General features: G+C 44.2%; 7 protein-coding genes and 1 long non-coding RNA gene across 10 annotated transcripts; 3 read left to right on the forward strand and 5 right to left on the reverse strand.

Moving 5' to 3' along the window:
- Window positions 1–42,873: 42,873 nt before the first annotated feature.
- CRISPLD2 (cysteine rich secretory protein LCCL domain containing 2) lies at window positions 42,874–92,767 on the reverse strand. The gene is made up of 15 exons (XM_081201225.1): window positions 92,586–92,767; window positions 75,141–75,462; window positions 68,884–69,002; window positions 65,948–66,080; window positions 65,688–65,803; window positions 63,751–63,851; window positions 62,532–62,669; window positions 62,133–62,193; window positions 60,679–60,745; window positions 59,275–59,405; window positions 57,984–58,027; window positions 55,569–55,641; window positions 52,128–52,203; window positions 46,848–46,981; window positions 42,874–44,076 (listed from the first exon to the last, which is right to left on the reverse strand). Exons 2-15 carry the CDS (start codon window positions 75,387–75,389, stop codon window positions 44,022–44,024), a joined length of 1,497 nt encoding a protein of 498 aa, XP_081057351.1. The 5' UTR covers window positions 75,390–75,462; window positions 92,586–92,767; the 3' UTR covers window positions 42,874–44,021.
- Window positions 92,768–109,225: 16,458 nt separating this feature from the next.
- Window positions 109,226–141,834, reverse strand: USP10 (ubiquitin specific peptidase 10). Of its 2 annotated transcripts, none has more exons than XM_081202673.1 (14): window positions 141,676–141,834; window positions 127,967–128,035; window positions 127,187–127,247; window positions 124,840–125,862; window positions 122,405–122,496; window positions 122,023–122,132; window positions 120,908–120,963; window positions 120,026–120,129; window positions 119,054–119,153; window positions 118,224–118,404; window positions 114,835–115,000; window positions 112,547–112,691; window positions 111,464–111,529; window positions 109,226–110,319 (listed from the first exon to the last, which is right to left on the reverse strand). In XM_081202673.1, the coding sequence occupies exons 1-14, from the start codon at window positions 141,694–141,696 to the stop codon at window positions 110,132–110,134; spliced, it is 2,382 nt and encodes a 793-aa protein (XP_081058799.1). In that variant the 5' UTR covers window positions 141,697–141,834; the 3' UTR covers window positions 109,226–110,131. The 2 variants fall into 2 exon arrangements, with proteins under 2 accessions (XP_081058799.1, XP_081058798.1); XM_081202672.1 differs by having other exon boundaries at window positions 127,124–127,247.
- Window positions 123,278–124,833, reverse strand: LOC308591749. The gene is made up of 2 exons (XR_014010236.1): window positions 124,485–124,833; window positions 123,278–124,448 (listed from the first exon to the last, which is right to left on the reverse strand). It is a non-coding gene; the product is annotated as an uncharacterized lncRNA (long non-coding RNA).
- A 2,892-nt stretch (window positions 141,835–144,726) lies between the features above and the next one.
- On the forward strand, window positions 144,727–146,829 carry LOC308591845 (NF-kappa-B-activating protein-like). The gene has a single exon (XM_081202818.1). It carries the CDS (start codon window positions 144,953–144,955, stop codon window positions 145,961–145,963), a length of 1,011 nt encoding a protein of 336 aa, XP_081058944.1. The 5' UTR covers window positions 144,727–144,952; the 3' UTR covers window positions 145,964–146,829.
- A 3,979-nt stretch (window positions 146,830–150,808) lies between these two features.
- On the reverse strand, window positions 150,809–159,239 carry KLHL36 (kelch like family member 36). The gene is made up of 5 exons (XM_081203956.1): window positions 159,093–159,239; window positions 156,286–156,367; window positions 154,205–155,278; window positions 152,575–152,732; window positions 150,809–151,428 (listed from the first exon to the last, which is right to left on the reverse strand). The coding sequence occupies exons 2-5, from the start codon at window positions 156,346–156,348 to the stop codon at window positions 150,873–150,875; spliced, it is 1,851 nt and encodes a 616-aa protein (XP_081060082.1). The 5' UTR covers window positions 156,349–156,367; window positions 159,093–159,239; the 3' UTR covers window positions 150,809–150,872.
- A 4,231-nt stretch (window positions 159,240–163,470) lies between these two features.
- Window positions 163,471–181,773, forward strand: COTL1 (coactosin like F-actin binding protein 1). The gene is made up of 6 exons (XM_081201844.1): window positions 163,471–163,575; window positions 163,744–163,986; window positions 164,151–164,229; window positions 164,705–164,787; window positions 175,783–175,940; window positions 180,154–181,773. The coding sequence occupies exons 3-6, from the start codon at window positions 164,153–164,155 to the stop codon at window positions 180,262–180,264; spliced, it is 429 nt and encodes a 142-aa protein (XP_081057970.1). The 5' UTR covers window positions 163,471–163,575; window positions 163,744–163,986; window positions 164,151–164,152; the 3' UTR covers window positions 180,265–181,773.
- Window positions 181,774–204,996: 23,223 nt separating this feature from the next.
- Window positions 204,997–215,081, forward strand: MEAK7 (MTOR associated protein, eak-7 homolog). Of its 2 annotated transcripts, none has more exons than XM_081201230.1 (8): window positions 204,997–205,202; window positions 207,707–207,900; window positions 209,523–209,753; window positions 210,114–210,258; window positions 210,571–211,011; window positions 212,272–212,390; window positions 213,545–213,724; window positions 214,865–215,081. In XM_081201230.1, exons 2-8 carry the CDS (start codon window positions 207,730–207,732, stop codon window positions 214,988–214,990), a joined length of 1,413 nt encoding a protein of 470 aa, XP_081057356.1. In that variant the 5' UTR covers window positions 204,997–205,202; window positions 207,707–207,729; the 3' UTR covers window positions 214,991–215,081. The 2 variants fall into 2 exon arrangements, with proteins under 2 accessions (XP_081057356.1, XP_081057357.1); XM_081201231.1 differs by lacking the exon at window positions 204,997–205,202 and adding an exon at window positions 205,232–205,355.
- A 5,922-nt stretch (window positions 215,082–221,003) lies between these two features.
- On the reverse strand, window positions 221,004–260,810 carry ATP2C2 (ATPase secretory pathway Ca2+ transporting 2). The gene is made up of 27 exons (XM_081201141.1): window positions 260,612–260,810; window positions 251,097–251,207; window positions 249,893–250,009; window positions 247,645–247,734; window positions 247,198–247,233; window positions 247,045–247,106; window positions 244,382–244,490; window positions 243,560–243,709; window positions 242,690–242,758; window positions 242,501–242,576; window positions 241,556–241,622; window positions 238,708–238,832; window positions 237,990–238,087; window positions 237,075–237,176; window positions 235,960–236,049; window positions 233,456–233,557; window positions 232,194–232,350; window positions 230,812–230,982; window positions 229,517–229,614; window positions 229,359–229,409; window positions 227,895–228,061; window positions 226,901–226,969; window positions 226,367–226,483; window positions 225,577–225,724; window positions 224,087–224,182; window positions 222,771–222,912; window positions 221,004–221,979 (listed from the first exon to the last, which is right to left on the reverse strand). Exons 1-27 carry the CDS (start codon window positions 260,714–260,716, stop codon window positions 221,855–221,857), a joined length of 2,850 nt encoding a protein of 949 aa, XP_081057267.1. The 5' UTR covers window positions 260,717–260,810; the 3' UTR covers window positions 221,004–221,854.
- Between the last annotated feature and the right edge of the window lie 27,548 nt (window positions 260,811–288,358).

Here is a 288,358-nt window from a genome sequence, read left to right on the forward strand (position 1 = left end):
GGTGGAGGGTGGGGGCTTGTTGAGAATGGCCTGGTAGTAGGCTGGACTGAGGGGGCATGGTGGACCAGATTATTTCCCCCTGCTTACCTAGAGGAACCCTTCAGATTGAGGCTATCTTCTGACAGGCCTTTAAATAAAGAAGCTGTCCTACTGTAAAACAGGACATATGTCCAACTTTGAGTCCTTTCAGCTTCTTGATTCCTAGACATGCAAACAGGTCTGAGATGAGGACTGGGATTGGAGTTATATCTGATGATGTCACAAAGACATAAGTGCCTCCCTAGAATCAGGAGAAAGCAGAGCTATTTCCCACTGTGGCTTCTAGAGGGCATGGGGCATTCTGGACCCTCTAGATCAGTGTTCCCCAACCTTGGGCCTCCAGCTGTTTTTGGACTACAATTCCCATCATCCTTGACCACTGGTCTTGCTAGCGAGGGATGATGGGAGTTGTAGTCCAAAAACAGCTGGAGGCCCAAGGTTGAGGAACACTGCTCTAGATAACATTTCCCCATATACAGTCCATTACCTTCCCCCATTTTGTAACTGCCTCCTGAACACACCAGCAAAACTGTTCAGGAGTTAAAAGCAAATGGGCAGATTATAATATGATTATAGAAGATGCCAATGTTATAGACCGTTATAGAGATACTTTTCAGTCTGTTCAAGTGTTTGAACTCAGCCAGAGGAATATTTAACCTGGTCATCGCAAATTCAAGGAAGAGACCAGCTATAGACAACCAAGGTGTCTTCACCTTCGTACATATATTCTGGTTGCGCACTCTAGGAAGCAAAAAGCTGGGACTAGACAGATATTTAGTCTGATTGCAGCAGAACTCTTGTGTTCTTATAAAAACACCAAAAGTATTTTATTGTGCAGAATGTTGCTTACACTTGAATTGGCAAATCCTGTAGGGCTAGGCCAAATGTTTCAGTTCCCCCATGGATGGGCCGGCTCAGAATATATTCTCACACCACATAGGATTTGCTCACTGACTGACTGTGTTTTTACTTATTACATGCTCATCCTGTTATTTCCTTTGGGCTCCTAGGGATCTCTCAGCCAGCTTGCTAATCAAGCTCAAATCTGTTAAGTTTCAATTATCCTTCGGGATGTAGGTTCCCTAAACCATTCACTGGACCTGCTCGCAGATCATGGTTTGCAAACTCAAGAAAGGCAGAACATTTGGTTACATTTCCAAAGTTAACAGGACATGGAACATTGCATGAGGAACAGCTACATCTGTTGTTTGACCTTTTTAACTGAGAAATCAGTTCAAGAAGTCCCTGGGATTCCAGCTTTGCTTGCTATTAAAACAAAGCCATTCTGAACACAAAGATTTGGTTTAGTAGAAAGGAAACACCAAAAGGCAGCAGGGTCAGGGGGAGGGGGAGGAAACAGAATCAGCTTCATTTTAATGCTTCTCTATTTAAAAATCTCAGATTCTGCAACATCCTCTTGCAGAAACAGATTCTGCAACACATAAATGCATACATATTTTATTTGTATGCTGCTTTTCCACAGTTCAAGGTGACTTACAACATGAAAAAAATTACATAAATTACAGCCATAACGAAAGTAGGGGTTTTTGTGTGCTTGTTTGTTTTGTTTTGTTTTTTGCACATAACAACTTGCATTTCCTTACTTGGGTGGCATTCAAAGGACAACATGATTATTTATTTATATTTATTTAACAATATTTATATGCCACTTGATTGTAAGTGGTTTGCAATTAAAAAAATACCGGTAATTACAATTCTCAATTAAAAAGACAATTAAACACAGGTTTTTATAAAACAGTCTTAAGATTATTAAAATTAACAGTAGCCAAAAGGAGATAATACACATGTAACTTCCTTTATATTAACCAGTCATTTTAATGATAATTTTGTATTGTTTTGATGGTGCTTATGTTTATAGTTGTATATAGCTTTATACCCTCTTGATATGTTACATACAGCTGTCTTGATATATTGTATACTATCATGATATTTTATATCAGTTAGCAGTATAATGTTACATGCCACCTTGTCTACCTAGTCTTAAAAAATTATCATCTTTGCATGTTTCTCTCTCTGTCTTCTGCCTCCCTATAATTTTTTTAAGACCTACATGTGCTCCCTCTCTCCAAAAGAGGGAGCACTCTTCATTCAAAAAGAAAGTTCACAACGGAGCTGTAACTAAGTATTCTGAAATCTGAAGAAAGCTCATGTTAGTTTCACTCTCAGGCTCAGAAAACTCGAGACAAAGTCTAAAGAGCGATTTAAGTCAGCGATTAAACTGACAAGGAGTTTATCTGAGAGCTCCAGCTTCCAACCAGGATTTTACCTGAAATGAGATTTTAAACTGATGTATACTTTTTCAGTATTTTATATTTTTTGCACACAGCTTAGATGTGATTGCAGTTAAGTCAGATATAAATTATTTAAATAAATACTAAAAAAAAAACCCACAACCCTGGCACTGTTAAAAAATAATAATAATCACCCAACTCCTATTGAAACAAGCTATTGAAACACGCACCGCTAACCCAGCTACAAAATATCATTGGTGCGCTACAAGGAGAGTTTCTGTTCTCCTTGCAGCTTGCAGAACAGCAAAGAATGAGAGTCTGGGGGCACCCTGTGTGATGTGATTGAGCACTACATAAAAGGAGCCTGTTGGATCAGACCAATGGCTCATCTTGTCCAACGTTCTGTTCTCGCAGAACTTAAGCAGAAGAGTGCTCTCTCCTCCTCATTCATGCTCCGGCATGGGGCAGGGAGGAGAGCAGGTGGGAGAGGGACTGGCGCACGTCCTGGGGGCGTGGCGGGCCGCCCGCAGGGGCGTGGCATGCATCCTAGGGGTGTGGCACATCACCTGCGGGGACATGGCACCCAGCATGGGCAGGGGATCAGCCGTGATGGCACTCCACCGGGATCGTGCTGCCGGGGGCGGTGCGCTCCCCCGCACTCCTCTTCCTCCTCCAGTGTTCCTCCTGTGATGTCCAGCCTGGGTAAAACAAGAATGTTTTCCAATTCCTCCTGAAAGTTGATAATAATAGTCAGGTGCACCTTACTAAGGAGGGCATCCTGCAACTGAGGCACCACTACTGAAAAGGCCCTGTCATGGGTCAGCATCAACCAGGAAGCCTCCGGTGGTAGCCCCACCACTGCAACTTGGCTTCCAGGAAGTGAAGTCACTGTACTGACCTTCTGGCCAGATCCCTTTCCCAACCCTTGCTCTTGCCCCACCCACTTTCACCTGTGGTCCCTCCCACCACTGGGATGTGATCCCTGGAAGGTTGCCCTCGGGGAAATATGACCCTTGGCCTGCAAAAAAAGATCTCCGCTGCTGATTTTATATACACATTCACAGAGGATGTGGGGTTGCATCCTGGGGAAGCTGCCCTGACACCACTGTGTTTCATTGCATATTGGCTCTAGGAGCCCAAGAGGAGAAGCTTAATGGTAAAATTCCCATGATCGCATAAATGACTCAGTTTGGGAATAAACTGATTGCAATGCAACCAGCCTGAAGACAATAATGCTTGTTAAGTCATCAACAAGCAGAGTCAAGCTCAAAGGCCACAATCTTCCCCTAACAAGCCCGACTCAGAGGGTGAAATGTTATTAGTTGCAAAATACGTAGCCCATTCTTGTTAACCACTGGAGTTGGCATATGTCCAGGGAAAAATTACAAGGGCTTTTAAAGACTGGGGATGTTGTGATTTCAGTCATCTGTTGAAACTCTGGAGGAGAGAGATTCAGGGAAGTGTCTGATGCACATTTCCCAGACCTTTCCATACTGGGGTTTTCCAACCACTTTTTTCAATCCCAAGAGGCATTTGCTCCTGTTCTGTCTCAAGCACAAGGGTGGGGAACCTTTTTCAACCTGAGGCCCACCTTCCCTTTGTACAGGTATTGCTACAATGAGGCTGCATGGTTGGCAGAGCTGGAGCAAACTGTGGGCGGGGCCAGAGGCAAATGTAGGTGGAGCAAAAAGGGGTGCAACTTTTCCCTCCGGAAAGTAGGCTACATTCTAGCAATGTGAAATCCAGCGGTCTTTATACCCGCACACTTCTCCATTCAGGCAAGCAAGAGGCATTATCACAGTGCAAGGACACATTCCTGCCATGCAAAATTATTTGAGGTGCAGAGCAGAGCCATTAAGGGTTGTGACCTCGAGAGAGGGGGTGTAACCTGGAAAGGGACCTGATCTAGGGCAGGGCGACTAGCGCTCAGTTTGGCAGCATGATCGATTCCCCAAAAAGATTTTTTTTCCGAGGCCCCTGCCAACTTTGGTGGAGGAGTAAAAAGGGCAACAAAAATTAAAGTGGACACAGCTGGAGTAAGCTGGAGTAAGCTGAAACCAAAGCCTTGATGGAGATGAAAATTGTGACGTCCCCAACCATCAGATTGACTGGTTCAGAGAAAATGCAAGTAAAAGGGGACATGATAGAAGTGGAGAAAGAAAGGTTTTTCTCCCTCTGTTCCAACACTAAAGCTCATGGACATCCACTGAAGCTGAATGTTGAAACAGTGGCTTTATGACCAATATACCAGCATGCCATGCTAAATGTCATTCATACCAGTGGGCATGATGTGATACAAAACAGACGTCATTGGGCAATGCCACAGCTTCCTGACCCTTTCTGCACATTCTTACATCTGTTCTTCCATGATTCCCCCAGGGAAACAGCAGGAAAGAACTATATGCCAGTCTATCACTCAAAATCACATCACTTTACTGTCACAATTTTCTGGGTTAAAGGAGCTGTAAATGGGTCTTTTTCTGGAAAAAGAAAATGAGTGCTAAACATGTGCTATATTCCATTAGATTTGCAGAAGTGGCTTTTACATGGTGTGAAAGCTCAGGTATAGTGAGGAAACTGATAGGGAAACATTGGGGGAAAGGAAGGAGGAGGAGGAGGAGGAGGAGGAGGAGTTTGGATTTGATATCCCGCTTTATCACTACCCTAAGGAGTCTCAAAGTGGCTAACATTCTCCTTTCCCTTCCTCCCCCACAACAAACACTCTGTGAGGTGATTGGGGCTGAGAGACTTCAGAGAAGTGTGACTAGCCCAAGGTCACCCAGCAGCTGCATGTGGAGGAGCAGAGACCTGAACCCGGTTAACCAGATTACGAGACTACCGCTCTTAACCACTACACCACACTGGCTCCTGTGCCCTGTGAATGCAGCCACTGAGTGAGTCAGGGAAATGGAGTGAGCACACTGCCCTCTCCATGCTTGTTTTCATTGCCTTCCACACACTGGAAGTCTGCTGTCTAAAAGGGGGGGACTCTTGTATCCATGGAGGTTCCCTGTACCAAGGTTCCAAGACATGCAGGGAGCCTCCACTGATATAAAAGGCTCCCCACCGTATGTAGCTTCCAATTCATGGAAGGCAATGAAAGCAGGCAGGGGAGGGTGAAGCTAGTACACTTGTCCCCTCTGCCCCTCTCAGGTCACCAGTTACATGTTTGTAATGCCTCCAGTGTAGCACAGCAACCCATAATGGAAGGAGATGTTCAGTAGCAAACACAGGATTCCCAAACTCATGTTTACGGCCAGCATGCAGGTGGACATATGGCAGCAAATGAAGATATATGAAAATATCCTTATGCTGAGTCAGACCATTGATCCATCAGTTGCCTACTGTGAATGGCAGGATCACTCCAGGGACTCTGACAGAGGTCTTTCCCACTATATGCTGCATTACCTTTTAACCCAGGGATGAGGAAACCCTCAGCACTCTCCCCCAGATCACACCCCATCTCCAGCCATGCCTTCACTGACTGTGCTTTGCATTTTTTCTGAGTGTATTTGCATGGCTGAAATGTGTCCTTGAACTCTTGTCCAGATGGGCAAGAGAGCATTGTGGAACCGTGTGTAAAACTGGCCTATGGTACAGAGGCAAAATTTACATTAATTACTCCACCCACTTTTGCCTCTAGCCCCACCCACCAGCACCAAACGTGACCTTCAGGCTGTAAAATGTTCTGCAACCAGTTTAGCCTCACCCTTGCTTCCTCAAGCTTCCTACCTTGTTGTTCACCTTTCCAACATATTTTCTCTGGCCCCACTGCTCCTGGTTGCTCTTCGACCCTTGGCCAGGAAACATGCAAGATAAAGACAGTTCAAATCAGAAACATGCAAGATAAAGTCAGTTCAAATCAGAAACTTGAACACTCACTTTTCAAGTGTACTGTACAATCTTCCAGATTAAAAAAAACCCAGAGCCGGCTGTTATGATTCCCAATTTTCCCTGGAGATTATAGTGCTGAACGGACAGCTCAGCTGTGCATTCAGTTTGGCATCTTCAACTTTTGGACAAACACTCAATGGTGGAATTGAGCTGAATATCCTTTGGTGACTTTTTTTCAGCACAAACAAACAAAAATGAATAGGTGTCTATTCACATCCTTGATTGGCAGCTATTCTTGTGGGTGTTTATTTATTTTTATTTTCTTTTTCCATCCCAGTAACAATGATGTTCCACAGGAGGCAGTGATGGCCACTAATTGGGATGGCTTGAAAAGAGGATTCAGCAAATTCATGGAGAACAAGGCTCTCAATGCCTACTAGCCATGATGACTATCCTCTGCCTCCATGGCCAGAGACAGTAATGCTTCTGAATACCACTTGCTGGAAATCACAGGAAGCGTGAGTTCTCTTGTGCTCAGGTCCTGCTTTTCAGCTTTCACCAGGCATCTGAGACTAGATGGGCCATTGTTCTGATCCAGCAAGCTCTTCTTATGTTCTCTTGAGAATATTAAAGAGGGAGGAACACACCCACCCTAGCTTTGCTTACAAATATCTATTGCAATTGGCTTTCAATTGCATTTTTCAGTTCTCTTCAATCAATGTTCCTGGATTTTCCTATAATTGTTATTATTATTACAAGTGTGTGGTTTGTTTGTTTTTTTGTCATCGTCAGAGGAGAGAAAATTAATTGCATCGCACATATTGATTTCTAAGAAAGGCTCCAAGATGCTGCCTTCTGAGCCTTCAAAACTATCATTTAAACTTGCGCCAGACCACCATGAGTGGAGTGCTATTGAACGGAAGGAACTTTTCCTCCCTTACATCCTGCCAGTTGGAACAAATAAAATATTCACAGGACTTGGTGGAAATGTACAGTGTTTTAACCTTCATCATATTAATCAGGGTGAAAACAGTAGACATTTCTGTACGTTGTAGAAGTCTGTTCTATCAGCTAGAAGAGGTTAGTTCAGGGAGTGCTGAGCTTCTAGAGTTGAGCTCACAGGTCCATGGCCAAGGCTTGGTGACTGCAATGGCAAGTGAGGCTTGCATGTTTAAGACAGTCACTGCTGACAAAACACCAATAAGAAAACTCTTGTTTGAGTTTATACATGCATGTTGAAGGCTTGATGACTGTAGTGGCAAGTGAGGGCTTGCATGTTTTAGACAGTCATCACTGATTTTTGCAAGGAAGTGAGGGGAAGAATGTGCCTCTCCCCTTTATCACCCTGTTCACGTCCTAAGTCCTTAATCCAGCACTCTTTTCTTGCAGAGGCCAACCAGATGCTCATGTAAAGCCTACAAACAGAATTTGAGCACAACTGCACTCTTCCCTCCTGTGGTTGCCAGCTACTGGTATTCAGAGGCATACTGCCTTCAACAGTGGAGGGATGGCTATTGGGGCAAGTAGCCATTGATAGCTTTAGCTTACTTTAAAGCCATCTGAATTGGTGGCCATCACTACCTCCTCTGGGAACAAATTTCTGAATCTTCCAATGTTCGCCTTCATTGGGTGACCTTCATTGGCCTTCCCTGTTTTTCTCCATCTCTCACTTCTGTCATTGTTGGAGATCCTTCCTGGCTCCTACTTATAGCTTTGGACTCATTGAAATATAGGCAATTCAGATTTGAAACAAAGGAAAAAAGGCCATCAATCCAATTAAATTTTAGGTACAAAATATACCATAGATGTATATACCGGTAACTGAGATGGGTTTACAAATAGGGGTGTGAATGGGCACCAAAATTTGCCTTGTATCTTTGTGTTTTCTTTTCTTTTAAAAGTCTAGTCTGTTTCTGAGTTGATCTGTATTCTCTTGATTTCAATCTGTTTTGATTCCAAACCACTCTGTATAAAACAAAGGTTTGTATTTCCCGTGCAGTGTGTTGTTGTTGTTGTTTAGTCGTTTAGTCGTGTCCGACTCTTCGTGACCCCATGGACCAGAACACGCCAGGCACCCGTGCAGTATAATGGAAAGCAACTGTAACGTTTCCTCTTTTGGCCAAAGTAGATGAAATTCACCGGCATAGGAGCCCCTCCAGAGTGGATTAAGCCTGTCAGATTGCAGACAAATTGGTCCAGGGTCTATCTGTGGGGAAAATAAAAGGGATTTATTTTCCTTCATAATCCCTGATTATGGAAGGGGAGTGAGCAGGGGTTTGTCTCCTGCTCTTTCTTACCTGAAAACAATTCTGGGAAACCATTGGTCTTTCAGATGTTGCTGAACTACAATTCCCAATGGCCAGGGGTGATGGGAGTTGTAGTTCGGTAACATCTGGAGGTCCAAAGGTTTCCATGCTCTAGATGTTAGCAGACCATGGCCAAGGCCATTCTGGATTCTGCTCCAGAATAGAATGGAATCCAGAGTTTTGGCTGCCCATAATCAATTTGATCTAGAAGTCTTAACACTGCTGCTACCTAACAGTTTTACCCACCCTGATCCACTGAATTGGAAATGTGTTTTGGTGTGCATGCCATGCTACAGAGCATCTTGCCCTTGGGTTGTGGTCTAGTTGATTCTCACAGCCTTATCTGCCTCCTTGAAAATCCTTATCCACTTCAAGCATGGCCAGTTTCATGAACAGCGTTGTGAAATCTCTTCCAGTTTGATATCAGCAAACCCCAAAGTGACCATTACTCAATTTGATTCACAAAATAGCACTTAACTTTATGTCCACAAAAACATGTGTATACTCTCCCCACACACCCGTCCTCTCCACACAATAACAACATTCAGAAGGACAAAAAGAGAACTTTCTGCAGATGTTGACGAGAAGAGCTTGGAGCCAACAAGGCTAAGCCAGTTGCGCAAATGCCATAAATCCAGCAAGAAATGAGGCATAAAATGCACCATTTAGAAAACAACCAACCTGAATTTATGGGTGATTCCTTCTGCAAACATTTAAGAGCAGGAATCTTAAATGAAATGCCTGCTGAGCTGAATATTGTCGGCAGTAAACCACTTGCTTCAGGTGCAGAGAACATTATGGGCCGAAACGTGTGTGTATGTGTGTAAAAGCAGGATTCGTCAAAACCACGACACGAAACAGAGATGCAAGAGAAAAGACACCCTAGAAAATAAACAAAGTGAGTTCCTAATGTAACCTCTGGCTGACTTGCATAAGTTGGAATGCTGTACTTTTAGTGCTTTATTGCTGTATTAAGCTTCTTGGCCCAGATCCAACTGTGTGTACGTGCACAGTGGTCAGAGCCATGCATTAATCACTCTGTCAAATAAACACCATGCTGATCAGATGGACTGATCATTCATACATGTGGAAGATCAGGGTTCTAGATTGCATGGGGAGCCCAACCTCTACCCCGACGCAGAAGTGTACTTTTTTATAACACTAAGTGCCGGGGAAATTCACATGATATTAGGGGTGAGGCTACGTACATGCCCCTTGCAGGCCAGTTCTACCTAAGTGTAGAAGAACACATGAATATAGGTTTAGAGTTAAAGAATTCTCCACCTAGGAATTTGTTTTGAATACCATGGGAAAAACTGAGGCTGTGCACATATTACCATTTACTCCAGTTCCAGCACACTCCCACCACCAGTATTTGAAGCCAAGTCAATATGTATCCTGTAGTCTCTTGAGAAATAAGAATAAGAGAATAACCATGTAATCCAGCATCCTGTTCTCACAGTGGCCAACCAGATGCCTGTGGGAAACTGGCAAGCAGGGCCTGAGCGCAAGAGGGAGCTGTTCCTGGAGGAAGAACTGTGAGGGGAGAGACTCCATCAGGGAAGGCCTCCTTCCACCTGCCTTGCCCCACCCTCTGGCCCTAGGAGTCCTCATAAGGGAGCTGTTCCTGGAGGAAGAACTGTGAGGGGAGAGACTCCATGAGGCAAGGCCTCCTTCCACCTACCTTGCTCTACCCTCTAGTCTTTGCTTCTCAATGTGTATTGTATTGTTTTATGTACTGTGGCTTGCCGTTATTTTATTGATTATAGTTTAGATATTGTTTATTGTAACTGTTGAGTGGATTTCTGTTTAACTTTTATATGTTGAAATTATTTTATACTATTCTAATGATTGTTGAATGTTACCTTTTTGATGTAGGCTGCCTATTTTAAAGTTATTTTTATTACCACATTTTTGTATTGCATTAGATTGTTATAAGATGTACATTTTTTGTTTCTTCAGCTTGTAAACCGCCTTGAGTATTGTAAGACAGAAATGCGGTATACAAATTAAAAATGATGATGAAAAAATGATGAAGAGCACTCTGTCCACCTGCAATTCCCAGCAACTGGTATGATGCCCCTGACAGCAGAGGGAGAACATAGCCATCGTGGCTGGTAGCTATTGAGAGCCTTGATCTCCATGAATTTGTCCAATCCTCTTTCAAAGCGATCCAAGTTGGTGGCCATCACTGCCTCCTGTGGGACTGAATGTCATAACATAATTATGCACTGCATGGAGAAGCACTTTCTTTTATACGTCCCAAATCTTCTAAGTTTCAACTTCATTGGTTCAAAATGAAGGGAGAAAAGGTTTTCTCTATCCACTTTTTCCATGTCATGCATAATTTTGTAAACTTCTGTCTTACTCACCTTTGCTGCAATCTTCCTCTATTGATCAATCCTTCTCCATCCCTTGATCATTGTGGTTGCATGCAGGGGCTTAACGCATTTCCCCTCAAACCAGCTTCCATCAGCTTTGAAAAAGTAAGCCGTGGTTAAGCGGAAGTGACTGCATTTCAGACCTCTGTTCAGGGGAGACTTTAGCATATGTGTCGCTGGGGTGCAAAGATCCGCCCAGAGCCCCCAAGTCTGACAAGTGCCGCCATTGTGAATGACAAGTGCCAACGCTGGCATGGCGTGTCTTTGTAAATGAGCGCACAAAGTCGGAAGTCCTTTAGTGAAACAGTAGGCATACAGTACCTCAGTATATATGTATTTTGTTTTTCTAGCTTGATCAAAATTATTTATTATTTCATAACATATAGATAAAGAGCTTAGGCGGCTTCAGCAGCAGGCACCTGTCACCCCCTAGAATTCAGCGCCTGGGTGCCCTGCACCCCTTGCATCCCCAGGTAAAGACGGCCCTGCCTCTGTTGCATGTGTATAGATGACAGTGTGTGCACAGGTAAAGGTAAAGGGACCCCTGACCATTAGGTCCAGTCATGGCCGACTCTGGGGTTGCGGTGCTCATCTCACTTTATTGGCCAAGGGAGCTGGCGTACAGTTTCCGGGTCATGTGGCCACCATGACTAAGCCACTTCTGGCGAATCAGAGCAGCGCACAGAAACGCCATTTACCTTCCTGCCGGAGCGGTATCTATTTATCTACTTGCACTTTGACGTGCTTTCAAACTGCTAGGTTGGCAGGAGCAGGGACCAAGCAACAGGAGCTCACCCTGTTGCGGGGATTTGAACCGCCGACCTTCTGATCGGCAAGTCCTAGGCTCTGTGGTTTAACCCACAGTGCCACCCGTGTCCTTTGTGCACAGGTAGGTGGTGACTTAAAGGAAATGAAGTGTGGAGGGTTGCAGGGATGGGGCAACAAATCAGGTAGTGCACATCAAGTGAGGCCAGGGTTCAAATCCCCCACTTGTCTATGAAGCTCACCGTGTGATCATAGGCTGTTCACTGCCTCTAAGCCAAACATACCTTGCAGGGTTGTGAGGGTTAAATAAGGGAGGGGAAAGGGTGGGATATAAATGCAAATCAATGAATTATATTTCTCATATCACCTAGAGACCTAACAGTAAATCCTGGTCTTCCTCCTACTCACCTGTGATTTCAATCCTTTTTAATCACTAATGCATTCAAGATACAAACCACCCAATATAGGACTTGATTCAGGGTTGTTGTTTTTAGGTGCTACAGTGTTAGCTGTCAGTGCTCAACCCAATTACCAGCAAGGCATTTTTCAAAACCAGCTGTCAGTCTTAATGAAATAATAATTATTACTCAGCGATATAGAAGATACCATCTGTGATTATCGTGGCTGCTCACATCTTTAAATTTTGTTATGTTTGTTGCCAGCTCATTACTCCTCTAGAGTTCCTCAGCACACACGGCATAGCCTAGAACAGTGTTTCCCAACCACTGTTCCGCGGCACACTAGTGTGCCGCGAGATGTTGCCTGGTGTGCCGTGAGATGTTGCCTGGAGGGAGGCGGGCGAGTCGGGCGGCGAGAGGCGGGGCAGCGGCGGCGAGGAGAGGCCGCCCAGCGCGGGGCTCTCGCCGTCTGCCTGCCTGGCTGCCTGCGAGCTCGGCGGGCAGCGCCTCTGTCCGCAGCGCCCGCCTCGTGGCTCTCATTCCCTGCCAAAGCTCACCCAGCCAAGCCGCGCTCTCCTTCCTGCCTCGCTTTGCTGCCTCCTCCCCCCCCCACCCCCAAAGCTTGGAGGTTCCCCGGCAAAGCGGAGGGGAAAAAATTGAAACTTACACTTTCGTGCGTCCCTCCCGGCGTGACGCTGCGCGCTGACGTCACGGGGCTGTAATGGTGGTGTGCCTCGAGATTTTTTTCATCAAACAAGTGTGCCTTTGCCCAAAAAAGGTTGGGAAACACTGGCCTAGAACAGGCCAGGCGGAAGGGGTGATTAGCAGCAATTTTTATATATAAAGCGCTAAATGGTTTAGTTTGCAACAGCCCAGAATCCGCAGGGGGTGGCTCTATATAAATGCGGAGTGCTTTCCGTTCATAGCAGCCTGGAGCAAATGGAAACATAATCAGAAGCAGCTACACAGAGGGTAGCAAATAATTTAATTCATAACAGGCAGTGACGAAACCATTGCTATCAGCAACTTTTTACAATGTGCTAAGAGGCTGTACGTGACTTTTAAAAATGATTATTTGCTGGCATGTGAATACACAAACACAGCAACACCCACTTCTCTCAGTTACATCTAATCTCAGAGAACATAGGAAGCTGCCTTAGTCTTCTGGTCAAATTATTTGTCCATCTACCCCAGTATTGTCTGTCTGGATTAGCAGCCACTTTCTGATTGAGGTATTATCCTTCCCCATGGTATCTGGTTCTTTCAACTGGAGACATCTGGGATTTTGAGACCCGGGATAATCATCAGAGGTTCTACTATTTGATTTGCCTCTAAGAACGACCATATATCAGCAAGTACTAAAGACAGGACCTTTTCAATGGTGGCCCCACATTTTGGAATTCCCTTCCCTGGTGGTGTGTATAACAGCCCTTTCACTGATGGATATTAGATCATTTTAAATTCAGCTCAGCTTCTTATCGATGGCTTTATTTGGCTTCAAGCTTGAGCTGTGACTGTTTTGATTTTTAAATGGACCAATTTTGTCTTTAAAGTTTTATTCGTTTGATATATTGTATTTATTCATTGCTGTGAGTCACATTGTGAGACTTTTACCCTAAACGGTGTGGGGAAATAAGGCACTGTAGAAAATTAAAAGCAACCACATATTGCAAATGTAAGGTTAAAGGGTGGGAACGAGGGTCTCGGGACGTTTGCATCTTGCAGGTTGTGCAACTAACAACAACCTTTTTAAAAAATATAGAAAGAAATAGTATCTTCTGGAAGGAATCTCTATCTCTCCTCCCTCCCCATTTTTGACTCATTGTCAGATCATTATGCAATCTTGCCCATCTCCTTCTGCCAAATATTACTGGGAAAAGTGTCTAGCATAGAGGATGAACTTGTTTAGGAGAGTGGCAAGGCTCCTGGAAAACAGAGCCATGATCTTTGGTGCATCAAAACACAGCTTCGTTCTGCTGTGTGGTGTAATATTACATCACCGTTGTGTAACTGTTCCTTATGTACAAATACACACACACATACAGAATACCAAAGTTAAGAAGCCACCCAGGCACTGCTGGCTCAATAAACCTCTGTTTACTTAGACATAAACAGCACACAAGGCTTGCTTAGGTGCCTAGAGAGACTGTTTCAACTCTGACATCTCAAAGTATGGACTGTTTGAGACCCTGAGCTTCAAGCACATATATTTAGAGGAACTTTTAAGATGATGGAGCCTCATTTCATTAACAGCAGCCACATATGCTTTGGTCCTAATGCATTCCCCAAAAAGGAGGACAAAAGAGGACACTAATTTGCATAGAGGGGCTGATTTAGAATGCCTGTAATTTAAATATACAGTGGTACCTCAGGTTAAGAACTTAATTCGTTCTGAAGGTCCATTCTTAACCTGAAACTGTTCTTAACCTGAAGCACCACTTTAGCTAATGGGGCCTCCTGCTGCTGCTGCGCCGCCACTGCGCGATTTCTGTTCTCATCCTGAAGCAAAGTTCTTAACCCGAGGTACTATTTCTGGGTTAGTGGAGTCTGTAACCTGAAGCGTCTGTAACCTGGAGCGTCTGTAACCTGAGGTAACCACTGTAAATTTAATAAACTCATCCTGGGGAAGCCAGTGGTGTAGGTGACTTGTAAGATTACTCCATCTGCTGTCCAGATCCTACTTGTTAATAATAATAGACTATGTAAATACACATTAGTTTAATGTCTGTAATATAAAAACATTAAACTAATGTGTATTTACATAGTGTCTATTGGTGTCAGCAGTCACAAAATTAAAAGACACCTGCTTCTTGGGAGAAAAGCAATGACAAACCTAGACAGCATCTTAAAAAGCAGACATCACCTTACCAACAAAGGTCCGTATAGTTAATGTATGGAAGTGAGAGCTGGACCATAAAGGAGGCTGATCGCCGAAGAATTGATGCTTTTGAATTATGGTGCTGGAGGAGATCTTGGACTGCAAGATCAAACCCATCCATTCTGAAGGAAATTAGCCCTGAGTGTTCACTGGAAGGACAGATCCTGAAGCTGAAGCTCCAATACTTTGGCCACCTCAAGAGAAGAGAAGACTTCCTGGAAAAGACCCCGATGTTGGGAAAGATTGAGGGCACAAGGAGAAGGGGACGACAGAGGACGAGATGGTTGGATAGTGTTCTCGAAGCTACCAGCATGAGTTTGACCAAACTGCGGGAGGCAGTGGAAGACAGGAATGCCTGGTGTGCTCTGGTCCATGGGGTCATGAAGAGTCGGACACGACTAAACAACAACAACAACAACAACAACAACAACAGCATAAAAACAACAACAGAGAAGCCACATTGGCTCCAGAGACAGCAGCAGAAATACCCACAGCAGCCCAACTGCGAGAGCTGGCCGATGCATGAGGCAGGATAAGGTGACTGCCTCAGGCGGCAGGATCCATGGGGCAGCAGATCCCAATGTTGGCCTTTCTTCCCACCCACCCCCCTTGTTCCTGATGTAGATATTCCCTCACCCCTTCTTCACTGGCATGGAGGGGGCACCATTTTGGGGTCTGTCTCAGTGATAAAATGTCTTACCGTATTTTTCGCCCCATAAGACGCACTTTTTCCCCTCCAAAAATGAAGGGGAAATCGGGGTGCGTCTTATGGGACGAATGCCTGCAAGCCTCGCGCGCCCGGCAGGAGGTCCCACCGGGTGCGCGAGGCTTGGGGCGGCAGCCTGTCGCCCGAAGCACGGGGAACCCTCGGGAGGGCTCCCCCTGCTTCGGGCGAGTGTCTGCAAGCCTCGCGCACCCGGCAGGAGGTCCCACCGGGTGCGCGAGGCTTGGGGCGGCAGCGGACTGCTTGCGCGCACCTAGAAGCTTGGGGCGCGCTGAGCTCAGCACGCCCCAAGCTCCTGGTGTAGCGCAGCGATCCGCTAGCCCTGGGAGAGCCCCGCGGCTCTCCCAGGGCTAGCGGACTGCTTGCCGGCACGCAGAAGCTTGGGGCGCGCTGAGCTCAGCACGCCCCAAGCTCCTGGTGTAGCGCAGCGCACCTGGGGGGGAAATAAAATTTTTTTCCTTTATTTCCCCCCCAAAAATCTAGGTGCGTCTTATGGGCCGGTGCGTCTTATGGGGCGAAAAATACGGTAATTAAACAATAGGTAGGCTGAGGGCAGGCTGATGTTAGTGGGGCACTGCCCCATTTACCCTAATGAACCAGCTTTCACCAGATTTGGACATTAGTTGGGCTTCTTTGCTTTCCCCTTTCTCAACCCCTGCCCTCTATACTGATGGTGATGATTTAATTTAGAACCAGAAGTTAAAATACAGTTTGCCCTGACAGCAGCCCAGTGATCAACATGCTTAGTCTGCTGGTGGAAGGAAAACAGCAAGGGAGCCAATCTAAGCACTCTCAGGAGGGAATTCCCCAGTATGGGAGCAGCCAGAGAAAAGGCTCACTCTCTATCGCCTCCAGCCATGTCCCTGATGTGCTCAGCCAAGACAGACCCTCCAAGTGTCTCTATTTTCCAGGGACATCCCTGATTTAAAGAAGCTGTCCCAGTTTCTGATTTGATCCTGGAATGCCCCACTTTTCCTTAGGATGTCACTATTTTCATTGGAGAAATGTTGAAGGTTATGGAGTTATCCAACTCCTGAGCCATCTGAGGGCAATTTTGTATAGGGAAGGGTTTTTTAATGTTTTATTGTGTTTATATATATAGCGGACGCTGCCCAGAGTAGCTCAGGCAAACCAGTAAGATTATGGAATGGGACATCCCTATTTTCATCGGATAAATGTTGCAGGGTATGCCAAGGGTCTTAGCACCCAGGCAGGTTTGTATAGGGATATGCAGTCTTTCAGATAGCCTCGGTCCAGTCCTGATTCTAGTCAAAGCCAGTTCTTTTTTTCTTTAAAAATGTTTAGGGGTACTTGCATTTGGACTCCAGAAAATCACCAGGAAAGGAAGTGAAGCCACCATTGGATTCACAAAATGTTTAGGGGTATGTGCACACCCTGCGTACCCCCAGAAAAAAAGCATTGATTAAAGCCATTTCAAATTCTTTAAAAATCTGAAAAGTACTGTACCATATTTTTCCATGGATAAGATGAGGTCTTTTACCCCAAAAATTATGTGTAAAATTGGGGCTCGTCTTATTGGGGCTTGGTGGACGGGTGAATGGTTGTCACTGCGAGCAGGAGATTGCAAGTGGCGATTGGGCGGGCGTTAGTGCTGCTTGCGATTGGCTCCCACTGTGGCAATCGGGAGGGGATTTGTGGCTGCTGGCTGTGACGATAGGTCGTTTCGGGGGCGTGTTATACAAGGGGCGTGTTATACATGGAAAAATATGGTAATATAACTGAGTGCCATATGTGAACTTCATCTCAGAACCAGCTTGAGCACTTGGGCGTCTGGTGCAAAAGAGGGAAATACTCTCCCCCTCTTCTCCATCCCCACCCCAAAGGACACAATGGAAGAGGCTGAAGGTCTGTCCTCTTGAACCTGCTGCCAAGAGCACCGGCTCCTTGCCACTTCAAGGTTAGGCCAGCCCTCCTTCTTTGGAGTTATTATGAGCGTGGAATATGAATTCTCTTGGCACAGAAAAGGGCTCCTTTTGGCAGACCTGTGAATGGCAGAGAGTTCGGTGTGGTCTTCAGGCATTCTTGTACAGCAGATAATAATAATTATACCATCTGTCATTTGAGATTGCTTTTACATGACAGATCTCTCCCTCTTTGGGCGTCAGTGGCTTGGCAAAAGACCTTGCTGAAGACATTCTTGTACACAACTGTGTTCCCACTGGAGCGACTCCTAATTTTAGCAGATGGACAGAATGTACCAGTTTGCAGTCCAATTCAATATTTTGGGATCTACCCTGTTCCCTGTTTTACTCAAAATTGTCCTGGCGGAATCCATTCTTCGTTTTCCTACACCTCTTCTTACTTGCTCACCTCCTCCTCCTCCTCCTCCATTCCCTTTCCATTTAGGAATGTAAGAAGCTGCCAGCCACAAGTCCATATGCTACAGTTTGTATACAATGCAGCAGTTTAAGACTAGGGGCAGAGGAGGCTGGCACATTAGGGCAAAGGGGATGCACCTCCACCAGCCTCAGCCAGCCAGCCAGCCACCTTCCTACTTAGAACCAATCCAGAGGGGAGCAATGGACAAATTGAACCATTTTTTGTTCTCCCTGGTTCTCATTTTTCTCATCTTAAATTCACTTCTTCACATTTCTCCCTCAATTTGTGTGTGGAGTTAAAAAAAAAATATCTTAGCATTTTAGTGTTAATTTCTCCTAATAATCACATTGATTAACTTACGTATTTTCACAAACAATTTTCCTTAATATAATGCCTTTTGTATGCTATTTTCACTAATATATGCACACTCTCCCCTAATAGATACATTTTGGTATGCATTGCTTGGCTGCAAAATTTGGCAAAGCGTGAATTTCAAAAGGTGGCCATGTTTTGTCTTGCATATTATTTCACACAGTGCAAATACGAAAAGCTCACCTTTAAATGTGAACTGAGTTGAATTCCCACCACCATTCCTACCAGAGGGCTGCACTGGCTGTCAGCTTCCTCCTTCTCCTTGGTCTCAAAGTTGTATTTGTTGCACTCAGTATGGGGGACAGTGCGAACAAAACTAAAATTACCTTGCTCTGCCTGCCATTGACTCTGGCCACATTCCCACCATACATTAAAAGCATTGTGATACCACTTTAAGCAGTCATGGCTTCCCCCAAAGAATTATAAGAGCTGTAGTTTGTTGTGGGCACTGAGAGTTGTTAGGAGACCCCCCCCCTTCCCCTCACAGAGCCGCAATTCCCAGAGATTCCTGGGAAGAGGTATTGGTTGTAGCTCTGTGAAGCACCTGCAGCCCGTGGAGGGGAATAGGGGCTTCCTAACAAATCTTAGCATCCTTAACAAACTGCAGCTCCCAGAATTCTTTGGGGACTTCATAGCGGCATTACAGTGCTTTAAATGTATGGGGAGAATGTGGCCTCTGGCTTCACCCACTGTTGGCCTCCCTGCCTTCTGCCCTATCAGTCTCAATGGGTTCCAGCCTCCCTGAGTCATTTCTGCTTGGTCCTTATTGGAGACTGCTTACTCTTGGTTAAATAGCACACACACACTCACACACCCCAAAAAGCCAAGTCTGTTAGAACCATAGAATCATCGTTGTCAGAGATCTGTGGACTATAAAGGTAGAAAGGTCAGATGAGGCGGCAGCAGTTCAGCACTCGCTTGTGTCATATGCTCTTGAGGTTTGACACTTCCACTGACCTTTCGCAAAATCTCTCCTCCTGCAAAACGTCATATTGCAAAAATATGAAGCTTCATGTTGCTCCAGGGCTAATAATCCAATAAACCCAAATCTCCATCTTGCTTCCTGGTTGGCATCTGATTTTTCTGAACGGAAAGCAGAAGGGTTTAGAGAAAGCATGAAGCATGTGGGATCTCTTTTCAAATTTAAGTACCAAAAAGGAGAATTATTACTAAGCATTTTTTCGCTTTCAGAATTAATCAAGTAACTTTGAAAATAAGCAGTAAGCATTTGACCAGGCTTCCTCAACTTCGGCCCTCCAGATGTTCTTGGTCTACAACTCCCATGATCCCTAGCTAGCAGGACCAGTTGTCAGGGATGATGGGAATTGTAGTCTCAAAACATCTGGAGGGCTGAGGTTGAGGAAGCCTGCATTTGACAATACTCATAATAGTAATATTGCACACTGTTTAATGTTCTTATTCTTAAAGTCACACAAAAATCACTCTAAATCAAGAGCATTGCAAATAAACAGCCTAGATTTTCTGGAGGATGTGCACTACTGTGCAAAATAATAATAATAAAGGCTTTCCAGTTCTCTTTGAAAATATTTTCACTTCTGTCTACCTTCTCTTACTCCAAGAGGCACCCTCCAGATGCATCATAGTAGGAGAAATTGCTTGAAAAACACTTTCTTACCTAGTCAAAAATTCATACAAAAATGAGAAGTGCATTCTAAAATGCTGGCAAATTTTGTGGTTAATTTTTAAGAAAAATTTAACAAACTGGTGCAGAAATGGGACAAAATCATTTATTATTTTTTTTAAATGATATTTATTAAGCATTTTAAAATTACAGAAGAAAACAAAGAGACAAAGAAGAAAAAAACAGGGGGAAAACAAGCAGTACAAATCGATAAAAATCAAAATCAAAAAGCAAAACCAAAACACATAACACATCAAAATCAAAAAACAAAAATAAACCACAAAAATTTAAAAACAGATCCAATATTCTCAAATTCTTAACTGTCATTACCTTATTTCATCGACCTCCTCACACCTCCCTTTTTTGTATTCTAGTTATTAATTATCACAGCAAATCCTTCCCATTTTTCATAATATTCTGTCATTAAATTACCTTAATCTATTTTAACCTTATCTTACTATAAAAACCCTAAAACTTAAAACTTAAATCTTATTTATACCAAATTCTCATAACCATAACATATTCTTGCATAGTTCTTTTTAACATTTCTGCTAAAGCCAAATAATTTCGTTCCAACCTTTTTCTAATACTCATTAATTACAAAGCAATCCTAAATAAAAAAAATTTAAAACTTTCTTCCAATCTTCATCCAACGTCTCTTCCTCCTGGTCCCGGGTTTTGTCAGTCCTTTCTATCCCATCCATCTAGTTCATTAACCTGGTAATCTTATGTCCGAGGCCCTTAAGTCTCTTCCATGTCCCTTCCACAGATCTTCTTCATATTTATACCTGTACTTTACTTTGTCTCCTGGTCCTTTCACTCGTGGAAACTCCAACTTGACAGTATTTTTGTCCCTTCTCGACAGATCAGCCCCTTTTCCATAGTCCACACTGAACTCCATGTGGTATTTAAAAGCGTGTTTCAAGGTCCCTCCAGAGTTGAGGACCCCCACAACCCCAAACTCCTCACGGCCCATTGCCAGACTTGGAAAGTCAAGACATCCCTGCATAGGGGGGGTCTACCCAGCCCCCCATTTCCAAGCCAAACAAAACTCTATCTCTCCAAATCTGGCTTTTTCCAAGTTCATTTGTCAGATCCAACAACTCATGTTCCTGCTGGGCCACAGCTCCCTCCATCTCTGCCACCCGAGGTCCAACAACATCTCCCTCATCTGATCTGTCAGAGCACACTCCTGAGTTGATTCCTGGGTGGGCTCTATATAGATACCCACTACCTGTCCAAAATTTCTAATCGCAACAGTCATCAAATCCATCTTCTCATGTAACTGTTCCAATAAAGCACTTGTCTTGCAGAAAGCACGCACCAGAGCCTCTGAATACATTGTTATGCAAGGTCAGAAGTTTGTTCCCACAATCTTAATCTGTTTGCAGCTGCGAAGCTCCCCAGTTCAAATTTAATAACAGTTTCACAAGCTCCCTCTAGGGGAAGAACTTCTATTTGTATCAATCTCTTTTTTTCTTTTTTTTTAACAGCAGATCTAACAACAAAGTTTCCTTTTTCAGATATTTTGTCAATATTTGTTCCTTTAAAATGCGAAAGAGAACAATGGAATCACTATGTTTCTCTTCTTTTAACTGTCTGACAAAAACATTTGTCTATAGTCAATGAACTTCCCAAAAACATCTGTCCTGACACCCCGCTCCCAGGTTCAAGACGGTGGAAGATTACTTTTCTTTACACTCTCTTCTGCAGGTTTAAGCAATCCGGAAAAAATCCCCCCTCTTCTCCTGCTTCCAAAGGGGGTTCAGTAGTTTTAGATGATGAAAGTTGATCCTTTACAATTTTCTAAAGTCTAGTTTGCCATGTCTTTGCTTTAATCTATCTACAAGAAACGGAAGGCTGACTTCCTGTTTAGACCTTCCCGCTTCAGTGCCAAATTAAGAGGAATTTCTTAATCCAATTTTCCGTTCTACTCACAGATCGTTGTTTAAAGTCCAATTGTCCAAATTTGATCTGCTCACGGGTAGTTGTTTTTGTAGCCAAATTGTCCCAGGAAAAAGGTAGCGCTCTCCAGCAACGGCTGTGCGGCTTCGCTCCACGGAAGAAGCAGTTGACTCTCAGCACCGCGCCACTAGCCCCTCTTCGCTCCGGAGCCCGTAATTGGGTTCCTTTACGAATTGGGGGGGGCGCGAAATGTGCCCGCCGAGTCCCATGGTCACAGGCTTCATCTGCCTGTGATTTTTTAAAGGGTCCCCGCTTTGCCGTAGCGGAACAGACCTGTTTTCCGTGGAGCCAGTCCCTCCGGATCAGAGGGAATTCGCCATTACCGATGGCGCCACCCCGGAAGTCTGAAATGGGACAAAATCAGATGGGAAAATAAAAATAAGAACTCAGAGAAATTAAAATTTGTAGGTCTAGCAGATTTGTAGGTCACCTGTGGCCCACCAAATGTTACTTGACTACTGTAATGAATATAGGGGTTGCTCGTGCGTAAATTGCCGCCACTCTTTGTGGGAGCCATGAAGTCATGGCAAAGGCTTGTAGCGCCACCTGGTGCCTCGCTGACCTCGGTGACCTGCATGTCCGTGCCTTGCAGTGTATTAAGTGCATAACCTTATATGCCAATGGGTGGGTTAAAGCCATGACTGGATGTAGGTAACGTGAGACATTGGCAAACGGCCATGCGACAGGAGAGAACAAAGGATAATAAAAGATACTGGAGAGGAGAGAAGTTCAAAAGGAGCTGCTCATACCATCCTGAAAATATTGCTGGCTCTCTGTGTCTTTATTTTATGCTAAACTGCGCCATTTGTGACGGCTGGCTTCCGTCAACTCCTGGCTATGTTGCCTTGTTAAACCTTTCCTGTCTTGACAGCCCTTCACTTTGTGGCTGCCTCAGTCGCTAGCAGAATCCGTCAGTGGGCGTTTCTTAAACCTTTTCCAGCATAAAAGCTGTTTGACGCCAAGTCTCCTCCTACTCTCCCTGCGCGGAAGTCTTCTGCACAGGGAGGGTGTGGGTAGCGGAGGACCCGTGCTCTCCCCGCTGGTGTCCAGCGAAGAGTCCTGGAGCCCTCTCGCGATTCCCCCATCTGCCCCCCTTTATCCCTGGTGTTGCGCTGATTTCCTTCCCCCGCTGAGCTACCTCTCTCCCTGCTGGGTCCCTCTCCAGCATCACTTGAGAGCCTTCCCTCCGCCTCTGGCTCTGATGTCAGTTCCCTGACAACTACCTTCCTTACCTCCCTGGCCATTGGTTATGTTGGCTGGGACTGATGGGAGTTGGAGTCCAACAACATCTGGAGGGCCTGTCTTCACCTCTATCTTACTCTTATGTAACTAGGATGTTCTGCCAGAATGGCACATTCAAACAACTTTGATTCCCATTTGATTATTATTGGAATGTGACTGTCTCCAATATTTTGCATAAAGAAGTCTGGCAGCAAGAATTGTAGAAGATAATTGAATAAATGCTAAGCATGCTTACAAGGAAGTAATGCCTAGTGAGTTCAACTGCATGTAGGCTGCAATCCTGGCCCCACTTACCTGGGTGAAAGCCCCATGGACTTCAATAGGGCTTCTGAGTAGATGTGGTTAGGATTATGCTGTGGCTTCCCAGTAACCACACTGAGGGATGCAAAGTAACTGTCTTAATTATACAAATGCTTTTTTGTGTAAGTCAATCAAAGCAAGACTGGATCTAGTTCTATTTGCGCTTCTGCTTGTCTTTTTATTGCACCTCTTATTTGGTTCCAGAATTGCTTTGCCTTCTTGCACACCCACCAAATGTGAAAAAATGTGAATGCATTATAATTCTTATGATTATTACTATGGTTATGTATCAGAACTTTGCAACCAAAAAACTGGACTTTGTGGGGTCACTGCCAGCCAAAATAGATAGCACTGGACCAATGATCTGATCCTACAGAAGGAGGCTCCATATATTCACATGATTGCCACAGTCCCCATAGCAACAGGAGTTGTCAGGCAAGTTGATTCAAGTGCATATCAGTGGCTACTAACTTACCACTATGCCTATGTTTACCTCAGTATCTGTGTTCCAGATCCAATGTCAGAGGTTTTTTCCAGAAGATACCCAAGAGTACATAGTACCAGCACCTCTTTTTTTGTTTTTAAAAAGTGTGGCACTTACTATAAAAACTTCATTATGCGCAAAATTATATGCTGGGGGGAGGTGTCTGTTCGCCCCAGAACATTGGTATCACTTTAACTTATTGCGTTCCATCATACCTCTCCTCCCTTTCGACTGTTGCCCATAGACTGGCCTTCACCAAAGCGAGGTTCAACGTTTTCCCCTCCAATGTCCTGAGACATAGATTCTCAAAGGGCCAAGACCCCGCCACGTGCGAATGTGATAAGGTGACGCCGGAGTCGCTTCAGCACATTATGTTCACTTGCCCCTTGTTCAATGTGCCACGGGCAAATTTGTTGGGATCAATCATACAGAAACTAGAGGGTACCCCACCAAAATTCCACCTTGTCCAAATCTTGCAGGATAAGGATTCCCACATGACCCTGAAAGTGGCTAGGTTCCTGGTCGCTGTCCTCTCCCAAAAGCGACGCCAAGGAGCGCTACAAGCTAATTAAGGCGTAGCATGCCTTTCCATCTTATAGTATTTTATTGTTATAGTGGTGTTTTAGCGACTGTTTTTTTTTTTTTTCCCCACGGCACAAGCTGTCACTTATGTGTTGTTTTTACCTGTATGGGCCTATGGCCGCAATAAATATTATCTATCTATCTTCATTATGAGTGCCATTTTTCTAGAAAAAAGCACTGGTCAGAAGCAATATGCTTCTGGAATTCCAGGTCCTGCTTCCAGGCTTCCCACTGACAGCTGCTTGACCACCATGAGAATTGAACGCTGGATTAGAGAAGCCACTGGCTTGATCCAGTGTGTTCTTAATGTTATTCAATGTGCCCAGGATCAGGATACATATTGGCTGGGGTTGGCATTCTACCTACTGGTGTGCGCTCTCCACATTGCACACTATAAAAGGACCTCTGAGCCATCACGGATGGGTTATGGGTAGTTGCCATTGTACTAATTCCCCATTATCATCTCGGCTTGTTTTCCATGCCTATATTAAGCAGAAGGCAACATGTCCTTGGATCTTGTTTTTGTTGCTTGGGCTGTTCTATCAATAAATGTTTCCAGATTATGACATTTGGTCGCATTTCAGAACTCCCCACATGAATTTACTTCTTATTGGGGTTTATACTTTCCTTACTAGTGGTCAGCCTCAAAAGGCACATTTAAAACAAAGCCCTCTGTTGTGTGTTATGCCTCTTTCTTTTCCTTGATGCCTGGGGGGTGAATTGGGCCCTCAAAAACCTTGTGTCTGGTCTGTGGAACTCTTCCTAGGCCAAATACCTTAGCTGCCCTGATTGCACCCTGCTTGAATGTTTTGTTCCAGCTGGTATGTTTCCTTGGAACTCTGATACTGCTTCTTACTTGTCTGGGTGGATTTTAGAGAAGGGCGTGTGCAGAAACTAGCCTATTGTGCAAAAGAAAAATCCATACTAATTGCCTCTGGCCCTGCCCAACACTGGCCTATGGCCCCCAGAATATTGCCCAGAAGGGAAAGTGGCCCTCAGGTTGAGAAGGGTTCCTTATCCTTGCTTTAAGTATCTTTATGACATGCATTGATGGCATTCATTCATTCCTTCATTTAGAAGTCCATTAACACATGAAAGTCACCATCATGCAAAAAGTCATCATGCAAAAAGTCATTCGGCATTATGGCAGCTATACAATTGATACCAGTGCGTTTTATCTTCTTTGGCAGTTCCTAAAATGTTAAATGAAGGGAAACATTGATGTGCTTCCTTTTTTGTTCAAGCACAACTTTGACCTGGGAGTAAATCAATATCTTCTTTGGTTTTGAGATATCCAAGAACCTGAGAAAGTGGGTGGAGAACGGAGGGGTGTCTCCTTTTCTCCTAACACTAGAACTCACAGACATCCAGTGAAGCTGAATGTTGGAGGATTCAGCACAGATTAAAAAAAATGTACTTCTTCACTCATGGTTAAACTATGGAACTCGCTCCCACAAGAGGCAGTGATGGCCACCAACTTAGATGACTTTAAAAGAGGATTGGACATTCTCAGGGAGCAGAAGGCTGTCATTGACTAGTAGCTGTGATGGCCATACTCTACCTCCATGATTGGAGGTATTAATGCTTCTGAATATCAATTGCTGAAAAGTGCAGGAGGTGAGAGGGCTCCTGTGTTCAAATCCTGCTTCTTGGCTTCTCATGGGCATCTCTTTGACCACTGTGAGAACAAGATGCTGGACTAGATGGGTCCCTGGCCTGATTCAGGAGGCTTTCCTTATGCTCTTAAGCTTAAGAAGAGTATCTGGAAGACCAGTTCCTGGATTTAAAAATGGGACACCTAAATGAAACAAAAAATATGAGGGAGTGAGAAAAATCCAATGCATGGTTAAACTGTGTTTAGCTCCCAAGGAATCAAAGCCATCTTGAACTCAACACAGCCCTGACATTGAACCAAGGCTGCCTTGGGGATCCAGTAAGATGAAAGGTGGAACATAAACTATAAATAAAGTAATAAATTTTGCTTATTGAGCACAAATAACCATGAGCTCTGTTGCATCTTGACAGGGTCTTATGACAGACAAAGGACTACTCTGATATGGCACATCAAAGGATGCAAGGTCATGTCTCCTTTGAGCACAGGAAAGCATACTGTAGCTTGATATGTACTTTTTACTGTATGTCTATTGTATTGTTTCAGTGTAAGCTTTTTACCCTGTTCTAGGATTGCCTGTGACTATGGAGAGCAAGTAACAATTAAAAAAAGAAACACCAATAAATGAAATGAAATGAAATATGTGTCTGCAATATGTCAGGCTGCAAGCAATGCTTTTGACCCCTGGAGACCAGAACACCTGTTTGTCCAGCTTAATTTAATCCCAGTTTGATGATATGAATCCTCTAACTGCCTTGGGGTGTGTTGGTCAGAGCAAGATGGTTCCAGTCTCAGATGAGCAATGCACCAAAAGCCAACAGGTGCTACAAGAAGTTGCTTAGAAAAGCAGGTCTTCTGAACTATTGCAAAGGAAATCCCTAAATCTTACCGTTCCACTGGCATCTGCAAAAGGGCACAAAACAACTTAAGGAATACAGAGCTCTGGAAAGATAGCTTGCATAAGGAAGACAGACCAGCCTCTGTGAATGAGACTTCGCCAAGAATGTCAATGCAGACTTTTCTCATTTTTCCAATTTTCATTTTAGTTTGCTACATTTCTTCATTGGGGTGGAGGGAGAATAAAGACCTTATAAAATGCACCATAGAGTGCATTTTTCCTATTTCTTTTGCAAACCATCTCCCCTAATATAATGCATTTGTTTTCACCATCATATGCATTTTTATGCACACTTTCCCATCATGTTCTTTCGGGTCAAAGAACCGCACCACAAAATTCAGGGAAGTGCCAATTTCAAAGGATAGCTGCATTTTGGCTTGCTTTTTGTTTCAGGAAATGCAAATTAGGTCAGAAAATGCAAACCAAATTTCTCCCCATCCCTGCCTCAAAGCATACAAAAGGGCTGATTTGTGCCAAAGTTGACTTGTACCATTGCAAGATAAGATTTCAATGGGATTACATAGGCATGAAATCAAACCAGGCAGGCAAGGACACAGGGCTTTGGAGGCGGCAGTAATCAAGCGATGAGTGGTGCTTGCAAACTCTGTTTTTCGCAAAGAGCCCCTTTTATAAAGATACAAAACTGCTTCACGGATTGGAGAAGGTTTCTTCATGACATCATTGCAAAGGAGGCAATCACATAGCATCACACCTGCCCCCTCACCACAATGCATTTGCTTCAAACTTGCAAAAGTTTGTTTTCTTTTGCTGCTGTTTTCCCAGACCTGGGCTCCAGAGAAGAAAGAGGTGACTGGGATTGCACTGCTGCTGGAAAATATTACAATTCTTTTCATCCATACAATGTCAATGCCACCCTCTTACATCAGAGTTCAGCACTCTACCCCACTAAACACAGCTGGGTTATTCAGGATTGCAGAGTGGCTGTGACTGAAATAGTCTTGCTGAATTCTTTACTGCCAAAAACAATCCCACAAAACAGTTAACAGGCCCTCCAAAATAAACCTGTAGTCAGGACGCTACCTTTTTGACTGAGGTAACCAACCAAGCTTGACATGACTCATTCATGAGGGGCTTTCTCGCTAGTTTAATCGGGTAAGGGGAGAACTAGGGAGAGAGAAATTTCAAATATTTTCCAAAAGCAAGTAAAAGACTGCCAAAGAGTCTGTAACCTTGCATGCCATTTCATGCTTTGTCAAGTGTGCAAAAAATATTTTGTGGGTATATTTCTAGAGGACAACAAGGACCAGGCAGAACAAAAAAAACACACCTCTCCCTCTCTTTAATTAATGAAGCTTTAAAAAGTGCAATGGTCCTCTACTCCTGTACTATTTGAAACAAGGTGATATTTGTTGAAATAGCATTTCATCCAATTTTGGAAGCATGCAAACATGAAAAAATGTCATTTATGAGGGGGTAGTGTGAGAAAAATAATGTATGCAAACAAGAAAAATATATATAGCAATTTAGAATCAGTCATGGATTGCATCCAGCTAAATTTTATTCAGTATAGACCCATTGAAATTAATGGATATGACTAACATAGGTTCATTAATTTCAATAGATATATCCTGAGTACAACTTAATTGGATACTAGCCTATTTTTAAAATTATTTTAATCCAACTTTGTGCAATTCACATTGCAATCCTATCCATATCTATCCAGAATTAAGTCCCATTGAGTTCAATGGGATTCACTCCTAGGTATGAGAGTATTTCACTATTGCCCTAGGATGATTATCACTTGGGGTGGGACCATAGCTCAGTGCTAGAGCATCTGCTTTGCATGCAGAAGGTTCCAGATTCACTCATTAGCAGATAGGGCTGGGAGAGAATCCTGCCTGAAATCCTGGACGGCCATTGCCAATCAATGTCAAAAATACTGAGCAAGATGGGACAGTGGTATGACTCTGTTAAGGCAGATTCCTATATTTCAGCTCCAAATGACTTGGGAACTGTTGTTTCCCAGCATGCTTACATGAATGGGTGCTCCTTTAAAAAAAAAAATGACTTGGCAAAATCCCTCCTCCTTCCCTCAGAGGCCTAAACTTTGGTTCTAGAGCAGCTTGTTGGCATGGCAAACACAAGGGCAAATTTGTACACATGTCAAAAGCAAAACACCCTTCTCTCCCCCCACTCCACCCCTGTTCTGAAAATGTTGATTGGGTGTCAAGCTGCAGAAAGAAATTTGGACGGTGTTGCCTTTTCTAAAGCAATATGTGAACCAAGACATAGCTATCCTTCGAAATTTGCACTTCTCCCAATTTTGCAACCCCACAAAATGTGGTTGGATTATTGGAGGGAAATGTGCATGGAAATGCAGGCCTTAGGGAAAATAACGTACAAACTTGAATTATTTTAGGGGAAGCGGATTACACAAATGTGTATACAGTGGTACCTCGGGTTAAGTACTTAATTTGTTCTGGAGGTCCGTTCTTAACCTGAAACTGTTCTTAACCTGAAGCACCACTTTAGCTAATGGGGCCTCCTGCTGCCACCGCACCGCCAGAGCACAATTTCTGTTCTCATCCTGAAGCAAAGTTCTTAAACTGAAGCACTATTTCTGGGTTAGCGGAGTGTGTAACCTGAAGCGTATGTAACCCGAGGTACCACCGTATAGACAAAGCTGCACACCAAAATGCATTTATTAGGGAAGAGGTTTTAGCAATTCTTCTAACTCTATTTGAGGTTATTCTGACTAAGGTTTTTGATCCTTTCCCCCTGCTTGCTTGGTTTCCTTGATGTACTTCTGCTCCTCCTGTGCCATTTGATTAAATTATTATTCTTAGGATCCCCAGAAAATTGGGAATCTCCCATGTGGGGAGATGTAGTCATTCCCTCAGCCTCCACAGACCAAGTTTGACAAGTGGGCAGCACTGCCTACTAGACAATCACCTGGCACCACAATAATGTCAGGTGGCCCATTTGTGCCCACATGGTTTGACACCAACAGACAAAGGCACAGTTTGCAAAGCACCAATGATCCACTGGCCAAGCTTTGCAAAGCCTGTTGCACAGAACCCAAAAAACACTGTAGATGAAGCTCGTCTCCCCCACCACTGCATAGTGCTTTGCAAAGCCTGATAGTTAGCTGATCGTCAGGTATTGGGCAAGTTGACCATGGCCGAAATTGGCCTTGCAGGCTGGAGGTTCCCCATCACTGCAATACAGTGAAAGAACTGCCCTTCAAACTATTTTGAACTGCTAGAATAGGCGAGGCATTTGAGAGGACAGAGTCTGTGTTGGCAGCATTACCTGGTTCATATTTCAGGGGGGAAATTGAAAGCACACATTGAGGCAGGGCTGCCAATCAGCACTGGAAGGAGGTTCTTCGTAATGCAAACCATATTCTTCTCTTCCTCTTCTGAATTTGCTCCTTGACTTCACTTCTGCCCCATAGGTGACTCAGAAGGGATAGGAATCAAGAAGAGAATTTTAAGCATGCACTGGCAAAATCTGGAATTAAACAAATTGAAAAAGGAACAGATCTCCTGCCCCCGCAAGTCCCAAATCTAAGGCATTTTGCTGTATCTTTTCAGGGATATTACAGGCCACCAGAAAAGTTCATGAAGAAGAGGTGTAGAGAAATGGCTCAAGGCAGAATCATACACAGAGTGTATGAAGGGCCATGCTGGATCAGGCCAAAGGTCCATCTAGGTCAGCAGTCTGTTCTCACAGTGGCCAACCAGATGCCCACAAGCAGAACTCCACCAGATGCCCACAAGCAGAACTCCACCAGTTGCAACCAGGCAACTGACAGTAGAGGTAGAGCATAGCCTAATGGCTAATAGGTAGCCTAATTCACCATGAATGTCTAATCCTCTTTTAGAGGCATCCAAGTTGCTGGCCGCCATTACCTTTCGTGGGAGCACGTTCCATAGTTTATGTGCTATGTGAAGAAGTCCTGAATCTTCCAATATTCAGCTTCGTTGGATAGTCATATTGGGTTCTGGTATTATGAAAGAGGGAGAAATAACCTCAGTCACATATAGCCTGAGACAACTACATACTCACTTTCTCAGTTGCAGGGGGATACTGGAGACAATTTTGAAGGTGGCGCTGCTGAGGCTTCACTGTCTCTGATGTAGGAAATAGTCATTTTAACTAACTACATGCATACATACATACATACATACATACATACATACATACATACATGATTAGGTTTTGCAGGTATTTGGTGCAACTTTCCTAAACTGTTAAACTACACATAACAGTGAGATTGGTGTAAACACTGTGGGCTTTGCCCTATCACTTTGGAGGTACTGTCTGTCTACAAACCAAAGCCTGAAAGCCCAGTTTCATTATTTTGTTACACCTTGGGAATTTGAGGGTTGCATACTGACGTGGATAAAGTCACTAAGTAACCAACAAGACTTGGCAATATAATGGCATCTTAAAGTCAGTTCAGACTGAGGTCAATGCGAGTAGGATCACCAGTGCCCTCACTCTGAAGGGCAGATTTCTACCCTGTTTTTCCATTCCTGGTATCTAAAACTCGTTGCAAATTCAGCAGTCCAAGCACTCTGCCCCACTGAGCTATGGCCCTTCTCCAAAAGGCAAAAAAGGGGGCATGAAAAATGGGGGCAGTGATTTAACCAGAGACAACTCCCACAGAATAGTGACAAGTCAGAAGAGAGGCTGCTACACAGGTCAGTCCCTCTTTAGCACTGTGCTAATATCCTCATATAAAAGGGGCAATCCAGAGTTGCAATGCGTATGGCAGATCTTCCTTCATTACCTAAGAACCTCTGGACTAAAACAAAAGGAGAGTCACGTGCCATGGCAGCCCTTTCCTTATAAAACTAATAATCCAAAGACAAATGGAAGTTGTTGTTTTTTAATAGGGAAACATCTGTCCAACAGCTGCATCCGTAGAGCTGATTCCTGGAGTTTATATAATTTGCAAAAGGTTCATAAAAAACAAAACGAGAAAATAATTACCCTTCATATTTATCAGCACCATCACCATCATCATCAGTTTGGAGAGAAGGGGGAATGAAAAAGACGCTTCTTGGCTTCTTTGAGATTTGGCCTCTCGCATCCTTTTGCACTCCAGGGAGATCAAAGAGACAGCTGAGAAAAAGCAGATGCTGCTCAGCTCTGTTTCCCTGCCTCACGAAGCTGTGCCATTTCTGCGCCCTCTTCCAATGGAAACAGGAAAGCAGCACCTATCAAAGCTCGCAGAAAGGGTAGGTGGCCCCTTTCCAGCCTTCTCCCAACATGCAAATGATCTGGCTCCTTTCAGGGCAACAGTCAGATCTCTTCATGAGCATCCATGGCAGCAAGAAAGGTTGCCAACTAAGGAAAGTGGTGCAGAGTTTCTTTTCTCTTAACACAAGGGTGGGAAACCTTTTCCAGCCAGAGGGCCACATTCCTATCTGGACATCCTTCCAGGGGTCACATGGCAGTGCTGGGTGGCATTAGTGACATGGGGAAATGTAGTAACCAAACATAGGTTGCTAGGTAAGATTCTTGTAGTGCAAAAGCTTGTTCTTGCCATGCAATCTGAAGTGCAACAATATTTGGTTGTGCACTTTTGTTTTGCCTTGCACATCAACATCCCATCAGCGCAACAAGTATAAAGCAAAGACTTTAGCTTAGGGCTATGTTGGGTACAGCCTATTGTCTTCAGGAGAGGGTGACCTGTTTCCCTCTATCATAGTAAACAACCTGGGTCCCCCCCCCCAGCTTTCCGCCTTCTGGTGTTCTCTTTTGTCTGCTTATCTGTTATTGAATAGTGGCCAGCAGGTCTTGGGTCACAGCCACACCATATATTCAAAGTGTTCTTAAAACTCTTTAACAGTCATGCAGAATGTCAAGGATCATTGGTTGCCTTGCTATTTCACCATGGGCATCTATGCTTATGAATTAGTACATGCATGTTTTATACAGATGTGTCCTTTGTCCTGTTCTTTGGTGTCTTTCCTGGCTTTCCTATCTGCAATCCCTTTTTTAAAAAATAAATCAATAAACAGTTGTAGGAACATAAGACGTTGCTTCATACCACTGGCAGTGGCTCTTCAAGATTACAGGCAAGGGTCTTTCGTATCCCTACCTGGAGATGCCAGGAATTGAACCTGAGACCTTCCACATGCAAAGCTAATGTTCCAACCACCAAACTGTCAGAGACTCTCCAGGGGCTTTCCCAGCCATACGTGGATGAGGATTGAACCTGGGACCTTCTGCATGCTGCATTCCTTTGCCACCTCATTTGTCCTGCCTGATTTCATAGTCTTTGGTCCTGGAAATCTGGACCAGAGACTTTGAAGCCAAGACATGGCCCAGGTCCTTAGCCAGAAGCAGAGCCTGTCCTCAGCTCACTTCAAACCCTTTTCCTGATGGGCACTGACGTCAAAATCAACCTGATGTAATTAAGAGCGGCCTTTCTGATTCTCTGCCTGCCAAGAGTGCTGGCCCCTGCAAAGTGCCTTCGGTGAAAGGAGGAGGAGGAACAGATGGGTCGTTACAATAATGATAGCCTCCATTTCGGGATCTGAAACAGCAACAGAAGAAGCTGAAATCACACGGACTGGCAATATAACCCTTAAAGTGATGCAGACTACAGCCACACTATACATTTAAAGCAGTTTCCACTTTTAACAGGCATGGGTTCCCCCAAAGAATCTTGGGAATTTTAGTCTGTCATGGGTGCATGGATCAGGCCAAGGCGCCATCTAGTTCAGTATCATACAATGGCCAAGCAGATCCTCATGGGAAACCCAAAGCGGGACCCAAGTGCAAGAGCACTTTCCCCTCCTGTGGTGTCCAGTAACTGGTATTCAAAAGCATCACTGGTAGCTATTGATAGCCTTGTTCTCCATGATTTGTCCAATCCTCTTTTAAAGCCATCCAAGTTGGTGGCCATCACTGCCTTACGTGGGAGTGAGTTCCATAGTTTAGCTATGTGCTTCGTGAAGAAGTACTTTCTTTTAAATGTCCTGAATCTTCCAACATTCAGCATCATTGGTTGTCTGCAAGTTCTGGTGTAATAAGGGGGACGGGCGGACTTTTCTCTTTCCCCATGCTATGCATAATTTTATATACTTCTATCACTTCACTGCCTTTTCTCTAGACAAAGAAGTCCCAAACATGGCAACCTTTCCTCACAGGGAAGTCCTTCCATCACCTTCATCATTTTGGTTGCCCTTTTCTAACTATACAATACCCTTTTGGAGTGTCTTGTCCAGTTTTGCACCCCACAATTTAAGAAGGATGTTGACAAGCTGGAATGTGTGCAGAGGAGGGCAACCAAGATGATCAAGGGTTTGGAAACCAAGCCTTATGAGGAATGGTTGAGGGAATTGGATAATGGAATGTTGTCTGCCTTGCCCCTTGCTGCACCCCTCCCCAAGAGGTTCCCCCAACTATCTGGAACAGATCTGGGGAAGATACAGGACATTCACACAAGTAGGGGGGAAGTCCCATTGCTCTAGTGGAAGTCATTCCACTTGTGTTAATTTAGTTGAATCGTGTCCAAGCAAAGTGATGAGATGTTCCTGGGTGTGTGTTTTTTCTCTTTTAATATTATTATTATTAAAGGAATAAATTATCCCCACTTACCCTAGTGTGGGTTAAAGAAAAAGAACACCAGCCGGAATGCTCAAAACAATGTAGGATGGATGAAGCAGAATTCTTCTATCTGAAAGTAATGGTAAGGAACAGATGCCTTTTTCTCTGTGCCAGTGAGCCCTGGCATCCTTGGCTGTCTCTCTTTTGGACCGCACAACAGCACTCACAATTACATAAGAAAACCTAAACTAATCCTGTTGCAGAGTTTCAAAAAATGAAATAAAATAAACATTGTCCTAGTTATAACTTAACTAGTTGATGGCATCAAAATTCAGAATTGGGGTTGGTTGAGAAATGAACTTTTTAATTTTATTGTTGTTGTTGTTTAGTCGTTTAGTCGTGTCCAACTCTTCGTGATCCCATGGACCAGAGCACGCCAGGCAATTCTGTCTTCCACTGCCTTCCGCAGTTTGGTCAAAACTCATGCTTCCAGAACACTGTCCAACCATCTCATCCTCTGTCGTCCCCTTCACCTTGTGCCCTCCATCTTTCCCAACATCAGGGTCTTTTCCAGGGAGTCTTCTCTTCTCATGAGGTGGCCAAAGTATTGGAGCCTCAGCTTCACGATCTGTCCTTCCAGTGAGCACTCAGGGCTGATTTCCTTAAGAATGGATAGGTTGGATCTACAATTTTATTGTAGTTTTATTATTATTATTATTATTATTACAGAGATGTCACCCTGGGCTCCTTCGGGAAGAAAGGAGGGCTATATATGTGAGAAATCGATCAATCAAAATAGATAACCTTTCTCAGTTTGGAGAGGGTAAAGCAAAGCTCATTATGAGCTGACCTAAAAGGCCCTCTGAAATTTGGGCTTGGCTTTCGGTAACCAGCAATCTTTCATAACCAGACTTTCTGGACAGTCTTCTTTTTGACCTCATTTTGATGGTTCATAACAGGCCACCCTACTGGAGGTCACATCCACAAAAGGCATTGAAAGTGCATGGCTTCTGCTGAAGAATCCTAGGAACTGTAGTTTTTTAAGGATGCTAGGAACTGCAGCCCTTAAAGGGATAAACTACAGTTCCCTCTAGGCGGAAGCCTTTGTGGCTTAAATGTGCTTTAAGTTATGGTTGCCATATTTCAAGAAGTACAAATCCAAACACAGTTCCTCCAAAAAAAGTCCTTGAGCTTTGTTTTTCGGCGATCAGCATTGGCGGATGCCAGGGTGGTGAGTGGACTTCATAAATCATCATCTAGGAGGCAACAAGGAAGCGACCGCCACAGAGCGCTTCTGTTTCTGCCAGGGAACAGACAAAACCCCAGACATTTACTATTATGTTGAAAATTGCCCCTGGTCACCAACCCCCCCCCCATGGACATATGGAGACCCCTCGGAATATATGGTCACCCTATTTTAAGTGTAAGATGTGGCAATGTGGCAGCACTTGTGCTTTGGACCTCAAAGCCAATTTTGCTTAGGCACGTCAACTTGTTCTAGATGCCTGCTGACCCCCCCCCCATTTCAGATAAATAGTGCAGTCATCTATATTCATTTTAAAATATATACTGGTTTTCTTTGTGTTTTAATTATTATTTTACGTCTTACTAGGTTTTTTCTTTAAGAAAAAGTTGTGCGGAATTTACCTGTGTTCCATCAATAATTTTATAATTCACAACACTTAGACAGAAATTTGAATAATGAGTTTACGTATCTTTCTAAAAATTAATAATCAGATACCAGGTGATGGGAATGACCGCCTGCCTGAGCCCCTGGAGAGCTACTGCCAGTCAGAACAGAACAACACTAGGCTACACAGATACACAAATTCTTTCCAAACCATCGCTATTTTGGGGTGGGATTCAGTCATGTGTTGGCAATTCAGGTCATGCAATTAGACTCGATCAGGAGATCTTGCACAGCAAACCTGCTTCTCCCTAATGATCAAACTTTTAGCAATAAGTGATGGGGAAATGCACTGACAAGGGTGGAACTGGAATAGCATTTGCTTTGGTGTAGGGATGGGCAAATCTGTTCATTTAAATTTCTCTCCATTTTTCATTTTTCCACTCTTAAGTTCAGTTCTCCACATTTCCTTTTTTAAAAAAAATATTTTATTGGTTTTTTAACACATAGTTAACACATACAAAACACAATACAATGACAAACAAACACATAAACATGTAAAATTTCAAAACCTTCTTTTCCTAACCCTGTCTCTCCGACTTCCCCATACCTCCCCTTTCTGCATCCCTGTTTTCGAATTTCTTACTGCAAATCCTCGCTTCAAAATTTAATTAATTGACCTTTAACCCCTCTTGTCATTACCAAATCAATACAGCAGTAACCTCGTAGTTTCCTAACCTTGGCGTTTTAGCATTCATTTACTTTATAATAGTCCTTAAGATAAACTTTAAATTTGTTCCAATCTTCCTTTACCATCTCTTTTCCTTGGTCTCAGATTCTGCCGGTCATCTCAGCTAGTCCCATGTAGTCAATCACCTTCGTCTGCCATTCTTCCAGTGTGGGTAGTTCTTGTGTCTTCCAATACTTTGCTATAAGAACTCTTGCTGCTGTTGTGGCGTACATAAAAAAAGTTCTGTCCTTCCTTGGCACCAATTGGCCGACAATGCCCAGGAGAAAAGCCTCTGGTTTCTTAAGAAAGGTATACTTAAATACCTTTTTCATTTCATTATAAATCATCTCCCAGAAGTCCTTAATCTTTGGGCAAGTCCACCAAAGATGAAAGAATGTACCTTCAGTTTCTTAACATTTCCAACATTTATTATCGGGCAAATGATAGATTTTTGCAAGCTTGACTGGTGTCATGTACCACCTGTAAATCATTTTCATGATATTCTCTCTTAAGGCATTACATGCCGTAAACTTTATACCGGTGGTCCATAACTGTTCCCAGTCAGCTAACATAATGTTATAACCGAAGTCCTGTGCCCATTTAATCATAGCTGATTTAACCGTCTCATCCTGTGTATTCCACTTCAGCAACAAGTTATACATTCTTGACAAAGTTTTAGTATTGGGTTCTAACAATTCCGTTTCTAATTTGGATCTTTCCACCTGGAAGCCAATTTTTCTGTCTTGTTTAAAAACCTCCATTATTTGATAATAATGGAGCCAATCTCGAACTTTAGGCTTCAATTTTTCATAGTTCTGTAGTTTTACCTTGTCCCCCTCTTGCTCTATAATTTCCCCATATTTTGGCCATTTCGATTCCATATTAAGTTTTTTCAGCCCTTTAGCCTCCATTGGCGACAGCCACCTTGGGGTTTTGTTTTCCAGCAAGTCTTTATATCTAATCCAAACATTATATAAAGCTTTCCTAACAATGTGATTCTTAAAACCTTTATGGACCTTTACCTTGTCATACCATATATAAGCATGCCATCCGAAAGCGTTATTAAACCCTTCCAAATCTAAAATGTCTGTATTCTCAAGGAGTAGCCAATCTTTCAACCAGCAAAAAGCTGCTGATTCATAGTACAACTTTAAGTCCGGCAGGGCAAACCCCCCTCTTTCTTTTGCATCCGTAAGTATCTTAAATTTCATTCTGGGCTTTTTGCCCTGCCAGACAAATTTAGATATGTCTTTCTGCCACCTCTGTTGTTTCAAGAGGTGGCAGTTCTCCACATTTCCACATCCACTTGCTTTTTCTTTAAGTCCTCATGAAACTTCTTCATCATCTTGGTAAAAAATCCTCCTAACATACACAGATTTGTGTGCACTTCAGGACAATGTAACATATTTGCAAAATATATTTTGCCTAACATATTATTTCCTCTAATAGAACGCAGTTTTGTATGCTGCTTTTGCTAACATACACGTACAGCTTACCTTAGCAAATGCATTTCTGCACACACTATGTGGCTGCAGAATGCCATTGCAAAATATGGAAGAGTGTGAACTGTGAAGAATGGCAGTGTTTAAGTTTACATGTTGCTTCAGGAATCGATAATTAGATAAAGTAAAGGTGAAGGGACCCCTGACCATTAGGTCCAGTCGTGACTGACTCTGGGGTTGTGGCACCCATCTCACTTTATTGGCTGATGGAGCCAGCGTACAGCTTCCGGAACATGTGGCCAGCATGACTAAGCTGCTTTTGGTGAACCAGAGAGGCGCACGGAAACACCGTTTTTTTACCTTCCCACCGGAGCGGTACCTATTTATCTACTTTCACTTTTGGGTGTGCTTTTGAACTGCTAGGTTGCAGGAGCAGGGACAGAGCAACGGAAGCTCACCCCATTGTGGGGATTTGAACCACTGACCTTCTGATCAGCAAGTCCTAGGCTCTGTGGTTTAACCCACAGCGCCACCCGCATCCCTGATAATTAGATAGGTTGCCTTTAAATATGAGGTTTTCCACTGCCCGATTGAGATCTAACCTCCTTATAAACAAATGAGACTGAATCAAATAGCCAATGTTTTCTAGTCTCCCTGCAGACAAATGAGGATGAATGCTCAGTAAACAGGTCATCTCACTTGGAAGTGCCTATGGCAGACCTGGTATAAGGCAGATTCCTAAAGGCAGAGGAGAACCCTTGCCTCCATTTCCTAGGGGTGGGTTGGCCGTGAGCGGTACAAGCTGGCATTCGTTTGACTGCCTGTGCTGGCATCTAGGGACCAGCTGCACAGTGGATCACAGAGTGCCCTTTCTCTCCAGGCTGGAAAGAATCCACCTTCCAAAATAAGAACACTATTAAGGGAAAGCCTGCAATTTGGAAGGAGAGAGGTTGTCACCTGCTCAGCTTCTCTGAATGTTCTATATTTTAAAAAAACCAGCCCTCAAAGATTTATGAACATTCTACTCCATAGCGTTCAGAGCTGAAAGGCTTGTGTGTCTCCCAGGTTTAAATTAAATCCAAAACTCTCCAGAACTCATTGCTACGACTGCTTTCAAAAGGAGGAGTCAAAGTGGAGTTTTGTGAAAGGGAATATGGTGGTAAATCTCTCCCCCATCCCACAAATGTGTAAAGTTTTGTTGATGTGTCAAGAGTGGTGTAACAATCAATTCCTCTTCCCAGGGAACTCTGGGATATAACTCCATAGACTCAAGGAATCATAGAGTTCTAGAGTTGGAAGGGACCCAAAGCGTCATCTAGTCCAACCTTCCTAACATCACCCTGAACAAGGATTTATTGTTTGAGGGAAGCCATGACTTTTTAAAATGGCCTCATAGTGCTTTAAATGCATGGTGTTCAGGTTCCCTTAATTGGGCCTTCATCCTAATCAAACAGGGCTCTTCTTACTTTTTCATACAACATTCCTTTTTCAAATGGCTGGTTATGGAAAAATGACTCATATTTAGATTCTCAATTTATGAATTGCTAATATTTGGCTTTGAGGATCAAATGTTTGCTGAAGGATGCTCTTTTTATAAACTTTGACCAGCCTGCCCACTGAGAGTCCTGAAGGAAGCCCTTTTCTGTCACAGTCAGGGAACACTTCCCTGCACCATCTTCCTGGGTTGCGGTTTATATTTCGGCTGCTGGCTCTTTGCGGGAGACCCCATTTCTAAACACTACATCCCTAAGAACAGGCATGCACAAACCTCTCTGTGAATTTCCCCTGGTGCTAATTTTAAAGTATGGATCACAGAGCAAAGCAAGGGGTGCAAAGCGAAAGCTTTGCCAGCAATTCTGCCATAGCTGAATGCTACATTCTGCAAAAAAAGACCACAGAAAAACCCTTCATTTATTTACTGAAATCACATATTTTATTTTTTAAAATGTTGGCAAGCTTGCCACTTGATATAAACAAGGCAATCTATAAATCTGTTAAACTGGGAGATCCGGATATAATAAGGAGTTTGTGTTAGGACACTGCAGGTGGAAATAAACAGCCAGAGAACCTTTGCTAATCCAATGTTTTGAACTACAGTTCCAGTCAACCCCAGCCACCTGAACTAAGGTGATACATTTTTACTGGGATAGCTTTGATTCCTGTTGGACTACATGAAACTTTCAGGTGAATCGGGGCTTATGATCAAAACAAGTGAAAATTCATTCCTCGCTTGACCAGACAAAGCAAAGCTGGCTACAAGTGTCAAAGACAGTGTGGCTCAGTCTTATCAATGCTACAAAACAACTAGATACTTCAGGCTCCATTAGTCCAAAACATCCTTGCTATGCTACATGTTTCTGTATCTCTAAGAGGAGATTGCCACAGCTCACTGCCTGCCTGAATGCATGTTGTTTCATTTCCTAACTGCGAGGACACCCTCCCTGGAATTTGAATCACAAGTATATATGCCCTGTTGCCCCCCAAAAGTGAATAGATAAGAATACTGTATGTCATGAAGGAGAAACTATTTTTCAGCCTGATGGCTGGATTTCATTCTGGGCGAACTTGGGGGGGGGGGAACATACCAGTGGTGGGTGGGGCCAGAGGCAAAATTGGGAGGAGCAACACATGAAAATGTTCCTTTTATACTGTAGGCTAGTTTCTACACACTCCCACTCCCCTCTGTACCCTGCATCCAGGCAAGCAAGGGTTGTCACTAGAATTAGAGGACATATTCCAGCATGACAAAAACTCTCAAGGAAGGCACAAAGCAGAGGCAGTGAAGAATGTGGTCTGGGGAAGAGTTCTGAGGGCAAGACTGAGGGGTCTGGAGAACTGAATTCATTCCCCAGGCCTGGGGGCTGACACCCCTGATATATAAAAGAAGATGAGTTAATTTTGTTCTGTGTGACAATTCTGAAAATCCTTGAAACAAACCCAACAAGACAAGATATGAAACAAACAAGCTCTGTGCTAAATGGTCTCATTTAATTCTCAAGAGTTTTATTTCCACAAATGTCATAAACCAAAACAGCCGGAAAACAGTCTGTTTTGCTGTAGAGATACTTTGCTGTGGTGCTAGAGAATCAGTCTGAAATCCTAAACCCATCGAGAAGACCATGCAAAGCTAAAACAAAGTCATTTACAGTAAACTTTTTTTTTACAAAGGAAATAGTAAAAAATACATCATTTTTCATAGAAAAAAAGCAAATATACAAAAAACCAACCCTGCAGGACCTTGCAGCCTACAGAGAAGAGATCTATTCAGATCACGCATCCAAAATAGGCAATCATGAACCCAGGAATGGAAAGGCTATTCTTTGTTGTAGTTGTTCTATATCTGAATGCACCTGCTGGTATATTTTGGATAAAATAACAATGTCTGTGTGTTGCATCCCCCCCTCCTTTGTTCAAAAGACTTTTTGGAATTAAATCAGTTTATGGGGCAGATATGGGGGTGGGATGTAATTCTGTTTATCCCTAATTAGCACCACTTTAGCACCACAGCTGACAAGCATTCCTTGAAGTCCAGGATCCCAAAGCTCACCAAGGCACTGACTTATCTAATCATCTGCATCACTATTTTTCCAAAAAGCAAAGAAACAACTATTGCTTCCTGTAAAGATTCACTCTAAACAAATAGAAAGTAAATGTTCAGATTATAATCTTTGGCAGAATGTGATATGGCATGAGATGAGACACCAATATTCAGAGTGTCCTGCAATAAAATGTTGTGGCGTGGGACACTGTTCAAGATTTCTACTGCTCCATTCCATTTCCCCTCATCCATGTTTTCTGACCCACCCGCTCTTAGTCAGCATTCCATGGCAAATGAGCATGACCAGCTGTCATTGCCTCTTTTCTACTTTTTTTAACCTAAAGATATGTTGAACCTATGCAGACTTTGGGGTTCCCTCCAGATCCACTGATACTTCTGTTATATGTGGATTGTGTCATTTTGGTTACATAAGTGATCACATTAGTGCTCGGAATGAACTACTTCGCTGAATTCAGCTATCTCTGAACTACACCAGAAAGCAGTTCCTATAATTTCCAGGTGAACCAAATGTGAATTAATTTTTTTCCACATTGCACTGTGTGTGTGTGTGTTTTGTTGTTTTCTTCTCTTTTATACCTCTCCAGAGCAGTTTTTAAAAATTCTGATGTCTAGAGAGGTAGAGGAAAAGAATAGCACCTGGGACTGCACGAAGGAATTATGAATTATTATAAATATGTTAACTGAATCAGAATGGAATTTGTTCCTCTTTGCAGGGAATGAACTGGAACTGGAATGAATTCCTTTAAAAAAAATTTAAAAATTCAAGCTCTCTATGATACTCAGAGCCTGGACATTAGAGGAACTCATAGAATCATAGAGTTGGAAGAGACCACAAGGGCCATTGAGTCTAACCCCCTGCCAAGCAGGAAACACCATCAGAGCACTCCTGACATATGGCTGTCAACTGCTATGTCCAAATTCCCAGCAGACAGACAAAAGCAAACTCTTTGGATCCCAGCTGTGGATTGGGCTGGATTTTAAAAGGTTTTAATAGGGGGGTGAGAATGATAAATGATTAAAACCCAACCCTTGAAATAGCTGGGTGAATGTTACAACTCCATTCATCATGGAGACAGTTGGGATCTGCATGGGATCTAAATATATACTTACTGAATACAAGGAAACAAACCAGATCTATTAGTTCTCTAATATATATGTTGTGGTTAACCCCAACATACATAATATATATAATAAAAATAATAATAATAATAATAAAATAAAGCCCCACATCTGTACAAAAACAGGGGCAAAGCAAACGCTCTGTAAGTTTCTAACAAAATAAAGATCAACTTCTAGAGATCACTGCATAATTAAGATATGACCAGCTCTGCTGAATAAAATAAATTGTAGGTAATTGTAAATAAAACGATGCTGTCTAATGTACTACCAATCGAAATGTGCCTGGACAGGGGTTCTAGTTCCTTGATTTATTTTTAACACCCCTAACCTTCCTAACTTCCTGCAATTGTTTGGCCAGCAAACCCAGCTATTCCACATTTTTTCCCTTTGTTTGAGAGAAATTCCCGGTTTTGAAAGGCAGCTTTGTTTTTTCGACAGCTAGGTGTGTCTTTTGCACTATCCACAGAACAGTCTACCACATGTTGTTTCAGCACTGCATTTAATGGACCTGTTGTTAACCCAAGGAAAGAATCCAAAGAGACTTGGATTCTCTCTGTGTGTGTCTGTCTCTTGCACTCCAACACACCCAATCACACACACCAACTATCACACACATAGCAAGGCCTCCATAGTTATTCAAGCTAACATTCACCCTTAAGCGGTAGGTTCATTCCATGAAGTGCAAAACTCTTGTCTTTGAGCAATATAAGCTGTGCACCAGAAAATAAGGTGTTGAACACTCCGCTCTCAAAATCTGACCCTAAATGTTTGAAAGTAATATTAATAATAATAAAACACTGAGCTGACATCAATGGGATGTGGATAGTTAAGTCAGAATGTGATTCCGGCAGCAGTCTTTGTCGTCCCTGAAAGAGTTTTGACCAAGAGGGCTTCGTCGTACTGCATACCAGGACTGACCACCATCATGTGTGGGCTTCCCATTGTTTAGGAATAGCGCCTCCTCCTCCTCCCAACAGACGGGGTTCCGCTTCTTGGAAATTTATTGCTTCACAGCAAAGATTCGGAAGGCATTTCCTTCTGTCTGTGTCTTTAAGCTGGAAACAAGAAATAAGACAAAGGGAAGGCATAAGCAGTTTTTCCATTACAGGAGTGGAGGGAAACCCCTATATCTTCTTTTGATTGTTTTAAATAGTTGGAAAATTGCATAAAGTGATAAACAGGTCTGACCCTGTCATATTTTCTTCATAGGAAGCCTCCTGGGGACCGTATCTCCAGTATCTGGTCTTCTGAACAGCTTCTAAGTAGGGATATTCTGGTCTTATCTATGATGGCCAAGAAGCCATTTATCCTCCACACTTTTGTCCAGTCCTCTGCCCCCCCATCTCACAGCCAATAGGAAATTCTTTATATGGACTCCCCCACCCTGAAAAGACAGGGGGGGGTCTCAGGTGACTCTCCAATGGCTACAAGAGAGGAGATAAGATTCAAAGTAAACCCAGCAGGCCCCATCTGAAAAGCTTGGCTCTTTGGGTTGGCAGTGGGGCATAGCAGTCAATGTTTCTTTGCTAATTCCTCTGTTCAAACTCATTTAAAGGCAATGGGGATTTTATTCAATGTTTGAAATCATGAAACCAATTTCAAAATTGAGATGGTGGCTGGCTGATGCAGACCAATTTGTTATTTACAGTGGACGCTCAGGTTGCGAATGTGATCCATGCGGGAGGCACGTTCGCAACCCTCAGCATTCGCAACCCACAGCGCCACGTCTGCACATGCATGGGTTGCAATTCGGCACTTCTGCACATGTGCAAGCACCGAAACTCAGAAGTAACCAGTTCCGGTACTTCCGGATTTCGGCGCTTCCGGAACCCAAAAACGCACAACCTGAAGCGTCTGTAACCCGAGGTATGACTGTATAGGGTTGCTAGCTTTACTTGGTAGGCTACTTCTTCCCATCCACATCCCCAGTGGGGTTTTTTAATGATTTATATTGAAAATGACACTTGGCTCTAAACAGTAAAAACTTGGTTGGCTGACGAGGTCCCAGCCACACCATTCGTTTAAAACACTGTTATACCACTTTAATAGTCATGGCTTCCCCCAAATTACCCTGGGAACTGTAGTTTGTTAAGGGTCTGAGAGCTGCAAGGAAACCCCCTATTCCCTCCACAGAGACATCGTTCTTCTTCACCATGCTCAGAGTATTCAAAAGTTGCCTTGCTGACTCTCCCTCCCTTTTCGCTTCCATCAAAGGGAGAAAAAAGCAACAATCTTGGAACCAGTCACAACCCCGAGAGTTTTGGCTTTTACAGAAGTCCCAGTGTGAGCTATCTTGGGATATTCCCAAAAGCCTTTTCCTCCTGAGGGAGCAACATAGTGAAGCTTACGCAGGACTGAGAAGAGCAGGGAGGGAGCTATCCAATATGTACTTTCCCAGAAACCCCCATGGGACCTAAGGCAAGAATGATGAGGCACCATGCCTGGCTGCTTGATGTCATCTGAGATCTAGGGACCTCACCACAAACTAACTCATAGAGGTGTGCTTAGCATCCTACAGGGTCAGTGTAAAAAAAATAAATAAATTAGAAAAGCCAGTCAGTGTTTTACTGCCTTGTTATATGCTTTCTAGAAATAAAATTATTCTAATGGTGAGGAGGATGGGGTGAACAAGGATGGGGAACTTGTGGCTCTTCAGATAACATTGGACTACAATACCCATCATCCTTGACGATTGGCTGCACTGGCTTAGGCTGATGGGAGTAGAGTCCAGCAACATAAGAACATACGAAGTCAGACCACTGATCCATCCAGCTGTCTGACTGGCAGCTGCTTTCAAGGATTCCGGGCAGGGTTCTCTCACAGTCATAGCTGAAGATGCTGTGGATTGAACCTGGGACCTTCTGTTTGCAAAGAAGATGCTCTCCCCAAACATCTGAGGATCACCAGGGACAGGCCATAGCTCAGTGGTAAAGGCCATGTTTTGCATGCAGAAGGTTCCAGGTTCAATCACTGCTGTTTCCAGGTAAGTCTAGGAAAGAATCCCACTGGAAATCCTGGAGAACCACAGTCAGTATGACTAGATAATACTGAGCCAGACGCTCAGAGCATGAGGCAGCTTCCTATGATTCCTATCCATGCCAAAGGACCATCACTATTGTAAAAGGAAGTATTAGAACAAGGTGATGAATCCCTCTAAATTTCTGTAAATACTTGCTCTTACTAGTTCTCTTCTCAGACAAAGCAGAAACATGGAACATGTCTAAACACCACCTTTCTTTATCCCCCTTGATCACTCTCAAGAACAAGACTGTGAATCAGTTCCTTACTGAATACTTTGTCGTACAGCCAATCACTGATTTATGGAATTTGTTGTCAGAAGATGTGGTGCTGCTCAGTAAATCAGACAGGAGGAAAGGACAAACTCATAGAGGGAAAGTCTTGCCAGTGACTATCAGTCTGGATAGCTCAGATGGTAGCATGGTACTGACAATGCCAAGATGCTCTGTATGGAACAGCTGCATATTCCTGCAATGCATGGGGGTTGGACTAGATGGTCCTCAGGGTCCAACTCTATGATCTATCAGTCTATGATCTACTATAAGGACTATATAGAGTCCACATGCTCATATGCTATCTCTCTCTGTGTGTGAGTAGCAATTGAGTGGAACAAATGTGAGAATTGCTATTGTTTCCTGTTTGCGGGTGTCCTGTAGGCATCTGACTGGCCACTGTAGGATGCTGGGTTAGATGGACCTGTGCTCTGATCCAGCAGGGTTTTTCTTCAGTTCTTAGGTTGCAGTACAAGGAAGACAACAGAAGAACCATTTCAGAAAGAGCCCAGTCAGAAGAGGGGTGACTGCCATACCTTGCAGATTGGATCCCATTCTTTGAAGAGCCACTGTAGGATTTCTTCTTCTCCACAGGCATCACGTCCACGTACCCACCAGCATTGTCCCCAATGACCCCTGCATGCACAGCAGCCTTGCAGATACTGGAATTCTGAAAGGTCATAGAACAACCACAGTCACTTACAAAGGGGCCCAGAGGCATTGCATGGAACTCAACCCATGCTGCATACTAGCTGGGACATTATTCACACAAAGACAGTTCCAGGTTATCATTTTGTTATCGCTTGGCCTGTGCCAGGGCTGAGGGCACAGAGCATTCAACACCAGCTCCAGCGTTCAGCATCCTGGTCCAAAATTAATCCTCAATTCCCTCATCGTCAACTGTGACAGCAATGTCCACCCCAGTGCCTTTCAAAAAGCAGCATTAATTTTTAAAAATAAAATACAGGCCCATGTATACCTTTATACCAGGTTATTTCCAGATCACATTAAATTTTACCAAAATGTCAAGCCTAACTTGAGAGAATCACAACAACCATTGACGGATCACTGCATCTTAAAAGCTATTTGGAAAAGAGGGAAATAGCACGGAACACCAAAGCTGTAGGGGAAGCCAGTCTTTGGATTCAAGAGGATTTGTGGATAGGCAGCTACAGAGGAAGAAAGAGCTAAAGCGCGCGCGCGCGCACACACACACACACACACACACACACACACATTGGAGATCATGGTCTCCCCTCCTTCTCTCCCACCCAAGCCATAAAAGGCAGGTTCTCTTTCATCCCTTTTAACATTTATCACTGCCTCTGTGCTGGCAGCTCTGCCCATTCCGACTGCCAGCTTGATTTGGGGGCTTCTATATATGGTCAAGGAGAGTGGAGGAACACAGCTGAAGCAGATATGCTTTGAATTTGCCTGAGTATGCAGCCACAAAGCATCTAAAACCAGTACATTTAAAAAAAAATATCACCCTGTCCCCAAGGAAGTCAGACAGGCCATTATTCTGCAGCTATGCACTACGGAAGCCTCCCTTTCCAATAGTTCTTTCCAAAGCCTTCATTTCCGGGCTGTTCTGCCTTCCGAAATTCACCTCCGGTGCGGTCAAGGCACACCCCTGCCACCCCCTTACCCCCTGGTGTTGCCTTTCGCTTGCTCCCAGCAAGAGTTTCTTATCTTCACTACCAAGTTGCAAAACTGTTTAAAGAGGATAAGCCCCAGCACAGGAAGGAATTTCCTCCCTTCCTTAAAAAACAGCAATTAGAACGATGGCCAAGCAGCCTCAGTCTCTCTATCCCTAGCCTGGAATGCATCCACACCATGCATTTGATAATTTTCAAATCCAACTTCTTTACTTATAAATTGATGGAGAACCGGGGGGGGGGATGAGAATTTTTTGGCACAGTGCTGTGGGAGGAACAAAAACCCATATCAGCAAAATCACTTAACCAACAGAAATGCAGGCAAGAGTGAAAAGAAATCCTGATAACACTTTACTGAGCTTACTGAACAAAAGCTGCATGTAAGTTCACTAGAAAAGAACAGAGAGATTTTGACTTTCTTTGTTCTGGCCTTGTACATAGCAGGGAGACATACAATCAAGCATACAGCCTGTTAATTCTAAGTTTGCATGCAATGTTTATGCAAATATGTCTCCTTTTTAATCTTATTTTGGAGGGAGGGGTTGCATTTTCTCTTTGTTGGCAATACAAACGGCACGCCCCCCCAACTGCTGTCCTCTGTGTTGCATTTTACTATTATTTAAAGTCACTATCAAATTTATGAGTGAATAATAGAATATAAATCTGTTCCTGTCCCCATGCTCCCCCCAAAGTTATTAATTTCAGCAACCTGCTTGTTCAGTGGAGTGGGGAGCCTTGGTGTTGTCACTATTGCCAAACAACTGGGAATCAGAAACCCTTGCTGCAAATCAGATCCCACTCTACATTCTGCCGACCCTTGGCTGTTGTAAGCTGATATTTCAATATGGTTTTCTTTTCTTTTTCTTCCCCTTGGTCTGTTTTAGAAACAGCTGAGCACCATCCCTTGCTCTCTGCAGGGTGGCAGAACGGCATTCTAACTCGGGAAACCACTTTTATGCAGGGTTTTGATGGGCCATCTGGCTTTGATGATAAGCTTTCACTACTTTCGACTGTTTGCTTCCTCAGTTCATCCAAGCCTGGAGTGCGCCTCCGGCACATTTGTGGTCTCATTATTTTGCCACTGATTACAAGCACTCTGGCTCCTTGAGCTCTCAAGAGCGTTTCCAGAGCTACCGTGACCTCTTTCCCTGCAAACATACCTTTCCCAAGGCTTCAGTCCTGAGCCAGCTAAAATAGTATGCTGGTTTCTATGGGAAAAAAGTGAGCTTGTCTTTCTTTTTCTTTTTTTCATTCAAGTCACACAGGCCAGAATTAAGTGTTCTTTATCCCCATGGAGGAAAGCACACCAAACTGGTCTCAGGCGGAGGGGGAACCAAAAAAAGCCTCAGTCTTTATGGGGCTGCAGAGGGGAAAGATGCCTCAAGTCCAAGGTCCTCTGCAAAGACTGGTTCCTACTTCCTTATAGCCCTGTGCCATGATCAGAGTTCATTTTGGATACACATGTACTCAAGCAAATGAGCTAAATCAGGGGACGGAAAGCTTTACCGGCCATGGGCCGGATCACTCCCAAGGAGATCGTCGGTGGGCTGGACTGGCGCAGCACGACACCGGAAATCACGTCTGCGCATGTCCACGGCACCAGAAATTGCTTCTGTGCATGCCCAGATGCTGAAAATCATGTCTGCGCAGAAGCAATTGTCAGCGTCTGCACATGCACAGAAGCAATTTCTGGTATCTGCACGTGCACAGATGCAATTTCTGGTGCCACTTGGTGAGTCCCTGCGCTTTAGCGCAGTGTGCGGGGGACTTGCCAAGCGGGCGGCTCAGTTTGCGGGCAGCTCATGGGCTGGTAAAATGGTCTTCGTGGGACGCATCTAGCCCATAGGCTGCACATTGATGACCCCTGAGCTAAATGATGTGTAAAGGGCAAAATTTAAAGCCCAATATGGAAATCTGCTTGGTCTCCATTTTGCAAAAAGTCACCTGCCATATAAAGAACAGGGACCAGTTCACACAGGGTCTCTGCACTTGATCACTTCATGCTTCCAAGCAGAAGTAATATAGTGTAGTCAATGTGATACCCTCCAGGTGTTGCTGGACTACGAATCCCATCACCCTTGACCCAAGGCTGTGCTGGCTGGGGCTGTTGTCCAAAAACAGTGGAAGAGTGCCAAGTTAACTACTCATGTGGTTGCTCATACCCTCCAACATTTTCATCCCCCATAATCACTGGACCTTCAGCACTTTGGCCCGTCCTTGCTGACTCGCACCAGAGTAACCGTCTTTTGCTCCGGTAGTCTGACACGAGGACTCACACCAGAGTACTGGACCAAAAGCTGGGACATTCCAGGATGCAAACAGAAGTTGGGGTTGGTTTCTGTGATTTGGGGATGTCCCGCTTAAAATGGGACAGTTAGGGGGTATGTCAACAGTGATGAATTTCCAATAGTTATTGAAAACAAGTCTTCTTGCCCAGGCATTCCCTGGCCTTTGATACTTGTGTTAACAATTCTTGGTTCTGTATGTGTAGATTCTGTCCTATTTTTCTAGTTATTGTAAACCACTTTTAGTTTATTAATGAAAGGCTGTCTAAAAAAGAATTCAAGTAAATTAGTACTATTATTCATTCATTCTTTATGAGAGAGAGAGAGAGAGAGAGAGAGAGAGAGAGAGAGAGAGAGAGCGCAACTAAACCACTTGAGTGCCAATCTTTATGTGTTGGAAGTGCAATGGAAATCCCAGGGCCAACCCTCCCATTAGGCAGAATGAGGCCATGACCAAACTGTGTGCAATCATCAGTTCATCCTGTAGGCATCAAGCGATAACTATGCACACTGGCACATATTACTTTAACACAAACCTTCCCTGACCAGCCTTCCATCCCCTCCTTCTACCGTATATCCAATTAAGTCCACTATTCATAACTGCGAAAGCCAAGGCAGTTGAGCAATCATATTTGGGTGGGAAGCCATGCTTCTATTCAACCCATTGCTGAAGATCTGACAGAAGAGTGCTAACTTAGGATCTATAGAGGAGTTTAAAAGAAACCAGTTCATACAAAGAAATAGATCTTATGCTAAGGCCACACAGTGTCCAAAATGAGCTTTATCCCTTGCAGGGAAACAACTGTAAGTTTTTGTTTGGGTTTTTCTCCTTTTTAAAGACGCAATTCAAGAAGCTCTACAGTAGGAACAAAATCATCAAATAATTTGGACCATTCTAGCTGTGCAGTAGTAACTTTATTCCACTGCCAACCCACACGTTGATTAAACACTGTCAGGCTCTGTTGCCAGCCAACAATTTTGGAGAGCAAAGATTTGGTCTCCAAACAAGATGGATGTTGTTCTTGAAAACATCCCTAATTCAACAGGGAATAAATGTTTTTGGCTCCTTCTGCTGAGCCCTAAGAACTCCTGGTGTGTTAAGCCTCTGTGCTATAGACATGCAGAGGATGTTCACCTTCTGCTATAGAGTATCTCATGGTTTTTCTATCTGCTCAAAGAATCATAAGAATTACAGGCCTGCTCTGTAATGTCCCTATGCCAACCTTCACCAAATGAATGGCCTCTGGGTGCTTTGAACTACAACTCCTCTCAGGCCCAGTCAGCATGGGCCTGCTCAATGCTGTTCAATGATGTTCCAGCTCAATGCTGTTAGCATACAGAGGATGCCACTCTTCTAACATTGACTATATCATGATTTTTGTCCACTTACTCAAGAAATCCTGGGAACCGTAGGCTTCCCAAAGTGCTGAGAATTCTCTTCTGGCAATCCTCTGGCTGCCGGTGAACTACAAATTCTGTCACTTGCCTATATAATATGAGTCTGCCTCCACCTTACATTTATCACATGGAAAGCAGGTTTGCAGCCACATCTTAGCTCAACATGTTAAAACACCCTTATGTATTTATTTATTTATTGGTAAACCACTTTGAGATTGTTTGGGTAATAAATGGAAGGAATAAACCTCATCCAGCTTTATCTGCCTCTCTTCAGGAAAGCCTTCAGATTTCTCAATGGCACAGCCTGGCTTGCACTCTGGATGTGATATTCAGCCCTCGTAAGAGGGGTTAACTTGCACGATCGGTGGAAGGTGCCCTGTCATTCATAAAACTACAGAAGCCGAAAATGCCACAACAGCTCCACTGTTTATGTACAGCCCATTTTGCCAAGCAGGATGAAAAGAAGGTTACTTACATCTGCGTAAACGTTGGTGCCATACACCGGTGCCCAGTAGGATGGCTCATCTTTGCAGTAAGCTGGGCAGTAAGACCTGAAAGGCAATGCATTGAAATGAGCATCTTGCACCACGGACAGCCAATGAGTTTTTGGACTCCACCTAGGAGGTTTTTGGACTCCACCTCCTGTGAGCCACAGAAAGCCTGGCCAATGGTCAGGGATGATGAGAGAGTTGTGGCCCAGCAATATCTGGAGGGCACTGTATGAGAATAGTTCTTTCCCTACAGAGCCACCTTCACTACCCCTTATGTTACAACAATGAGCTTTTAGGCAGGAAGCTCCGGATTCTGTCTCCCACCACCCTACAAAATTTGTCTGGCACATTTTATATATATATATATATATATTTGCTTTCGTAGATTTTCACGGGTACAGGAATGTAGGTTTTGGTGTCTTCGGGTGTCTTCCCGTGTAAGAGTTGGGGTGTCTAGGCGACGTTTCGACGAGGTCTCACTCGTCATCTTCAGGCTGGTGCTTTCGGCTTCTTGTTACTAGAACAGAGCAGGATCTCAGTGTTTGAGTTCCTATAAATACTGTTGAGGGGGTGTGGTGTATAGCCTCCAACGTTCTGGGCAGATAGGAAGTTCCTAGGTTAATGTGCCTTTTCTTCTTTTGTTCATTAATTACTTGAGGGATATCTTGAGTGATTACTTGAGTGATATTCTGAGTACCACTTAGGAGGGTCATTAGGTGTGGATTAGTTGCTAAAGCTTTCGTGTCTTGACCTCTTGACCTTGTGAAGAGTTTTTCTGAGAAGATGGCTGTACTGCACTTAGTTGTGCTCTGGCTTGGCTTCGTGTATAGGGGCGAGCTGTGGTTTTGTGCCCTGTGCCAGCCAGATCTGTGTAGGGATTGCAGGGGGGTGCAGCATCCGGAGGTGCCACTATGGTTTGGCTACTGGATGGTGTCTGTAATTTATCTGTGGAGAGGGTCTGGGTTTGGGTCTGGTGTGGTTGATTGGAGATGGCGTTCTGTGTGCCTCTGGTTCTGGTGTCGGTTTTTGTGGGGAGGGCTAATTTCCAGATGTCTGGCAGGCGGGACGTGTCGTCACGCTTGTTCATGTTGTGAGGGTGTTTCTCTATCTCGATGGCTTCCATGATTATTCTCTTGTGGTGATGTTCCATGTTAAAGAGCAATTTGGAATCTGCAAAATTAATTTCGTGTCCTGTTTCTTTCATGTGTTGGTAAAGAGAGGAAGTTTTTTCTTCTTTTTTGACGGCATTCTTGTGTTCTGCGATACGTGCATTTATTCGTCTGTTTGTTTGTCCAATGTACGTGGCTGGGCAGACTTTGCAGGGTATTTCATAGACCCCTTGGTTTTCTAACTGGATTTTATCTTTTGGGTTTCTGAGGATATTGGCTATTTTTTGGTTGGTGCAAAAGGCTGTTTTGATATTGTGTTTATGGAGGATTTTGCTAATTTTATCTGTAGTGCCCTTGATATAAGGAAGGAGGGCCATGCCATTGTTTTCTTCTGTGTCTTGGTTTTTGGGGGGTGTTTCTTTTTGGATTAGCTTAGGGTTACGAAGCTAATCCAAAAAGAAACACCCCCCAAAAACCAAGACACAGAAGAAAACAATGGCATGGCCCTCCTTCCTTATATCAAGGGCACTACAGATAAAATTAGCAAAATCCTCCATAAACACAATATCAAAACAGCCTTTTGCACCAACCAAAAAATAGCCAATATCCTCAGAAACCCAAAAGATAAAATCCAGTTAGAAAACCAAGGGGTCTATGAAATACCCTGCAAAGTCTGCCCAGCCACGTACATTGGACAAACAAACAGACGAATAAATGCACGTATCGCAGAACACAAGAATGCCGTCAAAAAAGAAGAAAAAACTTCCTCTCTTTACCAACACATGAAAGAAACAGGACACGAAATTAATTTTGCAGATTCCAAATTGCTCTTTAACATGGAACATCACCACAAGAGAATAATCATGGAAGCCATCGAGATAGAGAAACACCCTCACAACATGAACAAGCGTGACGACACGTCCCGCCTGCCAGACATCTGGAAATTAGCCCTCCCCACAAAAACCGACACCAGAACCAGAGGCACACAGAACGCCATCTCCAATCAACCACACCAGACCCAAACCCAGACCCTCTCCACAGATAAATTACAGACACCATCCAGTAGCCAAACCATAGTGGCACCTCCGGATGCTGCACCCCCCTGCAATCCCTACACAGATCTGGCTGGCACAGGGCACAAAACCACAGCTCGCCCCTATACACGAAGCCAAGCCAGAGCACAACTAAGTGCAGTACAGCCATCTTCTCAGAAAAACTCTTCACAAGGTCAAGAGGTCAAGACACGAAAGCTTTAGCAACTAATCCACACCTAATGACCCTCCTAAGTGGTACTCAGAATATCACTCAAGTAATCACTCAAGATATCCCTCAAGTAATTAATGAACAAAAGAAGAAAAGGCACATTAACCTAGGAACTTCCTTTCTGCCCAGAACGTTGGAGGCTATACACCACACCCCCTCAACAGTATTTATAGGAACTCAAACACTGAGATCCTGCTCTGTTCTAGTAACAAGAAGCCGAAAGCACCAGCCTGAAGATGACGAGTGAGACCTCGTCGAAACGTCGCCTAGACACCCCAACTCTTACACGGGAAGACACCCGAAGACACCAAAACCATATATATATATATATATATATATATATATATATATATATATATATATATATTTGAACAGCCTTGCTGGATCAAACCAAGAGTCATTGTCAGCTGGTGAAGGAATTCGCTCCTGGGAGTCAGCAGCTACTGTTTTTGCAGTTACTGGGCCAGATGGGGAAGAGAATTCCTTACCACTGACTGGTGAGAGGCAACAGGGAGGCAGGATTGGCTCAGCCAGCACCTTCCAAGCTCTGTGGCTCCTGACCAGCTAGCAGCTTCAGAAGATATTACCACATTGGGAGCTGCTAGTCAATCAGGAACTGAATGAAAAGCCCCTGCTACTCACTTACCTCCCAGTGAGGGAGCTGTTTCTCCTCTCTGTGGTGCTGACTGTCCCCACCAGAGAACCATCCCACCAGCTATTGCTGTTTCCTGTAGATTTTCCCGGCCTTCTCTCTGCTTTCACCAGTCTTGCTTTTGACTTCCAGGTGTCTCTTGAATATTTTTTTTAAGCTGACAGGCTTATACCATTGTTTAAAATATCCTATGAGTGGCTGTTCATTTTTATGATTGCATCATAGTGCTTTTAATGTTTCTGCGTTGCTGAACATCACCCTGATGTTTTGCAAGAGTGCGGCATATAAATACTTTATATGAGTAAAATAAACAAATGAATTTCCCTTTCATTGCAATGGGGACTCATGCAGGGGGAGGTCCTGGGCCACTCATACCCACCAAGGATAACTCCAGCATTTACCTTGGGCAATGAGTGGCTGGCTTCTTGAACTGGCAAAGCTCCGCTACTGTGGTGTAACAATCCAGAGTCTGCACTGTGGAAATGAACACAGGGTCAAGTTGTGAGGTCCATGGGATGGAAGGAAGCACTTGAGACAGACTCCCCATGCACACACCACCCATTGCATATTAAGAGGACCAGTTCCAGGGGTGAGAAGTCCTTGGGCAAAGGGTCCTCTGGTGCTGCTGCAGCAGGATCAAGCAGAGAGAGGAAATATGCATCCTGAGTAGGAGCTCCTGAGTGGCTCAGTCATCCCCTTGAAAGCCTTGCAATTGCTGATTGGAAAGCAGCCTCCGTTGATGTCAGGAACTGCTAGCCCAGGCATAGGCAAACTCCAGCTCTCCAGATGTTTGGGACTACAATTCCCATCATCCCTGACCACTGGTCCTGTTAGCTAGGGATGATGGGAATTGTAGTCCCAAACATCTGGAGAGCTGGAGTTTGCCTATGCCTGGGCTAGCCAGTCGGTGATAAATGAAACACCCCATGCCGTCCCTGGATCACTAGTAAGGGATCCCGTCCCTGGATCACCATTAAGCATCCTCTGGTGGACCCCTTCTGTCAGCTAACCTGTCTTGGCTGTTGTGAACCAGCCGGGTCCAGTCACCCTTTACATTTGCCTTGGTGATTCCAGAGTGACGCAAACTGCAAGGGCATGGTAGGAAATTTAAAAGGGAGTCTAAATCCAGATATCTGAAACTGTTGAGGATCAGAAGCAAAGAAAAATTCAGGGGCCATCCAGATAGGACAGCTGGCGCTTTAACGGGTGTAAGGGTCCTGGAAGCAGCTGGAAGGCAGAGTGCCGAAAGATGCCAGCCCTGCACATCCAAGTCCCTTCTCTTCAAACAGTTTTACACAAAGGAGACATTTTTGAGAGTCTTTATCTTGGAGATCGGCTAAACTGCAAAAATATTCCTTCATTTAAAAGGAGGGAAGGAATCCAAGGTTTTTTTCTTTTTTTTAAGTGGCCTCATTCTTCCATGTAAGTGTCCTGTCCGGTCTGCACTCTGTTCCTGGCAGATTATAAGTCGCATCCTAACTTTAAAAGGCTTTTGATGGCATTGCTTTTGAAAGTCCCTCTCCCCCCCCCCCTTTCCGTCTCTAACTTTCTAATGCCTTTGTTCAGGCGAACAGGGGTCTGGCACCCACACACAAAAAGCTGTGTTTAGCCTGGATCAGAACTGTAACTGGATGGAAAATGGGTCTGTTTCAGGACAATGCCAGAGTTAGCTTTTGAGTGTTTGTGTGTGTGTGTGTTTTTTCTTGGAGCTTTCATGCTTTGCTCTTGTCATAATTATGAATATTGTTTTTACAGGCACATGAAAGAGACACACATCTTGATGGCTGGGGTGGCAGGGGAAGCCAAGAGGAAGAGATTGTTTCAGTTCAAAGTAAATTGCAGGACACATTTTGGACCAACCTAATCAAAACCGGGATTTTGAAAGCAGCTCCTTTGCTGTTTCTTGTCACAGATTGACAATGCAACTAGCAATGTTTGTTAGTATTATTATTTTCATTATTATTTCACCTAGACAACAATTTTTACTTATAATGTTCTTCACCATGTTTTCTGTAACTCTTTGCAACACCTCTGCAAAGTAGGTCACTTTTAATCTCATTTTAGAGATGAGTAACAGCCAGACGCCATCAGAAAATCATTATAATGGAAGAGATTGTGGCTACTTTCACAGCAGTCATTTAAAGGACTATGATAGTACAGCCATGGCTTCCTCCAAAGAACTCTGGGAGCTGTAGTTTGTGAAGGGTGCTGCGAGTTAACAGAAACACCCCTGGTCCCCACACTGTGCTGCAATTCACAGGGGGGTTTAACTAGGGTTGCCATACGTCTGGAATTTCCCGGACATAGCCGGAATATGGCAATAGGAAACAGTGTCTGGGCTCAACAACCTTTGTGCCAGGATTTCCCCTTTTAAAAATATGGCAACCCTAGTTTAATGGTCATTTCCTCTTCACAGAGAACTCTGGGGACTACAACTCTGTGAGGGAATTATCATCCACCAAGTGGCATTCTTGAGTGGAGCTTTGAAATGGGTTCAGCAACACCTGACAATAAGTTGATTGTTGGATCAAGAGCGGCTGTCTTTTGAGTGCTGTTTTACAGAGTGGCTTTGCCAAGTCCTCTGCAAGATCCCCTGTTCTGTCCCCACAAGTCCACGTGTCAAACCTGGCCCACAAGAGGTGGGGGAGAGAGCAGCCTGACCTGTCTGCCAGATCCCATCCCCCACATCCTTGATGTAAACCAAAGACCAGTTCTAGTATAATGTACAGTTCTAGGAAGCTTTTCCATGCCTAACAAACCCCTGAATGGCATGGTATCTTACCAGCTATTATAGGCTCCCTATAAAGAAAACTTACCTGTGACTTTCGAAACAATGAAGGAATTAGAAGGTTTGAATTTGCTGTGAAATGCAAAAGACAGAAAACAAAAAGTATTAACTGGCTGTTTCTAACTAAAAGATATGCACTGAATAAATCAAATCTCCATGCACCATTATAGGAAGACCAGCATCTGTTAGATATCGGAAGTAGGCAGGATAAAAGAGTAAGCATGCATAAATTCCAGATTTTGTAACTGTTAAACAAGCCCCTGCTGGTGGGCATATCACAAGTTGACCTGCAGCCACTAGCAGGAGTGTGTGTTTGTCTATTTAATGCCATGAAAATACTCACCAGCATTTATTTATTTTTCTGAATTATACTGCAGTTAAAGGCAGAAGAGTAAACAGGCCATTTTTCTGTGATCATTTGGCCACCCCTAAAGGAGTCTGAAGTTTGAAGCTTCAGGTTTCTCAGATTAATAATAGTATGTCAGGAACTCCATTTCATAGGTGGAGAAGGGACCAATCAGAAGATAATGGAAGTCACACACATAGCCATGACTCAGCATTTCCTTAAAGCGCATCACTGCTGAAGCTGGAGTTAGACTTTCACTTCTGCAGATCCTGATTTATTCCCTCTCTCTTAATACTAGAACTCAAAATCTTCCTGTGAAACTGAATGACAGGACATTCTGGATGGGCAGATGAAAGTACAGTGGTACCTCAGGTTACAGACTCTGCTAACCCAGAAATAGTACCTCAGGTTAAGAACTTTGCTTCAGGACGAGAACAGAAATCGCGTGGTGGTGCGGCGGCAATGGGAGGTCATATTAGCTAAAGTGGTACCTCAGGCTAAGAACAGTTTCAGGTTAAGAACGGACCTCCAGAACGAATTAAGTTCTTAACCCGAGGTACCACTGTAGTTTTTTGCAGAAAACACAATGGAATTCACCCCCAATTGCTTAGATACTTTAAAGGGGAGATAAACAAATTCACAGAAGATAAGGCTATGAGCGATTAGATCTAAGCAGAACCTCCAAATATTGGCCCATGGGCAACAGAATAAAGGGAAGGCTTCTTCTTTCAAGCCCTACCTGCAGGCTTCCCAAAGTCATCTGGCTGGCCATTGTAAGTAAACACTATCCTGGGCTAGATCTGGCTAGATCAATCTTGTGATGTCCATATGCCCTTGACTACAGTGCCTTCCAGGCAGCTCAGTAAATTTACAAACCAACTGGTGACTGCAGCAGGCCCAAGTTAAAATGTGATCCCACCAAAACCATCACCCATAATACTTACTGCTCAGATTTCCCCCCGTAGTAAATTACCTTGATGATTGGATGCCATTTCTTGAAGACTTCACAAAGAAATCTGCTCTGCCTTTCCTGGTGATGTCTACCAGGCCTCCTCTGTTATCCAGCACCCCAGAATGGATGGCAGCCCGACATATACTGGATGACTGCAAGGAACATTATTTTTACAGAAGACAGTTAATAGAGTTTATCTGTAAGACTCTTCCTAGCTGATGAATAGCTTGCATTTTTGGTAGCAGTCTGTCATTAATCCAGAGCAGGGGTCATCAATGTGGTGCCCCTGGGTGCCACAGTGCCCTCCAGTACCCCCCTATGGCACCTGGAAAAGGCCTCAATAAATATTCTCCCCCCAAAAAATCTGTAATGTATGGGAAACTGTTTGCTCTTCCTGCTCAGTTTCTGTTTGTTCTGGCTCAGCTTCTCCTACATTGAATACATCCCCTTAAACATGCCCACATGCCATCAGATGTCAGAACACCCTCCCTCCCTTTAGTTCTGAACAGAGGAGAGGCTGAAAGAGTTTCTCTCTATGAGTGAGTGTAGTGGTGATTAATGAAGATGCTTTTTTTCCAATGATTGCATCAATTTGTGGCCCTCTTTTTCTGCTCTTTTAGATCTGAAAGCCATTTTGTGTTGTGTCATGTCCCTATGGCAGCAATCTTGTAACTGATGCCCACAGGGCTGTCTCAAAATCCTGAATTGATCTAGTGGCACTTGCCATTCATAGCCTACAAGCCACAATTAATATGGAGCATAGCTGACAACATTGATTTACAAAATACTAACACACACACACACACACACACACACACACACACGGATTGGAATGAGTACAAGGGAAACCTGGACTTCAAGGGTGGAATGTAAAAATTGTTGATTTTCTTTGCTGATCACTAAATGAATGCTACTGTTTCTGTGCTTTGGTTTTATTGTAGATCTTTTAATTTTAGTTTTATTATTACAATTGTACATTGCCCTAGAAGTTTATGTTGAAGGGTGTGGCTCATACATTTCGTATATAAAATGCTTGCCGTTATTAGAGACAGAGCCAAGAGGAATGTGACCTATCAGGAGTAAGCTAGAGCAGTATCTGTCTGGATGGAGCCAGGGTAAGGCCTAGCTAGTGGTGCATGATGTCTAGCAGAATTTCGAGCTCCAACAGAATCTGGAGCTTCTTCATTCTGCAGACATCCCAGTTCTGGAGGCCAGACATCATGCATTTATTTATTTTTTATGGGAGTGGCCCTATTGAACTGAAAGCCACCTACACAGAACACAAGGCTGTGATTGTGTGCTTGGCTTTTATCCAGGGTGAGTATGCCTGGTGGTTCTATCATCACGCAGGTCACTAAGGCACATCATTATCCTCCATTTCTTGGGACTTGCAAATATCTCTCTGTTTATTACTTTATTACTTACGCTTTCATAGGTGAAGGTTCCGAACACTTTTGCGTTATTGTTCAAGCAGCCAGCAGGGCACAGGTATCTAGCAAAACAAAATGTGTATAGTTAGCCATGTAATAGTCTTCAGGCCTTTCGGAACTATCTGTAGACCCTGCCTAAAACAGAGAACCCACTTTTTATTTTTATCATACATTCTGACTTGCCCATTCTTCTCTGTCTCTCTCTTGTTCCTCCTCCCTCCCTTCATTTTTCCTCCTTCTTTGAACCCCAAATGAATAAAACCTTCCCCTGAAATGGGGTGATAAGGATTTGTTTTAAGTTTTCATGTGTGCTGAAACTCAGTCTAAGTTTGTTTGTTTTTTAATCATTTAACCATATCAGTTAAGAAACATGGATACATATGCTATAATGTTATTGTTTCAGTTAAATAAAATTTTTAAATTGTTATAAAGGAAATGAATATTTTTCTCCTTGCAATAAAATACAGCAGAAAAGTTGTCCAAATATAAATAATAATTTCATAATTACCTGTCTTTGTATTTCTAATAGTATAACCAAATCAGTGATTTTTTATATAACTGTAAAAACTACTTTGAAAATTAATTATTCCAAAAATGAAACCCTCATTTGGTTGCAAATATTAAGATTACACCAGCAAGAATAGGTCTTTCTGTAAAAAAAAATGATTTAAATCAAGTCTTACTGACTAGTGACTTAAATGGACACACGGCATTTCAAGAAGCACTTTTCAATGGCAAAACAAAATTAAAAAATCCAATAGAGCTAGGCTGAGTGTGGGCTATGTTGCAAAAGCAAGTACTCAGACTCCACTGATTTGCAAATAAAATGTTGTGCAGCCTTACTAACCTCATTTGAACTACCCACGTTTTTAAGGAGAAACAATAACAAAAAAAGCAATGCATAAAAACGGAACACCATCCCCACTCTACGTTTTCAAACAACCCTCTCTTTAATACCAATGTTTGGTTTGGATTTGGCATGCTTCCCTCCCCAGTCCCCCACCCCCAACACACAAAAAAACCCCAAAGTGATAAACTGTACTGTACTTTAACTAAAACCATCACACGCAGGCTTGGTGGGTGGAGGCAATTGATGGTCCAGCTGAGATAAGTAAACATTGCTGGAGCGAGGGTGCTGAAAGGTCAGTGCCAACATTAGCCAAACAGTGTCGGCCACTTTGGGAACTGCGGGTTACACATTGCAGGCACTTACACGAAATCAACTGAGGCCCCTTAATCTTGGCTGAATTTGGCTGCGTCATTTGCATGAACGGGCCCTGAAAGGCTGGCTTCATAGACAAGGGGCTTCTACACAGCCACTGGATCCGTGTCACAACAAACAGAGCACAGCCCATCTTTTGCTTTGAAAATATAGTGCGATTTGCCAAGGGTGAGGCCTCTGCTTTCCCAGCAAGGTGGGGAAAGGAAAGAGAGGGAGGGGGTGATTACCTGTTGCATGTCGATCCTTTGCATTTATCCCTCATTTTGGTGTCACACTTGATCACTTGTGCTGGAAGGGGGAAGAGGAAATATAGAACCATCAGCAGGGCAAGTACTGTAACACATATCCACATGGTCACACTTGTGTAGATGAAGCCTTCAAGCCGTTGCTAGACTACAACTCCCATCATCCATGACCATTGGCAATGCTGGTGATGGGTGTTGGAGTCCAACAAGATCTGCAGGGCCACAACTTCCCCAGCCTCAATCTAGAAGCTTAAGGGGGTTCTCTCTTTAAAAAGCTACAGGTGACCAAAAATTCCCTTGCAGGTTTGTTTGTTTTATATATATATATAAAAACAAAAGCATCTTGAAACTTAGGAGACGGAGACAGTAATGCTCTCTTACTCATGTAAGACACAGCGGTTGGCTTTTCTTTCACAGGCTTTGTGGCTTTGGGCTTCCACACAGGTTTGCTGTCCGACACCTGGGGCGTCTCCACTTCGTTGGTCTCATCGGTCTCAGGTTTTTGGACGTAACCGTCATCTTTTTTCACCCCAGCAGGTTGAAAGAAAAAGCATCTTGTTAATATTTAAGGTCAGTGGGGCAGGTGGTGGAGGCGCAGGGGATGGAGCGACTGCTCCCTTTAATTTACTTAGGGGGGTTGGCTGCATTGCCTAGAAGTTCGCTCCTGCTTGAAAGCTTAAAATGCAAAGCAAACAGAAGGGGAAAGTGGGTCGTTCTCCTCTAAAGGTCACATCCACATCACCACAGCACCTCTGTGGAGAGTACACTACAGATCCCAAGATTCTTTGGGGAAAGCCATGTGTTTTATATTTACGGTGTGGCTTTGACCGGAGTATGAAGTAACAAACAAGACCTGTACAAATATAAAAATTACTATCTGATTAGCCCAGGCATAGGGAACCTCACACCTGTTGGCAGGCATCAAATGGAGACCTCTATGCCTCTCTGTCCAGTCCATGAGATATCCCCAAGGCACGCCCATTTATCTTCCAAGGCCACAATCTCTATTTTGCCTGGCCGGCAATGTGCCCTGGATCTCTGATTGTGACTCGTGCTTTCCTAGATGGGGACTAGAGAAGGGTATGCAAGTTGGGTGTAGGAAGCCAGCCACAGCACATCAGGAACCCTGGCGTTCATTGTGTTGCCACTGGCAAAGTTCTACTCAAAGTAGACCCACTGAAATTGATGAGCCTCAATTGGTTGTGTCCAATCATTTCAGTGGGTCTGCTCAGCGTAGGACTAACATTGATACAGCCCATCTAGTCCAGCATCCTCTTCTCACAGTGGCTCACCAGATGCCTGTGAGAAACCTGAGCGCAAGCACAGAGCTCTGCGCCTCTTCATCCATGGCTCTCAGTGAAGCATTCAGAAACATTACTGCCTCTGACTGTGGGTCAGAACCATACAAAGGGAGAGCGGGTGGGCCTTGAAGCTAACCCATCAACAGCAAGCAGCTGGCCAGCAAACTGAGCAAGCACACAGATCCCCCTCCCTTTGGTCACACCCTTAAGGGGGAAATACAGTTCTACATTTGCATCTATGCATATGCATTAGCATACGCCAATTCTATTGACATCTTGCAAACCACTTAACCACGTACCTTTGTAACAGAGATTATTCTGGCACCTTCCTCCATAGCTAGGCGGGCATTCAGAACACGGCCTGCCGTTTTTATAAGGGGCTTCTCCGATCCAGTTGCCTCTGAAAAGTGAGCACACATTTTGAAAGTTCCTTAATTCCTCCTCTCTCAAGCATCCTCTGTTCCACACTTTAACATATGCAGTTGCTTCACTGGACTGTTTCAGGCCAGTTGCCTGGATCTTTACCCTCCTGAGGCCTCTAAGCACCGTGGAGCTACGGAAGAACTGAATGTCCTTACTGTACTTACACATTGATAGATTACTGTAAATATGGGAAAAGATTACTCCCTTCCACAAATGTATAGTTCAGCAGCACTCTAGCGATGTGCTAGATTGGCAGAGTTCAGAAGTGAAGCTGCCTTTTTATATACCTCACAACCAGCCAGTCACTGACGGGCTTTTGCCACTGGCTCCCCCTCGCTAGTTCCACAAAGCCGTTAGTCAAGGCTGCTTCCATTTCTTTCCTCACAGGACATTCAGGTGGCTGGAGGAACTTAGCACGGATGTTCAGGTCTTCCCCACTCAGGAACATGTTCCATTCCCCATCCTGGAGAGCTTCCGAAGAGTCTTCCAAGAGATCCAAAATACTAGCTATGATGTGTGAGCCAGACAAATTGCCAGTGTCTGGGAACATCAGACTCACACAATGTTTCCTTCATGCTAACCCACTCATCCTTACTGGGCAGAAATCACTCAGCACCAAATTTGTCTTCAGGAGAGGCGAGAGGCCTACGTTTGAGCCACGCCTGTCCAGAAACACACTTCTCAAAACATTCAAAGGAGCAGGAGCTGCCATTTTGATACAAACAAGCCCACAAGAGGGCCTGCCTCTGTTCTACCTCCACTGTCAGGGGTATTATGCTTCTGGGCGCCAGTTGGTGGGAATCACAGGTGAGCAGAGTGCTGTTGTGCTCATGTTTGGCTTGCAGGCTTCCCATAGGCATTTGACCAGCCACTGTGATGCTGGACTAGACGGGCTATTGGTCTAATCCAGCAGACTCCTCTTATATTCTTAAGTGATGGAAGCACTGGTGGGGTCCAAAACTGATTACATTTCCTCAACCCGGCCTGGTGTTCAACATTGGTCTTTACACTATGGGGCTGTCTCCAGTGTTCTCCAGTGTTTGCAAGCATGAGGGCGGGCTCTTGCTCCAGCAGACAGGTGACTTTAAATATTGTGCAACAGAGAAATTGAATGTAACAGTTGCTCTAGCAATGGATTGTGCAATCTGTTGTGCAACAAAGTTACCAGCAATCTGATTATCTGCTTGCACAACAATGTTCTGCTGGTGCAACACATTTGGCCAGCAGATAAGTATACCACTAAGTGACTTTAACTTAGCATTACATTGGATACAATCCCCTGTCTTTTATGTCACCAGCAGTGCCACTGTCCCTAACTGACCCATTGGGCTTTGGCATTACTCATAACCAGAAAGACAGTTGGAAATAGCCTGCCCAGTTGCTGCCAACTGAGATAAAATATGCACAAAACTGCAATTACTTCAACTTGCATCCCTTATAGAGACAGGTGAATCAGTGCCTATCAAGTTCTCATCTTTCCAGCCCTAAGTTCAGCTCTCCACATATCCACATCTGTCTGTGGGTTTTTTGAAAACAAAAGTCCTCATGAAAATTCATCACCCCCTCATAATGTACACATTTTGGCACCTAATCAATTGCATTTTTACATATTATTTTCACTAATATATGCAGTCTTTACCCTCCTTTTCTGCATATTACGTGGCTGGAGAATTGCATTGCAACATTCAGAAAAGTGCAAATCTCAAAGGATCTCTGTGCTTCAGTTCATATGTTGTTTCAGAAAACCCAAATTTGTTAGATTCCCCTTTAAAGGGGAAGAGAAATGAATGTAACCCCGTTCCCAATTCCTTACTTAGGAGAGTAGTTGCAGACCAGGTAGACAGCATTCTCCCAGATTTGGCCCCATACGTCCATCCTTTTGCAGACGTTCACAGCACAGCCAACCTTATTTGTCGTTGCCCAGACCACCTGCAAATGGGCACAAGGGCACAAATGATGTCAACACCTGCTACACGAGATCAGTCCCCTAGCATTTTCACATCTGCCCACTTCTGGCAGACTTGTAACAAGAAGCAGCAAGTTCCAACAGAAGCCCCACCCTGTTTTCCTTACCTGTGTGTAGTGGGTGCACATCGGTCCTGAACATCTCTCTGGACACCAGGGATTACATTCGTGGGGATAGGGATAGGTATAATCTTTCACTTCATCGTACCAAGACTGGACATGGAAAGCTGGAGAGCGATACCTAAGGAAAACAAAGATATGTTCCAGGTGTGGTGGAAGAATCGGAGCAGATAAAAGGCAGTGCCTATTCCTGCAGCAAGGTATGCGGGTGGTGCTGCAGTCTAAACCACTAAGTCTCTTGGGCTTGCCGATCAAAAGGTCGGTGGTTCGAATCCCCGCGATGGGGTGAGCTCCTGTTGCTCGGTCCCTGCTCCTGCCAACCTAGCAGTTCGAAAGCATGTCAAAGTGCAAGTAGATAAATAGGTACCGCTCTGGCGGGAAGGTAAATGGCATTTCCGTGCACTGCTCTGGTTTCAGTGTTCTGTTGTGCCAGAAGCGGCTTAGTCATGCTGGCCACATGACCCGGAAAAACTGTCTGCGGGCAAATGCCGGCTCCCTCAGCCTGTAAAGCGAGATGAGTGCCGCAACCCCAAAGTCATCCGCAACTGGACTTTACTGTCAGGGGTCCTTTACTTTTTATTCCTGCAGCACCTAGTTAAACTATGGCACTCACTCCCACAGGAAGCAGTGGTGGCCTCCAACTTGGAAGGCTTTCAAATAGGAGATGACAAATTTGTGGAGAAGGCAATCAATGGTTACCAGTGTGGCGTAGTGGTTAAGAGCAGTAGACTCATAATCTGGGGAACCGGGTTCGCGTCTCCGCTCCTCCACATGTAGCTGCTGGGTGACCTTGGGCCAGTCACACTTCTCTGAAGTCTCTCAGCCCCACTCACCTCACAGAGTGTTTGTTGTGGGGGAGGAAGGGAAAGGAGAATGTTAGCCGCTTTGAGACTCCTTCGGGTAGTGATAAAGCGGGATATCAAATCCAAACTCTTCTTCTTCTTCTCTGCCTCCACAGTCTGAGGCACTCATGCTTCTGAATACTAGTTGCTGCATGTTGCATGAGTGCTCTTGGGCTCAGGTCCTGCTTGCTGGTTTCCCACAGGCATCTGGGTGGCAACCGTTAGAATAGGATGCTAGACAAGATGGGCCATTGGCCTGGACCTACAGGCTCTTCTTGTGTTCTTAATTGGGCAGAGAATACCATTGCCTCTCTTGAGTATATGACAGAGTACCTTTCTCACACAGCCAAGAATCCACAACAGAAGAAAAGCCCAGCTGGATCAGACCAGGGCCAGTCTAGCCTAGCCTCCTGTTTCCCATCTTGCAAGAGATGCACCAAGAATTTCTCCACAAGGTTTTTTTATATGCCACTTTGCTGGGAAAAGAAGTGGAGATGAGCCCTGGACTGACTCCAGAATGGTATAAGTGTGGGCAGGTTGGGACTGGTGACTTTTAGCAACTGAGCAGAATGGAATTTTCCCCCTTAAAAATGGGATTCAAAGTGAGTTGCATTATAAAGTTCTGAGCATGAAATCTCCCACGCTGTTTCTTTTTAGGAGCCCTCTCATTCTCTGGGGACATTAATGAAGAGAAAGCAAAATCTCTTCAGAAACTCAGGGACTCTCTTTTCACCAGGCTGCAGGTGTAGCAAAATAAATAACAACTTCACCATTAGGCTGTGTGGGAAGTAGAAGATATAAACCCTGAATTGAAAGTAGGGAGTGGAGCTCAGCCCACTCTCCAGTTGGCAGCCAGTTCTTCAAATTAGGAGCTGGCAAAAACATTCGGCTGAATCAACAAGCATGATTTCTTGCCCTGCCCAGTACAGTGTTAGGATGAAGCCTTCAACTGGGATTATGGAAAGTACGCTCCCTCTTAGTCCACGTTATGTGCTCACAATCAGGGAATGAACCCAAAGTGCCTAGCAGGCTACAGAGCCTAGCAGGACATGGGTTGACACTAAGGATTAAGGAGCTTAGCCATTTGGACGTCGTGTTCTGTCACCAAATATGGATTTCTGTAGGTTACAGAAGATTCTGCCCTGGCTTCTGTCTTGCTACTGACTTTCTGCTTCTTCTTGGACCATTTCCCTGCCTGCATCATATCACCAACACTCTTCCTAATGGAGAAAATTCATGCAGCACAGAGTAATTTTAAAAAAAACAAAAACCCAAACATATAGGAAATGTGTGTGCCAACAATAGCTCTGCAATCCTGGAGTATGAATGGTCCGGGCATTTAAACCAGGATACATATCAGAGACATTTAAATGCTGCTCCCTGTTGCATGGTTGAGCCACTGCCACAGACCAGGAGGGGGGCATCTAAAAGCTGCGCATTGGCAGTGGGAAACTAAACAAGTTTCCATTGATGAGTGAAGCTCAACACATGCAGAGGCTCTATTGATAGGAAGAGTGTGTGGAGAGAAGACCTGTATTTAGAATAAACCTTCCTATGGCATTTCCCCCTGCCTAAAGGTAAAGGTAAAGGTAAAGGTAAAGGGACCCCTGACCATTAGGTCCAGTCGTGGCCGAATCTGGGGTTGCGGTGCTCATCTCACTTTATTAGCCGAGTGAGCCGGCGTACAGCTTCTGGATCATGTGGCCAGCATGACTAAGCTGCTTCTGGCGAACCAGAGCAGCACACAGAAACGCTGTTTACCTTCCTGCTGGAGGGGTACCTATTTATCTACTTGCACTTTGCCGTGCTTTCGAACTGCCTACACACTTGTAAATTTGCCATATGGGTGTGGTCTAAAGGCTTCTATACTACAACCACTTAACTACGTACCAGTAAATCACATTGAATTCAATGGGGCTTGCTCATGAGTAGATACGTGTAGAACTGTGCCTTGCTTGGCTTGGTAGCCATCTTAGATTCATTCATTATCTGTGTTCATAGTTAAATTCTTATCCCACCCTTTCTCCCAAAGGAGCTCAGGGCAGCAAGCACAGACACCATAAGACAATTAACACATCTTACCTGCCCCAGTGAACAGCCAGATTTTGACCAATAGACCTAAGGAGGGTGGCAGGCCCATGATCCCAAATGCATTCATGGGCCCAGGACTCAGCCGATCTCTCCAGCTCATCGTCCCATCTCTATGTGGAAGAAAGACAGAAAGGCATTAGAGGAGGCAAAATGAAGATGGCGGCATTTTCCAACCAAGCCTCAGAATTAAACCCAAAGAAGCAAGACATTGAGTGTGTCTCAGTAAGGAATGTTGCAAAGCATCCTTGCATTCCAGGAAAAGAAGTGCTTATACCGTGATGTTATTTCCATATTGGGCATCCTGTCCAGTTTGTGGGGAAAGGTTGCTTTAACTGTTTAGAGGTCATGCAGGAAGACTAGCACTTGCAGCCTGAACACCAGAAAGATTGGGAAAGAACTGGAACCAGTGAAGGCTGGTCCTTTGGGGTGAATGGGGCACTGACCCACCAGGCTCAGTCCACCCTCAGTTTGCACCCACCTGCCCAGCCGTCTTACTTAACAACCAGTCCAGAGGTGGGACTGCCTGTTAGCTTCCCCCTCCTCCGTCTCAGCACTGCTCCTTGTAGAACTCAGCAGGAAGGAGGGTGGGACAAAACTGGAATCAGTTGGCTCTGCCAGTCACTGGCTCTGATCCTGCCCATCATTGGCTCTTTGTGAAGGTGACTTACAGAAATGCATTGCATTAAGGAGGAATTGCTGGCCAAAAAAAATTAAATGCATCCCATTATTTCTTTTTCTTTTTTAATGGAAATAAATTGTAATTGCGGAGAAATGATGAAATAGCTATGGGCATCATGTGGTGACTACAATGGAAATTATGGGAAGGTTGGTGCCTTCCCCCCCCCCCCAGGGGAACTGACTTTTATGATAACACGGGGATGATGAGGAAACCAGCATACTGCTAAAGCTCCCATCATCCCTGACTGCTGGCCATGCTGGCTGGGAGTCCTACAACAACCAGAGCATCACAGGCTCCCCAATCCTGTGCTATAAGCATCATCATCATCATCATCATCATCATCATCACGCTTGTGCTAGAGTGCCAATTGGGACATAGCACTGAGTTCGGCTTTACTGGGACTGTTTTCTTCTTTAAAAGAAAAGAGGTGTTTCACAGGCATATAAAATTGGCAGTGCAGCATCGAATCATTGGTTCAACATAAATGTAAACCAAGCCCATGCCAAGGCAAGGTAAAAGTACCTGGCTTTCTGGCAACCCTGCGTTGTGTTTGGGTCATTTAAGTACATCCCATGCTTAGATCGTGTGACTTTTCTGAGCCAAAGCATGATGAGGAGTTGGGGAGGGGGATTTGTTAAACTCGAGCAAGAACACATGTTCTTGCAAGGCACTTCAAATTAGCACCAGCTCTAGTTGGAAGCATTTGCTATGGGCGTGCAGAAAATAAAATCATTTGCGATTGCTAATCCCCTCTCCGGAGGAGCTCCTGGACTGAAAAAGAAAAGCACCAAGGACTCACTGGCTTGTGTGTTGTTTGCACTGAAACACAAAGGACTTCAAAGCTCCGTTTGTATTCCAGAGGTGAACGCTGATGATTTCCAAGTCCTATTAGGTAAATATGACTCGATGAAAGGCGGATTATGAGCCAGCCCCAGGAGAGTCGTTTAGAGTTGGCCTTTCTGCTTGGTCTGTGAGACTCTTTTATAGGCTTCATGGCCCCCAGGAAAAAAGGGGGGGCGGGGAACACATGAGACAAGCACACTGAGCGAAAGCAAAACATGAAGCTGTAACCATGCTGGATGAGTAAATAGACATTAGCCTGAAGTGTCTTCTTCTGCTGCTGCTGCTGCAACGCTGAGCTGCAAGGAACCCAAAAGCCAAGGAAAATACGTCTCAGCTGTGTGTTTACTTTCAGAGAAGCAGCAGGGCCATTTCTGCCCTCATAAGCATTGGAACCGCCTGCTGTCTGCCCAGCCGTAACTGAAGCTGTGATTCTAAATAGATTTGCAGCTGGAGACTGCACACGATGGGGACACCATGTCTTTCGTGCACCTGGCCACCAAATTATGGAGAGCAAGAGATCACACCCAATTTAACATCCTGAAGATCTTAACTTTCATTGCAAAGATGATAATTTTGTGTGTGTGTGTGTGTGTGTGTGTGTGTGTGTGTGTGTGTGTAAGACTCTAGCAGAGCCATGCCAAGTGCCTGAAAGGTAATCCAGGGATGGGTAACATGTGGTCCTCCAGATGTTTTGGGACCATGTTGCCCATCAGGTTCCATGAAACACTTGAATTGCTTTTGCCACAATAAATCGTGCCCACTCACCCATCAGCTGACATTGTTTGATGTGTGGGAAGACAGTGTATTTATTAATCCTGTATCAGCCACAGCACCTGCTTGCAGCAGGGAACAGGATCCTGCAGCCCAGATGGCAGGATTTAATCTCAGAAGTTAAAGCCCTTTGCTTTAAGTGGGGAGATGGGTGAAGTGTGGAGACTGCCTTGAAGTGCTTGGCTGCAGAGATCTAGAGCTTAAAAGGGAACAGATGAGAGTTTCTCTCCCTCTCCTTTTCAGATTGAAGCACAAGGAGTTTTGACAAGTGGGCAACCCCACTCATCTCTCAAATTTAGCCCACAAAGCAGATCTTTTGGAGGATCTGAGCCATGGAGCAAAAAGTTTTCCCACTCCTGCACACCGGCCTTTTTGTTGTAGCATCACAGAATTTGGCTTCCTAATTAGGGTAGTCCTTTACACATCAACACCACCCCCAAAAAAGATAAAACCCATTACCTAAAGAAAAAAAATGAAGAAGGTGCCAAATACATAATATTGGCATACGCTAATTTATACATTTAGATGCAAACGAAATAAATCCCTCAATTCCTATTTTATTTTTCATTTTTATATGCTTTTATGTTGCTGTTTTGCTGGTTTTAGGTTGTACTTTTGTTTTAATGATATTGTTTCTTTGTTTCACATTGTATGCCACTTATTAAAAAAAGATTAAGTGGCTTATAAGTGCTTTAAAATAAATTAAATGAATTAGTTATTTAAATACATACAGGAAACTTTGCAACATAGCAAGGAAGACTGCGGCCAGTGTGCCTGCTCTTGTCGGCTGCTGGCAAGGTGCTGCAAATTATCGGTGGGCAACATCAAGACCTACCTGCTCTCCCCTCTTAAATGTTGTTTACCTTAAACCTCCGTACTTTGCTAAACCTTTATTAGGCATTACAAATATAGGCCATCATAAAACATCCATATATAAAATCTTAAAATATATACCTTAAACCAGGCATGGAGCAGACAGTACAATCAAACAGAGGAGTCTCCTCCTGCCAACAGAAGACACCTTCAAAGAGAGAACTGCTCTCTATAAAGTAGGGCACATGGACACTTATTCACATTCTGACTCATTAGTCTGTGGAAAACTGGACCTATGTCAAACGCATTCCAAAGCCTTAGGATTTCCACATAAATGTGTTAAGGGGTGTGTGTGTGTGTGTGTGTGTGTGTGTGTGTCTGTGTCTGTGTGTAATAGAATTTCTTGGAAAGGATTTATACATTCCTCTTTCACTGACAAAACCTGGATGACAAATAGTAAAAGACTTGGAAAGCTGCTGGGCTAAAAATATTTCTTTTCCTGTTTTCGCCACATCTAATTTTTAAGGTGCTTATTTTTGAAGAAAATAACAGTGCTTCCTTTTCTCCCCGGAAGGTGAGAAACTCACCTCTGGTTCTTATGGGGGAAACATGGGAAATGGTGGCCGTGCCACCTAAATTGCCTCTGGGATGGAGAGGAGGGTGAGTGAGGAGCAATGCACCTTGGGTGTATATAGCCTTAGATGTGTATCAAAGGGCTATGGCTCAGTGGTAGAGCACCTGCTTTGCATGTGGAAGGTCCCCGGTTCAATCCCCAGCATCTCCAGGCAGGGCTGGGAAAGACTCCAGCATGAAACCCTAGACAGCGTCTGCCAATCAGTACAGATGATACTGAACTTGATGGGCCAATGGTCTGGCCCCTATAAAGCAGCTTTCTATGTTCTATGCATCATCACTTTCAATAACGGACATTCAAACAAGCCGGCTGAGATACATTCCATTCTTCCAGAATATGTCATTTCTGAATCAGGGACACCCATCTTGATGGGCCCAAGGCCACCCAGTGGACTTCATGGTTGAGCAGGAATTTGAACAGAGGCCTCCTTATCTGAAGTCCAGCACTCTGCACCCTGCACACTGGCCCTCTGTGTTATTCAGGGACCCTCTGGGGAGGGGATTGGGCTCAACAGGTCCATATTCACAGCCCATCTAGCTCTACTTTCTCCTCCAGAATTCATTGGGAGGCATTTAGCACCAAGCGTAGACCCACCCTCCTCATCGGCATAGCTCCACCCTGAGTTTCACAGCTTGGCCAGGCGAGGCCATGACAGAGCCCTGGCAAAAGAGCCTTCTTTTTTTCTAGCAAGAGAGGTTGAGCGAATAACCAAACTATGCAGAGGGTAGCCCTGGGTTGACCTGACCTACTAACAGTTCCTTTCCAGCTGCAATGACTCAAGAAGCTGCAATCTGAGCTGAATTTGCTTCAGGAAACCACTTTGAAGGAGAGGAGAAACTCCTTGTTACTGGAATTTGTTAACAGGCATATGGCCTAAATGAGACCAAAAATAGGTTAGTCTCCAGGGCCAGGCTGAAGAATGGAGATACAGTCAATACAGGGATGGCACCCATCCTAAGTCAAGGTGTCCGTTATGAAGCTGGGCCACAGCTTGAGGGCCACACTCCCTTGTGAGCAACCTTCTGGCAACCACATGCTATAGATGGCCAGGACCAGAGACAAAAGTGGACAGAGCAACACATAAAAATGTTACTTCTCTTCAGTGGGCCAGTTTCTCCACATTCACACATCACACTCTTATCTTCCATGCTTTTTCCTTTCTTTTTTAAGAACACAGGAAGTCTTCATTTAATATATACAAATTTTGTATGCACTTTCTTGCCCCAAATACCCACTTTTCAGTGCATTCCAATGCATCACCTCTGACATATGTAAAATACATATTTGGGGGGTGAGGGTTTGTAGTTTTTGTGCATCACACCAGCTTTGCAAAATCTGGTGAAGGGCATATTTCAGCTGCACCTGTCCCCTGCAAAAGGTGGTCCAAACGAATTCCTCCCTAACCCTATGTTACATATTGGAAATGTTTTTTCTGGGTCTGGTTTTAACATCTGTCTTTCTTGTTAACATTCTGCTAAGAACCAGCTATCGATTGTTTCTAATTATGGAAACACTTTGGGTACCAGAAAGTCGTATAACTAGATCTAGGAAAAGGAAAAGGAAAAGGAAAAGGAAAAGGAAAAGGAAAAGGTTTCACATGCCATGCTCCACATAGTTCATTTCTTCCTGTTGAGTGTGGCTTGGGAGATAAGTGATTAAAGCCCCCCTCATGGGTGAATTTCCTTGTTCAGTTAAATTACTGGTGAACTTTCATTCCCCACTCTTTTATATAGCAAAATAAGAATGATTGTTAATCCCTCAGCCACACTCAACAAGAAGCAATACAAGTTTCATTTAACATCTGAAAGCCCTTTTGCTGAATAACTCTGGGCGGCTGAATACTCTGAACAGTACTTACCTGTGAGTCTCAGCATTATAAAAGAAAATTGGCCACAGAAAAGGGCAACACTAGATAATATAGCACTATATTAAATTATACATGGAGGCATCATTTTTATTTCACCTCCAGCTGCTTGTGGAAAAGCAATTCCTTAGCAGTGCTAAAGAGCAAAGTTATAGGAATCAACCACGGTGTGTTTATTCACCCTCAGTAGTGGCAGCCAGTGATGTAGAGCAAAGATGGGAAAATACACCTCAACATGACAGCAGGAAGCTTTTACTACACATTACAAAGGGAATATCGATGCAGGCTTACCAGTTTTGGTGGCTGTTACCCAAGCAGGCAAGCCTATATTAAGTCTCCCTTGTAATGTGTAATAAAACCTTCCTGTGCCCTGCTTCCATGTAATTGAGTATTAACGTATCTTTGGTCATCCTAATGTAATGACTGGGATCTTGAAGTCTGTGTATCACCAAAGCTGCAGCTAAGGAAAATACATGGTCTTTACTTACAAGCTGTACAAGAAGAAGGCTTCTGTTTGTGGTGCATATTTCCTAAAAATTCATGTCCAGAACTTGGGAAAGTAAGCACAAATGGCACACAAAGGAGCAGGAGTGGAAGGGAAATTCTGAGGCAGAGCTAAGCCTCACTTATCGTTTTGAACTCACCATGTATTCCATGTTGGATGCTGAAGGGTAGACTTGACCTCTCAGTTTATTGTGAAGCATTAGAATCTCTTCTCTGTCCGATCGAGAAATGGCTCTCTTGGTCCTTGAGTGGGGCTGCTCCTCCTGGTATTTACTGAGGATGCTTTCCAACTCGGTAGCATTGGGCAAGAAAAAGCAATGGATTCCATGGACTAGGAAGAGTAGCCCAAATGGTACAACAGTCCAAGTCAGAGTGGGACTTCTGGCCATGTTCTGCTCAGTGGATTTGGGATGAGAGAAGAAACACTCCTCAAAGGGATGTCTTCTGGTCTGTGCAACAGATCTAGAAAGTAAAGAGGGAAAGTGAAGAAAGTTTAGTTATTCTCAGCCTGACACTGGGCAAGCTCTTAGGTTTCTAGGCTTCTCTGTCTGGCCTTCATGTCACTACCCAAGCCACACCCTCTTCCTAGCCACACCCCTCACCATCCCTATTTCACACACCCTTTTATGTTTCTGGCTGGCTGAAACATGCCCTTGAACTCCAATGTTTCTTGCTCGCTTGGATGGAGGTTGTGAGAGTGTGAAGAAATTAAGACTAGTGTCCTGGAGAAAAGGTAAAATTCACATCCACTGCTCTATCCACTTTTGGCTCTGACCCTGCCCACCCACCATTGGCATGTCTACCTCAGAAGGGAATGTGGCTTGAAATAGTTTCCTTACCCTAATGAATAATTAGTCGTAATGAAGGGAAAATGTAACAGATAAAAGTATGTTATATAATGCAGCAGGAAAGGGTGGGGATGGAAAGAGCAAGGAGGAAGGGTGGGAAATCAAGTTATAACAATTATTTTAAATTTGTATTAAATTAGAAGTTAAATTGTTAACATTTTTGAAACTCAATAAAAAATAATTGGAAAAAAGAAAAGAAAGTTCCTCTACCCCAACTTATAAAATGGGGTCCTTCACGCTGTCATGTTTTTCTCCATTAAATGAAACAGAAAGCTTACATTTTTCTGTTGTTGTTGCAATAAGATTTAGCTGCCCATTGTGACATTAGCTGCATGGAATGGGGGCCTCAACAGAGCAGGTCATTCATGTTTTGGGGGGTAATGGCAGAATTCCCATTCGACATGAGAGGAATCCATTACTTGGTTCATTCCCACATCAGTGCCTCTCCTCTCAGACAGGGCTGACCCAAGACAGTTTGATGTCTGAGGTGAAAGAGTAGATGGCACCTTCCCATGACATATTCAGGAGCCAACTGTGCTAGCAACGGGCTCTAACTTCCGGACAGATGACAGCATCCTTTACTGTAACTGAGGGCAGCAAGCTAGTTTAGGTGAAAGGCAGGCTGCATGGTGCACAAACTCTGTCCTCTGAGATTTTACTACCCCTTGCACCAAGCATCTGCTACCAGAGGTGGATGCTTCACTCTGCCTAACAGTAGGGCCAGCATTCTCCTAAACCAGCTGTTCTCAACCAGATGTTCTCAACCTGTGGGCCCCCAGATGTTGTTGGACTACAACTCCCATCAACCCTGAGCTCTGGCCTTGCTAGCTAGGGTTGATGGGAGTTGTAGTTCAACAACATCTGGGGGCCCACAGGTTGAGAAAGGCTGTCCTAGACATTGGTAGTATTGTCTACACTGACTGGCAGTGAGTCTTAGGGTTTCAGATAGGGATCACTCCCAGTCCTACCTGGAGATGCCAGGGATTGAACCTGGAACCTTCTGCCTGTAAAGTAGATGCCCTTACAATCTATACCCTGTATAAGCTCTTCAATAGCCCCAATCCCTGTTGATTTCCAGGCCAGCCCAGACAGGAGAAGTGGTCCTGCCAAGTATTATCATGGAAGCAGAATCCCATCTTAATGGAAAAGGACAGCAGACATTCCCAAAGAGCCAGGTTGAAGAGGTCAACCATGAGCTATGAGCTCTTTCTGCCTGGCAGAAAAACAGACTCAGAACCCTCTGCCTGCTCCCAAAATCTGTCACCAGCAATATCAGAGCAAATGAAAGATCCATTTTGCAAAGGAAGCACCAGGATTTTCTCTAATTTACTATATTACTTATATGTCACTTTGCTGGGGAAAGACAAGGGTGCTGGACTGGCTCTAGAATGGTATCAGTGAGGTCTGGGGATGGAGTTGGGCAAAAAAGATATTTAGCTGCAATGATGTAAGATGAGCCCTGATGGATCTGAGATGTTGAACAATTTTAATAGTGACTTAGAGAGCACAGGAAACAGGCATCTGCCTTAGTTTTGAACCTGGAACAGTCTGCATGCAAAGCAACGTCTCTACCACTGAACTGCAGCCAACACTGCATACAAAGACCTTGTGACATTCCTTCTTCAGGCAGCTGGAATGGAAAGAGCTGGCCATTGGAAAGCAAGCCAGATGCCTACACTAAGGGCTCATCCAGACTTCCTTTTGTGCCAGGTTTCTCAGCACCAGTCCGGGCTTTAATGCTCCATGTCTGAGTGGTTTTTCTTTTCTTTCTTTCTTTTTGTTCCAGTGAATTCCCCAGAAAACCTGTGCTTTACTGCTGAATCAGAGCAATCAGGTTTTCTGTGCATTGCCGTTTGCTCTGATTCAGCGATAAAATGTGGGTTTCCCCAGGGAAAGTGCCAGGACACAAAAGGATGTCTGGATGTGCCCTAAGTCAGTGGTAACATTGATGGAGAATGATGGCTTTGATGCAACAAGTACACGTGTCCAGTGGTCTCGCACAGTCAGATTCCCTCATAGTGAGATGCTACCCATACATTTCACACATGAACAAACACTTTTCAGCTAAGCTTTTTTACCCAAAGCCATAAAGCCATCTTGGACAGATGTACTTTCCTTGCTAAAATTTCCAACTTTCCAGGCTCCTGATAAAATATTTTCATTGCCACGCCTGATGTTTAAGCACGCATGTTTATTCGGCTATGCTTTGATTACATGGTTCTTTTTGTTTGTTTATGCACTATGTTCTTATAACACACTATATGATATATTGTGAAATATATCATCATATACATATATCATGTAATCATGTGTATATATATATATATATATGCTTTCGTAGATTTTCACGGGTACAGGAATGTAGGTTTTGGTGTCTTCGGGTGTCTTCCCGTGTAAGAGTTGGGGTGTCTAGGCGACGTTTCGACGAGGTCTCACTCGTCATCTTCAGGCTGGTGCTTTCGGCTTCTTGTTACTAGAACAGAGCTTGGTGTCTTCGGGTGTCTTCCCGTGTAAGAGTTGGGGTGTCTAGGCGACGTTTCGACGAGGTCTCACTCGTCATCTTCAGGCTGGTGCTTTCGGCTTCTTGTTACTAGAACAGAGCTCTGTTCTAGTAACAAGAAGCCGAAAGCACCAGCCTGAAGATGATGAGTGAGACCTCGTCGAAACGTCGCCTAGACACCCCAACTCTTACACGGGAAGACACCCGAAGACACCAAAACCTACATATATATATATATATATATATATATATATATATATATATATATATAAAATAACTGAAGTTGGGATGAATGGAACTGTCAATTTCAGTTTCTCTTTGTTTCTCACTCTTCTCACATTCCCACAGCAATCTGCATTTTTAAAAACCAACAACCTAGGGGCTGCCACTCCTGCTTGCTCTGCCTGCCAACCCCAAAAACCTGTTTGCCCTCCCTCTGCACCTGACCAACCCTCCCTTTACAACCTCACTTACCCCCTCACCTCTCCCCACACAGCTCACCCCAAACCCCACCCCCATTTAAAGAAGATGGGAGGCACTCCAGACAGTTACTTCCTAAACCACTGTGTCAAGCACCTCCTTCCCTTCATTAAACTTGTTTCACAGAGTGGGGGGAGCACTTCCCAGCCTCTCCGTGACCACATGAACTGCAAAGTGTGACTTTTGTGTATATAAGGAGAAAAACCATCATGGAAATTTGTCAGCATTGTAGTGTGATTCTCCCCCCACCCCCAATATGTTTGTATGCATTTTCCCCCAAACGGAAGCATTTTGGCCTCTGGTTTTCACAAACCTATGCATTTTACACACATTTTCCCCAAATATGTGCATTTTTGTACACATTGTCTGGTGGGAGAACCACGCTGCAAAACCTATAGAAGTGCAACATTCCAAGTATAGTGTTTGTCATAAAAATGCAAAGAAAACCAAATTCCTCTCAGTCCCTAAACACATTAAACATTAAAACATTAAAGACACATTAAACATTAAAATCCAAGCATCTGGAGGCTGACACTTCTGTATAGTTGAGGGAAACTTTAGCAAGAAACATTTTTTTAAAGCAATTCTAGCTGAAGAAAGAGAGGGAGGGAGGGAGGGAGGGAGAGGGAGATTTGAGATTTTCTTCCCCTGCAGAGGAAATCTCTTTGAAACACGCTCCCTTTAGAGGGGCCCCTGCCTTCTGAGCTCTGTGCATCTAAAGCATCTTCTCCACCATTCATTCTCTCCCCATCCGACAGTCACTGATAAACCTAAGGCAGCCACCCCCTCTCCTTTCTCAAACTATGTGCCTCTTAGCTTCCTGGCCAATGAGTTCACTTTTTTTCAGGGCAAATATTGCCTTAACCTCATTCTCTTTCCAGCATTATTTGGTCCTGTCCTCGTCACCCAACTGACACACACACCCTCCTGCAAAACCCCACTCAAGCAAGAGGCTGGCTTGCTGTGGCTAACCTCAAGCTGTTACTTTTGTAGACAGTCTGACCCACTTCAGGGGAACAATTCCTACTTTCAGAGGCTTCTCTGAGGGGGTTATAAATAGATGCTCTTCTGTAAAGCGTCCACAATGTGGCCTTTTAGCCTGGCCCATTGCTCAAGGCGGACAGCTTTTTAGGTAGGGAAGCAGACGGTTACCATAAGCCGCGTCGTCGTTCCCCCCCCCCCACCGCGCTGCCCCATCAGACCTCGCAGGCAGTCTTTCCCAAACAGGGCCAGGCCTTTGCTCGCTTGCTCTCTCTGCAGTAAAGTTACAGAGGAAGCAATGTGCCAATCTGATGTAATGTTTGTTGGCACTCTCTCTCTCTCTCTCTCTCTCACACACACACACAAGAGGCAGCAAACTAGCTGCTTTATGTAGGCACACTGAGGATGGGGAGCATGCAGGATCGGACACCTCAGCCAATTTTCTTTAAATCCTTCCAGCAGCTAGACCTTACCATGTTAACAGACAGGGTATTGTCCTTGCAATCATCCACACCATACATTTGAAGCACATTTAAAACCACTTTAAACAGTCATGGCTTCCCCCACCCATCTAAAAATTACCGTATATGTTTATTAAGGGTGCTGAGAGCTGTTAGGAGACTCCTATTCCCATCCCAGAGCTGCAGTTTCCAGATTAACAACCAATCTTTCTTCACAGGGAACTCTGGGAACTGCAGCTCTGGGAAGAGAATAGGGAAGCTCTGAACAGCAAACTGCGGTTCCCATAATTATTTGGGGGAAGTCATGACTGTTTAAAGTACAGTGGTACCTCAGGTTACGTACTTAATTCGTTCCGGAGGTCCGTTCTCAACCTGAAATTGTTCTTAACCTGAAGCACCACTTCAGGTAATGGGGCCTCCTGCTGCTGCCGCGCTGCCAGAGCACGATTTCTGTTCTCATCCTGAAGCAAAGTTCTTAACCTGGGTTAGCAGAGTCTGTAACCTGAAGCGTATGTAACCTGAAGCATATGTAACCCGAGGTACCACTGTAGATCCATATTTGTATAAATATATGGTGTGAATGTGACCACTGCCTCTTTGTTCCCAGAGGCATTATTCATCTCTGAATGGAAAATACTAGATAATAATGGATCGTGCGAGCAACACCTGACTCAATGGAGGCCACCAATTTAGTTTCCCACAATGATCTGGAACAGCGCTGATTTAAAAGGAAATTGTGGGGGATTTAAAGGGCAGCAGTCCAGCATGCATCTGTGAACCTGCTGGAACCAGGTAAGCCTGGTGGAGGCCCAACAATATAGGAGAGTGACCGCCCAAAACCACTTTGCCAAGCACGGCTTCAAAGCTTGAGCTTGCTCCAAGTGACGTGGTTCACCCTTTCGGGAGAGTGTGAACCCATCTAGAACAGGTAGGGAGCAACCTCCCAGTTTAGATAAACCATCCATCTAGTGGAGGGAATGCCTCTGTGGTAGAGCAACTAGTTTGCTTGCAGTTAGGACTGGGAATGTTCCCCATTTGAAACCCTGGATAGCTGCTGTCAGTCAGTGCACACAATGCTGACAGCTTCCTGTGTTCCTTTACACCCACCAAAAATCCTTTCCTGCCATCTATCAGATTTAGGAACCCACTGCAGTTAATTTTGGGGGACAGGTGTCAAAGTCCAGTGGCCGAGCCATTTTGCATTATTGAGGTTGCAGGAGATGCCTAATCTGGTCAGACTATTTGCCCATCCAGTTCAGTATTGTCTGCTCTGCCAGCAGCTCTCCGGGGTCTTAGAAAGAATTCTACCCTATCACCTGGCTAAATTATCCCCTTCAAATTGTAGATTCCAGGGGTTGAAGCTGTGGCTTTCGGCATTCAAAGCTGGTGCTCTGCTATTGAGCTTTGTTTCTCCCACCCCCTCAAAAAAGGTTTCCAGTTCACTTATAACAAAAGCAGCAAGCTTGCAGCCCTGCAGATGTTCATAGTCTCCAACAACATCTGGAGGGCTGTAGGTCCCCGAGTTAAGAACTCTCAACAGAGCTGCTGGGAACCATCTCACTGTCTAAGACCTAGGATAGCTGTTTTAGAGTGAGCAGCTCTCCACGTGATGACAACCACCACGTGGACCAATTTAAAGCAGCCTCCAGATGGCAACCATCATGTGTCAGAACCAGCTCTCAGAGGGATTATGAAAAGAATACACTGAGACAATCCTCTCTCCGCCTGAGAGTGCTGAGTGACTTGCAGTGTCCTGCGTGAGTAATTTACAAGATGCAGAAAGTGCTTCTCTAAAAGGAGGAGTCGGTTCAAGACTGATAAAAATCTGTGGAAGAAGAGAAGTAAACACTGGCCAAAGAGACTGGCCAAAATGTCCACAAGTTCTCTTTCCCCTCTCAAGTCATCCAGTATCCTGTCACTGACAGTGGCCAGAACCAGGAATTTCAGCAATGACATGATTTAAAATGAAATAATGAAATTATGCGCCAAGCAAGCATTGACTCGTCGGCCAGTCTCACATTCCTTGACATTCTCCAGAATCCAAAGGCTCAGAGGATCAACCTAAGGTTGTGTAATGGAATCTGGTTCAAGAAGAAAGATCCCAAACTTCCTCTGCTGAGCCTAGATCAGGCATAGGCAAACTCGGCCCTCCAGATGTTTTGGGACTACAACTCCCATCATCCCTAGCTAACAGGACCAGTGGTCAGGGATGATGGGAGTTGTAGTCCCAAAACATCTGGAGGGCCGAGTTTGCCTATGCCTGGCCTAGATCCTGCTTCTGAGCAATTCTCTCTAATTAGCTCTAACTTCAGCCTCCTGACCAGCTTTTAACTCCCCAAAAGAGCAGTAGCATGAACAAAATCAATATCCCTCTGCTCCAGCTCTATTGTTCAGAGGCTGTATCAGTCTGAACACCTGTTGCCAGAGACAGCAACAGCAAGAGAGTGGCTATTGCATTCATGCCCTGCTAGGGGTTTCCCAAAGACATCTAATTGGCCACAGTGGAAAGCAAGATGCTGGGCTGGATAGGCCAGCAGGGCACCTTTTATATTGCTTTCTGGATCAGACCACAACCTTCTCTCAAGTCCAGCACTCCACCTCCAGAAAGGAATAGGGAGACCCGAGCTTGAATCCTTCTCACTCCATGACCTGTGTTGGTCCCTATCTCTTAGGCTAACCTTCCTCACAAGGTTATTGCAGGTGTGTGTGTGTGTGTGTGTGTGTGTGTGTGTGTGGAGTAGGCACAGCCTTAAATGTTGTTTGGCCTCTCTTTTGCAGAAGACTTCAATTTGACAGTCCTGAGCTTTCTTGAAACTACAGTTCTGAATTTTGTACCCCTTTGAATTTTGCAATGCAGTTTCCACTCTTTTTTAAAAAATGCATGTTTCATAGTTCAAATGCATTTCAAGCAAGTGTTTTATGGGGAAACTGCACTGGAAAACATTGGAAAATGTACATTTGAAGGAAATGCGTACAAATAGTGTGTCCAATTTAAATGCAATCTTTTCATGCATTCTTTCAAAGAAATCTGCACAACGAATTGACCAAATCTGGATAACTAGAGGACTGGCACCTAAGACTTGAAAAGTGGAAATTTGCCCTAAAACCTGCTCCGACCATAACGCTGTGAAAATGGAGATGAAACTAACACCTGCCGGTTCCTTCAGATGGAGGATGAATGACACCTTGTTTAGAGATCAAGAAGTTACCAAGAAGGCCCAAAAAACCTTGAGAGACTATTTTGAGATAAATATGAACACTACTATTGAAAAAAGAGTAATCTGGGACGCAAGTAAAGCAGTTATGAGGGGGTTTCTTATTCAACAGAATGCAATAAAGAAGAGAACTCAAAATGAGAAAAAAGATAAAATTTTGGGAAAAAATAAAAGAGGCTGAGAAGAAACTGAGAGCGAAACAAAAGTCACAAGAGATTCTGAGAGAAATAAAATTATACCAAGTTCAATATATGAAGATGATGAATCAGGAAATAGAATGGAAAATTAAACAGATGAGACAAAGGACATTTGAAGCGGCCAATAAATGTGGAAAACTGTTAGCCTGGCAAATGAAAAAAAGACAAAAACTCAACACCATCACCAACTTGGAAGTGGAAGGAAAGAACATCCAGAATCCAGTGGAAATTAGAAAATGCTTCCAGAGGTATTTTAAACAGTTATATTCACAAGGGCCCCTGAAAGAGTTTGATTTAGACCAATTTTAAAAAATAAATGGACTTCAAAAAATCTCTCAAGAAAATAAGTTAATCTTGAACTACAAAATAACAGAACAGGAGGTGGAAGGTGCCATTCAGAACATGCAGTTGGGCAAATCTCCAGGGCCGGATGGTTTAACCTCAAAATATTATAGATCCTTGAAGGACTGGATAATACAACCACTAAAGGAGGTTTGTAATGACATTTTGGAGGGGGAAAAAGCGCCAGAGTCGTGGAAAGAAGCTTATATTACACTAATACCGAAAAATGAGTCTGAAAAGATGCAACTCAAGAATTACCGCCCCATATCCCTGTTTAATGTGGATTACAAAATTTTTGCAGACATTTTGGCTAAAAGACTGAAAAAAGTCTTAGTAGAGGAGATACATAAGGACCAAGCTGGCTTTCTCCCGGGCAGACATTTGTCTGAGAACACGAGAAATATAATTAATATTTTAGAGAAGTTGCAAGTGAATATTAACACTAAAGCTGTTTTAATTTTTGTAGATGCGGAGAAAGCCTTTGACAATATTTCTTGGAGTTTCATGAAGAAAAATCTTCAGGGGATGGGGGTTGGTCAAGGGTTTGAAAATGGTATAAGTGCAATCTATTCAGAACAAAAGGCTAAACTAATAGTTAACAACGTGGTAACAGAGGAATTTAAGATAGAAAAGGGGACACGACAAGGCTGTCCAATTTCCCCATTGCTTTTTATTTCGGTCCTGGAGGTTTTGCTAAACATGATCAGAAGGGACCGTTTGATCAAAGGTATACAGGTCGGAGCCAAACAGTACAAATTGAAAGCTTTTGCAGATGACTTAGTATTGACATTACAGGAGCCAGAATTTAGTACTAAAAGAGTATTAGAATTGATTCAGGAATTTGGTCATGTGGCAGGATTCAAGTTGAACAAGTTAAAAACTAAAGTACTTGAGAAAAATTTAACACAGATTGAGAAAGAGAGGTTTCAGAAGGAGACAGGTTTAACATTGGTTAAGAAAGTAAAATACCTGGGGGTTAATATGACCGCTAAGAACTTAAACCTATTTAAAGACAATTATGAGAAATGTTGGTCAGAAGTGAAAAAGGACTTAGAGATATGGTCAAATTTGAAGCTTTCCTTGTTAGGTTGAATTGCTGTTATAAAGATGAATGTATTGCCAAGAATGTTATTTCTGTTTCAATCATTGCAAATTTTGGACAAAATGGATTGTTTCAAGAAGTGGCAGAGAGACATTTCTAGATTTGTCTGGCAGGGCAAGAAGCCCAGAATAAAATTTAAAATATTAACTGATGCAAAGGACAGAGGTGGATTTGCCCTGCCAGACCTTAAACTTTACTATGAATCAGCAGCATTTTGCTGGCTGAAAGAATGGCTGCTTCTTGAGAACACAGACATTTTGGATTTAGAAGGTTTTAATAATGTTTTTGGATGGCATGCATATTTGTGGTATGACAAGGTTAAAGCACATAAAGCATTCAAAAACCATATTGTCAGAAGAGCATTGTTTAATGTTTGGACAAGATATAAAGACTTACTTGAAAACAAAACCCCAAGGTGGCTATCACCAATGGAGGCGAAGGCTCAGAAAAAACTTAATATGGAGGCTAAATGGCCAAAATATTGGGAAATTTTGGAACAAGAAGGAGACAAATTGAAATTGCAGAGTTTTGAGAAATTAAAAGATAAAGTGCGAGACTGGCTACATTACTATCAGATAATGGAGGCATATAACTTGGATAAGAAAATTGGCTTCCAGGTGGAAAAATCAAAATTAGAAACAGAACTGTTAGAACCTAAAACTAAGATTTTGTCAAAGATGTATAACTTGCTGTTGAAATGGAATACTCAGGATGAAATGGTCAAATCTGCTATGATTAAATGGGCACAAGATGTTGGACATAACATTATGTTTGCTGACTGGGAACAGTTGTGGACCACAGGTATGAAATTTACGGCATGTAATGCCCTAAGAGAGAATATTATGAAAATGATATACAGGTGGTACATGACACCAGTCAAGCTTGCAAAAATCTATCATTTGCCCGATAATAAATGTTGGAAATGTAAAGAAACTGAAGGTACATTCTTTCACCTTTGGTGGACGTGCCCAAGGATTAAGGCTTTCTGGGAGATTATATATAATGAATTGAAAAAGGTATTTAAATATACCTTCTTGAAGAAACCAGAGGCCTTTCTCCTGGGCATAGTCGGCCAATTGGTGCCAAAGAAAGATAGAACTTTTTTTATGTATGCCACAACAGCAGCAAGAATACTCATTGCAAAGTATTGGAAAACACAAGATCTACCCACCCTGGAAGAATGGCAGATGAAGGTGATGGACTATATGGAACTGGCGGAAATGACTGGCAGAATCCGAGACCAGGGAGAAGAGTCGGTGGAAGAAGATTGGAAGAAATTTAAAGACTATCTACAGAAATATTGTAAAATTAATGAATGTTAGAATGATGTTGGATAGAAACTAAGTGGTCTTTAGCTGTAATGCTATAAGAGAATATGAGAAAATGGTTATTAATAGGTAAAAACTTAATGTTATAATACTTTAAAATTGAAGATTAAGATGATTGAAGAGGGGAGGGATTTGCTGAATTAACAATTTGAATTGGAATACAGAAAAGGGAGGCTTGAGGAGGTCCGGGAAATAAGCAAATGAAAATATGTGATGGAAAGACTGAATTGTTTTTAACTATTTTTATTTTGTATTTTTCTTTTTTCTCTTTTTATTTTGTGATTTTTTGAAAATCTCAATAAATATTTAAAAAACAAACAAAGAAAGAAATCTGCACAAAACCGGATTGAAGAGATCAAGGTAGGACACCAGGAGAAATGAATGGGGTGATCTTAGGCTGACCCATCCACCCCTGCTTGGTGGACCCTATGAATGCTGCCCAGAACAACCTGGAGGAAGTGCGTCATAAACCTAGCCAGTGCTATCCAGCACTGCATGGGCGACACTCCATTTGCCCAGTGGGATTTCCTGTTCCTCTTCTCTTCATGCACACAAACCCACACCCAAAAAAATCTGCTTCAAAGGGTTCTCCAACCATCTGGAGAAAATTTTGGGGGTGTATCACCAGTGGGACTGTGGGGGAGAAGAGAGATGGGGGGGGGATCCCATTGCGCCAGTGGAAGTCTGCCATGCAAGCTGAAAGGCAACACTGGATGCATCCCCATATAAATATGTTCAGAGAGAAAAGTCCTGCTGTGTCACACACAGTCCAGATGTGGGGACAGGCAAACACTTTAATTACTCTCCCCTCCTTATCCCATCCTGACCTCGAAGGGAACTGTCTGCTCTTTATGCAGCTTAAGCTAACAGCACTGTCTAGCGTTGGCCTCCAGCTGGGAGCTTGGCCGCTGCTCTTCTGTCTTGTGATAAAGGGGAGCAGAAGCAGAGTTCTCTCCCAGCTTATGATTTCTAAGGTGCCCCTGTGCAGGGAAGCAGAGGAATGACCCGCTATTCACTTTGGAAGACTCGAGATCATTAAGCCACAGCAGGATCCCCCCCCCCTCTCTCAATCAATTATGTAGCACAATGGCTAAGCTGCTCATCCCCCATCCCTGAATCTAAGCCATGCCTTTCACTGCCGCATTGGGTCAGGTGCCTGGTGGGTCAGGAAGAGGTTCCCCATTGCTTGCACTATAGTGTGGGGGGGGGGGGTAAGGGAGAAGCCTGATAGACCAGACTTCTCATCAGGTGGTGGGTCCATGGACACCACATTCCTCCAAGATTTGCTGTGCTTCCTTTCTTGGAGAAATTCATTCCCGAGGGATGCCTCCTTCCAAGATGCCCAACAGCTTGGATGCCTATAAAGGAGGATCAGGCCAATTCATGGAGGATAAGGCTATCAGTGGCTGGGTTCTGCCACCACTATTGGAGGCAGTATGGCTCTGAATACCAGTCCCTGGGAATCACATGCAGGGAGAACACTGATGCCACTCGTGATCTGCCAGTTGGCCGTTATGAGAATAGGATGCTGGACTCAGTGGGCTATTGGCCTGACCCAGCAGGGCTCTTCTTACATTTCTAAGGAGTCTGCATTGGTCTGTCTTGCTCAGTAATGTCCTCACTGACTGACAATGGTGCAACCTGTATTTGCCAATATGTGGTTGAATCCCACCTAAGAATAATGACAGCCTGGCAGCATCAGTGGGGTTGTGGTCCAGAGTTTCTGCAGCAGGGTCCCTGAATCCAGCATCCAGTCAGCATGAAACGGGAGCCTTTTGAGCCAAAGCTAAGTATTTAGGAACACTGAGAACAGAAGGTGCTTCCATTTCAAAAGAATGGTGTGCAGCTTCTGTTCCAAACAAGGGAACTTCGTGGAAAACGTGTAACTCCAGGAGAAGATGTTGGATTGCTCCAAGTCATTTGCCCATGTATGTGTACAGAAAATAGTAGCTGAACGGCAACACATGGAGGTTCTGCACTGATTGTTGCAAAGGACCCCTAATTATTAATATTGTATAATGATAATATGGTTGTAGAATCTTAGAAAGCTGCATAATCTTGGAAGGGTGTGAGGGCACTTGACAGTGACTGTCACGAAGGTATCCTGTGCTTCTGAATTGGCCACTGCACTCCTGGGAACCACGCTTAAATTGGAAACAAAAGCAAAGCAGGAGCAGCTTTTGCTGTTGTTGCTGGCACCCAATTGTCTCAGGAGACTATGAAGTGCAAGAAAGCAAAAGTAGCAGAGTCAGCAAAGAACGATGGCCCCAAAGGCTAAATACAAAGGTTCTTCCCCTGGGATAAAAGAGCGACATACAAACCAGCTGAGATAGCAAGCAGGGGATCACCAGAAGGATCTTAATAATTGGGCAGGGTATGCCTGGAAGAGGCCCTTTCTCTGGTATACCTGGGCTCCCAATAATTTAGGGCTTTCTATACCACCACCAACCCCTCAAGTCAAGCTCTCATGGGCTCACAGCATTTGAGATTCCTTCCAAAAAGAAAATTGCCCAAACAAAACTGTGTTTGTGTTGGAAGTTTTTGGTATGCCCCTGAAGTTCTTTTGAAAGGATCTTGCTGCCATCTAGGCAGCTGAATAAACTTTGCTTTTGTTTTAAGCAAGAGGGTGGGAGTGGGGAGGAGGGAGGAGGAAACTGTAGGAGCATGGCCTCCTTTTCAATCCGCGGGGCTTAGGCTACAGATGCCGCGTCAACATCTGGGATGGATCAGAAAGCCATGAGTCGGCAGAAAAAATGCCTCCTGGTGCAGACCCAGGAGAAGCCTCATGTGGAAAAAGAATCTGGAGGGATGGAACAAAAGGGAAACCTTTGGTATGATCAGTTGAAGTGATATTTGATCTGGGAACAAAAGCAGAGTCACCCCACACCCCTGGCTTGAGGCAGGATTGGCCAATAAAAGAAGCCCCTGTTCTGTCACACTTCTTGCACAGAGTCCCATCAGCTATGATTCCCAAGAGCAAACTGCCTTCTTAGAAAATAAGGCATGGTGGATCTGTGCATGAGCACAGCATTCAGCAGGTGAAACTATCAGATGGATGCTTGGCCAAGTGCTCAGAGCATTGCTTTGTATTTTTGCAAAGAGATTTCAATCTATGCTGTACATGGAACCCTGAGAACTGGGATTTGGAGAAAATACTATAGCTCAGTGGTAGAGCACTTGCTTTGCATGCAGAAGGTCCCAGGTTTAACCATCAGTGGCATCTCCAGGTAGGGTCAGGAGAGACTCCCGTCTGAAACCTGGGAGAGCCACTGCCAGTCAGTGTAGACAGTACTGAGCTAGGTGGACCAGTCACCTAACTTGGTATAAGGCAGCTCCTTGTGTCCCTGTGTCTGTATTTTATTGGGGAGGGAATGTAGATGTTTTGCCTGCTCTTTGAGGAGAGGGTTTCTCTGCATTGTCAGTTTGTCTTCTGTGAAATGGGTACATTGATAGATTCTGAAATGTGCCCCCAATCTCCCTCCAGAAAGGTTGGGGACCCCTGTCTTCATATTACAGATCTGTTTAAAAACTTGATAGGTATTTGAACTGTGCAGCTCAATAAACAGATAATGGTTAATTCTCAACCGGGAGATGGGATTAATCCTTCCAGCAGCCACAGCAGCCCATGCTGAACTCACATTCTCAACACAGAGATTTGTCCTGTCCCATCTTGAAATCAGACCATAGGATCTAATAATCCCTTTTAAAATTATAGCCCACTTAGCTTATAGGCCATAGAAGCCTATTCATTCTACCCCAGCCCAAATAGTCAACCCTTCTGATTCTTAAGAGTACATAGCAACCCACTGAAGAGCTGACTAGTTAAGGATATTGGTTTTTTTCCTTTTTGCATTTAGCAATTCTTACACCATTAACCAAAATGAACAACATGTTCTCTAGTTGTTCTTCAGCATCAGCTATGTCCCCGCAAAAATATATTTTAACCAACGATAGCTGCAATCCTGTACATGTTGTTCCAGGAGTAAGCAAGCCCCACCAAACAGAGTAGGATTTAGGCTTGCGTAAACATGCATAGCCCTGGATTAGTACAGAGCAGTCCTATGCATGTCTACTCAGAAGTACCGTTTAATGGAACTTACTCTCAGGTAAGTATTTACAGGATAGCAGCCTAAGTCGTGTGAATCTGCTGAAGACTGCCATCCGCCATGGGTTCCTAATAGAAAGAGCATGATGGAAAATGAGGAGTTTCAGAAGGGCTGAATAGATGGGAGCAAGCCTGTTAGGATGTGCCAGCTTTAGAATGAATGATGTTGCTTTAATATAACTTGTAAGCAGCTTGCTATTTCACACAAGTAGCAGCTTGTTTAAGGTGCAGACCCTGTTGGACTTTACCCTTCATCAGCCCCAGCCCAGAAGATTCATAGCTCAGTGGAAAAGCCTCTGCCTTGCATGCAGAAGGTCTCAGGTTCCATCCCCCAATGGCATCTCCAGGTAGGGCTGGGAGAGTCCACCTGCCTGAAACCCTGGAGAGCTGCTGCCAGTCCGTGTAGACACTATTGAGTTAGATGGACCAACGATCTGACTCAGTGCAAGACTATGTTGTATGATCCTGTCATAAAGGGAGCTGGAATCCAACAACATCTGTGCAGCCACAGGTTCCCCCCCATTCCTGATTAAAAAAAAACTCATCCCACATCTAGACAGGTAAATACATTATTGCTGAGAACCAGTGTGGTGTATTAGGACCCAGGAGATCTAAGTTCAAATCCTCAGTCATCTAGGAATATTGGTCCAGTCACTGTTTCTCTGCCTAACCTACCTCAGAGGGGTGTTGTGAGGAAGAAATGGGAGAGGGGAAGAACTATGTCCACTATCTTAACTCCTGGGAGGAAAGATGGGGTTTAAATGTCAGAATAAATAAATAAAACTATCCAATATTTTCTGACAATTATTCAGATTACTACATCTTGGGTCTACTGGCACTCAAGTCAGCAGTTTTTAATGAGCTAATGTGGGAGGAAGAGAAAGTAGGTTGTATGCCATGCTGGCCCTACTCAGAGTAGACCCATTGAAGTTAATGGGCAAGTCTACAATCAAGCACAATGTAAATTCTTTAGTCATCTTCACTGAAGCATTTACTAGCAGGCAACGCATGGAACAAAGGTTATCCATGCATAAGATGAGGAGAGGTGAAGATTGCACCAGATGCTCTGCTGTGTTCCATAAAACATTGAGCAAAAATGATCTGGTTCAGCAGACAGACATACCAAGGACTCAGCCCTTGTGAGGGAGCAAGTATATAGCCTAGCAGACACAATTTTGACTTTTGGACTGGGTTAAAGTTGTAAGTGGACAAATATGAGCCTGTCAGTCACACTCTTTCAGTTTGCATAGAGCTGGCATGGATGGATGTGGACGTATGTGAGTTTCATTTAATAAATAAACTCAGACACCTTTTCATTAAAAATAAAAAATACACACAGCTATAAAACAAAGTGGATATACAACTTAATATCAGCTACATCTAATAATAATAATTGCTCTTGTTTGCCACTTTCTTTTTTAAAAATAATTCTCAAAGGGATGTATCTAGAGCCAGTATGGTGCAGTGGTTAGAGCATTTGACTTAGACCTGGGAGACCAGGGTTCAAATCTCCACTTAGTCATGAAGCTGAACCTCACAGGGTTGTTGTGGGGATTAAGTGAGGAGGGGAAGAACCATGTATACCACCTTGAGCTCCTTGGAAGGAAAGGTGGGACATAAATGCAATTTTTAAAAAACCAAGTCCTCTTTGGAGTAGACCCATTGAAATTCATGGACCCAAGTTATTGGTTTCCATTCATTTCAATAGGCCTAGCTCTAACTTAAGTTGGATGCAATCCAAAGAGCAGGCTGAAAATGCAAGCAAATAAAAGCATTACACAAAAATAAAAGCACAGAGCAAAAATGGACAAAACTACCCCATCCCTCTGAGAAAGCAGATGAGGGGAAAGAGTCCGGATTCACTGGCTATAAATCTCCAGAGCCCCTGAGACTGATCTCTAAGGATCAGGCTTAGAATTCTCACTTAAAATGCTACGCCCTCTGGATTCTCTAGGGGCAAGAACACCGATTGTAAAAAAATTAAAATGTTTTTTTTTTTTTTTTAAGGAAGAAAATCGGCACTCACCTTTGCAAAATATGAAGGAGGAGGGGGAAAGAGACCCTCTTTGTTATATTTACTCCTCTGGAACCTGCGGGTGGCGGTCTCTTATTTCAAGTATTAGGAGAGGCGGGCAGACGAGAAGCGGGAAGAAGAGTGTGTACTCCGTCTCTCTCCCAGGACCTCAGAGCAACTGTGGCAGAGCAGTGTCTGGTCTCTTGCTTTATACCATCCTGTCTTTCCTCCTCCTCCTCCTCCTCCTCCTCCTCCTCCTCCTCCCCCTCCCCCCCTTACTTCCCACCCCTTATGACAAGATACGAGTGAATCATTCCTCTTTCCCTGGAAGATGCGCTTCCTTAGCAGCATCTGAGCCTCCGCAGGAGAGAAGGGGCTTTGCACTGAAGGGGAAGTTCAACAGATTTGAGTGAAACTCCCTCCACCAAAAAAACCGCCTCTCCTCTTTTCCCATCCTCGCAGTCTTCCCTTGAACAGAACCTAACGTGTGAAGTTAAAAGAAGACGGTTAGGGCAGCTGAATAATTGCTGCCAGATTTTTTTCACTGCAATCCTTTCTCCAAAAGTGTTGCACTTGCCCCAACAAACAGCGCCAGGGAGAAGCGTAGACAGGAGCAATCCATTTTGGTAACCAGAGTGAAATGGGCAAGCTGGCTAGACGTCTCCTCCTGCCTGAGAAAGTGGATTGGCGAGATAAGGGGGCGAGGGCGGGACCTTAGACCGGGAGCGAGCGAGCGAGCTTCGGACTTGTGGTGTTTCCTTTGAGCGTGTTTTACTAGAATCCCCCGATCCATCCATCACGCGGACCCAGGCGCAAAAGCGCTCGGATTCCAGGAATTTGTTTTAAGCAGCAAAACTGGATGTGGGAACTCACAGTTCTGAGTTCTCCAGCAATTTTATTTTTATTTTAATCTACTTCTGGCTAGTCCAAACTATCTTCATTCCGGCAGGGAAGAAATTGGGGGACACAAATCCCTGCTGAAACGCATCCTGAGATCTGTCGGTAGACCCCCGATCCGCCTGCCCCTGCCTTCACTTTCAGAGGAAGGCACGGACTGACCTCTTTGGCCGGAGTGGCTGCAGCATTGGCCGCGCGCCTCCTCCCTACAAATGCGCGTGGCGTTTCTGCAGGCGCTGCTTCCCTCCGGCTCTGAGATTCTGCTATGGCTGCCCTCAGCTCCGAAACGCGGTTTCCCAAGCAGGCTGACTGGCGGCGCTGCTGAGAGTCTCCTTTCCGAAGCTGCGAGAGGTTGACGGGGTGAAGGAGCATAGGAACATGAGACGCTGCCTTATATCAAACTAGACCATTGGTCCAGCTAGCTCAGATGTTAAGTGCACTGGCTGGCAGCAGCTCTCTTTCAGAGGAGACTTTCCCAGCTCTCCCTGCATTGAGATGCTATGGGGGATTGAACCAGGGACCTTCTGCATGCGACAGAGATGCTCTGTCACTGAGCTGTGGCCATTCCCATACCTCTTGCCTTTGCAACCTCACTGGTGTACTTAGCTGAGATGTAATGAGCTATTCCATCTGCAGTCAAGGTCACTTCCAGACAATCTGTTCATTGAGCATTTGCTCCCATTGGCTTAGGACATTTCCAGCCTGTCACTGTTTTATTAGATGTGATGCAATCAGTTCAGTTTATGCAATTACAGTTGATTGGGAGGTCTTGCACAGTAAACCGCAGGAAGTGAAGTGATGGGGAAATGCATTGCAAAGCATGAATACAAAAACACAAGAAGAGCCTGCTGGATTGGGCCACCTCTGGGAAGCCCACATCAGGACCTGGCCACAACAGCGCTCTGCCCACCTGTGATTCCCAGCAGCTGGCATTCAGAAGGATACTGTCCCTGACAATGGAAACAGAACATAGCCATCATGAAGGTGCTGTGGTCTAAACCACTGAGCCTCTTGGGCTTGCCGATCAGAAGGTCAGAGGTTCGAATCCCCATGGCGGGGTAAGCTTCCGTTGCTCGGTCTCAGCTCCTGCCCACCTAGCAGTTCAAAAGCACGCCAAAAGTGCAAGTAGATAAATAGGTACCGCTCTGGTGGGAAGGTAAACGGTGTTTCCGTGCGCTGCTCTGGTTTCAGTGTTCCATTGCAACAGAAGCGGCTTAGTCACGCTGGTCACATGACCCGGAAAAACTGTCTGCGGACAAACCCCAGTTCCCTCGGCCTGTAAAGCGAGATGAGAGCTGCAACCCCAGAGTCATCTGTGACTGGACTTAACTGTCAGGGGTCCTTTACCTTTACCTTTTATTGCTTTGATGCACTGTTTGTCTAACTTTCTCACAAAGAAATCAGAGTAACTGCTCATTAAATAGCCAAAACACAATACAGAATTTCCCTACTGCCTTCCCTATTGCCCATTGTGAAACACCATCCATCTGTTGTTTCAGGTGTCTTATAAATATATTTATTTTTCCACAGGATTTCCCTGTTGTGGATGAGATCAGATGTTGTTATTACTGAAATTCTGTTTTCACCTGTTTTTAAAATACTATTTTAAATACTTTAAATCTCTCCTTTTACAATACAGTGGTACCTTGGGTTACATATGCTTCAGGTTACAGACTCCGGCATCCCAGAAATAGTACCTCAGGTTAAGAACTTTGCTTCAGGATGAGAACAGAAATCGTGCTCCGGTGGTGCGGCAGCAGCGGGAGGCCCCATTAGCTAAAGTGGCGCTTCAGGTTAAGAACAGTTTCAGGTTAAGAACCGACCTCCGGAACAAATTAAGTACTTAACCCGAGGTACCACTGTACTTGATTGATTTTTAGATGTATGTTTGTCTTCTTCTCAGAGACTTTAAAATAGCAAGCAGTTTAGAAACGCGAACGAAGGGAGGGAGGGAGGTTAATTCCATACTCTTGTGCAACAAACATACTCCCACTCCCACCCATATTTTTGTGTGATCAGGAAGGTGTGGAATAATAATTGCTTGATACAGCTTATCAGCTTCCTACAAACAAATCAGAATATGAATGCTCATTAAATAGCAAGTGTAGCCTAAACTTCCTGCAAACTTTGTGCAAACAGATCAGGATGTTTGCTCTATAAATAATCAATGTGGAAGTGATTTGAGTTCTGATTAGGTTGTTGTTGTTGTTTTGCGTCAGCCTCTGAATCTCTTGTCCATTTCTTTCAGAGTACCTGGGCAAGCTGCAGAATGCAGTGCCAGTGAGACCGCAACCCACATTCTTTTCTCCCTCCCAGATTGACTCATTTGAGATAAACAGGGCAAGCCACTGTGTAAGTTGCCACAAACCTTCCAGAAACATGTTAAGTGTCATAAGCCATGAGAGGAGCGTATGTTGCAAAAAGTAATCAGAAAAAACCTGATCCCAAGAAGTTGGCATCTTCATTGACCATGTTTCCAAAGAGGCAGCTTCCTGTACCATGAAGAACATTAGGGGGAGCTCTGATGCTATACTCAAGAGTTGTCCCACTTGAGGAAAAACAATATTTATTATTACTTTCTCAAAAAAGATTGATTGTTTCACTGTCATTCATATTCCAAGACAGTATGTAGAAAAAGATTGTGAGACTACACATTGAAATATTTGATTGATTGATTGATTGATTGATAGATAGATAGCAGCTTGGCTAGTCCAAAGTACTTTTATTAGGACCACGTTTTATAAGGCAGGTTAAGATGATGACTTATGCAGAGCTGGCCAGATTAACAGGAAGAATACGAGACCAGGATGAACAGAAGTTTCAAGAAAACTGGAGTAAATATTTGATGTATATAAAAGACAATTGTAAAGCATTAAAGACACCGGATGGGTTGGAATAACTCTCACAATGGGTGGAAAAATAAGCTAATTAAACAAAATATGTAAGGTTAGAAAATATATGATACTTACCGAAGGGGTGGAGGGAAGTCCAAAGCTCGGCAGAGCTAAAGATAATTATATATGCTTTATAATGCATATATGCTATAAACGTGTTGTAAATGTATGTTTACTGAAAACAATAAAAATTTATTGGAAGAAAAAAACAAAGTACTTTTATTAGGACCAAACAAAAGGTCAAGAAATAGTGAGCAAGCTTTCACGATTTCCAGGACAAATGACGAAACATTCTAGAGAACAGGATGCTGGACTAAATGAGCCATTGGTTTGATGCATCAGACTCTGTGTTCTTATGAAGAACTCACAAGGTGGTTCACTATTTTGGAGACATGTAGGAACAACTCATAATAAAGCTCTTTCCCAGTGGTGGATTTTGGGCCTTCAAAAAGTGTACTAGACTGGTCAAGAATGGAAGAAGACCCCTGTTGGATGGTTCATCTGTCTCCGTCCTTGGCCCTCCTTGCTGGGGCTGATAGAAGCAGCAGTATCTGGAAGGCCCATCCAGTCTGGCCACCTGCTTCCTGCAGTGGTTAAGCTCCACAATCAGCGTATGAAAGCCATCACTCCTTTGTGCTGTTGTTCTCCAACAACTGGTATTCAGTAATGCATTGCCTCTGGCCGTGGAAGTTCCATTAGGGCTCCTCATGACTAATGGTCATTTGCAGATGTCTTCTCCATGAATTTGTCTGTGATACCCCTTTGATACCATTCTAAACTACAGGCTATCGCAACTCTTGGCAGCAAATTCTGTAAATCAACTGTATGTTCTATGATGTAGAGAAGAGATGGGTAGAAGGGAGACTGGGAACTACTATCTCTGGGTGATTTGCAGTAGATTAGCAGAGGTGTCAGACTCCCAGTTGTCTACCAAAGGCAACAGCTGATCTTCCAATGTCATATATGTCACAGAGGTGTCACAAAAGTCTCAGCATTTCCTGTCGCAGGTTCCATACTGTGGAACAGACTTCCAGCAGAGTTTCAGGAGGCACCCTTGCTTTTGACTTTTAGGTGTCTTTGGAATACATTTTTACACTGACAAGTCTTTGTAGCAGTTTAATTATTAATTTTTTAGCAGTCACTCTAATGCTTCTCAGTATCATTTTTAACAGTGTTTTATATTTTAGGGTTGTACACCGCTCTGATATTTTATGATATGGTGGCACAGAAGCACTTTAATAAACAAGCAAATCAGTGCCCTTTTGTATTCTAAGTTGGACAAACAGGACATTTGCTACAGGAAAAAAAAAACCAATAGGCACAAATCTGCCATCAGAAATGGCAATATCCAAAAACCTATGGGAGATCATTGCATCCTCCCGGGACAATCTAATGGACATTAAAGTGGTCATTCTGGAACAAAGGGACTTCACAGGAAGACTGGAACATAAAATGAGTGCATTGCCATTCACCAAGATGTGTCTATCACTTCTGGATTGAACTGGGACAATGGATTTTCATCACAAAGGAGGAGTTAATTGACTCATCAATGCCAGGATGTCTGTACTGGCAATACAACTGCTTTTTGACAATGGTCACAGGGGTAATAGTGTAATTATCACTGTTTGCACTTGTTCCTTAAGACCTCACAGTTTTCAGTTCAGCTTTGTGGGTCTGTTCTTGCAACTGAAGATTATATCATGCCTTCTATGAAGTCTACAGAAGCTTATGTTAAGCTTTAAGGTTCTTACTTCATTGTTTTCACCACAATCAACTTACCTGACCGCCCCTCCGGAAACAGATATATTTGGTGAGCGTTTTGCTCTGTGCGTAAAGTCTCGCTTCAGATACTTTTCATAGGATAAATAGGGAAGGTGAGCAGCAGCTCACGGGCTAAACTGATTGCCAAAGCCATATCCACCACTGAAGGGGAAGGGCTCAGAAGGTCCCAGTTTCAATCCCCAAAGGCATCTTTGCAAAGGTAGGGTTGCAAAGAGACTCCTGACTGAATTCCTGGAGAGCCACTGCCAGTCAGTGCAGACAATACTGGCCTAGATGGGTCTGACTTGGTATAAGGCAGCTGCCTATGTTCCTAAGTTCCACTGCTGAGCTGTAATGTCAGCAGATCAGTGTGGAAAAATTGTGGTGAAGAGAGGTTAAAAGCTCCCAACCCTGCCCCACTGATCACCCACCCTTCCACGTTTCGCAAGTGGTTGGAGATGACAGGTCAGTAGCGGGGGGGGGGGGAGTTGCTATATTACTTTGCTGTGCAGTGAGTAAAGGAACCCCATTTTTCAATGTGCAATGTGGAAATTAAGCAAGTTCCAAGATTGAAGGTCAGGTCTCCTGAATGTGAGCCACTGAACCACTACAGAGTTCTGTTGATTCCAAAAACCATTCAATGGATTTCTTTACCAAAAAAGCTGAGTCAGAAGATGGTTGGCCAAAAAGAGAACTAAGGTGTTTTCCGTTATTATTATTTTAAGGAAAAATAAATCAGTTACTGGCAGACACATAATTAATACGCCATAAATTTTGCTCCCTAATCCACTTTTTGGACAGAGCTCTAAAGCCACACAAAGCTTTGATGTGAGACCTTAGCAAAAGGGACAAGGGCGGGGGATTTTGGATTAGGAGAGTGTGTACACATCAAGGGAGGCTCCCCTAAAAGAACCAGCTAATAGAACTTTTTAAAACCCAGGAAGGCTCACTCTTCAATAAGAAGGAAATAGGGATGGGGGGTGGGGAGGGGAGGGGAGGGGAGTATTTTCAAGGGCAGCATGTATAATCCAAAGCCATGCATGCTGTTGCATCCAGTGACAGCCAATGAAGTTGAATGTTGGAAGATTCAGGATGGACAAAAGAAAATACTTCTTTGCACAGCACATAGTTAAACTGTGGAACCCACTGCCACTGGAGACAGTGATGGCCTCCAACTTGCATGGCTTTAAAAGAAGATTGGACAAATTCAAGGAGGATAAAGCTATCAATGGTTATTGAATACTAGGTGCTAGGAGTCATAGGTGGATAGAGAAGTGTTGCGCTTAGCTCCTGCTTTTTGAACTTCCCACAGGACACTGGGCTAGTGTGGCAGGCATTTCTTAAGCTCTAATGTAAAACATGGCTGCTGAGATGCTGACAGAAATCCAGAGCAGTAAGTGCATTGGGTAGGATTTCAGACCTAGGTCACTTTCTCACAGCCTCACCTAGAAAACCACCAGGATCACATCCATGCCATATATTTAAAGCATTACTATACCACTTTAAAGAGTTATGGCTTCCCCCAAAGAATTCAGGCCACTAGTTTGTTAAGAGTGCTGAGACCCCTATTCTCCTCACAGAACTACAACTTCTAGAGTTTCCTGTGAAGATGGATTAACTGTTAAGCCACCCTGGGAATTGTAGCTCTGGGAGGGAAACAGGGGTCTCCTAACAACTTTTGGCACCTTTTACAAAATTATGGCTCCCATAATTCTTTGGGAGAAACCAGGGCTGTTTAAAGTGGCATCATACTGCTTTAAAAATGTGGAGTAACTGTGGGCCTAGTGGCTTCATTAAAAAAGGTAAAGGATCCCTGACAGTTAAGTCCAGTTGCAGGCGACTCTGGGGTTGCGGTGCTCATCTTGCTTCACAGGCCAAGGGAGCCTGCGTTTGTCCGCAGACAGTTTTTCAGGGTCATGTGGCCAGCATGACTAAGCCATTCCTGGCACAATGGAACACCAAAACCAGGGCAGCGCACAGAAACACTGTTTACCTTCCCTCTGGAGTGGTACCTATTTATCTACTTGCACTTTTTGGTGTGCTTTTGAACTGCTAGGTTGGCAGGAGCTGGGACCAAGCAACGGAGCTCACCCCGCCATGGGGATTCGAACCGCCAACCTTCTGATCGGCAAGCCCAAGAGGCTCAGTGGTTTAGACCACAGCGCCACCCGCATACCTGGCTTCATAGACAGGGCTAAGTATTCGGCTCAATCATTGCGAATTTCCAAAGGAGCTCTGCTCATTGTGTACCATACTGCAGAGGCCCAACTGGCCTCAGCTAGAAGCCAGACATTTAGTGTTGCAGCTCCCATGCTGTGGGATGCTCTTCCAGCAGAGATCTGGTAGGAGCCTCACTTTTGATTTCCAGGAGTCGCCAGCAGACTTTTTTTTATGCTGGCAGGCCTTTGCAACTATAAAAACGTTCTGATTAGTCTGTTACTTTAATGATGCCTTTGTTCTGTGTTAAAGGTTTTTATATATACCAATGGTCGTATACCACCCTGATATTTTCTGCTAGGGTGGTCTATAAATATTTCTATAAAGTGTTAATTAAATGAAATAAGTAAGCATTGAAATTCTTTCAAAAAGGATGACTGTGATGTGGATAGTTTTTCCTGCAGAAGATAAACATGACTGCAGAGTTCGTGCTCTAGTGATATTAAATCTGGACTACTACAATGCATCCTATATATGGGGCTGCCCTTGAAAAGTCAAGACACTTCACATGGTCCAAAATGCCACCATCAGACTATGGCAAGGGTGGGGGCTGATTCTTCCTTTATCCAGAACTCTACATAGGAGTATATGGATTGTATGAGGTATTAAGGGACGGGTAGCACCTCTGGTAGGGGACAGGTTGTGCTCCTTTTGGGGTAGTTTGTCCACCTTTGGTCCCCACCCTACACTCAGCTCTCACCTGTGTTTCCTTGAAGCTGTCAGCATGTGACAGCAGCCACATCCCAGGAAACGGCTTCGACTGGCTAAACTAGGTGAGGGTAGCCGATGGGCCTCAAATCCTCAGTGAGTGAGGGATTTCCCCTGCATGCAAAGACAGGCTCCATCAGACTGCGAGTTTTTTCCATCTTGAGAATTTTTCGTCTTGCGAAGCACGGTTTCCCATAGGAATGCATTGAAACGGTTTCCCATAGGAAAAAGGAAACAAACTTGCAAGACGTTTTCGTCTTGCGAAGCAAGCCCATAGGGAAATTCATCTTGCGAAGCAACTCAAAAAACGAAAAACTCTTTCGTCTTGCGAGTTTTTCGTCTTGCGAGGTACCACTGTAGTAGGGCCAATGGTCAAGAAGGCGGTTTCTGCACGTGCCATAGAGGGAAATGAGGGGCAGATGGGGCTCGTCAACCTGGGAAAGTAGCCCATGTAGGAGAAGGAAAACTCTGATCCTAAACCTCCACTGCCTTGCCAGCTATACTCATAAGTGAGAAAGGCTTCTGGAGTAAACCTCAAGGAAAAGTCCATGCCCACTGCCTTGTGGGACATCTTCAGTAGAAAGGGCTAAGGAGTAAACCCTACCTGCTTTCCTTTGGACCACATCAGCGAGGCTGAGGGGGGGTCTTGTCGTCTGGGCAACCAATATACACTGTCCAGGCTTGCACCTGAGTGTTCAGGTCAGTGTTGCTAACACAGTAAAACAATGCGGGAGGCAGCAGTTACGAGTTTCCAGTCTCCGCAGGCACAGCAGGCCCTGTGGTTCTCCAACAGGTTGACTTCACCCCTAGAGTTGCACTCCTTTGTCTCTCAAGACAGACAAGTGCCAACAACACAGGAGACCCACCAAACCTCTTGTCTCTTACCGTTTAAAGCTTTCCCGTGAGCACTGTTTTTACATTCCTGAAAAATATAGCTAAATTCTCTCTACCCTCAATACAAGCGAGAGAGCCAGGATGCTGAGAGGGGAGATCAGAAGCAGAAGCAAATACTGTCTGTTTATATATTTATTAGGAAGTTGTATATTGTAATATTTGAACAGGTAACGCTGCATTTCTGTAACATTTGGTATTTTAGTTTCCCATTCATCACTTAAGAGATTTTAAAATATATATAAAGCAGTATAAAAGTGGTCTAAATAATAATAAGATGGGACACCAACCTCCCTCCCGTTCTGGACAGAAGAGAGGTGCAAAGAGCTTCTCTCTGTGAGCAAACATGGCGATGCACCTTTATTCATTGTTGGGGTGGCATGCCAGCACCATTTTGTGGTCCTTTTTCTCTGGTCTTTTAAAGGCAGCAGCCATGTTGTTACGCTACACCCTTATCACCACCATTTTGTGCTATGCCACACACAGAGAGAAGCCATTTTATGGTGATCCCTGTACTATGCCCTTTCTCAGAAATAAGGCCCACCTGGAATCTCACCACGGGGGGTGGGGGAAGCATTCTCATTTGGAGTCTCCATATTACAAAACCCAGACTTTAATAGTGAGTCAAACCAGTTATTCTTGGCCTGAAATCTAGACAGGAACACTGGGAGCTGTCATATACTGAGTCAGGCCATTGGGTCCATCTAGCTCAGTATAGCCTTCACTGACTGGCTTGTGTTACACAGGGGTCTCCCTGCCAGCCTTTCCTAAAGATGCCAGGGATTGAACCTAGAACATACTGCATGCAAAGCAGATGCTCTATTGCTGAGCTACAGCCTTTCCCTGATACCGAAGAATAACTGTAACACAATACTCTCCCCATCTTTTGCACAGGCAGTCAGTTACAGAGTTCTTTTAAGACAACACACAGTTTGTTCCAAAGCAAAGAATGTGGTGCCATGAAGCCCACACTAAAATCAAAATTGTGGTTAGATGATAACGATGTTGTGCTGGTTAGTTCCTGTAAGAGCCTGTGTTGCTACTTGGCAATTGCATGATCCTTCATGAAAAACCCAATTAAGCCACTCAGCCCTGACAGGATTTCAACACTTGTTTTTCGTAGGATTACATGGCAGAAGTATTCTGTTAAGAAAAGAAGGTTCTTAGTTATCTTTGCTTTGTGCCAGCATGGTATCTTGTTGCAGTTCTCAGTTAATGTGGCCCATTCAAAAGTGATATAACCCAAATCCAATTAGTTAACAAACGTCAATACACAAAACCACGCTCTCAAGTTTTCACTTTAGACAGGATGTTTCATTTGTAAACCACGCAATTCCTTCCCTCTTTCACAATTTCCTTCCAATCTACTGCATCATAAAGGAGCCCACTTCAGATAATGTCTCCTTTACAGCCTGCACTAGAGATTCCTCATAAAAGTAAACATAGCAATTAAAATCCAAGAGGATCGTTAAAAACATACATGCAATTAGAAGGGCAAGTATTGCAGAAGAAGGGGGCCATACTTGTCATTTCTTAGCAAAGGTGTACAACTTTCTCATAAAGGTGAAGTAAAAAGAACAGGATATTTGTTGGGCAATATTTCAGAAGGAGCTGTCCTTTGGAAATGACCATAAAACACAACAACTAATAGACACAAGTCCAAAGAAATGGTCAAAGTTTCTTTAGCTAGGGTCTGACCTGACAGGAAATATATACAGATGATGGCAGGAAATATATAAGGTTCCTGACAGGATATAGGGATTATGGTGGAGAATGAAACTGTTGACTGAGTGTGCAGCAGCAAGCTCAATTCCATGCTAGGGATCATTAGGGAAAAGGTCCTGAAATAAAAATACCAATATTTTAATGTTTCCCCCCAAATCTATGGTGATGTCATCCTGGGGGTACTGTGTTAATAATTCTAGTCATCACATTTCACAAAGGATATGGCAGATCTGGAAAGTGACAAAAACAGCATCTAAAATAATCCAGAGACTGGGTTACAGATAGGTAGCTGTGTTGGTCTGCCATAGTCAAAATAAAAAAAATCCTTCCAGTAGCACCTTAAAGACCAACTAAATTAGTTCTTGGTATGAGCTTTCATGTGCATGCACACTTCTTCAGATACACTGCAGCTCATACCAAGAACTAACTTAGTTGGTCTTTAAGGTGCTACTGGAAGGAATTTTTTTATTTTGGCCAGAGACTGGGGCAACTCCTCTATGAGGAAGGATTGCATAATTTGGGATTATTTAAAATAAAAAAAATCCTTGTATCTGAAGAAGTGTGCATGCACACGAAAGCTCATACCAAGAACTAACTTGGTTGGTCTTTAAGGTGCTACTGGAAGGAATTTTTTTATTTTGACTATGGCAGACCAACACGGCTACCTATCTGCAACTGGGATTATTTAGTTTGTGAAAAACTAAAAGGGACTACATTATTACATGAGCACTGCTCCACAGAATTTGATATTTTCATTTATATATATATTCATTTGAAATAAGTGAAGCATTCTATATCCACCCACCACGCTGATGAAGAATTCTACGAAACAGTAGTCAATATCTGGAATTACTGTTCAGTGTTGGACATTGTTGAATACACAAAGCTTCACAGCTTGTCTTCCACTGTACAAAGTTTGGTACCTCACTTCATATAAAGATTTTCAGAGACTTTGATACTAAAGATTTCATTTTGAACTTTTTATGATTTGAAGGAATTCTATAAAGATTGTCTATTACGTATGTATATGGTCATCGTGTTGCCTAGACATTGTTGATGTTCTCTTTGCAACACAGGGGTTTGTTTGGATACTTCAGACTGATCAAGCAAGTCTTCCTAGGTGTGACTGTAGGTATACCAATGCTGTAAATACTCTTGGTGGTGGGTTCTGAAGGCTTAACACGTCTTCCTAACGTATGAAGACAAGTTCTTGCTTTTGGAACATCAAGATCAGGCTTCCTCAACCTCGGCCCTCCAGATGTTTTTGGCCTACAACTCCCATGATCCCTTGGTAGCAGGACCTGTGGTCAGGGATGATGGGAATTGTAGTCTCAAAACATCTGGAGGGCCGAGGTTGAGGAAGCTGTTACATGTACTTCAGTCCTTGCAGACTTGGCCCCAGTGGAGTGCCAACACTCTAGCTTCTAAACTTCCACTTAGTGACTGTCAGAGCATCATTTTCAAATCTATAAAGCTATAAGGCTTGCTCTTCTATGTAAAGTTGCATTGATGCCAAATGAGACCATTGGCCCATCTAGCCAAGTGCTGCCTCCTCTGACAGCGACTTTCCAAGTCCTTCAGTGTTGAGAAAGTACAACAGGGCCAAGTAGCACAGCCTATCTTGCAGGTTCTTAACAGCTACATGCTCTACCCATCTTTTGGGGATACAATTTAGGTTGGTTTTGACAGTCATCAGTGGCTTGAGACCAGGCTACTTCAATGACAAGCTGTTCCCACTGAAGCTATCTAGGTGTCAATATCTGCCTCTTCTCTGGGTCCCACCAATCTGAGAGAGGAAGTGAGTGATGAAGATGAGGCTTTTTCAGCAGTGGTAGCTGATAGCTTTAACTCTTTCCAAACTTTTTTTCTTTTTCATACCAAGAAAACCCTCATTTGCCCAGGACTTTGTGAAATATTTAATACTAGCGTTTTATTCTTATTTATGACACTTCTATCCCATCTTTCCTCCAAGGAGCTCAGGTAGGCATACTTCTTCAAGTACACCAGTGTGGTGTAGTGGTTAAGAGCGGTAGTCTCGTAACCGGGTTCACGTTTCCGCTCCTCCACATGCAGCTGCTGGGTGACCTTGGGCCAGTCACACTTCTCTGAAGTCTCTCAGCCCCACACACCTCACAGAGTGTTTGTTGTGGGGGAGGAAGGGAAAGGAGAATGTTAGCTGCTTTGAGACTCCTTAAAGGGAGTGAAAGGCGGGATATCAAATCCAAACTCCTCTTCTTCTCATTTTTATTTGCACAACCTTGTGAGATAGGCTGGGCTTACTGTGACTGGCCCAAGATTACCCAGTGAGCTTGATGGCTGAGGATTTGAACCCTGATCCTAGGTCCTAGCCCAGCACTCTAAACACTATACTCCTCTGGCTCTTATTTTTTTGTGCTAGTATTTTAATCTAGTGCTCTGCTGCAATACTGGTTTTTTCTGCACTGGAAGGGATTGAGACTAAATGAACTTTTAGATCCTTTCCAGATGTATGTATGACTATAGGCAAAGCCCTATTTAATTATGGATTTTATGGCCCATGGTTTTTAAAAATTGCAATATTATTTTTTGTAAGCCACTCCAAAAGCACTGAATAGCCTGATGGCAGTAGCTGCTGTTCACCCTTAAACAAAAGCATTCTCTGTAGCCACAGTCCACATTTGAAATCCTTTCCTCTAGAAAAATCTGACCTAAAGATGAGAGACTTTCAGTAGTTGTGCAATACATTTCATCTTGGAGCAAGGCTAAATGAGGTGGCTTTTAAATATTTTGATGTCCTGTTTCTACCATTTTAAGGATAGGTAAAGGTAAAGGGACCCCTGACATTAGGTCCAGTCGTGGCCGACTCTGGGTTTGCAGCGCTCATCTTGCTTTATTGGCCGAGGGAGCCGGCGTACAGCTTCCGGGTCATGTGGCTAGCATGACTAAGTCGCTTCTGGTGAACCAGAGCAGCTCACGGAAACGCCGTTTACCTTCCCGCCGGAGCGGTACGTATTTATTTACTTGCACTTTGACGTGCTTTCGAACTGCTAGGTTGGCAGGAGTAGGGACCAAGCAATGGGAGCTCACCCCGTTGCAGGGATTCAAACCGCCAACCTTTTGATCAGCAAGTCCTAGGCTCTGTGGTTTAACCCACAGCGCCACCCGCATCCCATTTTAAGGATAGCAGTAGCTAAAATTCAAACGAGAGATAAAGTGCTGAATTTGATTCCAATGAGAGGTAAAACTCAAGATAATGATCTAGGATTAGGACAACAACGGAGTAACACAGAAAGCCAACCAAAAAAGGAGGGTTGCATTCAATGTTAGTCCTACTCAGGGGAGATTCTTTGAACTAATGGACACAATTAACCCATGTTCATTAACTTAAATGGTATTTACTCCAAGTAGGACTTGGACACAAACAGTTTTTCCATGCAGGAAGCCAGTTCATTCTACATTTTGATCCAGGTAAGATACAGACAAAATTAGGGCTTACAAGACGGGAGTAAACATAGGCAATATAGGATGGATCAAGGACAGAGAGATGTACATAGGACACTGCTTTATGCTGAGTCAAACTATTGGTCTATCTAGCTCAGCACTGTCAACATTGATCGTCAACAGCTTCTCTGGTGTTTCAGGCAAGTGTCTTTCCAAGGGTAGTCAACCTTTTTATACCTACCGCCCACTAATGTATCTTTCTTGATGGTAAAATTTCCTTACCACCCAGCAGTGTTTGACAGGAGGATTCAGCTTGTGCCATAGAACCCCCTAAGACCAAACTAGAATCCTGAAATGCCCTCTAGTGGGCAGTAGGGACTAGGTTGACAAACCCTGGTCTTTCCCAACCCTACCTTGAACTCAGCTACATTTGTAAAGATGAAGCGCTTTATATGCGTTATAGCACTAGGACACCACATGGCGCTGTGGAGTCCCATTTTTTGCCAAGGGAACTTTTAAGTTTACAACACGTTTAACTGAATCGCTGGAGATGCCAGGACTAAACGACCTTCTGCATACAAGGCAGATAAGAAGTGCTACCTTTTCAAAATAGGAAGACTGTGCAAAATTTTTGGAGAGAGATTATTATCTCGGAACAGCAAAGGATGCCAGAGGTGTTCTGGTGTAACAGATCTCCAAGCTGCTAGTCTGCTATTTTTGTTTCTGAAATGTACAGAATCATAAAAGCCATGGTTTGTTCATTTAACAAAATGTATTTACTGCTTAATCGATTCTAACCTCTACATGGTTTATGTAGCTATTTTTTAAATAAAAAATATTAAAATTTGAAATTACAACTAACACAGAAGGCATATTTTTATAAACTTGTGCATTTTTTTGCACACTATTTTGAGTGGAAATGGAGTAACTGAATAGAGAGAGGTATGAAGGCACAAAAGTATGAGAAATTTAGTAACCGAGGGCCACAGGAGTATGTCCCATGAAGCAATACAAGGGGAGTCCCCTGCCTTTGCAACACCTTCAAGATAATTTATAACAGACACTGCCCTCCACCCAGGTCTTCAAGTTTACGTTTTCCTCTGGGTGGTAGAGATAGGGAAAATAAATATTCTAAGAATTTACAACAGGAAGAGCTACTGAAGCTCACAGATTTCTTAACTCCCTTCTGGCAAAAGGATTCGAAATATAAAATCAATGAAGAGGTGAGTTAACACAGCTTGGAAGTGCAGGACTCTTGACGTGGCCCTGGTGCCCTCCCCAGAAATCATACTGTGCTTGCTAATTATTGTAGGCCAGAATTATCCTAAGTACAAGTTGAGTAATGTGTCATATGAAAGGAAGGGGGGGCTGTATGGAACAATAGAGATGACAGGCTGGCATTGTGGCACAAACGACTCTCCCCACCGCTAAAAACTCCCAAGAACCAACAGCCACTGCAACGAAAGCAGATGCCATTTGCTCTGAAGTCAGAATAGATTCAAGTTGTCAACTGTTGATGATCTGCGTTGGGAGAGGAGGAAATAAAAAACTTTTTTAAATGGCAGAACTTCATAAATGGCTTTCCATGTTACTGGCTTACAGAACTTTTGCCTACTATACCTATTTGTGTGGCACATGGACAGCCTGAAAGAACAAATGGTTAACTTTGGTAGTTTACAAAAGCTTTTTGTGTTGCTGCCTTACGAACATTCCAATTCAAAAGGCAATCAAGTTGAAACGTCATTTGCAAGCTTGGATTGGGAAACTTTAGACAACTGGTCTGAGCCCTGCTGGATCAGACCAAAGGTTGATCTAGTCTAGCATCCTATCCAGATGTTTCACAGATGCCCCAAAGGCAACCCTCCCCCCAGGCATACAGCTTTTGAACATCCATTTAGTTTACTGGGTCTAATAGCCATTGACAGAACTACACCAAATTGATTTGTCTAATGTCCTTTTAAAGCCATTTGATTGGAGATGAAAGTGAAGCCGGTCAAGAGGTACAAAACTGGTATTTCTCAGTTTTGTCTTTGGCACCCCAACAGGAGACTTGGCTTCGCAGATTTTCCTGTTCATTTGAATGTCTCTGTTGCTTTCAGCTGAGCCCCGTGGTCAAAGAACACTCTCAAGAGCTTTAAATCAACTTTGTGACTTTTTTTATTGATGGGCGACAACTTTATACTCCTAGATATCACTAGACTGTGTACACTTAGGAACTCAACATTATAGGAGAGCGGACAGCAAAATTAAACAAAGCAGACTGAAAAAAATATCAACTTTCATTATTTTGCCCATTTTTTGTTTTAAAATCCCATGTACACAGAAGCATAAATGCAGTTTTGAAATCTCTTAATAGCAATAAAGTTACAATCACCCATCTATATAGACTAACATTTTAACTCAAAAGTATTTTGATCTGCAATGTGTACTTAAGCAGTTTCTCATCGCACAATTATTAAAATGTGTATTTTTCCCTATCAGGAACCGGCAACTCTGTATATTATACTTTTTTTGTAGAGTATTTTCTTTTAAAGGAGGACCATTTTTTCCTTGATAGACACTGGCTCATTTTTACCATTTATCAAAAAACTAGTGGGGGAGGATTAGAGAGGATTTTTTTTTAGTTTTTTTATTTAAGTAAAGATAAAACATTTTCACAGAAATCTACAAGTTCTGTTGCTGGTGCAGGGCTGCTTCTACTATGCAATTAGAAAGTGGGAATCAGTTGCAAATCCCCCATTTTAATAATCTCTTAGGATTCAGCATTAGCGCAAAAAAGAAGAAATACTTTGTGTGTGATTCGTGAGACTGAGTCTTTCAAACCCTAATGACTTCATTCAGCAAAGTCAATAAGCCAACACCAACTAGGCTGTTCACAAACCTCAAAAAGGTAGTCTTCTCTTTCACTCTATCCCATAGTTGCAAGGGGAAGGAAGAGAGAAGGAAAAGAATTCATTGAGGGGAGGAAGAGAAATAAGGGTTAGAGAGAGTTGGCGTTCTAGAAAGCAGGTAATCTGGCAAACACAGCAGAAAAACGGGGAGTTTTCAAAGCAGGTCAACTCGGCGGTAGTACAGGAGGTAGGCTGTGCGCTCAGCAGACGGCTTCACCACCTGGTACTGATTAATCACTTTAACAGCCTGGTCATCTATGCGCAACCAGCCATTGAGACCAATCTGGAAGACGTCTGTAGTGTAATGTCCACCAGTTGCACTGTTTCCGTGATGGTAGACAACTGTCAAAAAACCAAAACCAAACAACTAATAAGACAACAGGGAAGGAAGCAACATTAACAAGTTTCAATGGATGCTGGCTTGTCCAAATGTTTGTCAACTTATGTGGAGGGATGGAGTTCCACAAATATCAGTTTGCTTTATTAGCCAGATGATTACACCTTGCCACACAAAGACCAGAACCCTTGGGCATGAGAAAGAGGCTTAAGGAAGAAGCAAGGAGTGCCCTCAATTGGGCTAGCACAAAATGTCAGAAATAGTGGGAGATACTGATTTTTTTTAATGCTCTTCAAACCTCAACTCAAGTGTAAGAAAACTCCATATCTCTCCCAAACTTACTTGCCAGAGGGCTTGAGAAAACAGGGGAGTCACCTGAAATTCATTCAGTAATTTTGGAGAATATTAAAAATGGAGGAGAGATAAAACTCTGACTCTTTTAGTTTAGACTGCTTGGGAGAGATTGGTTTGTTTGCTGAACTTCTGCAATCACTAAAATTGTGCAGCAAAACAACCAACAACTAAATGCAAGCTTTTTGGAAGCAGCAGGTTACTTCCCTCCCCAATTTCAATACTTTGCGAGCGACTATCTCTCAATCCACAGTCGCAATCACAGTCAGTACTGACTCAAGTACTAAATTCCACAAGGTTGACTGCACATTTGGCTGCCATCAACTGACAGGTCTGAGTACAGTGGTACCTCGGGTTACATGCGCTTCAGGTTACAGACTCCGCTAACCCAGGAATATTACCTCGGGTTAAGAACTTTGCTTCAGGATGAGAACAGAAATCGTGCTCCAGCGGCGCTACAGCAGCGGGAGGCCCCATTAGCTAAAGCGATGCTTCAGGTTAAGAACAGTTTCATGTTAAGAACGGACCTCCAAAACGGATTAAGTACTTAACCTGAGGTACCACTGTAATGTGAAGTAACTCTGAATAACTTTCTTAATTTGAGTAATATGGAGTGGTTGCAGAAAATCATCTTTGTTGAACTGGCATTCTTGGATTAAGGCACACAACAGGGAACTTTTAAAAAAAAGAATTAATTTTAGCAGTGCATATGCTTGATCTGAGAGTACTGCCAATATTTTAAAACAGCAAGAGCCCTTGTGACAAAATTAATTACATTTGAGATAAATGAGCACATACCTGCAAAGAGCCGGTAGGTTCTTTGGCCTTTAAATATCTTACTTTTGACCCCCGGAGACAGCAGCTCTGAAAAAGCAAACAGAATTTCAAGTGAATCACTGTCTTTAGTATTATAGGATTACTTCCGCCTCTCTTTTACCCACATTTAACGAACCAAAGAGCATGCACCCACTGCAAGGAACAAAAGAACTACTGAAAGCTGAGCCTGTCAACAATAGCTCTTCTATTCCACTGCGACCGGCTCAGGATGTATGGCCATCCTCCCTGAGGAGATATAAGCTTCTCACTGAGCTTTGCCAATATGAGGGCTTCCTTTTGTCAGATATCTGGCCAAGATTTGGGTATGACACACAAGAGTAAATGGCAAGCAATATGTTTTATAGTACATTGGTGCGAAGATCTTTATTTTTAGGTCTTTATTTTATTTTTTAAAAAGAAATGTTTATACATTAGGATGTGAGATTAAGTAACTTCAGAGATTGTTATTTCAAGGAGTTAAATCACAGCATTCCAAACCTTGGAATGAGAGAAAAAGATAGCAAAATTGTTAAAATAGCATCAGTTTGAGAGAAACAGCGGTATTCTGGTACCATGTCCTGTCAGCACAAGGATTTCTGCTTGCCTAACAGGATGCCACCCCTCCAGCTCCATGTGCCCCACATCCTCCCCAAATCTGTCCCAGGGGGCTGGGGAAACATCCTGAACAGACTGAGGGAGCAAAACATTCAATTGCACAAGCAAGAATTCTTAAGCTGATGGAACCTTAGCACTACACTGAAGTCCACCCAAGTGCTGCAAGATTTTGGTGATTAAATTCTGAGGAAGAAATAGTCATGTGCTGATTTATGAAGACTGTGGAACTAATGTACAGCAAGCTTTTTAAGATAAAGAAATATACTGAAAATGACACTGGAGATGATATTTGGCGTTAAACTCAGCTCAATCTGGGCTGCTTAACCAGTCGATATACACTGATTCTGAAATGCCTAAACAGGCCCGCCCCCCACCCCAAAAGCATAAACAACAACAATCTCTTTCTGTAAAACAAACAAAAAACCCAGATGCTTTGTTCAGAAGATTTACCTTTACTTATTTCCAGGTCAACAGGATATTCAATATTTTTTATGAGCTTCTGGCACCCCCCCGTTTTCTCATAGACAAATCGTTTGAGGTGTAGGACAAGGACTGGCGGGAGTTCTTCAAGTGTCACTCTTCGACTGATCTCCACCTAGCATGGTGAAAGCAGAATTTTAGTTGGACCTCAAATCTCTAGTCACTAATTAAGCTTATTTCCTCAGAATCAGAAGTGGAAATTACTGAAATCGGTTTAATACACACACAAACACCTCTTCCTTCCATTTTTAGGCACTGCCAGACTAACAGATGAGGGATTTCCACCCCAAAGAGGGTGGAATAATGTTTCTGGCTATTTACAACATTTAAAGTCACCTGCCTATATATATCTACTTTCATAGGCATGAGGGCTTTCACTGCAGAAAGCACTTGGTGGACAAATTTTGGTTCAAAATTTATTTTCAGTTCAGCTCTTCGACTCCAGTTCTGCACACTACTCCTATGAGCTAATGATCACATATTTAATCAGCTTTTGTTAATGACTGGTGCAAAGTGCAAAAGGAGATTTTGTTCATAAATATGTTAGAGAAAACTATTTTTTTAAAATGCAATACGAGATGTTTGCACTCTTCCCAGACTAGACACTAAAATATAAACCAGACCAGACTAGCACCTCAAGTGAACACCCATTTCTTCTAGAAGCCATAATTGAACATTTGGGTTGTCAAGTAAAGAGGAGACTAAAACCATATATGTACCAAAACCAAGAAGTGAGTGGCTGGCCAAACAAAATTCGTGTGGCAAGCCCTGAGAAGTTTGCACTGCAAGTTTTCCTCCCATACAAGGAGGTCTCTCAGACAACCAAAGAGATGTTCTGCCACTTTCACTCCCACACATCATGTCAGACATAAAATCCAGACGGGCTGCGTTTGCCTACACATAATTTCAGGGCAACATGCTTCTCACCCTTTTTTCAGGTTGTTGCCCTCTCCTCCCAATGCCTAAGCACTGTGGTAAAGCCCAGTCTTTTCTATCTTGTAGAGAACCACTCTGTTTACAAAGATGGTGTGTGCTTCCTACATTAAGGCTAGTTAAATAACCCATCTCTGATTCTATCAAAGCATCATCTGACGACGAGAGCACAGCAGTGGAAAAATACAACTAGGCACATAGTTCTATTAACTATTGAAAAAATCAGGACAAAAGCACTGCATTTTTACTCATCTGCATGGCTTGACATCACAAAAAAATGTAAAAGAAACAATTTTAATACAATAATATTTGTGATTTCAGCATCTACTGAAGACATTTTAATTCCAACAGGCCTTCCTAGAAAAGTAATCTTGGCATGGTCACTGTTAAAATTACATTGCATTGTTCCAAAATTCACAGGTTTATATTCAATTATTAATAGTCTCTTTTATTTCTGTTTTGTACATTGCTTGGGGTACTTTGGAATGCAACATAAATTGAGAAAGTATGCAAATTAATTACATAAATGAGCTAAGCACTAGGTCATTCTAGAGCACTAAATTCCACAAGACTCTCATTAGGAACAGACTGGGGGGAAATCACTTTGGTTGCAAAAAGCAGTTCACTGAATAAGCTTTTAAAATGAAGCAGCATAGCAATATTTATGCTACACAGACATAATAAAGACCAGTCACAAACAACCCAGCTAACATATAAAAGGGAAGAAGCACAAAGTAGACTGGAGTTGTTGTCTGGTTCCTGGTTCTCTTCTACTGCCCCATTAGTTTGTCCCGATACGGCTGGGTTCAATCAGCCACAGATGTGAGACTCTAGGCTTTATGGATGCATAACACATTTTGCACTTGTCTTATGAATGTGCTCAATGGGACAGAATGTGTCTTGACTGCACAGGGTCCCAGGTCCAGTACCTAGCATTGCCAGTTGAAAGGATGTCAGGTAACAGGATTAAGGACTTCTTCCTGAAATCTTTGAGAATTGCTGTCAGTCAACACAGACAATATTAAACACCCACATAATGATTAATGGTAATGTTTGACTTCAAAAGTGTACCACTCGGTAGTGGCGCCCGCCCTGTGGAACGCCCTTCCAGCAGATATCAAAGCGATAAACAACTACCTGACATTCAGAAGACATCTTAAGGCAGCCCTGTTCAGGGAAGTTTTTAACGGGTGATATTTTTCTGTATTTTTGGTTTCTATGGAAGCCGCCCAGAGTGGCTGGGGAGGCCCAGCCAGATGGGCGGGGTATAAATATTATTATTATTATTATTATTATTATTATTACCCAGCCGTTAAATAACTTACCTCCTGCTTGGTTTTTGTGGTATAACCCTGAACAGACTCTCTTGCCACCAAGCTTTCCAGAGCATCTTGAACTGTGCGTATCTTATCAGACTGGATATCCAACTGCAGAGTAAAAAATGGCTGCAGAGTGGCAGACTCCTTCGAACTTTGTTGGTAAACCACAGATCTAAAGAAACGAGTTAGAAGTTGCACTTGTGAAAACTGTTCAAAAATTAATTCTGGAATGACTGATGGCGAGACTGCCAACACATACCTTCACATATATCTTCCTGAAACCCATATAAAAATGTCTCATGGCCAAACTCAGTAGGCAGGCTTAAAATGAGGCTCTTGTGTTACAAAGTCCTGCCAGATTTTGACAGATATAAAGACATATGGTTAAAGTAATGACCAGATTCAGTATCCAGAAATTGAATACGTCAGGTTTTATGCAGAAATGAAATACAGTTTAAAGATGCATCCCCTGCAAGGGATGGGGAGGAAAGAATAGTACTTCTTTCAGTTACTGACCCATCCTCCTAGCTTAAGCACAATCCTTTCCTTTCTCCTCCTCTTCTTTAAAAGCATTATTAGGATTGAATGGGAAATAGCCACATACAGGACTTCCTTTCTCATGTCCAATTATTTTTCAAATTTACAGCCCACTGAAAGATACCAACACATCCAGATTCTTAAAACAATTGTATTCAACTTGCTTAAGCTTATTCATGAATACTGAATGTGAAAAGCTAAATAAAATTGTTACTTTGGTTCACACATAACCCCAGGTTCTCTTTAATACTGGCACCCACTCACCTCTTTATACAGTAGCATCTTTATTTTAAGGAAAGAATAAGGTCTTTCTTGGATGATGTGAAGCCCTCATAATGGCAAGGTTGATGTTTGTAAGAGACAACTTGCCCCACCCATTATATGAGAGCCACATTTAGGATACCTTTCTCATCAAGAACTAACATGTTGTTTATTCAGAGGCTTCTTCAAGTCAGAATGAGACCACACTTAATCCAGATAATATTTCAGGTTAGCATTTTGCAGTGGTATTTTTCCACAACACACAAAAACACCAATAAAACTGCAATGTTTGGTGAAGAGTCCAGGAGCATGGCACACTCTCATTCTTTCTTTAAACTGCTGCCCACCAGGAATAAAGACTGGCCTCAAAGTTTTATTTAACTGAGGGTATATCCAGCTACAAATTTATACCAGCTATAGATATTCAACGATTATAGTTTCCCTTTATCCTGGGAATTTAAATCAGAAGTCTGGAATAATGACCAATAGCTACTCAGAATTCTTCTGGCCTGTGCAAAGATCTACATGGCTTGATTACAGAAAACAAACAAACCATTCACCTTAATATACTGGCTAAAATAATTTGGGAAATAACTTCATTAACTAAGCTAGCTTATCAAGTAAGAGCAATGAAGAATCACCATCACAATACCGTCTTAGAAAGATGAAGCAGTTTCATTAATTTCTTAATCAAAAAGAACATAAACTACATACAACCTTGTAACTCTCTTCCATCAATATATATTTTCACTATATCCACCCTGAAACTATCAAGACTGACCAACACATCAAAGTCCACCACAGCAACCAAGTTTTTCTAGCTTATACATTATGGACTAACAGAAGAATGGAAAATCTCTATCAATCTCTCTCTCTGGCTGTCTTATCTCTATTAGTGCATCCACAACTTCTAAATGTTTTCTTTCAGTTCTTTTAAAAACAAAACATAAGCATGTACTAGCAATACCAGCAATTATGCAATGATGAAAATTATATTGACTTTCTGAAATTGCTACCATGCAGGTTTTTTCTGAAAATAAAAAAATACACCTGAATTTGTGGAGTTGCCTCTGAAACATGTTCAGAAACTACAGCTATTGCAGAGGGCTGCAGCCACATTTATTGGAGCATATTACATCCATGCTATTATGTGCTGAGTTTTTAATTTTCAAGCCCAATTCAAAGTAATTCTGCCTGGTCATTGAATTCACTGGGGTGGGGGGGCTGCGCTCCACGTCCTACCAGAAACGGGTGTTTAGTGAACACCAAAATTCAACAAAGCGATCCTGACTATAGGAGTCATTGACAGGTATTTTCTCCATGAACTTGTGTAATCCTCCTCTAAAGCCATTAAACTAGTGGCCATCGCCACATCTTGTGCCAATGAATTCTGGAACCTGGATGAAGTACTTCATTCTAACCACTCTAAATCTACTGCCAATTAATTACTTTCTTAAGACCAAACGTAATTTATAAACCTCTCTCGTGTCCCCTGCCACAATTTTTAGTTCTTTTTTCTATACTAAAAATCCACCACAGCACAGCACTTTTCAACTACTGCTCTTAAGGTCAAAGTCCACACAAAGGCACATACATGAGTGAAGCATGATAATTATAAGTACATTTTGGCATGAAAAGTTCAGATATATGCAGATTTGGATTTTAATGCATTCTTATTATTTCTTTGCAAGAAACAAGGTACTCATGAAGGCAATGAAGAGCCAAAAACACGATGGGGGAGGAAGTAGTAATCTACATTTTTGTGTGGGATGGAAAATACAACTATTTCTAGAGCTTATGTTTGGTAGACTACTATTAGACCATTCCTATCTCCGCTGCTGGCCTCACAAGAGAAAGCTTTCCAACATCCTAACGTGGGATCTTGTTTCTGCGGTGACCTACTTTGTATAGTGAGTAGGACAGGCGTGGCAGAAAGCAGACTACACATGTGGGATTAGAGATTTGTGGTTCTCCCATTCAGCAAAAAGAAGAAAACAGGAATCCCTCAGTTTCATCTTGCTTCCTTTGGATGTCAACAGAGGACGATGTGCTCGCCATTAATAATTGTTACCAGATTAAACATACAAAGAAGTCGTCGCAGAAATATGTAGGGCTGGCTCTTCCGAGTTCCTGTCACCAAGGAATGGAAATGAAGGTATGTTCTTTGGGGCAGCACCAGCTTATAGGAATCTCTCTATATCAACTTTTGGGGTGTACCTTAATGCACAACACATTTTATATTTATGAACACTAAGCTTCTACAGTGGAACCTCTATTGTGACCATAATCCGTTCTGGAGGTCCGTCTGGTGGTCGAAAAGGGGCGCTGGGAGAGGCGCCATAGTGCACAGGCGGAGACGGCATGCTTCTGCGCATGTGCGAACGGTGATGGCCGCTTCTGCACATGCGCAAACAGCAGCAAACCCGCCGGTTACTTCCGGGTTTGCTGCGGTCGTGACTTGGAATGACCGTAAGAAGAGGTGGTGGTAAGTAGAGGTTTGACTGTACTTATGGTGGCATACACTGATTTTGTCTATTTCCCCTCACCCATAAACATGATCCTGACATTCTATTAACACTAATTACAATTTATTGTACCTTATGTGACCACCAAATATATCTGTAATTGGTGTCTGGACAAAATCTGCTTGCCGAGTGACAGAGGATTTGTTGCGTGGTCCAACCTGCTCCCATTCATCCTCACTTCCTTCGCCTTGCTCCTCCTGTTCTTCCTCTTCATTTACAGGCTGGGTCTCCGGACCATTGGAAACGGCAAGTTCTGGAGGGAGGAGGAAATGTATGTTTTCTGCTCCTGGATATATATATATTATTATATGGTAAGTGATACTCAAAAGTAGATAATTTCTGTCTAGAAGGAAACACTGCTTTATGCAAACTTTATCATTAAAAGCAAGTATCATTCCTCTACCTGCTCAGGCAACTATTGCAGTTATATGAGTAGTTCTACCTCCGTTCTTTCAAAACATAAAACTATAGCACAGTGCAGGCGTAAGACTTAAGAATGTTTAGGGCACACCATAGTTTGTTTCTTTAACCCAGAAGTCTCAGAGAGAAACTACCGTCTAACTCGAAGATTGGGGGAGAGGAAGGGAAAGTAGGGAGACATCAGTGAGAACCACTTGGCAACTTTGGACACAGTGGCTGGAGAAGTGAGAAAACTGTTTTAGCTTTGGTTTGCAATGCAGATGTAATGGTTAATTACAGTTAATGTAAACCACGGTTTGCAAACCAACTTCAAACTATTGATTCACAAAATGGCTTAAGGTCAAATCATTAACTATGTTTACATACTTCATGGCATAGTTGAAGAAAACAAACCATAAATAAGCATTATGTCTGCACACAGTCCATATACAAATATGCTATATATAAATATACATATTAATTAGCATTTTAAAAAAACTTACTTTCACTGTGAGGAGATAGCAACTTCTTCAGAATCAGCATTTCCTCATGTAGGCCATTTAGAATAAATCCCAGATACTCTTCAGCATCTTCTTGTCTGCCCTGAAGAAAAATGTGTTTTAGTATAGCCACTCATTCTCCAACACTTTCCTATTTAGGTTCTTGGGAGTGATCCAAAGGCACAAGTACATTACTCAGTGCACTGAAGTTAAATTAAGTTTCCAAAGCAGTACTACTCCCCACTGTACTCCAAACTGCTTTTTAAAACTCGGGAGAGTTTAAAGTTTGAGAATTTGGTGCAATAACTTATGCATAGAAAAAAGTACTCTGACATGTTTTTTCATCAGTCCAAGGAACTTCCTTTCAATAGCTCTCACTTCAAATGACAAGATGTCTGAATGCAACTGATTTTGATAAAAAGTACCACTCATCAATGAAGCATTTATTCTGGCACATTTGGAAGCTGAATGAAGGAAACATTGGGTTTGCTAATCCTAGCTTTGGATAAAACCTTAACTACAAATTTTGTGTTATATCCTTGGGTCTCCTTTGTACTCTTGATTCCAGAGTTATGGAAACATCCATACAATATGTCTGCATTTGAATGTAAACACAGCATATAAATACTAGAACTGCATGTGAAGACTAATTCTTTAGGCCTCAAGGTTTGAAGAGGAAGCTGGTACCACGCCTTCAGTATTCATACCACAAGTTATCATTATCTCACATTTTATATTGACACCCAACACATATAACTCATTTTTTTAAACAAGCCTACTATTCTTTTAACTCTGGCTCCCTTAGCATGTCTGGCACTATTTGGGTGTTCCAGATGCAACCAAGGATAAGCCACCACTGCTGAAGAATGAAATTAAACCTATTAGGGCTGTAATAAAATGGAACTGCAAACACTATTTTTCTACAGCTGCTTACATAATACAGGGTAAGAAACAGCTCAAAAGATCTAATCTCACCTTTTCCGACAGACTTGACTTGATAACTGTCAGCAATCTATAAATGTATGTAGGTTCAAAGGCAGCTCCAGGCCTGATGTCTCTTGCAATTTTATCACCTAAAGCTGCCAAAACAAAAAGGGGAATGACAGAGCAATTTGACAAAGATCAACAACTTAACTGTTACAAAAGGCCAGAATTTCAAGTACAAGGTGGGACAGATTCAATGCTACATTTTCAACAAATAATGAAGTAATCACTGCCCATTCTTTTAGCAACACTATGCTGTGGAGGTTTGTCTGTGGCTTAACCACAATCACACAACACTGAAAAGCAGGCAAGGCAACTACTAAAGTTCTCATAGGTGGCTACTTACACCATCAAATTACCGAGAACTGAATTTAGGTAAAAAACCTACAGGTCAGTGATGCAAAGATTAAGAGAGCTATACAAAAGAAACTGAGGCACTGGATCAGCATGGAGAGAATGACAGCAATTGACTTCATGCAACCATGAAATACAATTTATTTGTGCTGATACATCAAACCTAAGGATTGTGTCTGAATACAGCCAGTTTCCCGACACCTCCAAAACTGATGCAAGAGGTTTGTTGCCACCTTAAAAACCAAACCAATCTTAAGAGTACAGAAGGAACACTCTCTTTCTGAAACAAGATCATATTTTATGTAAGGTCCTAAGAGCTGAAAAAAAGATGCTGCAAAAATGTTGTATGCCTTTTAAACAGAAAGGTTCTTTTTACCTGACATCACACAAGCCTCTTGGTGAAAGCCAATTTGTACTGCAGAAATGTAAGAACCTCAGCTGTATCATACAAAGACAGCACTGAACTCCACTCTACCAATATATCACCAGACAGTTAGCAGGTGATTATTTTCTACCCACCTTGTTTTGCCTTAGGTGGGACTGGCATATTTGTAAACTCATTCATTAGGCGGACACTGAAGTAGAACAAAAGGAAATCGGTGTTAGCTACAGAGACAACAAATGTTACTAGATACAACTAGCCACAAACATCTGATCAAGTCTAATACTGGAAAGGCTCACATAAGATAAAATTATTAACTTGTTTGTTTCAAGATAAAAATGGGTAATTTACCTCTCTTCATCTCATTTGAGTGTCAACATACATTTATTTTACCGGTCCTCTTCCTCAGCTGATGCACTAAAAGCAACTATTTCAATATTTTTATCTCTAGCGCGGAGATGGACAAGTTTTTGTTCCATGTGGTAGGTGAACTAAGCATACACACTACTTGGAGTGGCGTTTCTCAACCTGGCACCATCCAGATGTTTTCCACAACTCCCATCTGGTAGTAGTTAGAATCCAAAACGTCTGGAGGGAGAGCCACGATGGGGAAAGTTGACTCACGTTAGCTGAAGGAGATGGAGCCCCAATTCACAATGGCAATGTTGAAATGTTTCTGAATGCAATCCACTGGCTAGGTTCGGACAATCTTTCCCACAGTTTATGAAGCTGGGAATGCACACAGGGGGGCACATGCTCCATCCTTGGCCCTTGCTTCCCTTCATGTACTGGCTTCAGTTTAAACCAAAGCTCCCTGTTATACCTAACTGGAGAAATCTGGCTTAACTAGGATAGTGAACCAGGATCTGATTTATGAAATCAGGAAAGGTAGTCCAAACTCAGCCATTAAATGGGAGATTCTCCAAAGCTCAGGGCTTTGGTTTAGAAATGGGTGTGTATTTTAACTTTGATAAATTGAAATATTCCCAAATCACAGAATGGGGAGGAGAGGGAGTTGTAACTATGGCAGCATAATTTGAAAATCAAACAATATGGCAATTAGAGATTAATTTAGGTTTGCTCCAAATATTATCCTTGTACTGCTCTGTGAAGGGACAATTAAGCTACCAAATACCTAGTATCACTGAATGTTTCCAACCTTTAATTAGTATTATTTTTAAAAAGAAGATAAGAATGTCTACTGACTTACAATTCTAATTCAAACATTGTGATTGTCTTGCAATTTACTTACAAACTATCTATCATTGGTGTTGAAGTACACGACCGTTGTGATTTCGAATACATTGGAATGGACTTCATTAGGTGATACATAGGAGGGCAAGCAACCAAAGCTTGCAGTGTCTATAGAACTGCATTAAGGAGTCAGTTAATAAAGACAGCATTTAACACACCCACGTCTTTGTGCAAAAAGAGAGAACAAAAATGAACTTAAAATACTTTATGGCACAAGGAAGCCATTCAGCAGTAATAATGATACTGCTAATTTGAAATATACCCCATTCCCATTTTGAACCTTTAAATTTAAAGTCTGATAACAGGATCTATGTTGTTTTTAGTATGAGAAACACAAGCAGTTAATTAACTCAGGTAATATTTTTCCAGTGCAAGGATACAGCGTTGATATAACACCAGTTTCCTTTATTGATCAGCCCTCGTGGTTGCAAAGATACTGGTTTATGTATTAGTTTTACATTTTCCAGTAATTCTGTTAAATGAAGAACACATCCAAAAATGTCAGCAAATCCACTTCCAACTGAACAAATATACTGCCTATTACACATGTAGTGGAGGAAAATCAAACAGTATTTTAGCATCCCCTTGTGGCCAATGAAATGAATTTACACACATTGTTTTCTTGTTGCAAGACATTTGGTTATGTCTTATCATGCTTACCAGTATTTATCCTCCCATAGATTTGCAGGCAAGGTGAGGCAAAGTACAGGTATAAAACTTCACCTGGAACCACTCCAACATGCATGTACCATCAGTTGTCCACTAATGACTTGTGTCATCTGTACAACAGTTCTGATTTCCCCGCTTAAGAGTTACTCTTACAGTTCCAATGCTTGCTTAGTTATACTCTGTATAAAGCTTCTTGCAACATCCATTTTTGAATTCTAATCTCATACACAATCAAGGGATGTGCAAAAACATCTCATTTGCTGTTACAGCAACAAGCATTAAGTGCATTACAAGAGAAGACCAGGGTGTAAAATGAAGCAGTAGACAGTATTACTCTAAGCCTGTTCTGAAGTGCTTGACCTCATCTGCATTAGGAACTTAAGCAGGGCTGGGCTTACATGGCAGCATAAAGTTCTAAGAGCTAGATCCTGATTGACATGCAACCAACCCTGTTTATGTAATCAACAGTAGCAACAGGAACTCTTAATAAAATGCTCTGCTACAGAAACAAGTTATTTCTTGCAAGATACTTTTTCTTTGCAGATACAAACACCAATGACTAAATAGAATGGAGCCACCCCAACAAGCTTATAATTTTTTTAATGCCACATATTACACTTTTATTGCCATTATATATAGATAGGTCTTGTTCCCACCACCACCAAAGGTTCTAATAACCCAGGTAGAATAATGCTACTGATGAGGTTACTACTATTTAATGAAAAGTCAAATAAACACTAGTGATTGTTTTTTTAAAAAGTCAACCCAAATAAACACTGGTGATCTTTTAAAAATGAACATATTGCCAACTTGTATGAAGTAAATCATTATAAGCACACCATCCAACAATGGTGCATGCATTTACACTTTTGAATGTTTCTATTGAAATTTAGGTCAAAGAGATTAATAAACCTAGACTTGAAATCAAATGTGACAAGAACTACCACTCTGGGGGATTAGACATGCAGAAAATGGCTTGCTAGTAAAGAAAAAAATATATATTTAGAAATAAAGGAATATAAAGAAATTATATCAAGACCAAGAAGTTATACAAGCCTTTCTATAGTCAAGAGTATTATTTTTCTGTATTATATATAAAAAAGTTCTGTCTGCAGCACAAGTTAACTCTTCACGCAATCTAGTTGCCTATGGGGATGCAACTCTGATTTCAGGCAACTCCCCATTTGTGTGCCATTCCACGGCACTGTGTATAGCCCCACAGCCCCACTCCACCCCCTTCTGGGGTTGAAAACGGCACACATGTCAGTGGTCGCTTGTGCCTTGAATGCATGCAGATGATAAAGTTATATGTTTCTGAAGAATCAGCAACTTTCAGCACCATTCTGTGCCCCGTTATCATGTTACAGGGTATTTATCAGTTTTAAAGAATACTTTCACATTGTGTACAATGAGCAGAATGTCAAGCTACGTGTGCTTACATATTCTGGCTATGTATCAGATATTACAAAGTATGTGGTGCTCACAGCACAGATCACAGCCTAAGTCCTAGTGGCCACTGTTAAGACTGCTTATACATTCAGAGTCAGTGTTAGTCTGGTGGCTCAAAGGCTGCCATGGGCCAGTAAAATGTGAGTTTTTATTTGTGGTGAGACAGATAAATGTATGAGTGAAGGAGAGTAGTTGTATTCAATATTCCCTAGCAATAAATGAGCAGTGTTCAGTCCTCCCAAAAGAGGTCCTGGGTGGAAGGAGTTATTAAAAAGAACAAAGACCCCCTAACATAGCAAGCTTTGCCTGAGCTGGCAAAACTTTCCAAACTGAGTCACACACATAGGCTCTCACAGCAGCAGCGAAAGGTTAGCTCTAGAAGAGAGAACAAAATTGCTCCAGCCTAAACAAGCACATCCTTTTGTGTGTGTGCACATCAAAGCAAGAGTTCACTTTTACTTGTACACTGAAAAGGAAGTAAGCATCAATCCACAGTTGTGTGTTTAACCAGATACTACATTAACAAAAAGCTAGAAGCCATTACACTAAACAAGAAGTGTCACTCTAACACAGAGTTAATCATTTTCTTACTATTGTGCTACTAAAGCATTAGGACATTTAGGTTCACTCAAACTTTCCACTCCTTCAAATCTTCCTACACTCTTTGTAGCTCAAGCTTGAAGCATATTAATGATACCTGCAATCCTTATGGCTACAGGATCCTCAGAAACTGGAACAGGCCCCTCTTTGACTTCAACCTGTTTCTCAGGGACCACAGGAGATGTGGCAGGAGGGGTATACTTAGTCTCAACATAAGCCATAGGCATGGAAACAGAAGGTTTGGAATTGTGAAAGAGGCTTGCCCATGATTTTGCAGGCTGATTAACAGAAACGGCTCCTGAAACAGGGGTGGTTGCCTCAGTAGTAGGCAAAGCATCCTCAGGCTTAGTTTGGTCTGAGTCGGTGCTTTCCACAGGATGCAAGTCTACCCCATTGGCAGCTGTGCCCTCACTAGAGGATTCAAGTGTTTGTCCATTTGTAACACCAAGGTTTTCAGTAGTATCAGTACCAGCATATGGCTGTACAACAGCTGTCCTTAATGGGCTGTCCCTCCCAGTTTCAGAGGGGACACAAGACTGTTCCAAATTAGTAACACTGCATATTTCAGGCTGCCCTGCAGTCCTTGTAGCATCTAGAGCACTAGAAACCGAATCATCAGACACAGCTTCGCTAGTGAAGTCCACAGAATTTTCAGGGCTGTTACAAGTCCTTGGAGTGACCGATGGCGCATCGCCTGTAAGGTCTACATCCTCTGTGCTTATGCTATTAAGTCCTGATGAACTTGTATGCCCGTTTACCAAAGCCTCGGCAGGAACAATGCCATCACTAACATCTTCCAAGTAACTGTAATATCCAGGGGGTCTTTTTTTCTTCTTTTTGCGTTCCCTTTGCCCAAGGCTCCCAGGTAAACTATCATTTTCAGCATTAGAACTGCTATCCAAAGCGAGAGAAGAATCAGTGAACTGGCAGTCTATGGAGTTATAGTTGGCTTCGTTGAGTATATCACTGGGCGTCTTCTGGGAAGGTGCACAACCAAGAATGAATTCTGGTGCCTGAGGATTCAGAGTACTTGAAATACTGTAGTCATTGTTATTCAGCACAGATGAATCTGCCTCAATAACCTCATTAACACCAAATTCAATTCTCTGATACTCTTCCCCTAGGAGAGAAAAATAAACTTCTATTAAAGTGGTGCTTTTTTTCTTGGGAAGTGGGGGCAGATACAAGATAGGTTTGCAATCACTTGTCTTCACCTCAAGTTATTCCTTTTCATCACAAATGTTAAAAACATTCCTAATCAAATATAAATTGTGCAGACTGAAAATATGAAAATAGCTTAATTATTTTTCCAATACTATGTCAGCATAGATTGGAATGTCAAAAGATTTTCAACAATAGGATGTTCAAGGCTCTATATTTCACATGGCTGGCACTAAGAGTAGAATTTTGTGACTTTGACCAAGAAAAACAAAAACACATTCTGTAAAACTATCATAGTCCCATCTCTAAGACCAGGAATTTCAAAGGTCACTGCAACTAAGCAACATAAACATCTGATACCAGCATCCAAAAAATGGCAACTTTTTTTCTGAAATGAAGGGTGAAAATATTTTCAATAACTACTCTAAAGGTGGCTAACATACATAATACAGTAAAAACAATCAGTAATCAAAGCAGCAGCAGTTGCTTTAAAAGAAGCTGAAGGCCAATGTTAAAAACTGCTGAAACCCTAGGGAAATATAATACTTTCATTTGGCCCCTAAACGATGTCAAATTTGAGAAACAATGGGTACCAAGTTGAAGTACCATCCCCAAACAAACCCCCTTAGCAGGTGGTGACACCTAGGCCACTAATGATTATCTTAATAACTGGGCTGGTCTATATGGGACTAAAACATTTAGGGATTTAAGGCTGCCCTCTCATTTACACTCTTCTGGGAGTAACCCCTATTGAACCCAGTAGCACTTGCTTCCAAGTAAACATACATAAGACTAGCCTGTAAAGATTAAAACCAGTACGAAGTCTGAATTGTGCCCAGGAAGAAACTTCATCTAATGAAACTTTCAGTACAGGCAATATACATTCATGTCTCAACAGATCAGTGATCAGTCATGCTTACTTTTCCAGCCCTGTCCAAGTCATTCTCTATCTTAAAGAAAAACAGATTTCAATATTGAGAAGTGCTGAAGTTTCAACATTTACAAGTCCCTAATAATCAACAACTAACAGCACTGATCCAACAAGGCCTCAAAACCACTGGATTCTTTTAAAAGAACTTTTCCAAAGCCATCAGTTGGGAGTGAGGGTTTACTGTTAGCTAAAGAAACCATAAAATATGGATTGCTACAAGTTTAACTGGGTTAGTACATTTAAGTAGCAAACTAACCCAAACCCCCAAAGCTGAACAGAAGAAACGAACCTGCAACACATTGGACTTCAAAAGGATTGGGGAAACAGTTGTGAAGAAGGAATGGCTTCTTACCATCATGGAGCTCTCCTGTGGACTTAAGGCCACATGAAATGGTTTCATTGTAGGGTGGAAGCTGTACAGAAAATAAAACAAATGGTTGCATTGGTGGTGGGGAAAGAAGATTTCACCAAAGATAACTTATGTCTTCACTGAATGGAACAATCTGAACCCACCACCAACCACCCTTCCTCTCTTGTACACATATTCTCCTGTGCCCTTAATGATGATTGACATTTAAGTTGCCATGTTGTTGTTTAGTCATTTAGTGTGCCCTTTAATTAACAGTTGCTTCTTTACAATTTGACATACACAGCAGTCTTTTACCAGGCTGACTGATAAAATAAACACATTGGATTTATGGGGTGGGCTGATATACTATTGACAACTGTAACAGCATTCAAAATTTGAAGTGAAGCAAAACCGTGTGGCAGTATTATAGGGTACTCACTGATCTATACTAAACTAACTTTCTTCTATGCTTTCAACATACAATAGATTTCAACATTTCACACATACAGTGGTACCTCTGGTTGAGAACAGGATCCGTTCCGAAGCCCCGTTCGTAACCAGAAAGGAACGCAACCCGCGTCTGCGTGGGTCGCGATTTGCCGCTTCTGCGCATGTGGATGGCGTAATTTTGGGCGTCTGCGCATGCGCGAGTGGCGAAACCCAGAAGTAACCCTTTCTGGTACTTCCGGGTTGCCGCAGGACGCAACATGAAAAAACGTATCATGAAGCAAACATAACAAGAGTTATGACTGTACAGGTAAATAAATTTAAAATAGTTCTTACCTCAACAGAGCAACGAGGAGTCACAAAGAACTGATTAAATTCATCGGGGCTGAATTCCCCAAAGATGTACTAAAAAGTAAAACATATTGTATTTAATTAGATTAACTGAAGTTGATCATGGCAACACAACTGGGCTGTTGTGCATATGTTCGCTGGAAATTTCAATGGCCTTTGTCAAAAAGAATCCTGAGAAATCTCTTCATTGGAAATTTGTGTGACCTCTAATTTATACAAGAAGCTGACAATTATCCAACCACAACTTCTAGAACTGCAAGTAGCTGGTTAACTGAAGGCCCCAGCATTTAAATTTTGAAAGATTAAACCAATTATGCTTATGCTTTTGCTTAAACATCCATGTCTTGGGTACAGCTATTGTAAAGGTTACATATGTAATTAGTGTTAGAAACGCAAGATATATAAGCTAGGCACCAAATGGCTCCTTAAATGAAGGTTGCAGTTGCCAAAACAGAATGTCTAGTTGCCATTTTGGGGCAAGACGGCTCTAAAGTCTTATTTTTCAAATGATGGACTGACTGTGATTGATTCTCAGTTAAACATGTGGATAGTTCAGATGACAACCTTGAGCTAGGTTAAGACCTTTGAGAACTAAAAAAAGAAAAGTCACTTGATCCATGGACAGACCATATAGATACTGGCTTATTTCCCACCTCTTTTTCTCAATAGTGTCTGCTCCTGCACAGAAAAAGCATTTTGGTTCCTGAAATTCATTCTGATTTTGTAGATAAAATATAACTGACAGAATTATACAGGATGGGGTATTATCATGTGAAAAACAGTCCAAATCCAATGAACCCTAGGCATGCACCTCCAGATGGTAGAGATGTCAGGTGCCATCCTGGCATTCAAGCATCTTCACTTTTTCAATCAGTGGAGAAAAACTGCAGTCTGGGGATTCCATTCAAGCAATTTTACAAATGGAGCTTCTAACAAGCAGATGGAGATATGCCACTAATGGTGTGAACATATATGAAGGGTCCTGGAAACACCAATGTATACTGTAGTAGGAGCTTTGGGCAGTATCCTGCGAAGTAGTTTAGTTACTACAAAGGACTTTTAGCTGAACAACGTAACGTATTATCATGCTTCCCCCCAAAAAAATCTATGTTGGGGATTCCCGCAACTCTCTGGAGCAGATGGCGGGGCATGGAGGGGAAGGGGACGTTTTGTTGTGCAAACAAAAATCTTTCTGCTACTGGAAATACGTCAAGGGATACTGCTCTTATGATTTTAAAAGCTCAAAAACTAAATGTGACAATTTTAATGGCAATGATGCTGCAGCCTCTAATACCAATTCTGCTTCGGCTACAGCCCTGAAGTGAAAACTGCTTTTGGAACTTGGTTAAAGTTTTGTTAATCTGTTAAGGACCATCTAAGCAGCTGCTTGATATCAACTATGTAACACCTCAAAGTAAGCCACAACTGAAGTATACTGGAATCCTTTCTCAAATTTCAGTGGATTTCTCAACACTAATCAAGGAGTAACACTCATTTCAATGAAACAATTCAACAGACACAATTTCACACCAAAGTAAAAATAGCTGCTTGCACAAAAACATACTGAATGATAACTTGTTAGAAACATTTTAGATGAAGTCATGCAAAGAATGAAATGCAGTCATGCAGCTTAAAATGCTGTTACACAAATAAAACTTGTTCCCACCACATTTTTCTCTCAGAGGCTTAAATCAATATGTGAAGTGCCTGATATACTACAGCCACCAAGAAAGTGTGTCAAATGAAGCATTATCATCTCAGGTCTGTGACAAATGTATCCATGAACTTCTCAAAAAGAGATTCAAAATAGAGATGCAATGCCAACTCAACATCCCCTCATCAGAGGAGACCCAGGAGGCCTTGTCTCCAGGTCAGTCTGCACCCAGTGGCAAAAAGCCAGGACCCTGAGATGAAGCTGAGACTGAACAGTCTGAAGCCCAAGGGAAAGACAGTGCCTTAAATGCCAGGTAGAAGCCTAGTCCATCTGGAAAAGTGTCTGATTGCAGGCAAGGACTCCTCAGGAATAAAAGCTCTTTAAGCATAAGATTTTCCTCTCAAGGAAACCTCTGGAGAGAAGGGACTAGATACATTCTATGTAGCAGTTCTGTGCCCTGTGTCAAACCAGACCTTGAAGTGCTCTGACCTTGCCTCTCATCTAAACCTTGTTGTGAACTCTGCTAGTCTGGACCCTGAACTTGGACTAGCCCTGGATATTGCTTTGGTTGTTGCCTCCTTGGTGCTGCTGCCGGAAAATCACTTGTTTATTCAGGACCAAAGAACTGTGACCACACCACAAACTAAAATACACTCATTCCAGTGAGTTAATTTTTTGCTGGATGCCCCAACAGTCAGCTGTGTCTACTGTCTCAGTGTGACAATCAAATCAGGATGATTTGAGGGTGGAAAAAAAGGCAGGGAGTAGTCTACTTGTCCAATGAAACTTTACTCCATACCCAGATAGCATCTGCATTCCAAAACCTGCAAATCCTGCTAGGGAACTCTCAAAGTTGATGAGGAGGGTTTGTGGCAGCCACTACCAGAACAACAAGTCAAAAACACATTTTACCTATTTGACAATTATTGAGGGTTGAGAGATTAGTGGTTTCTGGGGCATAATAAAGGCTTTCTACCAAATAATTATCAGCTAAAAAAAGTGTCAAGCCAAGTTGGCAAATTTAAAACAGCAGTGTGATGTAACAAAATGCTACAGTGTGAAGAGAAATCCCAGTGGGTTGTGTCCAAGACATTCCTGCACTTATTTTCAAAAACACACTCCTACATGTGGTACTGTATGACAAACTATCTAATTATGGCATCTGAAGAACTCTCAATACTACTGGCCATGTTAACTTTTCCAATACAACACTCAACTCTTGTTCTATCTTGATCAAACACAGGCCACCTTCAACTTAATCAGATACTGAGTGACCTAATAAGCTTCTTATCGTCTCACCAGTGAACTAACAGTTCCTGATGTGCATTTGCAAGGGCCTTTCTGACTTCACCTTGGCAAAAATGCCCCCACAATTTAAATATGTGCAATGTACAAAATAGACAGTAACCCTATGACACACTGAGAAGTCACTTCAGAAAAATGTTTCTATATATTAGTCCCACCTTTCCCAAAGAGAGAACTGCAGTCACAAATAAGCCTTCTCTGGAAGCTTCCACAGAGCCAAAGAAATGTGCACATTTACTACTAGACACTGTACACTAAAGTTCACTACCACTACACAGTACACACTTTTCACAAGCTGCTTCTTTTGAAGAACGTGAATAATGCACAGGAAAAGCAGGAATTTCTAGTCTCAATTATAAACATGTTTTAGAATTGCTAGAAGCTCTCCTACCATGAAGCACCATTGTTCCACACAAAGTTCCTTAATCCTGAGCGGTATGTTAAATGGTTGTATATAAAGCATTTCAACTGAACAGGAAAAAAACTGCAGCTCTAGCAATGCAGTTCTTTCAAACTCAATATCTACTTTGCTGAAGCAGCATTAAACTGACAAATGACTATAATCCAGTGGCTCAAGGCCAGCAAGTTCTACTACAAACAGACCTGTACAAAGCAGACAACAGCATGTAGAATGTTTATGGCAGTAAACTGAAACTGAACTGTGTAGGTTGCCTATATTATTAGGTTCATGTGGAAGATTTCTTGCAATATGGCAATTTGCAGAAAGCACATTCTGTACATGCAAAAATGTTAGATGGGAATTCTAAAATATGGCTGACACAAAGATTCAGAGAAGAATTAGAATCAACTTAAGTTAGCAGGTACAGAGACATGAAGGCCCAGGAAGGTGTCCCCCCCCCCATCTTTCTTCTAAAGCAGGGACATCCAACTCCCAAGAGACTGCAATCTACTCCTGGGGGGGACTGGCAGTAACCTAACCATTTTGGGGAGGGGGACCTGAAGTTGTTGAGCATTTTTAACGGGGGCAAGGGTAAGTTGTTGAGCTTTTTGGGAGGGGGGAAGCCAAAGTAGACCTATTTTTTCCTTGTCGCTAAGCCTCAAAGCACTGAAAGTACAGAACATAATTTTGTTGCCATCCAATTCATGCTGCTGCAAATACGTTGGACCCAAAATTCAAAGGAGAAATGCAAGTGACTTTGGAGACCATTTTGGGTGTGATGCATGCATATGTAACAGCAGCCAGTCAGTATCTAAGAAAATGAAGGAGGAGACGGAGGAGACGACGACAGAAGGTGTATGAGACACAGCTGTGGGAAGCCTGAGGAAGTACCACCCTTGGTGTCTGCCCATAAAAAGCACGTCCTGCTACAGAACAGTAAAAATGCTAGAAGAGGAGAGGACAGAGGGTGAAGGAAGAGTTGTGAGTGAAGGGGGCCCCTCTACCCATCCTTTGGACCCCCTGGGAAACTCAATAAACCTGCTGTACCAGGAACTGGGTGCAGAGAGTGCAGCTGAATGGGACACAGCTGTGTGCAGCTTGAAGAGGTGCCATCCACCTTGAGCCAGCCCATAAAAAGCAAGTCCAAAAAGAAAGATTAGGGTCCGCTGTTTCCAAGATCTTTTCTCATTGTGAAACTTTTGTGGGTGAGCTGAGTTTGTTTGACCCTGGGCAAATCAATGTATCATTTTTATACGTACCTGTGTAATTTTGCAATATTTTGTTAAAGTTCTCTGTTGTTGTTTCAGTTTCCAGTACACTGCTTAAGAGATATTTTACAAATATATTAAGCAGTATAGAAATTGAAATAATAATAATAATACATTTTAAAAATCCTGTGGTGGTATCACTACTTCCACATTTGAATGGATTACAAAAAAAGCAGCACACTTAGGACCTGATGCTGGAAAGGTACTTTCAAATATTACAAAGTACAAAACTTCTTCAGATATTTGGACAAGAAATGTAGTCTGGGATCCTGCCAAACATATCCCTCTTGCAACATGGTGGCAAAGCCTTTGCACAACAAAGCCTCCAGCTCTTGCTTCTTACCTACTTCAGATTCCTCCATATTCTGAAGCACGTGAAAGAAACTGGTATATGTTTGGAAATACTGTATACCAAATTAAGAAATAAACTGACATGGGAAAGGGTAGACATGTGTTTCCATCTGGGCAAACTTTCAATTTTTAGAAGTCCATGATAAATATGAAGAAAAAGCAACTGAATACATTTCATTTAGTGAGTTTTGTTTCCCCTACCCTTTTTCTTGACTCTTTTTATAAACAAAGTGCTTTATGTCTGCTTGACACTGTGTAGGACTGGAGGAGACACAATAATTTTAAGAATAAATAATAGTTTGTTTAATTATTATGTTGATGGCTCATCTTTATTGGGGGTTTTCCTGCTCTTCATAAACTTGCAAAACCGTAAGAGAAGATAGACTCCTTACAAAACCGTAAGAGAAGATAGACTCCTTCAGCAGCTTGTCTGAATAAACTATTTTTAATATACCAGATAAATGCTAAACCAAGTTATATATAAGGCATTTCATGTTCTTAAAGTAACAAAGTGACTTTTGATAAGTAAAGAAAGCTTCTAAGATTTTTATTTTTGAGTTTCTGAGTTTTACAATTACACTTCTTTCCCATTTTTTTACACAATAGTTCTGTTTGATTTCCCACCCAGCATTCAATGACAGGGGGTTTTTTTTCCATCTAGCTTTGCTTCATATACATTAATTCATTCACCCAATTTTCCACACTCTCATATCTTTCATATTAACAACTCTTGGTCACAAAGTACCCCCTACCTGGAATTTATATTTGAGGTTCAACTTTTGTAAATATTCCCCTAGGTAAAGAAAGCTTTCAAAATTATTTTTCTTCCATTAAAAAAAATCCCTTTCTCCCCAAATCCCTCCAGTGGGGATTCAAAATTCCCAGAAATTTTACATCTGTAATGCTGAAGAGCACTAAAATTATGCTACCCAATTGATTTGCACAGAACAAAACAGGCAGAAATTATTTCTCTTCTCTTATGTCATTCCAGTAATTTCACAACAGCTTTCAAGGTTTCAAGGCTACCACAATTTGTACAATACTGCCCATCTAAATGTAATTCCAAGTAGAAAGCATGTTTTAAATAACAGCAACAAAAGATTGGATATGCAATGTATTTTGCATATAATGAAACATGCGATATCACGGTACAGAAGTTTTCTTGGTGTAAAGAAAGATCTTTGAAACCTTGGACAGCTATGTTACTATAATAAACCTAGAGCAATGGCATGTTTGCCTTTCAAACTAAAACACCACCTTCAGTGTTAAATGAAGGTGATGAGGCAGAGATATTCAAACTCTGTTCTAGAATCAAGGCAGCAGAATCTGAGGGCTGGTCTGTATATGCAACAGAATATGGTGGTATAATGGGCTGCACCACTAAAGGCTGCAAATACAGAATCACATTACTGAAATCTTCCTTAACATTTAATTCCCAGAAAACAGGAAACCACCACAGCAAGCAAAGAGGTTTGAATCTTCCCGCTAAAGTTCCAGTTTTCCATCTGCAGGATGCTCATAGGGGAGTATTCTAAAACTGCATCTCCCCATATACTCTAAAGTGATCAAGTCCAGCCTGTTATTTCATTCTGCTGCAAGCCCACTACTCCAGTAAAGTTAGCAATAGTATTTCAACGTCAAGTGATTTAGCCCCTGAAAGCTGCTGCAACCAAAGAACTGCCAGAAGCAAGAAGATAAAGTCAAGCTGAGGTGGTTTTTGTTTTTGTTGTTGCCCAGCCATTTTCCATAACAAGACTTGATGTGCAATGTCTCAGGCTAGTATGCAGAAGCCAAGGTTTCTGGACAGATGCTACAGGTAAAGGTATACTTGAGGGCATACTATGGCCTTTCAACTTTGGCTGCAATCCTAACACAACTATGTGGGAGTTAAGTTTCACTGAAACTAGAGGTACCGGTACATATTTCCAAGTACACATTTACAATCAGAATGCACAAGCTTGAAAACACATCTACACTAAGTAACAGCAAGGATATAAATTTTTGTCAACTGTAAGACTACATTTTATAAAATGAAGGTTGTTTATTTGACTTACCAAAATGTTTTGAGCAGGTAGGTTATTTATTAAACATGTATCTTGCCTTTCCACTTTTGCTAACTTATTTGCTAGGTAGTATATGTTATCCTAAATTCAAATGTTAGGATTTAACTGCTTTGCTTTTGCATATTGAACTCCGAAATAAACTTCTATGTAGATTTCTGACAGCTGCTGCTCTCCTGTCATTTTCTGCCATTTGTATGCTACTGCAAAAATGCTTGAGTGGCTGGAATTGTCTCCCCCCCCCCAAGTTTCTAAACACTCTAAAAGGGTGAGGGGCCCCATTTTCAGGAATGCTGGTCTAAACTCCAAGAAAATCAGCAGCCTTCCTAGCAGTGTCTACTTGATGCCCCCTAGCCTTAAAATATAGAAAAATTGCTATATACAGAACAGCATACTCTAACAAATGATGAATGTTTTCATTTAGTTCCAGAAATGCTCATGTTAATATTTTGCTTTTTAAAATTAATTGTACTACTGTAACAGCTTAGAAACCCACATATCTGTGCTATACAATGACTAGAATAATCACAGTGGAACAAGATCCTTTAATATGAATAACAAGGGAATTAACAGACTTCAGGTTCAGGCATATTTGCCTAATAAGTATGAAGAATGAAAAATCCTGAATATCAGAGAGAAGCTATACTAAGATAAATGAGTGAATCCTGCAGACTACTTTTTTAAAAATGTGATCTATTTTATCAAAGTTATTCAAGCAAGAAAAGTTAAGGTGTACACTTAGTAGTTTGAGAATGAGCCTGTTAAGGAAATTTTAAGCCAAAGAATCCGCATTGAAATCAAAGACTCTAAACTAACAAATTGAAGTTAGCCAAGCCTGAAGATCAAACAATTAAAAGAACATGTGCCACTTACTTCAGTGGGATCATTCTAACCTAATGCAGTATTTAAATAGATGTTGCAAGTGAACAGCTGACAGGTTATAGGTAGAAATCAATTTACAGCAACTATATTTTGTAATTTCAACATGGTTGCAGGACCTGCACATGGACAACTTAAGAAATGTATTGCAAGAATAATTAATGTGGTGCCATATAGATGTTGCTATACAATTGCCATCCATCCCTGCATACTAGCTATGCTGGTCAGTGCTGATCAGACACTCTCCAACATCTAGAAAGCACCATGTTGGCTACACCCGCAGCCTATAACTTACATAAATGTCATCTCTAACATAAATTTGCTAGGAAGTCTTTTGCAAACCACTAGCTCTCAAATTCAATTCCACCCCCATCTGCTATACAGGGAATGGTAGTAATACTAGTCTAGTTTACAGAACCGTTGTTAGAGACTGCAGACCTGACTTTTACCACTTGCCTGTTACTACATTACAGTCTATTGTGCCACTGCTATCATTGCCAAATGGTGTCCTTAATTCCAAATACAGGCGACTCACTACTTATGAGTGGGTTGTCTTCTGGGCACCACACGCATAAGTGAAATGTGTGTAAGTGGAGAGCCTGCTGCAATACAGCTTCCTGCCCAACAGCTGTTGACCAGGATAACATGGAAGCAGTGAGAGCTCCTGCACACCATTTTGGAACCCTTGGACTCCCTTTTCTTTTAATAGCTTTTTAAAAATTTCTTTCTGGACTTTTGGCTCACTGGCGTCCTCTTCAGGCTCTGGGGAGAGTCTCCTCATGAGCCACAAAAACTTTCCAGCTCTCTCCCACAATTTCAGGTTTGAACTGAATTATTTATTTGAAATTTTTATTTCCCAGTGCCACATGTATACATCGTTGCACATGAGTTGATCACGCATAAGTGGGGGGATTCCTGTATTAGACTGCTGCAGCTATTCATCCATGTACACAAACTAGAAGCTGCTTCATTTTACCAAGTACTGAGATAATGCTTTTAAACTTCCAAAAACCAATATAAGTGATCACTATTACTAATTGGTCAGTCCTTGAAGTAGCAAAGAGCAGCGTGTTCATGAGTCAGTTGGGACACCATTATACCCACATGCAAACATGTCACCTAATTGACTTCTTATAACCAGGAACAAATCTATGACAAACAAGAAACATTACTGCACACAATGCCCAACAACCCTGAGAAGCAGATTAGGCTGAGAGATTGTATCTTGTCTAAGGCCATCTACTGAGCTTTGCAGTTGTTCATTTATGTGAACCTTGGCTTCTTCTAATCAAATCTAACACTATTTATTAAAAGATTTCTATCCTACCTTTCAGGACAATCACTCTAGCCACTGCACCAGATACAAACTACAAAGAATCATGTCCACGAGGTTTCTCTGGCATTAAATAAGTCTAATTGCTTATTACTAAAATAATGTACATAATGGCTTCAACTATAACACCTTCTATTGCAGTAGAAATTAAAGCCTTGTGGAAAGTTCTGAATTTTGAATCCAATGACAATATTTTAATCTAACTATTAAAATTGCTAGAAATGCAAATGCACACTCCCTTTCAGGTGTTCAGAACATCCTGTTTAGCAAAAAAAAAAAACTTTAAATGAGACTAGTTTAAGGCATGTTTCTCTCATTCTTTATGTATTTTGAAAGGTTTAATATCATCTCTATAAACTTTTCCCACTATCAATCAGTACAGGCAAAATGCTGCACAATCTCCAAATTACGCTGTCATAACACCAACCATAGCTAGCATCAAAACGAAAAGAAAGGGGCAAATTTATATGCAAGAGAGGCCACACATGCCTGCAAGAGCTCTGGGGCTCTTAACCATGATTAGAAGATCAAGCAACAATCTATGGGACACACACAGCCAGATCTACACCAATACTAAGGGGAGGGTTGAAGGGTACTGCCTTTTAAAAACAAACAAAAACAAACAAACAAACAAACAGTTGACAGGGTAAATACTGCTATAGACACACCAACCATGCCACACCAACCATGGCCCACACTCTTTACTTTCACTTAAATGTTACATGGACTCTATATGGACAGTGTGTATCTACACACTTCAGCGATAGAACAGCTGTTTTGAATGTAGATGGTCCCAGGTTGAATCTGGCATCATTGGATAGCCTGAGAAGGACCCCCAATCAATAGGGCCACTGTCAGTCTGTGCAGGCAATATTAAGCCAGATTAATCAATCCGAATTTCTGCCCCAAAGCAGTGGTACTTAATGGAACACTGTAGCCATGGCCATGCCTTTCTTGCCAGTCAGCCTGGAAGAAAAATGACTCTGTTACACCAACTCTCAGACTGGTGCAGCAAGGAGGCCAGATCAGGCCATTTTGGTGTTTGCTCTAGCTTCTGTCTGTCCATCCCTTGGGCGGGAACACTTTGGTGTTACTCACTAGCTGAAGCTCATCCAAATCCCTCTACAGTGGTACCTTGGGTTACATACGCTCCAGGTTACAGACACTTCAGGTTACAGACTCCACTAACCCAGAAATAGTACCTCGGGTTAAGAACTTTGCTTCAGGATGAGAACAGAAATCGCGTGGCAGTAGCATGGTGGCAGCAGGAAGCCCCCATTAGCTAAAGTGGTACCTCAGGTTAAGAACAGTTTCAGTTTTAAGAACAGACCTCCAGAACGAATTAAGTTCTTAACCCGAGATACCACTGTATAGCATGGCAGATATGCAGTTTGGACTGCTCTATAAAGCAACTTCCTACAGGAACATAGTAAGCTACTTTATACCAACGGAAACCACTGAGGTTGTTTCCAATATTAGTTCTACCCAACCAAGAGTAAAATATTTGAAATTAATGGACATGATGAACTTAGACCCATTAAATTCAATGGGTCCACTCTGAGTAGAACTAACCTTTGGTTCACCCATGGTCCATCTAGCGAATATTGTCAACAGTTACTGACAGCAGCTTTGCGACATTTCAGACAGAGTATTTTCCCTGGAAAGGCCAGGGTTTGATCTTAGGCCCTTCTGCACACAAAGCAGATACTCTACCACTGAACTATGGTCCCTCACTGTAGAAGTTAAGCCATGCCCAAAAGACTAGCCAGAAAGAATGTATACAGACTATAGGTGTCATTTGTGTTTAATATATATCCCACGTCAGACAGGGACACACTACTAAAAACAGCCTTCCCGAACTGAAGCCCTCCAAATATTTTGGAGTCCAACTCCCATCTGCCTCAACCAATATGGCCATGCTGGTTGGGGATGATGGAAGCTGTAATTCAAAACATATGGAAGGCAGCAAGTTGGAGATCTAGATGAACTGAATCATTCTGGGCGTCAGTAGCCGAACAGTACAATGGGGAACAGCACTTTATTTCAGAAGTCTTTGATGAGAACAAAAAGCTAGGGGAAAACCAAGTAGAACAGTAACACACAACCACAAAATGCCTACACTCATGTTTTGCTTGTCATTTACTATATTTTTCAAGGCACTGACCAAAGATCCTCTACAAATTTATTAAAGAGCCAAAGTCAAGCATTAGATCCAAACTGCAAAGTAGTAACAGTTCCAGATCGAAACAACCAGGCATCATACATAGCAGAATTCAGATTATGATGTAGAAGATACAACCATGTGTCTCAGTTCGAAGACTCATATCCAATCTCTTTCCCCCCCTGAAGTATCAAGTTATATTTTTCTAACTAGCCAGACAAAGATTCATTGCAATTGTACCTCATGTTCAATATTAATCTCCCGTCCAATTTTCTCTGTGAAAACAGCACTTAGTATTTGCCACTGCCTTACCCAAAACAAAGGTCTCCTAGAAAATAACTTGGGAATGGGAAGGGGTTTGTATCTACAAACCAAGACATCAGATGAATCCCAAATCTAGAAATTTGATACAAAACAAGTTATACTGGCATTTAAGTAACATTTTCTCTCTCTTGAAGAGATAACCTTGTTTCTTTGAAATCCCAGGGGTCAACATGATCCATCATATTAAGATGGGTTTTTTTTATATATAGGTCAGACTACTGGGTACTTTAGGGTGTGAGTCACCTTCATCCATAGTCTGTGACATAGCTGCTTTATGCAAGTCATACAAATTCATTTTACTAAAACAATGTCCTTGTCCTTCAGTGTCCAGCATAGTGTGTCCAGATCCTCCACTTTACTTTAGTGAAGCTAACTGTAGACTGTTTTGCAGTCTTGTAATGTTTTCATGAAGGCCTGAATGTGGAGAATCCTGCCTCAACACAAGTTTTTTCAATTACATGAACTTTAGATGAAAGTTCTATGAGCAAAAGAAATCTTCCCAGTTACTTGCGTGTCCTATGTATACCCCATGTATTCACCTACTACCAGAGTGCAACAAACAAGTATAAAACTACTCGCAATTAGCACCTGTCCAATACTTTTAACTCTCTTGCATGTCTGGCAGTCTGTGAGCAAGGACTAAAACTTCCAAGTTAAGCATGTGAGAACTAAAGAGTGAATGAATGGATGCAAGTCCGTGGGCACTTTTTTTGCAATTCCCTCCCCTCCTCTACAAAAAGCAATGCCTACTTTCAGTGTTTCCCTACCTTCTGCACTTGTTGCCTCCATCACTGGTAAAATTCAATTTCTTACCTCCAAAGTTAATCTACCCACCCACTTAAAAAGGTATAAAGACTGAGGTTACAACCCCATGCACACTACTCTAGGACCAAAGTCCTATTATGAATGTAGTATAATTCACTTCCTAATAATAATAAGCCTGCTCAGGGATCAAGCTGGAATCAGCCCCAGCTAGCATGGCCAGTTATCAGGGAGATGGGAGTTATAGTCCAATAACATTAGCAGTAAAATTCTTCTATACCTGAACCCAGGGAAACTTACTCCTAAACAACAACAAAAGTAAAAGGTGCCTGGCTGAAAAGCTGTAACAATCCTATACACCCTATGAGGCTTACTCTTGAGTAGTATCACTTGAGTATATCACTTTACCTAGGGAGACTTACTCCCTCAAAGCACGCTGTTGGGTTTCCTACCAGCGCACTCTTACCCAGGAGCAAAGTCTCATGACTGAATATTGGCCAGTTTCCCTAACCTGCTCAGAGAATGAAGCTGCAAAGCTGCAACAGCACAACCCCTCCTCCCGCTTTAAACTGCGAGTTAAAACAAAACAAAATGGGAAGTCCTACCAATGGGTTTTATTCTCCGAATAAAGCCGCTCAAGCAAATTCATCCTTACTAATGTATCGATGAAACCCCCCTACCCATGTGTGCTTGAAACTCGGGAGGGGGTATAAAATCCCGCATACACAGTCTTTTAGGCGTGCTCTTCCATTAAGGTCAATGGAGAGATCTCTCCCCCCCACACACACACCCGCAATTTCTTCTTTCCTCCTCAATTCCAAGTAAAGTGTGCAATGGGATGGCTGCTTTTAAACCCCTCGCCTGGCTGTGCTCCTCCGCGAGCACGCGCGCGCCCCCCCACCAGCCCCTCCTTTTCATCATGTACAGAGAGAGAGGCGCCCCGTGGCTTAGCGGGGAGAAAGCCCTCCCGCCACAACCCGCTCGCTCGCCATCACACACACACACACGACGCGATGAGCCTGCAGAAATCGGCCGGGTAGGCCCAGCCCTTGCCAAGCCAGGCACACACGCAGCGTGCTCCTGCCCTGAGGAGGAGGAGGAGAGGCCTGGCCGGGCCACAGCGCGGAGGGGAAACCCCTTCAGGCAGGGAAAGGGAATAAAAGGTGGCGGACTCCGGGCTCGGCTTGAGGCGTTTACCTGCGCGCCGTGGACGGCCATGGCGCCCCGTCCCCGCTCGGCGGGGGAGGCGGCGGCAGCAGCGAGCTCAGCGTCTCCCTCAACGCCTCACGCTGCTGGCCCCGCCGCCGCCATCTTCTCTCTTCGCGCACACACACCACACAGGAGAGGGCGGGCAGCGCGAGGCGGGGCGGGCAGCTGCGCCTGCGCAAAGGCGCGAGCGCACCTAGTCATTCTGGCTCACGCCGCGCGCTCCAGCGTCTGTCCCTATCGCGCGCGTGCGCGCGCGCCTTGACAAAAAAGGTCTCTTGTCGAGGATCTCGCGTTCCTTCCCCTCGCGCGCGTGCGTACTCGGGGGTGGCCCGAGATTGACGGGAGGGAGGGAGGCGCAGGCGGACGTTTTTGCGCGCGCGCAGCTGCTTCGGCAAGCGACCGCGAGAGAACGAAGAGAGGGTTGGAAGAAAAAAAAGCAAGGCGGAGGCAAACGGAAGACTGGTGATACATTACGCATGCGCAGCTCTTCCCTACTATTGAGCTGGGATAAAGGCAAATCAAAGCTGCTGAATGTGAGGGAAAAGGCGGGGCGGGGGTGAGGAGGGTTCTGCGCGTGCGGCCCTCAAGGCGGGGAAGGGAAAGAATAAAAGTGCATTCTGCGCGTGCGTAGTTCGACCGCCAAACTCGAGAGCGTGCATTGGGCTTGCTGTATCAAGAGATGAATGAATATTCCGCGCGTGCGCAGCACTGTCAAGGGGCGGGATTGGGCGGTTCCGTTTGGTACGCATGAGCAAAGAAATGCTGAAACGCTTGTGCTGCGCAGGCGCAGTGTTAGGATTGTTTCAACATAGTGGGCGGAATGTGAATGAATGAGCAGGAAAGCAACACTGACAGTTGTGGATGGTGTTTTTTCTTGTTCTTATCTTGCAATTATATCTTCAGTTATAATAATATATATACACACAACCGAAACAAAACTAATCTAACAGGTGCAGCAGGCGGCAGATTTATGGATCCTAGTTCTATAAATGGCCAATGCGTTTGGAGGAAACTGGTTTGTCATGGGGCGAGGTGGTCACATATATTGCAATTCCTCAAAAAAAATGCTGTAAAAGCAACCATTGTTCTACTGATTCTGTGCAGGAAACCTGGGTTCAAATTCCCACTTGCCATGAAACATACTGGTTGATCTTGAGCCACCTACCTTTTCACAGGGTTGTTAAAATGAGAGGGAGAATCACACACTAGGCTTCTCAGAGGAAGAGTTGGATCAAATCTTATCAAATAAATCAATATTTTAAAACTAAACCACCTTGGGGGCCTGACAAAAAGTGAAATATAAATGCAATAAACACATTTACTTTATGCTTATTAGTTGTACTTTATATCGTATGTATATGTTGTGTCATTCATTTCTGTGTAATGTTTTTATAAAGGGGAATGACAAATATTTTAAAGGCATATATTTTTTTATCTGCCTTTCCCAAGGTCCAGGGAGGCCTGCAAACAATTAAAAGCAAATTATACATTGATTCATCCACTGGATGTAGTGGAGACCCATTCTGTTGGCTCAGATGAGAGGATTGCAGCTTGGTATTAGGCTCCATAACTCCCTGAACTCTTTCAGTTCAAGCTCCCCATTCTCAGAGCATCTATGTAGCTTAAGAAAGAGGCCCCCAAGTTCCTTTGTCTTATAGTAGGGAAGATATGGCTGCATTTGGTAGAAGATCAGTGCCTCCCAAGCCATTTCCCCCACAGACCATTTGAAAATTGCTGAAGGTCTTGGCAGACCACATAATTATTTTTCTCCTGTTTGAGTAATTGTAATGTACTGTATGATTTTTAATTGTATTTTAACTGCTTCTTTTATTTCTTATATATTGCCCTTTATTGTATGGCAATTTGAATTCCATAAAATTCAAACTGTAATACAATAGAATACACCGTAAGTAATAAAAGCAATGGATATACAATTAAAAAGCAACATGAATCTTTCACTGCAATGGATGTGCCATCTCCCATCTTTGGCCTCAAACCCAGGTACCCAGTGGCACCGCAGACCACATGAATTGATGCTCACACACCACAATTCGAGAACCCTTGCACTACTAGGTAAAACCTCCCAAAAGTCTTCAAGGGAAGCACCACAGGGAGTATTTATCAGTAGTCAAACCTGCAGTTTATAAAGCACAGATCGGTATTTCAAGTTCTCAAGAAGGGTACAACCTACATAAGAAACAGTACTGGTTGAAAGCACTCTTAACCACTGCGGCAGCCTGCCAAATGAAAACTCCCAGGCTACCTGTTCAGTTAGGAAAACTGAAACTTCATTGATCACAGGCAAATATCAAGGCAGTCCAGATGTCTGCATGTTTACATTATTATTACAATAAAAAAATTCCTTCCAGTAGCACCTTAAAGACCAACTAAGTTAGTTCTTGGTATGAGCTTTTGTGTGAAGTATCTGAAGAAGTGTGCATGCACACGAAAGCTCATACCAAGAACTAACTTAGTTGGTCTTTAAGGTGCTACTGGAAGGAATTTTTTTATTTTGACTATGGCAGACCAACACGGCTACCTATCTATTATTATTACAGTTTTTTGTGTTTACTGCACCAAACTAACACAATGTCCCATTCTGAGGGGTCCGGGGAGTGGGCAGAGTTATTACCAGTCAAATCCTTGCATGGGCAATAGCTGTCAACTTTCCCCCTTTTTTAAGGGAAATGCCTTTATTCCGAATAGGATTCCTCGCAAGAAAAGGGAAAAGTTGACAGCTATGTGCATGGGTGGGAAGATAAATTAGGGGAGGGAAACCCATTTATTTTAAGTTATATAGCTTGTTCCAGGTGAAAAACATTAAATGCCTGTTAGAAAGTGGGTGTGGTACAGGGTGCCTAAATTGACAGGTGATTTTCTTAACCATGTCATGTCACGTGCTCCAGCTACAAAGGATTCGGCAAGGAAACAGGGGCTAGGCCTCCCCAGAATGGTGCAATTAGCAACAGAGACAGCCTGGCTGGCTTTATTAAAGGGAACTCCCCAAAAATAACTTTAGTGAGAAATGTATTAAAAACACTAATTTGTGGGAGGGGCCAAGCTGTGTTGCAATGGATTGTTCGTCCCCTCGGTGGCTCACATCTGTGGATTCCTCCCTTTTTATTGAGGGCTAGGGGGAAGAGAAGGCGAAAATGGGGGCCCCTCCCTAGGAAAGGCTCCTTCTCCATTAATAAAGGTGTGCAAACGGCAATCCGGAGGCGCTGCTTCCGCCCCTCGACGCAACGGAGGCACTTCCGCCGAGGCCATGGCGCCCGTGTCCCGCTCGCGGAGCCCAGCGGAGACGCCGCCCTCGCGGCGGCAGCGGAGCGGCAGCTCGACCAGCCCGTCCCCACCCAGGTCTAGCCGCTGCAAGAGTTCCCGCGCCCGGTCCCGATCCCACGATCGCGGCAGCAGCGGCGGGTTTCGTCAGCGCCCCGGGCCCCCTCACACCTTCGGGCCCCGGCCGGGCCCCGAGCACTACGGCAAGGAGCAGGAAGAGTCGCTGAGGCAGAGGCGACTGAACGAGAGAGAGAGACTAGGTGAGCTCGGAGCACCCGAAGTTTGGGGGGTCTCGCCCAAAGTTCCCGACCGGGACTCTGATGAGCACACCCCTGCAGAAGACGAGGGGGGTGCATCTAAAAAGAGCAGCTCCTCTGGTTCCAGCTCAGAAGAGGAACAGAGGAAGAAAAAGAAGAGGAAGAAGAGAAAGGCTGCTTCACGTGAGGAGGGGGGAAAGAAAGCCAAGAAGAGGAAAAAGAAGCATAGGAAAAAGAAGTCCAAGAAAAGAAAGAGTAAGAAAAGCAGGGAGTTGAGCAGCAGCGATAACTCGGATGGTGACCAACAGCAAGAGGGGGATCTCTGGACTGAGAGAGTAAGAAATGCAGATGGGGAGGGTTTCATAGGACCAGAAGCTCCCATTACCCATGCCTCTCAAGAGGACCGACCCCTGAACTATGGGCACGCTTTACTCCCTGGCGAAGGCGCTGCCATGGCCGAGTATGTAAAAGCTGGGAAACGCATCCCTAGGAGAGGTGAGATTGGCCTAACCAGCGAAGAGATTGCGTCATTTGAGAAGTCTGGCTACGTGATGAGCGGCAGCAGGCACCGGAGAATGGAAGCTGTGCGCCTGCGGAAGGAGAACCAGATCTACAGTGCAGATGAAAAGAGGGCCCTGGCGTCTTTCAACCAGGAGGAGAGGCGGAAGAGGGAGAACAAAATTCTGGCAGGCTTCCGAGAGATGGTCTACAGGAAAACCCAGGGCAAAGATGACAAATGAACTAGATGCTTCTTCTTGTGTATATTGACAAGCGGCACCTGTTAACAGCGATCTGCAAACGGGTGTCCAGCATCACAGCCCAACTTGCAGGGCATACTCCAGGCTGAACTTCAGAAAATGGTTTGTGTGTATCAAATAAGAACATTGACAGGTGTATGTGGACAGCCCGGTTTCGCCAATTTGCTGCATGGTGTTGCCAGCAGCAGAAGGACAATGGTCTAAATGAAACAAGGCGTGCTCTCTTGCAAACCTTCCCAAAATATTGCTAGGAATCCAATATATTGTGCTATAACACTTTGTAAAATCCTGAGCAGCAAACCAAGACTTATGCAACTGAAACTTGGCTTTGTTTAAAATCCTTTGCTAAGAGAATGTTGGGTTTGAGCTGCAGAGAGTTTGGATCAAAGAGATCTTCCTCTCACCGCTACCTCCTGAAAATTCAAACACCTGACCACCTAATTTCAGTTTCTAGGGAAAACACTAAATATACTTGTAATTTTTGGTAGAAGTTAGGCCAGCTCCAGCTTCTTTTTCACCAGTAGGTGTACCTTGTAAACATTCCCGTTTTTCTGTTATGCTCACAAAACATAAACCTTTGGTCTGATCTGGCAGGTCTCTTCTGATGCAGTGCTGACATGTGTGTTGTCTTCAAAGGGCAATGAATTCAAAATTTATGACTACATGGTATAACCACTTCTTCTTTGCAAATGGTTTGTGAAGTTGGTTCACAAACTTGTAGAATTAAAACATGCCCAAATGGAAAGCGGAGAAGAAATCGGAGTCAGCCCATGTTTAGTGTTTATACTAGAAAAAGGTTTATAAATGTATTCAACTCCAGCTATGTTAAACTCATTCTAGTACATGAATTAGTTATCAGATATTTCTCTCTCTCTCCTACAGATAGCTTGGTATGTCTTTTAATGACAGAATTCCTTATTTTTTATTTTTAAAATGAAGCTTTTTCATGGGGTGAACACATCTTTAGAGAATCAGAAGCACTAAGTTATGCTTTGTATTTATTTTCAGTCGCTCCTTCCAAGTAGCCCTTCCAGGTCTGAGAAACAGGAATAAATCCCTTAACTCGGGAATGGAAACCTGGCAACCTCCAGATGTTCAGACTACAACTCCCTTCCTGACCACTGGCCACACTGATGGGATCCCACAGCATATGGAGCAAGGGGGGAGGGGCAACTGGATCTGCCCAGCAGGCCTGATAGTTATCTGCTTCACCCACCCTGCAGGCCAAATTTCACAGGTGTGTAGGGCTGCACACCTATAAATCACCTGGTGTCAGGCAATACTTTTTTGCCCCCATGGTTGAAAGCAAACTGTGCAGGCAAATGCATAGCCTGCAAGTGCCTTTTAAAGCACTCCATCAGACCTGATGGATCAGTGGGGCTCATGGAGGACTTTGCACAGGGCTTTGCAGACATCCTCAATCAGGTGCCTGCAAACCTCTTTCAGCTGAGCCAGGTTGGTGTGGTTTGACTGAAATGGCCTTCTGAGCCCATTGCAGATGCCTCACAGCTCTAATTACGTCTGCAGGTCAGAGATAACTTAGCCCTGATCTAAATGGTCTAGGTTCTTCATCCTTTCCTTAACAAGTACAGTGGTGCCTCGCAAGACGAAAAGAATCCGTTCTGTGATTCTCTTCGTCTAGCCGTTTTTTCGTCTTGCGAAGCAAGCCCATTGACGGATTAGCGGATTAGCAGCTTTTAGCGGCTTATCGGATCAGCTGATAAGCGGCTTAGTGGCTTAGAAAAAGGGGGGAGGGGAAAAACCCCGCAGGAACTCGCAAGACATTGTCGTCTTGCGAAGCAAGCCCATAGGAGATTCGTTTTGCGAAGCACCTCCAAAACGGAAAACTCTTTCGTCTAGCGAGTTTTCCGTCTTGCGAGGCATTCGTCTTGCGGGGCACCACTCTAAATACTTCAGCCATTCAATTTATTGTTCAGCAGCCATGGAAAAACCCTACCCATCTTGATTCCCAACCCGGGGTGAAGTAGTCATGTTGATCTATATAGGTACGGGAATCAGCTCTGTTAGCACATCACCCAAATTTGGCAGTGATTCAAACCATATCCTGTGCATGTCATGGACAGGTCTTTGAATCATGCCCCGTGACCATCATGCATTACTGGTGATGACAAAAAGATATCCCACAACTCTGGGGGCTGGTTGAGTTTGGCTGTAGAGTTAAGCAGTTCTGTGGTTGCAAAGTCCTCCTCAAAGGAGCGGGAAAATGGCATCTGACAATGAAGGAAAAACAAGCTTGGCTTCAGATTTGTTTCTTGCTACAACTCCCACAGAAGCTCCCACTGATTGGCTCCCCAAAGCTCCATCACTCCAATCACAGTTGTTTCCATGCCTCTCATTTCCATCAGCAGCTGGACTGCCAATCTTGGTTCCCATATTGGATTAAAAAAAATAAATAGGCAGCTGTAGCTGAGTTATGTGCATAAACCATCAGGGATGGGGAGCTCTCCGGGGCTGAGAATGTGACTAGCCCTATTAGCAAATTGAGTGACACAGATTTACATATGGCAGAGGCTACTGCAAAAGGAGGCAAAATCTGGCAATACTTTAGGGCAGGGATGTCCAACTCCCAATAGACTGTGATCTACTCACAGTATAAAAAAAACTGGCAGTGATCTACCCATTGTCGTAAAAAGACTGGCAGTGATCTACCCAAAGTCGTGGAGCTTTTTTTGTAAGCCAAAGGTTGTTGCTTTTTTGTAACGAGATCACTGAGGGGCCAGAGATCTACCAGGAACACCCCATGATCTACCAGAAGATCGCGATCTACCTGTTAGACATGCCTGCTTTAGTGTATAGACATATTTTGACTCTGGATGGGCTCAAAAAAGTGGATGGAGAAAATGTTTTCTCCCTCTGTCCTAACACTAGAACTTATAGGGATCCAATGTTGGGAGATTCAGGACAGATAAAAGGAAGTACTTCTCCTTGCAGCACATAGTTAAACTATGGAACTCACTGCCTCAATGGTTGTAGGCAATAATGTTTCTGAATACCAGTTGCTGGAAGCTGCAGGAGGGGACAATGCTCTTGTGCTAGGGTCCCGCTTGCACGTTTTCTACAGGCATCTGGTTGGTCACTATGAGAACAGGATGCTGGACTAGAAGGACTGTTGGCCTGATCCAGCAGGCTCTGCATATGCTCTTATGTAATTAGGACGTGTGAAAGTACTGTTACTTCGAAAGGTATTTGATAGCGCATTCGCCTTTCAGTTAGGCTGGCAAACTGGTCTTGTTTTAGAAGAATGGTAGTCACCGGTGGCGCTGTGGGTTAAACCACAGAGCCTAAGACTTGCCGATCAGAAGGTTGGCGGTTCGAATCCCCGCGACGGGGTGAGCTCCCGTTGCTCAGTCCCAGCTCCTGCCAACCTAGCAGTTCAAAAGCACGTCAAAGTGCAAGTAGATAAATAGGTACCGCTCCGGCGGGAAGGTAAATGGCGTTTCCATACGCTGCTCTGGTTCGCCACCTAAACATTAGGAAGAACTTCCTGACAGTAAGAGCTGTTCGACAGTGGAATTTGCTGCCAAGGAGTGTGGTGGAGTCTCCTTCTTTGGAGGTCTTTAAGCAGAGGCTTGACAACCATATGTCAGGAGTGCTCTGATGGTGTTTCCTGCTTGGCAGGGGGTTGGACTCGATGGCCCTTGTGGTCTATTCCAACTCTATGATTCTAAGTGGCTTAGTCATGCTGGCCACATGACCCAGAAGCTGTACGCCGGCTTCCTTGGCCAATAAAGCGAGATGAGCGCTGCAACCCCAGAGTCGGTCACGACTAGACCTAATGGTCAGGGGTCCCTTTACCTTTACCTTTAGCCACCTGACAATGCAAAGGTATGTAACTGCTTTTTCCAAGGCAAGATTTCACAACAAAGTTATCCACACTGCCTGGGAAAGCCCCAGTGTAACACACTCCCGAACAGAAATGACAGGACTATAATTATGCATCGGAAGCTTTAAGAGAAATTAACACACCAGGTGACAAGTTACAGGCTAGGTATTAGCAAAAATGTGTCTCATTTAAAAAATGATACAAAAGGTTTCAAAAACTCTTAGAAAACAGACTTTCATTGTCTGGAGTGGGAGGGGGAATCTTCCCCACCATGTCATTGAGACTCCATCCAAATGGCAGCATTTAAGTTCTTATAAAATGTTACAGTAGTACATTTGTATAAAATAAACATACTGGCTGATGGACACAGATGGACCATTCAAGCCAAAGACAAGTGACAAGGGCCTTAATGCAGCAGGAGACAAAAGCAATGTTTCCTTGTTTCAGGTAACCGACCCAATTGCTGGAATATACCAGTTACTTACTCCAGAACAATGTCCCATTCAAGCTTGGGAGACTTTAGCAAATGCAGCTTTTAATACTCGGCACACCTGAATTTTTAAACACAAGTAACCCTCACTTCGCTCTCACTTCAATGCTTTCCTCATACTTCTGTCTGAATAGGGAACACACATATTGCCCACAATTAAAGGCATACCTCCCAACTTGTAGCTACACTGGATGAGTGAGAATTGAAGGACAACTCTTTGAATTACCGTTCCGGTTTTTTTAGGACAACCTGCTTTTCTCTCAACTCCTGTCTCCTTCCTTTGATTTCTAAACAGATGTTCCCAACCACCATTTTCTACATACATTTTACCATTTCTTCTACTGGATTTTGTTCAATAATGACAGTCCCAAGAACAATATGGCATTAACATTCAACTGCCTTTCCTGGAACCATGTAGATATTTCATCATCAGAAATCACCCAGTCCAACTGAGAAGGGGGTGGGAGGAACCCTTTGTTGTAGTTTTATGCTATATAAAATATGATTAGAGGTTTGGTACACATTCTTTCTCCATGGCTGAACTGCCCAAAAGTTTGTCATCTCCCTTGATTCTGATGCCGTTTCATTTTTGGCCTTTTCTTTTTCTCTTCTGATCTTGGTTTTAATGCGCACACACAAGCAGAAACCCCAGCAATTGCTTTTGGAAGATCAATTCCTTTTTGCCACTTGTTCTTCTCTTTGTTGTACACCTGGACGGTTCTGGAGAAGACAGTGTCCTCCCAGCTATAGCCACCAAGGATGTAGATCTTGCCTTCCCACATGGCCACTCCAGATTCACTGTTGGCTTGCAGCAAGGGTGCCACTCTGGTCCACTGATTGCACTGTGGGCTGTAAGACTCCACAGCCAAAATGTCAAAGCGGGTCATCGTTTCGAGGTAATCGTCACTGCCGCCAATGGAGTAAATGTCATCCTCCAAGGTGCACATGCTGTGCCATCCGCGGGCGGTGATCATCGGCCTCTTCTCTTCCCACACGTCGGTGCGATAATCGTAGCAGAGCAGATTTTTGCGATAGGGGCCGATTTGGTAATCGTGGCCTCCTGATATATAAACCAAATCATTGTGGGCTGCGCCAGCATGGCCATAAGTAAACCTAAGACAGAAAGAAAGGGGAGGGGGAAAGATATAATCAGTTGTGAGGTTCCCTTCAGAGTCCAGAAGAAAACCCTTTCAAACAAGATGAATATTTTAGAAATCCCACTAAACTTTGAAGTACTGTTATCATAATAGAAATAGTGGTGGGAGAGGTAATAATAATAGCCTACAGGATACAACACTAATGGTGTTCTGGTCCTGAATAGGGGCCCACACAATGCAGAAAGGCAGGACATTTGCTTTCAGCACCAAGGAGAGCTCCTAGTGACCCACTTTCTCCTATGAAGGCTGGAGGTGAAGTGAAGTCTTTTCAACCTCAGCCTCCCATGCACCTCTCCTAGGCTCCTGGCTCTCAGCACCAAGTAGAGCTCCTAGTGAGCAATTTACCCTCCAGCAATTTGCTGGAGGTGACCTGAGGCTTTCTGAGCCTCTGCCTACTGTCCACAACCCCTATGCAATGCCCCCTTTGTTTGAGGAAATACAGACGAAAAACTCTGCTTCCCCTGTGTGCCACGTGCCATGGACCTGATTCAGTGTCCCGGTCTCTGCTGGATTCCACTGCCATGACTCCCGGTTACTGCTGAGTTCTGCAAGCCAAGAGATCAAATTCCACTTTGCCCCTAGACAGTCTGAGGATCCTTACAGCTTTTCCTTTGAATTGCCACCACAAAGAGTAAGAGGCAACAAGCAAACCACTTAATTTTGCAACTTTTTCCAGGAAACTCACATTGTTCTTTTTGCAACATAAAACAGCCTTCCCCAACCTGGTACCTTGTTGGACTCCCAACTTCCACCAGCCCCAGCCAACATGACCAGCGGCCAGGGAGGATGGTAGTTATACTCCAAGAACATACAGAGGGTGCTGGATTGAGTGAAAGCCAAAATAAAACAAGGGTGGGGGGTAATCTTCAGCCTGAGACCCCATTCCCTTCTGGAAAGCCTTCCAGGGCTCACCTGCCACTAGCGGCCATGGCAAGAGGTGAAACACACATACACTATACACATACTTGACAACTGCAAAGCAGGGACATGGCTTGGGGAGGATTGCTATTGAGGTTTGGAGGGCCAAATCTGGCCCCCAGACCTGAGGTTCACATATACACCCCCATGTGAATGATCATCTCCAGATCCTGATCCATGTTACCTTGGCAAGCCTGCTACATAGGTCCATGCATCTTTCTCCGGGCTGTAGATCTCAACAGATGAAAGCGCTCCATTTTCATTCCTTCCACCGACAGCCACTAGCATGCCCTTGATGGCAGCCAGATAGAAGTCTACACGACGCTGCCTCATGGAAGCAAGCTGTGAAAGAAAAGGAAGCCCCACGACATACCTGAATAGTCATATATAGACACACACACACGTATGTATGTATGTATGTATCATTTTTTTATTTATTATTTTCAGTTATACTCATTTCAATAGTTTTACAGTCATTTTAACATTTCAATACTTGACTTCCTTCCTCCTCTTTCTAAGGTTCCTTAAATTTATTTTTATCATTTCCTGCATATTCTAAATTAACTTACAGCCAAATATATTTTTGATGGCCAGACAATAGTTTAGAAAACAGATTGGCTTACAACAATGTCTAGATTAGGCTATTCTAACCATATCAGAAGAAAGATATAAAAAAATTCCTTCCAGTAGCACCTTAAAGACCAACTAAGTTTGTTCTTGGTATGAGCTTTCGTGTGCATGCACACTTCTTCAGATACACTGAAACAGAAGTTGCCAGATCCTTCTATATAGTGAGAAGGTATAGAAGGATCTGGCATATATAGAAGGATCTGGCAACTTCTGTTTCAGTGTATCTGAAGAAGTGTGCATGCACACGAAAGCTCATACCAAGAACTAACTTAGTTGGTCTTTAAGGTGCTACTGGAAGGAATTTTTTTATTTTGACTATGGCAGACCAACACGGCTACCTATCTGTAAGAAGAAAGATATATTCAGGAAGCCTGATTAATTCAATAACAGATGTATCCATTTACAGAGAGGCACCCAAACCCCATCCTCACTTGAACGTCTCTCTTGATGAGAACAGGAAATCAAGGAGTTAGTAAAATAGAAGTGACTTGCTACAGGGGAGAGATTGTTGGAACCATCGAGGAGGAAGAATTTGACACTTGTATTTAAAAAATGTAAAAAAGCTTTGATGAATTTATTCAGAATTTTCTACTGAAAAACTCTAGAAAGAAGCTATTTTAATTTAATATACAATGTAAGTTTTGCTTTATTTTGAATTTTTTTTTGTTATTTTGTGGTTTAGTATTTTGAATTAACTAGGAGGGGGAACACAATCTTTTCAGTACTCAGGGCCTCCCAAGCTCTTTGAGTTACTTACTTCCTATAATAAACTGCTTTGTTATTTTCTTACTCCACAAACATCTCTGTGCATGTGCTTGCAACAGGTAAAGTCTACCTCTACCCAGACTCACAAGCCATACAAGGCACTCTCTGCCTATCAAAGCTCCAACACCACCCCTCGCCCCAATTTCTGACCTTTCTTAGAGAACAGTGCCTCATTTTCTCAGTCTTCTGTGCACCACCATGAATGCTGAGAAACTGCTCCCCCCACCTCCATTGAATCTGGAGGGGCATGATATATTGCAATATGGAAACCAGATTCCACAGTTCACGATATAAGCATTGCTGCACAGATGGCTGCACTCCTTGGTTTTCATGTTTTAAGGACAGAAGTCTTTTACCTTCTGCTAAAAGCATAAAATTTTACAAGAACATATATGTGCCCATTGCAGCTGAAGCCTCACCTTTATCCAGTGGTTACACCGAGGGTCATACCTATATAGAAGATTGGAGGCGGCATCCCCGCCATTGTCACGTGAAAAGCTTCCTCCAGCAATGAAGATGAACCCTCCGAGCACTGCAACGCAGTGGTGGCTCCGCGGAGCAGGGAGCGGTGTTTCCCTCACCCACTGCCCCGTTTTGGTGTCCAGGAAGCAGGTGTCGTCACTCAGCTCCAAGCAATTTTCCGACACCTCCCCGCCGACGAAGAGGAGCTTTTCGTCACTCGTGCGGAGAGTGGTCCGCTTGTTCTGAAGGACCGGCTGAGCCGCGACATTGTTGTGGTAGTGGACCGCCTCTTCGACGAAGGTCTCACAGTTGGTTTCTTTTGAGAGGAGGGAGCAGACGGCCGGCTTGACGCGGTGCAGCAGGTCGCTCTTTGGTATCAAGGGGAAATGGATGTTTTCCAAGACGGAGTAGGCCTCCCTCTCCCTCTCTGGGGACTGCGTCAGCCACTGCAACGCGGCCTGCAGCAAGTCATGCTCACATTCCTGCTGGACGTCGTCACTGCCCAGGTACTGGCACAGCTTCTGGATGGAAATATTCTGTAGGAAGTGTGGCGTGAAAGACAGCGTGCCAAAGTTCCTCAAGATGAAGGAATCGATGTACAAGTCCAGGCGCCTGAGGTTGTAGAGAGAGGCCAGCTCGTGCAGGTACAAGTAGTTCTCCTCGTTGACCTCGTTCTCCAGGTACTCACAACAGAAGTCAACCACTTTCCAGATCTGCAGCAGGTGGGCAGTTTCCAAAATGTAATCGATGTTGCCACCATCGAGGGAGAGCTCGCTCCCATACAGGAAGTCCACGATGGCTTTGAGGCCAACGTAGGATGCTCCAAAGAGCTCCACCTCTTTCTGGTAGGCTTCCCGCATCCCAATGGTGAACATTGAGTTGAAATAGTCACTGCAGACCGCTAAAATGTTCCGATGGGCGGGGACCCTCTGCTCGTCTGCAACCAGAACGACGTCACAGAAGAGGCCCCGTTGCCTCTGTTCGTTCAAGCTCTGAAGAACTAGGCTGGAGTGGTCAGCCCATTTGTATACCTGAAAGGAAGAGAATGGGTGTCAAATTGCTATTCACCTGAGGGGTAATAAATCTATGAATTTATCTGGCAGAGGGCCACGCTCCCTCGGAGGTCATCCTTTGGGAGCAACATGGCAGCACAGGGAGTGGTTCCAGAGCCACCTCACACTCTCTGTTTATCTCTTAAGAAGACCACCGCCCTTCCATCTCTTTCTTATGGGAGACTCAAGAGGGAGGGAGGAGAAAAAGCAAATACAGTATGGAGTTATCTTAGGCGAGAGAAAATGCTGGGTAGTGATGATCTTAACTGGCTGCCACCTTCCTGGTATATGCCTGGAATTAGGCAGGGGGTCACACAAAGCCCTGCAGTTCCAGGTTGGCCGTTTGCCCCTCTCCTGGGCAGTTCAGGAGAGCTACATCTCAGAGTGGATGCTATGCATGCAGAAAGTCCCTCGTTGAAAACCCAGCTTCTCCAGGTAGAACTGGGAGAAAACTCTGTACAAGGACCAATGGTTTGACCAATATGGCAGCTTCCTATGTCTCTTGGGAAGGGTCTTAGTTCAGAAGGGGAGCACCTGCTTTCCAGGCAGAATGTCCCTGGCATCTCCAAGTAGGGCTGGGAGACGACCCTGTCTGAAACCCTGGAGAGCTGCTGCCAGCCAGTAAGAACTGCAGTAAGCTAGATGAATGAATGGTCTGGCTCAATATATAGCAGCTTCCTAAGAGACAGTGGTCTCCTCATCAGACAACAGCACTATGAACTAGAGTTAGACATTTATGGATCAAAGCAACTTCTAAAAGCAACCATCCCTGTTTCTTTTTCTTGGGCAAGAGACCTGCGAATAAATCAGCACATGTGGAAAACAGGAGAGGTTCTTTTCATATATAATTTGAAAACCACTACATTCCACATGTAAAATGGGCGTTAATTCTGGGGTATTAAACAGAGAAATGCAAGTCTCCCATATCTGTGGGAGAAGTTCCAGTCTGCCAACGTAACAAGCAATACATGCAAAAAGTCGCAGACCTTTGAGGATTCGCTTATCTTGTGTGGGCGAGAAATCCTTGCTTGTCTTGTTCCTTCCATCATTGTGCAGCTTCTTGCAGTCCTATGAGTGTGGAAAACAAAAAACAAATTAACAACCCAGTCACCTTTGAAAGAGAAAGCAAGATGAACTCTAATCATGGGGGCCTAGAATACAGTCAAGGAGTTTAAGTTTTAACTTTAGTCAGTTGCTTAGATTTGGAGTGGGAAACCCTTTTAGGGGCTGAGGGCCACACGGAATTCCAATAGTGGGTGGGACCCAACTGAAAAGTGGGTGGGGCCCTACCCAGGAGCAAGCCCCACTGAGTTCAAGGGGATGTGGGTATAGGATTGAAACCTCCATTGAATAAAGAAACACTTTTTAATCAGATAAAAATTTACCTCCAATGTTGTTTTTTAAATAGATAATATTGTTTAAAACTGCAGGCTGCAAATGTCATCTTAAATGCCATCCTCTTCAGTGCAATAAAGAAGTGAAAATGAAATTGTTTTTAAGGATATGAAAAGTTTGGCAAGCTCAGGACAACAGCTTAATCAATTTATAGTGCTATGCTATGGTCCTTTGCTATGCAGTAGGTAGTCTCCTACACATAGGATTGTACCAAAAGTCTCATAGGTTTCATTGACAGGTTAGCCATAATCAGGAGGCTCCCAAAAGGTTTCCCCATCATAAAGTTAGAAAGAACCACAAAGGTCAACTAGGCTATCCACTTGCTGATGCAAGAAATCTGCTGCTATAGCATCTGCAATAGGTAGCAATCCAGCTTCTGCTTAAAATCCTTTAACCAAGGACAGTCCACCACCTTCCAAGGAAGCCATTATTTGGCAGGCAATTCATTTCCCCCCCTTTGCAGAATATTTCAACTGCCAGAGAGGAGGGTGCATTCATTCCTGACATCATTCCTTGGAATCATGGCACAGCCTTTCCACTAGCACAAATAGAATGAGAGTAATACAATTTTAAGGAGAATAAATTTAGCAGGGGCCAGAGATCTAGACACACATACACACACACACAGAATTAGCCATAGAGAAGACTGCAATCCAATGCTGTTTATAAGAATAAACAGCACTGAACACAGTGAGTCTTGTTTTTGCATAAGTCATGTAATAAGAGTTTAACCAAAATATCAGTTTGTGAGAAGAGGGCAATGAGTAAACTGGAACATACGAAGCACAATATATATATATATATTTAGTAGTTTTTTCCACTTAAAAATTAAACCAATTTATACTATTTTTTTTAAAAAAAGAATTGCACTGAAGACTAATTTCCTCAAGAGAACTGTGCAGCCCAATGAGGCATGTTTAGTCAAGGCCCAGCATCCAACTGCCCCTCAGCTAAATTTCACTGAGTGACAGTCTCTCTCTCTCATTCTAACCTATATCACAGGGTTATTGTGAGGTTAAAGAAGAAAAGGGGAATAATGGGTCATGTATCCTGACTTTAGATATACGTATGTATGTATGTATGTATGTATGTATATATATGTGTGTGTGTGTGTGTGTGTGTGTGTGTCTATCTATCATCTATCTAAAATAGTTGCAATCCTGTATCCAATTCTGTAGCCACTTAAATCAAACTTAATACTTACTTCTGAGTAAAGGTAAAGGGACCCCTGACCATTAGGGAGCAGCCAGTGTACGGCTTCCGGGTCATGTGGCCAGCATGACTAAGCCGCTTCTGGCGAAACCAGAGCAGTGCACAGAAATGCCATTTACCGTCCCACCAGAGTGGCACCTATTTATTTCCTTGCACTTTTTGGCGTGCTTTCAAACTGCTAGGTTGGCAGGAGCAGGGACCGAGCAACGGGAGCTCACCCCGTCACAGGGATTTGAACTGCCGACCTTCCAATCAGCAAGTGCTAGCCTCAGTGGTTTAGACTACAGTGCCACCCACATCCCTCTACACATATATAGGACTGCACTATTAACAAGCAAGCCCAGTTCTATGTGGTTTCCTTCTAGGTAACTGCATATAGGACTGAAGCCTATTTTGGATTGCCCTTAGAGGCGTAAAAAGAAGATTTGAAACCAAAACATGTAAAAGAAAATGTCCTTAACAAATATTTCAGCATTCTAGGCAGTTAAGGATGGCATTTTCACTAAACTAATGTGTTAGTTTGCTTTTAGGTTTTGAAATTAACAGTGCAGTCCCAGACCTGTTTACTTGGGACTAAGTCCCTCTGATATCAATAGGGGTTACTCTCATAATGTAAATGGGCACAGTTAACAAAGTTGATTAATCTGACCCTTTCAGAAAAGGAGGAGGGAATAGTGGGTTCTCCTGGCTTGTCCTAAACCCGAGCCTGTTCTGCAAAGCCAAAGGAAAATAGGGAAAGGAAGTTGGTGAAAGAGGCAGAAAGGGGAATTCAAATTCAGCAACTCCAATGCATGGAGGGGATAAGTGGGGGAGGGGGGATAACCCAGTAAGCATGTGGCTGGGGGGAAACAAAACATCAATCTTAAAAGTGCCCAGGAAGGGATTGCAACACGCATATCCTGCCCAGAAAACAGCCAATGGGAATCGGCCTTCACACACACACACACACACACACACACACACACACACACACACACTTTCCACCACGCTTCCAAAGCTCTGCCTTCACCCCAAATCTGCCCAACCACGCTGAGAGTCAATTAACATCACGGGGTAGGGGGAGGCAGCCGATGGTGAGGCGGGTTGGCTGCTGGGCTCAGGGGCTCGAGGCAGCGGGAGTTTCCCATCATGCTTCGCCCCGAGCATCTCCCCAAGGAGGCGCCGAGGGCCCTGCTGCTGCTCTTACCGCAGGGCTCAGGAGCGCTGCCGCTCTCGCAGCCGCAGAAAAGGCTACATTGCTCGCCTCTTCCTCTCGCAGCCATGTCTCCCTCTCTGTCTTTTAAATCATCCAGGAACTGTGGCCCAGATTGAAAGGGGAGCGCGCCAATGAGAGAGAGAGAGAGGGACAAGGAGGTTGGCAGATAGGGTGGGGCTAACTCGGGTTTGCGCCTCTCCGCCAAATCGGGCACGAGCAAAGCGCGGAGCGAAAGCAAAGCTGATCTCGCTGCTGCAGCAAAGAGGTCAGGTCTCCCTCGGGCATTGAAATTCCGCTCAGGCTGCAGCAGCAAGCAGAAGCCGCCTCTCTCCTTTGCCTTGGGAGGGTAGAGGCAAGAGAGCGTCTGTTTGCAGCCAAGGAAGAGCTTTTGCACTTTTTTTTTTAACAACTACTACTACAGTACTACTACTACTACTACTACTACTAATAATAATAATAATAATAAAGCAGTCTTGTGGCATGCTCTTCCAAGAGAGATTGGCAGGCGCCTTCTGTTTCCACCTTCAAATGCTTGCTGAAAACTTTCCCATGCCGCCAGGATTATTATTATATTAGAATCATAGAATTAGAGAGTTGGAAGTGACCAAGAGGGTCATCTAGTCCAACCCCCTTTTGGGGCAGGAATCTTTTTGCCCAACAGGCTCAAACCCACGACCCTGAGATGCTCTGCTGACTGAGCTATCCTCAGTATATTATTATTATTATTATTATTATTATTATTATTATTATTATTATTATTATTATTATTAATAATAAAACCATACCCCAATGTGATTTATGAAAAACAGTAAAAACAAACAAACCCAAGAACAATACAGTAAATACATTTAAAACAAGACTAAAACCAGGACAGGTAGACACTTGTGGTAGTCTTGTTTTAAATGTATTTATTGTTCTTGGGTTTGTTTGTTTTTACTGTTTTTCATAAATCACATTGGGGTATGGTTTTATCCCTCTGGGAAAGCCTGTTGGGCCAAAAACAACTTCATTTGTTTCTGGAAAGTGCAGGTAGTGGGGGCCTCTCAAACCAGCTTTAATACAACTAGAAAACTTAAGCCTTAGGAATGTTGTGTGAATTTGAGATAGCCATTGCACATGTGCAGATGACTCCTTCATAAATAGGAATTCCTGGGGCAGGGAAACCAAAAAAAGGTCATGCGCATCAGGCGAAGACCTGCCCACCTCCTCTCTAATGTGCACAACACCACAAACATGGCTTTAAATGTAGAAGAGCAAAAATGACCTCCCAGCATTGTAAGCCATAAATGTGAACACAACATAAATGCAAATGTCTAACAGTAATGCTAAGCACAGGCTGCAGGAGCTAAATCCCAGAGTGACCTTAACAGCACCTAACTACTGATATAACGTGCTCAGGATTTTGCTACTGTGTGGCTGCAATCCCAAGCACACCCAAGCTTAAGGCACAAGAAGCCACCACATAGCTGAAGCTAAGCAGGTGTGGATCTGGTCAGTACCTGCATGGGAGACTGCCTGGAATCCAAATGTGTGCCAGTAGATAAATGAATAAAAATAAATAGGGAGACAGCTCCCTTGAACTTAATTGGTCTGCTTTTATCTATTGGTCATGCTTTCAATCGTGATTTAAAGGTCCTTTCCAGGTGGTTTCAGCGGAGCCTTTTGAGAGGCTCCATAAGATGGGGGACACATAATAATAATAATAATAATAATAATAATAATAATAATAATAATAATTTATTTCTACCCCACCCATCTGGCTGGGTTTCCCCAGCCACTCTGGGCAGCTTCCAACAACAAATTAAAAATACATTAAAACATTTATCCATTCCCTATCATCTCTGCTGCAACCTAGATGCCAACCGTCATGCTTAGATTATTATGCACCCGGGTTTCTGTTCCCCTAATACCTCTCTGCCTGCTCTTTGTACTGCCTTGGGATCATAGAGACTGGAAACATTCTAGACCAGCAGAGGGAGATAGCTGCATCTGAAACAAAGTGGGAGAATTATACTTCAAGGATATCTTTACATACATTAAGTAAAGTAGAAACATCGCCTCCCACTCCCACTCGCCTTTCCCCCTTCTACCTCTCCCCCCCCTTTTCTTCCTAATGTAACCCTAATGTCTCAACAAATGAAACTGACCTATGGAAAATGTAACTTGAAAAAAGAGACATTGTGTATACCTTTGTAAACCAAGAAAACTTTAATAAAAATATATTATTATTTTTTTAAAAAACTCAGTCTAAGAAGGTAAGAACATAAGAGGAGCCTGCTGGGTCAGGTCAATGGCCCATCTAGTCCAGCATCCTGTTTTTACGGTGCCCAGCCAGAGGCCTGTGAGAAGCCTGCAAGCAGGACACGAATGCAATAAAGTTGTTTTAATTTAATACAGTATATGATGCAGGCACATCACAGGCTCAAACTGTCATTCAGGGTTATATAAATCTCACCTCCATTCCGAGTTTACTAAGAACTGCAATGATTTTCTCCTGTCACAATAGCATAGTTATGAGATTTGTCTGAATGTCATATTTTGGTTCCCCCTCAGGACTGTGGTTTTATATCTATAAAGTGGGATTTTGTAGAATGGCACTTCCAGCTGACCTGTTTATTCATCCCTATTTGTTGGTAGGGAGATTAGATGATGTTTGTGAGAACATGTGTTACCTGATGTTGCGTGTCACCCCAAATTTTCTAGTGCGTTTTCCCCATCACTTTTCGTATCACAAAAAGTCCGGCCTTATATTATGCAGGTTTGTAGGCAAGACCTCTCTGCAGACTATAATTGCATGACCATAGATTGCTGATATGTGATTGAGTCCCACCCTAAAATGTGACAGTCTGAAAGTGTTTTAAGAAGAGGCAATGGTCAGACTTTGGCTGCGTATACACATTAGCAGCTTCAAACTTCTTTTCTTCTTCAATTCAAAGCTGGCTTGGAGGTAGGAAACACATCCACATGAAGCATTTCATTAAACAGTTTTAAAACAGGATACAGGATAGATGTGGATTGTGGTTAATGTCATGTGTACATCACTCCCCAAATCAGCAGTGGGAGCACATTGGATGCAGAGCAAACATGAGCGTGTACACAGCCTTTGTTAAGTTAAAGGCACTAGCTGGGACTGGTAAGTATCTCTTTGCAGGAGTAAATAATACAGCAATTACTAACTGGAGATGCTAACAGAAGGCATGCCTCCTCTGCCCCTCCCCTGACTAGGGGTGATGTCATTATAAGAAAACAACAGACCAGGAGCTGGTATTGTCTTGAACCTCGGCTGGCCTGAATCCAAAGCTATGGCTTTGAAGGATGCCCTAGAAATAGTAAGAATGTTGTGGCCCACAGGCACCACAGTTCTTGTCTACCACAGTTCTGGTAGACTTAATATAAAAACAAACATAAAATTTCAGGTGATAAGGTCTGATGTCAAGAGGTTGGGGGAGGGTGTCAAGAGCAAAAAAGTTTCGTAACAGGCCAAGGTCTCTCTCACACATATACAGCAGTCAAGTTCGCAGCAAGGAAGCGGTCAAGAAGCTGGAGTAAGGAAATTGTTCTAGCAACTTTCTTCTCCTTTCCTGTGATCACAGTGGGACTTCCTTTGGGGGGAAACATGCATAGGGTTAGGCCAGCCTTTCCAGAACAAAGACCCACTGCTTCAGATAACTTCTGCAGCTGCTGCATGAGAATTATATTATAATAAATTCAACTCCTGATAAAGGGCACTGTTTATTTGCCTATTCTCTCTCCCCGTGAACTACCACCCATTTATCATACCTTCAGCCTTTTGTTCTTTTGTTGTTGTCAGTATTCCAAACATTGTTAAGCCTTCTTGTCTCTTGACAATGTGCAAAGGTTGCATTCAGTGCTATTCATAGTAGACACACTGAAGTTAAGGGATATGACTTTGAACGGGTCTTCGTTGAATGGATGCAGCCGTTGTGTGAACAGCGCAGAAAACTGGTCTAGCGTTCAATTCATTATGAAAAAAAATTAGGGGGGGGATGTGTTTAAGGATTGGGCTTAACAGGCTCCCGTACAGTCAAGGGACACCCCTGCCCCAGCTTGCGCCAGAGCACATATCCTCTCCCCCCAACTCTTGTCACACTTTGTGCTCCAGCCAGAGATTGGTTAGTTGCCATAGCAACCTCTGCACGACATCCAAAGGACAGCTCTAAGAACCATCAGGGTCTACTTAGGCAAATTCCAAGTCAGTGAATAAAATTTTATAGACTCACGTAGACACATCAGGTCTACTTAGAGAAATCCCAAGTCGGTGAATATTATACGCACGTACATTATATATATATATATATATATATATATATATATATATATATATGCATGCGTTTCAAAGACTTCCTACGTCTTTTGCAACACAGACACACACACCCCAACCTATTGCATCACCGCACAGAAATCCTAGCAATGCTTTGCAGAACAGAAAAGATACAGTCGGCTGGAGTAGGCGGTAAGGAAAAGACCACTCGGTTTCAGAGAGAGAAAGGGGGGTGTTTCGTAAAGGAGCAGAAGGTGGGAGGGAAAGGGCAGCCCCCCCGCCTCCTCGTGACAAAGGGACCAATAGAGTCGCGCCAGACGTAGGCTGAGCTTTTCTTTTTCTTCCTTTCTTCTCCGCCAGGCAGCGAAGGGGTTAAAAGCAGGATCTGCTCTGACTGATCATTTTCAGCGAGACTGTGCGAGCAGGACCGCATGAGCAACTGCAGCAGCAGCAGCAGCAACCGGCTACATCAGCAGCAAACCTTTTCCTTTCTCTTTCCTTTGGACTTTTACCAATCGGCTCCTGGGAGCGGATCCGAGCAGCCGCTCTGAATGAGAGGGTCGTCTCCTTGGCGTTCTTTTCAAGTATCTTAAGCCTATATCGGTGAGGGGGAGCATTATCGGTTTAACTATTAAATTTAAATATATATAAAATATTATTCGTCCGGATCCCATCTTTGCATTTGCCCACCATCCCTGGAATCGTGAGAGAGGAGCCTTCCCCCCACCCCGCGCCCCACTCTTCATAAAGAAGTTTTTCCTCAACAGAAATGGCAACGAAAATCGACAAAGAGGCGTGCAGAGAAGCGTACAACCTCGTGAGGGACGACGGCACGGATGTCAACTGGTAAGGCGCAGCGTTAGACTTGGGGTGAAAATATTAATGACGGTTAAAGACCAGTGCAAATATAACAGAGAGACAAAAGAAAGGTATCTTGGGGGCGGGGGGGGGGGAGGCCGAGCGATCTCTTTAAGCTTTAAAACCCAGCAGTACCACACCCCTTGGCTTAAAGACTGAAGCAGACGCCCGTGGACTTCAGCCTTGCTCCATGTGCCCATATCCTTGACCGGTGGATATAATCACTGGCAAAAAGCAGGCAGTTATGATGAATGCCCCAGAGGTTAGCATTAGGCCGCTTATACACTGATGGGGAAGATTGGAAGTTGGGAATCACATTACTCATCCCCCCCCCCCTGTCCAGTGTGTGGTCCATTATGTGTGTGTGTGTGTGTGTGTGTAGGAATTTTTTTCCATAGAGTCAAAATGCAAATACCTCCCCCATATATTTTACGATGCTCTTTCCTCCCCCCACTTTTCCAAGGGTGACGTTTAAGTACGAAGGATCCACCATTGTCCCAGGGCACCATGGAGCCGATTATGAGGAGTTCATCAGGCAATGCACAGGTAAGAAGAGGGGAGATGTACTGTACTTTCTTCCGAAGATGACCTCATAGGGTTGGGGGTGGGGAAAGGAATACAAAAGGCTGAATGAGAGGTGAGCTGTGGATTGCAAATGGTTTTTACATCCCCCCCCCAATGTCTCATTCCTTCAAGATAGTTTGAATGTCTGGCTTTTTACATGATCTCACCCTGGATGTCTAAGCAGCCCAGTGGAATGATCTCATTCAGCTAATCCCTCTTTTGTTTCACCCTTGGCTTAAGTTGGGGAGGGGATTCCCCCCCCCTCCAAGAACAATTTCTTCCTTTCTTCAGGAAATGTTCTCCTTTTCATTGCTGGAGTGTAAATGGCATCTTTTTCTTGTGTGGGGGGCATCTTAAAAGATAATGCAATTAAAGTGTAAAGCAAGTGGAGTTTTGTTTTAACCCCCCCCCCCAACTTCAAACAAATGATGGCAGCTTTCATGGCTTTTTTTCCCATTGGGGATCCCTTCTATCTTTCTTTTTGGTCTTTTTAAAGTTATAAACCAGCAATCTTTTGGGGATGAAAAGGCAATGCAGAATCCAAAGTTTGTTGTATTAATTAATTCAGCAATCCACCCATTTTATTTATTTATTTATTTATTTGATTTTTTTAAAAAACCCTGATCACCCCCCCTCCCACAGGGGAGAGAGAGAGAGAGAGAGAGAGTCTCTCAGAATCTTATGAATCACTGTGATGTCAGGCTTACAATCTAAGAAGACATGCCATAAAAGGAAAATCAGTTGGGAAGGAGAAGAAAATAAGCTTTGTTACAAGAGGCTGGTGGGCTTTTTTGTTTTGGGCTGTTGTTTTTTTACAGGAGGTTATACTTTCTTGCTTGCATCCCTTGTGTGCTTATGGAGCAGCTCCCTCTGTTAAAAACACCATCAAAGTCCTAAGCACACATTCCCTCTCTTTGCACATCTGTGCATACATGGAGCTCTGTGTGAATATTTTGTGGCAGTGGTGGGTTCTGGAGCAAGAGAAAGCTCTGAAAATGAAATACACTGCAACTTTTTAAAATAAAAATTATTTCATACATTTATACCCCAACTTCCTGTTACCACGCCTCCATGTAAGCTTATAAAACCAGCATATTGCTGCAGTGCTAAGGAGCAGAGCCCACTAGGTACAATGGAACTTCCTTCTGAGTAAACATGCATAGGGTTGAACTACAGTATTTATAAAATAAACAAGAAACTATTTATAAAAGAAATAAGGAACTGTTTATAAAAGAAATAAAATAGTTTATTTATAAAATATTTATAATATCATTTCTTTAATAAAAAACAAAAAACCTAAAATCTATCCAGCTACACAATCCAGCAAAAGAAATGGCAGAAGCAACAGGATAGCAATTAGGGTAACACAATTATCTATAAGATGCTCAAGAAAACCAGTGGATTGTTCACGCTTCTGCTTGTCCTGTGTCTAGAACCTGAGAAGTTTTCTGCTTGTACCACTGCTTTCCTCCAGGAAAACTGCTCTTTATTGCTGAATCTGAGCAAACGTCAATCCGCTGAAAACCCCACTGACATTTCCTCCAATTCAGCAGTAAAGAGCGTGTTTTCCTGGAGGAAAGCGCTGGGACAAGTGGTAGTGTGGACGAGCCCTTTGTCAATTTTGAGTTGGCATATAAAAGATAGATCGGTCAATGCTAAATGAATATTTCTGGGCAGCTATTGCATGACCAGGGCACCACATGGAAAAGGCCCTGTCCCTGCTCTTCAGCAGATGCACCTGTATTAATATTAGTGTTATTAATTTGGTTTATTTAATTACTCCAGGGTACCTAGAGTGTATAGAAGAGAAGGCAGTCCTTCAGATACCATTTACAGCTAGCTGGAAGGTTGGGCCCACAAGATCTTAAGGAAGTGATTCAGACAAGTTGCTTTGGATGCATTTCAGAAAGACTTGTGTCTTAAAATACAGCTGGATGCAGTTTTAGAGTGTCAGTTGCACTTCTATGAACTTTTGGGTCACCTGCTTCCAGGGGGTTTTTTATATATAAATGCGGCTGTGAAACGGAGGGCCTCACAGCTTTCTGGGCAACCTTCTAAGGGCCACATGCCAGGGGTGGGCGGGGCCAGAAGCAAATGTGAGCACATCAACCAATGGAAATTGTACAGTAGGCTGGTTTCTAGGCACATGCAACACACCCCTCTTTCTCCCCCGTCCTGGTAAGCAAGAAACATCATCAGAGTTCAAGGACACATTCCACCATGCAGAAGCCATTGGGGGGCTGTGAGGGGTGTGGCCTGGGGGCATTTCTGAGGACCAGGGAAAGAGGCCTGGTGGGGCGCATTCAGCCCTGCAATATTGGCTAGATACCAAGACACATTGCACCAGGACCTCTAAAATGGAAAGAAAGAATAATTTCTTGCTTTGCAGAGGAAAGTGAAATTGGAACAGACAGTCCAGAGGATTCCTTATCTAGATAGAGCCCTATGCGAGTGTTCATGTGTGGCTCAGAGTGCTAGGGAGAGAGCAGGTGTGTGCCTGCTAGTTCTGCTCCCCACCTGCTGTTCCAGTCATCCTACACAATTTGGAGGGCAGCGAGCTGAAACAGGGAACAGCCTGTACTTGCAGAGGCTCCCCCTACTCATTTTATAAGACTGGGGTTCAAAAATGTGCAGGGAGACGCCATGAGTGACAGGAGGCTTCTCCACTGCAGCCGCCCTCCAACTTGTGAAGGACAACGCGGGTGGAGCCAGAACATTTGTGAACACCAGAATAGGGATTTTGTATCAGTCACACATCAATCTGCAAGGAGGAGTGAGCTGTTTTGTTTGAGTCACACACACACACACGTAAGGATCACTGAGTCACAGCATCTTTGATTTGGCTGGGAGAAAACTGATTTGGATTTGCAGGTTGGGCAACAGAGCTGATGTGGTCTTGGGAGCCACATGGCTCAACTGTGTGCTTCCTTCTGCAGTATCAGAATACCTACTTAGCCTACATCTTTGTAGAAAGATGGAGTTGTATACGATGCTTGTACTCAGAGCAGACCCACTGAAATTCATGGGCATGAGACTTAATGTAGGGCACTTCCAGATTGTGACTTTTTCAGGTGGGATAGTCAATCACATAGGTGATTTGGGTGGTGTTACACAAGAAACCTGCTTCCTTTTTTTGTACTGGAAAGTGGAATGCAATATTGTCTAACCTCCCTGCACACAAATCAGAATGCATATTCAATAAACAGGTTGTCTGGAAGTGACCTGAAGTCCATCAGTTTCGGTGGGTCCACTCTGAGTTAATACTTATTTGGAATACAACCCATTATTGCAAAAGAGATGTTCACTCTCCAGTGTTCTCTCTTTTCCAAAGTCTGCACAGAACTTCATATTGCTTGCAGAAGGGGGGAACACTTGCACGATGAAGCAAACTTGCCCACAAAATTATCCCAACCTCCAAGTATTGCATCTTGAGCCTGAACAATTTCCTTATTAACTTCCTCTGTTTATTTGCAGAGCTTTACATTGTGTTTGGCTCTGTTTTTTTCTCCATCTGGGAGGCAGTCAGTGGTTTCTGCTTGTCTTTAGATTTAGAATAACAAAGCAGAAGCAGAATGGCTCAGCAGGAAAGCAGAAAAGATGTGTGTGGCTTTCTCAGAGAATGAATGACTTTGTATGAATCTTTTGAGGAATGGCTTCATGTGCATCTGTTTATTCAGGCAGGCGGTTGGGTTTCCCCCTCCTTTCCCCAGCCAATAACCTTTGGAGGGGGTGTCACCCCCTTCTTATGGGGCATCAGTTCACATGAACAGAGAGAAACACCACAACCTTGCAAGGAGAATTTGCCTCCCAAATGCTGTGTGCTTGCTGTAAGGAAATGTTTTCATTCCAAGGGCCTCATTCAGTTCTAGGTAACCTGCCGTGGGCCACATGCTGGTGGTGGGTGGAGCAAGTGGCAAAGTGGATAGAGCAGGGGCCAGCAAACTTTTTCAGCAGGGGCCCGGTCCACTGTCCCTCAGACCTTGTGGAGGGCCGGACAATATTTTGAAGAAAAAAATCAACAAATTCCTATGCCCCACAAATAACCCAGAGATGCATTTTAAATAAAAGGACGCATTCTACTCAAGTAAAAACACACTTATTCCCGGACCATCCCAGACTGACAGGGCAATTGGGCCGGATCCAGCCCCCGAGCCTTAGTTTGCCTACCCATGGCGTAGAGTAACAAATCATAGACTCATAGGATTGCAGAGTTGGAAGGGACCCTAAGGGACATCTATTCCAAACCCCATAATGCAGGAAGTACAGCTGAAGAATCCCTGAAAGATGGTCATCCAACCTCTGTTTAAAAACCTCCGGTGAAGGAGTGTCCACCCTCTTCTGAGGTAGCCCAGTCCACTGTCAAACAGCTCTTCCTGCCAGCTTTCTAATCTTTAGTTAGGATTTCCTTTCTTGTACTTTGAATCCATTGGTTCAGGTCCTACCTTCTGGAGCAGCAGAAAACAAGCTTGCTCCATGTGACAGCCCTTTAGATATTTGAAGATGGCTCTCACATTCTCCTTCTCGGAGCATGTTACATCCATGCCTCTCAGATGCACAGCATCTGTCTTTCTGGTGGCTTTCAGATGGCTTCCCTCCCCCTCCTCCTCCGAAAAAAAGGAAATGGCTAGAATGTGTTTGAAGCTAATGTGCAGTCAACCCCATCCTGTTTCAAGAACTCCTCTTGCTGGGCCTGGATGGCTCTCTGTGGGCTCCTTGAGCCTTAACTAAGGATTTAATTCAATGCTTTTGAGCCTGCTCCCTTTGGTCCATGAGGGATGGCATACCTCCAGAGGCAGCATTAATAATGGGCATCTGTGAGCCATCAATCCACTTTGAAACTAGGGAAGGGTGCATTTCAGAAACGTCTGCGATAACCTTCAATGCCTTTCCATCATCCACTTTTTGTAAAAATAACACTTTAATGCACTTATAATTGAGGTTAAAAATGAGGTCACTAAGTGGGAAAAGATCTGATTTTATAGGGCACATTTAAAAAAAGAAAAGAAAAGAAAAAGGACAGGGATTAGCCATCACTTGACATCTCCAGATTCAAGCTGTATTCTTATAGAAGGCATATTTTTTGGGCAACTTTATTGAGCTATAGCAGCTTGTTATGGCTCTGTGTTGGAGTGGGAGGTTGGCCTGGTTGCAAGGCTCATTTGATTAAAAGCTTTTCAAATGACTGAAAAATTCATTCATTTTTTTAAAAAAAGTTATCTTGCCACATCTTCCCTTGCCTACCTGGGAGTGAGACTCATTGCAATGGATCCAGATTAACTCAGTTGACCTTAAGTCAGCTCATTGATTTCAGCAGGCACTAAGTCATGTATTACTTAATACTAGGACTTAGAGACGTTCAATGAAGGTGAATGTTAGAAGATTCAAGACAGACAAAAGAAAATACTTCTTCATACAGTGCATAGTTAAATTATGGCATTTGCTCCTATTGGATGTTATGATGGCTACCGAATTGGATGGCTTTAAAAGGAGATTGAACAACCTCCTGGAGGATAAGGCTATCAATGGCTATTAGTCATGATTACTGTGTAGTGCCTGCACTATCAAAAGTATTATGTTCTGAATACCTGTTCTATACTGAGAAGTGTGGATGGGAGAGAGTGATAGGCACTTATGTCCTAATCATAGGCTTCCCACGGGGCATCTGGTTGGCCACTGTAAGAACAGAGTGCTGAACGAGATGGGCTATTGGTCTGATCCAGCAGGGCTCTTCTTATGTTCCTAACTTGTCCCATTGAGTTCAAAGGGAACTAAATGTTTTAACTCGATGGGGCATTGGAAGAAGCGTCCCATACAGAAGTTTGCTTGTTAATTATTTCGTTTCTGTACTGCTCTTCAAAAAAGAAAAAAGAAAAGTGAAGTAGTTCACAAATAATAGCATAAAATAGATAATAGGTAAAGGTACCCCTGCCCGTACGGGCCAGTCGTGTCCGACTCTAGGGTTGTGTGCTCATCTCGCTCTAGAGGCCCTGAGCCGGTGCCGTCCAAAGACACTTCCGGGTCACGTGGCCAGCATGACGAAGCTGCAGCTGGCAAGCCAGCACCAGCGCAGCACACGGAAACGCCGTTTACCTTCCCGCTAGTAAGCAGTCCCTATTTATCTACTTGCACTGCGTGCTTTCAAACTGCTAGGTTGGCAGGAGCTGGGACCGAGCAACGGGAGCTCACCCCGCCGCAGGGATTTGAACCACCGACCATGCGATCGGTAAGTCCTAGGCACCCACAGCGCCACCCACGTCCCTTAAATAGATAATACACACAACTAAAACCAGCCTAGCTGAGAGTAATAATAATAATAGAAGAAGAGTTTGGATTTGATATCCCGCTTTATCACTACCCGAAGGAGTCTCAAAGCAGCTAACATTCTCCTTTCCCTTCCTCCCCCACAACAAACACTCTGTGAGGTGATTGGGGCTGAGAGACTTCAGAGAAGTGTGACTGGCCCAAGGTCACCCAGCAGCTGCATGTGGAGGAGCAAGGACGTGAACCCGGTTCACCAGATTACAAGTCTACTGCTCTTAACCACTATACCACACTGGCTCAAAGAACACCAAGATATATTGCGTTTTGTAGACCATTCAATCAGTTAGTGGTCTTCGTGACCTCCTTAGGTACTGGATAGCTCAGCTGGTTAGTGAGTGGTGCTGATAATGCCATGGTTGCAGGTTCGATCCCCGTATGGGACAGCTACAGATTCCTGCATTGTAGGGGGCTGGACTAGATGATCCTCAGGGCCCCTTCCAACTCTGCAATTCTATGATTCTATGATTTCTGCCACAGCAGCACAGTGACCCAAAGCCCTGAGTGAAGAGCAAGAGCTGCACCTCCAGCAATACATTGTCACAAAGAGGGTGCCACAACCAAAAAAGCCTTCACTTGGGCCACCGCCCTTGGGCACTGCCCAGGGCTGTGACCACAAAGAGCGCTCCCTCCACAGAACTGAACTGGTGGACTGGCAAGTACTGGGAGAGGTGCTGGTCTATCAGTTAGTTGGGCCAAACCATTTAGGGGATATTCAGCTGCTGCCAGCCAAGTGGGCCAGTTCAGCAGAAGGTCAGGGATGTTGTTAGGGTGTGGCACGTGGGCCCTGGAACTCCTGGCACTTCTCCCTCCTTTTTATTTTTATTTTAAAAAAAGCTTTGCTTACAGGACCACTTCTGAAAGTCAATCTAAACGTAGTCTCTGTGTGTATAAAAGAACCTGCGCAAATTGCATGCAAATTCGTGCCATGGTCCTGTGCCCTCGGGTCTTCTAAGGGCCTAGCGGTGCCCTTGATGCTGCTCAAGAAGCCCAGCAGACCTCAATCACTCCAAAATAACTAGCTAAGATCTTTGGCTGTGTGGCTTCATGAGGATCCTCTCCCACTCCTAAGGTCTGCAGCAGAAAGCTTTTGGCAGGAAGATAATATGCAAGGGTTAATGGTTTACCCTTCAGTTTCTAATCTTCTCCCAACTTCTGCTTCTACTGCCAGCCTCTCTTTTTCATGTTTATTTTAAAGGGTAAGCCTGTAAGAAAGAAAGAAGGAAGAAGCAGCAAGATGAACCCTCCTTATGGCAATGATTGTGGTTGCGTTTCTCATTGACAGGCTGTTCCTGTCTGCCTGCAAATCATTTCCCACCTCCACCCCCTCCTTTTCTCTCTGCCTTTGCAAAATGCACCTCCCTAGGCTGTCAGGCAGATGCCATTTCACTTGTTCCTCTGCTTCCCCAGTGGCCATCTGGAATTGGGTTTTGATTCTTCGTAAAATGCAAAATCTCTAATTGCAAGGCCTTCTTCTCAGAGACATTGTTGTTTCCACGAACACGCAAACGTAAAGGCACGCACGCTTACGCTTTATTTAAAACATTTATTTCTTTGTAAGATTTCTTAACTTGCCTTTCACTAAGAGGTCCCAGGGCAGGCTGCAACAGTTTAATCTTATGCCTGTAAAAACAAGTACAGCCCTTCCAAGCAATAGTACAGGATGATACCATATCAGAGGTGGGCAGCTATTTTGTGTTTTTACTAGGACCTACCCTCCACCAAGCAGAAGCAGTGTAAAATAGAGGCTGGTGTGGATGGGAGGTGCATACACTTACAATGAACAATCAATATACTTCTGAACTACCTCTCAGTCCTTTCACACAAAAAGTCCACTCCTGGTTTTCCTCCAACCTTTCTTTTAGCAGTTTGATTTATTAGTACAGTATTAGTTATTGCTTTTGTTAAACTTTTAGAGTGAGAAATGCTTGCCTGGTCTTCTGTAAATCACCAGGCCGGCAATCTTAGCTACTCTTACTTGGCAGTAAGCCCCATTTAACATAGTGGCACATACTTCCAAGTAAACCACCTTAAGATGGCACTATATTTGCACTAGAACAGGGGTAGCCCATCTGATGTTCTCCAGATGTTGGGCTCCAACTTGTACCAGGCAGCATAACCAGTGTTCAGGGATTATGGAAACTGTAGTCCAGAGGGTACCACATTGGCTACATCTGCACTAGAATATTTCAGGTTTATTGGAATAAATTGTGATTCTGGGTGGTTGAGAATTGACCTGCCCACTCAGAAAACCAGTTTGGTGGAGAAGAAAAAGCCACCCTCTGATAAGTGAGCAATGAACTTTGGAAGAGCTGATTAAGTTGTGTGTCTTTTAGGTGTGAATTGCATGGTTACTCACTCGTGTGCAAAGCAGCCCCAAAGAGTCTGCTTAGATTTCACTAGTCTGCAATCCTTAATGCATCTGCTAGGGACTAAGTAAGCCTCATTGGATGCAGTGGGACTTACTTCTGAGTAGACACATTGCCCTGTAAGTCTGGTCACATCACCACCATACATTTAAAGTGCATGGCTTCCTTGAAAGAATCCTGGGAACTATAGTTTGTTAAGTGAATTGTAGCTCTGTGAGGGGTGTGTGGATGTGAACAACGCCTGCTCATTAGTAGACAAAGATCTTTTTGTTGATGAGTCTTAGGGTTGTTCCACACACACCAAACATTTAAAGCACAACCAACGCCTTGCAGGTTTGTTGTGTGAGAATTTTTTTTTTTAAAAAAAAAAACTTCTAAAAGGAATCTTGGGGGGGGGGGAGTGTCTTCTATGGCTGCAGTCACACAGCAGGTCTCCCCCATTTTCACAATGTTTCCCTAATTCGAGCTCCCCCAAATTCCAGAAACACAGAAGCGTATCATGCTAGTTTAATGCTCATTTCTGTGTTGTTCGTTCCCAGATAAAATCTGTGTGCAAAGAACACATAAATGAGTGCTAAACTTGTGCTATATTTTGCTATGTTGCTAGATGTGCCCATTATGTTCACATTTTGAAAAGTGAATACTGCTGTGGGAAGGCAGCCTGCATTGAGTCCATTCATCCTGGCATTATCTGTGAGACTTCCCATTTTTTGTTTATTTTGGACCTCAGCAATGTATTTTCAGCTACCTGGTAAGGAAAGTGGCTTACCTCCCCTCACCCCGCCTGCTTTTTATTTTTTGCATGATGACAGTGGCATTTCCTCTTTCAAAGGGAAGTTGCTTTCTTACAAAAATACTTTGTTGCAAGCATTGCAGAAATGCCAGCCAACTGTGGAAGAGTGAATTAAACTCCTTTAAGGGCTGGTGGGGAGGAGGCTGGCACAGGGTGTTTGGGGCAGGTTGGGGGGGGGAGAGGCTTCCATTACGAATTTAGGGTGAGTTTAAGAAGAAGGTTGAGACTGCAGTCCTGCCCCATTGAAACCAATGGAACTTACTGCTAAGTAGACCTGCATAAGATGGCACTGAGAGGTGGTAGCAGGGGCTGCAGCATCCTTCAAATATGTGAAGTGTGTCTGTGTATATTATGTTTCTGCAAGAGCCTGTTGCACAAACCTTTGGTTTTCTAACCTTCTGGGAAAGGGGTGGGGAATCTTTTTCACCCCGAGGGCCACATTCCCTTGTGGGAAGCTTTCCGGAGGCCACATGTTGCTGGTGGGTGTGGCTAGAGGAAAAAAGATGTGGCTCTTTGTAGGCTACACTGCACACAAGTGCACAACTGCATTGTGCATTGAAAGCACATTCAATGCACGTTGCTCCCCCGACCCAAAGAATCCTGGGGACTCTTAATTTTCCTCTCAGAGCTACAGTTCCACTTGTGACACATCATGCCGTCTTTAGCATATGCACCGCCGGGGTGGAAAGATCCGCCCAGTGCCCCCAAATTTAGTTTAGCTCCCAAATTAACTTTATTATGCTTATGTCATGTGTAGTAGAGACCTAAGTACTAAGTAGTTAGTCAAAGAAAATTCTGACAATTAGTGAAAATAAACATTTTTTTTAAATGATTTCTCTAAACGAATTTGAACTGCAAGTGATGAAATTAAAACGCGCCATTGTGAATGACAAGTGCCGCCACTGGCACGGTGCTGGTCAATGAGCGCATGAAGTCAAAAGTCCTTTAGTGAAACATTAGGTATACATTTTGTTAATATCTAGGTATATATGTATTTTGTTTTTCTAGCTCGATCAAAATTATTTATTATTTCATAACAGGTAGATAGTAAAGAGCTTAGGTGGCTTCAGCGGTGGGCATCTGGCATCCCCCCCCCCCAGAATTCGGTGCCCGGGTGCCTTGCACCCCCAGGCAAAGACGGCCCTGACATCATGTACTGTGTTCAGATGGTGTCAGAGCCAGAAAACGGATCCTCCAAAGAGGAGCTTAGCACTTTGATAGATTCATATAGCAATAAGCAATCCTGAAGGAAGGGTTGGGGAATCTGCGGCCTGTTGGACTCCAGCTCCCATCATCCCAAGCTGTTGGCCATGTTGACTGGGCTCATGGGAGTTGGAGTCTGACATCTGGAGGGCCACAGGTCCCCCCCATCTTCCTTAAGGTATCCTAGGTCCAGGCTCGTTGCGTTTGCAAGCTGTTTGGTTATACATTCTTCAGCTAGTCTTATTTTACCCCACCAGCTTTGTAACCTTTCTTTTGTTTTTTCTCCCCATCCAGATGACATTCGGTTGTTTGGCTTCGTCCGATTCACCACTGGCGATGCCATGAGCAAGAGAGTCAAGTTTGCCCTGATCACATGGATTGGTGAGAGTGTCAGTGGTTTGCAGAGAGCCAAAACTGGGACAGACAAGACTTTGGTTAAAGAAGTAGTACAGGCAAGTTTAACTATTACTAATATTAGTCATTGTATTGTTGTGTTTCTATACCGTAAACTACCCTGTGACCCTTGGATGAAGGGGGCGGTATATAAATTTAACAAATAATAAAAATAAAAATAGTAGTAGTAGTATCCCTACTTGTGTGCCTTTCACAACAGCCTGTATTTACATATGTGTAAGAGGATACGTTTGCATGAACATCCTCATGCATGATCTACATATTAGCCTTGATGTTCCCCCTCCACTTGGTAATGGGCCTCCTGGATCTCCAGGTCCTGGAAGTATATCCATTTCCCCTTTCTCCTGTCTCCATGCTTTGTGGGGAGCATTTGGCTTGACAGTCAAATTGAGGAGGCTAGAGCTATACTGGCAACTCGGAGTATCTTGCCTTTGACAGTGTTGAATCTTACATCTCCTTGGCATTCTCCTTTTTTAGTCTCCAAAATTTATTTAAGTTACTTTATCTGCTGCGTCTTACCATGGCTTGGTAATGTGCATAATGGCATACCATGGTTTAGCATTGTCACAGGCATGCATACTTCTCTCCTTTCCCCCTTCTCTACCAGGTCCATGAGAAGGAGATCAAGTGTTGCTGCTTCTGTTTTGGATTAACCACAGTTTAATGTGACGACCGGACCCTAAACTGTGGCTAATCTTAGCTACAGTTAGTGAAAACAATCCAGCCTCACAAACTGTGGTTGGCTTGCTTCCACTAACCACATTTAATACTTCTCCCAGTTCATATATCATGATAAGCTTGTGACCACACCAGAGGAGGAAGAAAGGTGCAGACTTGCTGTAACACTTCTAACATTGCTAAACCATGGGCAGTGAATGTGGTGACGTCAAGATGTTGTGGACTATAACTCCCATCAGCCTCGGACAGAGATGATGGGATGTGTAGTCAATTACATCTGAAGGATAATTTGTTGGCTAAACCATGGCTTGGTGTTACAAGTGAACACAGCTTGTTTTATTGTATTTTATTGTCTTATGTCATTTTATTGTGTGTTGTTGTTGTATGTATTTTTTGGATGCATTTTTTCCCAGGATGCAATTTTTAAAAGATAAATTCAGATTTCAAAAGACAGATCTCCTTACTATACATTTAACATGACTGCCCACAATTCCATCTTTCCTGGATTGTTCTGGGCAAACCAGTGAGTGTCACTTGGCCAACCTTGTGCTGTCATATGAACACAAGAAGCTGTCTTACACGGAGTCAAGCCATTGGTCGATCTAACTCAGTGTTGTCTACACTGCCTGGCAGCGGCTCTCCCATGTCTCAGGCAGGAGTCTTTCTCCCAGTCCTGGGAGAACTTCCATCAACCCTAGCCGGTGTGCCCAGTGGTCAGGGATAATGGGAGCCATAGTCCTGAACATTTGGAGGGTGCCAGGTTGGCTGTGTCCCTGCAGCCAACCAAAGGTCCATCTGATCTGAAGTTAAATCCGGTGCCTCTGAGTAAATTGCAAGGTAACCAGGCTTCCCTCTTTCTTTACCACTGAGTCATGGCCCTTTGATTCCAGAAGACTGGAAACACCCCAGATAATTTTATCTGACTGTGTGCAGGCTCCAGGGGCTGTACTTTCAGTCCAAACTAATTAACAAGCAATCAGCTTTTAATAGTTAACTAGGATATAGGAACGGCCTCCTGTTTGACGTTGGACGGAAACAGGAAAACAGTGGTGTGTGTGCCTAATCCTTTCCTGATGGGAGTTCATCCTCCCACGGAATCAGCTGCAGTTGCTAATAAGCACAAGACAACTTGTCATTATTTCTTTTAAACACATCAGGGGCAACTTTCAGCCAAAGCTTCCAATATTTTGGAAATAACAGTATATGTTTGTAAACTGCCCTTGTGATCCAAGGGTGAAGGGAGGTAAAGAAACTTAATATATATATATTTCCAAAAAAACAGCAGCAGCATTAAATACCCCAACCATTTAAAAGAAAGTAAAATCAAGTGTAACAATAAAGCAACAATATGACTAAAGTGAAACCAGCTGCAAAACAGCAAACTGTAGCAATAAAACAAGAAACCACCATAATATCTGTTAAAAGTCGGGAGCGCTAAACATGTAAGGGGAAGGGCTGTCGCTCAGTGGTTAGAGCACCTCCTTTTCATGCAAAAGGGCTGGGAGAAACCCTCCTCCCATCTGAAACCCTGGAGAGCTGCTGTCAGTCAGTGTTGGCAGTATCAGGCAGATACTATGTTCCTATTCTTGAGATAGTGCTGAAAAGATCTCAAGAGTCAGTGCTGTTTGAGGATCCCTGTAAAGAACATTCTACAGCCAGGGCACCACCACTGATAAGGCCCTGTCTCCATTTGCCACTCAACTACTTATGGGACCAGCAGTAAAAACATAATGTGATATCTTAAGGGTCCTTCAGCAGCTTCAGTCAAAAAGATGCAGAGTGCCCAAGAACTTGTATTTATTTATTTGGAATAGTCAAAGCATACCATCCCTATGGAAATCTGCCTAGAGAAGGAATGGGGGAACCTCTTTTAGCCCAAAAGGCAACCTTCCAGGAGGTGCTTGTTAGTGGTGGATGAGGCCAGAAGAAAAGTAGGCATAGTAATCATCTGGCCAGCAGATGATATTCCAGCCATGCAAAAGCCACAGGTTTCTACACACTTGATGCCACCCACTTTTGCTACTGGTGATGCCACCAGAGCTTGTTTTACATAGCTGTTGTTTCAACGGAATGAAGGAGACAGAGGAAGTCCAGCGAAGCTGTGCTTGTATACACAGGACAAACCCTGTTCTAATTCAGAATGTGGCATTTGCACATGTTCTTAATAGCCCCCCCCAAAAAAAAACTCCCCCAAGACTTCCAGATTAAGGAACCGTGGCGTCCCTTAGCAATTCTGATTCATTGCAGCAGTCAATGGATCAAATGAGAACTTCGGGCGGAACATTTGCTGTCGGCTTCTTCACCTCATTACACAGTCTTTGCCTGCTGCTGCTGTTGTCTTTGTGAAGCGATTCAGGTTGTTGCTGCGTCCCGGCCTCCTGGCCTAAAATAAATGGCCGTGCTTGTTTGTGGTGCCCATACGCTCTGGAACAAACACAAAGGCGGCAATTCATTCCTGGGGCACAGCCGAGGTCAGGATAGGAGGACAGAGAGGTGGGGGCAGAGAGGCGAGCTGAGAGGCTCTTGTCCTCAGAATGTGTGTCTCATGCCTGGAATTTAAGAGGAGCTAGAAGCAATGTCTGTGCATCAAACAGAGGGGAAGGATTTCACCAGAAGCTGTGAGCGATGGTGTAGGAAAACTGACATGACCACCCTGCCTTTGGTGTCTTAGTAGCTTCTGATGCTCCAATGAACATGAGAACGGAGCCCTGCTGGATCCAATCAAGTGCCCCAACTAGTCCCACATGCTGCTTCCCATGGTAGCCAACCAGAAGTCTCTGGCAGGGCTTGTAGGCAAGAAAGCACATGACATGCAGCAAGGTCAGCAAGAGGCAAGGGCCATAGCTCAGTGGTACAGCATCTGCTTTGCATGCAGAAGGTCCCAGGTTCAATCCCTGGCACCTCCAGGTAGGGCAGGGAGACATCCCTGTCTGAAACCCTGGAGAGTCACTGCTAGTCAGTGTAGACAAGTGTCCTAAGTCCTGTGAGCACATTGTGGTGGTTGGGGGTCCAGATGAGGAAGAGTGGGAGGAGATCAATGTTTTAACCAGGCACTGAAAAACAACATACCTGAAATATTGTACAACTGCTTGAGAGATTTAAAAAATAATAATTCTAAGCAGTTTATTTATAAGAAAATAAATAATAAAAACTAGGATACAGATTTAACTGGCTCCAGGAACTCATCAGGCCACATCAGCCAGGGAAGGGCATTTTTCAGCCATTGTGCCGCTACAGAGAAAGCTCCCAGTATCAGAGTTGCAGTCCAGCAACATAGGAAAATAGGAAGCTGCCTTATACCAAATCAGACCATTGGTTCATGCGGCTCAGTATGGTCTACACTGACTGGCAGCAGCTCTCCAGGGTTTCAGGCAAGGGACACTCCGAGCTCTACCTGGAGATTGGAGGGATTGGACCTGGGACCTTTTGTTTGCAATGCACATTCCTTCCCACTGAGTTAAGGATAGGAGTGGGGACCCTTACCCTAATCTCAGGCACAGAACAATTCCTATCACTGAAATGCTTGCACCGCCTCCCTTGATGACCCTCATGCTTTGCTTTTGTCTCTTGCAGAATTTTGCCAAAGAGTTTGTGATCAGTGACCACAAGGAGCTGGATGAGGATTATATCAAGAGCGAGCTGAAGAAAGCTGGGGGTGCCAATTACGATGCACAGGCAGAGTAATTGGGGCGGGGGGGGGAATGCACTGTGCCTCTCACAGCCACCTGCCTGCATCCAGAAGGGGAGGGAGGGGGGAAAAGCACAATGTATCTTCAAAATCAACACCGGGAGATGAGCGGAGGCCAAGTGGGAGGACCAGCCTCCTTCGTCTTCTGCACCTTCAGAGTCCCTTCCTGCCTCCCAAAGTGGACATTGATTTTTCATTCCATCCAGTGAAACATCTCCTTCATACATGATCTCTCCTTTTTACATTATTGGGTGTTTTGTTTTTTTTAAAAAAGAAATTATTATTATTATTATTGCTTATCTTTTGCTTTTAACAAATGCTACATGGGTACTGGGCTCCATAACACACTGGCTCTGAGACTTTCTTGACAACAGAGCATGTTGACATGTTCCAATCTCAATATTTTGGCAGATCTGTTGTTGCTCTGGGAAGCCTGCAGTTGCAGCATAGGGGGGAAATGCGCATTTTTAGTGAATTCGCACTCGACCTTCCAACTCCCAGACAGAAGTGTTCCCAGGAGCAGTGCATGCAGTTAGTTAGGCACAGTCTGATCATTTGCACACTTACTCGGAAGTAAATCTCATTGTGCTCAGTGGGACTTGCAGTGCAATTCTATAATTGTCTGCTCAGAAGTAAGTCCCAGTGTGTACAGTGGGGCTTACTCTTAGGAAAGTAGAATTGTAGAGTTGGAAGGAACCCTGAGGATCATCTAGTCCAATCCCCTGCAATGCAGGAATATGCAGCTCTCCCATACAGGGATCAAACTTGCAACCTTGCCATTATCAGCACAAAATCCTAAGCAGGAAAGTAGATATAGGCAGCAATTCTAAGCAAACATTCTGGGGAGTAAGCTCTAGTGAAATCAGCGAGACTTCCGTTCGGGTGAATACAATTGCAGCCTTTACTGTCCTATATGGAACATGTTCTACTGAGTTCAGTGGGTTTTACTCCCAAGCAAGTTTGCAAACGATTGCAACCATACAGCACAAACCTAAACATGTTTATTCAAAAGTAACTTCCTCTGAATTCAAGACGACTTATTCCTAGGCCCGTGTGTATAGGACCTCAGCTTTAGGCAGCAATCCTATGCACACTTAATTTACCTGGAAGAAAGCCCCACGACACAGCGGGACTTACCTTGGGATAAACAAGCATAGACGTGTGCTATTAGCAAGTTAGGAGGTTGGTGTTTTTTTGTTTTTAAAGTACATTTTGTTCCCCAAGTCTGAGATCAACTCAAGCCAATGCCAGTCAAAATCACATGTTGAATCGAAATATCCAGAAGTGTTGAGTTCTAGTCATGAGAAAACATAAATCTATATTTCAGCTTTTAAAGGAACAAGAAGAAATATAATTTGCCTTAACAAAATTGCTTGGCTCTGTGCTATATATGGGTTCTCCCTCTCTTTTAAACAAAGTGCTTTGTTTTTATTGGATTTTTTTTAAAGGTTTGCTATAATAGCAGTAAACAAGGAAGAAGTAAAATATCTCCTCTTTTGATTGTACTGTTTTGTATGTGTGTGTGTGTTAATTATGCATTTGCATTTTGGATACTGTTGCATATACAGTGGTACCCCGCAAGACGAACGCCTCGCGAGACGAAAAACTCGCAAAACGAAAGGTTTTTTCGTTTTCGAGTTGCCTCGCAAGACGAATTTCCCTATGGGCTTGCTTCGCAAAACGAAGCTTGCCCCGGGGACAGCGGGTCTTCTCTTTTGAAGCAAGGGGCTGGGGGGAGATAGCGATCTCCCTGCAGCCCCTTGCTGCAAAAGACGTCCGGGGGAAGCGGGGAAGCGAAGCGCTTCGCTTCCCGCTGCCCCCGGACCTCTTCTGAAGCAAGGGGCTGGGGGGAGATAGCGATCTCCCTGCAGCCCCTTGCTGCAAAAGACGTCCGGGGGAAGCGGGGAAGCGAAGCGCTTCGCTTCCCGCTGCCCCCGAACCTCTTCTGAAGCAAGGGGCTGGGGGGAGATAGCTATCCCCCGGACGTCTTTTGCAGCAAGGGGCTACAGGGAGATCGCTATCTCCCCCCAGCCCCTTGCTTCAGAAGAGGTTCGGGGGCAGCGGGAAGCGAAGCGCTTCGCTTCCCGCTTCCCCCGGACGTCTTTTGCAGCAAGGGGCTACAGGGAGATCGCTATCTCCCCCCAGCCCCTTGCTTCAGAAGAGGTTCGGGGGCAACGGGAAGCGAAGCGCTTCGCTTCCCGCTTCCCCCGGACGTCTTTTGCAGCAAGGGGCTGCGGGGAGATCGCTTCTCCCGGTGCTCCGAAGCCGGGCGGGGGGCAGGGGACACCTCCCGCTGCCGCGGGGACACCTTTTGAAGGCAGGCGGGGGGGGGGGAGCAAAGACTTTCGCCCCCCGCCCGCCTTCAGAAGAGGTCCAGGACCTCTTCTGAAGGCTGGCGGGGGGCAAAAGTCTTTGTCCCCCCTGCCTGCCTTCCCAGGGGCTTTTAAATCGCCCCGGACAGCAGAGAAGTCCTCCGCTGTCCGGGGCGATTTTAAAATGCCGCCCGACAGCATTTTAAGATCGCCCGGACAGCGGAGAAGTCCTCCGCTGTCCCGGGTTTTTTTAAAATGCTGGGGGTGGGAAGAAAAGCCCTTGTCCCCCCCCCAGCCTTCAGAAGAGGTCCGGGGACAGACTGTCCCCGGACCTGGTCTGAAGGCGGTTTCCCTAGGAACGCATTAATTGATTTTCAATGCATTCCTATGGGAAACCGTGCATCGCAAGACGAAAAAACCGCAAGACGAAGAGATTTGCGGAACGAATTAATTTTGTCTTGCGAGGCACCACTGTAAGACAAAATATGCAATGGCGGTGGCAACATTTGTTTGAAGGTGCCATTCTGTTTAAGTGTTGCAAGCCACCCCAATCTCTGAGTGGTGCAAGATTCCAGGGGGTTCCAGTGTTTGTGTTTTCTTTGGAATGGGGGACAGCTCAGAGTGTGGTGTCTTTATGATATATGGTTTATTTACACATTTATACAACCTGGGAGTAAATACTAATGAATTCAATGGAAACATTTCCAAACCTATTATAGTCTCTTGCAGCAAAAACAACAAAGCACCTTGTGGCACCTGGAAGATGAAGAAATTTACATTTACGTTTGTTAGTCTTTTAGGTGCCACAAGTTTGGTTGAATTCGATAGGACTCACTTCCAAGTAGACATGCATAGGATGGTTTTTATCAGGAATAGGGAATCCTTTTCCACTTGAGAGCCACATTTCCTGCGAGGCAACTTTCTGAGGGATGCTTGCAGTGGTGAGTAGGACCAGCAGCAAAAGTGGGTGGCAAAACAAAGGTAAATTTTAACTTTGTATAGTCAACTGGTTTCTGCACACCCTCAACCCTGCCTTCCATTTAGACAAGCAAGAGTTCAGGGTCTCATACAAGCCAGGCAAAAACTTGGGGGACCAAGCAGAGCCAGTGTGGGGCAAGGGTGTGTGGCCTGGGAAGAGGTCTGAGAGCCCAGTCAAGAAGCCAGGTGGGTCAGATTCAGGCAAACAAACCATAGAGCTTTAGAGACATTTCTCTCTCTCTCTCTCTCTCTCTCTCTCTCTCTCTCTCTCTCTCTCTCTGAATTCTTATAATCCCTAATTAGTAACCAGAGAAAGAAGTTAGGAACCACATCAATGCAGTTCTGGAAAGAGATTCTTCTGGGTTATACAATTTCCCCCTTCTTTGCCCTCCATCAATAAGGTGTCCCTAGTGAGGTTGTGTCTCTCGGGAATTTCAGAGTTATGGAAAAAGTCACACTGATCCAAAATGGTGGAAATTGTGTCCTCTGTGGCATAAAGCAATGAAAGCAGCAAAAACAAGGAAAAGGAGAGACCCCCCCCCCGCCCTTGAGAACCTTATATTCTAAAAATTGACAGTGTGGGTTGGGGACTTGGGAAAGGGGGAACGATCAAGAAGTGGGGAGCTTTGGAAGGACAATTTAAGTGATGACTTTACCCTCCCTTGGGTCACTATCATTTTGCAAAGTTTAATCAGAACCGTATGTATGTTTAACTCAGAACTAAGTCTTCCAGGACTTCTTCACAAGTGCATTATTATTGCTGCCTTTACCTCATTCACGCAACAGCCTTTCAGGGTTGGCCACTGATGTGTCCCTTTCAGAGTCAACCAAATGACATCTGCTCTCATCTGTGGGCAGCCTTACCCCCGCAAGAGCTTTCATGGGCACTCGGCTGCCATGTGTGCTCTAGGGCTTCTTTCTTCAAGAAATTAAATGCTGCAGGGAACCATGCATGCCTGGCTGCTGAGACGCTTCACTTTCTGCATTCCTCTTGCTAAGCATCTATGTACCAGTGCACCATGAACTCATCAGTGCAACTCCTCCAGTGTTCAGGGATGCTGAGCAGATTCCTGGCCATTGGATGAACTGAGAAAAGGGCTTAGCTGTGTACATACTACTTTTAAAATGCATCTTCACCCCACCCGCCAAAAGAAAAATAATAATCCTGATAAGTTTAGTTTGTTAAGGGTGCTAGGAATTGCAGCTCTGTGAACGTAAAGTACAGTTCTCAGGGGGAGATGTGATTTAACTGAATGGCGTATTTGCAGCCTTTGGTTCTCATCCCCAATGGGATTCTTTTTAAAAAGAATAAATTAATGATTGGGAAAGGATTGGAGGAGAGGAGCCACATTCTCAACCTTTGCAATTGGCTGCCCTAGCAGAGGTGTTCCTAGATGCTTTAAAAAACAACAACACCCCACCATGATTCTGCATAAAATGTGCACACATTAATTTCATCTATTATTACATTTATATCCCTCCTTTTCCTTCAGGGAAGCTCAAAGTGGCATAGATTGTTCTCTAAACAACCCCATGGGGTAGGTTAGGCTGAGAGACAGTGACTGGCCCACAGTGACCCAGTAAGCTTCACAGCAGAGTGGGGGTTTGAACCCTGGTCTCCCAATACACCACATTATGTATATGTAAGGAATCAAACTTGGGCCAACTTTCAGAGCAAATAACTGAGGGTGAAGTCCTCACCTCATTTACCTGGGTGTAAGCCCCAGTGGATTCACTAGAACTTCAGCCTTTTGCAAGATGATATTGACACAATAACAGTGCATTAGCAGTGGATTTATTCTGCTTTAGTTTGTTCTGCCATGCTTTCCCACATTTCTGCTGCCCAGAGGGGCTGTAACGCAAGAAAAGCGAAATGAAAATAAACCAGAACAATTTGTTGTCCCACAAATTTACAGGATTTCACCACCACGAAGTTGCAGGAAATGCACAGACTGGAAATGAAGCAGGGTGACCATCCAAAAACCTTTGCAGGCACAAGTAATATTTAAAGTGGGTGACTTCTGATAGCATTAAGGGCACTAATCCTCAGTCCTGGAGGTGGCCTAGCAGAGGGAGCTGCCCTATACTGAATCAGACCATTGGCCCATTGTCTATACTAACTGCCAGAGGCTGTCCAGGGTTTCAGACAGGGAGTCTTTCCTAACACTGACTGGAGACGCTGGGGATTGAACCCGGGACCTTCTGCATGCAAAACGTGGCCTTTACCACTGAGCCTGTCCCCCTACTTGTGACTAGACATGGTTAGGATGGTGCTGTAGCTTCTTTAAAAAAATAAAAGGAATGCCAGGAAATTAGGGGCCCTGTGCAAAAGCCTACCTGCTAACACTTTGCCCTATGATTCTCAGGTTTCGACTGAAGACTCCTTGCAATCTATGGAATAACAGCCCCTGACCCACATACAGTTTTTCCGACACCCTGGAGACTGGGAACACATTAAGCTGGATTAATGGTTGGTGGCAAAGCAGGACATAGTGCCTTGGAACCCCATGGAGATGCTCCTAATCTTTCCTCCTCTTAAGCGTCAAGGGTACTTAACATCCAAGTAGGTGGATGGCAATTCCTTGGTAATTATTCTATTTGCTCTGGCTGCTTTTCTGTGTGCTTTTCAAGGCTCCAGTTAATTCTACTGGAGCTTTTACCCAGATCACCTGGAAAAGCAGTGTGTGCCTGCGCAGTCGTATACTGACAAATTCAAGAGTGCAGGGCCCCTTCGTGATACTCACAGTCACGCCCCCCTCACAGCCCCTTCCAAGGATATACAACCCTCTAAGATCACACAAGAATCTTATAATTGTGCAAGAATAACAATTAGGGGTGCATTGCAGCAATCATTTCAGATCTCCACGTCTTGGCTTTCAGCTAGATCTATTTTCTGTGCACGTGCATGGGCAAATGATTTGGGCTTCAATTTCTTTCAGAGTGATGTAAATTTTATTTTATTTAGACATTTTAAAACCTGTGACTTAAAAAACCCCCACATCCCTGCTTTCAGTTTTCCCCATCTAGAGCTGTAGGTCCACCTAGCTTAGTGTCAATTATTGTCAGGGACAAAGAGGAGCAGTGGGAGGCACTGGCTGGGGAACCCCGAAGGGAAACCCCAGAGGAGAAAGGCTCAGACCCTGGGGGTTGGTGGTGGGACACTGAGGAGAGGTGGGGGGGTGGGAGGAGCTAGATGCAGAAAGGGCAACAGGGTCTAGTGAGCAGGAAGAGCTGGTGGCAGGTAGCAGAAGCAGAAGAGGGGGGAAGTCAAGGGACTGCTGAAAAATCCAGGGAGTCTACCTCTCCTGCTGTGACAAGCTCCCTTCCCACTTTGTCTCTAAGAATGTGCAGAATAATGAGGAGAGCAGAACAGAGGCTAGAGGTGCTTAGGCGCTGTTTGAGACTGCTTGGGAAACATCCAGGAGAGGAAAAACTATAGAAAGGTTGGAAGGCAAGGACCTCCAGTCCTAGCAACTGCTCCATAAGGGCAAGACCTACTGGGAAGTGTTGCTGAGTTGTATGTCATTTCCTTGAATAAAGAGTTAACTTCACTGACAACAGAGCCCTGCGTCTTTGGTGCTGACCTGAGTCTGACTCCAGCCCTGACATCCATGCTGTACAAACAGGGAGCAGCCTGACCCGGAGATTGAATCTGGGGCTTTCTGCATGCAGAGCAGATGTTCTACCAATGAGCCAGGGCTCTTCCCAATGGTTGGGGAACTTGCAACACAAATGACCACAGGGGATGCTAGCCGTAGCCCTCCAGACATTGCTGCACAACAATTCCCAGCATCCCTGACCACTGTCTCTGCTGGCTGGGGCTGATGGGAGTTGGAGTCAGCCAGAAGTGAGCTGCTCCAACAATGCTATATATAAAGAAAGCTGGAAATGGTTTTCTCTCTGACTGCAATACATTGCTAACATGTGGCGGCATGTCACGCATTTGGCTGGTCGCCCCATTCTCAAGTTCTGGCATGCTCTGAAGGGCCTTTTCTCCTCCAACATGTGCTCCTGGTGCCTTCCATGCAAAATGCTCGCCCCTTGCAGGAAAGCACAACCGCTGCAAAATTAATTCGAGCGCGACGGCTGAATGATTGAAGGAAGAAACTTTCCCGTGACCTTCTGGAATGGCACAGTTTACATCTGAGCTATAAATCCCTCAGGCCGTAAAAGGTTTACTGTCCTCATCTCTCCATGTTATTAAATGGCAAAGACAATGTAGGGCAGCTGACCGGTCTTGTGGCAGTAAATCAGGGGTGGGAAACCTCAAGCCCAGGGGCTGGATGTGGCCCTCCAGGTTTCTCTATCTGGCCCACAAAACTCTTCCCAGACACCCCCCCCCACCTCACCAGCACTCCTTCGTAACCTGCTTGAGGTCTTTTTGGCTGGTCTGGAATTTGCCCTTGAACTGATGTCTCTGACTTCCCTAGATGGAGGATGGAGAGGGATGTGTGTGTGCAGAAACTAGACTATTCTTAACACATTTGCATACATTGCTCCACTCACTTTTGCCACCAGCTCCGCCCACTGCTGGCATGTGGCCCTTGGAAGGTTGTCCAGTAGTTAATGTGGCCCTCCAGCTGAAAAAGCTTCTCTACTCCTGCTAGAAATCATTATACTTAGGAGAGACCTCCTCCCACAGAGATGATGGGGGAACAGCCTTGGAGTTAGCAGGATCCTAGCCCTCACTAGCTGGGTGGGTAACCCTCAAAGGCTCATCTAGTTGAGCATCCTGTTCTCACAGCGGCCAACTAGATGCCTATGGGAAGCCCACAGGTAGGAGATAAGCAAAACAACACTCTCCCAGCTTGCAATTCCCAACACTTGATATTCAGAGTGGAGAGAGAGTATAGCCATTGTGGCTGGTAGTCACTGATAACCTGATTCTCCACGAATGTGTCTCATCTCCCTTTTAAAAGCCATCCAAGTTGCTGGCCATTGGTATATCTTGTGGCGGTGAATTCCATAGGTCAACAACGTGGGCTGCATGGAGATGCACTCTCTCTGGCCTGTCTTGAACCTCCCACCTTTCAGCTTCATTGGATAACTCCTGGATCCAGTGTGGTGTAGTGCATAGAGCAGGGGTCACCAGTCTGGGGCCCTCTAGATGCTGCTGTTGGACTCCCATCAGCCCCAGGCAGCATAGCGAATGGTCAGAGATCATAGAATTGTAGGATTTGAAGGGATCCCGAGGGTCATCTAGTCCAACCCCCTGCAATGCAGGAATCTACGAGTTGTAGCCCAGCAACTTCTGGGGCCCTCAGGCTCCCCATCTCTGTGGTCAAAGGCTTTATGGAAAAGGAGGGGTTTAGTGAAAGATTTGAAGGAAGTGATAGAGATGTCATCATGTAAGCAGAGGTGGCATTAGAGTAGGATGACCAGTTCGGCCGTACTGGGTGCCCCATCACACAGTGTGCTGCAACAATGACGTAGAGCAGAGTGCAAGAGGCAGGGGGGGTGTTTTGCCAAATTTTAGCATCACACATGGCACCGCTGACATTTGAGAGCCCAAAGTCCACAACTGCACATAGGTATTCTAGATCAGTGTTTCCCAACCACTGTTCCGCGGCACACTAGTGTGCCGTGAGATGTTGCCTGGTGTGCCGTGAGATGTTGCCTGGAGGGAGGCGGGCGAGTCGGGCGGCAAGAGGCGGGGCGGCGGCGGCGAGGAGAGGCCGCCCAGCGCGGGGCTCTCGCCGTCTGCCTGCCTGGCTGCCTGCGAGCTCGGCGGGCAGCGCCTCCGTCCGCAGCGCCCGCCTCGCAGCTCTCATTCCCTGCCCCTGCGAAAGCTCACCCAGCCAAGCCGCGCTCTCCTTCCTGCCTCACTTTGCTGCCTCCTCCCCCCCCCCAAAGCTTGGAGGTTCCCCGGCAAGGGGGAGGGAAAAAAATTGAAACTTACACTTTCGTGCGTCCCTCCCGGCGTGACGCTGCGCGCTGACGTCACGGGGCTGTAATGGTGGTGTGCCTCGAGATTTTTTTCATCAAACAAGTGTGCCTTTGCCCAAAAAAGGTTGGGAAACACTGTTCTAGATAGCAGATAGCATAATGGGAAGCCAGAGGTGCCAGCACAAAATGACTGCCACAGACCACAAAAAGAGGTGATTGTGCTCCATATCAGTGATGAGTAACAAAAAATTTATCTCACCATAAAAATGCACACTTTCTGCAACAGTATGCAAACTGAAACACAGCCATCCTTCAAAAGTCACAGTTCTCTGAATTTTGCAATGCAGTTCTCCAGCCAAGCAATGTGTACAAAAATTCATATGCTAGAGGGAAAATGTTTATAGAAATGCATATATTAGTGAAAAATAACATACAAAATGCTTGGGACTCAGCATGGTACAGTGGTACCTTGGGTTACAGACGCTTCAGGTTACAGACTCCACTAACCCAGAAATAGTCCAACCCAATATCTTGGGTTAAGAACTTTGCTTCAGGATGAGAACAGAAATCCCGCAGCGGCAGTGCAGCAGCAGCAGGAGGCCCCATTAGTTAAAGTGGTACCTCAGGCTAAGAACAGTTTTAGGTTAAGAACAGACCTCCGGAACGAATTAAGTTCTTAACCCGAGGTACCACTGTATAGTGGTTAGAGTGTTGGACTAGGACCTGGGAGACCAGAGTTCAAATCCTCACTCAGCCACAAAGCTTCATGGGGGGATCATGGACCAGCCTCTCAGCCTAACCTACCTCACAGGTTTGTGGTGGAGGATAAAATAGGAAGGAAGGGAGCCAGCTATACCATCTTGAGCTTCCTGGAGGAAAAGATAGGCTATAAATGCAACAAACAATTGCTCTGCAAAAATGTGTAGATTGCATACAAAAGGTATACAGTATATTAGGAGCAATATGAACTGAAGTGCAGATGAATTTTCATTTTGGTTTTATGTTTGGTTTGATGATAAACTGTGATTGTTTTATTCTCCCATTTTCAGTGGATTGTTTTATGTACTCTGTTTAGAAATGTGAATAATTAAACAGTATAGTAATGTCTTAAATAAATAAACAAATGAGGACTTTTTTTTTTAAAAAAAGAATAATTTGCATACTGATGTGGAAATGCGGAGACCTGACCTTAATATGGGAAAATGGAGAAACACAGAGAACGTGAAACAAATGGATGCATCCATTCCTAGACTGAAGGGAACCCTTCTATTTTTCAGTGTTACAAAACCATCAATAATAAGACAGTTCAGTCTAGGACTTTTCTTCTCAGTAGTGTTTGTCATCCGCTTGAATTTAATCAAGTGAGAGATTTTCCATAACCACCAAGCACAACTGAGCAAGCTGCATTAGGGATTTAAAGTCTCCTTTGGGCGGTTAAGTATCTGTCCCCAGGCAGAGTTCAGCTCCTCGTGTTGTGAATCCCACGGCAATTTACTTGGAAATAGAAGCTCAGGTATCCTGGCCACACTCCAACTTGGGTAATTACATTCAACTGACCTAAATCCTGCCAGCTGTTTCCATTGGATGCTATTCTCGATCTGCTCTCTGAACTCAGTAGGCAGCGTTGCTGAGAGCTGCTAAGCTTTGCCCAAATCTTGCCCCCAGAATCTGGGATCTGCATCTTGGAAGCAGTTGAGTAACGCTCATCATCGCCATTATCTGGGTTACAGAGATATGCTTTGCTGCGAAGTGGTTCGATGCTTTAAGCATGAAGTCAATGGCACAAAGTAGGTGTTGAAATGTATATTGTGAAATGCTGTGCACTGCCTCTCAGGGAATGTTGCAATCATAGTGCAATGTGGTTGGTGATGCTTTCTTTCTTTCAGCAATTAAAGCATAAAGGTTAAAGCTTCCAGATTTTTTGCTCTTTTGTGGGTAGGATTCAATGGCAAACCGGCAAATTCAGGTCATGCAATTAAAGTAGATTAGGCACTCTTGTGAAACAGTTCTGCTTCCAAAAACCCCAGCATCGAAGCACTGATTTTATGAAGACAGGGAAGCGCACCGGAAGATGTACCAGAAAGTGTGGGATAACAACATCATATAACTTCCTTGCAAATTGTTGGAAGTTTAGGTACAGGTCAGCTTGCTGAGAGGGGTTGCAAGGGTTAAGGCAGAAAGAGTGGGGGACCTCCAGCTTCCCAGACTACCCTTGTAACTTTATCTCTATGCTGACTTCCCTCTATTTCTTTGAAGTTTAGAGAGATACTCATAGGTTGCATCCAGTTTACAACTTCCTGCCCCTCCTCGCGTTCTTTCTCGGAACCTCCAGGCGAGAGGTCATCCGGAGCCATCTTCTGGGAATGAATTGGCAGGCATTTCTTTTTGTTTCTTCAACTAGATGGTTAGCTGGGAGTTATAGAACTCTTTCCTATCAAGAATGTACACCTCTTAATAAACACAAGCTTTCTTATTTTATACAAAATCTCAGTTGGAATTCCTTTCAACTAAGGGTGTGCTCCAAGCAAGGATTCAATTAACCTTTGCTGCTGTGTGTAAACTCTATATGCTAACACAAGGAAACCAGAGTGAATGGTCAGTAGCCCGTGGGTGTTGTATAACCCACCAATAAACATTGTGCTTACAAAGCAGGATGAATGTTCAATAAACAGGTCACCTGGAAATGACCTCAGCGGACTTCCACCGGTGAACAGGTAGGTCAGGTAGCCCGAAAAGAGAGATCCAAATCAGACCACTGTGCCACCTCTTACTTCCTGACCTGGAGCTGAACCCTCGCAAAGCCTTCAGAACTTCTTAAGGTCAAATTCCTGGATGATATGTTAAATGCATTTAATCTGCCTGTTTTTCCTTTAAAATGATGTGTTTGCTTGTGTTGAAGAAAATCCTCCCCCTCCTGAAGCTGCTGTCACTTCCAGAGTTACTGGTAACCTGCAGGGGACACGACCTCTTGCAAGGATGTAGCAGCTGCTTTCTCATAACAGAAAATTCCTAACACTTCCCAATTAAACATAGAAATATTTACAATTCTCTTAACCACTACCCTACAACCAATTTATTGCAAGAGATCTTGACAACCATTGTCATGGCAACCTAACATTACCCCACGCGAGAGACCTATTTATGTATATAATAATGGACTAGCCAAAAATCCCCATTAGGAAGCTGGTTTGTGTGAACTGTCCCCTGTACAGACTGGAAGATGGAACTCAGTCGGGGGGTTGGTTCTAGTGATGATGTGTGTTCTAGCAGCGCTTTCAGGGATGGGGACATCAGTGGAGTCAACCTTGCCCAGAAACGTCCAGATTTGTCCCGGATCCACCTACAATATCAGTGAAACAACCCATTGTCGAAAGAGATCGCAGTTCCTAGCCACCAAAACTTAAACGCAGTCAAGTGGAATAGCTAAAGTCTTGATGAATGAATGGTTTGCCTCTCCTGTCAGAGGCAGCATGGACTGGAGGCCCCTGGAGGCCCCTTCCAACTCTACAATTCTATGATTCTATGAATGTCAGCGGCTGGGAAATGCAAGTGGGAAGAGTGTTGCTCTTTTGCTCAGGTTCCGCTTGCTGGTTTGACCATAGGTATCTGGCTGGCTGAACAGGATACAGGAGTAGATGGGCAAGAAACCTTGGAAACAACTGTTGTGTTTTTTAGGCTGAAAATATTGTTGGATGGGGCTGCTTATGTGGGGGCTGGAAGGGTTTGCCATGGAGAATCAAAGAAGAGGAAATTCACCCTCCCCTCTTCACCCTCGCATTCTCCGTCTGGGGACAACATGCAAGCTGGGTTTGCCCCATAGCATTCAACAGTGGTATCCCGATTTGCACTACTCAAGGCTGCTGTGCTGGGAATATCTGAAATGTGACCTCTTGGGTCGAAGCCTGCAGAAATGCTGAAGCAACCTATTGGTGTTTCCTGTAGCGTAACCCTTTCCAGCCACAGAGGAACCGGCAGTGCGGAGGGAGCACTTTTGTCGCTCGTCTCTGTTAACTCAGCAAAAACGAAGAGGGTCAGCTCGCGAAGAGGTCACTCTTTTTGGGAAATGCCTTTCTGACTTGGCTGAAGCTCTGTTGCCACTTGGGCTGGTAGGGCTCTGCCGCGGGTGCGGAAGGAACGGGAGGATTCCCAGACGCTGTAGTAGCCGCTGGAAACTGAGATGGGAGATCAAGGAAAGCAGCAGCAGCAGCAACAACAACAACAACCCACAGTTCCTGGAGGTTGAAAGCAGGACAGGGAAGCAACTAGGGGTGCTATTCCGATTTGAAGAACATTGTGTTAGTTTTCTTTCCCATTTTCTAATTTTCTGTTTACACTGCAGTGCCTGTGGTGTCATGGAACTGCAGCTCTTCCGACAGATACACTGGCATGCCGCACTGAATTTCATTCACAGCAGTGGGTGTGACACAACAACAAGCATCACTGGACAGCATCGCTACTCTCTCACCGCCTCAAATTTTGTCACTTTACTCCCACAGTTTTCTGGGTTGAGGGGGCTGCAAGTGAATTTTTTTTCTGGAATCAAATAAAATGAAGAGCTAAGCAGGCCCTAGATTTCAATAGTTTTCCTGAAGTGTCTTCTAAATCATGTGAAATCCCCAATTTCACGGGGAAACTAACAGGGAGGGAAATGGAATAAGCTGTCCTGTAGATGCAGTCTGAGAGTCCTGTGTGGGAAGCAGCAGGCAGGCAACCAGCCAATGGGGACTGCGGTGTGGGAGGTGGTAAGCGGGCATCTATGGTAGTGGGAGAAGGAACAGCCTGGTGACACAGAGGATGGGGCCGTTTTAGCTCAATGTTTTCAAGCTTCCTTATAATCCCAGGCTGTGTACACACCATGCATTCAAAGCGCATTCCCGCCCACCACAGAAAGAACCATGGGAACTGTAGTTGACCCCTCGCAGAGCTACAATTCCTAGCACGCCTCAAGGATTCTTTGGGGGAAGGCATTTGTTTTAAATGTACACAGCTCTAGAATTTTGGAGTGAAATGGACTGGTTTCCAAGTCCTCACAAGACACACGGTAGAGGCCCATGGGGGCAGCTTGTGTTGAGCTTGCTTCTGCTTATGTATAGATGCAGATTTAGGTTGACATGCAGAGAGAAACGAAACTCTGATTGTCCAGTATGCTATGCGTGGATTGGGCCCTCCACAGTTGAAGATGGAAGATGCCCGGGGTCTCACTGGCACTGTGGTTTGCACTGTGTTTACATGATCCATAAGTGGTTGTTGTTGTTTTTTTAAAAAAGTTTTAAAGCAGGGGTGGGGGGTAGGAAGGCAGGAGATCCAGAACCTTAAGGCAAAGACCTAGGGCTCAGCCATTCCCTGACAACATCCCCGATTGGCAGTATGGAGAAAGTGGACAGAGAACAACTTTTCTCCCTGCTCATAATCCTGGAATTAGAGGACAACTGATGAAGTTGAATAATGGAAGGTTCAGCGCAGGCAAAAGGAAGTCCTTCTTCACAAGACACATGGAAACTATGGCATCTGTTCCTGCAAGAGGCAGGGATGGCCACCAACTCAGGTGGCTTTAAAAGAGGATTAGACGAATTCATGGAGAAGGCTACTAATGACTACTAACACTGATAGCTATGCTCTACCTCCACTTGTGAGAAACCACAAGAGGGGAGAGTGCTGTTGAGCTCAGGTCCTGCTTGTGGGTTCCCCATGGGCATCTGGTTGGCCACTGTGAGAACAGGATGCTAGACTAGATGGACCACTGGCTTGATTCAGCAGGATCCTCTTATGTTCTCAAACTCATTTCATGAATAGGAGACCCAGTCTATTATTCTCATCATGTTGGGCTTCCGGGTACTTTTTCCACATTTGGCAAGTTAAGGAAGTCTCCAGATATACTTTTCCTTCAGACTGCAAAGCCGACTCTCCAGACTGTCTCCCATCTCACCCAAAAAGCAGGCAGCAGCATTGCAGCATAACACCTCACCCTGTGATGCTTCAAAGCTGCTGAGAAAGAAATCTAATCCATTTTTCATTTCCTCTTTGCCCTAGCATTTAAGAGACCTGTGAACTCTTTGACAGATCTGGCTGCTGGTTTACGAGATTCTGCTTTTTCCTCTTCGTCTTAAAATGTCAAGCTTTTGTCCCTTTAGGTGTGAGGGAGCTCCAAGCAAAACAATTTAACGCTGAATTTGACCACTGAAAGAGCCTGAGGAAAACTGATCCATCTGCAGCTCTCTCCGACATTGTCCCTTTTTTCACCCCGGGGTTGAGAATGACTCCCTCTGCTTCTGAACGTCAAAGAGCAGCAGCTGATGACAGACTAAAAACCAAAGTCTGGAGATCTCGTGGGACACTGTCCTGCTTGACTCAGTCAAAAATCAATCACAACTGAGAGGAGATTAATTAGGCTCTATGGCAGCGTTTCCCCTCTAGTGTTGACAGGCAATGGTTTGGCATTTGCTCACATTACTTGTCAGCTACAGACAAATAGAGACACACTGACTGGCAGCATGATTTAAGATAAGAACATAAGCAGAGCTTGCTGGATTAGGCCAGTGGCCCATCTAGTCTAGCATTCTGTCCTCTCAGTGGCTGGGAGTTGTTAGGAGACCCCCATTTCCCTTCCAGAGCTACAATTCACAGAGTGGTTTAACAATCAGTCCCTCCCAGTGTGGTGTAGTGGTTAAGAGTGGTAGACTCATAATCTGGTGAACTGGGTTCGATTCCCCGCTCCTCCACATGCAGCTGCTGGGTGACCTTGGGCCAGTCACACTTCTCTGAAGTCTCTCAGCCCCACTCACCTCACAGAGTGTTTGTTGTGGCGGAGGAAGGGAAAAGGAGATTGTTGGCTGCTTTGAGACTCCTTTGGGTAGTGATAAAGCGGGATATCAAATCCAAACTCTTCTTCTTCTCCCCCCCCCCGGGAATTCTGGGTTCCTGGAGTCCTCTCATTAGCTACTGTGGTAAGCAAGATGCTAGGCTTGACTAAGTTCTTATGTTCTTGACTCTTCTTATGTTCATGAGAGCAGTTTCTGGGTGTGTGCCCATTGCTCCCTAGGGAAGGGCCGTAGCTCAGCAGTGAATAGGAATGGGGGAGAAATTTAATCCCATTCTTCCAACCTAATTCAAACTTTCCGAAACAGAACACAAACTGAAACATGGCCATCCTTCAAAAATCCACATTTCTCTGAATTTTGCAATGCAGTTCTCCAGCCAAGTCACGTGCACACAAATGCGTATCCCAGCATGCATAAAGAATGTATATATTAGTGGAAATAAAATAGGAAAGTGCATTATATGATGGCTAAATTTTGGCAAAATGTGTACCTTAGGCATAATTACATTAACACATCTATATTAGGAGAAATCCACATTACATGTTGAGTGATTTTCAAGAAGTTTTATTATTATTATTTAACTGCAAGCTGATGTGGATAATTGGATTTAAAACTGGGGGGGGGGGGATGAGAAACTAAGAGAAACCCAATCCTGACAGAATCCTAGTGGTAGAGCATCTGTTCTGCATCCAGAAGGTCCAAGGTTCAGTCTCCAGCATCTTCAGGTAGGGCTTGGAATGTCTCTTGTTTGAAATCCTGGAGAACCACTGCCTGTTAGTGCAGGCAGTACTGAGTGAGATGGATCCATGGTCTGACTCTGTACACGGCAGCTCCCCATGTTGCCTCTCTTTGCCCCCATGACAGGGATAGATAATTAAAGGCAAGTTATAGCCTTGCAGCCGAAACACTAAGGTCAACCTGCATGTTATGTCCAGTGAAGCAGGAACAAGAGAGATCGGTCGCACTAAAACCGAAAATTAAAAGAACAGAGAGGAGAAAATACTAGTAAATCATCATGAGTTTATTTGGAAGGAAGCTTCCTCAGGACATGAGTCGGTTGGCAAAGGTTGCCTATAAATTAGTAATGCTTGAAAAAGGGAGTTTCCTTCAGCTGTGAAATTCCCAAGCAACCCAGTCCTGAGAAATAGAGCAAATAGAGATCATTGCTTAGATAGGGAGACCTATGTTTCTTTTTTGAAATGGACCCTGGGAAAATATGATAGCTTCGTTTCTCCATGCAATAGCATAATGGCAAATTCAGGGTCGCTTCGTGATAGTAACAGCCACACTCTCTCCCAAGATTATATAATCTTGTAAAGTTATGCAATAATTTTATACAATGATAATAATTCTGGATGCAGTACAACAATCAATGCAGATCTCCACATGTTGCCTTCTAACTAAATATACTACAGTGGTACCTCGGGTTACATACGCTTCAGGTTACATACGCTTCAGGTTACACACTCCGCTAACTCAGAAATAGTGCTTCAGGGTAAGAACTTTGCTTCAGGATAAGAACAGAAATCAGGCTCTGGCGGTGCAGCAGTAGCAGGAGGCCCCATTAGCTAAAGTGGTGCTTCAGGTTAAGAACAGTTTCAGGTTAAGAACGGACCTCTGGAACGAATTAAGTACTTAACCTGAGGTACCACTGTATTTTCAGTGTACATACATTGACAAATGATTTGGAGTGCTCCAATATATTTTTTCCAAAGTGATTTAGGCCTTGAAGGTCCATTATCTTTAACAGAACTTGCACCCCATTCTCTCGAAACTAAAACATGTTCACTGTTCCTAAATGCATACAGAACGTTACCCTTTCTTGGTGTTCTTCCCACACATCTTCTCCAGGGTAAGCCCAGGAGCCAATCTTCAAGATGACTCACGGCTTTTCACTCTAATAGGCTTCAATCAGCACAAAGGGTGAGAAGACTTGTCAGGGGCTGTAAAGTTTCCTTTTCAAGCTGATTGGGCAGTCAGAGGCAGTAACGCTTCTGAATGCCAGTTGCAGTTGACCACATAAGGGAAGAGAGCGATCTTGCCTTTGGGTCTTGCTTGCAGGTTTCCCACAAAGGCATCTGGTTGGCTACTGTGAGAACAGGATGCTGGACAAGCTCAGCTGCTGGCCTGATCCAGCAGGGCTCTTATTATGTTCTTAAAAATGGAAGCCTCTTTCACAGTGGGGGGGGGGACTTGTGTGAAATAGGATGACGGGTTTTGAAACAACACAAGGCTTGGCTGGGAAACAGAGCATCCTAGCGTCCATTGCCACTGTGGTACACATTTTGGGTGCTATCTTTCTCCCGGTTTCAGTGCAGACCGACTCTCTAGAGACTGAGCTGGCTAAGATCTCGCTGTTCCTACACAAGTAGTCATAAAGAAACTGCAGTGTGGTCAATTCATTTACCCAGCAAAGTCTTGCTGCTGCTGCTTCAGCTGCTGATACATCAAAACCATCATGTTTGAGTCATGACAAAAATAAGGAGAGACCTCCCCACCCCCCCACCTAGTTATTTAAAGTAGCTGCCGGAGTTGTGGGTTTTTCTCTCCCTGCACTCAGCCTGCTATTGATTTGAAAGCCTTGTGGTTGGCTGTAAATCACTTACTTATAATAGGCAATTTAGTTGCTGCTATGAGACGCATTATGGCGTGATGGCGTTGTTACTGTTAAGGACTCAGCTGGGGGGCAAGAATCGCCTCTGAAATCCTCCTCCTCCTTCAAGCAAGGGGCCCTTGCATCATTCAAGGATGAAGCTGAGTTTTCTGCTGAAACACGCGCCCCTCCCCCATGCATTTAAAGGGCATTCAACAGACATTTGAAGCACACAGCCTTCCCCGGAGAATTCTGGGAGCTGTGGTTAAGCGCTTAAGACAAGCCTTGCTGAAACAGGCCAATGGCCCGTCTAGTGCAGCATTCTCTTCTCTCAGGGGCCAACCAGATGCCTGTGCAAAACCCACAAGCAGGGCTCTAGCACTAGAGCACTCTTCCCTTATGTGGTCTCTTGCAACTGGTACACAAAAGCATTACTGCCTCTGGCCAGGGAAGCACAACATAGCCATCATTGGCTAGTAGCCTTAGGAGAGCCTTATCCTCTTTCCATTTGTCCAAGTTGGCGGCCATCCCCATCTCCTGTGGCAGTGAGCTCCATATCTTATTTATGCACCGAGTTAAGAAGTTCCAGTTGCCAGCACCCTGCACAAAATACAATTCCCAGGACTCTTTGCGGGAAATTGTGTGTGCTTTAAATGTATGGGATGGATCTGCCCGAGAGTCCGCTCAGCAAGGAGGTCAAACCAATCTTCTCCACTCATCCATGCAACTGCATCCCTTTATTTCAGGGGTGGGGAATTGGATGCGGCCAGCAGACCAGATGGTGATCCTCTCTACATTTTCCACGTCAAGTTTGACAGGTCACCATTTGGGACAGTCGGTGGAGCCAGAGTCAATGGCAGGCAGAGGCACACCCTGTCTGGTTGTAGCTAAGAAGGAAGGCAAGTGGGGACAGGCTGAGGTTGGTGGGAAAGTGCACCAGTCCCCAGCCTCCACAGGATGGATGCAAGCTTTATCTTTTGTATAGAAGCCTACACTCCAGCTGCACAAAAAGCAGTGGTTTCTATACACCCACATACATATGCCTCCCGGCAAGCAACAGCCTGCTATTTGCTTTTGAATGCTTGTACATTTCACACTGTGCTCTCCAGACTTCGCTAGCTGCATTGAATGCTTTGGACTGAAAAACAGGTTACAAAACCTTCCGTCTGCAAGCAGGATACAAATATACTAAAATCCAGCAGTTAGGAAGGGCTGTGGCTCAGTGGCAGAGCCCATGCAACAGAAGGTCTTAGCTTCAATCCTCAGCATCCCAAAGCAGGACTGGGAACGCCTCCTTGCCTAAGACAGATAGGACAGCTGCTACCAGACAACGTGGACAATATTGAGCTAGATGGAAGGGTACAAATATATTGAAACTCATCCTTCTACAGTCAGGCATTCTGCAAGAGAGGGTGGAAGTTAAGAGACACCAGGGGCCGGCTAGAGAGGTTTCCCACCCCTGTTGTGAACAATACTGAGCCAAGTGGTCCAGTGGTCTGATTCGGTATATGTTTTCCTGCCATCTAGGCCAAGTCCTGAGCCACAGGCACAACCCTTCTTACACTGCAGAAAAAGCTGTGCAAGCAGGTGGAGTTTCCAGGTCAGGAGCATCCCATTCCTTGAGATTTCAAGGCCCAAACCTGTGACCAAGGAGCAACTTCCAGTGATGTCATGGGGGCAGGCCCTAGAGATGGAGGTTAATTGGGAGAAGGGCACATCTCATATAGGATCTACTCTATAATTTGCAGTCAGCTGCTGCTGGGCTGAATCTTGCAAGCTGCACACAGGTTTTTTTTATTAAAAAATAATTTATCATCATCATAATTACTACTATTTAAGGCACTTTTGCCCTCCTGGAGATTTAAGCTCTCCCCTAGCAATCTGGAAGGGTCCTGGAGATTTTAGGTCAGACTTGGAGGCCTGGCAACTCTACAAGCAGCATCGCAACCACAGCATGACATGTAATGCTTACACAGCAATGCCTATGTATGACTCGGGCATCTTCCCCCCTCCGCCCTGCCCCACCCACACACTATAGCAGGAGAAGAAATAAGTATTTCCACTTCTGTGCTAATCTGCAGCAGGATCTGAAAGTCTATTGCAAAACCGAGAGACAGAGAAAGGGAAAGAAAGTGTGTGCTTGTGTGTGTCTGTGTGCTTCCTCTGTGAATAACACCCAAAAGACACACTTCTGATTCAGAGGAAGTTTTTTCATTCTTTCCCCCCTTCTTTCTCCCTCACCATATATGGTCATATATGTTTTTTGCAATCGAATCAGGTAACCTATCAGCACAAAAGACAAACCAGGTCACTCTGAGCAGAAAGGAAAGCCACAGGATATGACTTGAGTGAAGCAAACCAGGCCAGCTGGGAGGAGGTTGGGGCGAGGCCTGCCTTTTATGGTAAAAAAACCCTTTGTTGAAGACCAAAGGTCAGATGCATCCGGCATTGCCCAATAGTCAAATACAAAAAGTGCAGCAATACACAGTTCCCATTGCAGGGCTTGCACAAGTGGTGCCACCCGATTCAATGCATCAGTCATGTGAGCTGTTCAACGCACCCCTAAACATGTTTCCTTAGAAGCAAACCCTATAGAGTTCAATGGGGCTTATGCATTTTGTGGACACATTAGAGCACCTTCTTTGCATGCAGAAGAGATCCCTGCCTGAATCCCCTGGAGACCCTCTGCCAATGGTCTGACTCAGTACTGAGACAGCTTCCCATGTTCCTATCACTGTAGCCTCCACTGGCTATGTCTGTTTGTGTATCTGAAATATATATATATATTTTGGAAGCTAATCCAAAAAGAAACACCCCCCAAAAACCAAGACACAGAAGAAAACAATGGCATGGCCCTCCTTCCTTATATCAAGGGCACTACAGATAAAATTAGCAAAATCCTCCATAAACACAATATCAAAACAGCCTTTTGCACCAACCAAAAAATAGCCAATATCCTCAGAAACCCCAAAGATAAAATCCAGCTAGAAAACCAAGGGGTCTATGAAATACCCTGCAAAGTCTGCCCAGCCACGTACATTGGACAAACAAACAGACGAATAAATGCACGTATCGCAGAACACAAGAATGCCGTCAAAAAAGAAGAAAAAACTTCCTCTCTTTACCAACACATGAAAGAAACAGGACACGAAATTAATTTTGCAGATTCCAAATTGCTCTTTAACATGGAACATCACCACAAGAGAATAATCATGGAAGCCATCGAGATAGAGAAACACCCTCACAACATGAACAAGCGTGACGACACGTCCCGCCTGCCAGACATCTGGAAATTAGCCCTCCCCACAAAAACCGACACCAGAACCAGAGGCACACAGAACGCCATCTCCAATCAACCACACCAGACCTAAACCCAGACCCTCTCCACAGATAAATTACAGACACCATCCAGTAGCCAAACCATAGTGGCACCTCCGGATGCTGCACCCCCCTGCAATCCCTACACAGATCTGGCTGGCACAGGGCACAAAACCACAGCTCGCCCCTATACACGAAGCCAAGCCAGAGCACAACTATTTGCAGTACAGCCATCTTCTCAGAAAAACTCTTCACAAGCTTAAGAGGTCAAGACACGAAAGCTTTAGCAACTAATCCACACCTAATGACCCTCCTAAGTGGTACTCAGAATATCACTCAAGAAATCACTCAAGATATCCCTCAAGTAATTAATGAACAAAAGAAGAAAAGGCACACTAACCTGGGAACTTCCTCTCTGCCCAGAACGTTGGAGGCTATACACCACACCCCCTCAACAGTATTTATAGGAACTCAAACACTGAGATCCTGCTCTGTTCCAGTAACAAGAAGCCGAAAGCACCAGCCTGAAGATGACGAGTGAGACCTCGTCGAAACGTCGCCTAGACACCCCAACTCTTACACGGGAAGACACCCGAAGACACCAAAACCTGCATTCCTGTACCCGTGAAAATCTACGAAAGCAAATATATATATATATATATATATATATATATATATATATATATGGCAGTCTGCAAACAGAACCTGCGTGCAGTGGCACTTTCCTCACTTGGGATCCCCAGCAACTCGAATCAAGGGGCACATTTTTCAAAAGAAAGTACTTCTTCACATAGCAACACTGTGGGATTCACTCCTGCAAATTCATGGAGGAGAAGTCTATCAGTGGCTACTGCTGCAGTGGTTGTGTTTTAATTCTGCTCAAAATGCTGTTGTGTTCCAACTCCTGCCTGCAGGCTTCTCACAGCCATCTGGCTGGCCACTGTGAGAACAGAGTGCTACGCCAATATTGAGAGGCATACTGCCTGTGACATCAGAGCCAACACATCCCCTTTGAATTTTCCTGATCCTCTTTTAAAGTCATCCAAGTTAGCAACCATCACTACCTGCTGTAGGAGCAAATTTCAACTGTGTACTGTGTGGAGAAGTACTTTTCTTGGGTATGCACTGAATCTTCCAACATTTAGGTCCACTAGATGGTTTGTTTAGGAATCGAGCCTTAAGTTTGTGGTTTCTTAGCGAGCAATTAGGTAGGATTCTGACATTATTTAGTGTGTGCGTGTATCTACTTGTTGCAACTGTCACAAAAAGTTAAAAGTAGTTGTGTTAGCCCAGAAGAATATAAGTTCCAAAAAGCCACGTTAGGACGATGACTTTGCTAGGTTGACCAAGATGTCACAGAATAATATGCATCGTCAACATCCTCACCCAATGCCTTATGTAAGCTTTTGAGCGTTCAGAATTCTACATCAGGCTAGATGGAGAGGAAGAACAGATGAAATATATTGGCTAGTGTTTAAGCAGTGATGGATGGTTCGAGCACCAATTTCTCCCTTCTTCTCTCTCCAGCCCCTGACATTTTTGCCTTCTGTTTGAAAAGAGGATGGAAAAACATAGGCCCACATCAGCCTGTAGGATACAGTACCACAATTTTGCAGGAACGCAGGGCAAAACAAAAAACATACACAAATTGCTGTATTGGCTGTATTCAGCTTCCATAGATTTCCAGCTTTCATTAAAATAAAAGAAATGGCTAAGGGTCTAAATACTAAGTGACTAAATATATGCTGGAAGAGTCCAGTTCCTGGACTAGGTTGTACATTGATGGTAATAAATATCCCACTGCCACCTTGTGGACATTGGGATCATGTTGCGCAGGGGATTTGTACACATCAAAGCAGCTGTGGTACTACCTAGATTGGATTACTGTGACATGGTCTATGTGGGGCTGCCCGTGAAGATTGTTCAGAATGTGCAGCTGATGCCGGATGCTGCAGGCAGAGTTGATGGGAAGCAGGTGAGAAGACACCTAATTTTGACACCTCCAATTTGTGACCAGCCTCCATTCAAAATGCTGGTGTTAACTTTGGGCTTGCGGAAAGGCACCACAGGCAGATCCACACCATACATTTAACACAAACCCAATGCACATTTCAAGCACATGACTCCCCCCCCCCCCCCAAAGAGTTATGGGAACTGCAGTTTGTTAAAGACGCTGGGAACTGTAGCAGCGAGGGGGAAATCATGGGCTCGAAATGTGCCAGTTAATTACTCCTGCATGATTGACAGCATGCAATAGGTGCCTGTAACTCTTGCCCAACCTCACATGTCACATGTGTGCTAGCAGTGCCAATGTATGCATTAGTCAGGTTGAAGCCAGGTAAAAACGTCAAGAAATGCCACCCAGTTTCTTTTTTGGTGCTAGTATGACTGTCCAAGCGCACCCGGGAATCGAACCCGTAATTCACCAGCGCCTTCATTTGTTCTCCCGCTACTCCACGAACGCTCCCATTGGCTACGACGACAAAAGAGGGCGGGACACCTAGAAGGAAGTTCCCGCGAGAGAGAACACATCTCGGCCTTCACCTCAACATAGAGAGATTAATTTAGAGAGCCGTCCACCCTTTCCGTTTTTTTATCAGAACTTCCGGCCTAGGGTCGAACCCTTTTCCGTTTTAACTCCCAGGACAATGCATAGCGGGGGAAGGGTCACCATAAATATGTGAATGGCAGGAGGAGGAGCCCATGTAGCATCACTCTCGCGAGTACGCTCCACCCACTCTTCCCTTTTTCTATTTCTATGTCAAGTCTGTCGATTTGATGATGCAGTACAGAACGCGGATGGCGGCGATGATGCCGACCTTAGTAGCCGCCTCTGCGCAAAGCTCGGCGTCCCCTATTGGCTGAGCGTTCTGTCAGTCAAACGGCCAGCGGGGCGGTACTTCAAGGGAAGGCCTCCCCAGAGGCCAAGAGTGGCGGCGGTGCTGGCGCTGCCGCGGGAATGAGGAGACGCCGCTGAGGAACATCGGCCGTCCGGGGAGCGTCCACGCCTGAGTTACCGTCGCCGACAAGTGAGGATATTTGCGGGGTGGGGTGCGGGTTTCAAATATGAATAGTAACGAGGGGGCGTGGCCTATATTAATATTAATAAGGGGGCGTGGTACGTGTGACTATCAATGAGGATGTCACTGATTATGAATTGGGGAACCTGAGTATAATTGAGGGTATGTAAGTGTTTTATCTATTATACATGCACACATTATGTTAGAGACTATTGTAGTTACATAGTATATATTTTGTTTAAATACTGTAAAGAGTTATATATATATATAATTATCTCTGTGTGTAGCTGTATATCACAGAGGCTGGGAATGAAGCATATTTATTTCATTATTAATAATGTTAATCGTTAACAATTCATTCATTGTAATTCAAAAGTAACTGAGTGGTTTTAATTATGAATTCATAAATCACCCATTGCAGACAATTGTAGTTCAGAAGTATAGAAATTGTTTAAATGGCTGAATGAATAATGTGAAGATGCATCATGGCTTGCAACCTTCTTTTCCACCAAGTGGTGCTTAAAGTTAACAGTAAATTGCAACACTTAGCAGTTGCTGCAACAGTCAGCTTATGAGGTCAAAGGGGGGGGGATGTGTTTTGTTTCCTGCACTTGGATCTTGCTCCTTCCTTACTTGGTTAATTTTTTATCCACGTACCAAGATTTGAACCCAGATCCCACCTCTGTATTTGCAGCATTTTGTTGAAAATAAGAGATGAGCAAAGAGAAGTCTATTGATGGCTACTAGGTATTCAGTAGTGTGCTTCTCCCCACCTGATGTTGTATACAACTCAGTCCTACTCACAGTAGACCCACTGAAATTACTGGACATGGCTAACTTAGGGCTATTTATTTCAGTGGATATATTCTGAATTGGGCAGAGCTGGTTACAGCTCTAAGCTGAAGCACTTCCTCGTCTGTCTCATTGTCCTGATCTGAATGTCATATGGGAGTGCTGGCTTGATTGCCCTAAACAAGAACAGATTAATGTTCATCTTGTTTGATGACAAAACGTATTTCTGTTGCTCCTGATAATGCATGTATGTGTGTGTGTGTGTGTGTGTTTCTCTGACAGGTTTAGGTAGCTGCGCTTTGTGAATAATTCATACTTGTTGGGCTTTGATCGTTAATTTGTATTTCTGTCACTGCAGCTCGTTTAATGAAAAGCACTCATGTTTCACACTTGGTTTTTAAAAAGGCTTTCATTTACGCTCCTGACCTCAAGAGAGTGGGAGCTTGGGGCGTGTGTGTTTGATGCTGCTGGGAATATTTCTTTCATTATGTCCCAATGGGATTACTCAAAGGAATGAAGAGAGAGCGCTTGAAAGCTTGCAGCTGAAGCATGATTTCCGAAGGCTGATTTATGAAGATGGTATGAAAACAGCCCCTTTGTCGACACAGTCAACTTATTTATTTAACAAAATGTATATCCCACTTGATTGTTTTCACTGCTTAAAAATTCTCTTAAAATGTATCAAAATTATTGACAAAGAACATTCTGCTTCTGGGCCTTTTCTATGCAAACCAATGATGATGATGATGATGCTCAGACTGTCATGAGGAGTTCCTACTTTCTACGCACCTTTTGCAGCATGCAGTTACAGGTTTTACATCACTTCCAAAGGAGTGTTTTATGCAATATCAGTGGATTCCTGCATATTCTTTGGGGTGGGTACTTGTGGTCTTTGAGTATAGAATTGCAAGCCAATAGTCGGCAGTCTACAACCTTGTGGCTTCCAGTCTTCCAGGCCTTCTACTGTAGCATTTGTCTTTGGGGCATTTTGGAAGGCAAGCAGATTCTTTTCTCAAGTTAGCAGGAGGCAGTGATGGTTACCAACTTGGATGGATCTGAAAGAGGATTAGACAAAATTCATGGAGAATAAGACTATCAATGGCAACTAGCCATTATAGCTATGCTTCCCCCATGGTCAAAGGCAGTAATGCTCTGAATAGCAGTTGCTGGAAACCACAGGAGGGGAGAGGGCTCCTGTGTCTGGGTCTTGTTTGAGGGCTTCGCACAGGCATTTCGTTAGCTGCTGTGAGAGCAGGATGCTGGACTAGAGGGGCCATTAGCCTGATCCTGAAGGGATCTTCTTAGGCTCTAAGTTGTTGCGCTCTCTCTCATGTGCACACACACACACACAAAGTTGGTCACATACTTCATGCAGAATTACTATCCAGCCTTCAGCCCTCATGCTTCCCTGAGCTGTTGGGTCATTTGACGCTTTATAATAGATTTCAGTTTGCAGCCAGGCGTTATTAATTCTTCATGAGCCAAATTGATTGTTTAACCTTATTGTTTTTTCCATTTTGATCAGGACCCTGAAGCCTTTGTGCTTTTGCAAAATGACTTTGAACCGCCTGCTTCTCCCCCCACTGCTGCAACTTGGCAGTGCCCCCGTTTCGGTGGTTTTTCTGGTTGTTCCTGAAACACCGCTTGGGACTGGTACCTTCTGAGCCCTGCCGCCGTTTTCATGCTTGTCTCTTTCCTTTTCCCTTTCATCATCCTTGTAGGATTCCACCATCTGCTGGAAAAGATGGGGAACGTGGAAAGCAGCAGCCATTACCAGAAGCACCTCTCGAGGTTCCTTCCTGATGAACAAGCCGACATTGATAGCGTCTTCGTTGCCTTATCCGGGTCGGGGGAGGCTGTCGGAGGAAAGGGGGGCAAACCAGCCAAGAAGGGCGTGACTCTGACGATGCTCAAGGCAAGAAACAAAACTTGGTTGACAATTAGCATGCTTAGCCTTATCTGATAATTTTTTGTGTATTTGCAGCACTTTGTGGACACGTTCCTATTGTAATATTTGCAGCAGCCTTGCATAGTGCAGATGACCTTAAACGAATTGCTTAAAGTCAGCTACCGAATTCACAGCAGCGGCAAGATTTGATTCCTTGAGCTTTGTCTCAGTCTCCTGGACACTTTGCAGTGGAAGGGCTGCAGCTCTATGGTAGAACATCTGCTTTGCATTCAGAAGGTCCCAGGTTCAATCCCCGGCATCTCCAGGTAGGGCTGGGAAAGCACCCCCCCTGCCCCTCCTGATACTTTGGAGAGCTGCTGCCAGTCAGTGCAGGCAATACTGAGCTAGATGGAGTTAAAAGTTCTTGGTATAATGCAGATTCCTATATTCCTAAGATTAGTCAGGGCTTGTAGTGGTGATGTTGTTTTACAGAGGATGCTCCTACACAGAGGTGGAGAACCTGTAGCTTTTCAGATGATGTTGGACTTCCAACTCCCATCAGCCCCAGCTAGCATGCCCAGTAGTTGGTGGCTTCCCACCCCTGATATAATGCATTGGTCTCCCAGTAATGAGCTGCAGCACATTGGAGTGGGTTGCATGAGTGATACTGTACTGATTACTTTTAAAGAAATAAGAAATAGAAAAGGGACAGGTGCGGGGCGGGGGGGAGTTAGGGAGAGGGAGAATAATGTAGCTGGAGTGGTGGCGTAGTTGTTAGAGTGTCAGTCTAGGACCTGGGAGACCAGGGTTCAAATCCCCACTCGGCCATGGAGCTCACTGGGTGACCTTGGGCCAGTCACAGCCTCTCAGCCTAACCTACCTCACAGGGTTGCTGTGGGGATTAAATGAGGAGAGCGAGAACCATGTTCAGCACCTTGAAGGTGGGATATAAATGCAATAAATAAAAAAAAACAAATAGGCATCTGGCTTTCTTCAAGTTGAGCCACTGCATCTTCTTCCCTGTCCTGCAAATCCTGGGAATTATTTTGCATTGACTGTTAATCCAGCATGCCTGCAGTATATGTTGCTTTGTGGCTTGCTGTCCTTTGGGAAGAGAGTGGGATAGAAATTCAACATGCAAATAATTAAAAAGTGTAGCCGCTGCAGCCTGAGAATCATAGAATTGTAGAGTTGGAAGGGACCTGGAGGATCATCTATTCAGGAATATGCAGCTACGGGGATCGAACCTGCGACTTTGGTGTTATCAGCACCATGCTCTAACCAACTGAGCTATCCAGAAAGGAGCCTGGGAAACAGTTTTATACCAGATCAAACTGTGACTCAGTCTGGCTCAGAATGCTGGGTGGGAAGCCTGTTCCCAAGCCGGTTAAGAGCTGATTTCCAGAGGTAGAATTCCAAAATGTGAAAGTATCCCTGGCATGCTGAATGTGTAATGAGCGGCTGGCTTGTTCCTTTTGCCTGTTGGCCCAAACAAAGAGACATACAGCGAGGGGAGCCAGAGGAGAGATGGCGCTTCCTTGGCATCAGGATGCATTGCATTTGGTGCAGAGTGAGCTCCTGCCACTTTGGAGACTGCTTGTTCCTTCTGGATGGCTGAACTTCCCTGTTGCGTTTCCGTCTATCTCTAGGCCCACGTCAAGGAGGCCCTCCCTGAATCAATGGTCATCCGGCTGTACAATGGGATGAAGAGCATCTCTCTGTCTGAGAAGTCTCCTGGGTCCAACGGGCAGGTGGGGAAGGAGCAGTTTGTCATTTTCATGTCAGCAGTCTTCAAAGGCAACGCCGAGGAAAAGAAAGGCATCGTCATGAAAATGATATCGAACACGGACAGCACCCTGAAGGGAAGTCAGATCATTGAGGTAAGAAGAGAAAAAACCCAGTGTGTTCCATTTGCCTGTAAGAGAGAGGAAGAGGGACTGGAGCAGAAATGGGGCAAGGTGATGGATGTGGGAACCAAGACTGGGAAGCCAGGAATCAATACCTAGAAGCCAGGAATTGTCCACAAATTTAGCAAAAGGAAAGGAAGGCAGATGCTCAGCCACTGCTGTCTTTCTCCAGTGCCAGATACAGAAGCTGTAGTTATTCGTATCGTACTAGTCCCTGTTAGTATCCTTTTCTAAGTATTAATTTCTGCCCTCGTTAGGAGTTCTGTTCCTTTTTTGTGTGTACACCTGCCATTTAAACACTCCACGTAGGAAAACAAAATTAAACTCTTGAAGTTTGCAGAGGATCTGGTTGGCTCTGTGGTTCACGTCCTGAGCTACAGGAAGATGCTGAAGGGCTGGAACTTGAAGAATGTGCAGAATTCAACCACAGGAATAAAAGCTTTGGCGTCTCAGTTAGTGTCGGAGTTGAAATCGGCAGGTGAGTGGCGGAATGTCCATTTTCACTTTGGTTTAGCCGTAGGCCCTGGCGATGGTTGGTGGCCATTGTGAGCTCCATAGGGTTTGTGGCTTGGGAGACAGAGAGGCGCAGAGAGCTGCATTTGGCTCTTGGGCATGAGGTTTCCTGCCTCTGGAATACAAGATAGCTACTAATAGACATTTCCTCCTCTGTCCTTTACTCCTAATCCATTTAAAAGCCCTTGGATCCAGTGGTCAGGTTTGGCAGTGGCTCCTTTGGACCCGACCAGGTTTCCTGGTGCTACTGACCTCTAACTTTTGTTTCTTGCTGCAGATGGGAAGAGGCTTGAGGGTGGTCAGGCGCTGGATGCTGTCTGTGACGAAAGCAGCATTGAGGATTGGGTCTTCCGGGTTCCACAGGTCTCCGCTTTCCTCACTGTGGCCGTCCAGCAGGGGCTGCCCATCCTGCACTCCCTCCCGGACCAAGAGCAAGAGACCTTCCCTTTGCTTCCGGAGTGCCAGGGGGTCAGAGGCAGCCGCTTCGTCAGCCTCCTCAACATCCCGTCCGTCACCTACATCAACTCTCACCTGCCTTCCGAGCTCCAGCACAAATGGAGGCTCCTCTTTGCCTCCCAGGTTCATGGTGAGAGCTTTACGCAGCTGTGCGGGCACATTGTCAACCAGGGGCCCTGCGTGCTGGTTCTGAAGGACACGGATGGCTACGTCTTTGGTGGTTTTTCATCGTGTTCCTGGGTGGTTAAACCACAGTTTCAAGGTAAGAATGCCTGTAGACCCAACGTCTTTCAGCCTATAGCTCACATTTCACAAAATCTCAACCCTGCTCCTCTGGCAGGTGCTATGGGGCAAGGCTCGGTGTTTAAAAAGTATTGTCTAGAAAATTCTGTATCTACACATCCCAAATTCTTTGCCAACAAAAGCAGGATCATTTGTATAAATTGGGCAAAGTGTGCAATTTACCATATTTCCATGGTTCCTGGAAATCTCATTCTCCCACTATTCTTCAGAGATTTTAGCTGGCTTTCCCTTCGCTGGGCAGGAGGGTTGGTGCTGGTTCCTGCCAGAAGGCTGCCTTCCCTGCTGAGGTTGCCTATCAGGGGCCGTGTTCCAGGGGCAAAAGTGGAACAATGCATGCAAATTTGACTTTTTGACAGTAGGCTGGTTCTTCCACAACCCTCTCTGTCCTTCATAGAGGCAAGCAAGAAGCTTTGTTAGAGTTCAAGCACATGTGTTTGCTTAGCAGGGCCTGTGAGGGACATGGCCCATGGAGAGGGGGTGTGGCCTGTTGAGAGTCCCAAAGGCTGGAGAGAGGGACCTGGAGGGCCACATGTTCTCTGATGCGCCTCTCCCCTTTCTCTCTTTCAAGCCTGTCTTCACTGACAAGACAAACATGAACTTCTGGGGAAGATGAAATTTTGCACCCAACACCACATTTTGCCTGGGGTCTTCCCACTGACTCTCCCAGTTTAAGTCCCTATTGGTTTTAGTGAGTTGGAGACCCAGGCAGGTGTGCGCAGAATTGCAGACTTCACAGATTTATTTATTTTAAATGTGCATGCTGTCAAAATGACTTGCTACTGTTTTCCCACTAGATGGCGACCCTGCCGTTGCTTTTGATTCTGCTGAGATTAGAACTATTGTAACTCTCTTTAAGGTGGAGAGTATTCTCAGGACAGATCAAAACGCCTAGGACGTAGAGTAAATGTGTTCTTCCGGGAAAGAGCTGTAGCTTTGCATGCAGAAGGTCAAGGATTCATTTCCTGACATCTCCAGGCAGGACTGTCTTAAGCATATGCGACGCCAGGGTGCAAAGGTCCGCCCGGCGCCGCCCCCACCAGGTTGCCCAGTCCTAGGCATGCAGGAGGACGGAGCTGGCCGTCCACCTCAGCGTCTCGCTGGCTCAGTCACCCCCAAACTCACGGCGCAGGTTCCTCTGTTCTGTGTCCCTAGATTGCCTTCCTTTCTGTTCCTTGCTATTTGGTCTGTGCTCCTTCTTCCTTCCACTGTCATTTTACAGGCAACAATGGATGCTTTCTGTTCTCTGTTTCCCCCTCGCTTGAGGTCTTCACTTACACCGGCTACAACGACCACTACATGTACCTGAATCATGGGCAGCAGACAATGCCGAATGGCCTTGTAAGTACAAAATGGTTGCAGGATAAAGCCTTGTCTTGTAAAACGGCACTTTCAGTCACCCTGGGGAATCTAGTCCTCTTCTGCAGTGCGACTGTGAGGGTCAGTTTTTGCTGGATCACACCACTTGAAGATTGTGGGTTGGGCAGATAGTGTGCTTGATCTGCTTGTCCAGATTTTTTTTTTTTGTGTGTGTGTGTGTGTGTGTGTGTGCGTGTGCGTGTGCATGTGCGTGGTTGGCCAAATGGCCTTTGCTGAGCATCTGACCGAAAGCCTATATTTATTTAGTTGAGCTTTTATTTTATTTTTTTACAAGGCAAAATACAGAGAACAAGGGAAGCTAGATGATTCCGGAATTACAAATTCTTAATATAAAAAACGATGAAATGTAGGCAACCATTAAAAAAGAAGAAGCAAGGGATGCATACGTTGAAAGGATAGAAATACAAAAACGGTTATTGTAAAAAATAAAAGTTCAGCAGAGGAGAGCCTGTTGGGAGTTTTCTCCCCAAATCCTATTGAATAGGAAGACGTGTTCTTTATTGCTTCTTCCTTGTCAGTATTTTCTTCTTAGGTATTCCCCTTCAGTGTGTAGTTTGACTTAAAAACGGTGTGGTGCTTGATGTAAGGGAAACTGATTTGTACTTGTATTCTGTCTTGCTGTTTCTGTATCAAATAGCCTATGGCTTTGAACAGTAAAGAAAGGTACTGTTTCGCAGGTGTGATGATGGCTGTTAGCTTAGATCATTTTGGAAGGGGGTTAGATAAATTCATGGAGGAAGCGAGGCCTGTAAAGGCAACTAGTCATGGTTGCTATCCAGGACCTCCCTGTTCAGAGGTAATGTGCCACCAATTCTTGAGGACTAGTGGCATGGATGTGCTGTTGCCTTCCTGCCCTGCTTGTGGGATTATCTGAGGCATCTGATGATTGAGCACTGCAAGAAGCAGGATGTGTGAGCTGAGTAGCACTTTGGTCTGACCCAGCAAGGCCCATTTTAGATGGGTCGGGTGATGTTGGGGCCAGCATGCCTGCCTCTGGGTGGATTGCCATAGCATGTCCTTCCAGCCCCACCCAACGCTGATAGGGTCATTCAGTTAAGGGGCAGACTCTGCATGCTGCAGTGCGTCCGCTAAACCCCTTTGTTATTCTTTCCTAGGGCATGGGGGGACAACATGAATACTTCGGCCTGTGGATCGACAGCAACTATGGGAGGGGCCACAGCAAAGCCAAGCCCAGATGCACCACGTACAACAGCCCTCAGCTGTCGGCCAAGGAGAACTTCATGTTGGACGCCATGGAGGTTTGGGCGGTGGGAGACCTCCCAGAAAGTGCCACTGTAAGTGACCGCTGTGACTGTCTCTCTAGCTAAACAATAACCTTGAGGTAGCTGGACAGTGGGTCAGCGGCCCCCTGAAACTCACGCATGAACTCTCTGAGTCAAAACAGCTTGCAAACTTCCATCCCTATCAACACTAAGGGATGTTGCACTAGAGGGTGGGAACCTTCAGGAAGCACCCACAGTCCAGGCATGGCATTGTGCTGTGTAAATGGCACCCAACAGTGCTAGTCTCCTGTTTGAGGAAAGGAGGTTGAGTGGACAGGCAGCTGTGATGTCTGCAGTTCCCCGACTCCTTTGAGTCACTCAGTCTGCAGATGGGTGATCAGTATTGTGATGTGTCATGTCTTCTTGTTTGTGTCATGTCCTCTTGGATAACAAAAGCTGATTTATTGAGGCCACAGTGGGCTGCTGTGCATGGTTGTACTATTTCTTTTGGGCTGATGGGCCACAAGATGTGTTTCCCCTTAAAGGGGTGTGTGGCTTCTGGATGCCAGCACTTTTCTATGATACCACCGTGCATGTATGAAAAGGCTAAAAGCAAAAGAAAACTCTTATGTTCAGTGCTAACACCAGTGACAAGTCTAATTGCCAAACAACAATCAAAACAGCAGCAAGAGCCATTGCAGAGACAGGTACACCCACTTCCAAAGCAAGACTAGAGTTAATCGCCCGTTAAAAGTTTTGGAGAGGAAAACGGCATTTTCATACTGCTTTCCTGGCACAGAAAAGCTGCTAAGTTTCTTGGCAACAATACCATGTGGGTGTGGGTGCATGTGCTGTTTTTTTTGTTCCTTTCCTTCCTTCCCCCAGCGGTGCCCCAAGGGTTCCTCTTAGCGATCAGAGATCACGCTCTGACATGGGTCCCCTTCTGCAGTCATTTCAGGAAGCTCCGTGACCTTACCCAACCTGTTTGACTGGACCAACAAAGTAGGCTGGCAAGCGGGCGGGGGCCGCAGAACCTGTCCTGCTGTTTGCAGAGGGATGGCTGGGGGGGGGGGAGCTGCACAGGGAAGCAATAACAACTTCCTTCTAACGCAGACGTGACGTGAAAATGAAAGGGCCCCAGGATGGGTTGACCGTGACCTTGAATTCTTATTTTGTTTGGTGTTCCAACCTGCCTTCTGGGTTTCGATTTAGGGCACGGGGCAGAAGAGCATCCTGGACGCAGACCCCGAGGCCCAGGCTTTGCTGGAGATGATTGGGAAGGGCCGGAAGAGCGATGGGTTGCGGGATCCGGCCGATGGCGACGGGGGCGACAACTGAGAACAAGGCCTGGAAGCTCTTGCCTGATGCTTTGTGCAGAGCAGTCTCTGATCTCTCTCCAACACCACATGTGAAAACTCGATAACACAAACCGCTCAAGTGTAATGTGTTTTCCTAGAGTTGCATGTTGTCTGGTTAGGAGACAAATCCTTTGTGTAGCGGGATGGTTTGTCTGTGGCGGGCAGATGGGGTGATTGCATGCTTTAGGTAGTTCTCAATAATCAAGGGTATTGCTGAATATAAATGAAGACAGGTCCATGCCCCTCCCCCTCCTTTGGATCAGTGTTAGCATCCACTATTTAGTCACACATTTCGTCTGTGAGCAGCTCAAGGGAGTTTTCGAGAATCCTGTTGGGAAACAGTTTCCTGAACGAATTGCAGCTTGTTTGCTCAAGAGGGCCTTTGCTAATCATGTTGAAGCAAGTTTTGTTGGGGACAGTTGGTTCCACCCAGTGTTGAACATTCACAGACCCTGCTTTAGGAAACTCACATTTTGAATGTTGTAAAGGCAGTAGCCAGAGAGCTGAGCACTTGATCAATGCTGCTTTGAATCTCAGACTGCTGTCCCAGACACCATTCACATAAGTGTATGGGACGGAGAATCAAGTCAGATTTCCAGGGTGGTGCAGGCACAGGCACAGGCCAGTGTTGGGAGTGCAAGCAAAAGACCGCCTCCCTGGTGAATTTCTGGGTGCGTATGGCATCACTGCACCAGACCCTTTAAGATGCATGAGATTGGGCTGATCCTTGAGCTGCTGGCGGCAAGTTGCAGGATAACCGGATCAGCACGAATCAATGCTAAATCATGCAGTGAAGCAGTGGATGCAGCCTGTCAGTCGGGGGACCACTCTGAAGGATGAAACGTTGGTTGCAGCCAAACTTAGCAATGTCTGAAACCCAAAGACCCAGTTTTCTTTGCTAGGTTTTGTCGAGAAATGATCTCAAGTCCTCAATTTAAGGCCTACTTCAGGCATTCAGTCTAGGGAATTATAAAGGGGTGTGAAGACGGGGCTCTACCTTGGGTTTTCATGTGACTGTCCGCTTTGCAAATCTGCACCTCTATGCAACACAAACCACACAGCAAATAAGATGATAGCATCTGAAACATAAGCTGCAAATTTTAGAGCTACTCAGGACTTCTTTTCATAACAGTGTCCTTAGCCCCACCCCTTTTTTAAGGTAGTGAACTTTTGAGTAGAAAATTAAGTATGCAAAGCAAGGAATCTAAAACTGACATTCCCTTTGCAAGTGTGAAAAACAAGTATTAGCTTCCACTATAGTTCCACTTGAGCCTCGCAGATTACTGAAAGGTGGGGAATAACAATAAAATAAAAGTGGTCTATAGAGGTAAACAGTATGTTGGAAATTGAAGTGTCTTTTGGCTTGTTGATGTATTTGATCAAGTTGCAAAGGCGTAATTTCCACAATAGCTGGATCTGTTCTGGTCTTCTGAGTGAACAGATCCAGCTTCTGAGTGCATCTTTTATGTATACTATTCTGACTTGGTGACATCATGTTTAAGGTCTGTAACCTTAGAAGGAACTATTTTGTTCCACCAGCTTTGTTGCAATAAATCTACAAGATACATAGGGGTGTTTCTTGTTTGGCAGCTATACTTTGATAGCAAAACCTTCCATGTTGCCTTATAGCCATATAGCCTCAAATCTTGCTACACCCTTACTTGGGAGTCTTGTCTGATTGAATTCAGTGGGGCTTCTACCTAAAAATGCTTAGGGACAGGCCGCAGATCAGAAATTAAATCATGTTCACAGTCATGTTTCTTTCTGTAGAATAGTGTTTATGAGACAAGGCAAGAGAAGCTTGAAATGGAAAATCTGCTAATCTGAAAGAGCTACTTCTGCCCTGTTTGATGGTTTATCTGTGTAGACGGATGCTGTGCCTCCCTGTGTATCCAACCTATGGTAGCTAGCTAGCTATACCCTAGTCTCTTTTTCATAGGGGCAATAGGAAACTGCCTTACACTGAGTCAAGCTCCATTCCTCCTTCCTGTCCCAGAGCTGCAATTCTCAGAGTCGATAACAATCAGTCTCTCTTCACAGGGAATTCTGCGAATTGTAGGCCTGTGAGGGGAATGGGGTGTGTGTCTCCTAAACAACTCTTTGTTTAAGGTGGTATTGCAGGATTAAAAAATGTATGGTGTTTATGTGGCCCAGGTGCTTCTTCTGCTGCTGGAACCAGCCTCCCCTCAAAAGTAGAGAGGAGGAAGATCAAGAGAGAGGCCTGTCAGAGGATGATTTTCACTTGATCCCCTCCTCTGGGAGAGATGGACTTTAGCTGAGGGTAGAATATATGTTTTGTAGGCAGAAAGGCTGAAGTGTGATACTAGGCAGCTCCAGCTAGCAGGATCATGTAGGTGCTGATAGAAAACACCTCTCCTCAAGAGAGACCTTTAAAGACCCTGCTCAGTCACAGCTGGCAGTGCCAGGCTAGATGGACCAATTTGTCTGACTCTGCACACGACAGCTTAATATTTAAGGTTTTTCTAGCAGATATTGATCAGTGCAGGCAGCAGAGACTAACCTATGGCCTTCCAGATGTTGAGCTCCCATTAGCACCAGCCAGGATGGTCCAGCCATCAGGGGGAATCACCAATGCCAATTGGGAGGCCACAGGTTAGCCACCCCTGGGGTAAGGGAAGCAAGCGTGCTGAAGGAGGTCACCAAGCTGATCACATTTCCTGGGGTGGGAACATAAAAAGCCTGTTGAATCCAGCCAAGGGCTTATCTAGTTGAGCATCCCGTTTTCCCAAGCAGCTGCCTGTGGAAAACCCTCAAGCAGGGCAGGATTGCAAGATTCTCTGTCCGCTTGCAATTCCCAGCAGCTGGTATTCAGAGGCATAGACTGACAGCGAAGGTAGTTACATCCTTGTCCCTGTGGACCAGGAAGCTGGATGGAGGAGATTCAAGCAAAGCACTGCTCAACACAAGGGAACTGGGCCATAGCAGATGTTTTATAACCCTTTGCAACTCCGTCAGGCATAGAAAGCCATGGACAAAGGTGGGTGTGGCCCTGGTTTTTCCTTTTGATCTTGTTCCAGCCAACTGGAAGAATTGTAGACTTTCCAACTTCTTTAGCTGGCATTTTTTCTCCTGGGTGATGGCTGTGAGCTTGCTTTGAGCACATCCTTTTGTCTCTCCTCTTTTTAAAATATAATGGTGGGTATATATTCACGGAGGGCAAAATTGTGGCGTAGATCAGGCAGTAGATAGATGTGTTGCCCAGCTGCATTTCCTACACATGCTAACACTTGGAATACAGCTTCAAGCAAAAGGAGATGTTCCAGGCTGGAAGAAGAGAAACTATCCAGGCCAGAGACCAGCACAGGAGAGTTTGTTCCTATTCATGGTGCTATTTCTTTCCCTTTTGTTTTCCTTTTAACACCTTTTGAGTGGTTTTATAATAATGCACGTCCAGTCGCATGTACCAAATTAATTGCAACAAGTAAAATGCTCCAGTTCTTTTCTATAACTCTGCAGCTTCTTCAGTTAAGGTTTTTATTTGAGTCTGTTTCAGCCACTGGGACTGAGGTTTGTTATCTTTGAATGTGTCCCTTCCCACTTCTGTATGGCCCTCAGAACCCTCTGTGGACCAAAACCCCTCATTTCCCTTGCCATGCCCCCTCTTTGAGTGCTTTTGCCTGTCTGGAATATGTCCTTGAGCTGCCATAATGCCTCTTGCTTGCCTGGATGGTGGCTACAGAGGGGGGGGGGTGTCTGTAGAATGACCGCTCCCCGCTTAAAATGGGGGGCGCCCTTTGCGTGGACGCGCACAGCCCTGGATCTGGAGCGGCCCCATCAGCATAGGCTTGGCTTTGCCTTCCCTCAGGTGGGATACCTGGAGGTCTCCACCTACCTCAGTCAGTTATCCAATCCCACCTGGGGGAAGCGTTGCCAAGGAGACCAGGCCAGGTAGGGGAGGGATTACCTGCCCACACAATAGAGGGAGGATCTTACCTAGGAATCCTCACTTGGCTCCAGAGCTTCTCCCACCCTACCCACCCTCAGTTAAGGTCTTATTTTGCAGGTTAACTTTTCTTCACAGGTTTTGCAGGTTAACTTTTCTTCACAGGTATGCGGGCGCTGCTACGTTAAGGTCGCTGTTAAAGGGCCGGAAAGGAATTTCCCTGCATTGGCAGGTTTCGCCTTTCCCGTAGCAAAACGTCACAACTTTGGTGGTATCAGGCCTTGGGCGGAATCCTTTTGTCCATCTTCCTCTTGCGGCGGCGATACCAGGGTTCCCCGTTAAAGGGGTTTTCTGAAGGGAGGCTTTGGCCGTACACCGAAAGGTCGTCATTGCTCTCTCCAGCGGCGGCGTTATGGGGGCGGCCATCTCTGTTTGAACATATGTTCTCCAGAGCCGGCCCATCCCCCCACACACACACACTGGATAACCCTGATGCTCCCTAGGTCCCCGGCTGGGGACCGGGGAGGGAGAACGCCCAATGCCTGAGCCAAGGTCTACCCACATTTGAAATTTAATAAAGTTGTGGCCAATTTAATCCCATAGCACGTTGTCTTGAGTCGTTATTCACATGACGGGGGGACCGTGCAGGATCTGGGGACTCCGCCTGTCCACGCAAACCACTGACTCCTGTGTCACTGGAATGTCCAAAGGCAAGACTCAGCTAGCCTACTGTGCAAACTGCTCCACCTACTTTTGCCTCTGACCCCACCCACCCCTGGCATATAGCCCTACAAGAAGAATGGGCAGGACCCTTGGAATGAAATGGTCTCACCCACCAATTTCTTGTTCTTAGCCGTTGCCTAGTTCCAGGGACCGTTCTTAACGTAGGACGATGTTTCTGTTGTTTTTAAGCTTTTCTGGATTTCTTTTTCTAAAAGAAATGTTGTGGGGCGTTGGATCGGTCCCCTTTGTGAAAGAGCCGCAGGAACATCTTGCTGCATTTTGGAATTGGGGTGGAAGGAAATGGCTGAGCATGGTGTGTGTGTGTGTGTGTGTTGGGGACCATCCCTATCTGTCTTATCCTTCTTCCCTTCACAGATATCCACCTGCCAGTTGCCTCCCACAATGATCTACCCTAGCAAAAGGCGATTGTGTGGGGAGGAATCAGGTGTGCCTTTGAAAGCATCAGATGCTTTTCAGCTATTTGGTTCTTCTGTCTAGGGCCGGTGACCACCTGGGCTCTTGGAACGAGAGAGGGGCCTCTGTCACAGGATAGCCATTCAACTCAACAGCTGAAACAGTACTAACAGTCCATCTTCGCTGGCATGTCTGTAACATGAACCTGTGTGGCTGGCGTTGACATTTGGGTGGTGCTGTTGTTTTCGTGAACTGCAAATGTCTTAATGCTAAGGGCTGTTTGGCCATGGAATATAGAGTGCCTAGGGATGGAGCAGACTTTCCTTTGATGGAGGTGTTTAAGCAGAGGCTGGGTGTCTTGTCAGGGATGCTGCATTTGCAGGTGGCTAGACATCAGGTGGGGAGAACCTTTGGCTTTCCAGATGTTGCTGAACTACAACTCCTGTCAGCCCCAACAGGCGTGGCCAGGTAGGATAGGTGGTGTATTTCAGCAACATCTGGTGGGCCAAAGAATCCCCACACTTGGGGTGCACTGAGATATGGGTAATATTGCATCAATTCCCCCGATCATTATTCTGCCACCTCTGCCAAAGTTTTCTTACGTTCTCTTAACCCCACACTCTGTTGTGTTATGAAACTGGCTTTTTGACTGATATAATGGCATGGCATGCTAAAATTCACACTAGTCAGCATGATGTGGTAGAACAATGAATGTCCCTGGACAGTATTGCAAGTCCCGTATCCTTTAGCACATGCATGCTCCTCTTCCCCTATTATTCCTTCCATGAAGGTAGCAGGAAAAAGTTGCATGCTAGAATACTAACCCAAATTTAATCACTTCCAAGATTTTCTGGGTTTTCGCTTCCAAGATTTCTGGGGGTGTAAACAGTCCCCTCCCCCATCCAAGAATTAAACAACATGGAAATGAATGCTAAATATGTGCTATGTTCCATTAGTTTCCTGGAAGTGGCTTTTATATCATGCAAAAGCTCAGATATAATGCAGAAATTAACAGTTAGGGAATCGTCAGGGAAATGGAATAAACTGCCATGTCAATGCAGCGTTGCACTACATAATCTCCCAAGGTATCTTCCAAACTGATTCCTGGGATAGATGTCTCATATGGAACCTTCTTCCCTAGCAGCAAGATTGGAGAAGAAAACGAACCCTGGTGTGACTGAAGCCTTCCATCTCAACAAGATTTACCTGGTATTATTTGTTTTTCTTCTTATCTCTCTCTCTCTCCAAGGAGCTCAGGATTGCAAACATAGGTCCTCTATGCCCCCTCCTCATTTTACCCTCACAACAACCCTGTGAGGTAGGCTGGGCTGGACATGGTAATTAGGCCAAAGTTGCTTGGTGACCTCAATGGGAATTTGAATCTCTGTCTCCCTGCACATACACAACCAGCTTTCGATCCTAGTCCAACGCTCTCAACGACTACGCCATATTAGCCCCTAGAAGGCACATTTTATTAACAAAAGAAGTAACTGCAACTTCAATAAATAAAGATGGTGCTGTGGTTATTTCATTTGGTTCTCCTCCATTCTCTGACCCTGCAGAAGACACTCTTGTAAGCTGAGAGATAGCTAGGAGCAACACAAGCCGCCTTTCAAAACTATAACAATGGACTGGACGGTGACAGGGAAGAAATCTGATCAGTGGGTGACAGGGCTGGGATGTAGAGATTGTTGGGAATTTTGAGAGGTGTATAAAAAGATCCACTTGTCCCCTGTGAATTGTCCTAGATCACAGTTCCATTCCAACAGCATTCCACAACAAGGGAAGTCCGAGTTATTTTGTTCACACAGCTTCTAGTTGGATGTTGCTGTCCATCTTTGATGGGGTGCAGCAATATTTCTCACACACTTTGATCAGTTCAGAGAGGAAGAAAACCGAAGAAGCCAAGGCTGCGAGGAACAGCAAATCTACCAAAGATAGAAGGGAAGAAAAAAAGATTCAATCTGTTGATGATATACAGGCAAGGGTGACATTCACATTATACATTTAAACAGTCATAGCTTTCCCCCAAAGAATTCTGGAAGCTGTCATTTATTAAGGTGCTGAGGATTTTTAAGAGGCTCGTATTCCCTTCCCAGAGCTACAATTCCCAAAATTCCCTGGGAGGAGGGGTTGACTACAGCCAATGCAGGATCCTCCAGCTGTTAATGGACTCCAACTCCCATCAGCCCCAGCCAGCATTGCCAATGGTCAGGAATGATGGGAGTTGCAGTCCGATAATATGGAGGGCATTCCAAGGCTGTTTGGAGTGTGTGTGTGGGGGGGGGGGAGATATCATAGTGCTCCCACTAATGTCTTTTTTGGTGGTGTGGGTGTAATCAGGGATCAATTGGGCTTGCATTCAGAAGAAACTAGGTTGTTCCAGGAGTTTGGAGGGGTGGGGATAATTTGGTTTCCCAAGCCTCAGAGGGGAGAATTCTGTTCATCATCATGCCGTCAAATGAGGTCAGGTGTGAGACAAATAAAACCTTAGAGTCTGCTACTGGTGGCTCCTTTGCAAGTACAGCTTCAGCTTGTTCCCCCTCAAACCGCCCCCTGCAACTGCCCCCTAACAAGACCCATATATTCCCCACTGCTATTGGGCCAACCTTCCAAGCTCCTGAAAAAGATGGGATAATTGTCAGCCACAGCTACACACTTAAATCTTTTCGAAGAAAAACATCCAATCCTATTTTAGAGCTTCAGCCATCAGACTTACCTAGTGCTCCTAAATTCTCCGTCTGGAAGATCTTCTGTAGTGGAGGGATGTAAATAACAGCCATTTGACCCAAAATAGACCCCAAGACAGAATACAGGAACATGCGGTTTCGGAAAAGACCAATTTCTAGTATCAGTTTTGTCTGGAGGAGGGGAAAAAATAAAAGATAATTGGGATGGGGAAGTCAATCCAACTTTACACATCTCTCCTTCATGAATCTAGCCTGTTATTATCAAAGCAGCTTTTGGGCAAACTCATGATAGAATCATAGAGTTTGGAAAAGATCTTGGAGGTCAACTAGCCTAATCTTCTGTCCAAGTGAAGGATCTGCAAATTGGGATGCAACTACAATAACCCTGACAGATGACCATCCAGTCTCTGCTTAAATACTTCCAGCGATGGAGAACATCCATTGCCCCAATTCAATCCAATATGATAGGTAGATGTTGATTACAGTAATTGTAATTTGCTGGTTTTACATTGCAGTTTTACATGTCTGTGAATTTCCTTTGCCTCAGTATGGCCACTTTGGGGTTCACTGTAGGCTGTCCATTGACAAAACAACAACAGTTGTATTGATAACACAGACATCCTGGTGTTTATAAGCTGATTCTGCTAGATAGATTAACCTTTGATGTATGGTAATTATACTTCATCAGTTGCATGAAAGATAAAGTGGATGTAGTCCATGAAAGCTATGCTATAACATTTGGAGGTTTCCCCATCCCAGCTGTAATAAATTGGTTAGTCACTGAGGTTCTACAAGCCTCCACTTAAGAGGTTGTCTGTGTCCCCGTTCACCCACCCACCTCCCCGACCAGGGAAGAATGGCAGACCAAGTTGATGGACTATGCTGAAATGGCAAAATTAACTGGAAAGCTCAGGAACCAAGAAGGCAAGAACTTTAAAAAAGAATGGGGGAAATTTATAATTTATTTAGGAGACCATTGTAAGCAGATGAAAACATTAGCAGGATTTTAATCTCACTTGTAAGGAAACAAAGACTATAGACAATTTAGATGGATAAAAAAATGTTGATAATGGACTGATAGGCAGATGTAAATATTGACATTAGGAGGATGGAGGGGAGTCATGAGAGTCAGAGTAATCTCATTATGTGGATATTTAATTGATTTTGTTATAAGTTTATATCCTTTAAAATTAAATAAAAATCATTTTTAAAGAAAGATGTTGTCTGTCCCTTGGGTTGAGAGGGGGAGTTCCCTTTATTAACACTTTAAGCATAAATAATAGGGAATCTTCTTTTGCTGACAGACACACTCCTCTTTGGGCTTAGCAACCAACACCTCTCTTACCTGGGAACGACATGTCAGGGCGTTGAAGAGGTCAAAGAACACAAAGCAAGTAAAAGTCATTGTTGTGGTCCGTGGCGTTATGCCACTTTCCGGGATCTGAAAAAACGCAAGTGAGAAAACTCAGTCGAGGGAGGGAGTGTGGATGTTTGGAGAATGCGCAAAGTCAGCCCTCCCATCTCACAATGAGCCCTTTGTTTGTAAAGTCACAGTCACCTTGAAAGCTGGCCTTTCTTCTTTTTTCGAGGGAAGATTAGAAGGCCCTGCAGTGCCAAGGAGCCTTAAATCTATATGCGATGATTGATGGGCTACAGGGAAATAATTAGAAGCCAGGCGAAAAAAGAAGAGAAGGAGTGTTCTGTAGCCCATTCCTACTGCAACCTTATGATTTTGATTTGCAGTGTGTGCTGTTTTCTTACAAGGGTGAAAGACATGATTGGAAGAGATATCTATAACAGAAGAAAAACCCTGTTGGGTCAGGCCAAAGACCCATCTCGTTTAGCATCCTGTTCTCACAGTGGCCAGCCAGATAGCTAAGGGAAGCCCCAAAGCATGACTTGAGCACAAATGCACTCCACCCACCTGTGATTCCCAGCAACTGATATTTGGAGGAATCACTGCCTCTGATACTGGAGGTACTGCAGCCATCATGACTAGTAACCCTTGACAGCCCTGTCTTACCCTCTTTTAAAGGTGGTGAAAACCTTTTCTACTAGTGGCAACTTTTAAAGGACCTGAAGGAGTGTCTCCACCCCCATCGTTCTGCCCGGACGCTGAGGTCTAGCGCCAAGGGCCTTCTGGCAGTTCCCTCATTGCGAAAAGCAAAGCTACAGGGAACCAGGCAGAGGGCCTTCTCGGTAGTGGCGCCCGCCCTGTGGAATGCCCTCCCATCAGATGTCAAAGTGATAAACAACTACCTGACATTCAGAAGACATCTTAAGGCAGCCCTGTTCAGGGAAGTTTTTAATGTGTGACATTTTAGTGTATTTTTGGTCTCTGTGGAAGCCGCTCAGAGTGGCTGGGGAAACCCAGCCAGATGGGCAGGGTACAAATAAATTATTATTATTATTATTATTATTATTATTATTATTATTATTATTATTATTATTAAAAATGCTTCTTTTGTTGTAACCAAATTTATGCACCGCTTGTTTGTACTAAAGTCGCATGCTAAAATTATCAATTAAAAGCACTTTTTAAAAGAGGTATTTAAACACTTTCAAAAGATTATTAAAATCAACAGTACTCTACAAAGAGATTAATTCCCAGTCTGGGTCCCTCTAACAAAGGGAACCCTGGTAGCCCTGGGAGGGGAATAGGGAGCGTCCTAACCACTCTCAACACCTTAAACAAATTCAGCTCCCAGAATTTGGGGAGGGGGGAGCTGCGACTGTTGAAAGTGTTACCATAGTGCTTTAAATGTTTGGTGTGAGTGTGCCCTTAGTTACCGCTTGTTTGGAGCACAGATGCAAGTGCCACACCCCCTTTCTCACCTCTTTCCAAAAGACAAACATGGTTCCACTGATTATAATGGTGGCTGACAGGAAGATCTTCAGAATCAGAGACCTGCTGAGAATCGTATCAGTGATGCTCCTTGGAGGTTGCTTGATGGCATCTTTGTCCACTGGTTCAACACCCAAACTGTTTGCCAGGCCCAGAAAAGAAAAAAACACACACACAAAAACCAAGCCATTGTTTTATTAGCACAGATCCATTAGCTATTTTATTTTTCTGGGAAGAAATAGGCAACTTGCACAAGGAAACCACAATGTAAAGTACTCAGTGAACGACCTGTACTGACCATTCTGTTTCCTCTGAAATCTATGTCTGTGACTCAAGGACACCACTTGGGCTACAGCACTGTCAGCCCAGACAGCAAGCTGACTCCCAAAAGCCAGTCCTTACCCACCAAGTCCAAATGTCTACCTCAGAACCCACTCACTGGTCCAAACGGTTTGTCTCTGGTCCAACAACATTGCCTGATCTCCAGCATCCTTTTCCTGATTGGAATCAAGCTACGGTACTTTCTAACACACACACACAAACCAAATTTTGGCCCTACCATTAGACCTCCAAGGTTTCTTGGTCCAGGGCATCAGAGAAGCCAGTGCCATCAGAGACGGAGTCTCCAATGTTGGATCTCCTTCTCCTTGTATCAGAGCTGTCGGAGAGGTAAATCTGCAGTGAGGTGCCCTCCCAAGAACCTTAAGTATTTTAGAAGAGAATTGTGAAGGCTTCCAGTGTGAATCCTCCCCCCCCCGGCCAATCTTCCTGTGTCCTCACCTTTGTGCTGGGGGCCCATCCATTATGATATTGATCCACAGGATTTGCATAGCGTTGAGCGGGTTTGGCAAATTGAAGACTGTTGACAGAGCGATCAAACTCAGTGCCGAGATACTCCTGCCATGAACACAAAGAGTGAGTGAGTTAAGTCTTCATGGATAATCTGTGGCCCTGATGGTGGTTGATTCTTACGTGGTTTAAGCAGTGGCGGAGGAAGCCACTTGGGCACCCAGGATGGTGCGAGGTGCCCATAGGGGCAGGACGCTCTGTGGGGCCTCCAAGGAATCTGCCTGCCTCCTCCCACTCAGCCGCCCTACAGCTGAGGGGGAGGCGGCGTGCGGACCATTTGGGGCAGCATGGAGCCTGCGGGCTCCCAAGCCACCGTGTCACTCCAGGAGGGACGCGTGGCTCGGACATGCTACAGGCTCTGCGGTGAGTGCCACCTGGCATTTTGTCACCCCCCTCAGTGATGACACCTGGGGTGGTCCGCACCCCCCTTCCTCCGCCCCTGGGTTTAAGTCAAGAATGACTTACGTGCTGAGCTGAAACCGAACAAAATTTTTAATGTTGTAAAAGATGCCCTTTCCTTCCTCGATTGCACTCCTGTTGGGGAAAAAGGAATAGTGTGTAAACTGATATCCATTTATGGGACAACCAAGCTCTGGATTTTGGGGGAAGCAGGAACTGCCAGTGCTGCTGAAAGGGCTCATCCACACTTTGTTTCTAGGCACAGCCAGGTCCATGGTTTCAAGCTCTATGTCTGAACAACTTTTCCTCCTTGCTGCTTTCCCCAGGAAAACCTGCTCTTTAACACTGAATTGGAACAAACAGCAATTTGGGTTTTCCACGGACTGCCATTTGTTCCGATTCAGAGGTAAAGAGAAAGTGCCAGAGGGTGGTGGTGGTAGTGCTTGGACAGGGAGCTTTAAAGTATTGACATGTACCTGGAAACACAGCACAAAAGGGAGTCTGGATTAGCCCTAAGTGCAGAACAGCCAGTGAGGCAAAGACGAATTGGCACCATGTATTTCACAGCAGGGGCAATGACTTCATTTCCTGAAATGCTGGTGGGAAGATAACGAGGAGGGAGCCAAGCTAACCTTTCTTGAGAAAGAAACCCACAATGTGGGAGCAGCCACAGAAAAGACTCTCACTCTTTGGACTACCAACCATGCTTTAGATATTGATGGTCATTCTAGGGGTCCTACCAGCATGTGCGCATAGCCCTCATCTTGCCACCACCCAGCCCCTCCCCAGCCCAGTCCAGCCAAGCGACAACAATAGCAGGTCCAGGACGGAGGCTGTTTGTGCTCTGTGCTGTATGTCATGTTTTATCATGCTGGTTCTGTTTTTAGGTTTGAATGCTGTTGCTAATGTTTTGCGCTCTTCTTCCAGAGAACTTATTTTATGAGGTGTCTCATAAATATAATGAATGACTAAATCAGCTTCCCCTGCTGAAACGAATGTAGAAGCCAGAGCAAGATGAGAGACGCTGGGATGTCTGATGTGCCTCTTAAGAGCCACCTACATGATGGTTGAGAAGTTGTCATCGACAAGGATCATGTTTGCCGCCTCCTTGCTGACATCTGTGCCCGCCTGCCCCATTGCAATCCCAATATCAGCAGATTTCAGAGCCACTGCGTCATTCACTCCATCTCCCGTCATCCCCACGATGGCGCCGGTCTGTTGCAAAGCCTGTGAAAATGGCAAATGGATACAAAATTCAGCACGTATCTATGTGGTCTTGGCCTCTCCATAATATAAAATGTCAAACACAGTAGTTTTCTAACTTTCAATAAAGAAAAAAAAGTAAATTAAAACCAAAGAAACCAAAATGCAGTACACAGGAAGACAATCTGGAGAGATTAGCCATTTAGAATTTGGGCTTTCAGCAGCAGTGGGAATTAACAATTCTAGCTGAAAGGATAAATGGGGATTGGTTAAGAAACAAGCTTTTATTAGGTATTATTTTGCTCATGCAATCAGTTTTAATTTAAGGATGCATCTTCATGCAAATGTGATCAGCAGGATCAAACCCAACCCATAATATGAAGAAGTGTTGAATGTTGCCAGGAAAAATTCCAGACCGGCCAATCAGGGCACACATTTTTTTTAATGCTGCCTGTAATAGTCCCAGACCAGCCAATCAGGGTACTTACAGAGGCTCACTTAAATGAAGACATGCCTACACTTGATTACCACTTTCATGATCTTTGCAATACATGACCAAAGTGACAAATCAGCAAATCACCCAACCCTCGAAGATCACAGCAAGTGAGAAGTGACTGTGCTTGGCTAGACAATTGTACCATTGTCAACCAACAGGAGCAGCAACCACCAAAACAGAGAGAGAGGCAGGGTTCATTTCTCCCCTTCATGAGACAAAGGGATGTGGAAGAGTAGGAGGAAATGCACAGATAGTTTCAGAAAACATTGAATGCATTTCCACTGGCTATTTTTTTTAAAGCAACTAATAAGTTTAATAAATAATAATGATGTAATTCACTGCCCTGCCAGTTGTTCTTCAGTTGTTACTGGGCTACATCTCCCCTTAGCTCCAGCCAGTGTGGCCATTGTCAGGGATGATGGGGATTGTAGTCCAAAGCATCCAGAGGGCACTGGATTGGGGGAAGCCTGGCCTAAACCCATGGATCCAGAAACTGGACTTTTCCAGCTGTATTTTGTGGTGGTTATTGCTAGAAGATGTAGTTCTGAGCACTGAAAGGCAAGGAAGATACACCTTGATTTGCAATTGCTGCTTCAGTTCTCCTTTATAGAAATTGATTCCCCAACTCCCTTATCTACGGCAAAGAACCAGCAGAGAATGATTCCCAGAACGAGTTGCAGGAAAAGAGAAGCTGTAGAAGGAAAATGTAATTTGAACAGAAGTGGGCAAATCAGAAGCAAAGTAGTGACCACCATGGTGAAGCAATCAGAACTAGCTTCTCTGGGAAAGGGACAGACTTGTGGCTTGTTTGGGGTCAGCAGATACCTTTATGATTTTAAGTTTGTGTTTTGGACTTGTTCGGAAGAAGATGGAAACCTGGATGATGAGGAGAGAGAGAGAGAAAGCAGATCTATGTGAGACGGCTGGGGTTTTAAGAATGAGCACACACCATGCATTTTGGAACCCCTTCAAAGCGCCATTACATTTTTGACAGTTGATGATAGTGCTGATTCTGTGGTGTTCTCCAGTTCCTCCCCAGACATAGCTTTCATTTTCCCATTGCAGAGGCCGATATTTCGTCCTATGAAGGAAAGGGAAAGGATATGGCTGACCATCCCAATTGAGGCAGAGACGGCATTTGACAAGGGATTTCTGACAGAAACATTCCACCAAAGTCTACTTCTAGGTCACCAAGTTGTCACCTAGCCTTGCTCCTGGAGCATCTTGAACAGCCAAAGGCAAATCCAGCCTCGTGGGAGCAGAGGCAGATATCTGAGATGCAAAAAAAAAGTGTACAGCAAGAAGGGAAATGGGCAGTAGAGAGAATCAGCTGCGATGTTCAGCGCAATACAATGAATTGTGTTTCAGTGTAAGCAGAACATAAGAAAAGCCCTGCTGGGTCAATGGCCCATTGAGTCCAGCAACCTGTTCTCACAGTGGATGATAAGATGCCTTTTGAAGTCTGCAAACAGGACCTGAGTATAACAGCATCCACATCACTTGAGCTCACCAGCAACTGATATTTAGAAGCATATTGCCTCTGACAGTGGAGGAAGAACATAGCTACTGAGACTAGCTGGCACTGGTAGTGTTATCCTCCATGAATTTGTCCAAACTCTCATTTAAAGTCATCTCAGTTGGTGGCCACCACTACTTTCGGCGGGAGCAATTTCGATCATTTAACTACATGCTGTGTAGAGAAGGCCTTCCTTTTGCCTTCGGCTTCATTGAATGGCCCTGAGTTCTGGTATTATAAAGGTAAAGGGACCCCTGACCGTTAGGTCCAGTCGCAGAAAACTCCAGGGTTGTGGTGCTCATCTCACTTTATTGGCTGAGGGAGCCGGCGTACAGCTTCCAGGTCATGTGGCCAGCATGACTAAGTCGCTTCTGGTGAACCAGAGCAGCGCACGGAAACGCCGTTTACCTTCCCGCCAGAACGGTACCTATTTATCTACTTGCATTTTGACGTGCTTTTGAATTGCTAGGTTGGCAGGAGCAGAGACTGAGCAACAGGAGCTCACCCTGTTGCAGGGAATCGAACCGCCGACCTTCTGATCGGCAAGCCCTAGGCTCAGTGGTTTAGACCACAGCGCCACCCGCGTCCCTTCTGGTATTATAAGAGAGGGCAAAAGAAAACAACCAACTTCCCAGTAGCTGTTCTCTCTCCTTTGTGCATAATTTTATACACCTCTTTCACGTCTCCCTCCTTTACTTGTCCTTTCTCTAAAACCCAAAGTCCAAAAAGTTGCAAGAAGGTGGCATGGTTTATCTTGCTCACCAATGGCGAGGGCTGTTTCCAAGGCATCTCCAGTTATCATTTTCACCGAAACTCCTGACTCAATGAGGACTCGAACAGCTTCCTTCACTCCATGCCTTGGAGGGTCGATGATTCCCACAAGACCTAAAAATGTCAGCCTGCCCAGTTCTGGACCGGAAGCCAGGGCAAGCACTAGGAAGGAGCAGAGAAAATGACAACAGACCAGGTTATTTCATGCTGCCACTCAGAAAGGGAAAGGGGCATAACTCAGTGGTAGAGAATCTGCAGAAGGTCCAAGGTTCTCTCCCCAACATCCCCAGGTAGGGCTTAGAGTGACTCCATGCCTGAAGCCCTGAGCGGACAGTGCCAGTCTGTGTAGAAGACGATATTGAGCTAGATGGACCAATGGTCCGACTCTGTATAAGAAAGCTCCAGATGTGGTTGGACTACAACATGCGTCAGCCTCAGCCAAAATGGTCAATGGGCACGGATGATGGGCATGCAGGCCAACAATATCTGGAAGGCATCAGGTTGGCTACTCCTAAGCTAAAAGAACACAAGCATGAAAATATCTCAAGTCAAGAAGTGCTTGGTTCTTATAAGCCCAGGCGAGAGGGGTGTGTGTGTTCCCCAGGTGTTTCTGTGATGGGCAGAAGCTACACTTCAGCATAAGATAGGAAGGCAGAGTGTAGCGGTACAGGCTCCAGGTGGCAATGTGGTTGGGCTGTGGCTCAGGGGAAAATGGTCCAACCTCTAGCATCTCTGTGTGGGGCTGCAAATGTCCCATAGGGCTTAGGTCCAGACTATCTGAAGGACCGAATTCTTCCATACAGACCTGCCTAGACTCTGAGATCTTAAGCAGAGGCCCTTCTCTCAGTCCTGCCACCCTCACAGGCATGTTTGATGAGAACGTGGGAAAGGGCCTTCTCAGTGGCAGGTCTCAGGCTTGGAATGCCCTTCCTAAAGAAGCTTGGCCAGGTCCCACCTTGTTGTCCTTCTGCCTTTGGGGAACTGACTGCTTTTAAGGAAATAGCTCCTAGTACTATGGTTCCACCCACATTGTTCAACTGCTTTTTAACCATGACCTATTACATGTTCTTAGCTATGTGTGTTTTATCTGTATTTAATTTTTGTGATCCACCTTGAGACCCAGAAGAATGTAAGGATGATACTGATGGCTCTTGAAGACACACGGCTGGTCAGTGTCAACCGTTCTGAGCCAGAGGGACCAAGGGTCTGACATGGCATATGACGGCTTCCTCTGTTCTTCAGCATTCAGGTGCCTGGTGTTTGTGTGTGTGGCATAACAAGCTGGAAGGGATGCAGTCCGGATGCCCAGCTTGTCAACCCACACAAGACTCAAGCAAGCATAGGGGTGGGATGAGGTACAGCCATGAACTGACCCCTCAGGCCAAGTGATCCCATGTGCTTCTCTTCCTGAACGTAGACGGACTTCTGCTGCGGTGTCATTGGGAGGGAGATACCACCACTGTTATACATGGTGCAATGCTGCATCACTTCTTCAAAGGCCCCCTTCATGAAGTAGACTTCTTCTTGCCCCTATGAAATGAGGAAAAGAACAATTGAGGAAGGGCCATAGCCTAGTGGTAGAGCATCTTCTTTGCATGCAGAAAGTCCTGAGTTCAGTCCTCAGCACCTTCAGGTTAGGGCAGAGAGAGAGAGAGATCTTTCTGGAACTCATCACAACAAATCTCTCTGTGTTGTGTTTTGCCTAGTTCTACCATTTTCTAGATCTACATCAGGGGTCAGCAAACTTTTTCAGCAGGGGGCTGGTCCACTGTCCCTCAAACCTTGTGGGGGGCCAGACTATATTTTGCAGGGAAAAAATGAACAAATTCCTATGTCCCACAAATAACCTAGAGGTGCATTTTAAATAAAAGGACACATTCTACTCATGTAAAAACACCAGGCAGGCCCCACAAATAACCCGGAGATGCATTTTAAATAAAAGGACACATTCTACTCATGTAAAAACATGCTAATTCCCAGACCACCTGTGGGCCGGATTTAGAAGGCAATTGGGCCAGATCCGACCCCCGGGCCTTAGTTTGCCAACCCATGATCTACATATTCCCCTTTCAGAGCTACAGTCTGCCGAGTGATTTAACAATCAATCCCTCTTAGCAAGGAACTCTGGAAATCGTAGCTCTGTGAGGGGTATTTTAACAGCTCTCAGCACCCTTAATGAGCTACAACTCCCAGAATTCTTTGTATCATAGTGCTTTAAATGCCTGGTGTGAATCTGGTCTGTTGCACCTATTGCAAAAATGTTTATGGAGTTTTTAGGAGTGACATAACACACACAAAATCAGACAGGTTGATGATTTCCAACCATCAACACCACACCATGTATGATTAGAATGCTGGACTTGGATGGAAGAGACACATAGGTTCAAATCCACTCTCAGCCTTATGACGTTCATAGGGTAATCTTGGGACAGGTACTCCAATTTCTCTGAGTCTAAGCACCTTCACAGGCTTCTTGTGAGAGTAAAACTGGGGTGAGTGAATGAGGGAGAGAAAGTGGGATAAAAATGTAATGTGTACTGACTGATCACAACTTGATTCCAGTGGCGTATCATTATTCTTTTTCTTTTTCTAAAAATAATCACAGACAACAAAAAACAAGTTGCTTGCTTTTTACCTGGTTTTTCAGAGCACATTTGACTGCCATCCATTTCTGCTCTGAGCTAAATGGGATCTCCTTCTTCCTTATATAGATGTCTTTTATATCACTCAGTTCCATCTAAAAAAAAGGGGGGGGGGGACATGGAGAGAGAGGACCAGGACTTTAGCACTTAATAATTCTATACATACATGAGCGGTAGAGCTCAAAAGGAATGGCTACCATTCAATTTTAAATATGCTGAAAGTTAATGACAAAATGCTTGTTGAAACCCTGAAGAGCTGCTGCCAGCCAGTGTAGACAATACTGAGCTAGATGGGTGCAATGGTTTTACTTGGTTTAAGGCAGCATCTTGGGCTTCCAAGTTCTGATGTTTTTGAAGTGTGACTCAGGCAATATTTAAATACAGTTGCATGCTTCCCATTTGCCACATGGTAAGAAGCGGGTGGCGCTGTGGTCTAAACCACCAAGCCTCTTGGGCTTGCCAATCGGAAGGTCAGCGGTTCGAATCCCCACAACAGGGTGAGCTCCCGTTGCTCTGTCCCAGCTCCTGCCAACCTAGGAGTTCAAAAGCACGTCAAAGTGCAAGTAGATAAATAGGTACCACTCTGGCAAGAAGGTAAACGGCGTTTCCGTGAGCTGCTCTGGTTCGCCAGAAGCGGCTTAGTCATGCTGGCCACATGACCTGGAAGCTGTATGCCGGCTCCCTCGGCCAATAAGGCGAGATGAGCGCCACAACCCCAGAGTCGACTGGACCTAATGGTCAGGGGTCCCTTTACCTTTAAGAAGTTCTCAGGACATCATGACTTGTTTTTCCCCTTTCCTTTCCAGAGAGGGGTCATTGGAAGCTTTTGGTGACCTTGCAATTTTTGCTTTATTACAAATGAACAGGGATGGCAAACATTTGGCCCTCAACAACGGCTGTGTTCTACTTCCACTGTTGGAGGCATCAACCCCAGGTTCTGGGAGTTGTAAGTGGAGAAAGCTGTTGTTGCGCTCAGTCCCTGTTTTCAGGCTTCCCATACAAATCTGGTTGGCCCAGACTGAGCCAAGGGCCAGATACAGAGGCTTGGGGCAACTTCCTCCATGGGACGGAGGTATCCTCCCCATCTGTTTCCTTCAAAACACTCTAGAGGGATCTCCAGCTTTCAAGAGTCCATCTCCTAACCCATTGATTGAACCACCACTCAGAGGTGTAGCTAGGGGAGATGGGGGGCACTGGGCGCCACACAATGGGGGCGGCACCATGGGGCCTGCAGTGTGCCCAAGTCATGTGTCTGTCCTAGGAGTGACACAGTGGCTTGGATGCCTATAGGCTCTGTGCTGCCTGAAAACAGCAGAGTGGGGTTTGCATCTGCCTGCCGAGCTGAGGGGGAGGCGGCAGCAAGGCTCCATGCAGTACACCCTGCTCCGGCTTGCTCCGTCCCATGGGCGGTGCACCCCACCCCTGGGTGCAGGGCATGCACGCCACCCCAGGCGCCTGAGCAGCTAGCTACACCACTGCTACCACCCAACCATCCCAGGCTATCAGTCACTCTTCCACTTAACAAAGGAGTGTCCCTAAGGATACCAGCTTGCCCAATGCAACACCTATATCAAGGAGATGAAGGGAAACCATTTTTACTGTGCGACATGGTCCAAGAAGGTGGGTAGAATACTGTATTTTTCTGTCTATAAGATGGCCCCATGTATAAGACACCCCCTATTTTGGGGGGCGCGGGTGGCGCTGTGGTCTAAACCACAGAGCCTAGGGCTTGCCTATCGGAAGGTCAGCGGTTCGAATCCCCGCAACAGGGTGAGCTCCCATTGCTCGGTCCCTGCTCCTGCCAACCTAGCAGTTCAAAAGCACATCAAAGTGCAAGTAAATAGGTACTGCTCCGGAAGGAAGTTAAACGGTGTTTCTGTGCACTGCTCTGGTTTGCCAGAAGCGGCTTAGTCATACTGGCCACATGACCCTGAAAAACTGTCTGCAGACAAACGTCGGCTCCCTCAGCCAGTAAAGCGAGATGAGCGCTGCAACCCCAGAGTCATCCGTGACTGGACTTAACTGTCAGAGGTCTCTTTACCTTTACCTTTACCTTTTATTTTGGGGGACTCAGATTGAAGAAAATGGTGGAAGATGGCTGAGAGTATAAGATGCCCCCTAATTTTTGACATTATCTTTTAGGAAAAAAACCTAGTCTTATACACTTATACACTTATTTCCACTGGGCACGTTTCCTTACACTTATTGAGTTTTGAGGATCACTGCCAAGATCACTAAGTCAGGTTGCTCTCTGGCTGCCTTGAGTTTATAATACCCTAATTCTGTTTCAATTCTGCTGTTGATAAATGGGCAGATCAGCTGAATGCTAAATTCTCTCTCCCATTTTTGGCAACCATGGTAAGATACCTTACCGGATCAGCTGAAGACTAAATCCTACCTTCATTTTTTGGCAACCTCGCTAAGCCATTACAAATTAAACTGAGCCGATTAAATCTAACACTTAATAAGCACCCGGGGCTTGCAACAGCCACCCTACCTTCATTGCCAGGGCTATCAGGGCCCCTTCAGTTGGCTGCCCCATCACAGTCGTCTTCCTGATGATTGCATTGTTGGCAACACAGCCAGCCTGAAAGAGATTTGCTTCTTTGTGACATTTGTTGGGCAAATGAATCAAATGACTGTTATGCTTAAGCCCTGGGCTCAGAGATTGCTCGGTTGCAAGTGTGATGAGTTTGGGGGGCTGGGTTGAGTAGGCTGCATGCAGAGACACTTCTAACCTCTGGCTCCAGCAAGTGTTGTAAGGCAGGCTGATAGCCTGCCTGGGTGATGGGCCATTAAAGGAACAAAGGAAGTGGATCTGTGTGAGATGGTAATGGGTGCCCCCCCCCATTCGTGGGTAGTTAGAAAGACAAAGACAGACTTGAGAGCAGAGAGTTTGGAGTGATGTGAGCTAGAAGAAAAACAGCAAGCCTGAGAGAGGGAAAGAGAGGTTAGAATCTAAGACACTGGCTATGGGAGGAAGCAAGGCCCTCTTGGGGTGTTAATGCTGTGAACCCCTCCAGCATTTACTCAGGTTGTATATATGTACAAATAATCCACATTTAATAAAGACACCCCGGTCTCCACTATGCCTCATTTCAAAAGAAACACAAACCCTGGATAAGCACCTGGAACTCCCACAATCTCTCATCGTTCGGAGATTGGGGTGGCGTGCAGCACAAGCAAGGATTGAAGTCTGTGGTGCCATCTTTTGGGCCGGGGTAGGAAACCTTTGGACCCTTGGCTTAAATTCCAAAGTCCTCTGCAAGTGATCAGGTTAGACATCTGCCAAGAGTGATCTGTCTGTTCTGTATCAGCTCAATGGGTAGGGAGAGAAAGGGGAATCAGAGAGAGAGAGAGAGAGAGAGAGAGAGAGAGAGAGAAGGGGTGGTCCTACCTAGTCTGACTCCCACCTACCACTGGTTCAGCTCCACTGCTTGCCAATACGCACCCTCCACACCATTTATTGCTGAGGCATGATTGCCCTTAGCAGTCAAAAGGTTGCCCACCCCGTTCCATCAACACCGGAAGTCTTATCACATTGGTTGTTTAGCCTATCATGTCTACTTTGCTCCTCCTATGAAATAATAATAACCCCGGCAAATAACTTACCTCCACTAATTTCCCCACAGAGATGTTTGAAAATTCTTTGATGACTTCTCTGGAGGGTAAGAGACACACATCTCCTTCTCTGTTGTACCCAACTCCGCTCACCTGGAAGAACAGAAATCCAGAAGACACCTGCAGAGGACATCCAACTCTATGGCCAGCTGACATTATTTAATGTCAGAAAGAGGAGGGTACATTTGGAGACACGGATATCTTGTTAAGGAAAGCGGGCAGAAGTACTGGCATTTATGGACTGAAGTTAATTGGCAAAGTGAATCAGTAGTCCACTGGAAGTGAAATTATGGGTTTATGAGTGATAATAAGGGAGAGGGTTTTTTTCTTCCAGTTTTGGGCTCCCCATCTATGGAATACTTTCCTTGTCAAGGCCCATCTGGTACTGACATTAACATCCTTTGGGTGCCATTTTAAGGCATGATTGTTCCCTCAAGCATGTGAGAGTAGATTATTATTATGATGCTCATTGCTCTTTCTGTGCTACATTTTTTTTGGCGCGGGGGGGCGCGCATTGTTGCTTTATTATTAAGCTTGACAGTTGTTTTAAATTATGTATGTCAGTTACTAGAGATGTTTTGAACCAGGCAACAAATAAATCAGATTAATATTCATTTTATTTATTTTATATTCTGCCTCTCTCCTCATTGCAGGACCCAAGACATTTCACAGCATAAATCATAGGCAACTGAAAACACATGACAAATGAAAGTATTTTCTTAAAAAAGCAACCAAAAACAAATAAGTAACCCTACTTAAAACAGCACTGAAACCATTTAAAAGCACATCACTACCCTTGTCATCTTATAAAAAGACAAGATCAGAGTGCTATCAACCAAAGAGGCTTATAGGTTCAGAGTTGTCTTGTATTACAACTGACAACTTTGTCCAAACCGCTGACTGTACCTCTGCCTTGAATCCATCTGAGGTGACGAGCTGAGTGACAGTCATTTCATTGGCTGTCAAGGTCCCGGTCTTATCAGAGCAGATAACATTGCAACAGCCTGAGGAGAAGAGAGGATTTGTCAGAACAGAGGTTGCGCTCACAGGCATGTGTGTGTGTGTGTGTGTGTGTGTGTGCTGCTAAGCATTCACATGTGCTGGATAAGAACCTAAGAAGAGACCTGCTGGATTAGACGAAAGGCCAATCTACCCCAACATCAGATGACCATGGGAAGCCTGCAAGCAGGATCGGAGTGCCACAACACCCCCTGCACCCGTGATAACCTGAAAACTGGAATCTAGAGCATATACTGCTTCCAACAGTGGAGGTAGAACCACTATACTTAGTAGCCATTGGTAGCCTTATCCTCCATGAAATTATCTAATGCTCTTCTAAAGCCATCCAAACTGATGGCCACCATTGCCTTTTATGGGACCGAATTCCACAGCTTAACTATGTGCTATGTGCAGAAGTCTTTTCTTTTGTCTGCTCTGAATATTCCAACATTCAGCTTCATTAGAACACCCAAAGTTCTAGTATTATGAGAGAGTGAGGGAAATGCCTCCCTCACATTAAATGATCGGGTGGAAAGAATGACAGTGGAATCAGCCATAGAGTTAAGAAATCCAGTTTTGCTAACACCCACCCCATGACCCGCCTTCATGCGCATGGTGCTCTTACCTAGAGTTTCTACAATTGGCAGCTTCTTCACAATGACTCGTTTCTTGGCCATCCTCAAGACGCCCAGGACTAAGGTCACCGTGACCACGATGGGGAGGCCCTCTGGGATTGCAGCCACCGCTAAGCTGCACACACAGAATCATTTACCACTGGTGTTACACACCACCATCCTCACTAACTCCTGTAAGGAAGTATATGCAAGCATCAACTTGCTCCAGGGCCCTGATGCTGAAACACATTAAGACCTGCCTTTTCACGGGCCCTGGATGCCTCTTTCAACACTTGAGCTTCAGGGTCAATTGCAGGAAGGACAGTAAAGCATCTGCAGAAGGCCCCACGTCCAGTCCCTGGCATCTCCAAGTAAGGCTGGGAAAGGCCCCTGTCTGACACCCTGGAGAGCCACTGCCAGTCAGTGTGGACAATACACTGAGCTCAGTGGAGCAATCATCTGACTCTACGTGGAAGGCTGCTTCCTTTGTTCCTGTGCCCAGTGGAGCTTTGCAGACGGCCATCGGAGGCAGGGCTGTTTGCAGTCTGGTGCCAGCTTTGCAGAATGCAGAATGCAAAGCCTCATTTGGGCTAAACCAATTGGTCCAATTTCTTTGTATGTTGACTCTGAAGTACTCTCTCTTTTTCTGTCGTAAATCTCTGGCCAATCCATTGTATTGTACAACCTTGAACTTTTTTTATACATAACAGAGGAAGGAAAGGTTTTCCACTATAGGGGTGGGGGACCTCCCCCCCCTCTCTCTCACACACTAACTCAGTACACTTTGCTTTGCCTGCTCTGGCAATTGTGAACAGAGCAAGTGAGACATCAGTCAGTCAGTGCAGAGAACGAGGCATAACCTCCAAAAAGCACCAGGGTCTGGATTCCTGGGTCTAGCCAGTCAGATTTGGCTCACAAGCTGGAGGTTCCTCATCCCTGGTCTAGTATGAAAATACTTTTCTGCCTGCCATCAAAACACAGAAGTGTAGGGGCCAGATGGTATGCTGGTGGAGAGCTCTGCAGCCTGTGTGCCACCACTAACAAAGCCCTGATCTATGCTTCAGGTGCAAATATTGGTGAACAAGAGAATACAGAACAAGGCAACATTCATAGCCCTTAAGGGACAGAGGGACTATGCAGGAAAAGAAGACAACTCTGGCTGGTCCACTTTCTTGTTACTATTATTCAACAGCATCTGCCCTCCATTGACACTTGCCTGCCTTGTTTCTATACCTAGCCTAAACCTTTTCCCTTCCAAGTCCTCAACCATTTTCTCTTTATCTATAGCGACTTTGCCACACTTTGCTTTTATCGTGCCGCTGGGCAGTAATACGAACATTACAATCCTCTGGTGCCAAGGATCCCTTTTCCAGATACGTGAACAGATGTCACATGTCATTTGATAAGAAGGCAGCCTGCCATGCAAACTATAAGGATGTACAATGCCAGCCTTTAAACAACAAGGTAGATATGGCCAGCAAGGTTAATATTTGTACAGAGAGAAGCAAATGTTTCGTGGCAGGTATATTGGTGGGGAAGGGTGGGGATGCTGTGTCCATCCATCCCGTCATCAGCACATGCCCAAGTGCTTATGAAGCTCACCACCTACAGGTATTAAACCCTTGGGTTCTGGTGCTACCATTTGTCCTGCTTGAAGAGCTCTCTCTTCACTGCAGCTGACAAAAATGGTTGCGTCAGATTCTGATAGTTCAAACACCCTGTTGGGGAGCTTCCAAAGCATTATGTGGAATGGATTTTTTTCTTTTAGGGCAGTGGCAGTGGTGAAGCTGCATGCTCCGACACCAGGGGTGGAGAGCAGCTGGGGGCATGGCTGGTGCACATCCCGGGGGGATGACGCATATCCCAGGGGTGTGGTACGCTGCCCGCAGGGATGTAGCGTACGTTCTGCGGGGGCCTGGTGCCCGGCATGGTGGGAAGGTGTGTGGCACATGTCCAGGGTGTGTGACTGCGATGGTACCCCCCTCCCTGATGGTGCTAGGGGCAGTGCGCTCCCCGCCCGCCCTTTCCTCCGCAAGTGTACAGTGGGGAGATTTGCTGTTCAGAGTTTGAGGCTTCCTCCATTCAGATCAGGGGCCTTCCTGCTGGCCTACAGCCCCTCAACACTCTTGTTCAGAGGTCTGAGCAGCTAGAAGATGGGCTCCTTGGGTTACTAGACTGGCTGTCTTATGGGGCTGGCCTGTCCATGTGACAGATTGAAGCAGCCACCTCAGGCAGCAGAATTTAAGGGGTAGGGAATGGAGCAATGCCCCCTCCACAGTTTGAGTCCTCACATGTTCTCCTAAACACCTGGAGAGGGCTCTAATCTCTTTCCAGAATCCACCACTGTTACCCTTTGTACAACATAATCAAAAGTCATTTAAATAAAAAGGAAATATAGTGTGTCTATCTGTCTGCCCGTCTACCTATCTATCGCAGAGTTGGGGAACCTTTTTCAACTGAAGGGCCAAATTCTATTCTGGGCAACTTTCCATGGGTCATATGCAAGGGACAAGCAGGGCCAGAAGGAAATGCAGGTGGAAAAATGAATGTAATTTCTAGGGTAGTTTCTACACTCATCCCTCTCTATCCTCCAGTCAGAGAAGCAAGAGGCCTAGTTCAAGGGCACATTCCAGCCAGGCAAAAACTCTCAAGGAGGGTGTGAAGCAGGGCCAAGGAGGGAACCTTGAGCCAGATAGTGAAGCTTGCAGAGCACCAGTTGGCCCCCAGATCCTAAGGTTCCCCACTCCTGCTCAATCTAGAGATAGGCAGGAAATATACGCACAGAATGTTTTTGATCAGCATGTTTGCATTTTGTTCTGTTCTTCTAGTGTGACAATAAAATGTCCTTCCAGCTCTTACCTCACTCCAATGGTGAACATGCCAAGAAGATGCTTCCCCTGCAGCCAGCCAATCAGCATAAGTAAACCTTGCAGGAGAGGGGAGAGGAAAACACAGAAGCTATCTTGATGGCACCATAGGCATGGTCAGGTGTGTACGTGAACATGAAAATACTCAAAGTATGCACAAGGAGGAGGGTACAAACTAAGGTCAATGTGGTGTAGTGGTTAGAGAAGGGTTTCCCAAACTTGGGTCTCCAGCTGTTTTAGGACTACAGTTCCCATCATCCCTGACCACTGGTCATGCTAGATGGGAGTTGTAGTCCAAAATCAGCTGGAGACCAAAGTTTGGGAAACCCTGGGTTAGTGTGTTGGGACCTCAGGTCAGTCACATTTGCTTAGCCTAACTCTAGGCTTCTACTGTACAAATCTATACTCTAGGGATGGGTGAAACTGTCTGTTTTGTTTTTTCTCATTTTTTTCAGCCTTAATTTTGGTTCTCCACATTTCTGCGCCGGTTTGGGGCTTCTTTGTTTCTAAAGTCCTCAGCACTGTGGCACAAATCTCTCTTCACGTACACATTTTAACATGCAATTTTGCCTAAGGTACGTACTTTTGCAAGCAATTTCACCCAAATAGTAATTTTAAAACCATGTTATTTCACCATCATATGGATAATTTGCCCTCGTAACTGCATTTTTGTGCGCATGACTTGGCTAGAGAACTGCACTGCAAATTTCAGAGCGCTGTGAGTTTTGAAGGACAGCTGTGTTTCAGTTTGCATGTTGCACAGATTAAGTAACTTTGCCCTGAAATCTGATCTGAGCCAAATTGCTTCCCTGTCCCTGCTACACACATAGCGAGTCTCTCCCAAAATGATGGTCCCTTCTGATACGCAGGAGCTAGTTCTTAAAACATGTGGTAGGTCATTAAGGGGGGGGGGAATAAAGTATTTCAGAAAACTCACCAATGATGCCAAATGAAATGAGAGTAAGCTGTTTCCCCAGTTTGTCCATGTTTTTCTGCAGTGGAGTCTTGGGGGTCTTGATGCATTAATTGACAGCAAAGGGAAGAAAGAAAACCCCTCTTGAAATAGAACCTTATGGATGTTCCCCTACTAAGAACTTGGTCCACTTTCCCCCAGACCCCTTCTCACCTCTTCTTCTTGCATCATTTTGAATACCTCCCCAAACTGTGAGTTTTCACCTGTTCCAATGACAATGCCCTGAACAAGCAGAAGAATGCAAAGAATAAGTTGCCTTTTTCCTTAGATTTTGATGGTATTCCCCAGAGTTGAAAAACTTTCCCCTGAATGACAGCTGGAGACTCAACGACCTGGTTTGTACATAATGCCAAGCCATGATTTATGTTAACCACAGTCAATAAACCATAGTTAAAGCTTGGTTTACTACACACACACCTCCTTCCCATTACAAGAGATGCAAAGTCAGGAAGATGATCTGTAGCTTTCAAGTGATGATAGCTCCTTAATAGTTAAAGAGGAAGTCTGGGTGAGGAAGTCCCTATTCCCCTCCCAGAACTGCTATTTCCCAGAGTTCCTTGTGAAGAGGACTTGTAGTTTTGTAGGGGTGGGGAATAGGGGGTCTCCGAACAACTCTCAGCACCCTTAACAAACTGCAGCTCCTCTTTGTGTGAAGCCATGATTGTTTAAAGTGGTATCATATTGCTTTAAATGTATGGTATGAATGTGGCCTTAAACAGCTCCGCAAAGCTGATATTAGCCATATAGGCGAACAGCCAACCCCAAAGGGGCTACTTTGACAGGTGGGCCAGTATTCTCACGTCACATGACTTCCTTTGTTGTGGGCACGTCTTGAATTTGTTGTTTTTGTGTGTGCGCCTTTGCAAAGCAACATTCAAAAAGTGCCGGATTGTAACTGCATGGAAAAAAATCAGGAGCACACAGGTTTAGATTTGCTGCTGCCAGTACATACAACAAGCTTATGAATAATTGCCTAATGATGGGCTACTTACAGCTAGCAAAAGGAGGTTATTTACCACTCACTTTGCCTTTGCCGTATCGTACTAGAGTTCCCATGAATGCGACATTGGTGAGGGTCATCAGGTCTCCAGCTTCTGCTAAGATGCCATCGTTCTTACTGCAGGGCTCTGCTTCCCCCGTGAAACTGGATTCGTCCACTAAGAGATCTGTAACCTGTCAAAACAGCAGATAAATGGACTCCCATGAATTCCATCCCTTTCCCGTTTTGGTGCTACGCTCCCATTCCTCATTCATTAAGGTTTAACGTGGAGATTTGATACAGTTAATTCTGGAACTGGAGCATGTGCAGATTGGCACGGTTATTTTTTCATATCCACCCCCCATGCAAGCATCAATAGAATGCTGCCCCCCCGAAAAGCAGTCAGGTGATTCCATACTACAAAAACACCCCGCAAAACTTGTCTTGCTGTCATCAAACACACAATTGCATCTTTTTCATAGAGTTTTCTCAACACACCTAATGAGCGTCATTAAGCGGGGGGTGGGGGGTGGGGGTTGCCTAGCACAGAGCAAGTACCAGGCAAGATTCTCTGGGGAGAGCATTCTGCAATCTGGGTCCCATCACCAAGAAGGCCCTGTCTCTGGTTGCCTGTCACCGCACCTCCAATGACAGGATCAAGCAGAGAAGGGCTTTGGGAGGTGCCCAAAGTGTACAGGCAGGTATGAGTGGAAATAGGTGGGTTTTGTGAGGGTCCATGAACTTGTCCTCTGTCAAAGCTTCAGAAGCATAAAAACTGAATCACAAGATTCAGATTCACTGAGTTTTGAAACGGGAGCACCCACTTATAGAATGCACATGGTACTGTTCCATCATCCATCTCTTACCTCTACGAGTCTGACGTCTGCAGGAACCCTGTCTCCCATAGATAGGCACACAATGTCTCCGGGAACAAGCTCTCGAGCAAGAAGATGCTGCAGTTTGCCCTCTCTCATGCTAGTATCCCCCCACAAAGAGATAAATACAAAGAAATGGCACCGTATGAGCAAAGCAGAGCTGGCAAAAGGGTTGTGGGGAAGATGCATTTTGGTGACTAGGGATGTCAGACCACTCCAATGGCAACGGAAGAGGAAGCAGAAATTGCTACCGTTTGTATGTTTGTCTGTAGTCAGGAACAGAAATCAGTCAAGTAAGTTACTTTTAAGTTCACAAACAACATGTAACTAATGATGTTTTTAAACATTGCTTTGGAATCAACATTGAAATGAATATAAGTTACGTATGTAATTCAACAAGTTACATAACTTATGTAACTTATGTTAAATAGGGGACAATGAGACAGATAACGTAGTATATTGCATTGCTGTTTTTAGAATTTGCAAATACATTTCTATTGTTTTTAGAGTTTGCTGAAATGATTTCATTGTGTTTAAAACTTGTCGTTTTGTGTTTTATTCTGTTTTTTATCTAGTAGGCCACTTTGATGGCTTTAGGCTATGAAGTGGGCCTACAAATTTATTTAACATCATCATCAACATCATTATTATTATTATTAAAGGTAAAGGTACCCCTGCCCGTACAGGCCAGTCTTGCCAGACTCTAGGGTTGTGTGCTCATCTCACTCTATAGGCCAGGAGCCAGCGCTGTCTGCAGACACTTCCGGGTCACGTGGCCAGCGTGACAAGCTGCATCTGGCGAGCCAGCGCAGCACACGGAATGCCATTTACCTTCCCGCTGGTAAGCGGTCCCTATTTATCTACTTGCACCCGGAGGTGCTTTCGAACTGCTAGGTTAATAATAATAATATAATAATAATAATAATAATAATAATAATAATAATAATAATAATTTATTATTTATACCCCGCCCATCTGGCTGGGCCTCCCCAGCCACTCTGGGCGGCTTCCATAAAAACCAAAAATAAAGTAAAACATCACATGTTAAAAACTTCCCTGAACAGGGCTGCCTTAAGATGTCTTCTGAATGTCAGGTAGTTGTTTATCGCTTTGACATCTGCTGGAAGGGCGTTCCACAGGGCGGGCGCCACTACCGAGAAGGCCCTCTGCCTGGTTCCCTGTAGCTTTGCTTCTCGCAATGAGGGAACCGCCAGAAGGCCCTCGGGGCTGGACCTCAGCGTCCGGGCAGAATGATGGGGGTGGAGACGTTCCTTCAGGTATACTGGACCAAGGCCGTTTAGGGCTTTAAAGGTCAGCACCAACACTTTGAATTGTGCTCGGAAACGTACTGGGAGCCAATGTAGGTTGGCAGGCGCTGGGACCGAACGACGGGAACGCACCCTGCTGCGGGGATTCGAACCGCCAACCATGCGATCGGCAAGCCCTAGGCGCTGAGGTTTTACCCACAATGCCACCCACGTCCCCATCATCATTATTACAAACATTTAAAAACAATTCCACATACAAAAATGGTTAAAAATAGTTCCAATACAGTTGCAGACTGTTTGGATCTGTTAAAACATTTGTTGCTCCACCCACTTTTGCTTTTGGCCCCACCCACCAATGGCAGTGGCCCCAGGAAGTTTGCTGAGGCAGCCCATGGGCTGAAAAAGCTTTCCCTGCCACTGTGTTAAAATCACGTTTGGTGACTTGGAGCACAGCATCATACCAAAATCACTTGCCTCTCTTTCTACAAGGTGTCCCTGGGTGTGGAAGGAACAAGGGAAAGTGGGGGAAATGATCAAAGCGTTCTCTGACCTTGAAAGACAAATAGGCCACCCCTTTGGACATAATAATTAAAACCATAAAAGGTATTACATATTTGCTTTGGCAAGGCTGGAGCAGGTATTTGTCCTTCTGGTGAAGAAGGAAATGAACATCAGTCCCAGAACTGAACATTTCAACACACACAGTTCAGGTCGGTAAAATAAAGCATAAGTGACCAGTAGACAAATAAAGGATATTTTAATCATTTGTAAATACACGGGTTTACTCTGAGCATGCACACACACACACATACACACAGAGAGAGAGAGAGAGAGAGAGAGAGAGAGAGAGAGAGAGAGAGAAAGAGTCCTCTTAAGCCCTGATCTGCTGTTCTATAGTAAAAGGTAAAGGGACCCCTGTCCATTAGGTCCAGTCATGGCCGACTCTGGGGTTGCGGTGCTCATCTCGCTTTATTGGCCAAGGGAGCCAGCGTATAGCTTCTGGGTCATGTGGCCAGCATGACTAAGCTGCTTCTGGAGAACCAGAGCAGTGCATGGAAATGCCATTTACCTTCCCACCGAAGCGGTACTTATTAATCTACTTGCACTTTGACGTGCTTTCGAACTGCTAGGCTGGCAGGAGGCTGTTCTATAGTAGGGAGGCTAAACTGCACAGTTGTGAATGGGAAGTGTGAGTATCAGCTCCAGGTTTGTGGGGGGGGGCAGGGGAGTAGGGCAGAGGTAGGGGTTCTCCTGCCACCCTTCCAATTGTAACCATCACCCCTCAAACGCACACAAGCATTTTGTGCCTCCATACATGCACGAAGAAGGCATCTGGCAGGCACTGCACCAAAGGTTTAAAGTGTGTGGATGCTTTACAAGGCTTACCAGTTACACTCTGGCGGGACTAACTTGTTGAGTTCCTCCAGAGATTTCTCAGAGCGGTGCTCCTGCGAGAAAAGAAGCACATCGATGTTAGGGCACGTTTTTTGTCTGAATGGGTGAGAACCCACAATGGTCAGTTACCAGAAAAGGATGTACCTGGATGAAGGCCACAGTCACCACGATGATGACAGCCTAAAAATAGAATAAAAATGGGGGTGAATCAACAAAGACAGTATAACGTCACATGCCAATGGAGAATGGATATTTATTTCAGGCTTACATGGAAACCAGACAAATGGAAAACAAACAAGTAAAAATGTGAAACTTGAGCAGAATTACTAAGATTTTAAGGGAAATAACTGTGTGTGCTTAAGAGAAAGCGACTGTGTTTATTAAGGGTGTAAGTTTGGAGGGGGATTGCAGCCCCCCACAGTTGTCTAGCGGGACCCTTTACCCCCAAAAGGTACCCCACCCCTCACCTAGAGAAATCAGTTGATGAGTGTTTCTCTTCATCCCCTAGAAGCCTGTTCAGTACAGTTTAAAATAGTCCCCTACTTCTGATGTCTCCAAGAATGAGGACTCCAAAGAAAACAGATCACGTACCATTGCAATACTCACGGCATCTTCGTATTCTTTAGTGACCACACTTACTAAAGCGGAGGCCAGCAGCAAAAGGATCAGGGGGTTCTTAAACTAAAAGGAAAGAAGAAGGAGAAATTCCTTTGACTGAAGTAGGGTTTGTTTGTTTTTTGCCATTCACAGTGGGAGTAAAGTTGTCACACAACTCATGCCCAGAACTAATAATCTCTGCTTGATCCAGGCAGTTTCACTTTATGCTTGAGTAAGGAACCTCAAGCCTGGGGTGAAATAGGGCTCTCCAATTCTCTCTATCTGGCTCTCAGAACTCTCCACAGGCCACACCCCTCACTGCACTGGCTTTGCACCCTCCTGGAATGCTTTTGACTGACTAGAATGACCCCATTGAACTCAGATAATGCCTCTTCCTTGTCTGTATGAAGGATAGAGGGGGATACATACCTGTGAATAGGATCTAGCCTATTGTACAAAGGTAAACATTTGAAATTTTTTTGCTCCACCCACTTGTGCCTCTGGCCCCGCCCACCACTGCTTTGCAGCTCCTGGAAGAGAATGTAGGCCTCAGGGTGAAAAGGCTTTGTCGTCCCTGCCCTAGAAAAGGATATATCAAGAACTCTGGCCAAAAGTTTCAATATAAGGAATAATTCCTACTCAAGAGTTGAAATGAAAAACGTGTATATTCTGCTAAGAATAACAGTTTGAAGCTAGTAGTAAATTTGAACACAACGTGTAAGGACAATAGTTTTAAGTAATGGTAAGTTTGGATACAGCGTTTAAGTACAGAAATAATGTAGTTTCAAATATACAGTGATATAGTACAAAGGTACATGAAATACCAGTGCACAACAATTGTTTTATACAAGTCTCAATAGCAGTCAAAAAGAGTCCACATTATATAAAATCGGAATAGAGAATAAAGGATCAAATAGGGCCAAAAAGGAGTATCCAGAGTGTGAATCAGATGTACGACTCAATAGTGGTGACCAGGACAGGGCCCTGTTTCGGAGTACACGCCTTCTTCAGCTGGTAATATCAAAAAATATCAAAAAATATATCAAAAAATAGATTGAGGTGCTTCAATCCATAGATCATAAATGTAATAAATTATATACATTCTAAAGTATGTTCACACATATCATGATATTTGGTTCCAAATATCATGCGAAAGACAATGATTTCACTCCCTAATAGAAAACGCACAGAGAAACGTAAGAAAACTTGGATGCAATTATCTAAGGTGAGAAAACACTGAACTGATGTCCGTTTTTCACAAATAATTTGACTGGAAATAATAACTCTTGGAAATCCTTATTTCTAGACGCATGTCGAAAAAGAAACATAAAAGAATTAAATGATACAGACTTCCAACAGATTTATAGTCGTCAAAAAACCGAGGTATGGAACCAAATATCATGATATGTACTTTAGAATATACACATTTTTCATTTCAACTCTTGAGTAGGAATTATTCCTTATATTGAAACTTTTGGCCAGAGTTCTTGATATATCCTTTTCAGTGCAGTTTCAACAAGAACTCCAATTTCTTTAACGATTACTATGTCCCTGCCCTAGAGACACTTTCTGACCACTGGCATGTCCCCAGAGCATCAAAGGTGAGGGGCACTGACTTGTGGGTCAGGGGACGGTGCCTGGATGCAAGAGACAGCAGCTGGCGGGTAGCTAGAGCTCAGTGAATGGGGAGTGTAGCTAAGCTCCGTCTCTTTCCTGGGGCAGGAGGTCAGCAGTAGGGGGCACCAGAATCAAAGACAGGCAGAGCCAACTAATTCCAGCTTTGTCCCCATCTCCTCCCTGCTAAGTTCTTTCATGGCAATACTGAGACTAAGGAGAAGGATCCAATAGGCAGCAACATGGACTGGTTGTAAGTCAGGAGGCAGGCAGGTGGAGGCTGGCTGAAGGCAGGCCAAGGCTGGTGGGGCAATGTCCAGAGTGCCCTAATGGACCAGCCTCCACTGATCTGCAGGCTACATTAATCATGGAAGGTCTTGAAGAAAGTGTCAAACAAACGTCTGGGCTGGTTAGATTAGCATCTCGTACTATTTGAAGGGAACTTGAGCAGGAAAATGTCCTGGTAATTGTGTATGTGTATACACACCCATTCCTATGCCAGATGTACATATTTGTTTTCAATTGAATGTTGTTACCCAACATAACCCTGGAGAAAGAGACAGGGTACATACACCCTGCTATCCAATGATCCACAAAACCCTTTGCCACTAGCATCCCTGTTCTTTACCTGGTCTAGATATTTCTTCCACACTGGCTGCGTATTATCTATTACAAATTCATTCCAGCCATGCTTGATCCTTCGGTGCAGCACTGACACTTCAGACAGTCCCTTCTGTATATTGACCTGAAGAGATGACAGCATATTTTTTTAAAAAAACAGCATAAAGCAGGGGTGGGGAATCTTTTTAAAGTTCCCTTTGGTAAAATGTTGGGGAGTGCATGATGGCGATGGGTGGGGCACCCTCTTTCTCCCTTCTTCCTCTGCCAACCACTTTCTCTCTCTTTCTCTTTCTCTCTCTCTGTCACACACAAACACACACCCCTCAGCACTCTTTAGGTTCCCTCAGAGACAAGGGACATATCCAAACACACCTGCTCCATAACTAGAAAGCCCCATACTGCTGGGAGTTGCTGGGTTCATAATACCAGCATAATCTACCCATTTAGGGATTTGATTTTGTGTGGCTAGTAGGGAAGAAGAGAGCTAACAAATGTCACCTTGAACTCCTTGAAGGACAGGTGAGATATAAATGTAATACTCTACTATATATTTTGGAAAGTGGTTTGTCTGTCCATCCGTCTGTCTGCCTGCTTTGTAGGTTTGTTTGCCTCTCAAATATGTTGTCACCAATTTCAATACAAGGGTTCCTGGCGTGGAGGCGGCAGTCATTGTTGATGTTTGGCTTCTGGCCGCCATTTTGAATCAAGATGGCAGACCGCAACAGGACTTTGCCCATTTTTGGAGTGATTGGGTCCAAGCTCACAACCAACACTATATTTGCTGGTTTCTACATATTCCAGGATAGCACTGGGTGCTCCCCACTAGTAAATAACAACAACAACTCCATTGACTTTTCCTAGTTAATTCATGCCAATTGTAAAAATAAATAAATGGGGCCAATGACTCCCATGCAACCCCCTCCAGAAACTGTCACCTGTCTGGATGCTCTGATGCAGTTGAAACAGCAAAGGTTTGTCAGAAGTCTCTTGCTGACACAGTTACCCTGAGCAGTTACGGTAAGTATGTTTGCCGACACTCTCTAACCTCATCACAGCTTTTCCAATGGCAGGCAGCATTGTGAAAATATTGTGAATATTAGATCATTTCAGGAACACATGTCAAGACAAGAGACAAGAAGATGACTCTAACCTGCACCTCTTTCTTCTGAAGTGTTTCTCAAAAGTCTCTGTTGTGGTTTTATGGCTCTTACCTGTAACATTTTTGCCAACTCGTCTGCATGGCGTTTGCAAGCCTCTTTGGGAGAGAGGGCCGTAACCTCTTTCTCTTCTTCCACTGACTTCAGTTCAGATTCTTCTTCAGGCTACAAAATGCAAATAAAATGTTGGGTGGTGAAGAAAGAGGAAGAGATGAGACTGTCTACAACCATTTTAAGCAGAAATTTAAGTGGAGGGACAGTGGAAAACGGGCTCAGCCGTGGTTCACACATATGTGCCTTATTGACTGGAACTTCCAGTGATCCCTGGCATGTCTAAGGCTCTTCTTTCCATGCTGCTTGTTGGAAGTGCAACAGCAGGTATCATCCAGTTTGTAACTTAATAGTTAATTCTGTTAGTGTTAAAGGCCACTAGCTAAGAGGCGGGTTGGTGGAAGTGTTGCTTAGCAACTTGACAGAGTGCCATGATGTTTGCTGAGGTAGCATGCGCCCCGATTGGCTCCGAAGGGAGTTTTTCCTCTGTGTATTTGGTGGAATGTCTCCCTGCTATGTATGAGGCTTGAACTAAGAAAGGCAAAACCTCCATTCATTTCTCCTCAAATGACACAATTTTTGCTCAGTAATGTGTTATCAGGACTTTTCTCTCTGTGTTCTGCTCATCTTGTTTAAGTGCCCATGCTAACAGTGGTGGCTCATTGGGACTGGTAAGGCAGAGAGCCCTAAAGTGGGTGTAGTCAGAGCCAATGATGGACATAACAGACTAATTCTGGTTTTGTCGCCATCGTTTGCTTCCCTGCTCAGCTGTACAAGGACAAAACTGAGACTAAGAAGGAGAAAGTTGACAAGCAGTGCCATCCCTGGGCAGGCAAGTAAGGTAAGAGGGGCAGTGCCCCATTTGCTCTAATGAACCAGCTCACACAGGAACTTATTAAGGGGGAAGAATAGGGCAAAAGGCACACACAGTACCTCAGAGCTCTAACATGGGAGAGGGTTGGTTGCCACAGTAATAGAACTCACTGCACCAGGAGCAGAAAACCAGTGGACCTCTGGCTGTTGTTGGACTACAACTCCCATCATCCACCACCAATAATCAGGGACGATGGGAATTGTAGTCCAGCAAGATCCGGAGGGTCATAGGTTCCCTACTCTTCGACTCTACTCTTAAGATACTGTTAAAGGAAAATGTTAAAAAGGAAACAAGGTTTAGCACAGAAGAAAGAAAAACATTTCAAAACCAAGGGGAAAAGGAAGATAAGAGAAAGTAAGAGGATAGGGACACTAAAACATGATTTTCCACATCGCTTTGAGTGCCACAGTAAAAACTCTTTATAGAAAGGTCTAAAGCAAATAAGCAAAGAAGTTTCCTACTTCTGAATTCCAGTGGTTTTTATAGCTGGAAGGGGCACACACACACACACACACACACACACACACACACACACACACGGATTGTAAAGCCGGTCTCTTTTCATTGGCTTCCCATTTTATTTTATTTTAGATTTCAGAGCACAACCTTATCAACAGGAAATAAAAGACATCCCCGTGGAGGACACAAATTGATTGCTGGGGGTGGGGAGGAAAGCAGCTTTAATCCTGGAAAGCCAGCCAAGTCTCTGCTCCAAGGAGGCTTCTCAGTATCTCTATTTAGTATTTCTGGACTGAAATGGTTTGCTGCCTACTGGGCAATTTTGATTAATATATATATCATTATTAAAAACATATGAGGAGCTTGCTGGATCAGACCAATGACCCATTTAGTCCAGCTGCCTGTTCTCTCAGTGGCCACCGAGGGGCCTGTGGGAAACCATCAAGCAGGATTTGAGTGCAAGAAAACTCTCCCCTCCCGTAGTTTCCAGCAACTGGTATTTAAAAGCATCCCCCCCCCTCCATGAATTAGTCTAATACTCTTTTAAAGGCATCCAAGTTGGTGGCTATCACTGCCTCTTGTGGCAGTGAGTTCCACATTTCATGCACTTATGTGAAAAGTTACTTTTAAAAAGTCTGTCCCAAATCTTCCAACATTAGATGTCTAGCATTATGAGATTCTATGCCAAGGAGAAGAAAGTGGTTATAGAGCAATTGGTTCTTGTTCCATTGCCACCCATCCTAGGGTAATTGAGGGGTAGTTTATCATGAGCATTAATTTACTAATTGCCTTCTGCACAATGGTCTCAAGATGATGCACAATCAAAACAGCACAACAATGGCAGCCGAGTTAAAAACCACAGAAAACTTACCATCTAGCTGTTAACAGCCACAAAATTGTCATTGGCTCAAAATTGGAAAGCTACAGTACTCCTGTCTTGGAAAGAATGGCTTAATGAAATTTGGGTCTTGGCCATAGCGCCATGAAGAAAATACTTCTTCACACAGCACATAGTTAAACAATGGAACTCACTGCCACAGGAGGCAATGATGGCCCCCAAACTTTAAAAGAGGATTGGATAAATTCATGGTAGACAAGGCTATCAAAAGCTACTAGCTACGATGGCTAATAATAATAATAATAATAATAATAATAATAATAATAATAATAATATACAGTGTTACCTCTGGTTGCGAACGGGATCCGTTCTGGAGCCCCGTTCGCAACATGAGCAGAACGCAACCAGCGTCTGCACGTGCGCGGGTCACGATTCACCACTTCTGCGCATGCATGTGACATCATTTTGAGCATCTGCGCATGCACGAGTGGCAAAACCCAGAAGTAACCAGTTCCGTTACTTCCGGGTCATTGCAGGATGCAACCTGAAAATGCGTAACCTGAACCGAACGTAACAAGAGGTATGACTGTACTGTCTTATACCTGCAGGTCTCAGGGCAGCTAAAACATAAAATCACAGTATGTTCTTCCTTCACTGTGCCTCTCAGTACCAGTTGCTGGGAACTGAACTAGGGCAGAGTGCTGCTGTGCTCATGTCCAGCTTGCTGGTTTCGCACCAGCATCTGGTTGGCCACTGTGAGAACAGGATGCTGGACCAGATGGGCCACTGGCCTGATCCAGAAGGCTCTTTTTATACAGTTGTCCAGCAGCCTCTGGAGAGCCACAGGTTACCCATCCCTGCTCTAATCTTCTGAGAAGGAAACAGGATTACTGCCCTGCAATTTGGCGATTCAAGGCAGGCATTGCCCTTAAACCTCTTCTGAAGTGGTTCCAGGATAAGTGGCTTAGCTATTGTTGATGGCAAAGCAAGCCAAGCAGACAGAAGAGCAACTAATAACACCAGGAAACAGAGGCAGGGAAGCTGGCAAGTTTGCATTCAAATCCTGGGTCCCAATGCCCTTTTCCAGACTTTGCCCTTTTTTTGTTTGTTTGTAAGAAAGACAAGTTAAACATAGTAAAAAGAAAACAACCATGACGCTTAGCACAGGTACGCCTGGAGGAAATAAAATAATTAGTTTACCCTAGCAAAGTTGGCAGGCATGGTAGGCACTGACCGTTTCTTATGAAACAAGAGATGTTTGAAAATGAAGTCAGGAGAACAGCTGTGTTTATTCTAGCCTGCTATGAACCTGCCATGCAAGCAGCAAAATTGGGCGCAGTGTGCAGGAATCAGGATTCTGGAGGATCTCAGGAACTTTGGCTTGTTTGTCTTGAAAAGCAAGTCTCTAGTCCTCATCGTTTGGATATTTATGGGCGTTTCCTTGAAGGATTCTCAGGACCAATGGAGATGCTTACAAATTTGATTCATCTTTGGGTGGGAAACAGTGATTGCTCCTCTCCCTTCCCCTTGCTATAGTAGGTAGCCCTGAATATATTTTTCTTTCTTTCTTTCATTGCAGACTGTTATCAAAAAGAAAAAGAGGGAATATCATTTTTTTCTCCTTCTCAAAACTCTTGAGGGGAGGGTGATAGACAGCTTTTGTTCTGAGCTCTCCCCCTGACCCAGAGGGCTCCACCTCCAGAGCTCCATGCCAAAATATCAGATTTAAGCAACTGGGAAGCCTAGGAAAAAGCAAAACAACGCATTCCAAATCTTCACCTTTGTTTAATTTCTATCTAGCTTATGTAAAACAAAATGAAAGAACACAGAGAACTGGGGATTACAAACAATCATACAATAACATCTAGAAAAAAGCTCTCCTAAAATTTGAAGGATACAACATGGTATATGGCCATTGCTGTCACAAACCTATACCTGAAGTATTATAGAGAAAGAGGATTTTAGAAAAAGGCATGGACTAGTAACTTTGTGAGAGCGCATACCAAAAGCAAGGAAATGAACGCAACATGCCCGTCCACATACTTTCGGAGATTATGCACCATTAATTCAGCACATATGTGGCACATTGTTTGCCCAAGCTCTGCTGTTTTTCAGCACATACTCTCAGCCTTTTTCTCACAGTGACCACCCATGGAAAGCCTGCAAGCAGGATCTAAGCGCCACAGCAACTCTCCCTCACCTGCAGTTCTCAGCAGTTGGCACCCAGAGACATATTGCCACCAGCCATGGAGGTAGAAAAAAAGCCATTGTGGCTAGTAGCCATTGACTGCTTTATCCTTTTGACTGAGTGAGTACACAGGCTGGTCTCATCCTAATAATTTGCGAAGAATGCGAACACTTCTTTTCCATCTTTACTTTGTTTCCACAGCCTGTGAGTTAGGTCCCTATTCCCATTTTACAGATGGCAAAACTGAGGCTGTGTGTGTGTGTGTTTTAGAGAGAAACTCTCCTGAGACTGCATCATGTGGGCTTGCAAATACAAGCCTCCCAAGTTCTGTTCCAGCAGTTAGTGGCCACTGACTGGACTTTGCATCCCATCAACTGGGGCCAGGTGACGAGCCTGGACATTCCCAAGGCAGATGAGAAACCTAGAGGGATCCTGGGAGCTTGACGTAAGGGTCAAATTAGATGTGACATGAATGCATCTTTTCATCTAGTGCGCAGACCTTTTTTTAAAAAATGCAAACCGCACATTCTCTGTGTAGGTGATCATTAACAGGATCAGGGCAGGCATGGAATGGAATGGGGATTTGACCATTTCCTCCTGTGCTGTGCTTGGTGTGGGGTGGGGTGGATATATCATCTGAATCTGTTGTTTGTTTTGGGAAGGAATCTTCCACTGAACTGCAGAGGGGAAAGGATTTAAATCCCGCCATTCCGGCTCCAAACCAGTCAGCGGTTCCCCCAGCTGATGCAATTTGCATTCAAAGAAACCCTGCATGATAGATGCACAGATACATTTAACATCCCATGCAGCCCCAAGAGAGAGTTATCAAAAAAACCCCCAAAAAACCATGGTTTGGCAAGGGGAAGCTTTTAATTTCTGGTACCTGTCTCAGGTGACACACTGTCCCTATTTTGTTGTTAGCATGATTGCACATGCCTTGGGTGAGTGGTTCCCAAACTGGCTTCCCAAAGACCACTTGAAAATTGCTGAGGGTCTTGGTGGACCTGCTTAATTATTTTTCTGCCCCTTGTAACAAATCTAATGGGCTGTACTGGATGTTGCAGGATTCTTAATTGCCTTTTTATTGCTCCTTTTACTTCTTGGGTTGCATTTTATCGCATTATGATTTGCATTCCACGGAATTTAAATTATGGCGCAATGAAATACAGCCTAAGAAATTAAAAGAGCAATAAGAAGTCAAAAATCAATAGGGATATCTAATGCCATGATGGACCACTGGGCAGCTGGGTGCTGCTGCTTGTGCATTGTTTTGTTGTGTTTTCTTGGTGGCTCTGCTTGCTTTGCACTTCTTGTCAATAGTTGCTTTGAGGCCTTTAAGCAGGCATCCCCAAACTCGGCCCTCCAGATGTTCTGGGACTACAATTCCCATCATCCCTGACCACTGGTCCTATTAGCTAGGGATGGTGGGAGTTGTAGTCACCAAAACATCTGGAGGGCTGAGTTTGGGGATGCCTGCCTTTAAGTGACCCCAGCTATGAGATATTAGGTAAAGGTAAAGGAGCCCTGGATGGCTAAGTCCAGTCAAAGGCGACTATGGGGTTGCAGTGCTCATCTCGCTTTCAGGCCAAGGGAGCCGTCGTTTGTCCACAGACAGCTTTCTGGGTCATGTGGCCAGCATGACTAAACCGCTACTGGCGCACAGAGGACCGTGACGAGTGCCAGAGTGCATGGAAACACCGTTTACCTTCCTGTCACAGTGGTACCTATTTATCGACTTGCACTGGCATGCTTTCAAACTGCTAGGTTGGCAGGAGCTGGGACAGAGCAACAGGAGCTCACCCCGTTGCGGGGATTCAAACCACCGACCTTCTGATCAGCAAGCCCAAGAGGCTCGGTGGTTTAGACCACAGCGCCACCCGCGTCCCTGATGAGATATTAAAATCATTCTGTTTGGTGCCTGGTGGGGGAGGAAGCTATCTATCTACAGCAGCTCCTTCTCTGGAGCATGTGTGTGTGTATACAAGAGAGTGGCAGTGTATGTGGCAGTGAATTTCCTGCAATTGGCTGGAGTTGGAATAGATGACCCTTGAGGCGCTTTTCAATGCTACAGCATTACAATTCTATGAGATGTTGTTTTGGTACTTGCAAACCATTGTAAGCCCCATAGAAGATCTTTAGAATGGCAAGTACAGTGTAAATCAGGGATGGGGACACATTTGCAACCTGAGGTTCACATTCCTTTCTGGCCATGTGCAAGTAGTGGGTGTGGATAAATACAAAAGTAGCTGGAGCAACAGATGTAAATATTGCCTTGGTTAACAGTAGACTAGGTTCTATGCACACTCTCATGGCCCTCCTTGTCTTCCATCCAGACAAGAAAGAGGCGTTCTCAGAGTTCAAGGACACTTTCCAGCCAGGCAAAAACATTCAAGGCCAGTGGGGGATGTTGCCTGGTGGAAGAGGGTGTGGCTATTGCACTGGGAAAAAATGCTGCCTCTAACTGGGGGATTCTTGGGCATTCTGAAATACAGCTTGCCTCTTCAGCAAACTCAGAGGGTTGCTCTTCAGCAGGATGTTAAACTTCTGGCACAGCCTTCTTGCAATTCTAAAAATGCTACAGAGGACCAGCTATATATCTTCCAAAGAAATGGATTCCCCACCACCAGTTAAATAATAAGGGGCATAGTAGATTGCTTCAATTTTCAGCACCCTCCTTCTTCCAGGTTCCTAGACTTTAAATAATTGAGCCAAGGGAGGGAGAGTTCCAGTGCTAGCACAACACTCCTGTTCCAAGTGTCCCTTCAACTGCCTGCTGCGATAGAAAATACGGGTGAAGGTATTTGTTCTGTAAGAGCTGTTCTGTCAGATCCACTGGGAGATTAAGCATTCTTAAGAAGCATAAACTGTTACTACTAGCACACCCTCCTGCGCGATCCAGGCCAGGTCAGGCTATGGCAAGGGAAAGGAATACAATGAACTGCAGCTGGGAGAGGGGAGGCTGAGATCAGGGATTAACCCTTCATTGAGCAGAAGTGCAGAATCTTTAAGTACCCTTGGCTCTTATCTGTAAAGTGTCTGGTGGGAGGCAGATTGATGAGGCTGAACATACATCTAAAGCACACCACCTCGCCCAAAGAATCTTGGGAACTGTCGTATACTTCTCACAGGGGAACAGTTCCCAGCACTCTTAGTAAATCACAGTTCCCAGAGTTCTTTTTTTGGGGGAGATCATATGCTTTAAATGAATGGTGTGTATGTGGCCAAATACATGTTGTAATGTAGCAGGTAAGAGACTGAGTTGAGAATTGGGAAGTGTCCAGTTTGAATCTCACCTTGGCCATGAACTCCCAAGGAGGCCTTAAGGCAAATCTCTCTCTCCCCTGCCCCACACTTTCCACTTTCTCAGTCCCAGTCCCCCCACCTGCAATATAGGTCGAGATAATAAATACTGATTTACATTGCAGCACACTTTGCCGATCAATTCCCATTGATTCCAGTTAGCATATGCTGTCTTGCAGGGTTGGCGTATGGAGGGCATCTAGGCCATGTGTGTGAAGCACCTTAAACACTTGAAAGTGCTATGCAAGAGTTAAATAAATAAGTGCTTGTTTAAAAAAAATATGACGTTTTGCACAATGCAAGAAAGCAGGAAAGGGAGGCAGGAATAGCCACCCCTTGAGCTATGTCTGCAAGGAAACTTGGAAAGTTCACAGTACGTTGGCTCCCAGTACGTTTCAGAGCACAATTCAAAGTGTTGGTGCTGACCTTTAAAGCCCTAAACGGCCTCGGTCCAGTATACCTGAAGGAGCGTCTCCACCCCCATCAGTCTGCCCAGACGCTGAGGTCCAGCGCCGAGGGCCTTCTGGCAGTTCCCTCATTGCGAGAAGCAAAGCTACAGGGAACCAGGCAGAGGGCCTTCTCGGTAGTGGCGCCCGCCCTGTGGAACGCCCTTCCAGCAGATGTCAAAGCGATAAACAACTACCTGACATTCAGGAGACATCTTAAGGCAGTCCTGTTCAGGGAAGTTTTTAACGTGTGACATTTTACTGTATTCTTGGTTTTTATGGAAGCCGCCCAGAGTGGCTGGGGAGGCCCAGCCAGATGGGCGGGGTATAAATAATAAATTATTATTATTATTATTATTATTATTATTATTATTATAGAAGCATTTTTCAAGGTGGATAAAGGTCTCTGAGCACAAATCCTATGGCACAGGTGTGCATATGACCATGGCCATTAATGTCAGTGGGTCTACTCTGAGCATAATACAACCCTTGAAATTGGATAAAACCTTTTCTCCCCCCCCACCCCAGCCTCTGTGTTTTTATCCTCTTTTTAAGCCACCTGGAAACTGATTTTTGTATTAGGCAACCATTATCACTCAATAAATAATAAGCATGTATAGACACCTCTGGCTATGTGAAAAATGGGAAAGAGCCATAGCTCAGTGGTGGAGCATCTGCTTTGCATGCAGAAGGTCCCGGGTTCAATCCCTGACATCTTCACGTAGGACTTGGAGAGATCCCTGCCTAAAATCCTGGAGAGCTGCTGCAAGTCAGTGCTGACAGTACTGAGCTATTTGAACCCATGGGTCTGGCTCTGTACAGAGCAGCTTGCTCTGTAAGATGGGGAACAGTGTCCTCAGTGACCAGCAAAGTGCAACCAGCAAAGTACAGTGGTACCTCTGGTTAAGTACTTAATTCGTTCCAGAGGTCCGTTCTTAACCTGAAACTGTTCTTAACCTGAAGCACCACTTTAGCTAATGGGGCCTCTTGCTGCCTCCGCACCACTGGAGCACGATTTCTGTTCTTATCCTGAAGCAAAGTTCTTAACCTGAAGCACTATTTCTGGGTTAGCGGAGTCTGTAACCTGAAGCGTATGTAACCCGAAGCGTATGTAACCCGAGGTACCACTGTAAAAAAGGAAAGGAAAGGAAAGGAAAGGAAAGGAAAGGAAAGGAAAGGAAAGGAAAAGGAATAAAAGGTTTTTAAGAAAAAAGAGAGAAAAGGGGCAAGGGATTCCAAAAGTTAGGACCACCACTTAACAGCACTTGATAACCATTTCGTATCTGGAGAGGCAGCTGCCAGAGTGACAGCCCACCCTCTGCAAGTGGAGCTAGAGGGCTTGTTCGGGAGAGACATTGTTCCAAGGCAGTGACATTCCCCAGCAACACCACACATTCCCCACAACCGCTTTACCTCTTCTTCGGGTTCCTTGCTGCCCACCGGCTGGTATTTCCGGCTCATGTGTAGGGGGGAGGCACCTTTCCGGCAGATCAAGGAGAACAAGTGCTTTGCCCCCATCTTAGCTGGGGCAGGCGGCGAAGGAAGGCGGCAGCTAGCAAAGCACCTGCTGCTGTGGCTGGCAATTTGCTGTGTGTTTCCTGGCCGAGCCTCACATTCCCTCGCAAGCCAAGGATGGAGCCAGGGAAAGCTGATCGGTGGGTGTTACCTGATGCCGACAAGGTGACGCCCCGCCCGCTTGCTCAGAACAGGTGCCTGGGAGAGGCCAAATTCCTGACTTAAGGCCTACTCATAGCAGTTGCAGACCTGGAGGAGTCGGTTGTTAGGTGCTGTAGCCTTCACCTGTGTCCAGGAAAACACAGCTGGTTTAAAAAAGCATAAATGTTTGCATTTAGGAACACAGGAAGTTTAGTCTATCTAGCTCAGTATTGTCCACACGGACTGGAAGCAGCTCTCCAGGGAACATTCCTAACCTTACCTGAAGATGCCAGGGATTGAATCTGGGATCTTCTGCATGCAAAGCAGATGTGCTATCACTGAGCTACTGATGACCCAAAAGCTGCTGACAGCCCCAAAGCTCTTCCTCTCAGTTTCTCATTTTTCCAACCTCAAATTCAGTTCTCCAGATTTCCACATCAGTTTGCAGTCTTTTTTTTTGGGGGGGGGGAGTCTTCATGAAGATTCATCTGCATTTGGGTGCAAATTTCTCCGAATATACACACATTTGTGTGCAATTTTGATGAATATGCACAATTTTGCCTAATATTTACATTTCCCCCAATGTAAATGCATTTTGGTGTTTTTATGTACACTTTGCCTAGCAGATGCATTTTTTTACACTTCACTTGGCTGGAGAACTGTCCTGCAAAATTCAGAGAAGTGCAGACTCCGATGAGCAGCCCTGGTATGGTTCACACAATGTTTAGGGAAATGTGAGTTAAACAAGCTCATATTTTAATGCGAAATGAATCAAATTTCAACCCCCATCCCCTGCAGGTGATGTCAAAGACCTGCAGCTGTGCCTGTAGAGATCCACTGCCAGTTAGTGTAGGCAGTTGAGAGCCAGAGTAGGATAGTGGTTACAGCTTCAGACTGGGATGTGGGAGACCAGGGTTCAAATTCTGACTCAGCCCTGAAGCTCACTAGGTGAACTTGAGCCAGTCACCACCTCCCTGCCTAACCTACCTCACAGAGTTATTGTGAGGATTAAACGAGGAGGAGAACTATGTCACCTTGAGCTCCTTGGAGGAAATGTAGAATATAAAGGCAGTTAATGAATAAGACAGTTTCCTGTTTTGCTTGATGGACGTGCAGGCACCATCACCGACGTTTTCATAGGTCTGTTGTTGCGCAAGTGGAATGAATATCTGAAGGGATGTCATGCAGTTGATGGAAAAGATATGATCGCTATTGTTCTGGAGGGCAGGACTAGAACCAGTAAATCACTGCCAGCCATGATGGCTGTGCTCTGCCTCCACAGTCAAAAGCAATAAAGCTTCTTAATTCTCATTGCTGGAAACTGCAGGGGAAACCTGTTCTTGGGCTCAGGGTTTCCTACCGGCATCTGGCTGGCTGCTGTGAGAACAGGATGCTGGACTAAGTGGGCCATTAGCCTGATCCATCTGTTTATGCTCTTATGTCAAAGTGATGGGTAGAAATTCCAGGGAAGTGGATTTTGGCTGCACAAAGAGGCTCCTCAAGGCTTAGAGCTGTTCAGCAAGGTGACAGACCTCCTAGGGAAGTGGCGCCAGTAGAGGCAGTGAGGGGATGGTGGAGGAACTTCCACAATAAGGAAGGCTTGGGGGAAAGCCAAAATGTGTGCTTAATTGTAATACCTTTTTTACTTTGGTTCATGCTCTTAAATGTGCTGTGTGTCACTTAAGAGACCTTTTTGCGTAACGAGTGACTAACATTTTAAAAAAGCAATTGTAATGATTTTTTTGTCAAACTGATCGCCGCAGCAAGGTTGCATTCCTAGCTAGAAATCCTAGCAAGATGCCCCAAGAAGTTGTCAGGTTTTCTGAGCTGCAGTGGGGGGGAAAAGTCACTGCCCCTCACTTTCCTTTATGTCTGGAGAAAAAGGGGTTTCCCCCCTCAGGGCAGGGGAGAGATGAGTATCTCTGGCGAGAGAGTCATTCCATAGAATGATGCGACAGCATAGCTGGCATGCAGCAGAACAGGCTATGGCATATCCTGCCAAAAGGTTTCAGTGGAAAACGTTATCTAGCTTTGATCCAGCCTCTCTCTATCCTCCGAATAACAGGAAACTGCCTTCATACTGAGTCAGGTGCATTGTCTACACTGACAGGCTGCAGCCCTCCAGGACTTCAAGCAGGGAGTGTCTCCAGACCCAGCCTGTACATGTCAGGGATTGAACTGGGGACCTTCTGTATGGAAGGCAGACGCTCTACCCCTGAGCTGCAGCCCTCCTTGGGCAAACAATCTGCCGAGTTGATTGCTTTTCTCAGACAGGAAGCGATGGTGACCCTGGTCAGGGTGTCCTCTTCTGCACTGCGCAGGAAATTCATCACCAGGACAAATGAGGACAGAGACTTCTATGGCACCTGCAGCTGCCAATTTATATGTAGAGATGCAAATGTAGAATTGATTGCTGTTATTTAAATATAATGCTCCTCCCAACAATGGGACAGAGAGTGACCAGGAGACTTGTGTGACTGCTCAGTCTGACATTAGGCAGATGGAGGCTCCAGGGAGGTTTATAACCAGGGTGATGGTGGGTGCATTCAGTTATGGGGGATATTGCACTCATTTTCCTGATTAGAATTCTAGCACTTCTGTCCTGATTTCTATCATTCTTTTCACACTGCAGTTCCTGCTACATAGTAGAACTGTAGCTTTCGGGCAAATATACCTTCAAGTTGTGCTAAATTTCATTCACACAACAACATACATCAACAACATACACCTCATGTTTCTGTTCCCCCATGAAAACAGCAGGAAAGAACTGTATGCCAGGATACCACCCCAAATTTCATCACCTTATTACAATGATCTCCTTGATTAATGGAGTTGCAAACAAATTTCTTAACGGAAGGAACTAACACAGAACTGAGCATTTAGCTTCCACTACATCCTGCAAGATTTCTGGCTTTGATGTGTGAATGCTCAGATATAAGCATTCACAGGTAGTGAAATGGTGGGGAAACAGAGTAAACTGCCATGTGAATGCAGTCCTAGTGTATCAACATCTAATACTCAGAATTACCGTGCACTTGAAGCTAGAAGCTACAATTTAACCAACCTTATTTTGATCTTTTTCCATGTCTTCTTCTAATCTAATATCCTGTAGTAGCAGTCAACAATGCCATCTTGTGGCTGATTAGGTGTTTGAAGAAATGCTTCCATTTGTCTTATTTGGGGGCTTTACTAAACCCTTAAAAGGCATTAAAAGAGCCTTGCTGGATGAGACCAAACCTCCATCTAGTCCAGCATCCTCACAGGTGCCTATGGGAACCCCACAAGGACGATAGCACCCTCTCCACTTGTGAGCCCCAGCAGTTTGTATTCAGAGATATTAATGCCTTCATTGATAGGTCCAATTGTCTTTTAAGGCAGTCCAAGTTGTTGGCTATCACTGCATCTTGTGGGAGTGAGTTCTGTAGTCTAACTGTGTGCTGTGTGAAGAAGTGCTTCCTTTTGTCTGGATGGCCCTGAGCTTCAGTGGATGGCCCTGAGTTAAAGCATTACGAGAAATGGGGGGGGGGGAATTCTCTCACATACATTAAATACAAACAATGACATTGGAATCTGCCCCAAAGCAGCAAATTTGCACATGCTAATCGATGTTGCAGCCCCCTCCAAGTTCTGTTACTGAGCAAGCAGGGGCTAGGAATCTCTGAGGAATGTAAAAAAACAAAAAAACAAAAACCTCCCCCTCCCCCCTTTCTTCCTAATGTACGGTAACCCTAATGTCTCAACAAATAAAACTGACCTGCAGAAAATGTAACTTGAAAAAAAGAGACATTGCACATACTTTTGTAAACCAAGAAATCTTTAATAAAAATTACATTTAAAAAAACCCCAGAAGCTTTCCTTTCAGGAATTGCAGGGACAGAACTACCCAAATTGTACAGAAACTTATTCATGTATGCTACTACAGCGGCAAGAATGTTACGTGCCCAAAAATGGAAAGAAGAAGTCACAGCAAAAGAAGAATGGATACAAAAACTTATGGAATATGCAAAAATGGTGAAACTTACCGGAAAAATAAGAAATCAAGATAACAAAACTTTTATAAAAGATTGGAAATGGTTTATTGAATATTTACAGATAAATTGTAAACAGATAAGAATACTGGCAGGATTATTGTAATAACCTGCAGTTTCATAAGAGTATATATTTAAAGTAGAATAATAAATGAACAAATTAAGTTAATTTGGATATGCAGAAAATGTTAAAAATAAATTCAAGGAACCGCAGAAAGAGGGGGAAGGAAGTCAAGTTTTGAAATGTTAAAATGACTGTAAAATGATTGAAATGTATAAACCTGAAAATTATAAATAAAATAAAATAAAAGGAATCTCTGAGGAACACTTGCCTGAGAGCAGAATCCACATGCAAAGTCAGACAGTCCAGAGGTCAGGTAACCCAGGCGATCACAGATCCAATGGTCCAGATGGAGAGCAGGAAGCAGCAAGGTGGGACCAGGAACCACAGGCATTCTTTCCAGCATCTGAGTGCTGCTGGAAGCTCTGCTGAAGAAGGCTAAAGCCAGCTGGTTCTCATCAGTGCCTTCTCCTCCTGTCTCTGAAGGGCTGAGCAGCTGCAGGTGGAGTCATTCTGCCTTCTCCCCCTTCAGGCTGCTGTTCAGTAGGTGAAGCAGACTCCTGGCCCATGACCATCGATTTGTAAAGATGGAAATTTTGGCTGGATTTCAGAAGAAAATTTCAGAAGAAAATCTCTGGGTGATTGGCTCTGGGGTGGCTTAAGTTGAAGTGATTAAAAATTACACAAACGAATAATATTTTGAGGGTTGTCTGCAGCACTCAGGTAGTTTAGGAGATGGTGTTACTGGGTGGTGTTTACAGCAATGAAGAAGAAGAAGAGGAGTTTGGATTTGATATCCCGCTTTATCACTACCCTAAGGAGTCTCAAAGCGGCTAACATTCTCCTTTCACTTCCTTCCCCACAACAAACACTCTGTGAGGTGAGTGAGGCTGAGAGACTTCAGAGAAGTGTGACTGGCCCAAGGTCACCCAGCAGCTGCATGTGGAGGAGCGGAGACGCGAACCCTGTTCACCAGATTATGAGTCTACCACTCTTAACTACTACACCACACTGGCTCAATAACTCAATGAAGAATTATTAACCCAGGAACCACCTATTAACAAATACTATATTTTCGAAAACTTTTCCAAATCTTATCGTTGTGCTTTGCCACATTTTAAACCAATGCCTTTGTCATGCCCTACAATACCCTCTTTAATGTCCACATGGGAGGTGGGATGCCTCTTGTTTCTAGTGCAAGAGGCAATGGTGGGTGTGAAACATTGAGAATCTAATCCAGATTTCATTATCTTAAATTTCTAGCCAAGTTCTTGGCTAACAGTACCTCCAACGTCAGAGGCAGGCTATCCCTGAACACTGAGTGTAATATAGAAATGAAGGCCTTTGGCTTTGTTCCTTGCTTGCGGGCTTCACAAAGGCATCTAGCTCTCCACTCTTGGAAACCAGATGCTGGATTAGAGAAGAATCTTTCATCTGGTCCAACAAGCTGCCTTGCACCGAACCACTGGCTCAGTATTGTTCACGCATCCACCAAAGATGTCATAGTTTTGTTTTTAGGCTGTGTCAAGGAACACCACCAGAGAGATTTGTCTGATGAAAGACATCACACTCACAAACACCCCTTGGCCACCTTGATAGTAAAGTAGGAGCAACGAAACCTCTGTGCACTACCAATTTACAATTTCAACGAAACAAGACTCTAGGAAGCTGTCCAACCGTTGGTCCATTTAGCTCAGAATTGTCCACACCAAGAGCCAGGAGTTCTCCAGGGTTTCAACAGGGGTCTCTCTCAGCCCCGCCTGAAGATGCCACTGGGATTGAAGCTGAGACCTTCTGCATGCAAAGAAGATGATTTACCATCGAGCAACAGCCCTTTCTAATGTTCTCTTCCTTTTGATAATTTTCTGATGCAATTTCTTATCTCTTGAACTAAGCTACGTCTCCTAAGTTCAACCGGTCCAGCCTTCACCTGGCTGATCTTAACATTAACCAGCTCCTCCCCCCTCCCCCCGCTGAGGCAGGCATTTCGTTTTTGCTTCTTGGCAGACCAGTCTCTGCTTCCGGTTTCTTTCATTCAAAGAACATCTGGTGTCCTTGCCAGTTTGGTAGCACCTGGATGACAGGTAAACTAGAAAGAAAATATCCTGGAGGGATTGGGCACTGCGCCTAATTGTCATGTATTACCGTAATGTCAACATTGCTGCTGCTCCACTGGGCTGTCCCTCTGGGCCGAGATCATGCAGTTACACTCACAGAAACATCCACAAAAACACCACGTTCTGTTTCATCACAGTACACAGTGTAAATGATGTTGACAAACTATAACTGATTGCCATTATGTTGATGAGCCAAAGCTTCCTTTTTCTCCTATGCAAACAATGCCTCTAGAAGATGTCTGTCTGTACACTTCAAGCTTATTTATAGGTCCCTGCTTCTCCCAGGAACACTGAAGCTGAATGTGAAATGTCAGCACATGACTATGGCCAGGGCTGGATTTAGGTTTCATGAGGCCCTAAGCTACTGAAGGTAATGGGGCCCTTTATATGTCCAGCTGTCATTTGTCGCTGTTTTTTGTGTTGAATATATGCCATGCAACCAGTCCATGCAGAATGTAGGCACCCTATATATAGAAATGAGTAAAGCAGTGATATTTTAGGGAGCAGGCTAGCAGGCGGGGCCCATTATTTACATCATAGGAGTCTACACAACACAAAATTCTGTATGTAGGTTTTATTTTATTTGTTTTTTATCTTATATTTTGGAAATGTACATCCAAGTTTTTTCCCCTTTAATTTTTGTGGGGGCCTCCAAGAGACTGGGGCCCTAAGCTATAGCTTTTTTAGCTTATATGTAAATCCGGAACTGACTATGGCACCCCCACCCACCCCCACCCCACCCCGTGTTTATGGAAGACAATCTTACTTGACTACGAGTGATTGCCAAAGAAGAAGATATATATATTGCAACTTTACTTATTACACACACACATATTCAGAGACCTTGAAAGTTAACATTAAAGAGGAAGCAAATTTCTTTCTGGTGCTTTACAGCCATAATAACTGATCCATAGATCCCTTCAGCCAGGCTCCATAGATCCCTTTCCTTTGACCTTGATTGCAAGTGCTAAAGGTTGGTGGAAGGTCTGTTACCTGCTTTCTGGTCTGCCTGAAATGCCCTTGGATTATGTGTCCTAATTTGCAAAAAAGAAAAAAAAAAGTCAAATGTGTTTTCAAATCTATTGCTTTTGACTTTATGAAACAAAAAGTGCCACTAGGTGGCAATCTGTGGCTGTCCTATTGGCAGAGGGTAAAACATTACGTTTTTAGCTGCAGCAATTTCTGACATATTGAATAGGGAATAGGAATCTGAAAAATGGCTAAAAATATGACCGCAGGATATGGTGCTGAAAAATAACAAAAAATGTGGCCCAGCAGCTAGGATCCCAAAAATCAGCTCAGTAAGTGATCCGCAAGTCAGGATTCTGAAAAATGACCAGAAACATGAGTCAGGATTTTGTTCATTTTAAAAGTCCAGAAACTGTAAAACTAGCCAGCAGATCTGTACAAAAATGTTGTTAGAAATAGACAATATCCCTGTTTTAAAGGTGAGGAATATTGAGGCTGAACGACAAAAAATAGCACATGACTAAGGCAGACATTTTTTAAAAAATCTTTCAACTTTTCCTGTTATCATGTGTATATATCTTCAGAAACCTTGAAAGGTAACATTAAAAAGGAAGTTTCTTTCTGTTGGTGTACAGCCCTAATAACTGATCCATAAAATGAATGGCACCCCAGTTCAGCCAGGCTCCATAGATCCCTTTCCCTTTGAACCCAATTACAAGTGCTAAAGGGCAGCAGAAGGTCTGTTACCTGCTTTCTGGTCTGCCTGAAATGCCCTTTGATTATGTGTCCATTGCAAAGAAATGTCAAAGGTGCTTTCAAATATATTTATTGCTTTTGACTCCAGGAAATAAAGGTGCCACTAGGTGGCATTCTGTGGCTGCCCTATTGGCAGAGGGTAAAACATATGTTTTCAGTTGCAGCAATTTCTGACATATTGGGGGGGGGGTCTCATCTGAAATGTAAGAAAAGCCTCACTGGATCAGGCCAACCGTCCACCTAGCCTGACATTCAGGAAGGACACAAGGCCATCCTAAAAAATATAACCCTAATAACTGAGTCCAGGATTCTCTGCATTTGGGGCATTCTTACTTTTGACATGCACTAAGACTAACTCCCTTGCTTTTCTTCCAGGTTTGGAGTGGGGCTACTTATGCATCACCTGGTAACTTTCAGATATCAGAAGTTTGTGAAGCATAGGAGATGCTTACCATAATCACCCACCCGACTATTGCCTTAATTCAATACTGGACAATCTCCAGAAAAATGATATAAAATGGTTTCTTTATGTTATTTAAGCTATAGGAAAGAAATACTGTGTTCTGTTAGACTAATTCCTTTTTTTGGTCAATTTTTAGCCAATTAAAAATTAATAGCACAATTATATGCATATCCACTCAGAAGTCTCAATGAGATTTACTCCCAGGAAAACGTGCAAGGAATTGCCCTAAAAATATTGTAAAATTTCACCCTGTGCAAAGTAAAATGGAGGATCCTAGACTAATTGGCTCAACTTGTAGAATTTCCCCCACTCGCTCCCACATTACAGTATGATCAGCTACAAGCTTGGTAAATCAGAGAAAGCAGCCCTTGTAAACAACCTTTGATCAGCCGCTTCTATAATATAATTACCGACTTTTATTTATAGCTGTGATTGTACTGTGTGATGGGTCGTCGCCAGTCTGGGAACCAATTTGAAACTATGTTCCAAGTGAAAATTAATTTGTTTGCCTGGAAATAAATTGCCGACATAATTCTGGAGATGATCAGACGTAATGCAACTTTTAAAATCTTCTGTTTAAAGTTTGTGTTCACTTGCATAGGGAGCCAGGTTTTCACACAAAAGTCACAAGCCTGCTTTCATCTCCTTATTAGTTCCCCAGTGTAGTGACATATTAAACAGGTTTGTAAGTACTTGATAATTTTTTTTTGGGGGGGGGAGTGCATTAAAAAACCACATTCAGCTGATCAAAGCACCAAATATTGAAATGTAAAAACGATGGACTCAGGATAAATAGGCAAGGGGTGGGGTGGGGGATAACAGCAAAACCATGTTTATTTGGAACACTATTTCTAGATACTAAAAGAAAATGTCTAGGTCAATGTAATCATTCCCAAATCAATATAGGACTCATTCAGAGTGGTGTGGGGTTTGAGGGCTGCAACCTTTCATTTATACAGTAATAGTGCAAAACTAGTGATTTATACAAGGCCATCCACATGTCATTTCATTCCACTCTATTAGCTGTCCTACAGTTCTCTCCCAATGCTGCCAGGAGGGGCGATCTTGTACTACAAAAAAGCAACACTCCTAGAATATTTGAGGCATACAAAGTTCGAGGGTTTCAGCAGGAAGTTATGGGGTATACACGGTCAGAAACAAAGCAGTTTGTCCACCCTGATACTTCTTTTCCAGCTCCAAGCAGTTTTCAAAACAAGAGCATATACAGTGGTACCTTGGGTTACATACGCTTCAGGTTACAGACTCCGCTAACCTAGAAATAGTACCTCGGGTTAAGAACTTTGCTTCAGGATGAGAACAGAAATCGTGCTCTGGCGGTGCAGCGGCAGCAGGAGGCCCCATTAGCTAAAGTGGTGCTTCAGGTTAAGAACAGTTTCAGGTTAAGAACAGACCTCTGGAACGAATTAAGTACTTAACCCGAGGTACCACTGTACAATGATCATGCATGCAGAATTAAAAGGATGACTGGAGGGCCCCAGAGTTTAGAGCTCCTTGCGCTCCGACCTCTTTATCAGCCCGGACACTGAGATCCAGCTCCAAGGGCCTTCTGGTGGTTCCCTCACTCCCATCATCCCTGACCATCATGGACCACGCTAACTGTGGCTGAGGCAAGCTGTCAGTCCGACAACACCCAAAAGCCCACAGGGTCCCTACCCCTGGAGGTCATGGCTCCTCCATGAAGTATGCTATGCCAAGTGTGTGCATCTTCTAAAAACAGGGGCAGCCATTGCTGTAGTAGCCTCCAGATTTTGCTGGACTCCCACTCTCATCAGCCCCAGCCAGTATGGCCTGTGTTTGGGGCAGTGCAACATTGGCTACCCCAATGCAGTTTTTCTCCGCAGCCACTGAAGAGTCCGAAGCTTGTTCAACTCAGAGCAGTCTCATTGACATGAATGGACATGACGAACTTAGGTTCATTCATTCCAGTGGGTCTTTTCTGAGTGGGATTTGGTTGAACAGAATCCATAATTTTTCACAGGTGAATCTATGCTCAGTTTATCTGTTAAAACCTAACTGCTTCATTGACAAATATCTATTTAATCAGCTGACAGTCCTATTAAGAACAGCATGATGATGCAAAAGGACTACAGCTACTGCCTTGTAAACACACACACACACACACACACACACACACACACATCCACCCACCAAGGGACTGGTCTGAACTTTTTATAGAGCCTTTAATATTCATTTCCCCCCTTGGCAGACATCCTATTGCTAATCAGAATGGGCAAAAAAGGTTATATCGCCTAAGGCAGTCAGTGTTATGCAGAAGCACTGCATAAAGATTTGATGAACAAGCAGAAGAATTTCCTTCAAGGAAACAAAATTGGTACAACACAAGGGGCACGGATGCTAAGCTATTGTGAAGATCCCATTCCTTCGAAGTGGGTTGAAGACAGATAAGAAAAATAACTTCTGGGGAGAAGCTTCTGCTTAATGTTCTTAGGAGGGTTTCAGTATGTTTAAAAGGTGTTTTGGTCAATTAACCACCTGTGTTTTAGTCTCTCAATTAAATTTGGTAATTTAAGGGTACAAATAGCTATCTGCCTAAAGACTTCCTTTGTTCTTACATGATGCCAATGGGTGTCAAAGCAGGCATCATTTTAAAAGAGGCATTCCCTCCTCATGTGTGAGAAAAGGGAGAGTGCATCTTGCCCTCTGCAGTTCTTATAAGCACCAAAATTATTCTACAAGGAGTATGACTACTACTACTATTTAGTTGCATTACGGATATAGGGTTGTACCCGATGTTAGTCATTGAAATTAAAAGATAGCATTCTCATTTAAGTAGAACTTAGTTGGGGACTTCCGGGTTGGTGCCCCCGGCAATGGCGGAGTTCCTCTGATCGGGAGGAACTTGCCCCGTGGGAATTTGGGTCTGTACCGCTGCGGCGAAGGCGGAGACCCGTAAAAATCACAGGCGGGAGAAGCCTGTGAACGTGGGATTTGGCGGGCACCTTTTGCGCCTCCCCTACTCGCGGGGAAACCCAGTTTCGGGGATCTGGAGCGACGTGGGGTGAGCGGAGCGGTGCTTCAAATCGTCTGCTTCTTCCATGGAGCGAAGCCGCGTAGCTGTTGCTGGAGAGCATTGACTTTTTCCTGTGGACAATTTGACTTCAAAGTAATTACCCGTGAGTAGAGCTGAGACGGGAGAATTGGATTTTAAAAGTTTAATTTGGCATCGAAACGGGGAGGTTCAAAACAGGAAGTCCGCCTTCCCTACTTGTAAACAGACTGAGGCAAGGAGGCTCTAGGCTGAAGTCTTGGAAAGCCTTTTGTAAAAGCCTAAATTTCCATCAGTAAAGAGCACAACCCCCCCCCCTTGGAGGCAGGAGAAGAGGGGGGGAAGTTGTGGACTGAGTATGCCTGCAGGAGAGAGTGAAAGGAGTAAAATAAAGCCGCTCTGACCCTGGAAACGGGCTGCCAGTAGGACTGACGTTTTGGAATGTTCATTGACAGCATTTAGAACGTTCCTTGACAGCTAGCAAAGGAAGAGAAATACATTGTTTCTATTGTCTCCGGCTGCTTCTAAAAAGGAGTAAAAAGTATCTGAAATCTGAAATTAACTTTGGATTGTATGAGTTCTGTTTAAAGGGGACATTGTTTCCCTCTAGTGGAAATCTCTGAAATTGGTTACTTTATCAGAGCTGGGCTAGGGGGACTTCCAGCTGCAAGATAAGAACTGTGAGACTCTGAAATTGACCTTGAATTTCTCAAGTGTTATGGTAAATGGAAAGGAAAAAAACAGGTGAAATGTCAACAGAAGGGGCCTTAGTGGTCGCTTTAGTGAAAATAAACGATTCGTTGGAACAGCTTCACAGGAAAATAGACAATCTGGGACAAAAGGTGAACACTAACACAGAAACCATTCAGAGATCAATACAGGAATTTACGTCGACACGGCAAACTGCGGATGAAGTCAGGGAGAAAACCCTTGCTGCTGAATGTAAAATAATACAACTGGAGTGTGAAAGAGCCCCATCCATTCAAAGGCAATTCAATGTGACATCTGTTATGATGGAACTTAAAGGAAAACAGAAGAATTTGAGGACCAGACCCCTACCAGAATTGGGAAAGGAAAGAGCTTCAGGAGGAGACTGGACTAACATCGGTTGAGAAAGAGAGGTTTTAGGGGGCCAGTATGACTGCCAAAAATGTGAATTTATTTAAGGGTAACTGTGAAGGACGTTGGATTGAAGAGAAGGGGGATTGGGAAATATGGACAAATCTGAAGTTGCTATTGTTGGGCCGAGTTGTTGTGGTGGGGATGAGGGTTGCTGTGATGCCGGGGATGTTGCTTTCGTTTCAAACAGTGCAAGTTTTGGATGGGATGGATTGTATCAGGAGGTGGCAGAGAGATGTTTTTGGAGTTGTTTGGCAGGGCAGGAAGCCTCGAGTAAAACTTAAGATATTGACGGATGCTAAAGAAGGAGGTGGACCTGCCCTGCCAGACCCTTAAACTTTGTTGTGAATCATCTGCTCTTTGCTGGCTGAGAGAATGGTTGTCTCCTGGAAGTACAGAAGTGTTGGATAATGGCAGATGAAGTTGATGGACTAGATAGAATTGGCGGGAAAGACTGGCAAGATCCGAGACCAGGGAGAAGAGTCGGTGGAAGAAGACTGGGAAAAGTTTAAATATTATTTATAGAAATATTGTAAAATTAATGAATGTTAGAAGAACGTTGGAATGAAGTTATATGGCTTTGGTAGAAATGTTATAAGGAATTAAGTATAAATAGATTAATAGAGTATTAAAGAAAAATAAGGTTAAAATGTGTTAAGATAATTATAGGATAGAAAACAGGGGAAGATGGATAGGAATTGGAATTAAGTATAAATAGATTAATTGAGCTTTAAAGGGAAAAATATGGTTAGAATGCGTTAAGACAATTATAGGATAGAAAACAGAGGAAGATGGAAAGGAATTGCTGAAACAATTAACAGAAGTGGAATACAAAAAGGGAGGTGTGAGGAGGTCGAGGAAATAAGGGAAAGAAAGATAAGATGTTGAAATTGAAATTTTAAATGGTTTTTGTTTTGTTCTGTTTTGTCTTGTTTGTTTCTTTTATTATGTTTATTATTATTATTATTATTATTATTATTATTATTATGTATTGTATGTTTTTTTCTTTTTTGGCTTTTTTGTAGTGTTGTGCTTAATTTGTTGGAAACTAAATAAATATTATTTAAAAAATAATAATAAGTAGAACTTGGTTGGAGACAACCTATGATCTGAAGGCACATGGGACTACTACCTTGCAGAAGCTAAGCAAGTCTGACTCTGGTCACCTCCTTGATGGGTGACCTTCACTGTTTTGGGTTCCATTATGGAAGAAATGAGATAAACAAAAATATCAAAACACCTTCTTGGACCACTTAGCTTCAACCTACAGGCTGTACACTTCACATAGCTGTCATTCATAGACAAAAATGGGCACAAGCCCATGACATGCCCCATGCTGTTTTTTCCTTCTTTTCAGGAGTGGATACAGGGAGTTTGCCAATCTTTCTCAAAAACATCAGGAGAGCCTTGTTTACTGTGAAAATTTGATTCTAGCTATGGGTTGGTTTAGATGTTGCACCAAACCAGTGTGCATTAACCATGGTTTAGCCTCCAAACCAGGTCTGTGTTCCACAAGTACCAACTATAATGCATGTTATTTCCCTCTTTCCTGGCCTTCTTTGAGAAACCCTGGATGTTATCTTAAACAATAGTCTGAGGGTAGAGAAAGATCGCAAGCTATGGGACCAGATGTAACAGCAAAATCACGGTTTATCCAAATTGTGGCTTCCAGACCACCATCAACCCATGGTTTCAGGTACTGGTTGAGGCAGCCAATTGCAAACCATAGAATCATAGAATTGTAGAGCTGAAAGGGACCCTGAGAATCATATAGTCCAACCTACTGTAATGCAGGAATCTCAGCTAAAGCATTCATGACAAATAGCCATCCAACGTCTCCTTAACAGCTTTTGCACACATTCCAGCTTGTCTATATCCTTCTTAAATTGTGGTGCCCAGAACTGGACACAGTATTCAAGGTGGTGTCTGACCAAGGCAGAGTAGAGCAGTACTATGATTTCCCTTGATCTGGACACTATACTTTTGTTGATGCAGCCTAGAACAGGCTTCCTCAAGCTTGGCCCTCCAGATGTTTTGAGACTACAATTCCCATCATCCCTGACCACTGGTCCTGCTAGCTAGGGATCATGGGAGTTGTAGGCCAAAAACACCTGGAGGGCTGAGGTTGAGGAAGCCTGGCCTAGAATATCATTAGCTTTTTTGCTGCTGCATCACACCATTGACTCATGTTAAGCTTGTGGTCTACCAAGACCCCTAGATCTTTCCTCATATACTACTGGCAAGCCAGGTGTCCCATCTGGTTCTTCTTTGTGCAGCTGGTTCTTCTTGCCTAGGTGTCAAATGTTACATTTGTCTCCATTGAATTTCATTCAGTTAGTTTGGGCCCAGTTCTCCAATGTGCTAAAGTCATCTTGAATCCTGATTCTATCTTCTGAGGCATTGGCTACGCCTTCCAGTTTGGTGTCATCTGTAAATTGGATGAACATCCCTTCAATAACTTCATCCAAGTTGTTTATAAAGATGTTGAACAACAATGGGCCCAGGACAGAACCCTGCAGTACCCCACTTGTCACTTTTTTCTCAGGATGGTGAGGAACCATTAGTGAGCACTCTTTGTCAACCAGCTACACATCCACTTAACACCCAGTCCATATTTTACTAGCTTCTCCGCAAGAATATCATGGGAGAATTTGTCAAAAGCCTAACTAAAATCTGGATACGCTACATCCATAGTTTGTTGGATTGTGTTGGTTTGGCCATTAGGACAAACCATGGTTTGGTGTTGCAAACCATGCCTTGAAGTTAAGTCTGACTTGTTTCTCTGGCTCCCACCCTCTTAAGAAGATAGTGCTCATAAACCTTTGAACTCTCGTGCATAATTTTTCCTCTTTTTTTTGTTTTCTTCTAGAAATCACAGTGACCAGCCAGCCTGTAGATAACTCAGGCTTCATGTGCTTAAAATAACAACAACAGAAGGAAGAATCTTTGATTTCCTAGGAAAGCTAAGAGTCTGGCTCAGCATCTTTTCAGCCCCGTTAACTTTTGAATGGATTCTTTTCATAACTCGGGATCTCCAAAAGTAGGTTTTTAAATGGCAGTTAAAAATTGCATGTGGCGTTCCCCGATGCAATCGAGCTTGACAGCCGTGCCATCAAAACTAAAAATAAATGACTTCACATCCAAATAATAAGTAATAACAATGTTAGCCTGCATAGGAATTGCAGGAGCAGATTCAAATACAATATTAATTTTAGGGATATGAGTGACTAGGGAGAGACAGAAGGAAAGAAACAACCCCTTCATATAGTCAGATTCTCATCTTATCCCCCAGGCAACGGGCTGCCTTTCACCTCCGCGGTGCAGCAATTATGTGGCATAATGACTGCACTGCAAATAAGCAGGGAGATTTTATTAAACCAAATGAGCAAATCATCTGCGTCTTATTGCGGTTTGATTGACAGTGACAAGTGTCGAGCAGACACGGATGTGAATATGATAAAGCAGCTCGCCGGAAAGCTCTTGATAATGTTACTCTTGATAAAGTTGCTTCGGCAAACCTTGCTGAGTAAATAAAAGGGAAAGAAATAGGATGCATATTAATTCTTGTCATTTGCCACGCGAAGCAGGACGGGGAGGGGATGGGGAGGGAGGGGACGGGCGGCGGTGGATCTTGCGGAAGGTTCGGCACTTTGGCATTTCATCTGAATTCCAAAATTGCATTCATGAGTCACACAGACTTTACAATAATATATTAATATTAAAAGTAAAGGTCATTCCACATAACAGTTAAGCTGCCTGAGCCCCAACTGCTCCATCAGTAACAGGCTTGTGGGGGAAGGTGGAGATGAAAACAAGGGGGAATGATCAGAATAAGGAATGTGGGAAGGGCAGGGAGGGGTGCGACTCTGGAGGAGCCAGGGAAAGCTCTGCCATTAGGCAGAGTAAGATGGCGGCCTGGGGAGGTGGAGTGGGCAGGCAGTAACTACAAGGTGTTGGAGCTTGGAGGACTGCCTGCCCTGTGCCCCTAAGATCTCAGGAAAACACTGGCACATCACCAGTGTCAAAATAAGATTCAGCCGCCAGCCAAATCAGCTCCCATATAGGAAACTGGGGGTGCTTTCAAGCAGCAAAATGTCTTGGGCCAGCTCTGGAAGGAACATGGTATGAAGTTGGAGTGCCAGGTCTAAACACCCCAGCTAGAAGATGAAAGTTTGTGTTCTGAGTGTGTGGTATGGGATAGATGGAGGTTGGGCTTTTCCATTCCGAGCCCAGCTTTAAGAGGAATTAAATTAACAAGCAGAAAAGCAAACTGGCAACATGTTTTGATATTAGCAGGTGTTAGGAACCAAGTGGAATCAATTTGGTAGGTTTTCAGAGTGGATCCCAACACACCCATCCTACATTGAACCCCTTTAGGTAAACTAGTTTCACTGGGCTATCTACCAACAAACGGGGATCGAAAACAAATAAAGTTAATGGTGGAAATACTTGGTTGAATCCATTCTAAAACTGCCTACATCTTTTGTACCAGTAACAGGGGTCAACACCTGGAGGCCTTTGGGCTGCTGCCTAATTTCAGGATGAGCTCCTGCGCCAACTCTTACTGAAACCATGGCCTTGTTCAGAGGGATTCTACTCCCCCTTGGCATGTCAGGTAGAAGGACCATGCGGCTGTACAGAAGTGGGCAGCCAGACTTTGCCATTCCGACATATGTGTGCCATCAGGATCATTGAAGTTCACCATTGAAAAACCAGAAGGGGCAGGCTTTGGAGTTGTGTTTTTTCAACCAAAGTAGTATCAGAACTTAGCACTGGACCACCTGCCAAATAGCCTCTCTATTCTCACTAGGAAATAGTAAACAGAACCCTATGTCTATTGGGTTCATGTTCGGCTGGTGTGTGCATGTACAGCACTGTAAGGATGGGTGAATCAGTCAACGTTGGTTTCATTCAGTTTCTCATTTCCCCAGTTCTGCTCATTTCCACATCAGTTTGCATATTGTTATTTTAAGTCCTCATGAAAAGCCATTCAATATTTGAGCAAATATCTCCCAATACGTACATTTTTACATACATACATTTTTACATATATTTGGCCTAATATAAAGCATTTTTATGTTATGTTCCCTAATATATGCATTACATTACCTTAGTATATGCCTCCTTCCACAAATTACTGGGCTGAGTAACTGCATTGCAAAGGAATTTTAAATGGTGCCACATTTTCGTTTGCGTATTTCATCAGTGGAACAAATATACAAATAAGCTAACTCAACACTATATTGGACACAACCTATTGCTACTACAACTGCTACTACTAATTTTTTTACTACTACATAATAATGGTTATTATTGCCAGTGAGTGTGTGCAAAAGAGGTGCTTGTGGGATTTTCCTGCTATGTGGGATTTTCCCTGCACCGATTTTCATGTGCCAAAATAAACTGGCTGGTCGGGTACTATCATGGATCTTGACTTGGGTGAATTTTAAAGATGGACCATTTGCTGCCTTGTCTCAAGAAGAAAACGTCTTGGGCCAGTGCCAGTACATTAGGTCTCTGATTTCCCCCACCCTGCAATGGTTGCCCCTGGCCTGACTCTGCCTGGTATGGCATCTGACATTAGACATTCCCTTGCTTGTTCTCTCCTGTTATACTTTTGCTATCGTTTACCTCTTCAGCAATACTGCTAAGCTGAGCTGTCTTAAAAAGAAGAAGAAAGAAAGAAAGAAAGCTTTAGGCTTCTGTCAAGAGATATTCCCCCTGCCCCCCCCCTCCACCAAGCCAGAATGGCTGATTCTAGCCCTTTAGAAAAATCAGCTTACTTATGAGATATTAGCAGTATTATTGCCTCCTTTAATATTCGTGACGGTCTCCGGGAAATGTATCACAACTTGGCATTTATTAGTGCTAGGCACCAGTAAGGGGCATGTTATTTGATTTGAATAACAGCTCGGAGCTACAGTTTGAGTCGCAAAATATATTAGTCAGAAACAATCTCATTTAATAACACTGAAACTAATAAAAGGGGGGGGAAGTATCCAACTTATTCAAAATTGAATTTATGAATATTGCTTAGCAGGATTAATGATCAAAAACCCCAAACCTGTTTGTCATGTTATTACTGTATTTTTTCCCCATTTAAATGCAAAACCAGGAAGTCAATGAGTGTCTTGGATTGCATATTGTGTTGAAGGACACACATAAGCTCGGAAATGGTGATAAACTTTAATTACGAGGTCAGGTAATCAAATTAAAATCAAACGGCCTTGCATAAAATCTGTGTTTGAAATTAATCGGATACAATTCTACAGTTCTCTACTACTGCACTTCTAACACATATGGAGATGTATTTCATTTTCATTTTAAAATCACCTTAAGTACTTTTGAGTTCTACGTAGCTTTCTTTGAGTTGTAAAGTTTTGCATCTGCAATAATTTCTGCTTATCATCTAGAAGTTGTTTTTTATTGATCATTGGATATCTTTAAATGCCAATGTTTCATATCGAACAAAAATATTATTATTTAAATGAGGATATATTGCTTAGTAAGGAGTCACAGTGAACGCATGGATAAGGTATTCATGATGCAATTATCCTTGTAGCAGAACTTAAAGAAGCTTGTGATCCTAAGCTGGTTTACAGCTTGTTAAGATTCATGCGGAGCAAAATAGGATGCTATTGTCAATGTATTGTTGCATTGCAACACGTAAATAATTATACAATATAAACCATCCTGGATACATGGCCAAAGGACAACATATACCTGTATCTTTAATTTATTAAGCATAACAATATATTTCACAATAAACAACTCTCCGCAAGCAGAACTTTTCCTTCTTGATATACTAGCTTTTTATTAGCAGGGTGTAATTTATGAAGGGCAAGTGTGGCTAATTCCCGTTTGGGAGTTCTCAACTCCCCCAAGCAAATTTCTCAGACCCTACCTATTTTGTTGACAGCAGAAAAATAAAATAAAAATAAAGCAGGAATGCCACTGGGACGGGTTGAGCTCAGTGCCTTGATGATGTGGAGGCAAGTTGCTCCCTATGTGGCCATCAGATCAAGAATTTGGTGAGTGGAGAAACCCAACTTCCCAGCAGATTTGCATGAATTGGTTGAGGGGGGGGAGGGTCTCTCTCTCTCTCTGTGTGAGAGTGAGGGTTGGCCACACCTACTTTTGTTTATCCCTCTACTGGGATGCAGCCCCCAGACGGATCATTCATAAACTGTCACACCGACTCACCAGGACTGAACATCCAGAACTGGCTCATCAAATTTTGTGATTTGGCAATGAGAGAGAAGAAAACCAAAGGCAAATTCTCAACAATTGGTGGTGCATTCAGAAGACTATTGTGTTACTTCTCCTTGGGATGTATGGGGTGTTAGGGGAGGGGTAGTATCTCTGGTGGGGGACACATTGTGCTCCTTCTGGGGAGATTGTCACCTTTGGTACCCATCCTGCACTCAGCTTTCACCTGTGGATTCTGGAGGCTGTCAGCATGTGGCAGCAGCCACACCCGGAAATGGCTTTGACTGGCTGACTAAACCAGGTGAGGTCAGCTGATGGGTCTCAAACCCTCACTGAGTTAGGGACTTCGACTGCATATGAAGACAGGCTCCAGTGGATTGAGCAGATGAGACCAATAGTGGAACCAACAGTCAAGAAGGCAGTTTCTGCTTGTGCTGTAGAGGGAAGTGAAAAGTTTGTTATGACTTAAATTCCTATTCATCTGACAGACTGGCATCCGTTAATGAAAGGATGGAAACACACAGCTCTTCAGAGAAGCAAGTCCCATTGTGTGCAATGGGACTTACTCCCAAGTTAACATATATAGGATTGCAGCCGAAATATACAAAGGCAGTTTTGTACTTCACAGTTCCAAGAAAGTATCTATGCAGTTAAATGGCTGGGGAAGTGTGTGAGACAGCTTGCAGTTTATTTTATCTTGGCTGTAGATGGAGCCATAACACCATCTTTATGGCAGCGAGGTAGTACTTTGTGACAGAAATATCTGAACAAGGCATTTGGCATTCAAGAACGCTTACCTGGACATAAATTTACCCACATATTCCTTGTTTTATCTCTCTTCTTCTTCTTCTTCTTTGGGGGGGGGCATGCTTAATTACTATCCATGCCTACTCACACATTTATGCAGTAATAAGTCCCACTGATTTCAATGTGTCTTCTCGCCAGGGAATTGGATACAAGATGGCAACCTCAGGAAAGAGGTCGATTTAGAGCAGTGCTGAGCCGAGGGGGCCACCCCAAGGTGTTACAACTATGACATAGTGCATGCACAGAACGAAAGGCAAAAGGCAGGGGGTGCCAAATTTTGGCCTTGCACAGGGCGCTGCTGAAATTGGAAATACCGAAGTCTGCCCCTCAGGAAAAGTTATATTCTCAACTAAAGTACAGGTTAGAAGCAAAGGAGAAAAGGAAATATTATTAGCTATTATTATGTCCAGCAATGACCTCCAATGGCCCAGACAAAGGCAGAAGGCCATCATTCTGTTCTGTATGGCCGGGTCACAAAATCCAGTGGCTTCACACAGCCTGCCTATTCCAGAGGTGAATGAGGCATAGCTGTACAGACACACCACACATTAAAAGCACATGGCTTCACCCAATTCTTTTTTTCCGGGGGTTATTATTAATTGAATTTATATACTGCCCTATACCCGGAGGTCTCAGGGTGGTTGACAGAATAAAATAAAAATATAAAACCACAAAATACATCATTGAAATAAAAACAACAATCCAATAACGCCTCCCTGCTCCAAACACACACACACACACACACACACACACACACACACACACACCACATTTTAAAAGGGCATAGGATGTCAATCAAATCAACCAAAGTCCTGGTTTTGCCTGGTGTATAATGAAGGCACCAGGTGAACTTCCCTGGGGAGAGCATTGCAGAGACGGGGAGCCACTGCAAAGAGGCCCATTCTCGTGTTGCCACCCTCTGGACCTCTTGAAGAAGGGCCTCAGAAGATGATCTCAGGATCTGAGTAGGTTCATATGGAAAGAGACGGTTCTTGAGGTATTGCGGTCCTGAGCCATTTAAGGCTTTATAGGTCAAAACCAGCTCTTTGAATTGGGCCCGGAAACTAACTGGTAGCCAGTGCAGTTGGACCAGGATCGGTGTAATATGTTCAAACCATCTTGCTCCAGTGAGCAACATGACCACTGAATTCTGCACTAGCTGAAGTATCCGAACCATCTTCAGAGACAGCCCTACGTTTAACACATTGCAGTAATCTAACCTTGGTAGTTTACCCCTCAATTCCCAGCACCCACTACAAACTACCATTCCCAGCAGGGGAAGCCCATCACATCTCAGTGCCTGAGGTGATACAAGAAGTTGCCTCCCCAGCTGCCCCACCAAAGCCTTGAATACAGAATCACACAGCTTTGAGCAGTCCACGAGACCTCGCCAGAACCCAGAATCCACCACCTCTTCTCCTCGCTGCTCCAGGCACCGGGGAGCACAAGGCACGCTGCCCCTTGGATTCTGCTGCCTGAGGCGGTTGCCTCAGTCCACCTCATGAACAGGCCAGCCCTGATTCCCCGGCTTCTTTAGGGAAAGCCATTTGCTTTAAATGTACAGGGTGTGTGCAAATCAAACCGTTTCCCCCACTCTTTCCCTACAATAATTTCTCTGCCCAAGATCCCACCCTGGTGCAACAGTCCAAAATACATTATATGAGGAGAACTTGCTTGCAGAGATGTGTGCATTAGTCAAAACTGCTTAGAGATGTCTGTTAATTAGGAGAAATTTGCACTAAAATGCAGTTTTCAAGAGGATTTAATTTTACTTTTTGCAATTGCTGCAGAATTGTGGATTTTGGATTGGAAGGAGGAGAAATGGAATTAACTGAACTTGGCAGACCCTCCCATTGCTCCCGGTGCCCCTTGCCCAACCTACATCAATCGGGCCCAAAAAAGTTGTGTCCTGTGGGTGAATCAAAGGAAGGCAGGAGCACAAAGGATGCAGCACCTTCCCAGTCCCCCAACATGCCCCAAAATCAGACCTGTAAAAAACCCCACCATACTTTTGTCCCCACTTCCACGCTGCTGGTGCAACCCAGCAGGGAATTGGATGAAGAGATATACAGTGGTACCTCGGGTTACATACGTTTCAGGTTACATACGCTTCAGGTTACAGACCCCGCTAACCCAGAAATAGTGCCTTGGGTTAAGAACTTTGCTTCAGGATGAGAACAGAAATTGTGCTCTGGCGGCGCGGCAGCAGCAGGAGGCCCCATTAGCTAAAGTGGTGCTTCAGGTTAAGAACAGTTTCAGGTTAAGAACGGACCTCCGGAACAAATTAAGTACTTAACCCGAGGTACCACTGTAACCAGCTTCTCCCTTCTAGGATTGCATCCCTGGGAGTAGGGAAGGAGGGGCAATTTGTTTGGGTGCATTTTAATAAGAAACTCCCTAATCCACACTTCTCAGACCAGTATGTGAACTGAAACATGACTGTCCTTTGAAATTAACACTTTAAAAGAAAAGGCAATATAGTTTATGAAGGGATATGTGTGCCTGTTAGGGGAACCTTCCCCTTAGAAAAGGAGAGGGCAGGTAATGGTAGCTGTTGCTTGCTGTGCAGCAGGGCAGAGGTAAGTGGATCATCCTTGGATGCTGGACTTTGGCAGTTGCCCAAGGATGTCAGCTCCTGACACCTAACCCTGGCCATAAACCCAATTCACCCATGCAGACCTGGTCAGGCTCTGTGCCAATAATTAAGGCAAAGATGGAAGCACAAATCCAGCCAGGATTGAACCTAGGACCTTCTACATGGAGGGCAGATGTTCCACCACTGAGCTATGTCCGCTCCCCAAAATACTGTCCATGCACTGAGCCCCCTGTTGGGGAGAACTGAAGATTGCAGTGGAATCTGCTAGTTTATTGATTTATGGCAAAACAGGCTAATTCGAGACACATTTTTTGGAGTGGTGGGAATGATTTGTTGAAAGTGCAGAACCTTCTGGATGTTATTAAAGGCTGATTATAATATAGACACTAACTGTAAGGAAGGCAAAATGTATCGAGGCAAGCATCCAAATCCCACTGAAGGAGTGCTGGGAAATTTTCAGCAGAGCTTCTGTTCTCCCATGCTCTGATGGGAGTTGCCTTAGAAAGAAGCGACTAACCTTCCACCCTCCTGCATAGGGGGAAAGAGAAGCAAATCCCGCAAAATTTATTTCTTGTGGACAGGGCCAACCTGACACATTTTGCTACTTGAGGCGAAGAGGAAGGTGACACCCTCACATTTGGAATCGGACTGGACAAGTTGAATCTTACTTCATAACTGTTCATGGGACAATATCATCCACTGTACCTGAAGGCAAGGGCCACATCCACACCTTACATTAAAAGCAGCATTATCCCATTTTAAGTCATAGTTTCCTGCAAAGAATCCTGGGTGTCATGAACTGGCAGGACAACGGGGAGGAGGAAGAGGGACACACCGGGGCAAGATGGGTATGGGAAGGAAGTACTCACAGGGTGACAGAGGACAGCGAGGGGATAGGGGTCAGTGCACAGGAACCAGAGCAGCAGGACACATCAACAGAGCCAGAGGGGCCCCTGTCTCCATGAACATGAGGCTTAAGGAGCAGCAGGTGGGGTGCTCCAGGTGGCCAAGGCATGCAAGGGCCCACAGCCCAGTTCCCTAGCTGGCTAGGTGGGTCTTGCTAGCTTTGGGAGGAGGTGTGTGATGCCTCAGCTGGAGTAGGCTCAGAACAGGTGAGGGTCACATGCCTCATCAAGCCCAGATCCTACAATCAGCAGGCAAAGTATAAAAGGGAAGCAGAGCTGAGGTGCTGGTGTCTGTTCAACTGCCCATGTCGATGGGCCTTAAGTTGGATGCTCCTGGACATCCAGGGGATTGTGCTTCAGGTTTGACTCTGGACTGTACCCTGACTGCTGGACTTTGGACTTGGCTAGCTGGATCGACCCTGAACCTTCTTTCCTGACCTTTGAACTTCGCTTGTGTGGATCAACCCTTGGATTTTGAACTTGGCATACTGACTTCGTTTGTCAGATTCATCTGTTCTAGTGGGTCTATTTTGAGTAGGATAACATTGGAGGCAGAATAAGCTATTTGTTTCCCCACCCCTGCCCCTCTCTGGCACTCCTCTGTCTACATAGGACAACCTCCCCTCCACTGTACATATATATGCTATCCTTTATCTCTTCATTTTTGGTTCCCTCCCTTTCTCTTGTTCCAGACCTCTCACTCTATCAATCATCATCAGCAAAAAGACAATGGAGAGGGAGGCTGTTTTATTGGAGGAATAATTAGAGCTCATCTCGCAACCCAGTTTTGGTCCCAATCCTCTAGTAGTTGAAAACACCAAACTAGTAGTTAGAGAGTGTCCCCACCCTGGTAGCCCTATTGGAATTTAACCAAGGTGTGGTAAAACATTGGCCAAGTGGCCCACATTCCCTCACTTGATACTATCACATTAAGCAGAAAGAGTCCATGAATAGAAACCCCTTCACAAAGCATAATGCCAAGATCTGAATGGAACATCTATTCCTACCTTAAGAAAAAGATCAATGTCTATTTATAGTGACTGGTTATGATTATAATACATGCTCTCTTGGTTACAAAAATATCAAGACGGTATGGTTTTGCTTAATCTATGCTTAGTGTAAGCTAATAAAGCTGTCTGATAATGCTTCTGTTTAATTAGACAAACACTTGTGGGTATTTTGAAAGAACAAATGCCATCTCATTTAGGGGCATAATCACAGCCAAACCCATTATAAATCGCTGCCAAATGATGGTGGATTCTGATGTGCTCAGATAAACAGTGGATGCATATCACAGTGCAATTTTTGTAAAATGCAAACTATAAGGTAATAATAAAATACAACTATTGCAAACATTCCCCCTATTGTCTGTATGCTTTATTTTATTTTATTTTATTTTATTTTATTTTATTTTTATCCTGCCTTTCTCCCAGTGCACGATCCAAGGCGGCTCACAGCATAAATTAAAACTGGTAACAACTAAAACACACACAATAATTTTTTTTTAAAAAAAAGCAACAAAATAAGCAACCCTATAAAAACAGCACTGAAAACCTTTAAAAAGCACACAGAAAAGCACAACACCAAACCTCAGGTGATTCTTCTTTTTTTTAATAAAATTTTTATTAGGGTTTTCTCATTTTTTTAGACAAACACAAAAACATAAACATATAGATCGACACTACACACAAATAACAAGTATAATTTTAAATCCTTAATTTCTTAACCACTTTCCCAGACTTCCCCCACCTCCCCTTCTTGCATCCCAATTCCAATATTTAGCTCAGCAAGTTCTTATCCCCAAATTATCCCTTATTAACATTTTACTTAATTCATCTTAATTAACCAATTTTAAACTTCTAGACCTCATTTTAATACTCAACATTTACCCCTTTTTCTAAGGTCGACCCACGTTCCCTTTCACGAGTTTCCCAATTATTGTAATAATTACAAAACAACCTAACAAATGAAAACATATAATTATACCCCTTTGGATTCCAAAACTTCCCCCCCCCTTCCCCAGTTTCGATCCCCAAGAATTATCCTTCAGTCTATCAGTTCTCAGCCTGGATCTCTTACGTCCGAGGCCCTTAAGTCTCTCTCAGTCCCTCTCAGCCGGTTTTGTTGACAGTCCTTTATGTTGAACATCAAGTCTCGGAGCAGCTTTGACCCAGTAGGGTCTATATTCTTTCCAACCAGACCTCCATATTCAAAGAAGGAGTCCAGGTTCTGCTTCTTACTCTTTTTAAGTCCAAATGGCCCCAATGTCCCAAACACTCCAGTTTTCACCTTAATCGCATTTGTAATCCATAGGTCTTCCGGACTCCCCATAGGGAAAAATCCCCAATCTTCATTCTCCATTTCAAACCAAATTTTCATCATCCAAACCTTGCTTTCCTCATATTCCATCTTAACAAGCCTCTGGTTGTCCTTTTTCACTTGCAGCATTTCAGCTCCTCCTGAAACGGCGCATGTATCTTCTTTTCCAGCTGCAGACTTTTCTTGAGTCAAGTCCTTAACAGCATCAGCAAATTTGTTTACTTTGAGGTTCAAGGTTGTAAGATTTGTAGCCATAACATCACTCTGCTCTTGCAGCTTTCCCAGGAAATGAAACACTCTATCCAACTCTGCCTGTATTTTTCCATCTGCAGCCATTGTAATATCTCAGAACCCCCTCTAGAGGGATTCTGGTTACTAAGTGTTCTTTCTCCAACAATCAGGTTATTTTGTTCTTATTTCTTCTTAGTTTTCAAAAGCTTAAAGTCCAATGTAGCAAATATAGCCGGCACAAATAGCAAAAACAGAATTTCCTGACTTTGACAGCTCATTTGACAGCTGTCAAACTCTGTAAATATCTTCTACAGGCTCTCTTGCGGATCGCTCCCGGATCCAGGGGGTTGCACTTCAGCTCTAACGTTCGATTCTAATCTTATATATCCAAGTCGTGAAATTAAAAATTTTTGTCTCAAAGAAAGACAGTCTCTCGACCTTAGTTATCCAATTCTTGCTTTAAATTGTCTGCGAGGGGGGGGGAGGTGGACTTCCTTTTGACACCTCCCCCGGTCGTACCGAATTCAATTACAAAAGATTTTTAATTCCAATTTCCGTATTACTCACGGGTTGTTACTTTTTGTAGTCCAAATGATCAAGGAAAGAAGTCAGCGCTCTCCAGCCATGGCTTGCGGCTTCACTCCGCGGAAGAAGCGGTCTACTCACAGCACCACGCCGCTCTCCGTCACCCGCTCCGAAGCCTTTAAAAAGGCTTCTTCGCGGGTCGGAGGGGGCGCAAATGGTGCCCGCCAAGTCACCAAGTCCACAGGCTGCAGCGCCTGTGGTTTCTGAGGGTCCCCGCGTCGTTGCCGCGGCAGGACCCCTCTTCCACAGAGCCGATTCCCTCCGGAGCTCGGAGGGAATCCGCCATTAGCTGATCGCGCTAACCCGGAAGT

This window comes from Podarcis bocagei (genome assembly GCF_964188305.1).
Source record: "Podarcis bocagei genome assembly, chromosome: 7".
Taxonomy (NCBI): domain Eukaryota; kingdom Metazoa; phylum Chordata; class Lepidosauria; order Squamata; family Lacertidae; genus Podarcis; species Podarcis bocagei.

What these genes read in the sequence shown, in the direction of transcription:
- CRISPLD2 (XM_081201225.1), bottom strand. Translation starts at nt 75,389, where the DNA reads ATGGCCAGAAGTCCCACTCTGACTTGGACTGTTGTACCATTTGGGCTA. An exon ending in CCAGCCACTCATTGCCCAAG is followed by an intron (nt 52,204 to 55,568) that starts GTAAATGCTGGA and finishes ATTGCCTTTCAG; the next exon opens with GTCTTACTGCCCAGCTTACT. An exon ending in AATGGGATCCAATCTGCAAG is followed by an intron (nt 44,077 to 46,847) that starts GTATGGCAGTCA and finishes TCTTGTTTCCAG; the next exon opens with CTTAAAGACACAGACAGAAG.
- USP10 (XM_081202672.1), bottom strand. Translation starts at nt 141,696, where the DNA reads ATGGCCGTCCACGGCGCGCAG. An exon ending in AGTCAAGTCTGTCGGAAAAG is followed by an intron (nt 119,154 to 120,025) that starts GTGAGATTAGAT and finishes ATTTTTCTTCAG; the next exon opens with GGCAGACAAGAAGATGCTGA. An exon ending in AACCTACCGGCTCTTTGCAG is followed by an intron (nt 110,320 to 111,463) that starts GTATGTGCTCAT and finishes GTTTTTTGACAG; the next exon opens with TTGTCTACCATCACGGAAAC.
- LOC308591845 (XM_081202818.1), top strand. Translation starts at nt 144,953, where the DNA reads ATGGCGCCCGTGTCCCGCTCGCGGAGCCCAGCGGAGACGCCGCCCTCG.
- KLHL36 (XM_081203956.1), bottom strand. Translation starts at nt 156,348, where the DNA reads ATGATGGAAGGAACAAGACAAGCAAGGATTTCTCGCCCACACAAGATA. An exon ending in GGTGTAACCACTGGATAAAG is followed by an intron (nt 152,733 to 154,204) that starts GTGAGGCTTCAG and finishes TTTCTTTCACAG; the next exon opens with CTTGCTTCCATGAGGCAGCG. An exon ending in TATGTAGCAGGCTTGCCAAG is followed by an intron (nt 151,429 to 152,574) that starts GTAACATGGATC and finishes TTTCTGTCTTAG; the next exon opens with GTTTACTTATGGCCATGCTG.
- COTL1 (XM_081201844.1), top strand. Translation starts at nt 164,153, where the DNA reads ATGGCAACGAAAATCGACAAAGAGGCGTGCAGAGAAGCGTACAACCTC. An exon ending in GACGGCACGGATGTCAACTG is followed by an intron (nt 164,230 to 164,704) that starts GTAAGGCGCAGC and finishes CACTTTTCCAAG; the next exon opens with GGTGACGTTTAAGTACGAAG. An exon ending in GTTCATCAGGCAATGCACAG is followed by an intron (nt 164,788 to 175,782) that starts GTAAGAAGAGGG and finishes CTCCCCATCCAG; the next exon opens with ATGACATTCGGTTGTTTGGC.
- MEAK7 (XM_081201230.1), top strand. Translation starts at nt 207,730, where the DNA reads ATGGGGAACGTGGAAAGCAGCAGCCATTACCAGAAGCACCTCTCGAGG. An exon ending in GGTTAAACCACAGTTTCAAG is followed by an intron (nt 211,012 to 212,271) that starts GTAAGAATGCCT and finishes GTCATTTTACAG; the next exon opens with GCAACAATGGATGCTTTCTG. An exon ending in ACCTCCCAGAAAGTGCCACT is followed by an intron (nt 213,725 to 214,864) that starts GTAAGTGACCGC and finishes GTTTCGATTTAG; the next exon opens with GGCACGGGGCAGAAGAGCAT.
- ATP2C2 (XM_081201141.1), bottom strand. Translation starts at nt 260,716, where the DNA reads ATGGGGGCAAAGCACTTGTTCTCCTTGATCTGCCGGAAAGGTGCCTCC. An exon ending in CATTTCATTTGGCATCATTG is followed by an intron (nt 241,623 to 242,500) that starts GTGAGTTTTCTG and finishes CTCTCCTGCAAG; the next exon opens with GTTTACTTATGCTGATTGGC. An exon ending in CAGATGGATTCAAGGCAGAG is followed by an intron (nt 237,177 to 237,989) that starts GTACAGTCAGCG and finishes CTGTTCTTCCAG; the next exon opens with GTGAGCGGAGTTGGGTACAA.